The sequence below is a fragment of the Quercus robur genome, chromosome 10 (assembly GCF_932294415.1).
Source record: "Quercus robur chromosome 10, dhQueRobu3.1, whole genome shotgun sequence".
Lineage (NCBI taxonomy): Eukaryota > Viridiplantae > Streptophyta > Magnoliopsida > Fagales > Fagaceae > Quercus > Quercus robur.
The window spans coordinates 6,960,541-7,216,417 of record NC_065543.1 but is presented as its reverse complement, the minus strand read 5'-3'; the positions used below and the strand labels follow the sequence as shown (position 1 = coordinate 7,216,417).

Genomic DNA, 255,877 nt, shown 5'->3' with positions numbered 1-255,877 from the left:
GTATTAACCCCTCTCTCTCTCTGTGTGTGCCCCCCCCCCCCCCCCCCCCCCCCCACAACCACCCACCCCCCCCCAAAAAAAAAAAAAAATCCAATGTCAAAACTCAATAATATTGTTCACAGCATGATAACATTAGCTACAAAGTACTTATCAAAAAACAATTCTTGAAGAAAAATACTAGATAACCTAAAGAATTACAACTTGTCAAAAATTAACTAGAAAGCATAACTAAATAGTATGAGTTACTATTTTGTGCTTGGTATACTGCTTAAATCTTGGCCCAGAGTATGTGGAGGGTGAAATTTTAATGCAACCTATATTATTGCACGCATTGCTGCCTGAAAAATGAAGAGTATTACAATGTCCAAAATAAATCTGATTAATAACTAGATTAATCAGATTAATTATATTATTGTTGTTCTAGTGATGTTTTAATGTGTTAACCGTTCCAAAAAAAAAAAAGTGATGTTTTAACGTGTTTTCAACTTTGAAGGGATCTAGTTTGTGCTAGTTGTATGCAAGTGCTATTGATTGACAATTTTAGCTCATTGGTTTCATTGCAGTATGTTTACATAATCAGTGGTGAGGAGATGGCTCGACTAGCAAAGGACTACATCAAGTATTTATTTGGAGGAAGTCAGAGCGCTCGTTTAAAGCGTGCCATGTACAAGTGGGGAAGGTTCTACAAGAAGCTGACCGAGAAAAAGGTAGTTGATCCGTTTTGGTTGGAAAAGGCAATTATCAACACCCCAACTTGGTGGGATAGCCCAGAAAAGTACCGACGTCTCTATAAGTCTTACGTAGAATCAAATTCTGATAAGCAATAATGAGTTCAGTTGTATCATACTGCCTGGCCTACCTCCAGAATGTTGCATGTTCTGCAAATGTTGCAAGATGGTATCCGATTTTTTGGTAAATTTTTACGTAATCATCATGGTTTTATGAATTAGACATGTTGAGAGCCTTTTTGGTATTTGTGGTCTGACTGTAAACATGCGAAAATTGTCTCTGATTATGAGGCACTGCAAGAAAGTGATAAAAAGTAGCAATAGCAAATATAGGCTTGTTTAGCCAAGAGAGGGATGGCATTGAAATGTTAATTAGCAAATCAAACGAGGATGAGTACAGAGGGAACTTTTAGACCATAGAGGGCCATGGTTCCCTTGATTTTTTTTTTTTTTAAAGAAAAAATTTACCACTTTATATATATATATATATATGAAAATTTGGACCCAAATAATTCATATTCACCCCCAAAATTGGAAATTAGCATTTTAAAATAAAATGATGATCTAAAGAATCTTTTATAATTAAAAAAAAAAAAAAAATCACTTGATCAGTATGTGTTTTGCATCACAATTCACTTTTTTGATGTTTAGAGTTCAAAGTTAAAAGCTTGACATAGGAGAGTAGAGGGTAAGAGGGGGAAGGAGATGAGAGTGGTTGAGAATTGTTATCACTTCTACTTGTTTGAATGCATTAAAATTTAAGTAGGAGGAAAGAAAAAAAGATATATATATATATATATATATATATCTATATGCATGTATTAAAATTTAAGTAGGAGGAAAGAAAAAAAGAGAGATATATATATATATATATATATATATATATTCTTCCCTTTTGTTTGGATGTTTAAAAATTATGGTAAATTTCACTAATATACCTTGAGATTTGGGTTAATATCAACCAAGTTCAAAACATTTCAAAATTGGTCAATTTAGTCCCTAAAGACATTTAGGGTCCGTTTGGATGGAGGAGTGGAAAAATGGGAGGATGAAAAATTGTGGAAGGATGGAAAAGTGGGAGGATGGAAAATATTTAGTTTTCCCTCTTGTATGTTTGGTTGGAGGGGTGGAAAAGTGAGAGGGTGGAAAACTTTTTTGTTTGGTTAGAGAGAAAAAGGGAAGGATGAAAAATGTAATTTATATAAATTGACTATTATACCCTTGTTGCATAATATGTAAGAAATAAATTTATTTATACTTATTACATAATATTAAATTTATCACATCATATATATAAATTTATATTATTATTTTTATTATTATAATGTAAAAATTAGATCAGGTCACATTTGAAAAAAAAAAAAAAAAAACGTTCAGGTCACGTTGAAGAAAAAAATGTTCAGGTCACGTGAAAAAAAGAAAAAAGAGAAAAAAAAAAGGAGAACGTTTCAGCTCACGTTAAAAAAAAAAAAAAAAAGGAAGAACGTTTCAGGTCACGTGAAAAGAAAAAAAAAAGAAGAGAGGACATTACCGTAAAACTGCACTAAGGCAGGTTTCCCCCCTTGCTTTTCCTCCCAATTTGGGAGGAAAAAATTAGTGGGCCCAAGGAGAAAATTTTCTCCCTAATTTTCCACTCCCCCTATTTTCTTCTCATTCCCAAACAGTGGAAAACTGAGTTTTCCACCCCATTTTCCCTCTTATATTTTCCATCCTCCCTATATTCCACCCATCCAAACAAAGCCTTAATCACTAACCCCGTTAGCATCCATTAGTCATTTTACATTTTTTTTTTCCTTTCTTTGTCAAACGTAACGGGTCTCTACTCTCTCTCTCTACCCCTTATGTTCTTCTCTCCCTCTGACCTCTTTGCTCTTCTTTTCCCTCATGCCTCTCTCTCTCTCCAACTTGACCCAATCTCCTCTCTTTGACTCACCCTTTTCATTTATCTCTTTCTTCTCTCTGGCAGCAGCAGTGGTGCATGGGTTTGGTGGTCTGGGTTGGTTGTGGATCGTGGTTATGGTGGTTGTTGGTTGCCGGTGATGGGTTCTAGTTTGTTGTGGGTTTTTTGGTGGTGGTGGAGGATTCTGATCTGTGGTGGGTTTGTTATGGGTTTGAGTTTTTTTATTTGGGTTTTGTGGTTGGTGGTTTTTTAAGGTGGTGGTGGTGGTGGGTCCAATTTGGGGTGGATTTGAAATGGAGGTGGTTATAGGTTTTGATCTAGGGTGGATTTGTAGTGAGGTGGTTGTTGGTTACGAAGTGGTGATTGGAATTTTTGGATTTGGATTTTATTGATATGGGTATGGTTGGGTTTTGTTGCCAATGGTGGTCACTGGGTTATGTGGCCATAGGTGGTTGTTGGGTTTAGTGGCCGGTGATGGTGGTGGTGGGTTCCAATATGGAATGGATTTGCAGTGGGGGTGGTTTTGGGTTTTGATGTGATGGTGAGTTTTCTATGTGTTGGAGGATTTAGATATTGTTGGGGGTAGATTGGGCAAGGTTTTGGTATGGGTAGTAAAATTGTGTTGTGACTGTTGTTGTAGTTAATTTGAGTGGTTGTGGCTAATATGAGGAGTGGCTGTGGCTAATCTAAGGAGAGAGAGAGGGAGGGAGCAGTGAAGAGAGAAGAGTAATAGAGAGGGGCAGAGAGAAGATGGAGAAACTAACGGAGGCTAACGTTGTTTAGTGGTGTTTAGGGACTAAATAGTCTTTGCGGACCAAATTGGTCAATTTTGGAATGTCTTGGACCTAATTGGTATTTACCCAAACCTCATGGTATGTAAGTGAAATTTACCCTACAAATTAAGTAGGGGAAGGGAGAAGGGAGAGAAGTAGTTGTGTATATTGATAACTATAACTTTTAATTACTAAATTTAAAGAAATAGATAGATATTGACATCTTAAGGGTAAAGATGATCTTTTAAATGTTTTTAATATAAGTAGAACTCTTCCAAAGAATCCAAACTCCTCCAATTTGGAGGAATTAAAAAAAGTGGGGGTTAGGAAGGGTAAGATACCCCCTTCCTCTTGATCTCCTCCAAATTTGGGGGAATTAATTAAAAAGGGGGGGGGGGGGGGGGGAAGGGTAAGATACCCCCTTCTTGGAAGACATATGTTGTAAGACTGGCTGACTCTGCTTAAATGATTGTTGGGTGCTTTTTTTTTTGTTGTGTGATTTTTTTTTCTTTTATTGGCAAAACTAAATGTTTTTTTTAGTAAGAAGAATATTAGACATATAATGATAAAATATATATATATATATATATATTTATATAAAAGACTTTCAACTTTCGTGGTTCACATTATTTCTTTTATAGAATGGTTGTAGTTTAACTTATTCTTTCAATTTTCTTATGTAATCAATTTAAGATACAAACATTTTTAGTCATAAATATTGTCGAAACTAAGTTTTGCAACAAAACAAAAAATAAAATTTTAATGGATTTTTTGATTTTGCACATTAAGAAAAATTGTTGTAACATTTAGTATAGAATCAATCATGGATGATTTTCTCCATTTAAAAGAACTTTGAGCTCCATATTGATAGATTATAATGGATTAAGTAAAAACTGCATTAAGAAACTTTCATAATATATCATGCAGAACAAAAATCAAGCCTATTGTCGTTGATCAGTAAAGCCAAAAAAAACCACGACAAAAAACAAATTTGCCACTCAGCCATTATAGCCAGGGGGGGTCATGGGAGGCACTTCCCCCCACCCCCCCAAAAGCCCCACCCAAAAAATCTATTAATATTTCTTCTATTATATTATATAATACAATAAATGCATTTGAAAATTATATAAATAAATTGTTAATAAATAGGATGGTTTTTTAAACCTAAACCAAAACCAAAACCAAAACCCTCCTGTGGGGGAAGAATCCACTCTCAATCATGTTTGTTCGCTTTAAGCATGCTTGCAACGTCTGACCCTTTGGGTGGCATGCTTGGCAACGTCCTCACGGCTTTGTTCATCTAGCGACGTGAACATGCTTTGTACAAGTCCCACATTGAAGAAAGAAGTGCCCCACCCATGCCTTATAAGCTTGAGCCCAAGGCATGAGTGTACCACTACTACACGTGTAGTAGTGGTAGAGGCGTGCCCTGTTCGGGGTAACAAAACCGTGCTGACGTTGCGAAGTATGCCACCCAAAGGGTCGGACATTGCAAGCATGCCCAAAGTGGACAATACCTTTGATGGGTATTGCCCTCAAAAGCGCCTTTTTGTGGGGGAAGAATCCACCCTCAATCATGTTTGTCCACTATGCCTTATAAGCTTGAGCTCAAGGCATGGGTGGGGCGCTTCTTTCTTCGATGTGAGACTCTTGCGCAAAGCATGCCCACGTCGCTAGATGAACAAAGCCGTGAGGACGTTGCGAAGCATGCCACCCAAAGGGTCAGACGTTGCAAGCATGCCCAAAGCGGACAAACATGATTGAGGGTGGATTCTTCCCCCACACCTCCTATGTAACATTTTTATAATTACAATTTCAAAATGATTTTTTATGTAAATAAACCCCTACAATAAATGCATTTGAAAATTATATAAATAAATTGTTAATAAATAGGATGGTTTTTTAAACCTAAACCAAAACCAAAACCCTCCTATGTAACATTTTTATAATTACAATTTCAAAATGATTTTTTATGTAAATAAACCCCTAATAGATAAATAATATAATGAATATCTTACATTAAAATATTGCTTAATATACACATGAATGAATTGTTATTTTGCAAATTGATCTCAAATTCTATATATATATATATATATATATATATGTATGTATATATATGTTCGCTTGCACGTGCGTAAATATGATATCAAATGTAATTTTTGCCATATTAAATATAATTTTTGCCCCTCTTCAAGTCAGATCCTAACTCCGGCCACTGATTATAGCAAACCCAAAAATCTATAGAAGAAAGGGAGGGTTTAAATAGTGACATCCTAGGGTCACTGCATGAGGTCACGGGCTGGATTGTTTTAGCAATTGGGACAAATATCATACTAAGATGGTGCCCCCGTGCTACATAGCACAATGGATTCTCTTAATTTACATGTGCAATGGATTGAAATATGGACGACAGTGCACATGGACGATGATTATGGACTTTTAATTCAACAATTGATTATTATTAGCAATTATTGACATGCCCATTAATTAATTGGATTTCCAAATAAATTAATCACAGCATATTAGAAGAAAAACTCAAAAAAAAAAAAAAAATTTATTGAAAAAATGAAGGGCTAACTTGACAAAAATTGACAAAATCGTGGAGCAAGCAACATACTAAGGCATAACTTCTTAAAGAGAAGTAGAGGAGACATATCCAGACATTCTTTTAAATTATATAGCTTGCTGTAAACAAACAAACAAACAAACAACCAACTATGTTGTACACCAATCATATTTTTACCCATCAATCTGATTTCATTCACAATTCATTCTACCTTGCAAGCAACAGGGCTAAAAGCAAAATGTCAAAAGGCGTTTCTACATTAAACTCTCTCAAAAAATTTCAACCAGATCTTTGAAATCAAAAAATCCATCTCAAAATCTCGCTCTTTACCCTGTATATACAGAGGAAGAATGTACCATTTGAGATAGATCTCATCAACAATTTCTACCCAATCATAAGAATGTCATCAATTAAAAGGGAAGGAAGCATCCAAAACAAGGGCAATTAACAAAATCCCATATACTTCAATTCCTGCATTTTGTCAAAGTTGAAATATTTGTTCTTTTTTCATTTTTTTTTTTCCCTTTTCAAAAAAAGAGGAGCCTACACAATAAAAAGGGACTTATTTACACCCTCTTGGGCTTCTTCACACCCCCTTCCTTCTTATCACCCTCTGCACCTTTTTTCTTATCCTTTCTCTCCCTCTTCTTTAAAGCTGTCATGTGGGCCTTAAGGATAGTTGCATAAGAAGCTTGGAAGCGCTGATGATCCTTTGCTCCAACCTTTTCCAATGAAAACCAATTAATAACGTTAGCCAAAAGAAAAACATTTTCCACCAAAAAGAAAGAAAATAAATCGACATTAACCTCAACAAACATAAAGTTACATTACTCAAAAGGCTTCAGGATTGTTGGATCTTCAAAGAAAAGCTGTTTAGAACATGGATTTTTTTTTTTTTTTTTTTTAATGTCTCTGAAAGATAAATAAATAAATAAGTAAAACCTAGGCACTAGGCAGTCACATCTTAGTTTCCGAAGCAATTATACTTGCCAAGGAGAAAAAGGAGATGAGCACTCCCTTAAAAAGGGCATGGCAGCATTCTCAGAAATACGTACACTTCATTAACCAATTTAACCTATAATATCTATATATATATATATAACTGCAACATTTCTTTTTGCTGGTGCATTCATTAGTGCAATCCAGAGTCATGGCTACATCAACAAGGCAATTATGGTACCTTGTAGGTCCTCAATTCCGAGCTGATTACATTTAGTCAAGCTAAAGAGGCAAAATACCTATTTTTGGATAAGTTTAAAGAGCCAAAAGACTTTTTGGGATGACATCTTCATGTTGTCAAAATATCTAACCCAGAAAGAAAATGGCATCAAGATGGTTGCCATATCTGCTACAATGGGATACCATTCCCACCTACATATTTAATACTATAGTTTAAATTTTAGGACATTGAATATTATGTGCCTAAGCTGCTTCACAAATGTTGACAAGGCCAGAGTTAATTTTGGCAAGTCAATTGTTGGTAGTCTAGCTATGCTGAAGCTCAAACTTGGCATAGTGTCCCACTCTACATGTGGGCACACAATATGAGAATAACATTGGTACAAGTAAATCTTAACTTTCTTTTTTCCTTTCTTTTTTTTTTTTTTTTTGAGAATCTCTTTTTTCCTTTCTTAATAAGCTAGTTTTGGACCCAAGGGGAAGGAGAAGGGGAACGGGAGACATATAACAGACCTACACTTAATGAGTTATGATCCATAATTGATTGTGCTACCTCTTCGGATGAAGTCTGAATTGTAGCTAATTTTAATCTAATCATGTACCCAATCAAAGCTTTTTTTAATTATAAACTAAAGGATGGACCCCAATGACAGCTCCGTTTTCCCATATTGATGGATGATACAAAAAGGAGACAGAAAGGACCAATGGAGTGGTGGCACAATAATGAAAATCATGTTAGTGAGCTTTATAGCCTCCTACATATTTAGTTATTTCATTCATTAGTTAAACCAAGCCATCTCAAGTCTCAACTATCACTTACTTCCTAGTTGTGTTTTGTATGGTTCTCTTGTCTGAAGAACTATTGTCTTACTTAAGTAGTGGGACTTCATATGGTGTGTAAAAAGAGGTGACCACAGTTCCTGTATCACATCCAAAGATTCATTGCCCAAGACTCATGTATGTTCCTCTCATCAATCAACCAATTAGAAGATCGAGAAGTATATGTTCTATCTAACTAATTCTTATGACTCCATCTAACATCTTGAACCATCTCCCAAAAATTTCTAATTTTCAGATCAAGGGAGAAAAAATACCACTGAAGTTGCCCTCAATTGATGTGCTCCACCATAATACTTTTTCCAGAAAAACTAATGTTTCAAAGAATAGAATCCACAAATAAAAAGGCCCTACCAATCCTAAGGCACCAACAGTTTCAAATGCCAGTGTAACAAACATATAAGATTGGATTATCGAATGACATGAAACAATAACTGAGACATATTTGTCATTCAGATCTCAGATCTAAACATATGCTCAATTCCAACAACAGAACTATGCAAATCCCTCAGAAAAAGAAAAAAAAAAAAAAATCCACAATACTCTAAGTCAAGCACCCATTTGTGTATTGAGAAAAAGGGGGTGGGGGAGGAAATCAAACAAACAAAACAACCATACATTTCCCAATTCAAAGCTTCTTAACTATATACCTTCAATAACTAAGCTAAAGAATGGAAGGGGATGCAATGAGTATAAGGGACCAAAAGAAACATACCGAAGTAGAAATTGTCTTTTTCCCATCAGTAGCACGGATAAGGCATCTGTACTCAATCGCTTCACCAGCAGTTGTCATTTTATTCCTCTTCACCTTAGACTTTAAAGATGCTAAAACATTGCAAGAATGAAAAGCACTGATCAGAATACTAAACATAACACCACAAAATCGTTTAGGAGAAAACAATGGAATGCAGATTATACATACATCGTTTAAGAGTAACCCAAACAGAACCCTTCTCGGTGCTGCGCTCAAACATGCTGGTGAGTTCATTAAGAAACGGGTCTGGTTGTAAAAGAACCTGAAAATTTCAGGGCAAAAAAAAGCCAAACAAACTTAGTTTTAGAATAGAACCTAGTAAAAGAAAAGGGGAATCAAATCATGTACACAAGCAATCACAAAGAGCAGCACACATACAATAAAGAAATTATATCTTCAACACATAATACTTAGAATTTTTTTTTTTTTTTTTTGATAAGTAAGAATGTTATATATATGAAAGGCTACTCTATGTATGAAGAACAAAGAGCAAACCTAGAAAATACAAGAAGGAAACAAAGAAAAAACAAAAAAGAAAACCAATCCATATATTAATTACAAAGAGAAAGAGAGCTAATAAAAGAAGGGAGAGAATCACTAGTCGTGAGTCCCCAAGCCCGAGACCAATCAAAAAGAGTCCCACTAAAAGAAGCAAACATCTGATCACCGGAATTATCCAAATCTTCAAACGTCCGCCGATTCCGTTCCTTCCAAATACACCAAAAGATGCACAACGGGAACTAAATTCCATACACCAAGACACCAATAGGGTTTTTCTTTTTCTTTTTTCAATAAGCGGAATTCAAACCCACATCCTTTCTTTGATGAAATTAAACAATAACATTAGAAACCACTTGTAATGCATAGAACAATTTTATTTACAATGAATCATAAATCCATAACAACAACTATTTTCCAACTTGGCCAATGTGGAATTCGAAAACCATGCAAAATATATACAAATCTGAAAAGCAATGTATGTCTATACACCAATGCATACATTCATACACTTTGTGCATTATATAAATTGAACCACAAAAGCTTAAAAGCACTACTCAGATTTGATATTCAGCAACGAAACCTATACATACACACAGAATATATCTATACACAAAACCAAACAACAGGATCACCCAAAAATCTTTGAATAAAGAAAATTCAACTTTGAAAACAAGAAGCTCCGTACACTGCAATTCAATATATAAATACACAAATTGAGAGGGAGAAAGTGAGAGAGAAGAGAATTTACCATGATGATGACTGTGAATGAGATCTAATCGCCGATGTAGAAACCCTAACAGTCTCTCTCTCTCGCTCTTTCTTTCTTTCTCTCTTTTTGGACTTACAAGAGTAGCGTACAAGTTTTCTGCGATTCTTTAAAAACTGAATCCCTCACACTTTTATATATATATAACGCTCAAGTGGTGTGCTTAATACGTACGTAATTACGAATAATTGGACCAGAAGTCTTTTGGGTTTTCCACCACTTTGTTACTCTCTAACAATATTTAAATATTTTTGTCAAAAATTTTTTTTTTTTTAATTTTATTTTTTAAAATAATATTTAAAATTAATCATAACAAAAAAATAAGAAGGGTTGATAAAGTAATATGAAGAAACCCAAAATCTTTCTAAAAAAAAAAAAACCCAAAAAAATATTTAATTGATGTCTTTAGTAAAAAGTAAACATCATTGAGTGAACTAATTATATATATATATATATATATATATATATAAATCTTAGTATATCTATATAAATTAAATCAAAGAGGATGATTGAGTTTTGCGGATTTAATAGTGTTTGAATTGTTTAAGTTCTAAAAAAAAATATATATGTTAATCAACATTTTTTAATGATATAAAATATGATGTGCAACGAGAATTCACTTAGTCATCTCCCGTCCATATGCGTCGTCCAAAGGATAGGTAAGTCTTTGCTAACTCGTCCGTCTGTCCTTAAGGACAGACGAGCAAACTATCGCCCGTCTCTCCTGGAGGACGGACGAGAGTTTTAGCATTCGTCCGTCCTTTACAGACGGACGAGCTTGCCACCACCCCCTCGTTCACTAAGGACAAGGGAGGACTTCTCCGCCAAGTGGAAGAACGAACCGTCGCCAGTCAAGGCCAACCGTAGTGAAATACAAACTTCTACATCAGTTACTTCCGAGCCTGTTGGATTCCTCAACTGTAGGAGCGGTTACTAAATAAGTAACCGCTTCCCGCATACTATATAAGCATACGCCAATGAATGAGTAAGGCATTCTGTTCTGGTGAAACTAAGTTTACATTCCTTCATTCAGAGATTAACTTCACCATCGGAGGGTTCTTGGCCGGCTTCCACCGGTCTCCTCTGAGTTTTTACTTGTTTTCTCAGGATTCAGTCGCAAGTTTATCAAGGCCCGGCATTTTCAGTCCACTGATATCCCAGAGTTCATCAAAATATGTTATGGTTTGATGTGTTATAAGTTTCGATTTATAAGATGACATTTGGCACCGGTCAATAATTTCAATTTTTTTTTTATTGGGATAGTTAAAAATTTTGGTATTTATAATAATTGATGAAGAGAATAAGGACACATCATCTCGGTTTAGAAATGAGGTCAAGTTTGATAGCATGGTAAGTCAACCTAGTTTTGTGGGCCTTGTGGCAACTTAGCCATGGCACGAAAAGGCTGCCTAAACAACTAACCAAGTCAACTCTATCGGTTCCATCCAAAATAAAAAGTCAACTCTATCTTTATATGGAAGTGCATTCATGCCCATCTACCCTAATTGAAGTTATGATATCAATTATAACATAGGATAACCTCCAAATTAGAGATGCAAATTACATAAGATAACTTAGCTGATATCTCAGAGAGGTTGGTTTCTTAAACCGCATACATAAAAAGGGATGATCGTTAGAATATGCACAAGAAACAATAACCCTAAAAAGTAAATCTCCTAGCTATCCTCTAAAAGGCTAGAGTACTAACTCAGGTGTATCGAAAATTTTCCTATCGATCAAATCCTAGTGAATCTGTCATTTGTGTTGTCTTCTTCTCCTTTTTTCTAGGTCGAGTTAAATTTTTTTTTTACAGAGCCGAGTTAGACCATTAATTAGACCGAATAGTCAATAATTTAAATTATTGAGGGTTGATAATTATGATGTTTTTGGATATACTTGTCATTTAAATTTGTATATTATCATAGAAAAACCTTATTTTTGATAACTTCATAGAAAGACCTTATATATAAAAATATAGATTTCAATTGTTTAATGCGCTAGTGAAGAAAGCAAAGCTAATTCAAGTTAAAGACCGAAAAATAAAATAAAATAAAATAAAAGGAAGACCTACAATAGCATTAGTATTAATAAAAAAAATTGAATTAAGGATAAAGTTGAGGAAAATAATTCTTTTGAATATCTATAGTCAACCCCAAAATTTTAGGATTAAGGCTTGATCATTGTTATTACCGATTTTAATTGCTTAAATTTTATACATATTATTTTAGTAATAAAATAATTAATTATTTGAATATTATAGATAATATTTGTATTTGTGAAAATTAAATATTTTTATTCTAAAAATAAATATATGTAAGTAGTTTTTATTTATTTATTATTCAGTAAGTAGTTTTAAGAAAGTAGAGTGAAAAGTTGGATTTAAATAATTAGTAATCTATATGCGATAAGTGACATTTTATATCTAAAAGATTGGAGTTAAACTTCTCACTTAAAAAAAAAATTTGTAATTCTCAGTCTCACTTAAAAAAAAAAAAAAAGTTGTAATTCTCAGTAATTTTTGTCAGACCAATAATCAAAATTTTATAAATTTTTATGAGTTTAACAATTCTTATCCCACATTCCTATGCGGTGAACATACTCGTGAAAAAGTAGAAACTTTTCCTACGTTTGGATATCTCCTCCCCTCTCCTCTCCCTCTCCCTCCGTTCCAAACATACCAATTATTGTGCTTTAGATCTAACACAGTTTCACTTTTCTGGCATGAAGAACAATTTCAATTTTCTGAAAATCCATTATTCTGTATATTCATGAATATTTTGTCTTACTTCCCAAAGTGGTATCATTGCAACAAAAACTAATAGGTTACATGTAAATTAAGACTGCATGTCATTGCATGATCACGCATGTTGGAAGCACCTAGACTATTTCTGCCAGTGATATTTATTTTACATTCTTTCCATTTTTCCAAACTTTCTGATGAATTAACATCAAATGGGGCATATAGGCAGCAAGTCATACATGTGGAGAAAATAAAAGGAATAAGTAGATCGATGTGCTCAAAAATTGCAAAACCTAGTGGGCTTTTCCATTAAAAGATTTCATCTAATAGTTGCAACTAGAGTTTTGTGTATGTCCATCTCTCTATGTTTTATTGCTTTCCCTCTCTTTTTTTGTTTGTATATTTTTATTATTATTATTTTTTCTTGCATTGAATAGATTCTTAGTGTATCTGTTAAGCATAATTTAAATATATGCTAATGTAACTCATATTTCAAGCTTGCTTTCACATATTAAATTTCTGTTCTGTTCTTGACATTATATCTAATGGCACTATGGTAGGAAGATTTCGAGAAACGGGCTCAGTCTATAACTACAAGATCAAAATTGAAAGCTGAAATTCGATTTAAGGCTGAGATTGTATCGCCTGCAGAATGGGAAAGGTCACCTGCCACTCTATCTTGTCTGCATGCTTGTTTTGCCATCATTTAATGTTCCAAATGACAACAATTCTGTGCATTACTTCATATAAGAGAAAAGAATGCTTCTCGATGATTTGTATGTTTATATTTAAGAAAATTTTCTTTTTTAGCTTTTCCTAGAGGCCAGTGGACCTTCTTAAAATGTTGTATTGCATCTACCATTGATCATATAAGCTAAAAATAAGCATAACTTATGCTTTTTTTTTTCCCATCCAATGATTTTTACTATATATAGACTGATGAATTTTTCAAAACTAGTCTAGGTGGATAAGGGATCAGCAGAAGTCTGAAGGAGTTACTTCCGGTGAGGACATCTACATTATACTGCGCCTAGATGGTCGGGTCCGAAGATCAGGGAAGGTAAGTACTTTGGGAGGAAAAATTTTGTTGCTTATCCCTGGATGGAACTTGACCCGATTTTAAGTGCCATCCATTTTTGGCTATAAGTAAATTTTCACAAATAAACTGCCCAAGGCTAGCTAATTATTCTAGACGCTTCTTTACAATAATTATGATGGAGAAAATTCCAATTAAGATACCCGTAAGTGAGGCTTATTTAGGTCGTGTTATAATGCCTTAGCGAAACCTATTGATGGTCGAGGTGAAATTTACTTCATTTTCTATTAGCACGCTTAGTGGGTATCAACATGGAAATTGGGACTTAGTAAGTGTTGGAATAGCTAGAAACTTGTATGTTTTGGTAGCTGAGAGCCTGAGAGGCAGTAAAACATTGAAATTTTGAAATTCAACAAAACATCGTAAGCTAGGTTTTGAATTCCTTTTTTTTTTTTCTTTTGTGGCGGGGGGTGGTGGCCGGGGTGGTACCCAGCTTTAGCATTTGATTTTCTCAAACTGATGATTAAGTTCATGTTGCATGCACCTCTAATATCGATAAGTGGGACAGGCATTCCAGACTAATATGCCTTAGAAATTTTTTGAAATATAAGTATTCTTTGAAGATTTTCAAAGACCAGTATAAATTTAAGGATACCTTTTTCTCACAGTCTGATGTTCTCAGTTCTGAATTGTCTTTTCAGGGCATGCCTGACTGGCAACAAATATTGCAGGAGCTGCCACCATTGGAGGCAATACTAAGCAAGCTAGAAAGAAAGGAAGAGTTTCTTGCATCATCCGAGTCTTACATAACAGAATTTTGAGCCAAGACACATGCCATTTTTTACTCTATAATTGTTATTATAATTTCCATCCCATCCTTGATGATACCACATGAGACCATTTCTATTGTATAATTTTCTACACCCAGGACCCTATAGTTGGTCCTTTGACACTGCTCAAAAATCTTTTACATTCTTTCATTTGTCCTAAACATTAATGTATTATAACTTTTCATAGCAATTTTTGAAAAAGGAGAAGTAGATATTGGTATTTGGAAGTGATATGTGGTCCATCTCTAGGGTTGATAAAAAAAAATTGCATACTTGAGTTATGGATCTTGTTGGTTCCATATATTTATTTTCCTTTAACATCATCATGTACCACACCGTCACGCTGTTCCTCTTCCCCATGTTTGGATTCTCAAAGAATCTCTTATTTTGTGATTGAATATTTTTGTTTTAAAATAATTTACTCCACAATATATATTGATTAAAAAATATGATCTCCAAGTGTTGGTTTTCGAGCAAAGCTTGCTGCTTGTAACCTCTAGGTTCTTGGGGTGTGAATAATATGGATTAATCTCGTCAAACAGTCCTCCCCTGTAGACAAAATTATATTTTGTCACAAGCACACTAAGTTAGTTATATAACAAGCCGATGAATTGAATATCGTGTAATTCAATTTTATACTTCTTTGTTAGTGTTGGTTTCACCAACCTTCTGCATAGTATTCATTAACTTCTGCTGATTTTGTTACAAAAGATACTTTCTTCTTGACTTGAATATAAACTTATTCACCAAGAGTCTTGCAAATTGTAAAGTGCTGACAAGTTGCTGAGGTGTGCAATAAGTTTGGTACCAAAGTCAACAATCACGGCACAGCTAAGGAAAAAAAAAAAAAAAAAAAGAAGGAGAGGCTGAAACGCGCAACAGTGTAAAGGCAAACGTGAATAATCCGTATCCAAACCAACGCAAACGCAACTTAAACCCATGCTTCTAAATATATTGTCACATGCCTACCGCTTCAATTTGCTCACCATTGACCAGTGTTATAAGACAAAATAATTTACAACTTATAAATCGTAATTGGTACATCATTTTTATGTAGTTCATCATTAATATCACTTTTATTATATATCATAATTTATTATTCAAAAAAAAAATTATAAAATTTTCTATATCACTAGGATTATTGTTCATAAAAACTTAAAACAAACTTTTTTTATAATATCAAACTTGCACTCTCTTTCAATTTTATTGCATTTGCATGAATCAAATTTATGAACCATTTGTGTAGGCTTCAATTATTTGTTTAATAGCATTATAGAAAGACTTGAGAAATGGCATGATGCTTCCAGAAGCCGGTGCTGCATTCAAGGTTTTCAGATTCAACGTGTGATTGTGTGAACACGTTTTGACATATATATATATATATATATATATATATTACTGTGCTTTAGCTTTAAGTGACTCTAAGTTTTTATAAAAACTTAAGGTTTTTATAGTACTCGTTGCAGCAGATTTTGAGTTATTGACTATTGAGCTTGAAACCAATTCAATTTAAGAGTATTCTATGAAGGGTCTGACTCGGTTTGGCGGTATTTATCTGATTAAAAAAAAAAACTCGGTTTGATGGTAAGGATTGCGTAATCAATAAAAATTGCACCTATTTTTTTAATTAATGCGAAAACCTTAAATGCATTGAATTAAAGCTAATCAATCTATTACATGTAATAGTCAATATCATTTTCTTGGTAGGTTTTGAAGATGCCTGGCATTCAAAGATCCAGCTTTCTTTACATCAATCTTAACAAGTTTGAACTCTTAGAAGAATCATATAAAAATTGATTATGAGCTTTGTAGAAGAAATAAACACCCATGTCACCTTCATTGTTTTCCTTCAATTCTTTTTATTATTATTATATGTTGGTTAGTTATTATTAATTGGGTCATGTTAAATGATGCCCTTTGGACAATTATTAATAAATTATAATAGGAAAGTTTTGACACCGTTTTCATAAGAAATATAAAAAGCTATCAACAACATTTATTATTTTATCATTCTCCTAATAAAATGTTTTTAAAAATAGCTAATAAACCAATGTCTTAAGGCTATTGGTTAACATTTTCCTTATTTTTAATATTAGAGTATTATTTAAAAAATAAAAAAAATACTCTCTCCGTCCCACTTTGTTTGCCCTCTATTCTATTTTGAAATGTCCCAAAATATTGTCCTGTTTCTAAAAATAAAAGTCATTAATTTACTAATGTTCCTATTATACCCCTATTTTATTAATAATTCAATTTTTTGATAAATTTATTTAAGGATAATTTGGGAAACTTATACATTTTTAAAAGGTAGACAAGACAATAAATGATATTCCCTTAAAAAGTTTAATTTTTTAAACAGGACAAGCAAAGTGGGACGGAGGGAGTAAAAAATTAAAAAAAAACCTAGGACAGCCATGCAGCTGAGGGTGGTTGAATGGTTCATAGCATACTTGCTAATCCTTGAGTAGTCAACTAATGCCTCTAGAGTCCTCTTTTAAATTAAGCCACTATCATCCACTTAATTACAGAACTACCATTTCATTTTTGTTAATTAAGTAAACTTATGTGAGTGGGTGATATGAGAATCAAAAGGGGACCTGAAAATTTCTTGAACTCTCAATTGATTCATTTATTTTGTAATTAAATAGACATATTCCATCTTACATTAAACCAGGAAATAATTATTTTGTACAATTGTGCTATCTTTCATTTAATATTGTATCATAATGTTTGATAATAATGCATTAAAATTTTTCTTGCCAATATTGGGTAATTCTATTTAGACAATCATGCAATATTTTCAGAAAAAAATTATGATTGAAAATAGCTATTTCTTTATTTATACTTGTCTATTTCCTTGATAAATTTTCAAGAAGGTTCTTAATGAGCTTGCACTAAAACCTAAGAATGATATTTATACCCAAAAAAAAAAAAAAACAAAGAAAAAAAATTATTATATACAAATATTATTCAATTCCAAATTATATAACTTATTAATAGAGAAACATTGGGATGGAACCCTAGATATATAACCACCACAAGGGTGAAATGTTCAAAACATCAAAAGTTCATTGACCTCAAAAATATATAATTAGAATTAAATAGGAACAATAAAGAAATCAACTGTCTCATTTTTTGTATTCTAATTATTTTTTTTTTGAAATATTTTAATCACTTTGTATTCGACCAATTGTAATATGTCATGTATTTAAGTGAAGTATAAAATAAAACACTCAAAAGGACAAATAATTTTTATTCTTAAGAATCTAGAGTAAAAACATAAACATCATTATTAATCACTAATTAATTACACAAGCATGGCATTTTCGTAAATGTCCACAAATGCAATGCCATTCTTTGAGAACCAACTCTACTTAACAACAAATTGCCACCCGCTCTTGTCCCAAGTATCATGCTTATATAGGAGTGTTAACAAATCACAATAGAGAAAGAAAGTCAGAATAGCCAAAAGAGAATAAAAACAAGAGCAACATCTAGCTACAACAACAACAATGGCTAACTCAACCTCTTTTATCATGGCCTTCTACATGCTACTGATCACAACCCTGATTATGATCTCCTCCACCAACGCAAGCTTGGACCACAGCTTGAGCTGGGTGCCAAGGAAAAACTCAAACCACTGCCAAGGTTCCATTGCTGAGTGCATGGCTGATGGCAATGAATTTGATATGGACTCTGAGATCAACAGGCGCATCTTGGCAACCACTCAGTACATAAGCTATGGAGCACTGCAAAGGAACACTGTGCCATGCTCTCAAAGAGGTGCCTCCTACTACAACTGCAAGGCTGGTGCTGAGGCTAACCCCTATAACCGTGGTTGCAGTGCCATCACTCGATGCCGTAGTTGAAGCTTTTGTTTGTTTGTTTGTTTTTGTTCTTTAATTTTCTGCAGGTTTAGTTTCTACTTATTTGTAATATAAGGTTGTAATAAAATGGAGGATTTAGTTAGAAGGGTTCTAGTTCCTCTCTGTTATTGTAGGGTGTCATATTCATGTCTCATAAGTTTTACTACTTAACAGAACTATATAGAAGGATGATTATATATTACTGTTACTTTTATGTTCTTTCACTCTTTTCATTTAATAGTTTCATATATACTTTGATTAACTTAATTTTTTTTTTTTTAAATTGTTGAAATTTATTTGAAAATTTTTAACTTTGCCCTGTTCTTTCAAAATCAGCTCTCAAGTTCCATTTGACTGCCAAGAATGACGGAGAATCAAATAAACACAGGAAATCTTTCAGGAATCAACTGGTTTAAGATCCCAAGCCTTAATATCGTTGCCTACGACTTTCAGATAATAGGCTAATCCAAACTATATGTATGTACAAGGAGTAAGCAGGTGATACATCTTTTTACTAGATATTTTGATGATGGTCATGGATCCATGAGTTTTCCGAAGCAAGAAACTTGAGCTGAACAGCAAAATTTGCAGTATGGCGAAAATTTTGGTTATAAAGGTTCAAGATTTCTTATAAATTTGCCACCAGAAAATAAGGAGAATTCAGCGGGTTCAGGAATATCATAACTGTTTGCGTTTGCGTGTGCGTGTGTTTTTGTTTACTTTTTACCATTTGACTTCATTTAAATACGAAAAAGAGAAACATGCATTATTTAATATAAAATATTAGATGTGCCTTAAGTCATGCTCTTAGAAATTAATTCAGTTGCTGTCAGAGAGGAGTTGCTTTCTACAATAGAAGAGGGTTTGTTGCTGGGTGCTTTGGTAGTCAAAGAAGCAAGGCTTGGATTGAACTGCCCTGGTTGACACGTGTTTTCAAATAAGACATCCAAGGTTCAAATTGCCCTGCTATCAAATTATCATAGAGAGATAGAGAGAGAGAGAGAGAGAGAGAGATTGGATTGAACCAGTTTCAGCATCCAAGGGAAAGCAAACCAATCAGCAAACACTACAGCTAAGTATGCTCAGAATATTAAGAAATTTGTAGCTACAAGAGGACCTTCCTGAATTCGGACCGGAACAACTGAAAAATAATGTAGCTCAAGTGTTTTAATGGGAATGGAAGTTATCTGATTTTCGAAAAAAAAAAAAAAAATGTTGAACACTTAGCTTACAAAAATCCTAAATTTTATGATTCCCTACGGCCAGTCCCTAAATGTGTGCTTTTCACCATCAAACACAACTATTGTCAAAAGCTGAGCAGACACTTGAGATGGAATTTGAGACGGGTATATTTGAAACATGAAAACTTATAAAGCCAAGTTGAGTAATGTTGAGGAACAGGGCCACTTGCACTGCATGATCGATAAAAATATAATAATAATTGAAACAGATATTCATATTCATAACTTCCCCATTATTGTCAAACGACCAACACATTTCAATGGGGGAGAAAATAACTACTCCCAGCACTGTATTTCTGAAAGAAAAACAGCATTTAACTACAAAAACATATAAGGCACTAAATAATATTCCATAACAGCAGTGTTTTCATTCTCCAGACTAATCGCAGACAAAGAAAGTGGGCATCAAACCAAACTCATCACTCCATGTAAAACATGCACATCATCAACACTATGCAGAACCTTCCTCTTTCTTCACATCATCTAACTGTGGCTTGGTTGGGGGAACTGGAGATGGAGAGCTCTCCACGCCCATCTCTGCTCGTAGATCATTGATGCTTTGCTCCAATTCATTTATGCGGCCTCCCATCTCATCAAGTGAGCAGCAGTTAAGGAGACATAAGACCTCATCTTTTACCAGTTTTGCAGAAAAGAAAATAAGTACAATAACATGGTGCACAAAAAAAAATTCCAAATATATTTAAATCTGTTGCTTTAGCAAACTGGTAGACAAAACCAGGAACAGAGAGAGACAGGTTCCAACTTATTCTCCCAGTGAAGCTTCCTGCTTGGGTGGCAGGTTGGGTCCTTTTTTTTTTTTCATAAAATAAATATCCATGCATTTGTGGTCCAATAGCATCATCTGCATGAGAGTGAAGGTTTACGTACACTAATCCCTAGTTCCCTACTGATTATTCTTCCCATATGACCTGTTCATATATCAAATATCCAGAATACGAATGGCCAGAAATCACGGGCAGAACTAAGTTCAAGCTTTGGAGACCATCAAACTCCCCCCCGCCCCCCTATTTTTCCCATTCTGGTTTATTGGTAAGGTAACACACATCTAATAGATATTGAACCTATGACATAACATCACCCTCCATCTCATTCTTATAAGATGAGGAGGTGCCATTTGAGCTCATTTTTGAAATGCTTCCCCACATTCAGTGAACCTACTTCTCATATGGCAACCCAAGCTTAAATCACACACAATCCCCTCCCTACCCCCCCACCCCTTCTTTTTCTTTTAGCTTTTTCACCCAATGCTAAATTCCCAGCTCTGACCCTGAGCCAATAATTAATTGTTCAAAGTAGAAATAATAGGCTACTTTCCTTTACATAAGATTCCTATATGAGAACCAATATTTAGTCTAACAGCAGATTTAAATACATTAGGGAACTTAGTTCATTTGTAGTGTTCCTAGCCTAGAGAAGTTATTCACCATCAAGTTAACAAATACGGCTTATCAACAACAAAAAAATAGTTAACAAATACGGTCAAGGATATTCTTTGTAACAATCGAGTCGGACATTTGTTGGAACCTTGTTTGCTGCAATCAAAATTTTGTTAGTTACAGCAAGACATTAGCTGAACATAAGCTCTATATTGTAACTTACCATCTGCTGCAGAAGATTTTGCACCTGAAAAGTTAATTAAAAAAGCATATCAATAACACCTTAACAAGAAAAATACAAAAAACAATGACAACAGTGAATTAAAAATTGCTCATCCGTGCACAAGCTACACCAATATTTATCTAATTATCATTGACATGCAAATGAATCACCATAGATTTAAGAAGCAAACACTCAAAATCATCAGTAATAACTAAGAACTTCATAGGTTCAACCTCAAAGAATATGCACGGCCAAACAATTTTATACAATTCAAATAGCTCAGACATCCGACTTCATCAGTCACACAACTAATAAGCAAAAAAAATTCATTTTGATCCATTCTAAAGGCCTGATAGAGTCCTTGGGCATCAAAAAGCATGTAAGTATTAAAATGACAGCATTTATTTTTGGGCAAATTACGAATTAACTCCCATTTGGAAACCATCACTAAACCTTCTAGTAGTTTGGAGAAAAATGAAATTGTCATACTTTCCATCCTAATTGATGGACTCTTGCAAATGATCAACAGAAGCCTAAAATCTAGTATTAAACACCATTTACAGCCAAAAAGACATGCAGCCAATTTTGCAAACACTTCAAAAAAAAAAAAAAAAAAAATTAACACCAATTTCTACTACTACTACTTACCCACATGCAAACACTTCACATCCAAGATACTTAAATCCGTGTTTTCATCTCACATACGCACATCACATGTAAGAATCCATAAATCACAACAACAAAGCATTGGTTCCAAAACTACAGGGTCAAACAGTTATTGATCCTCACATGTGAAAAAAACTAATTGGGTTTGTTCACATTCATTCTTCTCCGTCCTTCTATTCTATCTAAAATTCAATAAGCACACTATACTATATATAATACGACAGATTTAGTAACCTTTTGCATTATTCAGAGAATGTAGAGGAACTTACAAAAACAGTCATATCAGCAGTGCTTTGCTTAGGATCTTCCCCATCATGTCCATCCTGCCAAAAAAAAAACCCTACATGAATGAAACAGAATCATCTCCTTCACAAAAGCTTGGATAAAAACATACATGACCCAAAACAAAAATTCAACCCATCACCAATTTCTACAAGCACTTGCATAGAGATTAATCCAAAACCAATAATAAATAAACAATTCCAAGATTTCAAAGCATGTCCCCTAACATATATAATGGAAAAAATTGCACATATACAACTACATTACACACACGAATTAACCCTAAATTATGCATTTTTGTGTAGTAGTGAAAATTTTTGTTCGTGGAGAATAGATCTAAATGCTTTTGTGAAATCACATTTTGGTACAAAATAATAGTGTTGAAATTCTTGAAACCCTAACTATACCTAAATACACCAGAAAAATTAACATACAAAAATGATAGAGAGTGAAATCAAGAAGGGCATACCATTTTTTCTTTTTTTTCGTTCGGAGGTGAAGCCGTGTGGGTGCGTGATCCGTACAGCAGCTACAATGGTTCGCGTTGTGGGAGTGGGAGTGGGAGTGGGAGTGCGAGAGAAGAATGAAAGAAAAATGGTTCCGGTTAAAATGGGAGTGGGATGTGTGTGCGTGCGTGCGCTCATCTCAAATTGGCCCCCTTCTTTTGCTACAATTACATCAAATGCCATTCTTTCAGAATAGTTTTTTTTTTTTTTTTTTTTTTTTTTTTTTTTTGGAATTAAATTAGAGCATTTGCATCAAACATTTGCAAAATAGAAAAAAATGCTTCAATTTTACACATTTAATTCAACTGAAGTTAAAAATGTGTAAATTTATAAAGTTGCTACAGTTATTGTGTAAATTTATATCGATATTATTCATTTTGCATATAATTTTTTATTATTTCTTTACGTATCTCGAGATTAAAAGAAAAGAGTAAATGATGGTTATTATTTGAGAAAAAAAAAATATTTTAAAAAATTATGAAAATTTGATATTTTAATGTTATGTAGTGTAAAATAAAAAATCTAATGTACGATATTTTGAACAGTGAATATATAAAATAGAAAAATTAAGTTTTTATGCTGAAATAGATGAAATTTTTTGCACGAACTAATGTGAATGCTTTTACACATACCTCATGTAGAATAACCCTCGTTTTGAGTTTTGAGAAATTTAAAAAATTAGATTTTTCCGATAATAATAGAAGCATAATATTCTAAATTTTGAAGAAAAAAAAAAATATGTTAACCAAACCCTAATCATGGTTTGGTGACAAACAAATAATATTTCACCTAAAAATATTTCTAATCATGGTTAGGTCTGATTGAGGGAATCTTATCAAAATTTGGGATAAGTTTGATTTTGTAAAATTAACCCTTTATGTGGCATAGGATTAATTTTATTTTAGACTAAAATAAAAATTATACCCCTAAAATTTGGAGTAATTTTGATTTTTCCCTTTAAAATTTCAAAATTTTGATATGTTCCCTTAACATCAGATATCAACTAAATTTGCTCCATTCTATGCATGAATATTACATTAGACAGTAAAATTACTAACTTGTTATAAAAAATCCTCCCAACTCTCGATCCAACCTCAACTTCCCATGCTAATAGGTACTCTAATTTCACACCAAAAAAAAAAAAAAAAAAAAAAAAGATTACTATGACAAATAAGTGTCAGGATATGAACTAAAAGCAGGCAAGTCAAAACATCAATTTGTCAACTACCAATCTTGAAGGAGCTTCTTACATCACATTGTTCTTGAGGACCAATGGCCAAATCAATAACATGAACAACTTACTAGTTACTAGTAATTTTTCAGGGTATTGGTTAACAATTCAGTTAAAGAAAGTTTTTATGAAAAATAATAATAATAATAATAATAAATGTTTTAACAGCTTTTTTCATTCCCCATAAAATAGATTGTTAATCAATGCTCTAAAGACACTTATTAGCATTTCCCTAAATAATTACAACCATACAATAAAAATGTGTACATCACAAAGCTTCCCTTCTTGTTAAGCATTAGACCTCAATTCAAAACACAACTTTAGAAGCTCCTCGTATTAATATCATTGGAACTTTCATTGATCTCTTTTCCTTTTATTTTTTTGAAGGGCTTCTTTGAACATCAATAAGCTTAACTAATATAAGTACATGGTAAATACTAAACTCCATGGTCTTTTTTGTCTTTTTAGCCTTAGCACTTTTTCATTACTTAACCAAATTTGAAGCCATATAGGCATATATATTTATATGAGGTAATCCACTCAGATAATTGAAACTTTGAAAGCAATGCTAGGAGCGCCATGGTGTTCAAATTTCAAATCTTTCAGCCTTAAAAATAAAAAGTAATGAATGATACGGGAACAGTAAAGGGGACTGGGCCTATTAAAGACTAAAAAATAAATAAAGGGGACTGGGGAGAGATGACTATAAGGCAAAGTGGACCCTGAAGAGAGTCAAAATGCCCATTGTTTATCGGTAAGAATAATAGTACATAAACCCAGCCCATATGAAAGCCTCAACTTTAGCCCCAAAGAGAAAGAATTAAAAGCAAAAACCTTCATCATAAAAACTAAAAAATTCAACCAAAACAAAAACAAAAAACAACCAACTCAGATTAATAATGTCACTCCAAGCTAAGTACTTCATAATTCATAATGTAACAAATAACTAGAAATAGATCAATAATAATCCCAATCTAGTCTTCTATATACCAAGCATCCTAAGACTTTCCATCCAAGAGAGTATAACTTGAAAATAAAAGGACCCTTAACCATTCCAAAATCATTTTTAACAAGTTTACCATACGGGACCTGTGCTTTATAGGTTTTTTTTCTAACTTGTAGACTCCACCAAGGTTCAGTCCTTAAGCAAATCTAAATCCAACTATGTAAACCTGCTATACACACCCCTAAGTGAGCAAATAATATAATCTAAGTCAAGAAACACAAGGATGGGATTCAGAGTAAAATGTAGGGAAAGTGAAGCATAAACAATTTCATAAAAATTTGTTGAAATATATAAAATAAAATAGCAAGCTTTCTTGCAACCTAAAAAATGGTATTTAGCATTCATAGTATAGATGGCTGATTGAACATTCTTCAATCTTAGAACAAGAAACCAGTTACGGCCAGAAAAGAAAACTCAACCTGCTCTTTTACAGTCATGGAAAAATTGTGTAAGAGTTTAAAGACAATCAAAATTCAGCTAAGGGGGGTATAAATCTACTTTTCCTTTCGTTTCTCTTTGTGTGCTTTATGGTCCACATAAGGATATTCAGATGGGGCAGACCAAAGACCCCACAGTATAACAAGATGGAGACAGAGAAGCAGTGCAGATGAATAAGCATTTGAAGGATAGATATTCCAGCAAATTTCAACCCCTATAAACAAAAATATACTGCACAACGCAAAGATGGACAATAAGTGAATATGGTTGAAGAAATAATCAATAAATAACTATAGCAGTAAGGCATGGATAATGTGAGCAACCTACCGTAGCAATGTGGGAAAGGGTGTTCGCCACAATAGGTAAGGTAAACTATAGAAATACCTGCAGCAGACACATAAAATGGGAGTTGAGACTTTTTCACTTCTAATAAAATGATATGTTTCGACTATCAATAGTTGGGGATATTTGCAGGTTAACGTTGTGAAGGGACAGAATATAGTAAGTTAATATGGGTTTGAAAGAAAAATGCAAACTAGCATCTTGAGTTTTAGAAACTCAAGTTCCATATCAATCTCGAGCCTCAAAGACTCACTTCCCACTTGCTGAGTTTGCTGAGTTGGACATGTATATGCCACATAGATCTCGAGTTTTTAATAGTCGAGTCAAAACAACATAAATCTCGAGTTTTTTACACTCGATTTCAAATAGATAAAAAAAAAACGTATAAACCCCAGAAAAAAAAAAAAAAAAAAAAAAAAAAAAAAAAAAAAAGGAAACCCAGAAGAAAGAAAGAAAGAAGAAGAAGATCCACAGCAAAGGGTCTTGTTTTTGTTGTCTTTGGTTGTGGCCATTGCTTGCTTTTTGTTGACTTGGTTTGTATTGAAAAGGGTCTTGTTGCTTTTTGTGTTTTGAAGGGTTGAACATTTGCTGGAGATTGGTGGGTACTGGGTTGGTTCTTGATGGAGCTTTTCTTTCTAAAGTCAGGTACTGGTACTGGATTGGTTCTTGATTGGAGCTTTTCTTTCTAAAGTCAATGTACGCACTGGAACTCAAGTCTTAGAGACTCGAATTCCACGTGGAATTTTTATGCACATCAACTGTCTCAAAAATTTGGAACTCAAGTTTTTAAAACTCGATTTGCTATTTATCTTGAATTTTAAAAACTCGAGATGCTAGTTTCACACATACTTTCAAAACCGGACAACTAACGAAATTGTTAGAAATCCTTTGTTATTTGGAAAGGGTGTTCATCAATAGTTAATTTTATGAACACTATATTTTATAACCATAATTGTAAACCTGATATCAGTATGTACTAATTATATGGGCTTTTACTCAGACTTATCCTAGCAGTTTCAACACAAAAGTGAAAGCGTATAGAATTATAGATTACTTCCTCCATTAAATGAAAGGCTCAATGAACCTCAGTAAAATCTAAAAAAGAAGGCAGACAGCTACTGCTTCAAGTGGCAAGAGAGGTAGCTCAGCAAGGAAGAAATTAAATTGTCAAGGTTGGCTTCATTGTCAGTAGACAAAAGGTTAAAAGGCACTAGTGATTCTGAACCAGCCTAGATTTCCAATTCTTCGGGAAATTGGTCAAGATAGATGACAGCACCTTTTAACTATTTTCTTTTTCACAGAGAGAGCAACCTCCTCTTAGGGCCTCACATCCTAAAAACATACTTTCATTGATAAAACTGTTAGTCTATAAATGAAAAACCTCATCTTAATGCAAGGATAGATGTGGAATGCAAGGTTCCTGTTTTCAGTGCAACTGACCTGAAGCAAGTGTTCTATGCTATAATTCTGATCCTTGAGCAATTTAAAACTGGAGGTCGAATTTTCTCCAAATAGGGCAGGATGATGCAAGTATAGGTCCTAGTAGTTTTCTCAAAAAGAAAACTATTTTAATTTAGTCTTATTTTTTTTTACAAGCCGAGGTCTTATTAGTTTATTAGGTTATTAATATTATAATTTCTATAAGGAAGGTTATTTTTGTAATAAGGAAATTAGGGTTTCCTACACCAATTAGAATTAGGGCTTAGTGTTCCTTGAGCAAATTTAATGAAGAAGTGTTTCAGGAACAAAAATGGTTACCTGAGCAAATTTAATGAAGAATTGAGAATAAAATTAAAGAAATATTTTTTTCTTCTTTTTTGGAGTATGAGTGTTAAGAATCATCCTCTCTAATGCATTGTAATCCCATTTGAAATGTTTGAAGGAGAATGATTGCTTGCTTCAGAGTGATTGGTCGCATCCCCTTTATAGATTGAAGGGGCACTACTTGTATATGTTATGCTTCATTATCAAGCTTTTTGTCTTTTGATCCTAATGCTTTATCTAGACTGCTTATTGTTTATACGAATTGCAATGAAAGCCCTTGCTGAGTCCCTGCTCTAAATAAATATTGAAGAAGGAATTGGCCACCTTTCAGTTTAAACGAGTTTAGTTTGTATACAAGTTCCTTCCATAATCTAAACAAAGATATTCAATATCCGAATGAGAAATCAAAAGTTACATAATGTTCAGTTCATTTCTTGAAGCTGAATGACTACGTCAAAGCTGAATTTTTGACCTGCCTCAAATGTGGCTTCAAGATCTTCGAAGCTCTGCTCAATTCTCAAGTCTTTGCTGACTTTTAAACCTTCCTGCAATAATTTAAAAGCACAGAACTAAATTTAGGCTCCGTGGGATTGTACATAACACAAAATCTCGATAGCCAAGAGAATGGGGTAATTGTGTTGTTGGATGATGCATGACTAGGAATAGAGATTAGGCATCAATGTAAGTGAAGTACATGAACAATGATTTAAATGATGGAAGAAACATTACACTTCATCATGGCTGTGTTCTTTTGTAACAATCAGTTAATGCACTGATGTAACAATTATACATGGCATATACAAGAAAGCTTGGTTAAGCAGTTAGTCAACAATTGTCAAAGTGTTTAGTTACAAAGTAGATAACCTAAGCCACCTGACTTTGCACCTATGAAGTATGAACAACAAAGTCTAAGAATTTGTTAAGAGGTCTTTGATTGAAAGTAAACACTATTTAGTTTAGAACTGAGTTTTCTTCCGATAGCAATCTTGAAGAGTTGTTAGCAATCTTCCGATACAAATTTACAATAATGCTATTATTATCCTTAAAATTGACCACCCACTCATTGATCATTTCATCCCTCATAATGTTTAATGGGAAGACAAGTCCTCTATGTTCAAACCATGCACAAGCTATTAAGGATAACATTCCAGGCACTAAATCAAACTCCAATACACAATGTTCTAGTTTCCATTACAAAATGCAACTTTTGAATTTTTATAACAATTCTGGAACTTTTGATATTGGAAAAGATAAACTTGGTTTAAAACTTATGATGGTTCCAATGTTGAAATCATATCTTTTTTTTTTTTTTTTTTGGTTCTATAGTTTGAAACCTTGAATTTTTACGATTTGGTGCCTTTTTGGTATGGTTGTATAAATCACCCCCTCTGGCACTCCTTTAATAATATTACTTACTTATCCAAAAAAAAAAAAAAAAATTGAAACCATGATTTCAATTTCCTACCATCAAATGCAGGCATTTGAAAGCATTCACCTACTATTATCGAGCACATTAATGAAGCTAACATATTGAAGTAAATAGAGAGCATTGTCTAGATAAAGGAGACAAAAGAAAAATAAGTAAAATATCATGTAATTTAAATAAATATAAAAATAAAATAAAATATCATAACTACCTTTTCTACATATTCAGCTATGGTAGAGTTAATCACCTCCTTGATTACTTGCTCGTAAACTTTAGAAGGTCCAAGGACCTCTAACAGAATGTCTTTTGGTATCTGCTAGACACAAAAAAGGTATAATGCAACCCCCACCACAGTCAACAAAATTCTGCATCCATTATGCTTGTGTCTGTTTGTGTGCTATGTATATCAATCCACGTAAACATATATAATTGTGTTAGTACAGATCTTTCTCTCTTACACACACTGAGACACAGACACATGCATGCATTTCTATCTGTGTTCATGGGAGTGTCCCATTGTGCATGCATCTCTATTGGATGGTGTAGATGGATGCAACCACATGGATAAGATAAAAGTTATCATAACAGATTCAAAGGAGCCATAAATAAAACAAGAGAGCTTCCAACCCACACGGCCATGGTTGCATTTGAAGAATAATAACTTTCAAAGACAAATCATACTGTGGGGAGAGAGATAGAGGAAGGAGAAGAAGAGTATAAGTTATAAAATCAAAATGGAAAAAACTCTAATGGTTTCATTTAAAGAAGAACCACTTCTAAACACTGGAAAAAAAGACAGTACAATAGAAGGGGAAAAAGAGAGAGAGAGAGAGAATTAGTCCCATTACCCAAGCAGTTGATATTGGTTGAGTAAAGGAATTACCCTCAATCTCACTCTCAGTTCACCTAATTGTAAAAATTAAAGGTGTTTCTAGTTGGCAAGCATATGAATTAATGTTTAGATAATGAGCCATACTATATTAGGAAAGAAATTTTTTTTTTCTATTTCTGGTCAGGAGGGAGAGATAATCTCAAAAGATTTCATCGATAGGTAACAGACATACACATATATAGATTTTCAACAAACAAAATTTGATATGCCACACACACACAAACATATAGATTTTCAACTAACAAAACTTGACATGCCAGATATTTTCCCCAACCAACCCTTTTCCAAGCCTTTATCTGTAAAATGCATCAGGCATGCATCATGTGTTGCTGGTTGTGGTTGGGGTTGATGATGTGTGTCAAGAATGCCACAGTGAGACATCCTTCACTTACACTTGAAAACCATTTCCCAATTGGATTACTAATCACAATAAGTTAAACAAGTTGATTGCAGGTTGCAGCAGAATCAAAGTACACAGAAACTTACATTTGGTGTTTTTCCTGAGTTGTCAAATTGTTTGTCCAAGACAAAATAGCCAAGGGAAGAAATCATGAAAAGAAAATGTTAGTTATATTCGTAGGAGGAAACCAAAAAAAGAAATGTGGTAGATGAAATATATATATATATATATATATTTACAAAATCATTTCCTAACTTATATCGTTTAGACAATTTATATTAGCAGTCAAATTAACAGTGTTCAAGCATTCAGAAAAGGATGAACTAAATATCTCTGTTCATGTTGCTTTTATTTTTCAATCCAAGTTTACACAAGAACTCCCTCTTGTGGCAAAGAACTCTGGAAAGAGTGCGATAATCAACCGAAGAGCACAAGAGAGACTACTGCTAGAAAATGTCAATGAACAATGGAGATGAGGCAATTGCCTTGCTATGCTTGTGAGCCTGTCTCTATTTCACGTTCTAGCCCTTTTGTCAATGTTTTTATTTTTGGAAGTCACTAGTACTAAAGATGATTTGAAGACATTTTTTTTTCCTAAACTAGACTTGTATCCATTCTCAAACTTATATGTTTTACCATATTTGATAATAACTCCCAGTATTCAGTTATCATTTTTAAAGCTCTGTTACATACAGTCCATAATTTCTAAGCTTCAACTCTCAATAAATTATTATAATGTGTATAGATTACATCAACCATGTCACTTAAAGAACACAGATGGTCAACAAAAGTCATGGTCGAAGCAACAAACAGTACCAATATTGGAGGACACAATGGTCTGATATTTTTAATTGCCTATTAGAGGAGTAATTTCTCAAACTGCATGCACCTAAGAACACAGAAGTGGTACCAAGAAGTGCATGGTTAGAGCATGTGGAGGCCCCTCCATAAAAACCACAAGTACATGGAGTGCTGCTCTAAACTAGTCAACCACAACAAATGATAGTTAAATAGTCATTAAATGATTGGAAGCCACTTCTATTGACCACTGTAGCTCTTCATAGATGACCATATGCAGTTAGAAAACAAAATCAAAAACAAAAAACAAAAGAAATAAGGGTATGTTTGGTAACTATTTTTTTTCCTTATTTTCTGTTTCCAAAAATAATTTTCTATTTTTGAGACTAAAAAACTTGTTTGGCAATCCAAAATGAACAGAAAACAAAAACTGTTCTCAAAACTCAAATTGTGAAGGAAACTGAAAACATACAAAATGCTGTTTTCAATTTCTAATTTTCAAAAGTCAATGAAAACATGCATTTAACTTAATGAATGTGTCTCATTTAATGAGTTAGTATTAGAGTTCAAATCCTAATAACAATATATTTTAGTATTTTCTATTTTTTTCTTCAAAAAAACTATTTTTTTTTTTAATTTCAATTAACCAAACATGTTTTTTATTTCAAAAATACAAGAAAATTGTTTTTTCTTTATATTCCCCAAAACAAGTTTTTGAAAATAGAAAACAAAAACTGTTACCAAACATAACCTAAGCTTCTCCATGATAAAATATACATCAAATTGAAAATCTTACCTCCTTTTACCCTTCGAAAGCCGGGTATTGGCTGTGCTGCAGCAACCATTTTGTTAAAAACATTGTCAAAAATTGCCTGAGTTTTGGCACCAAAAATCTCAACACTTATCTGGTGGCAAAAATTACAAATATAATTTGTGGTCAAAACCTCAACACTTATCTGGTAGTAAAATTTACAAATACCATTTATTGTCAAAATTCAATAATTGCAAAATGCAAAGACTATTTATGAACATATGCATTACAAATTTGACAATCCACCAACAAAAAAAATAAACAGAACAAAGGTGATCTCTATAACAATATGGGAATAGATGTCTTCATATCATCATTAATACTACTAGCTACCAAAAATAAAAACCATTTTAGCATACCTTTAGTTCTCTACCCTTACTAGTACTCGTGGCAGCAACAGAAAAATCATCAAACTGAGAAGAAGAAATTCCAACATCTTTGACACCTAAAAAGTAGCACAAACCATTATCGTGCAGAATAGTTAATAATATCATTAGGAAGAAGCTCAACGGTACATTTTGGAGGAGAATAAATTGGATCTGCACCTGATATTACAGCACAAACAGCAGGATGATATTTATGAATTCTCCTGTAAAGTGAAAGGGAAACATGAAGATCAAATAAGGAATACATGCGGAATTTTTCAGTACTAAAAATGACTGGAATTGATACATTAAACGACACATTTTTTGCAAGACCTCATACAATATATATATGCCCTGAATAATTTAAACTAGTCTATAGTACTTATGAAGCACTTAAAAATAAGTCCATTTTAAACAGAGACATTGAAGAACTCCAATCAATGACCTCAATCTCAATTGTTATGGTGATGCACTGATGCCTCCCTATTATATACTACCAACTTCTTCATCCAAAATATAATCTAAGCCACAATGGATTGACATTTTTCCATGGTACATCCAATGTCCTCTTAAGTCCCCCCCCCCCCCCCCCCCCCCCCAAAAAAAAAAAAAGTGAATTACACTAAATTCCCTCAGGATTTATCAAAATGACCCTCCCCCCTTGAGGTTTTTAAAAATGCAACAAATAAGTCTGTGCCCTCTAACATTACTACCCTAATTAGAATATTCCTTTTTTTTTTTTAAGAAGAGTCTCACTCATTTGTACAAACCTCAATCATTTATAAAATCTCGAGGGAGAGGAGTGTCACTTTGTCCATAGTTTGTGTTTAGGTAGGCTTTATTAATTTATTTATTTTTAAAGCCATATTCTGTTAAAAGTCAGGCATAGACTTATCTATTGCATTAATGGTATGTTTGGATGGCAGGATTTGGGCACATTGATTTGCAGTTTGATGATTAAAATCCAAATACCTTGTTTGGATAGTTTATGAAGGTCAAGTATTTGGAACTCACAGACCCGTCAAGGATTTTAAACCTTAAAATCCTTGAATTTGAAATAACTTCTAAACCCATAGAATTTTAAAAATCCAAATGACATACTTAAATATTTATGGATTTGGAATTAAGGCATTTCAAACCCGTCACTTTAAAATTCAAGTATCCAAACGCAACCTTAAAGAAACCTCAAAAACCTCAAGGTTGGAGTTTCAGTATCATTTCATTAATCCTCAGAAAAGTTTGCTGTAATTTAACTATAAAATTTAAAAAAAAATTATGACAAATGAGTTTGCATATAATACATTTTTTAACAACCAAGATACATAAATTGCTTTATCATACCCCCCCACCCCCCCCCAAAAAAAAAAAAAAAACCTGCATTATTTTGGGGTGTGCCAAAACATTATTCACTTTGAAATATCAATAAGCATAACTTAATGATTTTAAACTAAAGAAGACAAAGTTGAAAACTTTTTATACCTTTTCATTTGATGTGGAGCGTCATATCTGAAATGAGGTGAAAAACGCAAGCTTCCGGGAGTAAAGCCGTTTAATACTGCTTGCTTGTGCTTGTGTTTGTGTTTGTGACTTACTGTTATCTGTACCCAAAACTCCAATTTGTGAAGTAAGTAATAAATTATATACCATTAGAATGTAATGAAAAGTTAGAGGAGAGAGAGGAACCAACCTTTGGATTTAAAGCTGAGAAGAGAGAATTAACGGCTATTTCCATTATTATCTTCAATTCTTCTCTCTATCTCTCCCTTGGGTTTTTGGCTCTCCAAGCAATGCTCAGTGCTCTCAGAAAAAGAGACCGTGGTGGAAACGACGACGTTGTGGCGTTAGGAAGTAAAAACGATGGCGTTTCTTTGTAACAAAACAGTATCATGTTTGAATCTTCCGAATAAGATTTTATTTTCTCAATTTAATTTAACAATGTAATAACTAATAACCACTGCATCAATTTTCTAAAACTAAAAAAAAAAAAAAAACTATCACATCATTAAATTTTTTTTTTTTTTTTGAGGGACAAACATCATTTAATAATTAAAGTAATCCTTTGGGATCAATTTTTAATAATATGATATTAGATATATAATTTATACTCTAATCCATAAAAATGTATTTGCGCAAAATCCTTATACGGTTTCTTTAGATTTATTACCTGGACAAAAAGTATAAATATATATAAAATAAAATATCTACACAATTCCTTAATTAGTGACTTGGTGCACTTTAAACCCCTCAATTAACTTCAACCATGTAATTGTATTTACTAATAAATCACATAGTTGAATTAGTTTTTCTTGAAAAATATAACATCGCTTTTATATTTTTTTTTAATTAAATTAAGTGGTTGTATTTCATTCTGAAAAAAAAAAAAAAAAGTGTTTGTATTCAATTGTAAACCTAAGATACACTTAAATAATTTTATGTAAGTTTTATCCATAAAATATTAAACAAGGTATTGTATTTTAGTCTTTTTTGATTCCTCTCAAGCATGCGTTGCCTTGAACATGCCACCCGCACTAGATTATAAATAGAGATCAAAACCCCATGTAAAAGGAGTACAAACAAAGTCACTCTATCTATTCTATTCCTAGTAGTTGATAATGGCAACAAGCTTTTCACCAAAAATTCTTACCAATATCTTCTTGGTATTGGTCGTAACCGCGGCCATGTATGCAGCCAAAGCTACGGACCATAAAGAAACCAAGCTATCCTTTTACCTTCATGACATCGCAGCCTTCGGCGACCCCAAAGCCACGACGATCGCAGTTGCAGGCATTGCTGGAAAGGCTTGGACATTCACCCAATTTGGCACCGTCTATGTCGTCGACGACAATATCACCAAAACCCCAGATCCAAAGTCACCCAAAGTTGCGCAATTTCAAGGCCTGTACGTGACAGCCGCATTGGATGGGTTGCGTGCATTTGCTACGGCATCAATACTGTTCACAAATGAAGAGTACAACAGAAGCACCATACAAATACAAGGTACTAATCAGGATCCTGATACAGAGGTTGCAGTGGTGGGCGGGACTGGGAAATTCCGATTTGCTAGGGGCTATGCAACTTCTAAGATATATTTCTTGGACACTGCTACCCAACACTCGGTTGTCCAGTTGAATGTCACGGTGCAAACTAGTTGAAAATATTGATGGGGTCATAGATATAAGATATGGACCGTTTCTGTTAAATAAGAATTGACATGATAATAAGGGCTTATGTCCGGTGGCTAGTTTCACTAGACATATTAAGATGTGGATACGTGTCTGTATTTTAGCGTATCCAGTGGAACTAACCACTGGACAAAAGCCTCTTGTTGTGCTATACTCCTATTTGTGTTTATGGTTTAAAAGCAATAATATCGATGTCTGTGTTATTGAAATAAACTAATAAAGTAGTGGATTTCATCTTTGAATTTTTTTTTTTTTTTGGCACTCATAAAGCATTACTGTTACCATTTTTCTCAAAAAAGAAAGAATTAAAAAAAAAAAAAAAGTATTTCTATCATTCCATGCCTGAAATTATTCACTCTTCCAAAGAATCCTATCACTACTGCCTAGTGATCCTTCTCTCTAATCGCAAATTGCCATCTATTGTAAGATGCTAGTGATGCAATGTAAAGAAAATCTAAAACCTTCATGTTTGTGAGTTTGAATGTATATGCCAAGATATTGAAATTTTCATTCAAAGGATTAAAAATTTTAGTTTATGAAAATTCAACGGTTGATGTAAATGATGTGGTATTGAAAATTATTTTAAATTAGTCGCAACCCCACACGATGCAAGGAAATATCTAATTATTTTGTAATGAAATATAATATATAATTTATTTTCTAAAATATTCATAAAATTATATAATTATGACTAATCATCTGTAACAAAGCGTTTTTCTCATAAGAGAATTTTATTTTAGATGTATTAAACTATTAATCAATAAATTTTCTTTATATAACCTATAGGGACTAGGGCCCAAAATAGTGTATTGGGCCTTGAGTTTTGTCCAAGGACATTGATAAGTCCGGGGAGGAGCAAGTAATTGTTAAACATTCCCAATTAAAGTCTTAAAGATGGGGAAAAAGTAGGAGGCAATCGGAGGGGGAAATCCTCCTCGGATATGATGAAAATAGTTTACAATATGTACTCCATCTGCCAGCCTAATCCTCCATAAAGCTCCAATAAAAGAGACATATTTCATGAACATACGAGAATGAAGGAAACCCAAAAATATCCAAAGGAAAGCTACCATCACCACATTAAATGCACTGCAACTATTTTGCTGGCCGCATTTATGTGGAGAAAATCTCTGAACAATACTACCTTAGCTGCCATAACTCACAGAAAACCAGAGAGGGTGTCTGATGAGACAGGTACTCAAGTAAGAGTTCGGATGATCAACAGGTGGAGGGTGAAGATGATCCAAAGGAGGATATATAAGGTGAAAGACTCTTTATGGATAAGGGATCGAAAAAAGGAAAACAGAACACTGTAGTAATCAAAATTATCTCTATATTTAACTGTGATCAATATACATGATTATAGCCTCCTCAGACCGAAAATCTGTTAATGTCAATTCATCTCGTTTGTGCCTGATTGTCATTTAATTCCATAGTAGTCGTTATTCAATTCATTAAGGCCTAATTCTTTGACCCACTCTCTACAAATTTATTGTATTGGACTCATTGGGCCGAGATCCTCTATTCTTTGGGTTTAGGCCACAAATCGAGACCCCACATAACCGTTTGCCAAACTAATAAAGGGTTTGGTAAACAAAGGGCAAGAATCTTTTTTTTCCCCTAAAATAAACAATGTTATACTACTTTATTAATACTTTTTAAGTAATGACTTTTGTGTTCTCTATAAATAAAAAATCATATATATATTTTTTGCTTTCTTTTAATATTAAAATTTTTATCTATTCATATTATGAACCAATTTGCTAGTGATAGAATATAGTGTGTATTAAAATATTTTTGCCACATTTCAAAATTTCAACTTGTAGCCTTCTATTTTAATGTTAACCTTAATCCCAAATCACTCTCTCTCTCTCTCTCTCTCTCTCTCTCTCTCTTAAAGTATATAAAGTATGACCATGATCTCTCTTCTTGAATACAATACTTATCTCAATACATTCATAAAATATACCTAATCAAAACAAATCCATATGAAGATGCTTTTCAAACAAACAAAATGTCATATCAATCATCACTTAACAATGATTAATTTGACTAATTAGAAAAACAGTTTTTTGTTGATAATCTATTAAGATTATTTTTTCTATAGAAACTACAAATTTTTTCACCCAAATAGATTATCAAATAAACAACTATTAGCAAAATCTCATTATTAAGTTTCTATAATAATAGTAATAATAATAATAATAATACAATTACAAAAGCAAAAATATGTCATTCATTCAATTATCTTTGTTTTGACTAAACTTAGCTTTTATCTAAATAAGTGACCCTATAGAATACTTCTAATAAAACTATTAGGAGTACTTTCTCTACAAAAACTACAATTTTGCCTACCCAAAAGGATAAAAAAAATAAACGAAATTTCATAAAGTCTCATAGTTTAACATCTAAATGGACCACTAAAAAAAATCAAATTCTAACTTGCAAAATAACTAATTATTAAATTATATCAATTCAAACCAATAGGATAAAGAAAAACAATGTGATTAGGAATTGGAATAACAAAATTCCTAATAAATATGCATAAAAGTCGATACAAATTTGCCAAAAAGATTAAAAAAAAAAATGTGATGTGACAATTAAATCAACAATAACAAAAATAACCATTGATGAAAAAAAAAAAAGTAGTTGAAACAATAAAAAAAAATTCATGACATCTTCTTGGTATTGGTCGTAACCGCGGCCATGTATGCAGCCAAAGCTACGGACCATAAAGAAACCAAGCTATCCCTTTACATTCATGACATCTCAGCCTTCGGCGACCCCAAAGACACGGTGATCCCAGTTGCAGGCATTGCTGGAAAGGCTTGGACATTCACCCAATTTGGCACCGTCTATGTCGTCGACGACAATATCACCAAAACCCCAGATCCAAAGTCACCCAAAGTTGCGCAATTTCAAGGCCTGTACGTGACAGCCTCGTTTGATGGGTTGCGTGCATTTGCTACGGCATCAATAGTGTTCACAAATGAAGAGTACAACAAAAGCACCATACAAATACAAGGTACTAATCAGGATCCTGATACAGAGGTTGCAGTGGTGGGCGGGACTGGGAAATTCCGATTTGCTAGGGGCTATGCAACTTCTAAGATATATTTTTTGGACACTGCTACCCAACACTCGGTTGTCCAGTTGAATGTCACGGTGCATACTAGTTGAAAATATTGATGGGGTCACAGATATAAGATATGGACCAGTTGCTGTTAAATAAGAATTGACATGATAATAAGGGCCTGTGTCCAATGGCTAGTTTCACTGAATAGGTTGAGATGTGGACACGTGTCCAGTTTTAAACACATGTCTGTATCCTAGCGTATCTAATGGAACTGACCGTTGGACAAAAGTCTCTTGTTGTGCTATACTCCTATTTATGTTTATGGTTTAAAAGCAATAATATCGATGTCTTGTGTTATTGAAATAAAGTAGTGGATTTCATCTTTATTTTATTTTTTTTTATTTTTTTTTTTTTTTTGCACTCATAAAGCATTACTATTATAATTTTTCTCAAAAAAGAAAGAATAAAAAAAAAAGTATTTCTATCATCCCATGCCTGAAATTATTCACTCTTCCAAAGAATCCTATCACTACTGCCTGAAATTATTCTCTCTAATGGCAAATTGCCATCTATTGTAAGATGCTAGTCATGCAATGTAAAGAAAATCTAAAACCTTCATGTTTGTAAGTTTGAAATCTTCATGTTTGTGAGTTTGAATGGATATGCCAAGATATTGAAATTTTCATTCAAAGGATTAAAATTTTTAGTTTATGAAAATTCAACTGTTGATGTAAATGATGTGGTACTAAAAATTATTTTAAATTAGTTGTAACCCCGTGTGATGCATGTGAATATCTAATTATTTTGTAATGAAATATAATATATAATTTATTTTCTAAAATATTCATAAAATTATATAATTATGACTAATCATCTGTAACAAAGCGTTTTTCTCATAAGAGAATTTTATTTTAGATGTATTAAACTATTAATCAATAAATTTTCTTTATATAACCTGTAGGGACTAGGACATTGATAAGTCTGAGGAGGAGCAAGTAATTGTTAAACGTTTCCAATTAAAGTATCAAAGATGGGGAACAAGTGGGAGGCAATCCGAGGAGGAAATCCTCCTCGGATATGATGAAAATAATTCACAATATGTACTCCATCTGTCAACCTAATCCTCCAGAAAGCTCCAATAAAAGAGACATATTTCATGAACATACGAGAATGAAGGAAACTCAAAAATATCCAAGGGAAAACTGCCACCACCGCATTAAATGTACTGCAACTACTTTTGTGACCACATTTATGTGGAGAAGACCTCTAAATAGTACTACCTTAGCTACCACAACTCACAAAAAACCAGAGAGGGTATCTGATGGGACAGGTACTCAAGTAAAAGTTCGGATGATCAACAGGTGGAGGGTGAAGATGATCCAAATGAGGATATATAAGGTGAAAGACTCTTCATGAAGAAGGGATCGAAAAAAGGAAAACGGAACACTGTAGTAATCAAAATTGTCTCTGTATTTAACTGTGATCAATATACATGATTATAGCCTCCTCGGACCGAAAGTCTGTTAATGTCAATACATCTCGTTTGTGCCTGATTGTCATTTAATTCCATATTAGCTATTGTTCAATTCATTAAGGCCTAGTTCTTTGACCCACTCTCTACAAATTTATTGTATTAGGCTCATTGGACCGAGATCCCCTATACTTTGGGTTTTGGCCACAAATCAGGACCACACATAACCGTTTACCAAACTAATAAAGGGTTTGGTAAACAAAGGGCAAGAATCTTTTTTTTTTCCCCCTAAAATAAACAATGTTATACTACTTTATTAATATTTTTTAAGTAATGACTTTTGTGTTCTCTATAAATAAAAAATTATATATATATATATATATATATATATATATATATTTTTGCTTTCTTTTAATATTAAAATTTATATCTACTCATATTATGAGCCAATTTGCTAGTGATAGAATATAGTGTGTATTAAAATATTTTTGCCACCGTTCAAAATTTCAACTTGTAGCCTTCTATTTTAATGTCATCCTTAATCCCAAATCACACACTCTCTCTCTCTCTCTCTCTCTCTCTCTTAAAGTATACAAAGTATGACCATGATCTCTCTTCTTGAATACAATACTTATCTCAATACATTCATAAAATATACCTAACCAAAACAAATCCATATGAAGATGCTTTTCAAACAAACAAAATGTCATATCAATCATCACTTAACAATGATTAATTTGACTAATTAGAAGATCAGTTTGTTGTTGATAATCTATTAAGATTATTTTTTCTATAGAAACTGCAAATTTTTTCACCCAAATAGATTATCAAATAAACAACTATTAGCAAAATCTCATTATTAAGTTTCTATAATAATAATAATAATAGTAATAATAATAATAATAATAATAATAATAATACAATTACAAAAGCAAAAATATGTCACTCATTCAATTATTTTTGTTTGACTAAACTTAGCTTTTATCTAAATAAGTGACACTATAGAATACTTCTTATAAAACTATTAGGAGTACTTTCTCTACAAAAACTACAATTTTGCTTACCCAAAAGGATAAAAAATAAATGAACGAAACTTCATAAAGTCTCATAGTTTAACATCTAGATGGATCACTAAAAAAAAATCAAATTCTAACTTGCAAAACTACTAATTATTAAATTAAATCAATTCAAACCAATAGGATAAAGAAAAACAATGTGATCAGGAATTGGAATAACAAAATTCCTAATAAATATGCATAAAAGTCGATACAAATTTGCCAAAAAGATTTTTAAAAAAATGTGATGTGACAATTAAATCAACAATAACAAAAATAACCATTAACGGAAAAAAAAAAGTAGTTGAAACAATAAAAAAAATTCACTAAAAAAGAAACAAAATTGGAGAGAGAGAGAGAGAGAGAGAGTATTGACCTTTTTGCCATGAACAACTTGGAAGGAATATGGAAGAGTGGTGGAAAAGAAGTAAAAAGAAATTTATAAGATAATTAAGATGGAAGAGTTAGGATAAAAGTATATGAAAGTAATAAAGGAGAAATTTAAAAATATATATAGGAATTCAAATAAAAAATTTAAGAAGATAGAGATTGCAGGAGATGAAGAATTGAACTAAAAAGACAATGGTTGAAGAAGATGAAAAGTTGAACAAAGTAAAAATTAAAAAAATTAAAAAATAAGAAAGGATGCTAATGATTGGCACAAAAAGAGCTTTGTGTGTGTGTGTATTGATATTGTTTGTGGTTTTAGATTATTCATTGAGTTTATTGTTTATGTATAAAGATCTAAATTAATGTAGGTCAATATGTAAATGCAAAATTATACATAAAGTTAAAATCGTCAAAGTTGAATGTGTAAAGTCAGTGTGTGTGTATATATATTTATTTATTTATTGTCAATAAAATTTAGGAATAAAAAATAAATAACAAAAAGAATGATTATGTAACCAATGACATCGCAGATGAGGTAGCACAATACAAGTATAGTAACAATAAATACTAGGTTTCAACTTTTTGATATATATATATATATATATATAGACTTATGACAACCACAATATATAGATTCATTTGTAGAGAGGATCCTAAGACCTTTTTGTTTACCTTTAATAAGTCTTAACCATTTCACATCAACAAAATTATTAACCATTAAAAAAATTTAGAAGAAACTTTAAGCATGCGTATCATATAAGGTGTTTTCCATTATTTTTTCAATCACCAAAAGTCAGACTGTGGAACATGAATTCCGGGTTTGAATTTCTTTGATTCTACCTGCCATAGGATTTATTTCTTAAAAAAAAAAAAGCATTTTTAATTCTAAAGTCTAAGCCCAAATTTTTAGTTACATGCCAAATTGTATTAAATTTTAGGATCCAAATTCCAAACCTATACCATTTATATTTGAAAAACACAAACTCGCTTGTTTATTTAACAATGAATAGAGTCGAAAGGGTTGAGTCAAGTTGTGTTCACTGAAACTTGAACATTTGAAATATTAGTTACATAAATTCAGGTATTGAGAATCATTTTTATACTATATTAAATAATATTTTAAGAGAAAAAATGAGACACAGTTACTTTTGTATTTTTTTTTATAGGTGACAGTTATTTTTGTTATATTTAGTATGTTTTTGTAAATAAAATTAATATTGAGGCATTTTAAAATTTTAAATACATAATCGAAACGATTTCAAGTACATAACTTGTAAGATCAAACCTTTCCCAAACTTACATTGTTCTTTCTCAAAAAATAAAAAAATAAAAAAATAAATCTTGGGTTTAAAGATTTGAACCTAAACCCTCACTATTATGAATGGGTTGAGATTAAAAAAAAAAATCCTACTAAATATCCATTGTCATCCATGTCCACTATGATTAATTATTCTGTATAAAGTTGCATGCAAGATTTCTCTCTCAAAATTATTAGGTCTAACTCCATGGGAAGTTCTTTGAGTAGTGCCCTCTTCTTATTTTTAAGAGAGCATATTTCATTCTAGAGATAAACATGCGATGCCTTATTAGAATTTGATTGACAGCAAACATATGTTCTCATAATGTACCCATCATTTGAAAATACAAATTTTTTGTATCACTTTTTTATATTTCACTTTATATTTCATCAATTACAACATGTTATATGTTTTTTTTTTTTTTTTTTTTTTTTCATTTTAAACTTTGACTATTTTTTAAAGAAAGTTAAATAAATACATGACAAATTTTGATCGATGAAACATAAAATAGAACACAAAAAGTGGTACAAAGAATTTATATTCATCACTTGCTACCATTGGTGCCTCATATTTTCCATATGACCTATTTCTCACTTAATTCTTTCAAGTCTTTGTTGCACGCAATGGTTAATTGCTATACAAGTTTTTGGTATTTTCTTAAAACTGAGAACTAAATTTGGTGGCAATCCCGTAAATACATCGAAAATTTGTAGAGGCCACACTATATGTTGTCTCCTTCAGACTAATCAAAATTTGTTTTCAAAATGGGAGCCAAACACAATTTTTGGTTTTCTCTTCTTGAAAACTTGTTTTAAAAAATAAGAGCCAAACACAAATCAGGTGAAAATTGTGTTTTGAAAACTGGTTTCAAATATTAATTTTTAGAAAAAAAAATTTCTAAAAGTTTGGAGAACAAAAAATAAAAAAATTGGAAGACCAAACAGGCTCAAATCTCCTTAAATCCTAAAGTCAAACGACAAGTCGCATACCAAACGGTATGTCGTTGACTCCCAGGATAAAAAAACCGGATAAGAGCCTGTTTGTAAGAACGAGAATCGTCAAGGAAATAAGCAGCAGTAGCAGCATGGCTTCAATCACGACGATGATGATGACAACAATTCCCTCAGAATTCCAACAACAACCTCGAACCTCCACAGTAAGAGACCTCAACTTATAAATTATCACAAACCAAACGCCAACTTAAGAATTAGATATGATCATGAACTGCATATATACATGGTTAGTTATGTCCATGCATGTGTAAGAATGGAACTGCACGTGTTAAGTGAGCTTCGAAAGAGTAGTACTAAGATTAATGACCTCAAGAGAAAACAATTGAACGAAGAATTACAACGTTGACGTTTTTATTTTTATTTTTTATGAGTTCATGGCTTAGTGGGTAACGAAGAAAATGAATGTTTTTTTTAAAGGTTTCCTTATATTCCCATGCTTCAAATGAAACTAAAATTCTTAGATTAGAAATTTAGTGACCCCTTTGGTTGGTGAGGATGTATCTCGTGGATTGGATATATGTATAGGTTGTGAGGTCCACACACCTTGAGAGGTTGAAAGCATATATTTGATGCATGATATAATTATTATTGGTTTTTGTGAACTTGTAAATTTATGATTTCAAGCCCCTGGTTGATAAGATCACTAGTAGGATAAATTCATGTTGTGGCAAGCAGTTGTCATATGCTGAGAGGTTGCAATTTCTTTATAGTATCCAGGTATATTGGGCTAGCTTGTTTATTCTTCCCAATGAGGGTAATTGAGTTAGTGGAGCAAAAATTAGAGTATAATTTATGAAATGACTTGGGTATGGCATAAAAGGAGGGGTGGAATTCTTTTGGATTGCGGATTGGAATAAGCTAGGTTGCTGTGTTGAGGTTTATTTGGGACCTTTTTGGGGCTCAAACTGACCTCCTTAAAGGGAGATTTTTTTAGAAGGTGTCCATACCAGCTGATTCTTACTGGAATTGGAGAAAAATATTTTAGTTGAGAGGTGTGGCAGGGGCCTCTGTTGAAGCACATTGTGGGTAGTGGCAAGCGTATCTTTGTTTGGCATGACTCTTGCCATGAGCATGGACCTTTACTTCAAAACTATGGCAATAGAGGAATGTATATGATGCTACTAGTTTTCCACTGACAGATTATCTAAATTTCCTTGTTGATGGTAATTGAATGTGGCCTCCTACAAGATCTAATGACTAAGTGCAAATTCAGAGCAAAGTCTGTGAAATGTGGCTTGGTGGTGTGGATGCTGTGATTTGGCTCCCTGCTGCAAAAAAAAATTATAACTGCATGGATAACTGGAGAGCTATAAGAGCTGTCAAAGCCTTCAAAGTTGTTGGTAGCACATGATATGTTTTGCTAAAAATACTCCAATCATGCATTTATGCCTTGGATAACTTTACACAAAAAGCTTACAACTACGGATAGGCTTGCTTCTTGGGGATATGAAGGTTACTTGCTTTGCTCCTTTTGTAAGAGTAGAATCAAAATCTCATAATTATCTTTGTTTTGAGTGCTCTTTCTCTATGGTAGGCAGATTGGAGGATGGAATGAGGAGGCAGGCTGGGCTTTGAAGAAATTATATGAAAAAGATTTCAAATGACCATAAGACTGAATGTATTTGTGCTTCAAGGGGAGCTTATTCACAAGATTCCAGCTTGAGCGAAGAATAAAAACCTTAGCACCAAAAGAGGAATTAGCAGACCAGGATAGGCAACTAAAGAAAGAGCAAACTACCTAAGATTGTTGGTTCAAGGAAATTCAGGAATGATATAAGCCATAGGCTGTTGTGGCGAAAAAATGTTAGGAACTCAATCCTAAACAAACAATCTCAGCTCTTGACACTTAGTAATTTATCTGTGTTGTGGGAATAGTATGGTTGTAGGTGTTGTTTTGTATGTAACAGTTGTGTTGCATGCTGTATTGTATGCTCTTTTGCTGTTGTTGACTCTTCGTGCAGCCATTTTCTGCTTGGTGCTTGTACTTTGGTTTGTTTTTCAATGCAATCTACCTTTTTTTTTTTTTTTTGAGAAAGTTCAATGCAATCTACTTAATTTTTCAAAAAAAAAAAAAAAAGAGAGAGACTCAGGCTAGGAGACATTAATTGCAAGTGATTACCTAGTTATTCTTGTGGCAAGAGTGCAACATAAATCATGTTCCTCATCAGTCCTGCATAGAGAGCATCTAAAAAAATTAGGAAGCTTAAGTTTTTATTTTTATTTTTTAACAGATAATTCAGTTTAGTTCTCTTCTACAGCAATCTTGTCATGTAACAATTGGCTGCAGTCACGTTCTTACATGTCCAAAGTCCACATGCACCAATTTCTGTGATATGCAGCACTATCTGTGTAGAAGGTAAATCACTTATTTCTATACAATGTTTTAGCAGTTATTCTATGCTTATATAGAGAATCTACTGTAGCTTATTGCATAATGTAAGAGGCGTAATTAAGATAAGATGATTGTTTCACTGGCTCCAATGGATTTTGCTTTCTTATTGTGATCACAAACTGCATTAATTTCTAATGTGCAAATTGATACGGGAACATACAATGTGAGACAGGCATATAATGGGAACCAAGGATTCAACTTAAATTATACACCAAAAGTTGGACCTTTTTCTTTTAGTTTAGAATAATTTCTTTTTTAAGTGTCTAATCATATCAAGATATTACATGAGAGATCCCATGTTGGACTACACTCTAGGAAGCGTTGATTTTGAATCAATTTGCATTTCAATTGTAGTCCTTAGTTAGTGCCTAGTTTACATATATATTTCTAATTAATTAAACTTTTGGACGGCAATAAGTCTATTGAAAAGGTTGACAAAGATTTACAGTAAGACAATATGAACATGCTGAATGAACTGATTACACATCAATTGTTATAAGCTGCTGAATATCCTTAGATTCCTTGTGTGTGTGTGTGTGTGTGTTTGTGTCAAGTATTTATTAGGCTACTTCGTTATGTGGCTTAATCTGAACCTTAATTCTCCTGCTTAGTACAGGATTTAGTTCTCTGAAGTTAAGTCTATTTGTGCACCAATTTTTTTGATGTTCTACATCTAAATTTTTTTAAGCCGTTTAATGTCACCATACAAATATGGGTTTAACTTAATTAGCTACTGTTTCTGAGATTTATAAATTGTAGTTATAGGAACACTCATGTTACATATTTTTGTTATTTTCAGTTTATTATTCCCTAGCAGTCCCCAAAGAAGAGGTCTAACACGTTTGACCAAGCCAATATCTGCTTCTAGTTCAGGTGAAGTAACTTCAAAGTACACTTCTAAATTCATGCAATTTTTTTCTTCTTTCCCTCTTCATTTTGTCTTTCTTCCACCTCATTGGTAGTAATGCAGTTTAATCTCTTACCTTTACATTTGTTTTTTGTAAGTAATTAAGTATTATGTTGTTTTGGCAATGTAGGTCTTGAGGCATCTATTACAGATCAGAAGGGCAAAACAATAAAGTTGAAGAGTGCTATGATAGTTATTGAGTCTCAAGATGAAAATAAGATGCAAGTGAGCCTGCAAGATTAAATTTGTATTACTCATTTGTTTTGTTGATAGATAATCTCATATAAAAGATTTTTTGGCTTTTGTACAAGGTGATATAATTTTTTTGTGAATTAAATCTTATGCTTCTTTCCTGCTTTCTTTTTTCTTTAATTATGCTTGAATGTGAATTAATAAAATAATTACCAAATATGAACTGATCTTCTACTTGGTTTGGCTAAGCATGTTTGACTTGTTACTTTCTCCATTCTGGATATAGTTTTAAAATTTGGTATGTCAATTAATGAAGATGGTTGAAGACAGAACTAGTTTTGTCTATGCTAATTAGAAATTCCAATACTATATTTATCAAGTTGGCCATATAATTCATCTTTGGAAGATGCGTCTGAATGGATCTTTATTAAAAACAATTGTCCTGTGGACAACATATGGTTTCTTAAACCTTTTGTGAAATAGATGGCCAGATTTGGTTGTGTTTCTTGGATTGCCCCTACTTAGGTTGTCTTGGAAACTTATATTGCAATGCTCTCATGACATTCAATTGGTAGATACAAGTGGACTTGACTGGGGATGAGACGGAAAAAGTATTTGATCAGGTTCTAACAAATTTGGCTCGCACAGCCCCACCTGTTCCAGGATTTCGCAGGCAAAAAGGAGGTAAAATTCTGATATCCCGTGCCAATGTTGTTCAAGTTATAACCATGCTTTGTGTTTATTCTCTTTAGAAATAATTAGATATGGTCATGGCAAGAAGTTTCTCAAGATAGGGGCTTATTTTATCTGATGGGCATAGGTCGATACAAAACAGATTATGGTTATTTTATTGATAAGACCTAAAATTCTCAGATGCTTTGTAATTTCATGAAAACAATAATATACATAATTGTGTATGTAAATATGTGACAAAAATTATAATGCTTATTATTATTCTATTCCTTCTAGAATACATTTACTTTGTTGTAATAACTTTTTCCTAACCTTGCATAGCCTGGCTTTACTTCAATTATTGAGGTTTAAGATCAGCCAGTATAAAATATATTCATTTTACTGTGTTTAGTTGTTCTTGTATAATATCTAATTGAAAACATAAGGATTGTTAAAAAAAACAATTCAGTTCATATGCTTTAGCCTTTTAACTGCATTTCTAATGGCTCAAACTGGTAGCTTGCCTTATGATAAATTACATGATACCTTTTGGGCTTTTAACTACATTTTTAATGGCTCATACTGGTGGTTTTAGCCTTGTGATTAATTACATGATATTTAATGATTGAAATAACATGGAAAAGGGCTTGATCACTTTGACAAGCTTATGATCATAAACTTGAACTTTTGTCCAACGTAGTTAATTTTGAACAGTTATATGTGTGAAGGGCATAGTTTATAATGATAGTACTATGACATCCTTTTGTTTATGATATTGTATTGTTGCAGCTTATTAGTTTTTCTGTTCATGAATTCTAACGAGATTTTGTTTTGCTTGTGCACTGGCGCTACTCAAGGAAAAACATCGCAGGCAAGTGGCCTCTGATCTTAGGCTTTCTAAAAAAATATATATAAAACAATTGTTATTGCCCGAATTTTGGTATCCATGTTTAATCTGTAATTTTTTAGCCTCTTTCTAGTTATGTACTTGAGATCTTCATAGTTCCAACTTTGATGTTGATTATTTGGAAAAGAGGTCAATACTTAAACATCCTAGTCTCAAACCGTTGTTTCACTATTCTTCTTGTGTGATTCAACTTTCATAGAAGGTATTTATGGCATACCAATGGAATTATTCTTCATACCAGCAAGTTCTGCTTCCTACACCCTCTTTATAGAGCCTTTGCTCTATTTTGAATGTCTGCAACTGCAAGTATCCTACATGTACAAAAGGAACTAATATTAGGAGTTATGTGTCTCGGGGTGGGACTTGCCTGTTCACCATAACTTACAAGTGCTTCACAACCTCAGGTTCTACAAGAAAACATCCTTTCGCACTTGAGAAGTAAAAATAAAATAGAGATTAAATTACTTCTCTGATAGCAAATCTTGCAATTTCACATCACCTGGTTTAAAATTGACAAACCAAGTTATAACACAAAAATTTTAAACTTGACAATGGTATTGATCATATGTAAATATTATATGAACATATATAAGTGAAACTATTTTAAACTGTTTCTGTCAGCTCCAAATACCAGGTTTATGTTTGAATTGTTGGTATGTAAGTTATGATTATCTGATAAATATCTGAGGTAAATTAAGTATGTAGTGCCTTTGCACTTGTCTCCTTTTACCAAACCTATGTAACTCATATGGAAGAAATTGTGATTTGATAAAATAGCTGATGCTCTCATCCTGTAGTTTTTCTTGTGAAGGATTTATGCATTTTTAGAAATATTTTCTTTGGTTACATACAACATAATAGTTTCACAAATGGCAAACTTATAATTTTCCTCAGGTCCCAAAAAGCTTTCTCTTACAAATGCTTGGTGAAGAGCGTGTCACTAAGTTTGTTATACAAGAAATAGTTAACTCAACCATGGATGATTATGTGAAGAATGTAAGCAATTGTTGACACTTATTAGTTATCGCCATTTATTTCTTAAGTTATGGTAATTATTTTGTTTCTCTACTCCCATGACAGGAAAATTTGAATGTGAAGGACAACAAAATTAACACAATCCAGAAGGCAGAAGAGCTAATGTCATCGTTTATACCTGGCAAAGAATTCAGATTTAATGCTGTTCTTGAACTTGAAGGTTCAGAAATCAAGACATCAAGTTGAATCTCATGATGACGTTCTTCTTTATGAAACATTCATTTCTTTTTTTCTTTCTGAGTCTTCTTTACTCATTTAATGTTGAAATTGATGTGTTCAGTTACAAATAAAAATAGTTTGTTATATAAAATTTATAAAAAATAATCATATAAATTCCTCTATTATAAAATATTAAAGAACAACTATAAATAATTAATATATGCATTTACTTTATCGGCTAATTCAATGAACTAATACTTTGATATAAATACAACCTCTATTGAGGTGGAAGTCTAAATAATAATATTAGTAATAAATCTTTGTAGTGATATATATATGCACTGTTCATTTCCACTACTATGATGATGTTCTTTGAAAAGAGAGATTCCTTGTGATGATGTTCTTTGAAAAAGGAGTTTCCTCAGGCTTTTGGTCACCTCAAGCTCTCTTTTGGCAAGTCTTGGCACTTTAGATTGAAGAAAATGACAAGAATTTGCTGCTAATTACTTGGGTCAAAAAGTGAAAAAAGCATTGTTCACTTATTACTGTTCACAGTCACTGTTCACTTTTACTGTTCATGGTACTGTTCACTCCGAAATTTTGCCTATTTAAAGGGGGTTGTCCCTTAAGCTTAGGACAGAATTCTTTCTCCAGAACTTCTTTCTTTTTAGAAGCCTTCTTTAGAGAGAGTTCCATATTCATTGTTTCTACTACTATTTCCCTACAATCCTTGTAACTAGGACTAGTTCAAGCCTTGTAACTGTTAACCTGCTTTGTTGAGATCCTGTAACTATTAAGCTGTTGAACTGTTTCAATCTTGTAACCACTACTACTATAAGTGTTTTGTTCTTATACTGCTTGACTAGTTCTACCGCCTTACTATTGTTTTAAATTACTTTGTTTCATAATATTACTTTCATATATATATATATATATATATTTAAAAAAGTATAATACCTATATTATTAAAACTTGAATTTTAAGGTAAACTTTTGAATATTTTTCTTTTTTATATAGGGTCATATCTCAAATTTCTAATGTCCATTTTGTTTGAATTTTTTAGCCAAAAACTAAAGAGTTTAGTCCAAATAAAATAAAATTTCATACTTTTAATCCAAAAATTAAGAGGAAAAAAAGAAGAATAATTTTTAGGCCAAAATTGAAAATAAATCCTATAAAAAAAATTAATCTAAAGCCCAATTAGTCTAAAATTGGCTGAAGGGGACCCAATGGACTGAACTAGTCCAAAATAAACCGAAATACTACGCTAATATGACTCATCCAGAACGTAACAACAATAAATATTATAATCTGTTTATGACAGTAAATAGTTACCACAGTGACTCCATCTCTTCATATAAAAATGTTATTTACCTACCAGTGATCAAGGGTTTTGATGTTAGGGTTGTGGCCAAACATAAACAAATAAAATAACATTAAGGAGAAACAAAATTTTGCCACATTTGTTAAGCAAATGCAATGCAATATTCATGTCCGTCCACTTTAAAAAAAAAGGAAAATTTTGATTTAAATAAAGAACTTAAGAGTTCTGTTAAAACTCTCACTGCATTATAAAGTTCTCATAGCCAATCATTCAACCATACACTCGTCATACATGGGAAGACACGAATACCATCGTGCACATCCATACAATACAATATTCGACATCCAGGTCTGTTTTTGTTTTGCTTCAGTCATGCAGATCTTGGCTATGGCGATGGTTACACAATGCACAATGGGACCTGTCATATCTTTCATATATGTGACATTGTAAGACAACTTTGCCCAACTGATTTTCTTTTCTTTTCTTTTTTTGAAGAATTCCTTTGCTCCTTTGGGATATAAGAGGCATACATTAAACAGTTCCTTTTTTATGACATCACATCAATAGACATATAAACCGCAATGAGGAACTCCACAACCGTGATTCTGCCTAGACCATTTTCCTTCATTTGCCTGCTATTTCTTACAAATTTCACAGCTTCTGAAACCTTAGAGCGGTAAGGACAAGAAACATCATTAGAGGTTAGACTTCTGTAAAGATGAGAAACATTCGGCCTTTTGCCAGGGAAAATTTTTCTCTGCAATCCGTCCTATCATCAAACAATCAAAGCAAAGGAACAGGCTAAACATGACAAAGACAAACCACACCATCAAGAGCAACAAAAGAATTGCTAGTAGAGTGCTTTGCATTGATTTTCTTTTGGAATAGTTATAAAAGAATTGCTAGTAGAGTGCATTGCATTGATTTTCTTTTGGAAGAGTTATAAAAGAAAATAGAAAGTTTCTATATATAGAGACTTGATGTTCCTTCAAAGATTTGAGGCCTCCAAAATAAGACAATGACAAAATTAAGAACCAGCAGATTTGGACCATCTTCCTATATTTTTCAATTTTAAAATCAGCCAGTCTCGCCAAGTTAACTGTACAAAGAAGTTTGCCATGCCTCATTTGCTGGAAAATCCAGTGCCAACAGGTCTGTGATGCCCAATTGCAGAACCAACTTAACGTTGAGTTTCAAGCTTCTTCCACATGTAAAACGCCCTTCTAATGATAGGATCAGCTGAAAATCCTTCTGCATAAGCACTGATGGCATTTAAGAGGCTCGTGAATTTCTCCCCATTATCCTGTACCCATTTTCAATTAGTTACTAAAGAAGCATATGAGGTACTATCATTAAAGGCTTCATCAATATGCAAAAGTATCCATGTGCAAGGTAGATGTGTTAAAATGTATTTTAATGGGTAAATGCAATTAGAATATAAATATATTCATTCTTTTGATTCACCACACCATAATGCATTTTCAACAAGACTAAACCCACTTAATAGGAAAAGAAAACAAAGAAATAAGCCCAGTTGTAACAGCATTACATATATGTTTGTCTCTTTTTTTTTTTTTTTGAGAAACATTCAAGAGAATAAAATATAAATATATTAAACATAGAACTATGATTGCACTAGTAGTATGGTACATATCAAAATGTCTAAAGAGGGCAAGGTGCCACCAAGAAAGGTGTGTCGAAGATCACAATGAACCCACTTAATAGGAAATGAAAATGAAGAAATAAGCCCTGTAGTTACAGCATTACATATATGTTTGTTCTCCATCTCTAAACATTCAAGAGAAAAAATATAAATAAATTAAACAAAAAAATTTTAAAAAAACCAGGGGGGGCCTTGGCCCCCCTGTAGTTCCATCCCTAATTAGAGTGTGGGGATAATAATTCACACAGTATATCCAAAGAGATCAATGAATTCATCCAAAGGAGTAAATTTGAAAAGACATTAACACAACATGGTAACAAGAGTTACATGAATGGAAATCCCTGAACCCCAATGCTACTGACTTTATTATTTTCTCAAGAATTCATTTCATAACAATCATACATGGAAATTCAGGAACTCAACTATTCAAGAAGACTAGCCTTTAAAGGCCAATGCTTCATGACAACTGAAGCAAATATACCACTAAGAAACTAAAACTAATCATGGTCCTGTGTAATGCATGACTCAAGCACTTATTCTTGCAACCAATTTTAAATAGCCAAGTCAATAGTTTGACTTCAAGACTTTTTTCCAGTAAGTTTTGGGCCAAGGGAAGGGGGAAGGAGAGATTCCCCTCGGGGCCAAAACTTACTTTTCCAAAAAAAAAAAGAGAGAAAAGAAAAGAAAAAAAAAAAAGACAAATACTCTGGAAATAATAGCCTTGAATAAAGAAAGATTAGTCTAACAGTAACTGCACACACCTCTGGTTTCTTAAATGCGAGATCTCCAGTAGCAAATGGTACCATATAGAATGGGAGATCAGAACGTAGCAGAGCCTGCCATAACATAAAGCTTTCACATGTCAAAACATATTCCACTGAATACATATTCAAGCACATTATTGCTTGTCAATTAAAATGAAGATGATTAGTTACTTCCTGTTAGAAAAGTAGGGCTGAATCACTCAAATTTTCTCAAATGTTTGGAACATATATTAGACCCAATCTAGTTTTTACAGTCTTCTATTCTAACCATTTCCCACAAGATATGCAATGCAAAATGACTTATGAAAAAAGAAAAAAAGATATGCAATGCAAAATGGATGAAAATGAAAAGGACCAGCTAACGCATACAGGCTGTGACACGCTATTGATTGTTAAAGCACTAGAAAGTACAGACTTCACCTTCCTGGACCTGGGACTTAAAAATAGTTTTTTTTTTTTTTTTTTTGGGGGGGGGGGGGGGGGGTGTGGGGCAGTTAGTATTCATGTATAGAGATAAAATGGACAACAAATTGGGGGGCAGAACAATTGAATTTGACCCTAAAGCCCATGGTGCGCAACTAACTTCTTTTTTGTTTTTCTTTTATGGCAAGAGTTTGGTTATATTTTGATTGATGTTCATTTTAATTAATTTCATGGGAAACTTAAATAACTAAATATGGTTATATTTGTAAAAAAAATCAACCATCTCCACTTCCCTTACACATGCAACACCCATCCACCAGGATGACATTTTTTTTTTAATCAGATTATCTACTGTTAAGATTTTCACCAAAGCTGCTGTTCAAACTAAGAAAACAACCTTTCTAACTCCAAGAAAACTGTATATCATTGTAACTTCTTAATAAGACCACATCAAATTTACATGCACGTTTTAGTTTCCAATGTAATCTACCATTCCCACAGCCCCTTGGCATATTCTTGGCTGAAAAGGGAGAACACTACTTCCTAACTCCCAATCTTGAAATGCATGGATAAAAGTAGGATTCCATATACGAGATCTCCCATTTTCAGATCAATCCATAAAAAGAATATACACATTTTTTTATCTGTAGCTATTAAGAACATTGTGTTTCCACATCACACGTAATGCCAAAATCGCACACTTCTACCATCTCTAATCAGACCCAGTAGTCCAACCTGCCTTAGTACTTCACCACAAACAACATCCACGAGGTCTCAGGGTCTCCTTACTAAATCAAACGTCCAATGTCCATAAGCTTCCCAATATTTCACCCCAATAACATGTTTTCATAAATGATTTTCTTCATCCCCATACTGCCATAACCATTTGCCAAGAAAGCTTGATCGAATCTCGATAACTTTCTCACCCCAACCCTCCGTTAAGCAATGGAGAGCACAACATATTCCAATCCACTGAATAAATTAGGCCTGTCAGCCTAATAATTTAAGCTTTTTGGTTTGGATGCTTTAGCATTGTATCAGACTTGGTTTGTTTGTTCCTTCTAGGACTCCACGTGCCAGGCTCATTTGTTTCCATACCAGTTGAAAAGTTTCTTGTTTCTTTATGTTGAGGGTTGGAAAGGTGTCATTTTTTAAATTTGATAATTAAGATATTGAGTTCCTTATGCTCTCAAAAATCATCATTTTTGGTACAGATAAAATCACAAGAATGAGCTCCCATGCAAAATATATATATATAAAGAAAAGTTACCAGTGAAAACAATATCAAAAGGTTAGAAAAATTACCAAGTTCTTGCTCAAGACAGCCTGATCAGCATTTGCAATCAAGGCCTACAAGGGTAAAAACATGTATGGGATTATGGGAATAAAAGTGCTAATTAACCAGAGACTGTAATTATGCAAGAATACAAGGTGCAGAATACAGTTCAAAGGAAAATGCATGCATGTATGTATGAATGAACAAGAGAACATTTATATAGCCAGAACATTTACTTTTATTATTATATATGGGTCATATTCAACTAGAAAGGAAATCAAGGCATGTATTCATTCCAAGAACCTTATAAATAAAATTACTATTGCTTTTCCTAACAAAGACTTATAGTCAAGACGCTCACTAAAACAGTTTTTGTATTTTTTTTTTTTACCTGGATGGACAGGAATAAAAGTACCAAACTCTTTGCAGCGTTGTTTTATGTTTATCTGAAAATTTCTTCTCACTAATCACATTTTCTATTATGAACTGAAACAATATTGTTAGAATTATGGTTAAGTGATTAAATTCACATGTCCTAACAGCTTAAGAATTTAGGAGAATTGATAATTTAACATTGTATCATAACAGGAGATCCTGAATTTGATCTCTGTCTTTACTCTACCTCCCAATTAAAATGTTAAAAATCCCACATGTTGGGCCCCACTTATTAAGGGGAAGTTAAGGTTCAAACGTGAGGGGGAGTGTTAGAATAATGGTTAAATGATTAAATTCACAATTTCCTAATAGCTTAAACTTTTGGGAAAATCAATAATTTAACAAACACATTCACACATCTTTGGAGGAATTTTTTTCTTTTACTATCCTTCACCTATCATCAACTTCTCTATTTTTTGCAAACACTATTCTTTTTTTGGAATCAAGCTCCCACTAATAGAACCAAAACAACAAAATTAAAAGTGGATAACTATCTTCTTTGTAAATTTTGAATACATACAAAATGGGTTCTAGAACTTGCCCAATGTACTATAACATACTTGATCTAGTTCACAGTGCATAGAAAATTCAAATAAGATAATGTTTTCCAATTTTCTGGATGCCCTGGTTATGAATTTTTAAGAGATCAATGTTGATTTTAATACACGAACCATGGTAAAGATCAATATATATTTATGCCCAGATCACTCATGCGATAGTCATTCCCTGAATAGTTCTACCTTTCTTATACGCTCCTCTTCAACTTCATCCACACATTGCAACAAATTCTCTAATGTGCCTGCCCAAAGTAGTGAGGATATCTTACCAATCAGCAATTAAGAAAGTTCAAGCACCAGAAAGAAAGTAATTGAAAATGAACAAATTAGAACATCATGAAAGACTACAGATCTTGGACTATTATGCTTAATGAGTAATTGGACAGTTGAATATAATTTTAGAGGATGACTCCCAAAATTGTTGGGTTGCTTGGAATCAATAGCCAATCATTTACCATTGAAAATTAAATAACATTTAACAAAATGTAAGAAAGGTTGATGCCATTGGTATTTAAACAATTTATTGGAAGGAAAAGTTTCTGAGCATTGACATACACCTTCATGCATTTTATTTTTATTTTGAATATTTTTTGACAATATAAAGCAAACCAACTGATAGTTTCTGAATTTCTTATAAATTTACTGAAACAATTTTTTGGCATTTTGGGAGTATACCACATCTGCTCCTGTATTTATTCTTTTCTTTTTTTTTGGTACCAGTATGATTTAAATAGAAGAAGCTTGAGAGACATCACAATTTTAAATTATATGAAAATTTTAATTTGAGAACCAACTGATAGTTTCTGAATTTCTTATAAATTTACTGAAACAATTTTTTGGCATTTTGGGAGAATACCACATCTGCTCCTGTATTTATTCTTTTTTTTTTTTGTTTGGTACCAGTATGATTTAAATAGAAGAAGCTTGAGAGACATCAAAATTTTAAATTATATGAAGATTTTAATTTGAGATAGTGAAATGACAAAATAATTAGATAAAAAAAAAACTTACGATTGGAAGTTAGAAAGGTTAAAGTAAAGTGATGGGTATAAAAAACTTGTAAAACAGTTGGCCAATGAGTTCTTGCTCGAATGCCACTTCCTTCTTCCGCAAGAATAGGTAAATTTGAGGTCATGCATTCAAAAGTCAAAACCCACTCAGTGTTAAACAGAGTAGTTATCAATGGCCACTTAAACAATACAAAGTTTTTTTGCTTTTTTCTTTTTTTTTTTTTTGGGGGGGGGGGGGGGGGGGGGGTGGTGAAGAAAAAGGGACAGAAGGTCAGGAGATGATGTGTGCACCAAACAGGCAGAGGCATAGTAGGCAATGATGGTAAACAATTGGCTTAAGTCAAAGCATGCCAAACAGGACTTTTTTTTTTTTTTTTAATAAACAAGTTTCAAAGTCAAAAGGTAGATAATAGCTGCTTTGCCTTGAGTGGCCCTAATAGTTTCTCCCTTCCAATTATCTAACTTCTCAGTAGTTCCTGCCATGACATTATCCCAAATTGATGTCATCTTTCAAATGTAAATTTTGAAATTATAGAAATGTTTACATATTCAATGAGAATTTATATTACTTTGCTTTAGAGTAAGTGATGAAGAAGAAACATGCTGGCACTGGCACATTAGATCACCCTGATTCATCTTGTCAGATAGACTATTATTAACTGGGCCAACAAGGCTTTAAAAATAAATATAAAAAGCTACATATAAAAGAGAAATAAACAAATAAAATAGTTTGCAAGTACGCTAGGTCTGCAACAACTTTTACAAATGTCAAAACATAATATTACACCTATTTATCACTGCATAAGGATATGCAGAATATACTCTGGTTTCGCATTTTCTAAAGAGAATATGAGAATGAGATATTAACGTACCATATTTAGTGATCAGTTGCACTCCATGAACATTTCCAATTCCACCAACTCCTGCATTTATAAAATATAGATGTATGAGGCACCAATAATTCACACTAATTTAAATATCAAGAATATTTTATAGAAGTTACAAAAATGGCTTCTTTCTCAAGAATTGTAAAAACTCAATGAAAAAAGTTGCAAATCACAGTCCAGATTTATGATTGATATTCCGAAGAACCACTATCCAGATTACGGATAAGTCCTTCACAGAATATTTTTATAGAAGGAAATTTTGTTCAAAGACAAATTTTAATTACAATGGCCAATCCTTGGCTATTTATACACTAAGGACTTGGTCATGCTGACCTCATGTTAACAACAACTCCTTAACAAACAATAGCCAGCATATGTGTAAAAAAAATTAATCACATGTTTTAAAAGCATAAGAAACTCTAGCCACATGTTTTGGCTAGGTCTTCATGCATTCTGGCAAGTGGAATACTCAACCATGTCATTTCCATTTCCATATGACATGCTCAGCCATATAATTATCATAGCTATGTAGCATACTCGGCCATGTTAACATTTCCCGGTGCAATTGCCATGTTAAAATGCCCTACATCAGGATCCCCCCTCTAAAAGAAAAATTTTTTCCTCAAGTTTTGCATCAATCTACCATGGCTGCATCAGCATCTAACACATCCCAGCCGCATCCAATACGCATTGATATGTGATAATAGATATGTTTCTTTCTGACAACTAGGCACGTAAAAATTATAAAAAGAAACTACTAAAATGTTTCAGATCAGAGAATTCTGAAATTAATTTTACAAAGAGAATAAAAACAATGACCTGGAATGTTATCGGACTTATCACCAACAAGTGAAATCACATCAACAAATTGAGAAGGATTCAAGGTTCCATATTTTTCAGCAAAATCTTCAATTCCAAATGAAACCATCCTGAGAAAGAAAACGATAAGCCCAAAACTATATGAATCAAAGAATATAAGTAAAAGAATACTGTTGTGTTAGGCAGCAGACAACACTAAAAAAGATTAAGAATAAAACAATAAATTTAAAAAAAAAAAAGGACAAGTACAAATATTTACCAACCAAAATGGGAAGATTCCTAAAGATATTATACTAAGATTAACAGAGGGAAGCTTCTGTGTACATGAGGTGGTTCCTCACTTTTAATAAAATTTTATCACTAATTAAAAAATATTTATTGAGGATGGCACTACAAAAAGGTTGAAATAAAAATGTGACACTTACTCAAAGCCACGTGGAGCAATCCGTAGAAGTCGTAATGAAGGACTTAGGATCTGAAAAAAGTCCTTGTCTGGGGAAACAACTCGTACCTGTCAAAAAGACATCACAATCAAGAGTGACTAACAAAATTTACATATATTTCTTCTAACTTGTACCATTTGTTGTTTATTACTTCAAAATGCTACATTGCCCACCATAACCTTCTGATTAAAGTATATTCCTCACCTTTGCAAGAACACTTTTGACTAATAGAATGCAATGTTGCATGGTCAAAATGTCATTCTAATTTAAATTCTCACCACTGTAATCAAAATAACAACTTACACAACACATGGCTCCACAAAAAGAAAAATGTCAAAAACATAGGAAAAAAAGGCCAAAATGCATTTTAGTCCCTCTGACTTTGGGCTTACTGTCATTTTGGTCCCTCAAGGACTAAGTTTGAATTTTTTTTTTTATAAGTTCTAAAACAAATTGACATTTTTTAGGGGTGATGAATTGTTTGTAGTTATCAGAACCTGATGGGAGGCCAATTGGACGTCAATTTGAATGTTTAGAGGGTTAATTGTAAGTCTCAAAACTTTTTTTATACCTATCAAGAAGAATTGAGCAATACCATTCAACCACAGGACTCAATGTATTGAAAGTTTTGAAACTTAAAAGGACCAATAGTAAATTTCTTTTCTAACAAAAGAAATTTCTATAAATATGTAATTTCTATATTATATAAATATATAACCCTCGTCTCACGGTCCAATATCCCAATTCTCCATTGATCCACTTTTTAACCCTACCTAACGTAATCTTCTCAATCATCTATATATATATATATAAAACCGAAGCCTTTGCTGGCACCACAATTTTCCACATCAGCATAAAAAATAAAAAATAAATAAAAATTATAACTCCTTAAAACCCTAGCAACCTTACCCCTCTCTCAAGTTAAGAAATATAAAGCCACGGTTTCTGCAAACTCTCTCTTTCTCCAGACGTAGGAAGCCCTAAAGCATTCAAGATCTACAAAACCCTAGCAACCTTACCCCTCTTTCAAGTTAAGAAATATAAAGCCACGGTTTCTGCAAATTCTCTCTCTCCAGACGTAGGAAGTCCTAAAGCATTCAAGATCTACAATGCACGGTATAAATTTTAGCTTATAAAGTTCAGTTTTTGTAAGGTTAGTTTGTTTATATATTTAGTCCTTATGTTTAGGTTTAGGTTTTAAGAGATTTATATATTACTACTATGTGGCTGAATTTCCCGTGACATCAGTTTTATATTTTTCTTTTTTAATTTGTTTTATGCAAGGTTAGTTTGTTTACATCAGTTCTTTATCTCAAAGATAAGACTTTTATTTCTACCGCAAGAACTATTTAGGTATGTATCCCTTGCAAGCACACATGAACTTAAATTGTCTTTTAATATATGCATGCTTTATTATTTTCTAATAGTTTTCCCGTGCATCGCACGGGTTAGCGACTAGTATCTCTTAATGATCATATCCTTTCTCACTATTTTGCTGTGTCATTTTTGGCTTCCCATTAAAATTTTTCACTCCAACTTGAAACAAATCATTTTTTTTCTTCACCCATGAACTGGTAGGTCTTCATTGCACGTGACTAGACAAGCCTAAGCAACTCCCATCATCATCTCAACCACAACTGATGTTACCTGCGCCTTTCACTAGAAATCTTCCTTCCTTAATCTATTTTTATTGTGTTTCCATCTTAATATACTTATCTCAACTAGTCATTTGATAGATATGTTATCTCTTAATTACCTAACATCCCATACAATAAAGCATAGCTGGCCTTCTAGGATAAAATGCAGTCCAAAAACTCATGTAGAGTTTCTTTCCTCTATCACCATTATCATTATCATTATCATTATCAGAGGGGTTAGACAGCAAACAAAGTCTTAAAGTCCACAAATAAACTTGAGCTCAAATCTAACAAATCGCCAAAACACTAATTGGAAGATACCTAAAACCAACCGGGAAAAATATATATATATATATATATATATATCTTTTGCATGGAAAACCTATGTTTTAAAAACCGGACCGGACCAGCCGGTCTGACCAGTTCAACGGGGAATCGGGAGCCAGTCTGGTTCGGTAAAAACCCCTAAAACCGGTGACAACCGGTCAAAAACTAGGTTGAACCGGACATTTTGAAAAAAATGGTTCGGCTCCCGGTTCGGTTTTTGAAACCATGTGGAAAACTCATTCAAAGAACTGAATTTCAAATTTCAAGGTATAATAAATAAATAAAGAATTTATATGCTGAATGCTAGTCATTGACTTGTATGAATAAGGAATAAAACAAGAGTACATATTTTGCATGGAAAATTCATCCACAGAACTGACTATCACTTTTTTTGTTGGGATGTTACTCATGCACCAAGTAGGTTTTGAACCCGCGATCTCACCCTCCATCCACCCACTCTTGTGAGAGGAGTTAGTGCAATTTGAGCTAAAGCTCATTGACTTTCAAATTTCAAGTTATCCTAAAATTGAGAAAATATTTAATGCTGAATGCTATGGGTAGACCTGCACTTATGTTACACTATAATAGCAATTGACCATTAACTAAAACTAAAAATGACCCTAATTGAACATAATAATGCATTTAGCGAGAACTATTGAAAAGCAGACACTCATAACTGGCTACTTAACAATGACATAGCTATTCAAGCCTCTTCAACATGTCTATTTTCCCTCATTTTTTTGAAAAGTAATTTCACTCATTTTTTTTGTCAATAAATTATTGAAAACTGCTTAATGAGCTTTGGCTCAATGAAACTTCCTCTCCCACAAAAATGAGCAGTTTGAGATTGTTGGATCATGGCCCGTTGAATGCGTGTATAAATTACGGACAAAAAAACCATTATTGCACAGCCGCGATTATTGATTGTAAACATTACTCATATGTCACGAGCCATTTGTTTCAGTCATCAACACCGCTTTAGAGTTCTTAAAAGTTAACCAATGGTCATCCTTACAGCAAGAGGAGCCTTTTATTCACAGAGCTGTATTTTTTGCTTCCAAAACAGTCTGAAGTATCCAATCTAACACATAGGATACTAACATGTGACAACCATGGAGACAAAACAATCCCTACTGGAAGAATATTGGTTATGTTTCAAGGACATTTTTCCATTTTTCTCAAATATGGATTCAGAACATCACCTTGTACCCAGCATCAACACTCCGTGCTGCCAATGTTCCAATCACATCATCAGCTTCTACACCCGGTACCTGCCTTTGAGAATACTCATGATCAACAACCAAATTTGACTAGGGTCTAGTAGCCATATAAATTTGCAATAAAAAGCTATTACCTCAATCACCTTTACTGACATTGCCTTGATGGATGCTTTCAAGTACTGAAGTCCCTGAACAATAGTGTCAGGTGTAGGAGGGCGGTTGCTCTTGTATGCAGGATATAAAGTGTGACGAAAATTCAGACCTTCAAACAAAGAAGAAACAAAAGTGAATATAATAAAGCACATGAAATAAGGCACGTCAGTTCTAACTTCCAAGGGTAGCAACCTACATGATGTATTGCCTTGACAATACAATGTGATAAAAGATATGTCTATAATTATACAAATGTAAAAATAAATATCCTTACATTAAGAAATAATTAAGTCAACTGAAGGAGCAAGAAAGAGAAAGGAGAGAAAAAACTACATACAAACAGATAAACAAGGGTCAGGCTGTTAAGATACCATCAATTAACAAAATATAAGACAGATGCAGGGAAAGTGATGGACTGTGATACGATTTAGAATTAGATGGAAAGTGAGTTGCTTAGAACACATTGATAGGTGGTTAGGCACCTCTGCAAAGAACACAAAGTTCTGAAATAAAAGCTCTCAAGGCTTATTTTCATTCACATATGCAAACTAATTTACAAAGTGCTTACATTCTGGTACTTATCCTAGTTTTTTGGCATTGGCAACCTCTAGATGATTGACGAATGTCTAAAACCTATTGGCCAATGCTTAAACAATCATCTAACTAAGTAATTAGTTTCTAGAAGATTAGGATGCAGCTGCTTGAAATGCCCTGCATCAAAGACCCTCAAAAGAGCAGTATGGGAAAAATGTCTTTTGAAGCCAAAGCCAACCCCAAGTGGTTGGGACACAGGGCCCCATTAGGTTCAACAGAAAAATGCAATTTGAACATTGACTTTAATATCACTAACTCCTTATATTGTTCAGGATATGTCTCAAAATTCTATACAATAGCACCCACAGATTTCAAGTATCAGCACTAGTCATAATTATTAGGTACCACAAACACAAAGGAAATTGCAATAGCACTAACTAGAAAGCCAAGCCACATGAACATGGGGCATGCATGTGCCACTTGTCTAAGAATCTTTTTTTTTTTTTTTGATAAGTAATAAACTTTATTGATATCAAAAAAGGACAGCCTAGTACACAGGGAGTGTACAGGGGTCAACAATCAAAAATAAAAATTACAAGAATCAAGAAAAATGAAAAGAGAAGAGAATGATTGGTTTTGCAAAACAGACAGCCAATCCAATAAAGTTCTAAAGAAAAAAAGCTTAAGGTCGGGTGTGGATCTCTCAATATCTTCAAAACATCTGCTATTTCTTTCCTTCCAAAGACACCACATTAAGCAATGGGGAATGATTCTCCATATATTCCCATTTCGATGATGACCAAACCAGCCTAGCCAGGAAGCTAGAAGCCCCGACAACTGATTGTGGCATAACCCAACTTACTCCAAATAAACCAAAAACCATAGACCACAAATCCCTAGCAACTGGACAATGAAGAAAAAGATGGTCAACCGATTCACCATTACACTTGCACATATAACACCAATCCAATATCCAAATCTTCCTTTTTCTCAAATTGTTGATTGTCAAGCATTTTCCCAATTAGAGACGCTTTATATTGTAACTTTAGAAATGTTTAAGATGCCAAAAGAACTGATTATAGGCTAACTAAAATAATATTAAAAAATTGTATGTTGTAGATTTTTAAATAATGCTAAAGCATAAAAGGATATACGATACATATTATTTTCATCCTATCAAGATCATCGCCAACCATCCTTTCCCACAAATTATGAGAAATATTAACCATTCCAGCTAGTTGTTCCCACACCAACCCTTGGGCAACAACAAAATTGGAAAAAAGGCACCTTTTACCTATCTTTTTATTGTCATCCTTTCCATATCTGGGCGTATGGTAGCTGTAACCCCTACCAGTGTCTATGACATTTGTCAACATGGAGAGTCGAGGTATGGTAGCTGTAACCCCTACCAGTGTCTATGACATTTGTCAACATGGAGAGTCGAGGTAACAATCCATGTAAAGATAAAGAAAAGTGGCATGCACACAAGTAAAACAACTTATGGCAAGAGGTGAAAAGCCCAGTTGGCTGGATCTGAAAATGGCTGATTTGGTAATTTAGTTAAAGTAATGATTAGATCATTATTAAAAAAAAGGGTACTAAAAGGACAAACACACTCAGGCTCAACCTCATTTAGGTAAGCAATAATGACTCCGAAAGAGTTTTGAAATATAAGAGATCCATAAAATCTAGCCAACGAGTTATAGCTAAACTAGCACTTTCTTCTCCCATAATAATGGATAGAGGCTGAGGTCGTGGGTTCAAGATCGAAACGGTACATATGTGACTTACTAATAAGTAAATAAGAGAGAGAGAGAGAGAGAGAGAGAGAGAGAGAGAGAGAGAGAGGGAGATAGAGATCCATAAAATCTACTTTGAGAGAAACATTCTTCAAAGAATGTTGTCTCATGAGAGGAAGACTGAAGAGAATTGGCAGCCTATAATGATTTCAAAAATATATAACCTAAATCAAATGCATTCAGTGAAAATGACAAGTGGCAAGACATGAGGCCATGCCTTCAACATGCACACATGGAATTTAATAAAATGTAATCAACAAGGTTTATCATGCATATCAGGTTCAAAGTCATTTGCTAATAATTTTTATACTAGGGAGTCATTTGTACCATCCTGCAATTCTAGTATTACTAGTTGCAAACAACCTCTCTTGTCATTGGATGCACTAGTAATTCAAGAAAGCAAATAGACACACAATATACATACCATGTCAAAACAACAACAAAGCCTTAGTCACAAAAATTTGGGTCAACTATGGATTAGGTCGGCCACATGTATTTTTCACCGTTGTTCTATCCTATACAAAATCATTCTCTCTATCACCCCTTCAATTAAGGTGCTATTTTTTACAATTTCTACTGAAGTTATTTTAGGTCTTCCTATATCTCCTTTTGTTCCCTATAACTTGAATCAAATAACTATTTCACCAGTGCATCAAGCACTTTCCTTTGCACATGACCAAACCATCTCAAATTACTCTTCTTCACCATATATTACCATATATGTTCAAGAAAAGGAAAAAAAAGACCTCCGCTATGTTGGAGGTTGTCTATTCACAAGGGTTTTGAGGTTCGAACTTATTATAGAGCTTTAGCTTGTAAGGGTGATGAAATGTTCCCATGGAAAAGCATCTGGAAGCCAATAGCACTAACAAAAGTAGCATTCTTCCTTTGGGCAGCTTCAATGGGGAAATTCTAACAGTAGAAAACTTGAGTAAGCATCATATTATTCTCATGAGTTGGTGTTGTGTGTCAAGAAGATAGGGAAACAGTGGATCGTTTATTATTGCACTGCCCTATTGCCAAGGAGTTATGGGAAAAGGTTTATGCACTATAAATTTGGGGTTTAGTGGGTGATGCCTGGGAGGGCTGTTGATCTACTAGCGAGTTGGCAAGGCCATTTTGGGCAGCATCAGAATAGGGAGATTAGGAAGGCCATTCCTCATTGATTGATGTGGTGTATTGGGAGGGAGCAAAATGCAAGACATTTTGATGGGTGTGAGATGTCAATTTTAGATCTGAAGTCGCAGTTTTTGAGGACTTTGTTCTAGTGGTTATCAGCCTCAGGGAAGTTTTCTTTCTCAAACTAGATGGAACTAATTGATTATTGTTCTTTTAAATCATAGTTGTATGTAAATCTAGTATACCACCCATGTACTTGATGGTTATTTCCTTTTAATAAGATTATTACTTCTTATAAAAATAAATAAATAAAAAATAAAAAACCTCGTTCAATATTGACTAACATTGTGAGCACCCGAATCAACATATGACTTATTTTCGACGGGGAACTTCCATTAGCTTCCTTTCAATTTTGACTAACACTGTGAGCACCTGACTCAACATGACTTATTTTCGACAGGGAACTTCCATTAGCTTTCTTTCAATTTTGACTAACATTGTGACCACCTGACTCAACATATGACTTATTTTCCATGGTGAGCTACCATTAGCTCTCTCTGAACATTAAATCTCTCATTTATTGTGTAGAATTAGCCCACATGGCAAGATACAGCTTCACTAGTAAGCAATTAGGAAAACATAAGTTATATGTCTGGTCACATGCTCATAACATTAGTCAAAATCAAAATAGGGCCAACAGAAGGTTCACTTTAAAATGCACAAGCTTAAGATTAAATTTCCAAAATCAAAAATTCTAGAACTAATGCCTCACTGAGTTTGAAGTACATAAATTTAGTTCACCCTGTATTTTAATACTGTATTCTTTAATCATTTGCGTAAGGGTCACCCATAATCACCCACATCTACCTCTGTAATTCTGGTCTTTTTTCTCTTTTTTCTAAGAGAGATTGTGATCTCCTAGTCTCTTACAAATTAACTTATATTATCAACACTATCATGTAAAAGAAAATTTTATTTGGAAAAAAAAAAAAAAAAAAAAAACAGAAAAATACATACCTTTTGCTCTAACACTTTCTTTGGATGAATTACAAGTATGACCAAATGGAAATCCTGAAAAGAAAAGGTTTGCTCTATCAAAAATTTTGATTGAAGGAACATCTTCACAAACAAAAGTTTCCGAAAACCCATATAAATTAGTCACTGTTTGGGGTAAAAGGTTTGTAAGACTAAAAATCCTATTCAACATATTAACACAAGATACTACCTAGAAATTAACTAGTACTAATATCTTACATGTTAACATGAGATACTACCTACTTTCAACATGTTAACATGAGAGTACAGCTAATATCTTACATCCCAAAACGAGAGCTATGAGACTATTTTCAGCTTTGCACATACAAATTTGGCAATAAATGTTCACTTCCATCCCCATTCAAGAGGTTAAACATACAACAATAACAACCAAACTTTAGTCCCAAATTTTTTGGTCGGCTATGGATCCTTATTAGATTAGTCAGAGTCAGCCATATGCATAAAGAGATTAAACATATACTCGTCTATTTTTTCCAACAAGTTTAATTGTATACTCAGTCTTCGTCATTTTAAGAAAGTGCCTTGACTGAGAACAAGCTTGAACACCAATATGTTTCTGCAAGAACAATGTGAACTAAGATTGAATTAATAAGCACACGCACATGCATACACATGCGCATAACAGGGACAGGGAGAGAGAAAGGGATAATCATACATAAAAGTTGACCAATATGATAATTCACTCAAGCCTCACATCAAGGAGTACGATGGTGGCATGTTGATAGAGGTTAGCCACCTAAAGTTTTTTTTAATAAGTAAAAATAATTTTATTCAAAAGAGGAGACTTGTCAAATGTACAAAACGTGCACTTGAACCACTCCTAAAGAATTTCAAAGTCAGATTCAAAAGATCAAAGAAATCAAAATAACACAATGAAGTGATGCTACCCAAAGTAGCCATCCACTCGTAGTCTCGTAAAAAGAGCTAAGCAAAAGTTGTTTGATAATATGATTTGGGTATTCAACACCATAAGAAATTCTTCTATTCCTCTCTCACCAAATTGTCCACAAAACACACATACGAGTTGCTTTCCAAACCTTTAACTCAAAATGGCAAGGTTATCCATTTGGCCAACACTACAGCAACTAGAGCACAATCTAATGGAAACACAAACAACCATTTACCTATTGCCACTTAACAATGGAGGAGAAGATGCTAGATTGACTCTCCGCTATTCTTACACATACAACACCAGTCAATAATCATGAATTTCTTTTCCAAAGATTATCTATTGTCAAGATGATTTCACCCCGTGCCGCAGTCCATATACATTGTGAGGCACCTTGGCACCCCATATAAATCCCCAAAGGGAAGAACTCTCCTTCATACCCTTTCAAAAACTCATAATAGCCAAAAAGTTTGAATACAACAATCTAAAAAACTTGGCCACAAACTATGGTTCCCAATCATGGAAGGGGTGAATAAATTCGTGATCCCAACTCCATGCATTTTGATCATATACAATACCCAAATTGGATGCACTGAGGCTTCTTTATCCACTGCTAAACTGAACAAATCTGGGAAATGATCTTTAGGAGAAAATTCCACATCTAAAAATTAAAGGAGAAAGAAGAAGGGAAATATTTATCAATCTTAAGTAAGATCTAGTGGGATGATTATAATGTGCATCTTATACAGAAGCTTAATCGACTTTTGCTTGCAACAAGTCTAATTTTTATTTATATGTGGATCCAGTTAGCAAGGGTTTCTGGTCTTTCATATGTATTCTCTTTAGCAATAATGCATTCTCCAAATTAGTCTATTTAAGTTGAGAATTAGTTTCTTAGGTCATCGAGAAGCCTAATTGAGTTTAAGAACAGTATTATTACTACTATTAGCATTTATTGGAGTTTGCTATCAGTTTATAGTTTCTCTTAAACCTAGAAAGCATGATGGTTTCTTTTTTGGAGTGATTCCTAAGAACCCACTGGCATGATGCTAATAATTATTATCTTATTTTCTATTTGATCTCCAGCAAGTACAATCACATTTGATTAGAGTCTTAATTTGTGAAAATTGATTTCAATTCATCCCAAATGGTAAGAAACATAACCCCAAATTTTTCTCTTGACATGGTCTCAGCTAAAATTGAGGCTAGCATGCAACCTAAGCTTTCTTAGATAAAAGAGAAACCTATGAAAAAGATTCCTGTCCAATCTTAGACAGAAAGCAAGGAGGATATGAAGCTCTTCTGGGCAGACATGGTCCAAGGTTGTTCATGATTGTTTTTTGATACACCTAGGATCAGACTCTATATGAACCCAACACTATGCACCCCAGTATATATGAAATGAGATGAATACAAATATTAAATAAGCATCCCACACCCAAAAGCTTGCCACATAGGTGTCCAAATCCCTAATGGTTGAGTGGCTTCCACTCTTATTTCAGAGTATATTGGTAAAGATTGCGTACTTGGAGGAACTCTATAATGCATTCCCCAGTCTAGTCACATTTCCCATCACAGTACTTAAGACAGAAGAAGAAATCACCAGAGAACTTTTATTTTAAAAGTAAAATCACAGGAGACAACTGGAAAAAATGTTTGCAACAATGACTAGAAGAATCGCAGGAGATGGAATTTTTTTTTTTGTTTATAAGCAATAATGCTTTACTAAAAAAGCAACTAAAGTGCTCCCCAGGTACACAGGCAGTGTACTAAAGGAGGCAACAAAGTTTCAACTAAAAGTGAATAAATCTAGAAACTCCTCTAAGGTAGAATATGGAACATAACAAGCTATCCAATTTTTTTCTCCCTTGTTGAGAATACTACAGGCACTGCACCAGTTGGGTAGCTTCATTTCTCTGTCTAACCACAACCATCCCAAAGGTTGATGCCAACCCCAGAACCAAGGGCAGATATAATTTGTCAAGATGGATGGAAAAGATTGAGGTAACCCAAGAACATCTGGAGTCACATCACTATCAAATTATTTATACATTGCAGATGAACTCCAGAACAAAAATTAGCAAGTTTAAAAGGCTTAATTCATGCAGAAAGAGATCCTGCATGGCATGCATAACAGCTAACATAGTTATAAAATATAGAGAATAGAAGAATACATTATAAGCATAAGGTAACAAAAAATAGAAGAATGTGCATATTTTTAAGGGAATAAATCCAAAAGAAAAATGCGGCCGAATATCTCACCATCATGGTCAAATACCACCTGCAAAGGAAAAGAAAAATGATGAGCCAACTTTTATAATTAAAAGAGAAAAAAGATATTAAAAGGAAGTCCAAAAGAATAAGGAAAACCCATTAAGATAATATAAGCAAAATCTGACAGAAGGTGAAAATGATAAAAAGATATCTTTTTTTTCATAGGTAAAAAAAAAAAAAAAATATACACTATATGCAAAACAGGAATCCTTTAACAAAACAAACATTCTAATAAAGCAACTCTTTGGGAGATAAACAACTACATGTTTATACAACCATGCATCAACTTGTGAGCACGCACGCGCATAATAGAAAGAAATCATACCGCCACATGGGAAGGAATAAATTCCAAGACATCAATTATCTGCAAGAACAAGAACAATGAGAAATGTCTTAGACCTAATATTCAATAAAAATTGAAAAGATAATAGGGTTCATCAACAAGACAAATGAAAATGCTGCCATTGTAATTCCTGGGCTCCATAATCCTTCAACTAAACATAATTGGTACAATACTTGAAAAAAAAAAAAAAAAAAAAAAAAAAAAAACGAGTCTCCCAACATCTACATATCTCCATTTACCATACCTTCTTTTGTGACTAATAGAATAAAAAGGTTACAGCCTAATTGCTTATAGAGAGGGCAGCGTGATGAGTTAAATTCCATCTCGTGGATTGGAATTTTATGTGGTCTCCAACCTCTCACTGTATTCAGATCGTTTAACCAGAGGACTAACAGTACGGCTTAACTCAAACCATGGTCCACATTGCCTTTTACTGAAACTATGGGAAAACCTTTAAGAAGCCAAGACATCCCTACGAGAAGAAGCGTCTGGATGCGGAGTTGAAGCTGGTGGGAGAGTATGGGCTGAGGTGTAAGAGAGAGCTGTGGTGAGTACAGTATGCTCTGAGTCGAATTCGTAACAATGCTAGAATGCTTTTGACCCTGGATGAGAAGAACCAACGCCGTATTTTTGAGGGTGAAGCCCTTCTGAGGAGGATGAACAGGTAAGGGTTACTAGACAAAAGCCAGAACAAGCTCGATTATGTGTTGGCACTCATTGTCGAGAACTTTCTGGAGCAACGTTTACAGACCCTGGTGTCCAAGTCTGGTATGGCCAAGTCCATTCACCACGCTAGAGTGCTTATCAGGCAGAAGCATATAAGGGTCGGGAGACAGCTGGTCAATATTCCCTCATTTATGGTTAGGGTGGACTCACAGAAGCACATTGATTTTTCATTGAATAGTCCTTTCGGTGGTGGACGCCCTGGGAGAGTGAAGCACAGGAACCAAAAGGCAGCTGCTAAGAAGGCTGCTGGTGGAGATGGAGGAGACGAAGATGAGGAAGAGTAAGCTGAACTTTAGATATAAGACAATAATGATCATCATTTCTTTTTCAAACTACGACTGGCCTTTTTGAGAAGGCTATGTCAGTTAAGTTTTGTTTTGCTATTTTCTTCATTATTTTTGAGAATATGTTGGTTTTGCATATTATTTGATATTAGGTAAGTGAGAATTTTCTTGGGTTCAAAAAATATTTTATGTGCTCTCCAATAAGAAATGGAGGCTTCGGGGTAAGAAAATTGGGCATCTTCAACCAAGCCCTGTTGGGCAAATGGATTGTGGAGGTAGGTCATTGACTCAAAGCATGGAGAGGATTGATGATGTAAATTGGTGTTGCATGCGTAGGCGTGGTGGTGAGTCTGTGGACAGATTTGTTTTTGCACTGTGATACTGCATATGCTCTGCAGACTTATATTTTCTTTTGTACTAGGAGTCCAGTGGGTCTTGCCAAGAAGTGTTGGTGATCTTTTGTTTAGTTGGAGGAGTTGGTTTGGCAAGAACGCTTCTTTTGTTTGGAATGTAGCCATTCTAGGACATCATAGAGGAAGAGGAGTCATTGCACTTTGATGATGAGGAAAACTTGGCGATTCAATTGATAACGTGTTTCAATACATCATTATATAAGCAGTCTTCTGCTTTAAGTTCTAGAGCTACTCTCTTTTTTCTTTTTCTCTTTGTAGATTCAACTAATTCTCTCTCATTTCATTTGCAATTCTTTAGGATACCTTATGTATACACCCTGTGTACATGAGGTAAATCCTCATTTTCAATAAAAGTTTATTACTTATCAAATATATATATATATATATATATATATATATGTATATATAAACACATACATATTCAGGCTCAGAAGAAGATATTCAGGGTAACATAGCGCATATTGGATACTCAAATTTCTAATAGGAAAGAGAAAAGACCAAAATTACATAAGTTTGCCAATAAATCTCATATTAAGAGAAAATATAACTCTAACAAGGATCTGAGAGAAAAGGAGTTACACCAGGTCAATGCTTTAATAAAGTCATTTCAAGCACAGTAGAAGAAACAAACTGAAAGAAAATCTATAAACCCAGTATCAACATTACTTACAAGAGATAAAGCTGAAAATATAGTTAAGACCCAATCTCCATTTCCATCAGCATGTGATAGATGGCCATGGTGCAATTTTGCTACTCTCGATCAAAAGAAAACGAAATAATGGTAAGTAGAATTATATTATAGTCAAAAAAAAAAAAAAAGGAAGAAAACACAATTTCATTATACTATGCTAACATTAGTTGCACCCAGAAGCTAAAAGTTGCTGTTACATAGGAAGCTTTTTTTCTTTTTTCTTTTTAAATTGCTAAGTTACACATACACGCACCCAATAGGTCCTAAACCATGACCTCACCCAAAAGGAAATCTCTAAGACTTCAGAAAACAGGACAAGTCAAATGGTGAAGTTCATCCCTTTGTACAAATGAATGGAAAAACTAGTCCAGCTTCAGGCTGGGACAACACTTCATGACTTCAGCTCTACCAAATTGGAACAAGATGAATTTCACTACTGTCTTATGAAGAAAATTGGCCTATGCAATCAAAGGTTAAAAACTTATTCAACTTCTAAATAACTTAGTTTCCACCAAAGTAAAGGAATAATAATAGCTCAAACCTTTCTATTTTCTGATGAAATAAGTGCCAGGAACACTGAGCAATTCCCCCCCTTTTTTTAATTAATGGATTTAGGAAGCAACTCCAGATAAAAATAAGTGAAAGATTACTAATGGCTATTACTGTAAATTTCAAATGGTCCATTGGCTATTTCACATGATATTTGAGACAATTATAGTGACTGGACAACCAGTTCAAACAGAATAGTTCTCTTTAAAGCCCCAAATATTCTAATAACTTTATCCTGATGGCAGATAACAACATCATCATTTATGAACCATAATGCAGTCAATTACCTAATTGTGGTCTTCTTCGTGGTTTTCATGTGGGGCCAATTAACTCTATCGGGGTACGCATTTCACACTTGCTGTTTGCAGATGATACCATCTTTTTTTTTTTATGCTTCTAGAGATCAGTTGTTGTCCATTAGGCTGGCTTTGACTTGCTTTCAAGCGTTTACTGGTTTGAAAGTAAATGTGGGGAAGAGTGAGATTGTTCCAGTTGGGAAGTTGGAAATATAGGCGCTTTGGCTACCATCTTTCGATGTAGGGTGAGTAGTCTACCTATGAAATACTTGGGAATTGGGTACTCCATATAAAACAACATCTGTTTGGAATCCTATTTTGGAGAGGATAGAGAAGAAACTCTCAAGTTGGAAGCGTCTTTATTTATCAAAGGGTGGTGGACTTACTCTGTTGAAGAGTACTCTTTCAAGTCTTCCTACATACTACCTATCCTTATTTACCATCCCTATAGCTGAGGCTGATAGGTTGGAGCATATTCAAAGAAACTTTTTACGGGATCTTCAGAGGAGCATTTCAAATATTCTTTGGTGGCCTGGGAGGTGTGTTTACCATTAGAGATGGGTGGTTTGGGGATCAGGATGTTAGTGCATTTTAATCAATCCCTATTAGGGAAATGGTTATGGAGGTTTGGACAAGAAGGCGCCCATCTCTAGCGGAGGGTTGTTGCAACTAAATATGGGGAGGGTCAAGGGGGTGGAATACTAAAGTATGTAGAAGGGCCCAGGGGTGTGGTCTATGGCGTGGTATTCACGATGAATGGGAGAGTTTCTCCAAACAGTGGCCCTAGTGGTGGGTGATGGTTCTCGTATTCTTTTTTGGCATGATAAGTGAGTTGGGGATAACTCACTTAAAATGCTCCATCCTCAATTGTACGCATGTTCAAATGACAAGGAAGCTTGCATTTCGGATGTTCTATGCTATCAAGAGGGTGGAAATGATAAAATTTGGATATTTGAGATTTTATAGGGATTTTCATGAAAGGGAATTAGAGGCTGCCTTCTCTTTCCTTGTGTTCATTCACTCTCAGATTCCTAGGGGTGTTGGGTGTGATATTTTCTATAGACGCCTCAATGGGAATGGCAAGTTTGATATTCGGTCCTATTACGGTCCTATTACAATAAGATTCAGGGTGCATCTATCTCCAATTTTCCTTGGAAGGATGTTTGTAAAGTTAAAATTCCTTAGAGGGTGGCATTTTTTTTGTGGATAGCAGTTGATAGGCGAATCCTTACCTTGGATAATCTTACGCTTAGGGGGCGCTCTTTGGCAAATCGGTGTTGTATGTGCTATTGTAATGAGGAATCTGTGGATCATCTCCTCCTCCATTGTCCTATAGCTCACTCGCTGTGGGTGCATATGCTTTAGTTTTTCGAGATCCAATGGGTCATGCTAGGCTCTATGGAAAGCTTGGTGTTTTGTTGGAGCTATTGGCTGGGAAAATTTAATTCAGACATTTGGAAGTTGGTTTCTAGCTGTTTGATGTGAATTGTTTGGACGGAAAGAAATCAGCGCTCTTTTGAGGATATTGAGAAATCACTGGTTCAGTTACAAGCTCTATGCCAGAAGACTCTGTCTGATTGGTCTAGGTGTTGAGTTTCTTTCTTCTCTTAGTATTGCACCTTAAGTTTTTTTTTCCTTGTTGTTTGTTGCTTTTTCTTGTGTTCACCTTCATGAACTCCTTGTATTTGCTTTCTTCATTTTTTCATCTTGATTAATATTATTCTTATTACCTATCAAAAAAAAAAAAAAAAAAATACACCCCCATTTCATATGCACTGTAAAACATATACTACAAATTAGCTTAGCTACATAACCATAAACCCATAGCCTAAAACTCAAGCACTCTTTTCAATATTTTGGATGAAGTAATCCAAGTTCCTTATTTTTATATAGGTAAGAATAATTTTATTAAAAAAAAGACTACTTCAAAAACAATGACCATGAAGAAACCTAAAGATTTACAAACAAAAATTATGTACAAAAAGACCTCTAAAAACACCGCAATGGAATCACAATTCATAAAGCCCCCATGTATGAAACCAATCAAATAAGGAGTTAGAAAAAGCTGCTAGCAACTGACTCCCCATACACTCCACATTTTCAAATATGCGCAGGTTACGTTCCTTCCAAACAGTCCACATTAAGCACAAAGTAACCATGTTTCAAATAATCCTAGTTCATGCAGTAAAATAAAAATTACTAAATATAAGAACCCATCATCCCGCACAAGTATACTAAATCTAGTCCAAAACATAAGAAGCAAGACAAAAAGTTCCAACTTTGTCCTAAGCCAATGAGATCTAGCTCAAATAACACCTCCTCCCCTTGTAAGAGCAAGGTGGAGAGTAAGGTCATCAGTTCAAGACACACTGAATGTGTGTAATTACCAATAAAAAATAAATAAAAGGTTCAGACTTTGTCCTCTATAAAAATCATTTGATATAAGCCAAGAGGAAAATATCATAACATACCTAAAAGCTTGTAGTAAGCCCGGTAGATGATTGATGTGCCATCAATGAGCATTACTCTACCATCTGAAGGATTAGTATTCAGTGCCCTTTCTTCACACTTGGCTAAATTAAGCTGTGCATCTTGATGCAGTATATCAGAAGGAATGATTACATTATTAAGAGAAGTTGCATTTGCAACACCAGTTAAAGACGACTTTGCATTATTGGATAAATTACAATAGCCCTGAAAACACAAGAATTGGGTACCAAAATAAGATGAATGAATGACAAACACAACATTTAAAATCACTTGTCTGTGCTCTAAAAATGAAAATTTCCCTAATATTTTTAATGTCATATCCATTGTTGAAACTGCCAATCCTAAGGAAGAAAGCTTGTTATATTTCAGAGAATCTAATAAGTAATAATCAGTAGATAATAGATACATATAATTAAGTATACCTTTCTCAATAGCTTGTAGGAAGGAAGAATCACATGTGATCTCTTTAGATTGCATAAATAATTTCCAATGTTCGGAGTCCTTAACGAATTTCTCCCTAAGCATGTAAAGCTGCTCCAGAAGGAATGAATGTGGACAAGCGAAGATTGATAGGATGCCATGAATTCATAGCAGCAAACCTTACATTGTAATGTTTGCAATGCCCTGAAATTCCAATGATTTTGACCATATCAGAATTACATGCATAATAAAATGACCAAAAGCAATGGAATAATACAAGATGGAAAAAAAAAAAAAAAAAAAAATTATTCCTACTAAAATAACAATTTTTAAAAATTAATTATTTCCTATCAGATATTCAGTTACCTACAGTACTATACTTTCCAAGAACCAAAACAATAATAACATGAGGTGTTAAAAAACACTTTCTTTTCTTTTCCTGTGGGCTCTAGGCAACCAAACATAGTGCAAAAAGTGAAAATTAAACCAAAAAACTCCACCAATGAAAAAAAATATATATATATATTTTCCAAGTCAAATCAAAGTCTCGTTTTCGTGAATATTAAAAAACAAAATAGCGTAATTAAGCCAAAACCCTACATGTCGAAAAATTGGCTCTATATGTTCATAACTAAGCAATTTCTTACACAAGTTCCAACATTCACTGAACTATCTAACATATAAAAGCTGGTACATTTCTTAAACAATCCTCTTTAGTGGTTTAACTGAAACCTGCTGTTTGGTTGCCGAGAAACTGAGGGAAAATTAGAATTCTAATATTTTTCAGTTGTGTGCTGGCGAAAATCCTTACCAAAATGTAAGCCAGAAGTTCGTAACAGCCACTGAGTGAGTGAAATTCTTAGGGTTTGTTTTCTGTAGTCAAAAAACAGTAGAAACCCCTAATGTTGTTTTCTATGTTATTTTCTCGGTAACCAAACGGAGAACAAGTGAAAAATCAAATTTTGTAAGAGAGAGAGTTTACTTTCTCTAACCTGATTTCGGCAAAGCTATGAGTGTGTAAAAAGTACAATTGCCCGCGAAAACAAACTTTATGAGTTTGCGATTAGACTTCAGCGATAAAATGTGGGAATTAGGATAAGCTGCTCTGCGGTGTTTGATCTTCCATGAATATTTTCTCATGCCACTATGATCGTGACACGTGGGTATACCGCTGGCCCCCACAAATATTTTTTTTTTTTTTTTTAGGTTCATAATTGGGACTTTTTTTTTTTTTTTTTTTTTTTTGGAGAAGCATACTTGGGACTTGGGAGCAATGTTTTTTAAATTTTGAACATTTCCGTCACAATTCACAAGTCCCAGACAATGGCTAGGTGGTTACTTATGCCTTTGTAAAATGATATTGCTAATTTTATTTAATATTTCTAACTTTTATAAATCATTATATTTGATTTAATTATTGGATTAATTAATTATGAAGTCAAATCATTCAAATTTATTTTTTTATAATTTGATAATTATAACCGATAAGGAATTTTCTTATTTGGTAACAAATGATACTAAGTTAGTAGTATCAAAATTCAATAAATGAGATATTTGTTGCAAAAATTATTACCCACTAACAAATGAAAGAAATGTGTTATTGAATAGTTATTTTTGTACATATACCTCTCGTTATTGAATTTTGATACAAATAACATGATATTATTTGATATAAAATATTTTTTCTCCTAGAATGAATGTCTCAATTAAAAATCTCAAGATATACCAACCAATTAAACTATAAAAATTTTCACCTCAGGCCAAAGGCTTTGCCTTGTAGCCATTTTGGCTTGACACATTTGTCCCACATCGGTTGGAGATGCGCCCCACTCATGGCTTATAAGCCCTTGGAGCAAGGCATGGTGTACCACTCAGCCACACATGTGTGATTGAGTGGTACACCATGCCTTGCTCCAAGGGCTTATAAGGCATGCGTGGGGCGCTTCTCTAACCGATGTGGGACTAAGAGTGTCAAGCCTCAAAGAGGTGAAAATCCCAAAGAACACACTCGGGGACGAGGACAAATCCTTGCGGACTTGGCTCCCCAAAGAGGACAATGAGTCGAGTGTGCGGGGAAAAAACCCCCACACTTGGTATTATGAAAAGTTATTGAAAATATATTGTTGTATAATACAAAGTAATTTAATTTAAATAAATTATCTTTTTTATTTAAAATGTAGCAACTAGTGCTTGATTCAAGCACTTGATACTGTTTCTTTGATTCCAATTTTCTACCTTTTCAATTGCATAGTGCTTGTTGGATCATGCATAATGTATGTGTCTAAAACTTCTTCTTCTTTTTTGAAAAAAAAAATATATATGTATTTGTCTAGACCAAATTATCATATGGCATTTATACACATATATTTGAGGCTTCCAAGGCTTCAAATAATTAACTTAATTGCTGCTATTTTAATGTTGTCTTAAAAGCCTCAATTTAATATAACAAATGGGCTTTCTCATTGGCACTTTCTCATTTCACACGATTTGGTGGAGGGTGAGGTTAGAGGGGAACTAGGGAAGGGAAGTTGGTGTGTATGTTATAGCTTGTTTGGATGGAGGGGGAGTAGAGGGGAGTAAAGTAGAAGAAGGGAGAGTATGCCAAATTACCTTATTTGGATGTTTTTTAAGGGAGGAGGAAGAAGGACTTCGAGGGGTTTGGAGGGGTTCGAACTACTTCTAACCCTTCATTTTTAATTCTCCCAAATTGGAGAGATTTGGAGGGAAAGTAGAGTATATAAATACTTGATTAAATAAATTACCAAATTTACCCTTGTCATATTAATAAAATTACAAACTATAAAAAAGCTAATTATTCCCCTCCCCCTTACTTAAATTTAAAAACATCCAAATAAGGTAAAGGATAACAATTTCCCTCTACTCTCCTCTCCCTCCAAACTCTCAAACATAACATTAGTGATTTTGGAGGTAGGCTTGCAGTAGATACTGTCACAAGGTTTTCAGAACCGGACCAGATCGGGAGGTCGGACCGTGAAAATCGAGAACCGAGATGAAAACAGATTTTTTAAGCATAACGAACCGGATTTTTTTTTAATTCCGTGAACCCCTAAAACCGGGGTTGGACCACACGAACCAGTGAGAACCGTGCGGTCCAACCCCTTAGCAATTTTTTTTTTTAAAAAAACAACTTAACACAATTTTATTATTCTTAATTAAATTATCCATCTCTTACAAGGAATAAAAAAAATTATAATTAAAATCCTTCAAAAATATTCAACTTTACTTCAAAAATTAATCATAAATTTTAATGTTTTCATGGTTATTATTTTATTTTATTAACTTTCTTATTTAATTATTAAATATATGCTTGAAAATCATTAAATTTCCCTCACATATATAGATATATTGTCAATTTTACTAGTTTTATAAATTTAATATCTATATTTAGGCTTTAATTAATTATTAAATTAATTATGACGTCATCACGGTTCGACCCCGGTTTGACCTCAGTTCGACCTCAAAAACCTTGAACCTCTCTCTTTTACTGTTCAATAAACGGTCCAGGTCTGAAAACCTTGGATACTGATAAGATTGTAAATGAGTTAAGTCCAGCTGAGCTGAGTGGCGTATAACACTTCTCGTGTTCCTTCTACAGAGATACCAATTGGCAATGTACCTCAAAAACCTTGAACCTCTCTATTTTACTGTTCAATAAACGGTCCAGGTCTGAAAACCTTGGATACTGATAAGATTGTAAATGAGTTAAGTCCAGCTGAGCTGAGTGGCGTATAACACTTCTCGTGTTCCTTCTACAGAGATACCAATTGGCAATGTAGCAAAAAAAGTCTCATTTGCCAATCCAATTCATCAAGTATTCCCCAACTTCAATTTACTGTAGTAATTTCACTATAAGAGTTTTCAAGCCAAAGCAATACCATAGAAGAAGACAGTAATATGTGTTGCATCAAAGCCATAGGCTCTCAGATTGAGTAATTTTATTTTGCTATTTTCTGCTTTTGATAGTGCCTTTTTTTTTATAAATTATATATTATTTTTACTCCGATGTTGGTGCTGAAAAGCACCAAATTCGTTAAATAAACTACACAATTTCCCTGGAATGTGTAGTTACAGCTGAAAGTTTGTCGCTAATCAGTTCATTAAAAATCATTAAAATATTTAGAGTGTTTCAAGCACTAGACAAATGAAACTGAAAGAAGAAAACCTTCCCATAAAACAAAAGAAGGCACAAAATACATGGTTGTGTTTGGTTGAAAGGGGAGAGATGAGAAATGGTGGAATTACTCATCTCCTGTAGTCCGTTTGAAAATAGTTTATTTAGCTGAAACTGAAAATTTTTTGCTAAATGATGTGCGTTGATAATAGCTTAATTTTACATATTTATATCATTATTAGAAAGTGTAGGGGCTGTTTTTGGGGCTCAGGCCCAACAGGCAAGCGATTCTGGCCCAAAAGTCCCTCAACAATGAATTTATAGAGAGTAGGTTACAGAACTAGGTCTTGACAGAGTGAACATAGTTATGAACAAGCCATGCAACCATTTGGACGTGGGGATATTCCTCTAAGCTTCTTGGGATAACAGTCCAGGGGGCTGTATCTTATGCTTTATTTCTCCAACTCCTTTTCTCTTTCTCTCTCCTTTTTCTTCCTCCTTCTTGCGATCCCCTGGCCATGGGGATTTTCTTCTCTTATATAACATCCTTCCTACGATAATGACCCTACACTTGTTAATCATCTGGACCTCTACTTGAGTGCCTGTCCCATAGGACATCCTCCCTCTTTTCTGTGAGTTACACTGGCCAAGATAATTTTGTTCTCCTGTCCTTTCCACATTAATGCGGCTGGAAAAGTAGCTTCCTTGCATTTAATGCGGCAGTTGTGGTTGCCCCCCCCCCCCCCCCGGAACGTCCTGCATTCTTCCTTGATTTTGGATGACCTTTCACCATGTAAAGGGTGTGAATCGGACTCCCATTTGGTGCGTCCGAGGAGGTACTCCTCCTCGGACGCCCCTAAGCAAGCCCGGTCCAACGTGATTGGGCTGGGGGGTCCTCTGCCCGTGTCTTTGCTTCTTATTGTGGTTGGGCTTAGTACAAGTGCTATGGCCCAACGTTGACTGGCGAATTTTACCCCCACAATAGCCCCTCAAAATCCCGGCTTTTTCTTCTGGGTCCGAGGAGGAAAGACGGGATTTTGATGTCTACTGGACAGTTCGTTGTGGATTCCTGTTTCACACGTGTAGGGGGGTGCGCCCTCACGTGCCTCATTAATGATGAGGGCGTTTAATGACCTGGGGGAAAGTAATTGCAGCTTTTGGGGTTTTACACTCACCCAATCCAACGGTTGGAGACCGGATCTACGGTGGACAGCGTTTCACTTGCTCCAGACGGAAGTACGTCTGTCCAACTTCTTCTGAGTATATAAGGTTTTGAAGGCGTTCGTCCCTCACTTTTGACGAACACTCCAGTATCCAGAACGTCTCAGAGCCTTCTCCTTCAGTCCGTTCTCACTTTCGCCGCCATCCTCTTGAAGACTTCGTCGAGCTTCTTACCCGTAAGTGCGCGCTTCTTGTTCGTTATTCTTCATTAATCAAACTGCCTTCAAGTTGTTTAGGATTAGAGGGGATGGGTAGGCTTGAGAAAATGGTAGATTCTCCGGCCGGTATGGCGGGCTTCAGGGCGAAGTATCGTATTCCACCGGAGGTAGGTTTAGAGTATTGTCATCAGGAGGACATTTTGTTCAAGAGGAGAATAGGGGAAGTCGCAATTCCAATGATAGCCTTTGTGGAAGGAGGAATGACGATTCCAATGGGGAGAATAACTAGGGATTATGACGCAGGCCTAGGTGCTGACTCCTAGGTGCTGGCTAGGAAACCCTAATTGCCTTATTACAAAAATAACCTTACTTCTAAATTAAAATACTAAAAGCCCAATAAACTACTAGGACCTAAAACATAAAAATACAATTGACTTGCAAACATAAATAATATTAAATAATAATTCTCTTTCATCTCCCGCATCATTCTCCTCTGGTTGGAGAAAACTCGACCTCGAGTTTTAAAGCATTGAAGGATTAGGATGCTGACAAACAACACTTGCTTCAAGTTTGAAATCACCTTAGGGAGCATAGGGAAAAGAAAAACCTTGAATTCCACCGCATCAAACTCATTTGGAATAACAAAATCAATGTGTGGAATCAGTATAATCTCTTCTTGAACCTTATGAGTCATAGGAAGCACTTTGGTTTCAACCTCTTCGACTTCACCAAGATGTAGATCTTCAAGGACTGTGGAGGGTTGATTAGAAGCACATTCAACAACTTCAACTTTCACATCATGTGCACCCTCTAACATAATACTCTCTTTAGGCGCCATCTTTTCACCTTGCTGTTCTTCAATAGATTCATTTCCTTGCACGCTTGTTAAAGCAACACTTGTCGAAGCATGTACGTCTATGTCAACATTAGGCTTTGGTGTTGCTGGAGGATTCTCCACGACCAAGATATCACCATCAATGTTCTCTTCTATAGGGGTAGTAATAAGTTCATTATGATCAATTATCTTTGGTTTCCCAATTGAATCGGGTTGAGTCTTCATTTGCTTCATCTGAGCAGTCCTGTCTTGAATCTCTTTCATGAGCTTTACAGTTAATTCCGTTACTTTCCTGGTAGATAATTCCTTGGTAGATTGTTCAAAAGTGCACTGAGGACATGATATGGGATGAGGATGAGGAGTCATCGCATTTGCTTCAACTTGAAAAGTACCACACTGAGATCGGGGTAGATACTTAGCTCGATAGTATGGTGACAAATACTCATCACAAAGCCTTTCTTTCATATCTTCCCACACAGTAATGGCAGGTTCATAATCCATATAACGGAATCGTTCAAGATTCTCCCAAAACCTCTGTGCTTTACCTATTAACTTCGACTTGGCATACCTAACCTTTATGTTATCTGCAAAATTTGCCCGCTCAAAGAATTGCTCCATCCCATTCATCCAGTTGATAAAATCTCGTGGATAAGCTTCATAACCATCAAAATAAGGTGCTTCTAATATTTCCATGATTCTCTAAAATAGTGCGTCAAAAAATAGTTTGGAGCTGGAACAAGAACCTGGGCTGCTGTGATGTTCTCTGGACAGGTAGTGCTGGAACTGGGCTTGGACTGGTCTGTCACAGGCCTGGACTATGCTTGGTTTTTTTTTTTTTTTTTTTTTTTTGCAAAATAATAAAATACACTGCTGGACTTAAGGAACTACAGACTTAAAGAAAGCAAACAATAGACTTAAAAAGAACGCAAACTACAGGACAGACTTTAAAAAAAAAAAAGAAACCATAGGAACGAAAAGAGACAACATTCTCTAAACTGAAAAGAGGCTTGGTGATGGACGCGGTGCTAGGGATCGACGGCTGTGGTGGCGCGAAGACAGGGAAGACAGCAGCGGCTTGAATCGTAGAGGAGTGGCGGCGCGATGTCTTGGGTCTTGGCATCGGTGGTGGTCAACGTCCTCAGCGGCGGTAGTTGAAGGTGAAGATGTTTTCGGCGGCGGTGGCTGATGGGTCGGCAGCGGCTAAGTGTTGGTCTGTGGGTTTCGGCGACTGGTGGGTCAATCTCAACGGTGGTGAGTCGAGGTTGCCGATGGGTCTTGACGTGGTTTTTTTTCTCTCTTTGTGGTTGCAAGGGATTTGGAAACTTGATTGTGGGTTCTGGACTAGAGGTTTCTGGTTGGCTTCAAAATCTGGTTTTTTTTTTTTTTTTTTTTTGGGTGATATTTTCTGGCTCTTTCCTGCGGTGGTGATGCTTCAACAGATCGGTGTTTGCTCTGATACCAAAACTGACGCAGGACAACCAGAACAAAATTGAAATAACGGAAAAATAAAAGATATGACCTAGGAGTCAGCACCTAGGCCTTGCTTGGAGTCAGCACCAAGCGGGGAAACCACTAGGAGTCAGCACCTAGGGTAGACCTGGAGTCAGCACCAGACCAAAGAAAGACCAAACGGCCATTGTTTTCATTCATCAAAATATCAACTGTCTCCTCAAGGAGTATAATAGGTTGCTTATAAAGGATTACTAAACCCTAGTTCTAATTGGCTAGGAAACCCTGATTGCCTTATTACAAAAATACCCTTGCTGGCTAGGAAACCCTAATTGCCTTATTACAAAAATAACCTTACTTCTAAATTAAAATACTAAAAGCCCAATAAACTACTAGGACCTAAAACATAAAAATACAATTGACTTGCAAACATAAATAATATTAAATAATAATTCTCTTTCATCTCCCGCATCAGATTACCTACGTGGTCATAGATTGGCCCCCCATCAATGCACCGCGAACCTGTTCCGGATCCTGGGGTGTGCCGACGCCCTAAACGAGCAGATGAACCTCGGCCTTTCATGACACGACGTGGTTCATCTTTATGAATGCCATAAGCTCGGTGACTCATACTACCTAAAGTCCAGGACTGACGAAGTGAGGTTGATATCCAGCCGTCCAAAGTCCAGCAAAGGCTTGAAGGACGACCATTTGATCGTCTCCGGACCATGGCATGACGGCCTTCACTGTCTGACTAGGGCGGGAACGCCAGGTGGGGTGTCATAGAACTAGATTCCGTGAGGAGGACCTTAGTTTTGAGCTCCTCTCCCCCCATTTTTCTTTTATTTTAAACTTGTTGGTTTGGTTGCATGTCTCCTCGGACTAACATAAACCTTTTAACAGCCTTTGCAGACAAGGAGCGAACATCCCCTCGGCTGAGCTTGGTCAACATCTAGGCTCTAAATTACCTCCTGAGGTCCGAGATCTTCGTAAACGAGGATGGGCAACTACTGTCGGCTCCTTTGATTTTGGACTACGTTCCCCTCACTCGATCCCTGGTAGACGCCGGCCAAGCTATAAGGGCTGGCAGTCCGAGATTGGCACGCATTGACGTATCCGTACCAGGGTTCCTCGCTGCAACAGACTTACCTCCTATTCAGCTACCTCCCCAACGTGCCTTTCCCCCAGTAGTTATCCCGGAGGAGGAGGCTGGTTCTTCGCATTCATCCTTAGAGGATCAAATAGACCAGTTTCAATTTACCGAGGAAGGAGAGGCGTCGGTCAGAGTAGTAGAGCTCTCGGACTCTGACGCAGATCTAGACTGCGCCTCAGCGGCTCCTGATACTGGTTTAGTCATCGCACAACCTGATATCAGCGAAGAGACAAAAGAGGAAGAAGGAATGGATCTGCAGCCAAGGACTGGCCTCAGGGGCCTTCTATCTAACAGGACCAAGGGGCAGACCTCCAAGGACGTCTCGAAGGGACAGACTGCCCCTAAAGCTCCTGTTCCTCCTCTCCCTCCCTCCCGGATGCGGCGCTGCAGCCTATGCCTAACTTAAGGCGAAAAAGGCCTGTAGAAGAGACGGAGGAGGGAGAGATTGCCCGTGAAAAGGCCGAGCCTAAAAAGAAGGGCAAGGAGACGAAAGAGCCCCGAGAGAAGAGGACCAGGTCCACTGATAGCCGAGACGAGGCAGCCATTCTTAGGGAACAACGAACATGGTCTCCTTGGATCAAGTTAGACGACGCCCCAATCCCCTGGGATGCGACCCTATGGGAATCCCAACGAGGGCAGGCATCATTCTTGGCCGAGGCCCTGCAGCAGCCTCTCCTCTTGCCTCGCGATATGGAGGGTCTCAGGAAGACTCGTCAACCAGAACTTTTCATGTCACTGAAGAGGGACATGGCCATGGTAAGTGGAATCTTCTATCTCGTCTCTATACTGTGTACCCTCTTATCGTCATGTTTTAATAGTGTTTTCATTTCCGTCCGAGCGCAGGTCACTCAACAAATTTTTGTTGCTGAGGAGTAGGCCAAGAAGGCTCGTGAGGACATGCATAGGGAGGCTTAGTCCCGTTCTGCAGCTGAGAAGGACGCTGGCGATCTCAAACGAGATTTTGATCGTCAGAGTAATGAGCTAAAGGAGGTGAAGAAGGCTACTGCGAGTGCAGAAGCTGGCCTTAAAAATGCTAAAAAGCAAGCTGACGAGCTGCGCATACAGCTCCGCCAATCTGAGGAGAAACTGACAGCGGAGCAGCAGGCGGTTTCAAAGTTTAAGGCTGAGCTTGCAAGGACCAAGGAGGAGGCTCGCTTGTCCAGGGAAGCTGCCGAGAAGGCTGTGGCGGCTTCATATGAACGTGGAGTCCGTGATACTGAGGTCAGACTGACCGAGGAAGTTGCCACCGTCTGCAGGGAATACATCACCGTGTCCTGGGGTGTAGCCCTGGATCGGGCAGCCGTCCCAGCAGATTCTGATCTCCGGAAGGCTGAGAACATCTTTTTCCAGGAGGATATACGCGAGGTTCCTGACGAGGTTGCCTCCACCGAGCATCTTCCAACAGACTCCTCTGTTCCTGAGGCTGGGGGCACGGAGCAGGCCGCGCAGGGCAAGTCACCCGAGGACAGTCTTCGCATCAGCGAGATCCTTGCGCAGGCCAAGGAGATTGCCCCGGAGAACCAAGCAGCAGATGATCAGCCTGCTCTGACTCAGGGCTCCTAGGAAAGTAGTGTAGGAGTTCATTTGTTTTGCTTTTCGAGTTTTGTTTTGTTTTGCATTGTGAATGTTTGTGAACCGAACTACTTTGAAGGTTAAATGATAAAAGTTATTTCCCTTTAGATATCGTTGCTTTATTCTATTTTGTTTTCATCATGAATGGATATCGGTTTTGTCACTTACTGTTGAAAGTTAAGTATAAATGAATGAGTTCGTTTAAATAACGATAATCCATAATTAGGCAAAAACGGATGCGAAGCTAATTCCTCCCAAGTCTGTGGCCGAGAAGTCGTGCAAGACTTGGGCTCCATTTAACACTTAGTGAGAATCGCATAATGGTTAATTTGCCCCAAGTCTGTGGTCCTGGGAGCCATGCAGGACTTGGGTTCTGTTTAACACTTATTGAGAATCATGGTGTGGTTAATTTCCCCCAAGTCTGTGGTCCGAGGAGCCATGCAGGACTTGGGTTCTGTTTAACACTTAGTGAGAATAGCATAACGGTTAATTTCCCCCAAGTCTGTGGGCTTGGGAGCCATGCAGGACTTGGGTTCTGTTTAACACTTATTGAGAATCGTGGTGTGGTTAATTTCCCCCAAGTCTGTGGTCCGGGGAGCCATGCAGGACTTGGGTTCTGTTTAACACTTAGTGAGAATAGCATAACGGTTAATTTCCCCCAAGTCTGTGGTCCTGGGAGCCATGCAGGACTTGGGTTCTGTTTAACACTTAGTGAGAATAGCATAACGGTTAATTTCCCCCAAGTCTGTGGGCCTGGGAGCCATACGGGACTTGGGTTCTGTTTAACACTTATTGAGAATCGTGGTGTGGTTAATTTCCCCCAAGTCTGTGGTCCGAGGAGCCATGCAGGACTTGGGTTCTGTTTAACACTTAGTGAGAATAGCATAACGGTTAATTTCCCCCAAGTTTGTGGGCCTGGGAGCCATGTAGGACTTGGGTTCTGTTTAACACTTATCCCAAATAGCTGTACAGTAACACGGCATCAAGTGTGGTGTCTTTCATTAATAAAAGTACCTTTTCAGGTTATTTACATTCCACGGACGTGGCACTACACGTTCGTCCAAGTCTTCCAAAAAGTACGCTCCAATGCCGGCCACGGATGTGATACGGTATGGGCCCTCCCAGTTTGGTCCAAGCTTTCCCCATGCAGGGTTCCTCGCGGTGCCCAAGACTTTCCTCAGCACTAGATCCCCGAGCGTCAAGGGCCTTGACTTCACCTTGGCGTCATAGCCCTGTTTGAGCTTTTGCTGATAATAAGCTAGGTGCACCATCGCGCTTTCCTTTCTCTCTTCGAGGAGGTCCAGGCTTTTCTCCAGAAGTCCGTTGTTAGCAATGGGGTTGAATGCAGTAGTCCTCTGGGAGGGAAAGTTTATCTCTAATGGGATGACGGCCTCGGCCCCGTAGGTCAACGAAAAGGGGGTTTCTCCCGTGGACCTGCGAGGCGTGGTGCGGTACATCCACAAGACATGGGCTAGCTCTTCAACCCACCTCCCTTTCGCGTCGTCCAACCTCTTCTTCAGTCCATTCACTATGGTTTTGTTGATGGCTTCCGCCTGTCCGTTACTCTGCGGGTAGGCTGGTGTGGAGTATCGGTTGACAATCCCCAGTTCATTGCAATATTCCCTAAAGGCCTTGCTGTCAAATTGGAGGCCATTGTCCGAGACCAGGGTGTGTGGGGTCCCGAACCTGGTGACAATATTTTTCCAGATAAATTTCATAACATCGACATCCCTAATGTTTGCCAGCGCTTCAGCTTCGACCCTTTCGTGAAGTAATCGGTGCCGACGAGAAGAAACTTCTTGTTCCCGGCAGCTTTGGGGAACGACCCTAGTATGTCTAGGCCCTATTGTGCGAATGGCCAAGGGCTGGACAACGGGTTAAGTACTCCGCCCTGCTGATGTATGTTCGGGGCGAACTTTTGGCATTGGTCACACTTCTTCACATATTCCAGAGCCTCCTTATGCATGCTCGGCCACCAGTAACCCAGCGTCATGGCCCTGTGGGAGAGGGACCGGCCCCCCGTATGGCTTCCGCAAATCCCTTCATGCAACTCCTCCAGGATGAGTTTCGTAGCCCCTGGGTGCACACACAGCAAGTATGGCCCTGAGAATGAGCGTCTGTAAAGTTTGGAATCCTCGGACAACCAGAATCGAGAAGCTCTCCTCCTGATTTTGTCAGCCTCAACCTTATCGTCCGGTAAGGAGTCGTGCTTTAAGAACCGGACAAGAGGGTCCATCCAGCTTGGTCCCTCCCCGACGTTGTGTACCCGAATACCGTTGGGCTCCTCTTCCGTTGGGCGGCAGAGGTCTTCAACTAAAATAACCCGCGGAAGGGGCTGAGCCGAGGAGGTGGCCAGTGTCGCTAGAGAATCAGCGTGGGTATTCCCACTTCTGGGTATATGCGTTAAACGGAAGTCGTCGTAATGGGCCTGCAGGTGTTTAGCCCGGGCAAGGTACCCTCGCATTCTTTCATCCTTCGCCTCCAATTCCCCATTTACTTGTCCCACTATGAGTCTCGAATCCGAGAATATGCTCGCGCATTTCCCACCCAATTTCCGGATCATAGACATCCCCTCCAACAGTGCCTTATACTCGGCTTCGTTATTCATTGCCGGGAATCCCAGTCTCAATGACTTTTCTAAGGTTATACCTTCGGGAGAGATTAGAACGAGTCCCACCCCGGAGCCCCTTTGGTTTGCTGCACCATCGATGTATGCTCTCCACTTATCGTGTTCTTGCTGAGAGATCGTGCCGACCAATTTCCTATCGGCACTCGGTGATCCCGACACTTCCACCCCTTCTAAGGTGGGCTCCGCGAATTCAGCAACCAGATCGGCGAGGACCTGACCCTTTATAGCGGTGCGAGGCATGTATCTAATGTCGAAGGCGCCCAAGATGGTTCCCCATTTAGCTATTCTTCCTGTGTAGTCGGCGCTACGGAGGACTGATTTCAGTGGAAGTTGGGTTAGCACAACAACTATATGTGCCTGAAAATAGTGGGGGAGCTTCTGCGTAGCTTGCACAACGGCCAATATTGCCTTTTCGAGGGGGAGGTATCGGGTCTCCGCCTCCTGTAGCGATTTGCTTACGTAATACACGGGCCGCTGCGTGCCGTTGTCCTCTCGGATTAGCACTAGGCTCACCGCATGAGCGGCGACTACGATGTATGCGTACAACACCTCATCGGCGTCGGGACTGGACATGATCGGTGGCCGGGCGAGGTATTCCTTGAGCTGTTGGAAGGCTAAATCACACTCTTCAGTCCACTCGAAACCCTTCCACTTGTGCAATAGGAGGAAAAAAGGCCTGCATCTGTCCGCTGATCGGGAGATGAAACGGTTTAAAGCAGCTATCATGCCGGTAAGCTTCTGGACCTCTTTGGGATTCCGAGGAGGCTGCATGCTATGAATGGCTCTTATTTGGTCAGGGTTAACCTCGATTCCTCGGTGGGTTACCATATAGCCCAAGAATTTCCCCGATCCAACCCCAAATGAGCATTTAGATGCGTTCAGTCGCAGCTTGTACCTTCTCAGGATTTGAAACACTTCGCCGAGGTCTCTGATGTGGTCGGCCACAAATTTACTCTTTACTACCATGTCGTCTATATACATCTCAATGGTTTTGCCCATTTGCTGCTCAAACATCCTAGTCATCATCCTTTGATAGGTCGACTCGGCATTCTTCAGGCCAAAGGGCATCACCTTGTAATGATAGTTGCCGACTGGGGTGACGAAAACAGTTTTTTCCTGGTCTTCGGCGGCCAAGGATATCTGATGGTAGTCCTGGAAAGCGTCCAAAAAACTCATTCGGGGATGCCTGACAGTCGCATCTACCAGTCGGTCTATCCGCGGCATCGGGAAAGGATCCTTCGGGCAGGCCTTGTTTAAGTCCGTGAAGTCCACGCAGACCCGCCATTTCCCACTCTTCTTCTTCACCACCACTGTGTTTGCCAACCATTCGGGGTAGAATACTTCCTTGATAGCCCCAGCTCTCTTCAATTTTGCGACTTCCTCTCTCACAGCGTCCGCATGCTCCTTTGACCGACGCCGGGGAGGCTGCTTCTTCGGTGTAATAACCGGATTAACATTAAGGTGATGGCGTATGAGGTCTGAGTCAACCCCGGGGATTTCGTAAGGATCCCAGGCGAATACGTCCTCATTCCGTCGAAGAAAATTAATTAGCGCTGACTTCTCCTGTGCTGGTAATTCCGAGCCGATTTGAAAAAACTTCTCGGGGTCTGATCCGACGAGCACTTTCTCCAACTCCTCACAGCTCACCTCCATGGCCGGTCTTCCATTACCCGTAGTTAGGACCGGGGTCCTTGATTGCTATAAGCTATTCCCGGCTGAAGTGGAAGGTTCGCTGCTTGATCGTCGAGAAATTGCCGACACCATGCATTGTCTGGCCATTCCTTGGTCCCCTACTATCTCTTTGATTCGACCTTCTGACGGATATTTCACTTTCTGGTGCAGGGTTGACGACACAGCCCCTAGTGCATGAAGCCATGGCCGTGCCACAATAGCTGTGTAGGGGGAGTATGCATCTACCACGATGAAGTCCACTTCCACTACTTCTGAGTCTGTTTGCACAGGCAGCCTAATCATGCCTTTCGGGATGACGATTTTTCCTTCAAAGCTAAGCAGGGGTGAATCGTATGGCGACAGGACTTCCTGCTTCAAGTTTAGTCCCTTATACAAATCTGGGTACATTACCTCCACGGCGCTACCCTGATCAACTAACACCCTCTTCACGTCATAACTTCATATTCTGAGCGTCACGACTAGGGCATCCTCATGGGGTTGAATAGTTCCTTCCTTATCCTCCTCCGTGAACCCGATTAATGGCGGGGCCCTCACTCTGGCTCTCTTGGATCCTCTTTCGCCTGGCTCTGTCGGGAACCTACCCACTGACATTACTCTGAACGGTCCGGAACCGGTTCTCCCAGGTGCGGCAAGAATGACATTTATCGTGCCTATGGGTGGCCTCAATGCGTCTTGTCTGGTTTCGACATTCGACTGCTCAGGGCGGTGCAATAGATGCCTTAGCTTTCCTTCTCGGACAAGCCGATCCAAATAGTTTTTCAGGTTCCTGCACTCGTCAGTGGTGTGACCGGGCTCTTGATGATACGCACAGTATAGATTCTGATTGCGTTTCGAGGGGTCGCCTGCCATCCTGTTCGGCCACTGAAAGAAGGGTTCGCGCTTTACTTTCTCCAGGATCTCGTGCATTGGTTCTCGGAACACAGCGTGGACTACCTGAGCCCCAGTAGGTCCGAACTGTTCCATGTAATCTCTCCTCGGCTTGGTACTGCTGCTGAAGCGGTCCGACCTGAAGTCCCTCCTCTCCTGAGGGACAACCTTCGCCTTTCCCTTCCCAATCTGCTGGTCCTCCTCGACCCTTTTGTACTTGTCTATTCTGTCCATGAGTTGTCGCACGCTGGTGACTGGCTTCCCAGTGAGAGACTTTCTCAAGCCATGCTCTGTCGGCAGGCCCCTTTTGAATGTACTAATGGCGACGTCATCGTAGTTTCCTTCTATTTCGTTGTACGTTTCCCAATATCTGTCCGAGTAGGCCTTCAGCGTTTCTCCTTCTCGCATGGATAAGGATAAGAGGGAATCGAGGGGCCGAGGGACTCTAGTGCTGGTGATGAAACGGGAACCAAAAGCCTGCGTCAGCTGTTTAAAGGAATCTATGGAATTCGGCGAGAGGGCATCAAACCATCTCATTGCTAGGGGTCCCAAGCTGGATGGAAACACCTTACACATTAACGCCTCGTCCCTGGAGTGGACGGCCATCCTCTGGTTGAATTGGCTCACGTGCTCCACTGGGTCAGTTCGACCATTGTATATGGCAAACGTTGGCTGATTGAACCGTCGAGGAAGCATCGCCCTCTCTATTCTTCGTGTGAATGGCGACTGGGAGATTCGATCCAGGGCCTTGCTCATGACGTCATTGGCCAGGCCTTGGTAAGACTGGCTTTTGCGGCCGCGTTTGCGAGGCCGTTCTTCCTCATAGGAAAACGTCTCGCTTAGAGGGGTTCTCGACCTTCGTCTGTATTCACCGTCCTCACCACTGCTAGTGTCCGAGACGGGTGAAGGACATTTTCGCTGGGCTCGACGCAGCTTCTTCTTCAAATCGTCAATCTCTTGCTGTAGAGCCTTTCGCTCGTTGTGCTGGTGGGACGTGTGATCCTTCCCTTTTGAGCGGCTTCTATTCGTGTGAGAGGTGTTCACACTGCCCTCTCGTTGATTATCTTGGTCCTTCGCTCGTTCGAGGTTTAAAAAGTTGTCCTGTCGTTGAGATTCTGCACGTCCAGTTTGGCACGAACTTGATCCTTCCATCCCTTACTGTTTCACTTGTCGAGACACAAGTTCTTCCCACAGACGACGCCAATTTTAGGAGCTGTTTTTGGGGCTCAGGCCCAACAGGCAAGCGATTCTGGCCCAAAAGTCCCTCAACAATGAATTTATAGAGAGTAGGTTACAGAACTAGGTCTTGACAGAGTGAACATAGTTATGAACAAGCCATGCAACCATTTGGACGTGGGGATATTCCTCTAAGCTTCTTGGGATAACAGTCCAGGGGGCTGTATCTTATGCTTTGTTTCTCCAACTCTTTTTCTCTTTCTCTCTCCTTTTTCTTCCTCCTTCTTGCGATCCCCTGGCCATGGGGATTTTCTTCTCTTATATAGCATCCTTCCTACGATAATGACCCTACACTTGTTAATCATCTGGGCCTCTACTTGAGTGCCTGTCCCATAGGACATCCTCCCTCTTTTCTGTGAGTTGCACTGGCCAAGATAATTCTGTTCTCCTGTCCTTTCCACATTAATGAGGCTGGAAAAGTAGCTTCCTTGCATTTAATGCGGCAATTGTGGTTGCCCCCCCCCCCCCCCCGCGGAACGTCCTGCATTCTTCCTTGATTTTGGATGACCTTTCATCATGTAAAGGGTGTGAATCGGACTCCCATTTGGTGCGTCCGAGGAGGTACTCCTCCTCGGACACCCCTAAGCAAGCCCGGCCCAACGTGATTGGGCTGGGGGGTCCTCTGCCCGTGTCTTTGCTTCTTATTGTGGTTGGGCTTAGTACAAGTGCTATGGCCCAACGTTGACTGGCGAATTTTACCCCCACAGAAAGCATTATCATACTTATTTTGAGTTAATTCATGCATTTTACATTTGATTTTGGAATTATGCTGAATAACCAATTTTGTGCTTAATTGAATTTTATTGTGTGAATTTGTCTTTTATAGGAAAATGGAATTAAATAAGTTAATTTGTGCAAAGAAGAAAACTAGTGGACTTTACTTTTACAAGGGCAATGATGAAGTTAAAGAAAGCCAACCCAATTAAATTTAAGTCCAATTGGAGCAAGGAATCAAAGGAAATATGCACCGAATCCAAGTTCAATTCGGATTAAGATTCCATCCTGCACATCAGTTAGTATTTTTTACATAACTTTTGGTTCAAATGTCCAATCCCGATTGTAGGGACACGATTTGTTTAACGGCCCATGAGTGACGTTGGGCTCGTATCCAAAGTACCCCAACAATATGATTTGTAGAGAGTGGGCTTGAAAGGCATGACCTTGGGCACAGGCGAACGGTTTTATCATGGCGTCTATGGAAATTCTTATATGGGCGGGCCTGGCTTAACTAGCTAAGCCTTCCATTGGTACGGGTTGTGGGACTCCAGTCCTCGGACGCTGTCCTAGGACCCTTATATCCTTTCCTTTTTCCATTTTTACCAGGGGAGAGACCCCCCCTCCTTCTGGGGGGTTCTTCCTTTTATATCCGTGTTTCTTCTCTTCCTTCAAGTTCACGTGTAAGTCTCACCCTTTTTTCGGGGTGCAGACCTGTCCTGTCAACCCATACTCCAGTATGGTTTAGGGTCGCTGGGAAAGTTAAAGGGTATGGTTTAGAGCATGAACTTATCAGATACAGGGCTTGGTATTATGATGTTGGTAACTTTTTCCCTTACCCTGCCACTAAACTCAGTTTCCCCCCTTCCTCAGGCATTTCGTGAGGTGCCGAGCAGGAGGTTGTCCTCGGCAATGGCTCTCCTCGGTTTGGGCCCTAGCCCCTGGGCCCCCATGTAGAATGGGTCTGGGCCGCGAATTCACTAACCCCACAATAGCCCCTCAAAATCCTGCTGCCCGACTTTTAGTTGGGGATGAGGATTTTGATAATGCTGGGCCCACATCACAACTAACTCAGATTATGTACTTTTTGATGTTTGGGCTTTTCCATTTGCATAGGAGATGCACTGGATCAAGAGGCATTACTTTAGTCTTTAGTCACGCGGTGCCCTTTGACGTTCCAGTGTTCGAGATGCGCCTTCACGAGAATCCTTTAATCTTATGGTTGCAGGTGGCGTTGGGAATTGAGCCGAAACCATTTTGTCTGTAGCGTTCCTTGGGACTCTGCGTGAATTAAATGCCACCTCCTTGTCTTTTAAATAAATAGGGTAGGAGGTTGCTCCACTTACACACAAATCCTTCAGTTTCCTCCCAAACCACAATCCTTCAGCCATAATCACAGCTTCCATATCCGGTGTTATCCTCCCTTAGTATAATATGTTTGAGGCGCGGGTTGGGGTGAAGGAACTCCCTCCGCCACAGAGGCGCCGGGTCCTTCCTAGACTCAAGGTAGCGTGGTCTGGGTATGGGAGGTACAGATTCAAGAAAATACTCCGTCTTGACAAAGGGGGAAATGATATTTCTCCTTCTTTTAGTCAAAATCCGAAGCAGGTACTGGTCGCACCAGATTCTTGGTGTATCAGAAGTAAAGTTTTCCACCATCAGCGCCGTCTGCCTTGTCGCAGGCAAATTTTTGTGTAGGCTCCTCAACTTCCGGCTCCCTGCACCTTTTCTTCAACGGTGTGGGCCTCAAGTTAGGTTCTCTGCACCTTTTCTTCAGCTGCGCTAGCCTGAAGCTGGGCTCTCTACACCTTTTCTTCTATGGTGCAGGCCCCACGTTGGGTTCTTTTGCTGCCTGAGTTATGGGCATGTAAAAGTGTTGAGGAATGGTTTTCCTTGAACAAAGTCTTGAAGCAGCAGCCAACCTCTCCTCTGTACAACCTCCTCGGCCTTATCTTATTCTCTTGTATCTTTCTTTTCGATTATGTAGTTAGCTTTAATACAAGCTGATTCCAGCTTTTCATTGTACGCTGTACTATTTCTTTGTTTTAATAAAAAGGGAATTTATTTACTTGTTTTGAATATTTTTCTTTTTTGCAACACTACTTTGTGAATGGGTGTGCTCCATGTGTGTCTTTCTTCAATGATACTTAGAGCAGGAAACCTTGAAACATAATCCAACTAATTCTAATTTACCGACATTACCAGGCATAATAACGATAATTCACAGTAAGTTAAACTTAGGAAACTAACCGAGATTACAGCTGAATATTCTGTAATAAGTGCGAGGAGACCGTCCGAGAACGATAAACTCTAAATAATCCATCCAAGGGGGTAACCGAGCAGTAAGGGACTCTGATTGTGTTTTTGGCAACATATTGCTCTATATTGCATCAATCCCTTTGGTACTGAGGATCCGAGAGCAGACTTGAGAATCCATGCAGTTTAGGAATTAACCCAATTATTAATGGAGAGTTCTCCTCGGATAGATTCTAAGGTCCATGTAATGTAGTTTTTCTTTTAAGTAGTTGGTTTCCCTAGAGGCTTGAGTCCGAGGACCATGCAAGGCCTTGGTTCTGTCCAAAACTTGTATTTTTTCTTGTAAGTAGTTGGTTTCCCCAGAGGCTTGAGTCCGAGGACCATGCAAGGCCTTGGTTCTGTCCAAAACTTGTATTTTTTCTTGTAAGTAGTTGGTTTCCCCAGAGGCTTGAGTCCGAGGACCATGCAAGGCCTTGGTTCTGTCCAAAACTTGTATTTTTTCTTGTAAGTAGTTGGTTTCCCCAGAGGCTTGAGTCCGAGGACCATGCAAGGTCTTGGTTCTGTCCAAAACTTGTATTTTTTCTTGTAAGTAGTTGGTTTCCCCAGAGGCTTGAGTCCGAGAACCATGCAAGGCCTTGATTCTGTCCAAAACTTGTAGTTTTTCTTCTAAGTAGTTGGTTTCCCCAGAGGCTTGAGTCCGAGGACCATGCAAGGCCTTGGTTCTGTCCAAAACTTGTATTTTTTCTCCTAAGTAGTTGGTTTCCCCAGAGGCTTGAGTCCGAGGACCATGCAAGGCCTTGGTTCTGTCCAAAACTTGTATTTTTTCTTGTAAGTAGTTGGTTTCCCAGAGGCTTGAGTCCGAGGACCATGTAAGGCCTTGGTTCTGTCCAAAACTTGTAGTTTTTCTTCTAAGTAGTTGGTTTCCCCAGAGGCTTGAGTCCGAGGACCATGCAAGGCCTTGGTTCTGTCCAAAACTTGTATTTTTTCTTGTAAGTAGTTGGTTTCCCCAGAGGCTTGAGTCCGAGGACCATGCAAGGCCTTGGTTCTGTCCAAAACTTGTATTTTTTCTTGTAAGTAGTTGGTTTCCCCAGAGACTTGAGTCCGAGGACCATGCAAGGCCTTGGTTCTGTCCAAAACTTGTAGTTTTTCTTCTAAGTAGTTGGTTTCCCCAGAGGCTTGAGTCCGAGGACCATGCAAGGCCTTGGTTCTGTCCAGAACTTGTATTTTTTCTCCTAAGTAGTTGGTTTCCCCAGAGGCTTGAGTCTGAGGACCATGCAAGGCCTTGGTTTTGTCCAAAACTTGTATTTTTTCTTGTAAGTAGTTGGTTTCCTCAGAGGCTTGAGTCCGAGGACCATGCAAGGCCTTGGTTCTGTCCAAAACTTGTAGTTTTTCTTCTAAGTAATTGGTTTCCCCAGAGGCTTGAGTCTGAGGACCATGCAAGGCCTTGGTTCTGTCCAAAACTTGTATTTTTTCTCCTAAGTAGTTGGTTTCTCCAGAGGCTTGAGTCCGAGGACCATGCAAGGCCTTGGTTCTGTCCAAAACTTGTATTTTTTCTCCTAAGTAGTTGGTTTCCCCAAAGGCTTGAGTCCGAGGACCATGCAAGGCCTTGGTTCTATCCAAAACTTGTATTTTTTCTCCTAAGTAGTTGGTTTCCCTAGAGGCTTGAGTCCGAGAACCATGCAAGGCCTTGGTTCTGTCCAAAACTTGTATTTTTTCTTGTAAGTAGTTGGTTTCCCCAGAGGCTTGAGTCCGAGGACCATGCAAGGCCTTGGTTCTGTCCAAAACTTGTAGTTGTTCATTTATTTATTTATTTTCCGAAGGTTAGCTCCTCGAACAAGGTGGGGGGAGCTAGCTTGATGTTTGAAACCCCTAGAATTGCCCATGCCATTGGCACTGCGAGGCGTAGCCCCTAGTGGAAATCTATGTCGGAGCAACAACAGCACGTCGCTGGAAATGGAGGAACCTTCACAGACGTCGCTGGAAATGTAGGAACCTTCACAGACATTTGCTTGACGGAGGCTCAACTCCACCGCCACCTGCGCCAATGCGCAAGCCTTTCCCACAGACGGCGCCAATTGTAGGGACACGATTTGTTTAACGGCCCATGAGTGACGTTGGGCTCGTATGCAAAGGACCCCAACAATATGATTTGTAGAGAGTGGGCTTGAAAGGCATGACCTTGGGCACAGGCGAACGGTTTTATCATGGCGTCTATGGAAATTCTTATATGGGCGGGCCTGGCTTAACTAGCTAAGCCTTCCATTGGTACGGGTTGTGGGACTCCAGTCCTCGGACGCTGTCCTAGGACCCTTATATCCTTTCCTTTTTCCATTTTTACCAGGGGAGAGACCCCCCCCTCCTTTTGGGGGGTTCTTCCTTTTATATCCGTGTTTCTTCTCTTCCTTCAAGTTCACGTGTAAGTCTCACCCTTTTTTCGGGGTACAGACATGTCCTGTCAACCCATACTCCAGTATGGTTTGGGGTCGCTGGGAAAGTTAAAGGGTATGGTTTAGAGCATGGACTTGTCAGATACAGGGTTTGGTATTATGATGTTGGTAGCTTTTTCCCTTACCCTGCCACTGAACTCAGTTTCCCCCCTTCCTCAGGCATTTCGTGAGGTGCCGAGCAAGAGGTTGTCCTCGGCAATGGCTCTCCTCGATTTGGGCCCTAGCCCCTGGGCCCCCATGTAGAATGGGCCTGGGCCGCGAATTCACTAACCCCACATCGATGATTCAAGTTGGGCTGGAAAGTTCACTTAACGGGCTACAACTTTGTAGTTTACCAAAAGTCCTAATTCTGACATTAAATGGGCCAAAATCGTTGGTTAAGTGAAGCCTAAAAATCTAAGATTTTCTCCAAACGAAAATTCAACTTGTAATAGGATTCCTTGATCTATTTAAAGGCTTTTTAGAGCAAAATTCAGACGAGGCTAGTGCTAGGGCTGAGATGCAAAACAGAAAATTGGAGCAAGAGGCAGTGCCGCATGTGGCTTCTCTATAGCTTTTCTCCATGATAGCATTGTGACTATTTTTTTCTCTATTTTATTTGTCTAGTTTAATGTTTAGTATTTTATTTTTATGTTTTATTTCGATTACCGTGAGTAGCTAAATTTATAATTAGGGTTGAGGATGAAACCTAGTTAAGGTTTATCAGTAATATTTAGGTGATTTGATTTTTCCCACAATATTTGTTCTTTAATAATTTAAATTGTCATTACTTCATATCAATTAACTAAGATGGGATTTTAAATATGAGTTCATTCATGTTTTTCTCATGATTTAGGATTTGTCTTAATTAATTGAATGCTTGGTTTATTATTTCTTGATTTTAAAGTTGGATATTTCTTATGATTTGTTTGGCTACGAATACAATTGATGATTTGATTTTATACATAGGAAGCGAAGAAGAGCATACTTTAGATATTTAAATATAATTTTTAATGATAATATTTTCCATGGTAGCAAGATTGATTTCTAGATTATCATGTAGTGGTTGGGAAAAATTAATGATCGTAAATATATGCTGATATGAATTAACAAGACAGATTCCAAAACCTTAATTCTTTTCTCTAGATTGTTTACATCTCTTTACTGCTTTATATTATATATTTGCTTAGTTTAATTAATTGCTTGGTATATTTAATTTAAAAAAATATATATTAAACTAGATTAGGATTAATTTGATTAAGATTTGATTAATTTTCCTATGTTCATTCAAGTCCCTATAGATTCGACCTCATTCTTGTCAAACTATATGTCAGTACGGTTCGTACACTTGCGAATACTTTAAAATTTCACAACACTAAGTGTGTGTTTGGATAGAACTTATTTTACTGAAACTGAAAACTGAAAACACTGTAGCAAAATAATTTTTAAATGTGTGAATAGTGCTGTGGGACCCATTTTTAATGAAAAAATTGATAAAAAATGAAATTTGTGGGTCCGTGAACAGTGCACATGTGCACTGTTCACTGCAGAAAGTCAAGATTTGCGGTTACTGTTCAATGAACAGTAACCGCAATACTCCAAAAACGCGTGAAAACCAAAAAAAAGAAAGAAAAAAAGAACAAAAACGCAGCCGTGGATCCAAACATGCTCTAAAAGTATTATAGATAAAGTTAAAAAGTAGCTGAAATAGTACAGTAAGACCCATGAATAGTACTAAAAAGTGTAATGGAATCCATGAATAGTAGCAAAAATAAGCTGAATAGTAGAAAAAATAAGCTAAATAGTAGAAAAAATAAGCTAAATAGTAAAAAAGCCTGGCTTTTTAAGCCAATGTCAAACACAACTTTGGTCCTCCTCCAAACATTTGTAGGTTGATATATATATGGGTTAAGCTCAAGTTACAATTTGTGTAACTTTAAACAATGTTAATCTCTTGATCGCAAACTCTTTGGATTAAGCACGATGACAGAAACACAAGTTCTTCCATGCTATGGCAAGTCAGCGGCAAAGGAACAATAAGATAAATGGGCTTGAAGATGCTAATGGGGTGTGGCAGGAAAGTGATAAGGCTATTCAGGACATTATTAGCAACTACTTCTCCTCTATCTATCGGTCGGATCAGCCTTCTCACTTTTCTCTAGTTATTGATGCGGTGGAAACAAAAGTTACTGCTGAGATGAATGATAGTTTACTACAAGCCTTTCAACCTGAAGAGATTCAAGCAGCATTGCAGCAAATGCACCTAATTAAATCTCCTGGTCCGGATGGTATGCCACCAATCTTTTTTCAAAAGTACTGGAATATTGTAGGTCAAAATGTCTCTGATTGTATTCTAAACATTCTAAATACTGGGATGATGCCTTTAGAAATGAACATGAAACTCACATTTGCCTAATTCCAAAAACTAAAAACCCATAGAAAATTACTGAATACCACCCCATTAGTTTGTGCAATGTGACATATAGGATCCTAGCCAAAGTCCTTGCAAACCGCCTAAAAAAGGTTCTGCCCAATGTCATTAGTGAGTCTCAAAGTGCATATGTACCCGGTAGACTCATCACCGACATTGTATTAGTAGCCCAAGGTTTCCTTGATTTGCTTCGGCTGGTAATGGATGCTAAACCAGTACAGGACTTGGAAGCTTTCGCGACAACGACATGGTTCTTATGGAACAACAAAAACTCTGTTAGACATGGGGGTCAATGCAAGTCGGCCTTCAAAATTCTCGAGGACTCCAAGCAGTATCTAGAGGAGTTTCGCGGGGTCTCTAAGCTTCCCCTCCCTCAGCAGCCTCATCCCCTTAAATCTTGGAGCCCCCCTCAGATTGGTTGGTACAAGGTAAACATTGACGGAGCAATCTTCAAGGACATTGGCCATTGTTGTATCGGTGTGGTCGTGCGAAATGACAAAGGCTTAATAATGGGAGCTTTTTGCAAGAACTTCCCTTATCCCCTTGGTGCTTTAGAGGTGGAAGCAAAGGCCCCAAAAGTTGGTGTTATTTTTGCGTAGGAATTGGGGCTTAGAGAGATCATTTTGGAAGGCGATTCTCAGGTTGTAATGCAGGCTATATCTGGCCCAAGTCTTGCCCTAATCTCAATTCAGAAGCTGATTGTGGGAGTCAAATTGGGCCTGGCAAGATTCATTTCGTCGAAAGTTGTTTTCACCCATAGGGAATGTAACAATGCTGCTCACCTTTAGCTAGACATGCAAGGCAAATCTCATATTGTACCATTTGGGTGGAGGATACTCCACCTATGATTGTTTCTCAAATCCTTAGTGATGTATCTGGTTTGGGTTTTAGCCCTGTTTAATGAAACGTTAAACCTTTCCCTTTCAAAAAAAAAAAAAAAAAAAAAAAACTTTAAATAATGTTACACCACCTAATAACTTGTTATAGAATTCATATTTTGAAAATGACAAAGTTTATCTATAAAATTGGTTGTATCCTAAAATAAATATTACTACATATTTTAAAAATCTAACCGTTGAATTGTATATTTTTTATGCTTTTCACATACATATCAAATTTGTTTCAATTATATATTATTTACTATATCATATATAAGCTTATATTTTATGCATAATTTTTAACTACAAAAACTTGCAATTTAAACAATTTATTGATGACATAGCTATTAATCTTTAATTTTTTAGAAATTTTGCAAGCATGAAAGATATAAGAAAAAGATGTAATCTAACGATGGATTTGTCAAAATTTATCTTCAATAAAAAGATATTGAGTAAGGTTGTAGCTTTAGGCTACAATCAATTTTGTAGCTAAACTTTGTCATTTTGAAAATCCCATCATTGAATTTCATGATCTATATGTTCTTAACATTCATGTCAACTTTCATGTTATTTACCATTCTATCCATAAATTCATCTTTTATATGTATAAGATTTTTTATCACTTTCTTTTCCACCTCTTTAACTAAACAATATAAGGGAAAACTATATATATATTTTTTTTATCATTTCCTCAATTTCTATTTTCTCACTTTTACATCCCCCAACCAAATGGACCATAAATGATGTTTCAAACCTTGATCACATTCGTGACTCACTCCTCACTACCAAGCTCGTAACCACCAAAGGAGAAACTGAAGAAGAAGAGAAGTTAAGGAGATTTTGGAAACAAAGATCCATGTCAATCAGGTAAGTTCTCTTCTTCCATCATCCTCTCTTCATCTTGGATCGAAGTAGAAAACTGATTCCAAATATTAAAGTTTTCTACTTTTATTTGTTGGTGTATCAACCCATTTGGTCCAACAAATTTCCCCCCTTCCATTTACCTTGTTTTAATCCAATTCTTCCTTTCTTTCTTTCTTTTTGGTGAAAAAGGAGAATTTATTTAATATTTAAAAGTAAAGTACATTAAGTATGTCCAATAGAGACCTGTAGTTGATGTATGTTTACAAAAGGAACCATAGTGGCTTGAAATAAATTTTCTAGTTGCAAAATCAATAATAGAACTTGTAGGGGCAAAATAGTCAGCCTAGCCCAACCCGAATGAGACTGGGCTAGGATGGAGGCCCAATACAATTAATTTGTAGAGGTGGGTGGTCAAGGTCAACACTTTGATCTCTTGTAGCCACAGGTTGGTAATTAAAAAAAGTAAATTAGCGAGAATGACAATATAAGTTAGGAGTTATGTCAGGAAAAGAGAAATTCTTATTTAAATCCTTCCTTGGGCAGGCCGAGGAGCAACTGTTCTTTAGGAATACATTTCTTAGTTTTACAATACTCAAATCCTCTCTCAATTTCCCTATTTCTCTCTCCAAACTTATTCTGATCCCCTCGCAAGGAGGGCCTTCCTTCCTGTATATAGTTGCTTGGATTGCATCCCAGCCTTCCATTTGGAGGATTGTTGATCTTTCTTTAGATACTTGTCTCATCACTGCAATGCTGGTGGCGGTAGAGTAGGCTGTAGGTTATGGGGTTACTGTTTAGGAGTCATTCTGCTATCAATGCGGCAGGGTGAGTTGGTATAGTACATTAAATGTGGAGGTGATTGATACTTTATCTGGAAGTTTCCTCATGTTCTTACTTGTATGTCATTATGATCCTCCTCGGCCTTAACCCGCATGGCCTTTGTGGCTTATCTCCCATCTCCCAGGAAGTAACCGTTCCTCAGGCTCCTTGGGTAAGTTGTCCTCCTCAGTTTCCTTGACCTAATTGCCCTGACTGGGTTGGGCCCGATTTGATGGATAATTAGGCCTAGTTACACCTTGGGTGGATCCCACTTGACAATTTTTTATCTTCGGGCTTCCTCCTTCCATAGAACCAAATTTTGAGAAATATATAATTTAAGGTAAAATACTATTTTGGTCCTAGAACTTTACCAAAAGTTTTTTTTTTATTCCTAAACTTTAAGAAGTTCGTTTTCCATTTGTAAACTATTGAAAAATTTGTTTTTTGTTCCTAAACTATTGAAAATATTTTATTAATATCCTTAAACTTTTAAAAAAAAAATTCATCCAAATTTTATCTCTTAAAAAACTCTTTACAAAATTTAAGGATGAAATTTTTGTTTGTTAAATTTAGGGGTGTGCTCGGTTCGGTTTCGGTCGGTTTGTATAGGTATGGCCAACCGAAACCGAATATTTCGGTTTGTGAAATTCTCAACCGAAACCGATTGAAATGGCTGGAAAACCATCGGTTTCGGTGCATATCGGTTTCAGTCGGTTTCGGTCGGTTTTCTGTTTTCCAAAGAGAGGGTTATTGAGATTTTCAAAACCCTAAATTTAATCACATATAAAAAACAAATAGAGTAACAGAGAGAGAGCTGTTGAACAAATCAGAACGGCAGAGAAAGAAAAATTTCCAACAATATTTGTTCAACAATTTACAGTATTACATACAGATTCCAACAAAAAATTGAAAATATTTTGATTTAGCAAAAGGGTCCAGACAGAACTTTACCGTTGCTGCACCATGCAGGAGCCTACCACCATGCTTAAGTCTACCACCATGTCTCTGTAGTGAATTGAAGAAAGATCAGAGACATGTGACTTAGAGAGAAGAGAAAGGCATGGCCATGGTCCATGGGACTCAGAGAACGAAAAGAAAAGAAAAGAATGAGGCGGCTGGACTGAGAAGGGCAGAGACTAGAGAGAAAATTGGGGAAGGAACGAAGGGTAGAGAGAAAAAATTGAAACGAGAAAGGAAGAGACAAACAGAGAAAAAAATGGGGAGAGCGGCGGCTGAAGAAAGAAAAGGGAAGCTGAAGAAAAGGGAAGATTAAACAGGGGTATTTCGGTATTTATGCTACTACTAGGGTTTTAAAAAATTAAATAGCAAAAAATACAAACGTCCCGCGCAAAGGCTCGAACCTGGGATCAGCTAGCTAAATCATAAGGAGCATACCATTAAGGCCACTGATCAGTTATGTATTAATATTACATAAATATATATATATATATATATATATATATATATATTCAGTTTGTTCGGTTCGGTTTCGGGTGAAAAAATCAGCACCGAAACCGAAACTGAAAATTTCGGTTTTTAAAAAATGAAACCGAAACCGAACTGAACCGAAACCGAACCGAAAATTTGGCAACAGTTTGGTCGGTTTCGGTCGGTTTGTTCGGTTCGTCGGTTTTTTGCACACCCCTAGTTAAATTTATGGATAAAAAAAAATTTAATAAAATTTAAAGACTAGAATTGTATTTTATTCTATACTCAAAGGATAGTAATTGGTGATGATGATGATGAGGATAATGTGTCTTATTTTAATTATTTGGCACCATATCATTGGACTAGCTGTTATATTGTAGGGATTGTATATGGCCTATTAACCTAATTGCAGGTGATATGCTTTTGTTGTATATTTAGGTATATACAATGATATGTTGTGTGGAGGGCAAAAATGGACAACTAATAAACCAAGTGGATGTTGATGTGTTATTTTTGCACACACAATATATTTTAAAAGGTAGGATGCAAGGTCAACCTTTTGAGTACCCAACTACAATACAACTAATAGTAATCAGATCAATTTGTAGTATGAAGTGAGCATACTAAAAAAAAAAGGGCCCTTTATTGGCTAAGTGTTCATCCTTGGGTTTAGTCCAAGGAAGGGGTTTAAAGTTTTGTTTTTTATTCCTAAACTTTAAGAAGTTCGTTTTCCATTTGTAAACTATTGAAAAATTTGTTTTTTGTTCCTAAACTATTGAAAATATTTTATTAATATCCTTAAACTTTAAAAAAAAAATTCATCCAAATTTTATCTCTTAAAAACTCTTTACAAAATTTAAGGATGAAATTTTTGTTTGTTAAATTTATGGATAAAAAAAAATTTAATAAAATTTAAAGACTAGAATTGTATTTTATTCTATACTCAAAGGATAGTAATTGGTGATGATGATGATGAGGATAATGTGTCTTATTTTAATTATTTGGCTCCATGTCATTGGACCAGCTGTTATATTGTAGGGATTGTATATGGCCTATTAACCTAATTGCAGGTGATATGCTTTTGTTGTATATTTAGGTATATACAATGATATGTTGTGTGGAGGGCAAAAATGGACAACTAATAAACCAAGTGGATGTTGATGTGTTATTTTTGCACACACAATATATTTTAAAAGGTAGGATGCAAGGTCAACCTTTTGAGTACCCAACTACAATACAACTAATAGTAATCAGATCAATTTGTAGTATGAAGTGAGCATACTAAAAAAAAAGGGCCCTTTATTGGCTAAGTGTTCATCCTTGGGTTTAGTCCAAGGAAGGGGTTTACAGTTGATCAATTTATCTCTCGTTCTCTCTCTCTCTCGTTTTTCTTTTTCTCTTCTTCACCTCCCCTGATCCAGATGTTTCTTTGCTTTATATAGTTAGCCAAAATGCATCTAGACTCTACACTTGGAGAGTTAGGATCATACTCCCTTGATACTTGTCCTATCAAGGCCTTACTAGTAGGTCTTACACTAAAGTTTTAGTTGTGTGGGCACTGTTCATGGTCACTTCCCCATTAATGCAGCCAAGCAAGTGGTTGCAATGCATTTAATGCGGAAGGAATGACTTCTATGTCCTTCCTTCTTCTTCTCTTTTTGGTTCAGTGCCAAGTCACTCTTCTCCCTCTTCAGGTTGCACTATGCTCCCTTTACCATGGATTCTCGTCCTTCGGAGATTAGGTGGGAGTCCCCAGATCCTTTATTAAATGTAATAGTTTAATTTCTCTATAAGTTATGTAAGTTCTTTTTAAGGATTCTTCACGAAGTTTACCTCCTCGGAAATGCCCTTGCCCATTTAATTAACTACTTTGGATCCTCGTCCCCCCCACATGTTGTAATAATGATATAATGTTGGAGAGTATTCATTTGTAAAATGAATAAAGTGGAAATTTGAGTTTTGGAATTTTCTTTGTGAAAATTCAAGTTCTAGGATTTTCGATCGGTCAAGACTTCTGTTCAATCGATCGTTACGATGATGAAAAGTTTCTACCTGTTTCGATTGGTGTTCGATTCCTCTTGATTGATTGAGGTAAGTGAAAATTGAATTTTTGTAGAATTTTTTGACAACTGTTCTAAACGTTTGAAAATGGTTTTAAGTCTTGTGAATTGTTTTATGAAACATTGTGGCTCTCCATTGGTGCATTTTGAAGGTTTATAACTCTATGGGTATAAATAGTGGTTCATGTTCACTTGATAACTAATTTTTGTTCTCTCTCCCTCGAATAGTTTCTAAGAAACACAAGAAATCCCGTGGGTATTCTTCAAAATTGCTATTTGTAGAACCTAATAAACTTGGTTGTATCATGGGGACAAATTTGTAGAAACTCTTTAGCAATTTGCGTACAAGGACAAATATTGTTTAAGGATAAGATTCAATTGTGCGTCCAAGTCAATCATAATTTCTATATACTTCTTGTGTTCATTTTGTTCTTTCTTTATTAGTCCTTGATTTGGTGAAATCTCCAACTGCTTCCACTGACTTGGGTCGAACCTGAATCTGAACTTGGCCAAACCGACCAATTGGCTAGGTCTTTAAACACATTTTTTTATTGGACAAAACTTATGCATAATACTTTTGGTGCTGTCTCTTAAGTTCTCTTTTTAAAATTCAGACATGTGGCTATTTAACTAAAAAATACACTTCCATCCCATAAGAAAAAATCCACATAGTAGAATCTTAAAAGGAGAACCTAAAGAACAGCAGCTAAAGCTGCGTTTGGATTGCGTTGATTTCCAGCGCGTTTGCGTTTTTCCCCTTTTTTTTTTTTTTCACGCATTTTTTAGACTTGCGGTTACTGTTCATGCACTGTTCAATGAACAGTAACCGCAAATTTTGACTTTTCAAACTTTTTTCAGCCAATTAGTGCACATCGTGTACTGTTCACGGACCCACAAATTTCACTTTTCAGCAACTTTTTCATTAAAAATGGGTCCCACGGTACTATTCACAAATTTAAAAATTATTTTGCTACAATATTTTTCAGTTTTCAGCGGTATTCAAACGGACCCTAAGTATAATATCTAAGTCATAGTAGAATCTTAAAAGGAGATTTCTAATATTGTTGTTTGTATTTTTTGAAAATACGCGTGGATAAAATAAAAGTGTACGTATAATGTTGGAGGTATTGTGCATAACAAATGTCTTCAGCCATTCAAAATAGTAAGTTAGGCAACGTTTGAAACAATAAAGGAAAGTAGCATCTCGAGTTTTAGAAACTCGAGATTCATATTAGAACTCGAGTCTAAAAGACTTGCTTTAGATCTCGAGTTTCATGCAAAAAAAAATTTAACCTATAGTGGCGTTTTTAAGTCTTACAGTGACGTTTTAAAACCTTATAGCGACGTTTTCCTGCAAAAATTTTTTTTATAAGTACAGGTTTAAGGAGTCATATAGTGGCGTTTTTAAGCCCTATAGTGACGTTTTATAGACCTATAGCGGCGTTTTTATTCAATTTATGGAATTCGAGTCTTTAAAACTCGATTTTCAGCTTGATTTTTTTCCCACTTCCAACTAATCCACTTGCAAATCGAGACTTAAAAACTCGAGTTCTATCTTGGAACTCGAGTTTTAGACACTCAAAATGCTAGTTTTCAACATTGTTTTGAAACGTGATAATTAACTAAATTTTTTAATATTTATTGTTATTTAGAAAAAAAAAATCTATAATGTTGTGTAATCAATAGTAACACACGTGCTTTTTTTATTTTTTGGTTCCCCCGTGTTAAGCCCTTCCCCCACCCACACCACCACCACCACCCCCCCCCCCCCCCCCCCCCCCCCCCAAAATCTCTCTGTATTCATTTGTTTTCCACCCTCCGCGCCCCTCGCCTTCACATTGTTGCCGCAGCCCAATCTCTCCTTCATTCGGCAAATCACCACCACCCACAGCCACCGCTCTACGCATTGCCAACCCTCCTTTCATCTTTTGCTTCCGACGAACTCTATTACTTCTAACCATAAAACTCTCTCTCTCTCTCTCTCTGCGCCACCTTTCACTTCAGGTAATACTTTTCTTCTATTCATATTACCTTATTTTTTAATAAACCCTCTAAGCTATGTAAATAAATAGAACTAGGAATTTATGATATAGGGGTTTTGCTAATTTTATTTTATTCATTTTACTTCTTTGAATCTTTACATCAATGGGTAAGAGAGGAAAGGTCATAAACCTTAAGAGCTTTTCACGCAACCGTGGTGTTGCCTCCGATGACATGGACGATGAAATTGATGCCTGTAAGCAAGCTCATTCGCTGTTTCTTTTTTTCCAATTCTTTGTGTAATTATTAAAAAAAGACTTGAACTTGGAGATGGAATTTGAGAATCTGTATTCATTGTTTTTGTGTTGCGGATTCGATGATTCACTTATTTTTTGTGTTGGTACTATTCTTAATCGAGAAAGAGAAAGAAAAAAAGTTGATGGGTTTTGAATCATTTGTGCAGTTACTATTTTTATTTTTTTGGCTTAAACACTCTGTGAAGCTTAGTTCGCAAGAAATATTATTCTCTGAAGTTTATATTTTTTAAGGACTAAAAGCAATCATTCTATGTTTTCAAGGACTAAAATTAATCATTTTTTGTTTTTTAGGGACTAAAAACCATCACTTTAAGTTTGTTACGGACTAAAATTGATTACTTTTAGCTTTTTAGGGACTAAAAGCGATTACTTTCAGTTTGGTGAGGACTAAAAGCTATCACTTTAAGTTTTTTGGGGACTAAAGCAACCAGTTTAAGTTTTTTAGGGACTAAATGTGATCACTTTAAACTAGAAGGACTGAAATTGCTCAATGGTTAAAGTTTAGAGACAAACAATGTATTTTGGCCTATATTTTTTCAATGTGACAGAGCATTTTAGTACACCGAGTATGATGCTCTTTTTTTTTTTTTTTTTTTTTAAGCTCTCTGATTTATTGTTTTTCTGTTGCCTACTGTTTCAATGTTATGGAGTCAGTGACAAACTTATTTTGTATTTGTACTATTGTTTTAGTTTTTGGGAAAAATTGATGGGTTTTCTAATGTTTATTTGTGTTTGCAGTTCATAAGCAGAGGGATATTATTATGCGAATGGTGATATTGTCTTTGATCTCAAAAGTTTTTTTTCCCCTTTTATTTCAAGTTGTAATAGTTGCTTTGAAATTTTAAAATTGATTCTTCTAGTTGAGAGTAGTGTAGGATTTACTTTAGTTTTTTTTTTTTTTTTGCCCAATTAAATGTTGTTACTTTTATAAAAAAAACACTTTAGTTGAATAAAAATCCTCGTCATGTGTGAATTAGGATTAAGGTTACATTTTGATTATTTTTGTGAAAGCATATAACTGTTTTAAACATTAGTGTGACGTTTGGTACGGGGTAATGTTTTAGGATTCCCATGAATGTTTAAAGATTCCCATGTTTGGTTGCAAATCACGCCAGGGAATTAGATGCCAGGAGAATATGGATTTTCCCTTTAAACCCCCCTCAATAGGAATGTGAATTCCCTTTAAAATAGGTGGGTATCCAGATTCCCATCTTTAAAGGAAATTGTATTTTTTTATAAATTGACAATTTTAACCATTTTTCCTTATCATTTAAGCAATTAAGATAAAATATTAAACAAATCATCAATATCTTTTCCCTTATCTTTATCTTTTCTCGCCAAAATAGCATAAACAGGATAGACAACTTTGTTGATATATTCTTTAACAAAGTTCTATTTAGGTTTCATGTGTAGAAAAAAAAAAGTTTGAAGGGGACCCTTCATTATTGCCAGGTATTCACTTTTGCTGTTGTGTGTTTTGCTCAACAAATTATTAATACTTTATATTTTGTTTTTCATTATTTATTTAGAGGAAGATTTTTTTTTTTAAAGGACTTGATAGTTCACATTCAAATCTAAGGATAGAATGGGAAAAATAAATAATTCATTTAAGATTTCTTGGAATAAATCAAATATTATCATTTCACATTTCTAGGAATCTCAAGAGATTTCTAATGAAACCAAACATAGGAATAGCTACATTCCTAGGCATCCAGATTGTAAGGAATCACATTCCTAGGAATTTGAATGCCAGGAGTAATGTGGATTCTCCGTACTAAACGCCACATAAAAGGATCTTGGAAAAGAATGCAAAAAAGAATTTTGAACTTTAAGAGAACCTTCTATATGTTAAAACTATACAATTCTCTTCTATATAATTTTTACCTATAAAAAAAAAAACTATATAGATATCTTCTGCATAACTGAAATAAACATATTAAGGCAGAATTCTTATTTTGTAGGTTTGATTGACTGAGCAAAAGCATGTGGCAAGCAGTGGCATTTTTGTTTGTATCTTTATTCTTTCCCACTTGGTAATCCTAATGTTGCTTACAGGATATCAATGATGATGAGGATGAAGATGATGAAACTGGAGATATTGCAAAAAGTAAGGAAATTGGTTTGCAATTTCTTGCATTGCATTTAATCAGTTTTGTTCTTTGAAAGTATATCTCAAGTTGTTTGTTTTGTTTTCTGACCAAAAACAACTGCATGACTACATCTACATTAAGTGAGATGCTCTAAAAAAAAATACCATTATTCTGTACAAGAGCCTGTAATATTGATGTAGATGCATATTATGAATATTAAACAAAAGTTTGATAGCTTCAAATTGCAAAACACAATTTGTTTTGGTGCTTATGGCGGGAGTGGAATGCTAGATGCTTTGAGGATTGTGAACGGTCTTTTCTTGACATTAAGTCTCTTTTTCCGTACTCTCCTTGATTGGAATAGTTTTGCCATTTTATTCTTGTTTTTCTCTCCCCAATCATATTGATTGTTGTAAGTTGGGTTCTTGATTTGGGTAGTGTAGTACATTTCCAATGTACTTGGTTAGCTTTTTTAATAAAATTCTTTATGTTACTTATCAAAAAAAATTTGCAGAACACAAAGTAGTAATAAAACAACGAGCTTCATAGTAAATCAATGTTATTGCAAACCAACCCAACTCTCTATGTCATTGTGTTTCATGCATATTAACTTTTATTTTTTGGGACAAGTAAATGAACTCGTTAAGAAAAAGTAATCATAATTTTAATCCTGCACCAGGGTTACATATCTCCGACGTGTAATTTAGGGTGTTTTCAAGTTGGCTAATTGGTATTAGGCTATTTTTGGAATTATTATGGGGCACTTGCAAGTAAGTTTTGGTATGTACTAGGTTCATCACTTGGTATTCTCTTGGCTGAAATGAGAGCACGGACTCTGATGAGAATCTCTATTTTTTTTTTTGGGGGGGGGGGGGGGGGGGGAAGGGGGGGATGGGATCTAAATCGTTCTCTACATATTTTCTTACATAAAAAACTCACAATTGTTATTCCCTTTGGTTCTTACAGCAATTGTTGTAATGTTTCGTATGATTAATTATGCATATTGTCTGCAGTGGCTAGGACACTGAAATATTTACGGGAAAAATTTGGTGGAGTCAAGGATGCTATGCATGAAGATGAGGAAGAACAAGAGCCTCTATAGGGTGGAAAAAAGAAGGGATATTATGATGCTGATAATGCTGATTACGAGGTGATGATTTGAATAGTATTTACTATTTTTCCAATCATGCTCCACACCCCTTCTCACCTTTTTCCCCTTTGTATTTAATATATATTTTTCAGTGGCAATCGCTTTCTGCCTTTTTGACAACTATCTTATTCATAAACTAATTTCTTAAGGCAATCATATGTATATAATTGAGGTTATCTTTGTAGTTGCTCTAACCTTTTTGTTTCTGATGAAGGCACAATCAAGTGATGATGAGGGACTTTTGAGGGAGGAGGAAGCGGTTTTGAAATTACGGATGCAAAAAGCAAAATCTTATACAAATGAAGACTCTGGTCATGATGTTAATGAAGATTGGAGTGATCTGAGTGATAGGGAATTAACTGTAGAGGTGAGGGTTCAATATTCTCTCCTTGTTAATGAAAAAGGAAGTACAAAGATAAGTAAGTTAATCCTTTGGTCTTTATTTTCAAGCTTGGGTTATCCTCTTTTGTGTTTTTTTGATAAGTAAATTTTATTGATAGAAAGCAAATACCCAAGTATACAAGAAATATACAATCAATCTCACAGATTACAAATATCAACAAAATTAGATAACGAACATAAAGAAGGAGAACCCACAACTAACATCCACTCAAACAACATTTTAAAGAAAACAGCTTAATATCAGGCAAATATCTTTCACTGTCCTCAAAACACTGAGTATTCTGCTCCTGCCGAATTCACCACTTCAAACAATGAGGAATGGCTTTCCAAATAACAATATCCTGATGTCTATGAAAATAACCTTTCTAAGAGGCTATCAAATCCACAACTGACTTTGGTATCACCCAAGAAGCTCCAAGCAACTTGAATACCATACACCACAATTCAGAAGCTATTGGTCAATGAAGCAATAAGTGATCCACAGATTGTTCACTCCCTTTGCACGTATAACACCAATATGTTACCAGTATACATTTCTTATCCATATTTTATTGTTTTTTACTTTGAAATGGACAAATGGACTGTTAATTCTTTTGAATGGCACATAGCCCAATATCGTTGCTTGTACAGGAAATGTCAGCCAAAAGAAAAAGCAGGAAAAAATCTCCTGGGATAAAAGAAGCCTTAGATGACACGGGCAGCTTATGAGGAGGTTAAGAAAGATTTGAGTGCTCTATCAGAAGAGGAACAAATGGATGTTTTATATAGGTAAGGTTTTTCAATTTTTATTTGTATAGTTCATATATTTCTGCACTTTTTTGTGTGTTATATTTTTGAGCTGACTCTTTTTGATCAAGGTTGAAATGCAATACTCAGAAAAGAATGATGAGGAGAAAGGTTTTGTAGCTTCATAAGTAACAGCCATTCCAGAGCTCAAAAAGGTGGTGGTGGTCTTAGAAATTTAAGAAGTTTATGATTAGAGATGAAATCTAGTGTGTGGTGCTTTTACATAGAAATTTGTCTTGCTGAGCTATTCTAGCTCTCTTAGAGAAAACCAAAGGTTGAGTAAGAATTTGTAGAAATCTGATGAAGGGAACTAATAACAAAATGCACAATAGATTTATTGTGTCTTTCAACATGATGGGGTAACCAGATTGGCCCATCCATTCTTCTTACTTCAAATTAACAATATATGACATGCCACAAGAATTTTTGCTGATGGGTCTGCAGTATTATTTTGCTTCCTTCAACTATGGAGGTTCCCCTTTACCTATGCTTTCCTAGCTCCAAATTGTGTGGAAAAATTGTGCTTGCAATTATATTATCTATAGAAAAAACTCGGTTCAACTATATGAAGAAATTGAATCTATTTTTGAAGGGTGGGGAAGGGGAGGGGTTTTCTAAGAATGGAAATAAGGGTGTTTAGGGGATTTATTAGTGGGCCTTGTACTTGCAATGAAGTTTTTAAAAGTTGATTTGAAATACCGTTGGATTATAGCAATTGTTGCTTGATGTCAAGTGGGCAACAATTATTCACCATACATAGTGAAGCTGAAGGTGTTGAGATAGTTGGGTTGACAATTTTTTTAGATTAATGGATTTTTGTAGCTTGGATAAGTGGAAATACATGGAAAAATAAGATTCAAAATGAGGAAATCCCCTTTAAATATAGGAGTGGCCCATATTGATGAAAAGATGAGGGAGATTTGTGAGATTGTTTGGTCATTCAAAAGACAGCAAGTAATGCACCGGTGAGATTCAAGTTAAGAGAACAAAAAAGTTAGAGGAAGACAAAGAATAACACCAATATAAGTAGTAAAAAAAGGGCATGTAAAAAAAAGGTGTTCCATCTAGTTACTAGAGGCGGGACTTACATTTAATAGAATGTGTGTTGAGAATGCACGTGTGAGTGAAGTTCCACATTGAATAAAAATGTCAAGAGGGAGTGATTAATATAACATAGTTGGGCCTAAACTCACAGGTTTAAGTCTTTCGGGATAAGTAGTGCCCTTATATGTTATATTAACTACTTACTTGGTGGCTCCCTAAGATGTTATCATATTACATTTGGCTTTGGTTCTGTGAAATCATCTGGTGCTGCAAAATCTAAAGATGTTTAGTATTTGTGGTGGTTGTTAAGAGCTCGTCCACCCACATCCTCTTCTGTTAGACTGTTTCTATTGAGCTCCTCATCTTGCCCCCTACTCCATGTTGTTTGCAATTTTGAGCCTTCTTAACCGTTAATTGGATGTATTTATAATGTGGTTATTTTGTTATGAAGGCATTGAATTTTTTACATAGGTTGTTGACGTAGGACAAGGGGGAACAAACAAAATCTGATTTAGAACTGTTGGGGGCAGATCTGGTAATACTAATGTTTTTAGCGTTTAGGGTTAGGTTTGGTGGGAAATAGGCTAGAAAATAAGAGGTATAATAGGGTTAGCTCTGAATTTTTCCTTTTTGAGGGCCTTATATTATGTTTTGTTCTATGTTTATCTGTGGTATCTGCAGGGGGTTGGTAATAAGTTTCTCTTTGATATGTGATGCTCCTGGAATTTTTTTTAGCTTTCAAAAGATTTTAAAATGTTTGAATGTTAAAATGCTTGTAGATCTGACTCATTACGTTCTCCCAACTAGGTTCATATATTTGTGGTTCCTAATCTTCACCTTGTACATCCTGCCAGAGTCCTCACACCAATTTTCATTTATGCCCGGTTTCTCCTCCCCTCCTCTCTCTCTCTCTCTCTCTCGCTTGCTCACTCGCACACACACATAAAAGGTCATAACATGTATAAATTCTATTGATTGGTTTCTTAGCATTCAGCATTGTAAATGCTTTCATGTTGTAAGAAGGTTAAAAAGGAGGAAATCATGATGGAAGGACGAGTGCGTTATTTGAAGGTGGAGCAGCTTCTTTTGCTCTTGTATTGCTAAGCTATAACTTTCTATCTCCTCAAGTCTGAAGGGCAGCCCATTCATGATCATCCTGTGCTAGCTCCCGTTGTAGAGATCAAGAGCTTATTGGATAAGGTCTTCTCTTCTCCATCAAAATGCTAAATTATTGTTATTATTATTATTTGATAAGTAGGTAGTTATTTACTATAACAATTAAGTGTTGTGGTCCTAAAACAATAATTTGTTTTTATTAATCTGTTAAAAAAGTTGGTACATGCGTAGTGTGTACACAATGTGGCTTATGTTTCTCTATTGATGGTACAATAATATTTTTACACATGTTTTGTATTTCTGTGTCTCTTTCAGGAATCAGGTTCCCCTCTCAAATTAGTTAAATTGGTGCACTGTGACTATTATTGTCTGCCTTACCATGTTTAGAATAATAGTCAATCCCTTGGAAATTAAATTTATAACTTAGTCCTTGAGTGATCTATGTAATTCCTGCAACCTGGAGTATAAGAGCTGGATCACCTCTTTGCTGGGGGAGCTATTACTTGTTGGGCCAGAGAATGCCTTAAGAACCCAGCAGCCCACTTAAAATGGTTTAGCAAAAGGAGGGGTAACATGTCTTTTTTCTGGGGTTCACTTCATTTATTATAACTAAAAAGTGTAAGGCTGCAGTTTCTGATAGACTGGCACTCCGATAGGTCAACTTCTACTGCTAGAAAGATCCAAATTATAATGCACTATCTAAAACTAATTCATCTTTGATAAATTTGAAATAAGTGTCCAGGTATAATGGAATTTTAAAAATATATTGCTAATCTTAGTCATTGTTAGGATTTATTGTAACATTATATAGATGGCCGTTGCTTCTGAAACTTACATGTAGATATGTATCTAAAACTTTCATGCTTTAATTGCTACGTTAATGTGTGTGTGTATTTCCAGATGAGGAAAATTGTTGAATGTTGGCCATCAAGTTGTCTCTAAGTTTGCCTATCTATTGCTTTTGATGAAAACTGCATATAATTTAAAAATAAAAAAACGATGCCAACATAGCTGCAATAGATGGTTGTACAAGTTAAAACTAAGTACTTTCATATCTGATATGGTATGCACCATATATTTTTGGTAAATTTCAAAAAGATGTGGATAGGATCTAAGCTTATCATTTAAAACTGGTCTGGTCTAGTTGGTTAATAATTGGGAAAAAATGAATTATTTGTCTATCAAATTGCTTTATATGTGACCATGTTTAACCTCTGTGATCATATGAGCACCTGTGTTCTACCCATATTTTTCCTCACATTTTTTGCACAAAGATGATTATAGCAGTTCCTGTCATTGAGGTATACTGGTTTGTTATTTCAGAGGTGGATTGGTTTCCCTGACAACTTGCTTCTTTTTAATGTTTGCTCCACTAACAGACAAAACAACTTGATGGGAATCTTCCATCCGAACTTGAGGAGTTCCTGGACAACAATCAAGGGATTGAGTGGTAGTAAAGTTGGGTAGAGAGATTACTACATTATCAAGTGATTCTTTCACAAAAGATCAGGGGCCCTATCCTTCAGCTGAAACCCAAGAAACAACAGTGGTAGTTTTTTTCACTACAAAATATGCTTGTTTGTACTTCTATAACTTTAGTAATACATGCTTTGTTTTCATGTGGTTCTCTTTTTAGTTCATGTCTTAGTTTTCATTTAATACTGCAGTCTCATTACACAGCTGAGTTGGAAAACGTGGAACCTTTGAAGGGTAATGAGAACAAAGCAGGAAAATGCATTGCCAGGTTAAATATTCTTGATGGAGATGTGATCACAAATTTGAGATTCTAAGCTTGATGCTTTTAATGTTTCTTTACTGATATCAATCATTTTTGTTAAGCTTAATTTTTTCTTTTTCTTTTTTAACTCAATTCAACACAACTAAGATAAATCCTAACTATTTTGAGTCTGCTACATGCTTCTTTTTATGCTACTTTGCCTTATCTAGGCCATTTCCCTATTTATCTTTTCTTTTAACATAAATTTTTGTTGCTGCAATTTGGCTGATGTGCAACCGTTAAAATATGGCAGAGTGATCAAGTTGGTGTTCAAAGCATGGAAATGTTAAAAGTAAGAGCTGCCCTTGAAGAAAGATTGAAAGAAGAGGGTATCCTTAGTTCCAGAGCTTCAAAGTCTGATAAAGCCCTAAACTATTGAAAATATTTTATTTATGTCCTCGAACGTTTTAAAAAGATATATTATTTAATCCTTAAACTATTGAAAGAAGTTCTTTCTTTATCCATATTTTTATCTCTTAAAAAACTCTTAAAAAAAAAAAAAACTATTTACAAAATTGAAGGATGAAAAAAGAATTTTTTTTTTTAATTTTTTAATTTTTTTTTTTAATTTAGGGATAAAAACAAGTTTTTATTAAAATTTAGAGATCAAAATAGTATTTTACTCTATAATCGAAGGATAGTAATTCGTGATGATTGTGTTTGGGGTTCGATAGATCAGTATGTGATGTGTATTATTTTAATTATTTGGCACCTTGTCATTGACCAGCTGTTATATTGCAGGGATTGCATAGGACTTATTGACCTAATTGCAGGTGATATGCTTCCTCTGACTTGGGTCGAGCCTGAATCTGAACCCAGCCAAACCGACCAATTGGTCAGGTCTTTGAACACTTTTTTAGGTTTTTGGTTTTGGTTTTCCTGTATTAAGCCAGGCCACTCTTGTTCTCTGTTTTCATTTGTTTTTCACTCACCTCACCCCTCACCTTCATACTGTTGCTGCCGCCCAGTCTCTCCTTCATTCAGCAAATCACTCCCACCACCAACACCCCCAGCCCATGCTCTACCCATTACCAACCTCTGCTTTCAACCAACTCTATAATTTCAAACCATAAAACTCTCTGTTACTCTCTCCACCACCTTTCACTTCAGGTAATACTTTTCTTGTATTCATATTACCTTATTTTTAATAACCCCTTTAAGCTATGTAAATAAATAGAACTAGGAATTTATGATGTAGGGGTTTTGTTAATTTAATTTTATTAATTTTACTTCATTGAATTTTTGCAGCAATGGGTATGAGAGGAAAGATCGTAAATCCTAAGAGTTTTTTCGCACAACCGTGGTGTTGCCTTGGATGACATGGAAGATGAAATTGATGCCTGTAAGCAAGCTCATTTGCTTTTTCTTTTTTCCAATTCTTTATGTAATTGTTAAAGACTTGAACTTGGAGACAGGAATTTGAGAATCTTTATTCATTGTTTTTGTGCTGCTGTTCACAATTTGGATGTTGTGGAAATCGATGCTTCACTTATTTTTTGTGTTTGTAGTATTCTTAGTTGAGAAAGAGAGAAAAAAGTTGATGGGTTTGAATAATTTGTGCAGTTAGTATTTTATTTATATTTTTGGCTTAAACACACTGTGAAGCTTAGTTCACTAGCAAGTTTAGTCTTGTGATCGCATTTAGTCCCTGGCCAAACTAAAAATGATTCATCATCAATTCATAAAAGCGATTACTTTATGTTTTTTAAGGACTAAAAGTGATCGCTCTATGTTTTCAAGGACTAAAATTGATCACTTTTAGCATTTTAGGGATTAAAAGCCAATACTTTCAATTTGTTGGGGATTAAAGCAATCACTTCCAGTTTGTTGGGGACTAATGTGATCACTTTAAACTTCAAGGGTTAAAGTTTAGAGACAAACAATATATTTTGGCGTATATTTTTTCAATGTGACTGAGAGCATTTTAGTACACCGAGCTTGATGTTTTTTTATTTTTTATTATTTTTATTTATTTAAATTTCATATTTAAGCTCTCTGATTTATTGTTTTTCTGTTGCTTACAGTTTCGATGTTATGGAGTTAGTGACAAACTTATTTTGCATTCATTCTATTGTTTTAGTTTTTGGGAAACATTGATGGGTTTTCTAATGTTTATTTGTGTTTGCAGTTCACAGGCAGAGGGATATTATTCCGCTAGATGCGAATGGTAATATTGTGGAGTCAGATGATGGGATACCTTTGTTCTCAAGGTTTTTATCTCCCCCTTATATATCAAGTTGTAATAGTTGCTTTGTAATTTTAAATAGATTCTTCTAGTTAAGAGTAATGTAGGATTTACTTTAATTTTTTTTTTCAATTAAATGTTGTTACTTATATTTAAAAAAAAAAAAACTTTAGTTGAATAAAAATCCTTGTCATGTGTGCATTAGGATTAAGTTTACATTTTGTTTAGTTTTGTGAAAGCATATAATTGTTGTTAACATTAGAAGGATCTTGGAAAAGAATGATAAAAAGAATTGTGAACTTTAAGAGAGGCTTCTATAGGTGAAAACTATGCAAAATCTCTTCTATATTGTTTTTACCTATAAAAAAAAAAAAAAAAAAAACTAAATAGATCTCTCTGCATAACTGAAACAAACATGTTAAGGCAGAATTCTTATTTCATAAGTATGTTCTCTTCTGTATAAGCATGTAGCAAGCAGTGGCATTTTTGTTTGCATCTTTATTCTCTCCCACTTGGTAGTCCTAATGTTGCTTACAGGGTATTAATGATGACGAGGATGAAGATGATGAATTGCAAAAAGTAAGGAAATTGGTTTGCAATTTCGTGCATTGCATTTACTCAGTTTTGTTCTTTGAAAGTAAATCTCAAGCCTGTTTGTTTTGATTTTTGTTTTCTTTTTTTGACCAAAAACAACTGCATAACTACATCTACATAAAGAGAGATGCTCTAATTGAAAAAATGTGAAAAGTTGAATTAGAGGAAATTCCTGCTTAAAATTGTGTAAATTATAAGCATTTTTCTATAATATAAAGACTGATGTGAGTACTCTTAGTAAATAATCTCTCTCTTTCGCAAGGAGCAACACAAGAAAAAATTGATGCGAGTACTCTTTAGTAAATAATCTCTCTTTTGCAAGGAACAACACAAGAAAAAATTGAATAGGCGGATCAGGCAGCTGCAGGAGATCAAGAAACCTGTTGGTCCTTATGTTGGAGAAGCATCTGGAATTAATCTAGCAACTAGTCGGAGTGTTAGATTCAAGAACTAGTTACTGTTTCTTTGTTTCAGTTTTTCGACTTTGTCAATTGCATAGTGCTTGTTGGATCATGTATCATGTTTGTTTCTCTGATCCAAATTTTGATATGACATATATATCAAACTAATATAATAATTCCCGAGGCTTCAAATAATTTGCATGATTATTTAGGTGTTGTCAATGACTCATATTGCACTTGAAATTGTAAATGTGATGAATTATCGGCATTTCTTACGTAATCTTCCAAACAACAAAAGCATTTCTTTACCTAATCTTTCACACAAAAGACGATCTTTAATTCTCTCGCCACCGAAATCGAAACTGCTGAAAATTAGATTACAATTATAAGTTTGCACCACCTTGTATACAAGATAAAATAAACCTCATCATATATTTTTCTCAAAAATATTTTATTTCTTCTTTTGCTAAATAATAAAAGTTGTGCTCAAATTCAACAAATTAACTATAATTTGATTAGTACTTAATAAATCTATTGCCGTAGAATTTAATAATCCTGCACCATCTCCGAACGGAGTTGATAAGGAGCTTGGTAGAGGAGAGAGCAATAGAGAGCACTACACAACTCTGAAATTCGTTAAATATTGACATTCATATCCAACAGCAAATGGCACTATAACTAACAAACTGAAAAAAGAAAGAAAAAGCAAACATAAGTTCCAGAAATTAGGCTGAAATATTTGTTAAAACTACATAATCGTCTTCAATAAAAAAAAGGACATAATCGTACGAATATTCTTCGGCCTCATTTGATTTTCTTTTTCCCCTACATAAACGAGAGGAGGGGAATTGAAACTATTGCTAGTGATGACAACATGAAAGCCACAGCAGTAATCCTGCAAAATCTTTCAACTCTTGGCTGCTTCTCTTGGATTATCAAGGCAATGAAGGCACCCACAAAAGCGAACAGGGTGGAGACTAGAAACTTACGGTAGTATGTCGGTCGGTCTCTGAAGAAGACTGGAACTCGACTTCCGTCCACGTTTACTTGCGGAAGAACAATTAAAATTGTAGCTGTAGTGCTGGAGATGTAAAGGATTAATATCATGAGCCATAAGCTAATGGATTTTGGAAGCCCAACTTTGTTCGAACAGGTAAGAAGGCTTTCTTGAACTGAGCTCATCGCTTTTCTTTTGCTCGGAGGGGTTAGGGACAGAAGTGCGGATCGTTTGTGACAATGGCTATATTTTTAATAAGATGATAATTCCAGGAAATTTCGTTGCTTTGAAGATGTAGAAAGTCGTATCAAAAAAAGAAGATGTAGAAAATAAAGTTAATGCTGAACAACGTGATCCGTCAATTAATGTATGGCCCACCGCACCACCAACCCATCAAATCAAACAATATGATGACAGTGTAAGTGCGACAAGTCATCGGTCTATTACTTCGCAACGAAGAAAAGAAAAGAAAAGGTTAATTAAAAAAAGAAAAGAAAAAAAAGTTAATATGCAAAACTGAACTGCAGGATTTAAAACTTCATTTTAGATCTGTAGGGGTGTTTGGTACTTGCCACCACGGTTTAAATAGCAGTTTTTAATTTTTAAATAATTTTATACATATTTTTATATACATTTTTATCTATATATATTTTTAAAAATTACAAACAATGTTGTGGGGCCTAATAATTTATGGGTCAGGCCAACTTGCTCATGGGGAGTCCAAAGGTCTAAGCCGAAAAAGGTTATGGCCCAAACTCAAGAATATAAGACACAAAATGGCCCGGAGGTGCAGCCGATGACAGTTTAGTCCTCGGCAGACCCAAAGCTCCATTGAGAAGAGGGGTAAAAAAGAGTACAGGAACAAACATGAAAGAAGATCCAAAATATCTCGGGAAAGCTGCCCTTACTACCATTCCCAGATAAGACTCGGTACCCAACAGAACCGGATTCTTCGGCTTTATCAACCACCCCCAACGATTCTGGGATTAGACTGACAAGACAAATATCAGTCTGGGAAAAGTTGACCCTACACGTGGACGAAGGACAACAAATGTGGGATAGTATAAAAGAAAGTGTAAAGTGATAAAGGGGAGGGGGCGAAAAAAGGAGAGCCTCCCATCTCACCTTCAGGAAAAAAGACTCCAGGGATGAGAATACCTTGCCAATGTATGTACACCACCACAAAAAACCTACCGTCGGGTAACCGAGGAAAGACATTAGTGCTCCTCGGACATAATCCGAGGAGTCCAATCCCTCAGGTTATGAAGTTGTAGGGCTTGGATATCCAGACTGAAGCCCTTTCTTACCTGAGTTCCCCTAAAATCTGGTTTGGATCAACGCCCCGTGACCAAAAGCTAGTCTTACAAGCCCACTCTCTACAAATCATATTGTAAGGGATCTTTCATGTGCGAGCCCAACGTCATTATTGGGCCGTTAAACATTCGTGTCCTTACAAATGTTATTAGAACAACATTACTAAATGGACCTTTAATTCTATTTTAGTTCATTTCAGCTCTCTAGTTTTCAAGTTTATTCAATTAAAATTTTTTTATATGGTGCGGTTAGTTTTTTAATTTAAAAAAATTTCAAATTTTTTTAATTAAAAATTTCAATTAATGATTGAAAAAATTGGAAGGGGAACTATTAGCATGTTGGTTATACTTTCGTTACCAGGAATAACTAAAATTTTTTTAAATTAAAAATTTCAATTAATGATTGAAAAAATTGGAAGGGGAACTATTAGCATGTTGGTTATACTTTCGTTACCAGGAATAACTATTCCATTACATCATATATTATAGCATACCAATTATGCCCTTAATGAGCTTACTAGTTTGAATACAATTTTTTTAATGTTCAAACTTCAAAGTAATTGATCCCGTCAATAGAATTGCAACTTTTCCAGCAATAAAAACAAAAAGTGCTCCTCTTCCTCAATTTTCTTCTTGATGTATTATCTATTTATTGAGCTTGGAATTTATGTCCATGGGTCCTTTTTCCTTTGCAATTTATGGTCATGGGTCTTTTTCTCCACATGAGAATAGCCAAAGTCAATAATCATGCGGAAATAGCTATTCTCTTTCCCATTAACGACCAAACTTGATTTGTAGTTAAAGAAAATGAATGATGAAAATTAGATAATGGAAATACTGAATCAGATCCTCTTCACTAGCTTCCAAAAACCCATGGCATTCACTAGCTTCAAAACAGTATTTTGCCCCGTTTCTCTATTTGTGTTGGCCATGTTACATTTTTCCTTTGTTGCTGATTCCGTTTCTGTGGACAACGAAACCAAGATAGATGTTCTTCTCAATTGGAAAGCCAGTCTTAAAAATGAAAACTAGTCACTCCTGCCTCCATGGACTCTCCACAAAAAAAATACGACAAGTCATCGGTCCATTAGTTCGCAACGAAGAAAAGAAAAGAAAAGATTAATAATAATAAAAAAGTAGTTAAAACTTAAAATGCAAAATTCATCTGTAAGGATTTTAAAATTTCATTTTAGTTTTCAGCTTTTTAATTTTTCAGTTTATTTAATTGAAATTTTTTTATAAACTTTTTTTATATGTTTCGGTTAATTTTTTGATTTTAAAATTTTTTTTTCAAAGTATTTAAATTAAAATTTTTAATTAATGATTAAAAAATATTTTTCAGATTTTCTTTTTAAAAAATTTAAATAAAACTTGACAAAAAGCCTTTTAATGAAATAAATCTGAAATGAAAGAAAACAAAATTAGAATATCGAAATAAAATTTGAAAAAACGTAAAGGGTTAATTTTAAATTTTAACAGAAAAAGAATAATAAAAAAAGAGTCACCCCACCACTTATCACCGACACACCAACCCCTCAAACAAAACAAATTTTTTTTTTTTTTGGAGGAAAAAATCAAACCACACAAATGATGACGCGTAAATATTGTATTTAATTAAAGCTAAACAAGTGGTCCATCACTTTTTTGATAACCCAAGTGGTCCATTACTTAGCAGCGAAGAAAAGATTTAAAAAAAAAATAAATAAATAAAGAAAATAGGCATGAGTCTACGGAGCCATCCCATCACCGACACACCAACCCCTCCAACAAGAAAAAGTTTGGTGCCAGCTCACCTGTGGTGTGTTGTGGACGGTGGAGGAGTCTGCCTTTATATGCACCCATTATCGCCTTTTTATCAATTACAATTCTTCTGCCGACGAGTCATGCCATGACCCCAGAATTAATTCTCAAACAAAATAATATATATAGATATTATTTTTGAGGAAAAAATCTAACAAGACGAATGATGACGTGTAGATATTTTATTTAATTAGGGATTTATTAGTGTGTACTTTTACGACATATAATAATTTATTTTATGAAATTTTTTATGAAAAAATGAAAATGCAATTTTTGACAATTGTTTTTAATTTCTCATTAAAATTTTCATAAAATAAATGATTAATAGGACCCATTTAATTAAAGCCAAACAAGTGATCCATTAATTAGCAATGAAGAAAAATTTTTAAAAAATAAATAAAGAAAATAGTCATGAGCGACACACCACACCAACCCATCATACAAAACAATATATATATAGAGGAAAAAATCAAGCAAGACTGTATGATGACGAGTAAATAATGTATTTAATTAAAGAGAAACAAGTGGTCCATTAATTAGCTACGAAGAAAAGATTTTTTTTTTAAAAAAAGAAGAAGAGAAAATAGTCATGAGTGAGTCATCCTATGAGTCTATCATTTAATGTTATAATGTATTATGAAAAATGGTTTTGAAGAATGAGATGGTTTTGAAGAATGTTCTCTCTCTCTCTCTCTCTATATATATATATATATATAAATATATATATAAATATAAAGAGTAAAATATAAAACTGACGCTCTAAGTTTATTTAGATTGTTTCATTTCAGTTCTTTAACTTTCAAGTTTATTCAATTAAGATATTTCCATCAATTTTTATTATATGTTTTGGTTAATTTTTCTTCAAAAATTTTAAATTAATAAAATTCAATTAATGATTAAAAAATATTTTTCAGATTTATTTTTCAAAAATTTTTAACAAAAATTAATGAAAATTCCTTAATTGAATAAATTTGAAACTTAACGGACTGAAATGAACTAAAACAAAATTAAAAGACTAAAATGAAATTTGAATAAAGTTAGAGAATCAATTTTGTATTTTAATTTAATATAAATCTGAAACTTAGAGCATTTAAATGAATGAAACTAAAATTAAAGAACTGAAATGATATATGAAAAAATTTAGAAAATAGATTTGGATTTTAACCAAAGAAAAATAATAAAAAAAAGTCATCCATCTATGGGCCCATCCCACCACTTATCACCGACACACCAACCCATCAAATCAAATAATATGATGACACGTCATCGGGCCATTACTTCGCAACTAAGATAAGAAAAGAAAAGAAAAGATTAATATTAAAGAAAAAAGTTAATATGCAAAATTGATCGGTAACATTTTTAAAATTATAGTTTCTTTAATTTTACTTTAATTCATTTCAGCTCTTTAATTTTTAAATTTATTTAATTAAAATTTTTTCATCAATTTTTTTTATGGGTTGTGGTTAATTTTTCAATTTTAAAATATTTTTTCAAATTTTTTAAACAAAATACATATTCAAAGTATTAATTTCATGACCCATAAGAACAGTTTGTTGAGACACAAGAATTCTCTAACGGCGAGCGTACAGTAAACGCACATAAAATAAAGTCGTTCGCTATCTCAATTAAAATTTGACTAGTAAGTTTTCCGTGCGATGCACGGATAATGTTATAATGTTTTATGTAATTTTTTTTTTGGAAAATATTATACATATATTATAGCATATTTGTTAAAAAAATTTGTTAGTAATGAGTTCATCATAAAAAGTAACAATTATAAATTGCACACATATATCTATTATAATTATTTTGTTCAAGTAATGAGCAATAATGAAAACAACTTGGAGTAATATTGTATAATAAAAGTTGATAAAAGCATATTAATTCATTCTATATTATTGATTTTTATTATGTGATGTAATAAAAAGCTTCATTACGAATTTTTTTTCTTCAATGCTTTGTTATTGCGGTATGGTGACGCTTGTTGTCATCATCAGTTTCTCCATCTTCATCATTTGAAATTTAGTCCGTCCATATTTGTTCAATTTTTGAGCTTTCATTATTTTTTCCTTTTGTTGCATCATTTGTGTTAATTACTAATGAATTGGCACCGAGAGATTCTTGATTAGATCTTACAAAGTTTGGACTTTGTCGTTAAGATTTTTCATAGGTATTTGCATTTATATTAAATTTCAATGATGTGAAAGTTTTTTATAAATTTTTTATTTTTGTTAATTTTGGAATAGTGCAGCAAAAAGAATTAATATAGCATGTTGAATTGTGTGTTTTTTTTTTTTTTTTTTTTTTTCCTTCCATACCTTTTTATCATTTGAAGGCGCATCAAAAATCTTAGCAACTATGTAATTTTCAAAACCATCTTTTAGATTGAATTCATTCAAATGAAGTAGAGAAATCCATTTTTTTCCTAATTTTTTTTTTTCAAATCAAGTGGGACTCCATCTCCAATATCAATATTTTTACAATAATTTAAATAAGTTGTACCTTAGTTTATTTTTCAGCAAGATCTCGATCTTGTAGATTTATTTAGGATTTTCTTGGCATCTCGATCAAATATCACAAACTTTGTTTTGTTAGTTGCATTAAAAACTTCAATTTGAATCTTGTATCTGAAGTAGTTTGCAATTGTATATATATAGTAGTTATAGTGAGATAAATATATTATAAATATTTGGAGAGTATGTAGTTAATGTGAGTGCCTCTAACTTTGGGATAGAAAGATTTATTTTTGTTTTACATTTTGCACACCAAAATGATCCTGCTTGTAATTTGACAATCCTTTCAGCACAAAATGTAATATCAACCCATTATTGTATCAATGTTACTTATTATTGCAATACTCTAGCAATTCACATCTTGCAATGAACTTTGAAATTAATATGTATTATTTTTTTAATGTAAATAATATGATGTATTATTATATTTTTACATAAATGATGAGTATAATTTGAAATAATTAACGAACCTGTTTCATAGGATCTCATTCAATGCATTTTATCTTTACTATTGTCTTCATATTATTTAAAGATAAATCCTCCTATGAAAATTGTTTTGCATGAATTTTTGGTATTTCTTGTATAGGATCATGTTTTTGACCATTCCTATCATTGAATTTTTTTAAAGAAAATAATAAGTTAATGGCATTTTGTGAGATAGTATATGCTATTTATTAGACTTTTTTGTTATTATAAATTTTAGAAATATGCACTTCTCAATTATTTCAACAACCTGAGGGATCTCAAGATTTATATATATTTTTGTTGCACTGGTCGATGATAGAGAATTTGTCTGCATAAATTGCATAGAATATTATTAATAGACAAAAGCATATTGAATTGAAATTCGGGAAAAATGAAGAGATATTTCATGAGAATGAGATTTTCTAGAAGTATCATCTATACGTGGGGGAGGAAGAAAAGAGTTTGTAAAAGGGTAAAGGTTTTTGCTTTGATTTACATGTGGGAATGGTCAAACTTGGGTCAGAATATGTAAGGTAAGAACTGGGCTTGAGTTTTTTATAAGGTTTAGTCTACTTTTAAAAGGTAATCCATTTTATAGTGAATAACTTTTGGTCTAATTGGCCTAATTGTCAAGAACAGTTTATATCAATATAATAGTAAAAATAAGTTACTATGATCTATTGGGTAACAGTAAAAAAAAACTTAATAAAAAGAGGTAAAAAATGCTAAATTTATATAATAGTAAAAATAAGTTACTATGATTTATTGGGTAACAGTAAAAATAATTTAATGAAAAAAGGTAAAAAATGTTAAATGCAATATTAGAGTGACACATGGCAGGACCTCATGCACTCTCACATGAGATTTCTGCTTTTATATATACTAGTAAGTTTCCCGTGCGATGCACGGATAATATTGTAATGTTTTATGTAAGATAAGTTTGGAGAATGTTGTACATATATTATACCATAATTGTCATAGAACTTTGTTAGTAATGAGTTCATTATAAGAAGTAACAAAAGCTAAACAAAATAATGAAATAAATATGAAATCTATAATTAAAAAAAAAAAAAAAAAAAAAAAAAAAAAAAAAAAAAACCTTAATGAACCAAATGCTAAAATCCTCGATTCATACATTATTGAAATTCATAGAAAAGAAAGCACACACAACATATAGATCATTATACAATCATCATTAAACCAAAACTCAAACAAAAAAAAAAAAAAAAAAACCATTAACCCAAAACTCAATTTATTGTAGGAAAAAAGTCAATATGTATTTCTTTATTGAAATATCAATAGACTTACTCAAGAAAGAAGCTTTGGAGTTTAAAGAATGCGGATTGAATAGTCGTGTTGTTTTTCCTTTGCAAATTCAATTGCCATTGACTAAATCTCCTCCACCCTACCACTGCACACTCTTGGTGCGATGGTCACTCCACAAGTGTAAGTGCTTGTGGGGTATGGGGAGCAAGGGCCGGGATTCAAGTCTCCAAGAGAGAGCTTCGCACACATATAGACTTAAATTTGGGTAGAGTAGAATTTCTATTTTGTATCAAAAAAAAAAAAAAAAAACCCTCCACCCTGGATGATAATTGCTTGATCCCTATAATCCAATTTTATGATTTACAATAGGTTTAGCTTTTGTTTATTTTGAAAAGACCAGTCTACTCAAGTCATATGCTAAGATTAAACAATCTTGAAAGGACAATGACAATGAGACTTTTACACTTAATAAACAATTATCGACTTCTCAGTTCTAGACTTCAAGCATCTTTTGGAAATCGATATACACAATAACACAACCTATAAAAAAAAATAGCAAAACACAAAATCTCACAATCTTAACCCTATCGATTGTAAGTGAAGAAATGAACTTTTGAAAGTAACAAAAGATAGCTTGAACTCGTACATGTCAAGGCCACTTAATGTGCGATGGATAGCCACTGGCTACAACAAAAGATCACAAGAGCAATAGGTTTCTTCCGTTGGCCTAGTGTTTTAAAAAATTGGGAGTATGGAAACAAATTTTGAGAGTAGCAATAGTTTAGGAAATTTAACAATTAAAGGTTTTTTTTATTTTTTTTGAAGAGAAAGAAAGTATTTTTAAGAGAGAAAGAAAGAGAATGGAGGCATATGGTCAAAGTTGAGAGGGGAAGGAAAAGCGTGAGAGAGGGGTTGGGGAGTCAAAGGTTTAGAAAATCCTACATTAATCATTATAGCAGAGTATTGATAATGTACATAATGTGAAAACAAAAAGGCAAAAACCAAAATGTCATTTTGGAGGCAAGCTGTGATTAATGCATCTACACAATCATAAAGGTATAAACTTTTTATATAACTAACGTAAAAACTTTCCATACCAACAAAAAAAAAGACTAACAGAGGAGGGAGACTTTGTTTATGAGATGTTTGTATGTAAATTCATCACCATAAAATAATAAGGATTCCCATAGAATAAAAAAAATAATAATAATGATTATGGTAAATAAAAGATATGGATTTGTGTAATTTAGGCAACAAAAATGCTAGAAGATTATCTATCTTGATCTCATTAGTTATTAGTATCCCTTTTTATTATAAAAAAAAAAAAAAAAAAAAAAAAAAAAAAAAAAAAAAAAAAAAACTGAAACATTTGGTATACCAAAAGACATGATGAAGAGAGAGAGTTGTGATGTAAACCCAGTCAATTAATGGGAGAGTTGGATAATTGTAGAGAAACTTCATAGGAGGTGCCACTTGGCAAAAGCTTAGACCCTCACACAATGAGTTGAGGTCTCTGCTTCTATATATATATATATATATATATTGATATTGATTTTTCCAACCATTCTAGAAAACACGCATACTTTTCTCTCTCTCTCTATCTTAAGTCATTGTTGGTAGCGAGAGCCATAAGCGGAGGAGGGGCAGTGATTTGGTGCGGCGGAGAGATGGATCCAGACCAGTTGGCTAGAGCATTCGTGGAGCCCTACTACACAACGTTCGATGCGAATCGTGGCGGATTGGCTAGCCTATACCAAGAGGAGTCCATGCTTACTTTCGAGGGTCAGAAGGTCCATGTTTGGGTCAGGCCTACTTGCTCATGGGGAGTCCAAAGGCCTAAGCCGAAATAGGTTATGGCCCAAACTCAAGAATATAAGACACAAAATGGCCCGGAGGTGCAGCCGATGACAGTTTAGTCCCCGGCAGACCCAAAGCTCCATTGAGAAGAGGGGTAAAAAAGGGTACAGGAACAAACATGAAAGAAGATCCAAAATATCTCGGGAAAGCTGCCCTTACTACCATTCCCAGATAAGACTCGGTACCCAACAGAACCGGATTCTTCGGCTTTATCAACCACCCCCAACGATTCTGGGATTAGACTGACAAGACAAATATCAGTCTGGGAAAAGTTGACCCTACACGTGGACGAAGGACAACAAATGTGGGATAGTATAAAAGAAAGTGTAAAGTGATAAAGGGGAGGGGGCGAAAAAAGGAGAGCCTCCCATCTCACCTTCAGGAAAAAAGACTCCAGGGATGAGAATACCTTACCAATGTATGTACACCACCACAAAAAACCTACCGTCGGGTAACCGAGGAAAGACATTAGTGCTCCTCGGACATAATCCGAGGAGTCCAATCCCTCAGGTTATGAAGTTGTAGGGCTTGGATATCCAGACTGAAGCCCTTTCTTACCTGAGTTCCCCTAAAATCTGGTTTGGATCAACGCCCCGTGACCAAAAGCTAGTCTTACAAGCCCACTCTCTACAAATCATATTGTAAGGGATCTTTCATGTGCGAGCCCAACGTCATTATTGGGCCGTTAAACATTCGTGTCCTTACAAATGTTATTAGAACAACATTACTAAATGGACCTTTAATTCTATTTTAGTTCATTTCAGCTCTCTAGTTTTCAAGTTTATTCAATTAAAATTTTTTTATATGGTGCGGTTAGTTTTTTAATTTAAAAAAATTTCAAATTTTTTTAATTAAAAATTTCAATTAATGATTGAAAAAATTGGAAGGGGAACTATTAGCATGTTGGTTATACTTTCGTTACCAGGAATAACTAAAATTTTTTTAAATTAAAAATTTCAATTAATGATTGAAAAAATTGGAAGGGGAACTATTAGCATGTTGGTTATACTTTCGTTACCAGGAATAACTATTCCATTACATCATATATTATAGCATACCAATTATGCCCTTAATGAGCTTACTAGTTTGAATACAATTTTTTTAATGTTCAAACTTCAAAGTAATTGATCCCGTCAATAGAATTGCAACTTTTCCAGCAATAAAAACAAAAAGTGCTCCTCTTCCTCAATTTTCTTCTTGATGTATTATCTATTTATTGAGCTTGGAATTTATGTCCATGGGTCCTTTTTCCTTTGCAATTTATGGTCATGGGTCTTTTTCTCCACATGAGAATAGCCAAAGTCAATAATCATGCGGAAATAGCTATTCTCTTTCCCATTAACGACCAAACTTGATTTGTAGTTAAAGAAAATGAATGATGAAAATTAGATAATGGAAATACTGAATCAGATCCTCTTCACTAGCTTCCAAAAACCCATGGCATTCACTAGCTTCAAAACAGTATTTTGCCCCGTTTCTCTATTTGTGTTGGCCATGTTACATTTTTCCTTTGTTGCTGATTCCGTTTCTGTGGACAACGAAACCAAGATAGATGTTCTTCTCAATTGGAAAGCCAGTCTTAAAAATGAAAACTAGTCACTCCTGCCTCCATGGACTCTCCACAAAAAAAATACGACAAGTCATCGGTCCATTAGTTCGCAACGAAGAAAAGAAAAGAAAAGATTAATAATAATAAAAAAGTAGTTAAAACTTAAAATGCAAAATTCATCTGTAAGGATTTTAAAATTTCATTTTAGTTTTCAGCTTTTTAATTTTTCAGTTTATTTAATTGAAATTTTTTTATAAACTTTTTTTATATGTTTCGGTTAATTTTTTGATTTTAAAATTTTTTTTTCAAAGTATTTAAATTAAAATTTTTAATTAATGATTAAAAAATATTTTTCAGATTTTCTTTTTAAAAAATTTAAATAAAACTTGACAAAAAGCCTTTTAATGAAATAAATCTGAAATGAAAGAAAACAAAATTAGAATATCGAAATAAAATTTGAAAAAACGTAAAGGGTTAATTTTAAATTTTAACAGAAAAAGAATAATAAAAAAAGAGTCACCCCACCACTTATCACCGACACACCAACCCCTCAAACAAAACAAATTTTTTTTTTTTTTGGAGGAAAAAATCAAACCACACAAATGATGACGCGTAAATATTGTATTTAATTAAAGCTAAACAAGTGGTCCATCACTTTTTTGATAACCCAAGTGGTCCATTACTTAGCAGCGAAGAAAAGATTTAAAAAAAAAATAAATAAATAAAGAAAATAGGCATGAGTCTACGGAGCCATCCCATCACCGACACACCAACCCCTCCAACAAGAAAAAGTTTGGTGCCAGCTCACCTGTGGTGTGTTGTGGACGGTGGAGGAGTCTGCCTTTATATGCACCCATTATCGCCTTTTTATCAATTACAATTCTTCTGCCGACGAGTCATGCCATGACCCCAGAATTAATTCTCAAACAAAATAATATATATAGATATTATTTTTGAGGAAAAAATCTAACAAGACGAATGATGACGTGTAGATATTTTATTTAATTAGGGATTTATTAGTGTGTACTTTTACGACATATAATAATTTATTTTATGAAATTTTTTATGAAAAAATGAAAATGCAATTTTTGACAATTGTTTTTAATTTCTCATTAAAATTTTCATAAAATAAATGATTAATAGGACCCATTTAATTAAAGCCAAACAAGTGATCCATTAATTAGCAATGAAGAAAAATTTTTAAAAAATAAATAAAGAAAATAGTCATGAGCGACACACCACACCAACCCATCATACAAAACAATATATATATAGAGGAAAAAATCAAGCAAGACTGTATGATGACGAGTAAATAATGTATTTAATTAAAGAGAAACAAGTGGTCCATTAATTAGCTACGAAGAAAAGATTTTTTTTTTAAAAAAAGAAGAAGAGAAAATAGTCATGAGTGAGTCATCCTATGAGTCTATCATTTAATGTTATAATGTATTATGAAAAATGGTTTTGAAGAATGAGATGGTTTTGAAGAATGTTCTCTCTCTCTCTCTCTCTATATATATATATATATATAAATATATATATAAATATAAAGAGTAAAATATAAAACTGACGCTCTAAGTTTATTTAGATTGTTTCATTTCAGTTCTTTAACTTTCAAGTTTATTCAATTAAGATATTTCCATCAATTTTTATTATATGTTTTGGTTAATTTTTCTTCAAAAATTTTAAATTAATAAAATTCAATTAATGATTAAAAAATATTTTTCAGATTTATTTTTCAAAAATTTTTAACAAAAATTAATGAAAATTCCTTAATTGAATAAATTTGAAACTTAACGGACTGAAATGAACTAAAACAAAATTAAAAGACTAAAATGAAATTTGAATAAAGTTAGAGAATCAATTTTGTATTTTAATTTAATATAAATCTGAAACTTAGAGCATTTAAATGAATGAAACTAAAATTAAAGAACTGAAATGATATATGAAAAAATTTAGAAAATAGATTTGGATTTTAACCAAAGAAAAATAATAAAAAAAAGTCATCCATCTATGGGCCCATCCCACCACTTATCACCGACACACCAACCCATCAAATCAAATAATATGATGACACGTCATCGGGCCATTACTTCGCAACTAAGATAAGAAAAGAAAAGAAAAGATTAATATTAAAGAAAAAAGTTAATATGCAAAATTGATCGGTAACATTTTTAAAATTATAGTTTCTTTAATTTTACTTTAATTCATTTCAGCTCTTTAATTTTTAAATTTATTTAATTAAAATTTTTTCATCAATTTTTTTTATGGGTTGTGGTTAATTTTTCAATTTTAAAATATTTTTTCAAATTTTTTAAACAAAATACATATTCAAAGTATTAATTTCATGACCCATAAGAACAGTTTGTTGAGACACAAGAATTCTCTAACGGCGAGCGTACAGTAAACGCACATAAAATAAAGTCGTTCGCTATCTCAATTAAAATTTGACTAGTAAGTTTTCCGTGCGATGCACGGATAATGTTATAATGTTTTATGTAATTTTTTTTTTGGAAAATATTATACATATATTATAGCATATTTGTTAAAAAAATTTGTTAGTAATGAGTTCATCATAAAAAGTAACAATTATAAATTGCACACATATATCTATTATAATTATTTTGTTCAAGTAATGAGCAATAATGAAAACAACTTGGAGTAATATTGTATAATAAAAGTTGATAAAAGCATATTAATTCATTCTATATTATTGATTTTTATTATGTGATGTAATAAAAAGCTTCATTACGAATTTTTTTTCTTCAATGCTTTGTTATTGCGGTATGGTGACGCTTGTTGTCATCATCAGTTTCTCCATCTTCATCATTTGAAATTTAGTCCGTCCATATTTGTTCAATTTTTGAGCTTTCATTATTTTTTCCTTTTGTTGCATCATTTGTGTTAATTACTAATGAATTGGCACCGAGAGATTCTTGATTAGATCTTACAAAGTTTGGACTTTGTCGTTAAGATTTTTCATAGGTATTTGCATTTATATTAAATTTCAATGATGTGAAAGTTTTTTATAAATTTTTTATTTTTGTTAATTTTGGAATAGTGCAGCAAAAAGAATTAATATAGCATGTTGAATTGTGTGTTTTTTTTTTTTTTTTTTTTTTTCCTTCCATACCTTTTTATCATTTGAAGGCGCATCAAAAATCTTAGCAACTATGTAATTTTCAAAACCATCTTTTAGATTGAATTCATTCAAATGAAGTAGAGAAATCCATTTTTTTCCTAATTTTTTTTTTTCAAATCAAGTGGGACTCCATCTCCAATATCAATATTTTTACAATAATTTAAATAAGTTGTACCTTAGTTTATTTTTCAGCAAGATCTCGATCTTGTAGATTTATTTAGGATTTTCTTGGCATCTCGATCAAATATCACAAACTTTGTTTTGTTAGTTGCATTAAAAACTTCAATTTGAATCTTGTATCTGAAGTAGTTTGCAATTGTATATATATAGTAGTTATAGTGAGATAAATATATTATAAATATTTGGAGAGTATGTAGTTAATGTGAGTGCCTCTAACTTTGGGATAGAAAGATTTATTTTTGTTTTACATTTTGCACACCAAAATGATCCTGCTTGTAATTTGACAATCCTTTCAGCACAAAATGTAATATCAACCCATTATTGTATCAATGTTACTTATTATTGCAATACTCTAGCAATTCACATCTTGCAATGAACTTTGAAATTAATATGTATTATTTTTTTAATGTAAATAATATGATGTATTATTATATTTTTACATAAATGATGAGTATAATTTGAAATAATTAACGAACCTGTTTCATAGGATCTCATTCAATGCATTTTATCTTTACTATTGTCTTCATATTATTTAAAGATAAATCCTCCTATGAAAATTGTTTTGCATGAATTTTTGGTATTTCTTGTATAGGATCATGTTTTTGACCATTCCTATCATTGAATTTTTTTAAAGAAAATAATAAGTTAATGGCATTTTGTGAGATAGTATATGCTATTTATTAGACTTTTTTGTTATTATAAATTTTAGAAATATGCACTTCTCAATTATTTCAACAACCTGAGGGATCTCAAGATTTATATATATTTTTGTTGCACTGGTCGATGATAGAGAATTTGTCTGCATAAATTGCATAGAATATTATTAATAGACAAAAGCATATTGAATTGAAATTCGGGAAAAATGAAGAGATATTTCATGAGAATGAGATTTTCTAGAAGTATCATCTATACGTGGGGGAGGAAGAAAAGAGTTTGTAAAAGGGTAAAGGTTTTTGCTTTGATTTACATGTGGGAATGGTCAAACTTGGGTCAGAATATGTAAGGTAAGAACTGGGCTTGAGTTTTTTATAAGGTTTAGTCTACTTTTAAAAGGTAATCCATTTTATAGTGAATAACTTTTGGTCTAATTGGCCTAATTGTCAAGAACAGTTTATATCAATATAATAGTAAAAATAAGTTACTATGATCTATTGGGTAACAGTAAAAAAAAACTTAATAAAAAGAGGTAAAAAATGCTAAATTTATATAATAGTAAAAATAAGTTACTATGATTTATTGGGTAACAGTAAAAATAATTTAATGAAAAAAGGTAAAAAATGTTAAATGCAATATTAGAGTGACACATGGCAGGACCTCATGCACTCTCACATGAGATTTCTGCTTTTATATATACTAGTAAGTTTCCCGTGCGATGCACGGATAATATTGTAATGTTTTATGTAAGATAAGTTTGGAGAATGTTGTACATATATTATACCATAATTGTCATAGAACTTTGTTAGTAATGAGTTCATTATAAGAAGTAACAAAAGCTAAACAAAATAATGAAATAAAGATGAAATCTAGAATTAAAAAAAAAAAAAAAAAAAAAAAAAAAAAAAAAAAAAAAACCTTAATGAACCAAATGCTAAAATCCTCGATTCATACATTATTGAAATTCATAGAAAAGAAAGCACACACAACATATAGATCATTATACAATCATCATTAAACCAAAACACAAACAAAAAAAAAAAAAAAAAAACCATTAACCCAAAACTCAATTTATTGTAGGAAAAAAGTCAATATGTATTTCTTTATTGAAATATCAATAGACTTACTCAAGAAAGAAGCTTTGGAGTTTAAAGAATGCGGATTGAATAGTCGTGTTGTTTTTCCTTTGCAAATTCAATTGCCATTGACTAAATCTCCTCCACCCTACCACTGCACACTCTTGGTGCGATGGTCACTCCACAAGTGTAAGTGCTTGTGGGGTATGGGGAGCAAGGGCCGGGATTCAAGTCTCCAAGAGAGAGCTTCGCACACATATAGACTTAAATTTGGGTAGAGTAGAATTTCTATTTTGTATCAAAAAAAAAAAAAAAAAACCCTCCACCCTGGATGATAATTGCTTGATCCCTATAATCCAATTTTATGATTTACAATAGGTTTAGCTTTTGTTTATTTTGAAAAGACCAGTCTACTCAAGTCATATGCTAAGATTAAACAATCTTGAAAGGACAATGACAATGAGACTTTTACACTTAATAAACAATTATCGACTTCTCAGTTCTAGACTTCAAGCATCTTTTGGAAATCGATATACACAATAACACAACCTATAAAAAAAAATAGCAAAACACAAAATCTCACAATCTTAACCCTATCGATTGTAAGTGAAGAAATGAACTTTTGAAAGTAACAAAAGATAGCTTGAACTCGTACATGTCAAGGCCACTTAATGTGCGATGGATAGCCACTGGCTACAACAAAAGATCACAAGAGCAATAGGTTTCTTCCGTTGGCCTAGTGTTTTAAAAAATTGGGAGTATGGAAACAAATTTTGAGAGTAGCAATAGTTTAGGAAATTTAACAATTAAAGGTTTTTTTTATTTTTTTTGAAGAGAAAGAAAGTATTTTTAAGAGAGAAAGAAAGAGAATGGAGGCATATGGTCAAAGTTGAGAGGGGAAGGAAAAGCGTGAGAGAGGGGTTGGGGAGTCAAAGGTTTAGAAAATCCTACATTAATCATTATAGCAGAGTATTGATAATGTACATAATGTGAAAACAAAAAGGCAAAAACCAAAATGTCATTTTGGAGGCAAGCTGTGATTAATGCATCTACACAATCATAAAGGTATAAACTTTTTATATAACTAACGTAAAAACTTTCCATACCAACAAAAAAAAAGACTAACAGAGGAGGGAGACTTTGTTTATGAGATGTTTGTATGTAAATTCATCACCATAAAATAATAAGGATTCCCATAGAATAAAAAAAATAATAATAATGATTATGGTAAATAAAAGATATGGATTTGTGTAATTTAGGCAACAAAAATGCTAGAAGATTATCTATCTTGATCTCATTAGTTATTAGTATCCCTTTTTATTATAAAAAAAAAAAAAAAAAAAAAAAAAAAAAAAAAAAAAAAAAAAACTGAAACATTTGGTATACCAAAAGACATGATGAAGAGAGAGAGTTGTGATGTAAACCCAGTCAATTAATGGGAGAGTTGGATAATTGTAGAGAAACTTCATAGGAGGTGCCACTTGGCAAAAGCTTAGACCCTCACACAATGAGTTGAGGTCTCTGCTTCTATATATATATATATATATATATTGATATTGATTTTTCCAACCATTCTAGAAAACACGCATACTTTTCTCTCTCTCTCTATCTTAAGTCATTGTTGGTAGCGAGAGCCATAAGCGGAGGAGGGGCAGTGATTTGGTGCGGCGGAGAGATGGATCCAGACCAGTTGGCTAGAGCATTCGTGGAGCCCTACTACACAACGTTCGATGCGAATCGTGGCGGATTGGCTAGCCTATACCAAGAGGAGTCCATGCTTACTTTCGAGGGTCAGAAGGTCCATGTTTGGGTCAGGCCTACTTGCTCATGGGGAGTCCAAAGGCCTAAGCCGAAATAGGTTATGGCCCAAACTCAAGAATATAAGACACAAAATGGCCCGGAGGTGCAGCCGATGACAGTTTAGTCCCCGGCAGACCCAAAGCTCCATTGAGAAGAGGGGTAAAAAAGGGTACAGGAACAAACATGAAAGAAGATCCAAAATATCTCGGGAAAGCTGCCCTTACTACCATTCCCAGATAAGACTCGGTACCCAACAGAACCGGATTCTTCGGCTTTATCAACCACCCCCAACGATTCTGGGATTAGACTGACAAGACAAATATCAGTCTGGGAAAAGTTGACCCTACACGTGGACGAAGGACAACAAATGTGGGATAGTATAAAAGAAAGTGTAAAGTGATAAAGGGGAGGGGGCGAAAAAAGGAGAGCCTCCCATCTCACCTTCAGGAAAAAAGACTCCAGGGATGAGAATACCTTACCAATGTATGTACACCACCACAAAAAACCTACCGTCGGGTAACCGAGGAAAGACATTAGTGCTCCTCGGACATAATCCGAGGAGTCCAATCCCTCAGGTTATGAAGTTGTAGGGCTTGGATATCCAGACTGAAGCCCTTTCTTACCTGAGTTCCCCTAAAATCTGGTTTGGATCAACGCCCCGTGACCAAAAGCTAGTCTTACAAGCCCACTCTCTACAAATCATATTGTAAGGGATCTTTCATGTGCGAGCCCAACGTCATTATTGGGCCGTTAAACATTCGTGTCCTTACAAATGTTATTAGAACAACATTACTAAATGGACCTTTAATTCTATTTTAGTTCATTTCAGCTCTCTAGTTTTCAAGTTTATTCAATTAAAATTTTTTTATATGGTGCGGTTAGTTTTTTAATTTAAAAAAATTTCAAATTTTTTTAATTAAAAATTTCAATTAATGATTGAAAAAATTGGAAGGGGAACTATTAGCATGTTGGTTATACTTTCGTTACCAGGAATAACTAAAATTTTTTTAAATTAAAAATTTCAATTAATGATTGAAAAAATTGGAAGGGGAACTATTAGCATGTTGGTTATACTTTCGTTACCAGGAATAACTATTCCATTACATCATATATTATAGCATACCAATTATGCCCTTAATGAGCTTACTAGTTTGAATACAATTTTTTTAATGTTCAAACTTCAAAGTAATTGATCCCGTCAATAGAATTGCAACTTTTCCAGCAATAAAAACAAAAAGTGCTCCTCTTCCTCAATTTTCTTCTTGATGTATTATCTATTTATTGAGCTTGGAATTTATGTCCATGGGTCCTTTTTCCTTTGCAATTTATGGTCATGGGTCTTTTTCTCCACATGAGAATAGCCAAAGTCAATAATCATGCGGAAATAGCTATTCTCTTTCCCATTAACGACCAAACTTGATTTGTAGTTAAAGAAAATGAATGATGAAAATTAGATAATGGAAATACTGAATCAGATCCTCTTCACTAGCTTCCAAAAACCCATGGCATTCACTAGCTTCAAAACAGTATTTTGCCCCGTTTCTCTATTTGTGTTGGCCATGTTACATTTTTCCTTTGTTGCTGATTCCGTTTCTGTGGACAACGAAACCAAGATAGATGTTCTTCTCAATTGGAAAGCCAGTCTTAAAAATGAAAACTAGTCACTCCTGCCTCCATGGACTCTCCACAAAAAAAATACGACAAGTCATCGGTCCATTAGTTCGCAACGAAGAAAAGAAAAGAAAAGATTAATAATAATAAAAAAGTAGTTAAAACTTAAAATGCAAAATTCATCTGTAAGGATTTTAAAATTTCATTTTAGTTTTCAGCTTTTTAATTTTTCAGTTTATTTAATTGAAATTTTTTTATAAACTTTTTTTATATGTTTCGGTTAATTTTTTGATTTTAAAATTTTTTTTTCAAAGTATTTAAATTAAAATTTTTAATTAATGATTAAAAAATATTTTTCAGATTTTCTTTTTAAAAAATTTAAATAAAACTTGACAAAAAGCCTTTTAATGAAATAAATCTGAAATGAAAGAAAACAAAATTAGAATATCGAAATAAAATTTGAAAAAACGTAAAGGGTTAATTTTAAATTTTAACAGAAAAAGAATAATAAAAAAAGAGTCACCCCACCACTTATCACCGACACACCAACCCCTCAAACAAAACAAATTTTTTTTTTTTTTGGAGGAAAAAATCAAACCACACAAATGATGACGCGTAAATATTGTATTTAATTAAAGCTAAACAAGTGGTCCATCACTTTTTTGATAACCCAAGTGGTCCATTACTTAGCAGCGAAGAAAAGATTTAAAAAAAAAATAAATAAATAAAGAAAATAGGCATGAGTCTACGGAGCCATCCCATCACCGACACACCAACCCCTCCAACAAGAAAAAGTTTGGTGCCAGCTCACCTGTGGTGTGTTGTGGACGGTGGAGGAGTCTGCCTTTATATGCACCCATTATCGCCTTTTTATCAATTACAATTCTTCTGCCGACGAGTCATGCCATGACCCCAGAATTAATTCTCAAACAAAATAATATATATAGATATTATTTTTGAGGAAAAAATCTAACAAGACGAATGATGACGTGTAGATATTTTATTTAATTAGGGATTTATTAGTGTGTACTTTTACGACATATAATAATTTATTTTATGAAATTTTTTATGAAAAAATGAAAATGCAATTTTTGACAATTGTTTTTAATTTCTCATTAAAATTTTCATAAAATAAATGATTAATAGGACCCATTTAATTAAAGCCAAACAAGTGATCCATTAATTAGCAATGAAGAAAAATTTTTAAAAAATAAATAAAGAAAATAGTCATGAGCGACACACCACACCAACCCATCATACAAAACAATATATATATAGAGGAAAAAATCAAGCAAGACTGTATGATGACGAGTAAATAATGTATTTAATTAAAGAGAAACAAGTGGTCCATTAATTAGCTACGAAGAAAAGATTTTTTTTTTAAAAAAAGAAGAAGAGAAAATAGTCATGAGTGAGTCATCCTATGAGTCTATCATTTAATGTTATAATGTATTATGAAAAATGGTTTTGAAGAATGAGATGGTTTTGAAGAATGTTCTCTCTCTCTCTCTCTCTATATATATATATATATATAAATATATATATAAATATAAAGAGTAAAATATAAAACTGACGCTCTAAGTTTATTTAGATTGTTTCATTTCAGTTCTTTAACTTTCAAGTTTATTCAATTAAGATATTTCCATCAATTTTTATTATATGTTTTGGTTAATTTTTCTTCAAAAATTTTAAATTAATAAAATTCAATTAATGATTAAAAAATATTTTTCAGATTTATTTTTCAAAAATTTTTAACAAAAATTAATGAAAATTCCTTAATTGAATAAATTTGAAACTTAACGGACTGAAATGAACTAAAACAAAATTAAAAGACTAAAATGAAATTTGAATAAAGTTAGAGAATCAATTTTGTATTTTAATTTAATATAAATCTGAAACTTAGAGCATTTAAATGAATGAAACTAAAATTAAAGAACTGAAATGATATATGAAAAAATTTAGAAAATAGATTTGGATTTTAACCAAAGAAAAATAATAAAAAAAAGTCATCCATCTATGGGCCCATCCCACCACTTATCACCGACACACCAACCCATCAAATCAAATAATATGATGACACGTCATCGGGCCATTACTTCGCAACTAAGATAAGAAAAGAAAAGAAAAGATTAATATTAAAGAAAAAAGTTAATATGCAAAATTGATCGGTAACATTTTTAAAATTATAGTTTCTTTAATTTTACTTTAATTCATTTCAGCTCTTTAATTTTTAAATTTATTTAATTAAAATTTTTTCATCAATTTTTTTTATGGGTTGTGGTTAATTTTTCAATTTTAAAATATTTTTTCAAATTTTTTAAACAAAATACATATTCAAAGTATTAATTTCATGACCCATAAGAACAGTTTGTTGAGACACAAGAATTCTCTAACGGCGAGCGTACAGTAAACGCACATAAAATAAAGTCGTTCGCTATCTCAATTAAAATTTGACTAGTAAGTTTTCCGTGCGATGCACGGATAATGTTATAATGTTTTATGTAATTTTTTTTTTGGAAAATATTATACATATATTATAGCATATTTGTTAAAAAAATTTGTTAGTAATGAGTTCATCATAAAAAGTAACAATTATAAATTGCACACATATATCTATTATAATTATTTTGTTCAAGTAATGAGCAATAATGAAAACAACTTGGAGTAATATTGTATAATAAAAGTTGATAAAAGCATATTAATTCATTCTATATTATTGATTTTTATTATGTGATGTAATAAAAAGCTTCATTACGAATTTTTTTTCTTCAATGCTTTGTTATTGCGGTATGGTGACGCTTGTTGTCATCATCAGTTTCTCCATCTTCATCATTTGAAATTTAGTCCGTCCATATTTGTTCAATTTTTGAGCTTTCATTATTTTTTCCTTTTGTTGCATCATTTGTGTTAATTACTAATGAATTGGCACCGAGAGATTCTTGATTAGATCTTACAAAGTTTGGACTTTGTCGTTAAGATTTTTCATAGGTATTTGCATTTATATTAAATTTCAATGATGTGAAAGTTTTTTATAAATTTTTTATTTTTGTTAATTTTGGAATAGTGCAGCAAAAAGAATTAATATAGCATGTTGAATTGTGTTTTTTTTTTTTTTTTCCTTCCATACCTTTTTATCATTTGAAGGCGCATCAAAAATCTTAGCAACTATGTAATTTTCAAAACCATCTTTTAGATTGAATTCATTCAAATGAAGTAGAGAAATCCATTTTTTTCCTAATTTTTTTTTTTCAAATCAAGTGGGACTCCATCTCCAATATCAATATTTTTACAATAATTTAAATAAGTTGTACCTTAGTTTATTTTTCAGCAAGATCTCGATCTTGTAGATTTATTTAGGATTTTCTTGGCATCTCGATCAAATATCACAAACTTTGTTTTGTTAGTTGCATTAAAAACTTCAATTTGAATCTTGTATCTGAAGTAGTTTGCAATTGTATATATATAGTAGTTATAGTGAGATAAATATATTATAAATATTTGGAGAGTATGTAGTTAATGTGAGTGCCTCTAACTTTGGGATAGAAAGATTTATTTTTGTTTTACATTTTGCACACCAAAATGATCCTGCTTGTAATTTGACAATCCTTTCAGCACAAAATGTAATATCAACCCATTATTGTATCAATGTTACTTATTATTGCAATACTCTAGCAATTCACATCTTGCAATGAACTTTGAAATTAATATGTATTATTTTTTTAATGTAAATAATATGATGTATTATTATATTTTTACATAAATGATGAGTATAATTTGAAATAATTAACGAACCTGTTTCATAGGATCTCATTCAATGCATTTTATCTTTACTATTGTCTTCATATTATTTAAAGATAAATCCTCCTATGAAAATTGTTTTGCATGAATTTTTGGTATTTCTTGTATAGGATCATGTTTTTGACCATTCCTATCATTGAATTTTTTTAAAGAAAATAATAAGTTAATGGCATTTTGTGAGATAGTATATGCTATTTATTAGACTTTTTTGTTATTATAAATTTTAGAAATATGCACTTCTCAATTATTTCAACAACCTGAGGGATCTCAAGATTTATATATATTTTTGTTGCACTGGTCGATGATAGAGAATTTGTCTGCATAAATTGCATAGAATATTATTAATAGACAAAAGCATATTGAATTGAAATTCGGGAAAAATGAAGAGATATTTCATGAGAATGAGATTTTCTAGAAGTATCATCTATACGTGGGGGAGGAAGAAAAGAGTTTGTAAAAGGGTAAAGGTTTTTGCTTTGATTTACATGTGGGAATGGTCAAACTTGGGTCAGAATATGTAAGGTAAGAACTGGGCTTGAGTTTTTTATAAGGTTTAGTCTACTTTTAAAAGGTAATCCATTTTATAGTGAATAACTTTTGGTCTAATTGGCCTAATTGTCAAGAACAGTTTATATCAATATAATAGTAAAAATAAGTTACTATGATCTATTGGGTAACAGTAAAAAAAAACTTAATAAAAAGAGGTAAAAAATGCTAAATTTATATAATAGTAAAAATAAGTTACTATGATTTATTGGGTAACAGTAAAAATAATTTAATGAAAAAAGGTAAAAAATGTTAAATGCAATATTAGAGTGACACATGGCAGGACCTCATGCACTCTCACATGAGATTTTTGCTTTTATATATACTAGTAAGTTTCCCGTGCGATGCACGGATAATATTGTAATGTTTTATGTAAGATAAGTTTGGAGAATGTTGTACATATATTATACCATAATTGTCATAGAACTTTGTTAGTAATGAGTTCATTATAAGAAGTAACAAAAGCTAAACAAAATAATGAAATAAAGATGAAATCTAGAATTAAAAAAAAAAAAAAAAAAAAAAAAAAAAAAAAAAACCTTAATGAACCAAATGCTAAAATCCTCGATTCATACATTATTGAAATTCATAGAAAAGAAAGCACACACAACATATAGATCATTATACAATCATCATTAAACCAAAACTCAAACAAAAAAAAAAAAAAAAAACCATTAACCCAAAACTCAATTTATTGTAGGAAAAAAGTCAATATGTATTTCTTTATTGAAATATCAATAGACTTACTCAAGAAAGAAGCTTTGGAGTTTAAAGAATGCGGATTGAATAGTCGTGTTGTTTTTCCTTTGCAAATTCAATTGCCATTGACTAAATCTCCTCCACCCTACCACTGCACACTCTTGGTGCGATGGTCACTCCACAAGTGTAAGTGCTTGTGGGGTATGGGGAGCGAGGGCCGGGATTCAAGTCTCCAAGAGAGAGCTTCGCACACATATAGACTTAAATTTGGGTAGAGTAGAATTTCTATTTTGTATCCAAAAAAAAAAAAAAAAAACCCTCCACCCTGGATGATAATTGCTTGATCCCTATAATCCAATTTTATGATTTACAATAGGTTTAGCTTTTGTTTATTTTGAAAAGACCAGTCTACTCAAGTCATATGCTAAGATTAAACAATCTTGAAAGGACAATGACAATGAGACTTTTACACTTAATAAACAATTATCGACTTCTCAGTTCTAGACTTCAAGCATCTTTTGGAAATCGATATACACAATAACACAACCTATAAAAAAAAATAGCAAAACACAAAATCTCACAATCTTAACCCTATCGATTGTAAGTGAAGAAATGAACTTTTGAAAGTAACAAAAGATAGCTTGAACTCGTACATGTCAAGGCCACTTAATGTGCGATGGATAGCCACTGGCTACAACAAAAGATCACAAGAGCAATAGGTTTCTTCCGTTGGCCTAGTGTTTTAAAAAATTGGGAGTATGGAAACAAATTTTGAGAGTAGCAATAGTTTAGGAAATTTAACAATTAAAGGTTTTTTTTATTTTTTTTGAAGAGAAAGAAAGTATTTTTAAGAGAGAAAGAAAGAGAATGGAGGCATATGGTCAAAGTTGAGAGGGGAAGGAAAAGCGTGAGAGAGGGGTTGGGGAGTCAAAAGTTTAGAAAATCCTACATTAATCATTATAGCAGAGTATTGATAATGTACATAATGTGAAAACAAAAAGGCAAAAACCAAAATGTCATTTTGGAGGCAAGCTGTGATTAATGCATCTACACAATCATAAAGGTAGAAACTTTTTATATAACTAACGTAAAAACTTTCCATACCAAAAAAAAAAAAGACTAACAGAGGAGGGAGACTTTGTTTATGAGATGTTTGTATGTAAATTCATCACCATAAAATAATAAGGATTCCCATAGAATAAAAAAAATAATAATAATGATTATGGTAAATAAAAGATATGGATTTGTGTAATTTAGGCAACAAAAATGCTAGAAGAGTATCTATCTTGATCTCATTAGTTATTAGTATCCCTTTTTATTAAAAAAAAAAAAAAAAAAAAAAAAAAAAAATGAAACATTTGGTATACCAAAAGACACGATGAAGAGAGAGAGTTGTGACGTAAACCCAGTCAATTAATGGGAGAGTTGGATGATTGTAGAGAAACTTCGGAGGTGCCACTTGGCAAAAGCTTAGACCCTCACACAATGAGTTGAGGTCTCTGCTTCTATATATATATATATATATATATATATATTGACATTGATTTTTCCAACCATTCTAGAAAACACGCATACTTTTCTCTCTCTCTCTCTCTATCTTAAGTCATTGTTGGTAGCGAGAGCCATAAGCGGAGGAGGGGCAGTGATTTGGTGCGGCGGAGAGATGGATCCAGACCAGTTGGCTAGAGCATTCGTGGAGCCCTACTACACAACGTTCGATGCGAATCGTGGCGGATTGGCTAGCCTATACCAAGAGGAGTCCATGCTTACTTTCGAGGGTCAGAAGGTCCATGTTTGTAGTGCCGGCTTCTACGAAAGGAAAAGTGATTCGTTTGATTCTCTTGCGATAGGTTATCCGTATAACTTGGACTTCGACTATGGTGCTCTAGCGCAGTTGCAGCATTTCTCCATTAACAATCTAGGTGACCCTTTTATTGAGAGCAACTATGGTGTCCATTCAAGGCAGTTTGAAGTTGGCGTTTTAGATTGGTTTGCTCGTCTATGGGAAATAGAGAAGGATGAGTACTGGGGATACATCACAAATTGTGGTACAGAAGGCAATCTTCATGGGATTTTAGTTGGGTTAGTAATTTTCTTTCACATCACAAGAAATTCTCTTTTTGTCTGAGAATAGTGAAACTAAACATAGCTCAACTGTGCAGGAGGGAAGTGTTCCCAGATGGGATTTTGTACGCGTCACGGGAGACACATTATTCTGTTTTTAAAGCTCCGCTGGCCAAACCCCCTGGGCGCTGCTACGCAATACGATCAAATCAAGGTGAGAGCTCGGGTTCTGGCGGTAGAGCCGGGGAAGAAAGAAAGGGTGGAGGAAGGGATGGAAATCAAGGAATAGGAGGCGGTGTAGGAGGAGGTGGGCAAAGAGAGGGTATTGGAAATGAACGGATAGGCAGCAGTGGAAGTAGTCATGGAGGGGGTAACGGAGACGACGATGACAATGACCGCAGAGGCTGGGATGGTTACATAGAAGATGAAAGGAGACCAATGGACCCGAGACCAGACAGAATGCCAGAGACACTACTTTCACTCAATGTCCAAATAATTGGTACTCTCGAGTCCCTCGATGTCACCAGGCTATCCGCTAGAGCCAGGATCTTACGAGATTTTTCGTTGGGTTTTAACTCAGCATCTCTCGTTTGTTTGTCCGCTTCTATCCAGCAACGCGGTACGAACCCAAGGCTTGCCAGAATCTTGAGCTGGATTGGATGTTTTGCAACTTTTCTGGGCTTCATTTCAATGGTAGATATGGCTTTTTCGGCTTCTTTCATTCCATGAACAACTGTCGATCTCCGTCAAATATTGCTTTCTTCTTTTCTTTTTCTTATTTTTTATTTTTGAGTTGGTAGCACCACTTTGTAGCTCAAATGTAGGGGATTTTTTTATTTTTTATTTTTGGGAGATGGTAGCACCTTCCTTCCTTAAGGAGGTACCAACACGTTGGATGATTCAGTGGTTAGGAGTTTGTGATCCGGATTCGAGTCGGTCCGAGTCCTCTCAGAACCCATTGTTGGTGGGCATTTTTAATAGGTCTGGTTCTTGGTTAAAACGGCCAGTACTTAAATCAGACCAGCGCCCTGTCCATTAACCCAAAAAAAAAAAATGTAGGGGATAACTAAAAATAAATTAAGTGGTGGGTATTTCTTGAATTAATGTCAGAAATGACAGATTGTCTGATAGCTTTTCTCCTAACTTACAGACATTTTTAATGTGTTTTTTCTTTTTTCTAATTTAAATTCAGCATGTTTTATTTTATTTTTGCTGAACAATTTAAATTCAGCATGTTATGGTGAGCTTTTGTCAGCCTTCTTTTTAGCAACTGCTAGAAAAAATGCTACTAGAGAAGGTTTTGCAGCAGATTTTCGAATGCTATTATAGGTGTCTTTGAAGTAGCGCTTTTTCAGTGACCACTACAATATATATTTATATATATATTTTTTTCTATAAAGTAATACTGCTGCTATAAATGGTTTATTTTGTAGTGTTATTTTAAATTGCTTCTATAGGTGTTTTCTAAATACAAAACCACATGATTTAGTCCTTTATGTTTTTTTATACTCCAATGTAGAAAACTAACCCTCTAATGGCCAAAAATACTCCCTAAGATGCTAAAAATGACACAAATACCCTTAGAACTCAAAAATGACCAAAATATTTTTAAAATTTCAAATCTTCCTCCCTGAATCTATTTTTATTGTGTTTCCATATTAATATACTTATCTCAACTAGTCATGTGATGGATATGTTGAGGCCGTTTGGATTCCATTGAATCCAGCGTATGTGTTTTCAAAGTTTTACGTTTTTTTTTTTTTTTTTTTTCCGCATTTGTTGACTTTGGGAGACGGTATTTACTGTTATGAACAGTATATGCACTGTGTATATACTGTTCACGTATTAAAAATGAATCCCACGGTACTATTTACACATTTAAAAATTATTTTATTACAGTGTTTTCAGTTTTTAGTTTTCAGTTTCAGCAACAATAAGTTCAATCCAAATGGACCCATTATCTCTTAATCAATATCCCATACAATAAAGCATAGCTGGCCTTCTAGGATAAAATGCAGTCCTAGAACTCATGTAGAGTTTCTTTCCTCTATCACCATTATCATTATCGGAGGGGTTAGACAGCAAACGAAGTCTTAAAAGTCCACAAATAAACTTGACCTCAAATCTAGCGAATCACCAAAACACTAATTCGAATACACCCAAAAACAACCGAAAATATATATACATATATATATATATATATATATCTTTTGCATGGAAAACTCATCCAAAGAACTGACTTTCAAATTTCAAGGCATAATAAATAAAGAAAGAATTTATATGCTGAATGCTAGTCATTGACCTGTATGAATAAGGAATAAAACAAGAGTACATATTTTGCATGGAAAATTCATCCACAGAATCGACTATCAATTTTTTTGCAGGGATGTTACACATGCACCAAGTAGGTTTTGAACCCACGATCTCACCCTCCATCCACCCACTGTTGTGAGAGGAGTTAGTGCTATCTGAGCTAAAGCTCATTGGCTTTCAAATTTTAAGTTATCCTAAAATTGAGAAAATTTTTAATGCTGAACGCTATGGGTAGATCTGCACTTATGTTACACTATAATAGCAATTGACCATTAACGAAAACTCAAAATGACCCTAATTGAACATAATAATGCATTTAGCTAGAACTACTGAAAAGCTGACAATCATAACTGACTACTTAACAATGACATAGCTATTCAAGCCTCTTCAACATGTCTATTTTCCCCCATTTCTTTGAAAAGTAATTTCACTCATTTTGTGTGTCAATATTATGCTTTGGCTCAATGAAACTTCCTCTCCCACAAAAATGAGTTTGAGATTGTTGGATCATGGCCCGTTGAATGTGTGTATAAATTTCGGATAAAAAACCCATTATTGCAGACACGATTATTGATTGTAAACGTTGCTCATATGTCACTAGCCATTTGTTTCAGTCATCAACACCACTTTAGAGTTCTAAAAAGTTAACCAATAGTCATCCTTAAAGCAAGAGGAGCCCTTTATTCACAAAGCTGTATTTTTTGCTTCCAAAACAGTCTGAAGTATCCTATCTAACACATAGGATACTCACATGTGACAACCATGGAGACAAAACAATCCCTATTGGAAGAATATTGGTTATGTTCCAAGGACATTTTTCCATTCATCTTGTACCCAGCATCAACACTCCGTGCTGCCAATGTTCCAATCACATCATCAGCTTCTACACCCGGTACCTGCCTTGGAGTATACTCATGATCAACAGCCAAATTGGACTAGGGTCTACTAGCCATATAAATTTGCAATAAAAAGCTATTACCTCAATCACCTTTACTGACATTGCCTTGATGGATGCTTTCAAGTACTGCAGTCCCTGAACAATAGTGTCAGGTGTAAAAGGGCGGTTGCTCTTGTATGCAGAATATAAAGTGTGACAAAAATTCAGGCCTTCAAACAAAGAAGAAACAAAAGTGAATATAATAAAGCACATGAAATAAGGCACGTCAGTTCTAACTTCCAAGGGGGCTAACCTACATAGATGTATTGCCTTGACAATACAAGGTGATAAAAGATACGTCTATAATTATACAAATGTAAAAATAATTATCCTTACATTAAGAAATAATTAAGTCAACTGAAGGAGCAAGAAAGAGAAAGGAGAGAAAAAACTACATACAAACAGATAAACAAGGGTCAGGCTGTTAAGAAACCATCAATTAACAAAATATAAGACTGATGCAGGGAAAGTGGTGGACTGTGATACGATTTAAAATTAGATGGAAAGTGAGTTGCTCAGAACACATTGATAGGTGGTTAGGCACCTCTGCAAAGAACACAAAGTTCTGAAATAAAAGCTCTCAAGGCTTATTTTCATTCACATATACAGACTGATTTACAAAGTGCTTACATTATGGTACTTATACTAGTTTTTTGGCATTGGCAACCTCTAGATGATTGACGAATGTCTAAAACCTATTGGCCAATGCTTCAATAATCATCTAACTAACTAAGTAATTAGTTTCTAGAAGATTAGGATGTAGCTGCTTGAAATGCCCTGCATCAAAGACCCTTAAAAGAGCAGAATGGGAAAAAATGTCTTTGAAGCCAAAGCCAACCCCAAGTGGTTGGGACACAGGACCCCATTAGGTTCAACAGAAAAATGCAATTTGAACATTGACTTTAACATCAATAACTCCTTATATTGTTCAGGATATGTCTCGAAATTCTATACAATAGCACCCACTGATTTCAAGTATCAGCACTGGTCATAATTATTAGGTACCACAAACACAGGAAATTAGCAATAGCGCTAACTAGAAAGCCAAGCCACATGGACATGTGCCACGCATGTGCCACTTGTCTACGAATCAATTAGAGACGCTTTATATTGTAACTTTAAAAATGTTTAAGATGCCAAAAGAACTGATGATTATAGGCTAACTAAAATAATATTAAAAAATTTGTATGTTGTAGATTTTTAAATACTGCTAAAGCATAAAAGGATATATGATACATATTATTTTCATCCTATCAAGATCATTGCCAACCATCCTTTCTCACAAATTATGAGAAAAATTAACCATTCCAGCTAGTTGTTCCCACACCAACCCTTGGGCAACAACAAAATTGGAAAAAATGCACCTTTTACCTATCCATTTATTGTCATCCTTTCCATATCTGGGGGTATGGTAGCTGTAACCCCTACTAGTGTCTATGACATTTTGTCAACATAGAAAGTCGAGGTAACAATCCATGTAAAAAAAAAGAAAAGTGGCATGTACACAAGTAAAACAACTTATGGCAAGCGGTGAAAAGCCAAGTTGGCTGGATCTGAAAATGGCTGATTTGGTAATTTAGCTAAATTAACGATTAGATCATTATTAAAAAAAGGGGTACTTAAAGGACAAACACGCTCAGGCTCAACCTCATTTAGGTAAGTAATAATGACTCCAAAAGAGTTTTGAAATATAAGAGATCCGTAAAATCTAGCCAACAAGTTATAGCTCAACTAGCACTTTCTTCTCCCATAATAATGGATAGAGGCGGAGGTCGTGGGTTCAAGATCTAAACGGTACATATGTAACTTACTAATAAGTAAATAAGAGAGAGAGAGAGAGAGAGAGAGAGAGAGAGAGAGAGAGGGATAGAGATCCATAAAATCTACTTTGAGAGAATCATTCTTCAAAGAATGTTGTCTTATGAGAGGAAGACTGAAGAGAAATGGCAGCCTATCATAATGTCAAAAATATATAACCTAAATCAAATGCATTCAGTGAAAATGACAAGTGGCAAGACATGAGGCCATGCCTTCAACATGCACACACAGAAATTCAATAAAATGTAATAAAGGAGGTTTATCATGCATATCAGGTACAAAGTCATTTGCTAATAATTTTTATACTAGGGAGTCATTTGTACCATCCTGAAATTCTAGTATTACTAGTTGCAAACAACCTCTTCGTCATTGGATGCACCAGTAATTCAAGAAAGCACATAGACACACAATATACATACCATATCAAAACTACAACAAAGACATAGTCGAAAAAATTTGGGGTCAACTATGGATTAGGTTGGCTGCATGTATTTTTCACCGCTATTCTATCCTATACAAAATCATTCTCTCTATCACCTCTTCAATTAAGGTGCTATTTTTTACAATTTCTACTGAAGTTATTTTAGGTCTTCCTAGTTAGAGCAGTTTACATGGGGGGAGTTCGTAAATTCTTCATTGAGTCAAAAATTTTTCATTTAGTTTTAGAGGAAGGGGGTCGTTATTTCATGTTAAGGATTTTTGAGAGGGGCAAATTCTTTATGAGATCAGTCTTTATGGGTAGGAATGCAGCACAATGGCTGATGTCTAGCATAGGACACCTTGTTATTGGGGTGAGTTCCAAACAGTTTTTTATTTTTAGAGAAGGTGACACAGCCTTTACTCTCCAATGGAGTTACAACTCTGCTGGTCAGTTCTTGCTGTTGACTGAGCTCAAAGCTGGTGGGTCTAGGAGGTCGATTATCATTCCGGAAGGCAAAGAGAGTCTTGGTTGGAGGGCTTTTGGCCTTGAACTTAGAAAACTACTGAACCCTTCTCAATATGCAGTGGGAGGAAATGGATTTCCCAAATTCATTCCTCAGGTGCGTAGGTCTAACTTGGAGGCTGTAGGTTCTAGAACTTTTGCTGAAGTTGTGCAAGGTTTACATGGAAGAATGGAGGAAAGGAAGCAACCAAAGCAACTAGGAACCATTGCCAAAAGGAAGTTACCACATAAAGGGGAGGAGAAGATGGGAGTGAATCTGAGAATCTCTGGTGTTAAAGAGGGGGATTTACCGGTGGTGAAATCTGATAGGATGGAGGTGGTGGGAGGAGCTAGGAGGGAGCTTTGCTCTTATGAGGTGGTAGAGGTTGGTGAGCAAAACCTGGCAGACACTAGGCTACGTTTCCCTAGTATTAATTTGAATTCAAAAGATTTTGTTATGGGGAAGAAGAGTGATGCTAGGAGATCTTGCTGGTCTGGGAGAGGTCTTGTCGTGGAGGTTGATGTGATGGGGAGGAGACGGGTTTTCTGGGATAGAAAGAAAGGGGGAGATACGAAGTGCAGAGGGGATTCACGTGAATCTGGTAGAGAGACTTCTAAGGCTTTTAAATGGATTCAACAGAGCTCTAATCAGGCTGTAGTTAAGCCTTTTATGGGCCTTGGAACAAGCCCAGACACTAGAGAGGGTCTTTTTTCAGGCCCAAGTCTTGTTGAAGTGGGAGAGAGCTCTTGGGCTGGTGAAGGAGCTTTAGTCCAGGTCCCGTTGGAAGCAGATTTAGAGTCAAGGGTGTCGGGGCGGTGCACGTCGTCCTCCGTCATGCCCTTGCTAGCATCTGGTGAGGCCGATGGCTTTACCGGTACCAGTTCCGGCGAGCCCACGCCGTTACAGGGTAAGGACAACGGTCCTTCCTGCGCCGGCACATGCTCCGACGAGCTCACGGTGGCTCAGCTAGTGGCCGATGGCCCTTTCTCTGCCGGCGCATGCTCCGACGAGCTCGTGGTGGCTCAGGTGATGGCCGATGGCCCTTTCTCCGCCGGCACATGCTCTGACGAGCTCGCGGTGGCCCAGGTAAAGGCCGATGGCCATTTCTTCGCCAGAATCAGCCCTGTCCTGCCTTCGTTTTTAATGGGCAAGGCCGACGACTCCTTCCTTGTCGGAACTAGCTCCGATGAGTCCACGTCGGCACTGGGTAAGTCAGATATCTTGCTTCCGTGGTCACCGGTTGAAGGTTTTTTATCTGATTTTCCTCTGAGCTTATCGCGGGCTGGTCTTTTGGTTCTGGGTGACAATGAGGGGGATGAAGGTGGCTTGGACAATAGTGCTGTCCCGCCGAAAGCGGCCCTTGTATTTGAGCAACCCAGATCAGCGGAGTTACCCACAATGGCATTGAGTGTTGTCCCTGGGGTGTGTTCTTTGGTGGAGGAAGGGGTGAATTTTTCTGATATGGGTTTGGGTGGTGAAGTTAGTTCACCTATTCCTCTGCTGGCTATCACTCCCGGTGGGTTACCTCTGTCAGATGAGCTAAACCGTGATAACCAGGCAGTGGAGTGTGTGGATACTCAGGATACTTCTAGATGGGTGAAGAATAGGCTCCCTGGTTTTAGTAAATTGGTGGGGCTGCCTTTGTGCCGTCATGAAAAGTTATGCATTGCTTTGTTACAGAAGATTGAGAGGGAGACGGAGGCTGCCAAAGTGCTAAACAGGAAAGTTACAGAATCTAGAAAAGTGGTTATCTATAAGGACAAGGGAAAGAGAGAGCTGAGGAACTTGTAGTCTTCGGTTAACTACAATGGTAGGTAGTGGCTGGTTGCTGTCTTTTCAGCCGGGGACTTCATGTCTTTATGCATTTAAAAATTCTCTCTTGGAATGTTAGGGGGCTGAATGACTGTCGGAAACGTTTGGTAGTGAAGAATTGTTTGCGTGAGTGGAAGTGTGATGTAATATGCTTTCAAGAAACTAAACTTTCTGGTATGGATAGACAGATGGTAGGTAATTTGTGGAGCTGCCCCTATGTGGATTGGGTGGCCTTGGATGCTATCCAGACGGCCGGAGGGGTTGTGATGATGTGGGATAGAAGGGTTTTAGAGAGGACGGAGGTTTTGGTGGGCTCTTTCTCTGTGTCTATTCGGTGGCAAGGGGTGGGGGACGGTTTCAGTTGGGCGTGTTCGGGGGTTTATGGCCCAATAGATAACAATGCGAGGGGGTTAATGTGGGACGAGTTGGCAGGTGTTCAGCATTACTGGAATGTCCCTTGGTGTTGCATTGGGGATTTCAATATTGTCTGCTTCCCTAGTGAACGGTTGGGTAATTCCCGTCTTACTCCGGCTATGGAACTTTTTTCGGAGTTCATTGAGGATCTTAATTTGATAGATTTGCCTTTGGAGGGAGGGAGCTTTACTTGGTCTAGCGGGTCAGAGAGGCCTTCGATGTCCAGGATTGACAGAGTTTTGGTGTCTCATGATTGGGAGGAGCAATATCCGGATGTGACCCAACGGATTCTCGCTCGTCCTGTTTCTGACCATTTTCCAATTCTAGTGGAGGTAGGGGGAATGGCAAGGGGGAAAAGTCCGTTTAGGTTTGAGAATATGTGGCTTAAGACGGATGGGTTTACCGATAGAGTTCAGTCTTGGTGGAGTCGGCATTCTTTCTCTGGCACTCCTAGTTTTGTTTTTGCCAAAAAGTTGAAGGCTTTGAAAGAGGACATCGTTCAGTGGAACCGATTGGAGTTTGGTCATGTTGGTCGCAAAAAGACTCATTTATTAGAGACTTTGAAATTGTTAGATGTCAAGGAAGGGGAGATTGGCCTCTCAGAGGCAGAGATTTGTGAGAGAGCTGTGATGAGATCGGAAGTGGAAAATCTTCTCTCTATGGAAGAAATCTCTTGGAGACAGAAATCAAGGATGCTATGGCTTAAGGAAGGAGATAAAAATACTAAATTTTTCCATAAGGTGGCTAATTCCCGTAGACGGTTTAATCATCTGAGTTTTGTGGAGGTGGACAGGGTGATTTATGAGGAGGAATCCGAGGTGGCTGCTCAGGTAGTAAATTTTTATAAAAATTTGTACCAGGAGTCAGAGGAGTGGAGGCCTTTTGTGGAAGGTTTGGAGTTTGATCAGCTTGATGGGTTGGAGAGGGGTTGGCTTGAAAGGAGATTTGAGCAGGAGGAGATTCTTCTAGCCGTTAATGAGCTGGCTGGAGATAAAGCTCCAGGTCTTGATGGCTTCTCTATGGCTTTTTTCCACTATTGCTGGAGAGTGGTGGAAAGGGATGTTCTAGCAGTTTTTGAGGAATTTTATCAGCACAGTAAGTTTGAGAGATCTTTGAACGCTACCTTTATAGCTCTTATCCCCAAGAAAATCGAGGCTTCTAATATTAGAGATTTCCGTCCTATCAGCCTGGTGGGGAGCTTGTATAAGATCTTGTCTAAGGTTTTGGCAAACCGTATGAAACGGGTCTTAGATCAATTAATTTCTGAGTCTCAGAATAGTTTTGTGGGAGGCAGACAGATTCTTGACTCAGTTCTTGTTGCTAATGAGTGTGTGGATAGTCGTGTGAAGAGTAAGATCCCGGGGGTTATTTGTAAGCTTGACATTGAGAAAGCTTACGATCATGTGAATTGGGAGGCTCTTCTGGATCTTTTAAAGAGAATGGGCTTTGGGGAGAGGTGGTATAGTTGGATTCGCACTTGTATTTCAACTGTCCAGTTCTCTATTTTGATTAATGGGGCTCCAGCTGACTTTTTTGGGAGCACGAGGGGCCTAAGACAAGGGGATCCGCTATCTCCTATGTTGTTTTTAGTTATGATGGAGGTCTTAAGTAGGATGATGAAAAGAGTTGAAGGTGCTGGATTGATCAGGGGTTTTCAGGCTATAGGCAGACGAGGTGTAGGGGAGTGTGTCTCGCATCTTTTGTTTGCGGATGATACTATCCTTTTCTGTGATGCGGATGTGGAGCAAATCCTTCATGTGCGTATGCTTCTCCTTTGTTTCCAGGCTGTCACAGGTTTGAAGGTTAATGTCTTAAAGAGCGAGTTGGTTCCTGTAGGGGAGGTTAACAATATTCATGCCTTGGCAGAGATCCTGGGTTGCCGGATTGGGTCTTTGCCTATGACCTATCTTGGTATGCTGTTGGGGGCTGCCCATAAGTCCCCTTCTATTTGGAATCCTATTTTGGAAAAAATTAGTCGGAAGTTGGCCAGGTGGAAGAAATTGTATTTGTCTAAAGGTGGTAGATTGACGCTGATTAAGAGTACGCTTTCCAACCTTCCTACTTACTTTTTATCCCTTTTTACCATCCCTTCGCATGTGGCTAATAAGATTGAGAAGATTCAGAGGGACTTCTTGTGGGGGGAATCCAAGCTTCATTTGGTGGGATGGGATAAGGTGTGTGCTCCTAAGGTTAATGGTGGTTTGGGTATAAGGAAGTTATCTACGTTTAACAAAGCTTTACTAGGAAAATGGCTATGGCGGTTTGGGGTTGAGGAGACTCGTCTTTGGAGGAGGGTGGTGGCTCTGAAGTTTGGGGAAGAGTGGGGGGGTTGGTCTTCCAAACTGGGCAGGGGTGTTCATGGGTGTGGCTTATGGAGAAGTATCCGAAAAGGATGGGAGGTGTTTAGCAAACACATCCGGTTTGAGGTAGGGGTGGGGGATAGAGTGAAGCTTTGGACGGACCAGTGGTGTGGGGACTCACCACTCCATCTTTCTTTTCCGGTAGTGTACGGGATTGCTTCTAATAGAGAGGCTTCGATGGCCTCGTCTCTTGAACGTTTGGGGACCGAGGCTCGGAGAAGTTGGAAGGTTCTTTTACTTAGGAATCCAAATGATTGGGAGACGGGTGTGGTGGATGATTTCCTTCAAATCATGGGTTCTAACTTACCTCAATCTGAGCAAGGAGACCGCATGGTTTGGAAATTGACGAAGAAAGGGGTTTTTGACATCCGCTCGTTCTACAATAAGCTCCGAAGCTCCCTGTCTATTACCTTTCCTTGGAAAGGTATTTGGAAGGCTAAGGCTCCTACTCACGTCTCCTTCTTCGTTTGGACTGCGGCTTGGGAGAAGATTCTTACAGGGGATATTTTGCGGTATAGAGGATTCGATTTTGTAGATTGGTGCATTTTGTGCCGTTGTAATGGGGAGTCGGTGAATCATTTGCTTCTCCATTGTGACAAAGCTTATCTGTTGTGGAGCATGGTTTTTAGATCCTTTGGGATTTCTTGGGTTTTGCCAAGATTGGTTGCAGATATGCTTTTAGGTTGGTGGAGTTGGTTTGGAAAGCATTCTTCTGGCGTTTGGAATCTAGCTCCGTTGTGCCTAATGTGGTGTATTTGGAGGGAGCATAATTGGCGTACTTTTGAGGATAGGGACAAGTTTGATGACCAGCTGCTCGCTTACTTTAGTGGCTCTCTTTTTGATTGGTCTAAGGCTTGGGGACTCACCTCTAGTGATTCTATCCCTATGTTCCTTAGTTCTCTTCTCTGTAATTAATTTGCTTTTTGTTGTCTTCGTTTGTTTTTTTTTTTTTTTTCTTCTTCTCCTCTCTTTTTGTTTGTTTCCTTCTCTGTTTTCTCTGTTCTGCCTTGTGTTTTCATGAGGTAGCTTTTAATATATATCTTTCTTACTTATCAAAAAAAAAAAATATCTCCTTTTGTTCCCTATAACTTGAATCAAATAACTATCTCACCAGTGCATCAAGCGGTTTCCTTTGCACATGACCAAACCATCTCAAATAACTCTTCCTCACCATATATTAACATATATGTTCAAGAAAAGGAATAAAAAGACATCCGCTATGTTGGAGGTCATTTCTTCAGAAGGGTTTTGAGGTTCGAACTTATTATAGAGCTTTAGCTTGTAAGGGTGGTGAAATGTTCCCATGGAAAAGCATCATGAAGCCAATAGCACTAACAAAAGTAGCATTCTTCCTTTGGGCAGCTTCAATGGGGAAAATTCTAACAGTAGAAAACTTGAGTAAGTGTCATATTATTCTCATGAGTTGGTGTTGTATGTGTCAGGGAGATAGGGAAACAGTGGATCGTTTATTATTGCACTGCCCTATTGCCAAGTAGTTATGGGAAAAGGTTTATGCACTATAAATTTGGGGTTTAGCAGGTGATGCCTAGGAGGGTTGTTGATCTACTAGCAAGTTGGCAAGGCCATTTTGGGCAGCATCACAATAGGGAGATTAGGAAGGCCATTCCTCATTGATTGATGTGGTGTATTTGGGGGGAGCAAAATGCAAGACATTTTGATGGGTGTGAGATGTCAATTTTAGATCTGAAGTTGCAGTTTCTGAGGACTTTGTTCTAGTGGTTATCAGCCTCAAGGAAGTTTTCTTTCTCAAACTAGATGGAGCTAATTGATTATTGTTCTTTTAAATCATAGTTGTATGTAAATCTAGTATACCACCCGTGTACTTGATGTTTATTTCTTGTTAATAAGATCATTACTTCTTATTAAAAAAAAAAAAAAACTTTCAATATTGACTAACATTGTGAGCACCTCACTCAACATATGACTTATTTTCGACAAGGAACTTCCATTAGCTTTCTTTCAATTTTGACTAACATTGTGAGCACCTGACTCAACATATGACTTATTTTTGACGGGGAACTTCCATTAGCTTTCTTTCAATTTTGACTAACATTATGAGCACCTAACTCAACATATGACTTACTTTCCATGGTGAATTGCCATTAATTCTCTCTCTCTCTCTCACTTTCTGAACATTAAATCTCTCATTTATAGTGTAGAATTAGCCCATATGGCAAAATACAGCTTCACCAGTAAGCAATTAGGAAAACATAAGTTATATATCTGGCCACATGCTCATAACATTAGTCAAAATCAAAATAGGGCCAACAGAAGGTTCACTTTAAAATGCACAAGCTTAAGATTAAATTTCCAAAATCAAAAGGTCTAGAACTAATGCTTCACTGAGTTTGAGGTACGAAAATTTAGTTCAACCTATATTTTAATACTGTATTCTCTAATCATTTGCATAAGGGTCACCCATAATCACCCGCATCTACCTCTGAAATTCTGGTCTTTTTTCTCTTTTTTTCTAAGAGAGATTGTGATCTCCCAGTCTCTTACAAATTAACTTATATTATCAACTCTATCATGTAAAAGAAAATTTTATTTGGAAAAAAAAAAAAGAAAAAAAGAAAAGAAAAATACATACCTTTTGCTCTAACACTTTCTTTGAGTGAATTACAAGTATGACCAAATGGAAATCCTGAAAAGAAAAGGTTTGCTCTATCAAAAATCTATGTTGCACGGACACGGACATAGACACGGACACGGGGATACGGCAATTTTTGAAAAATAAGGACACAACACGGCAGTTAAATAATTAATTATATTTTATATTTAGGCATATTTTTTAATATTTTTAGACATAAAATACGTTTATGTCTAGAATTTAAATAATATAAAAACTACAAATAAGTAAACTAACACTCAAAGTAGTACAATAATACACAATATTTAAAACTATAGCAAGAGACACAAAAACAAAAATCACTAAATTCATAATAAATATTATAATTTATAAGGCAAAACAAAAGGTTGAGTAAAGAAATACATTAACAGTAAGACTGGGATTAAAAAAAAAAAAAACGCGTTATAACTTATAACTTATATAAATAAGTGAGTAACACACCCATTACCATTCAGTCAACCAAATCCAAAAAAAAAAAAAAAAGAACAGAGAGAGGAGGTCGGACCTGTTGTCCACGCCGAGAGAGAGAGAGATCGCCAGAAGGGACAGGGCACGGCGTCACTCGACGCCTATGGACCTTGCTGATCGGCCCGATCTTGCTCCGACGAGGGACAGAGAGAGGAGGTCGGACTTGTTGTCCACGCCAAGAGAGAGAGATCGCCAGAAGGGACAAGGCATGGCGTCACTCGACGCCTATGGAGCTTGCCGATCGGCCCAATCTTGCTCTGGCGAGGGACAGAGGGCAGCGGTAGAGATCAGAGGGAGGGTGGGTTGAGAACTTGAGAGGTGGGTTTCTCAAAATCTGTGATTTTCCTTTTTTTTTTTTCTTCACTGCTGGCATATCGGATGCGTTGGAGCAGCGTCGGAGCCGTGTCGGCGCGTGTCGGAGAAACGAAAAAAAAAAAAAAAAAAAAAGAGGACACTCGACGGACACCGGAATCCGGCAAGTCGTACTCGTTCTGGTGTCCGACATCGACACGACGCCAAAAATGGCGTGTCTGTGCAACCTAGTCAAAAATTTTGATTGAAGGAACATATTCACAAACAAAAGTTTCCAAAAACCCATATAAATTAGTCACTGTTTGGGTTAAAAGATTTGCAAGACTAAAAATCCTATTTCAACATATTAACATAAGATACTACCTAGAAATTAACTAGTACTAATATCTTACATGTTAACATGAGACACTACCTACTTTCAACATGTTAGCATGAGAGTACAGCTAATATCTTACATCCCAAAATGAGAGCTATGAGACTATTTTCAGCTTTGCACATACAAATTTGGCAATACATGTTCACTGCCATCCCCATTCAAGAGGTTAGACACACAACAATAACAACCAAACTTTAGTCCCAAATTTTTTTGGTCGGCAATGGATCCTTATTAGATTAGTCAGTCAGCTATATGCATAAAGAGATTTTTTCCAATAAGTTTAATTATATACTCTGTCCTCGTCATTTTAAGAAAGTGCCTTGACTGAGAACAAGCTTGAACACCAATATGTTTCTGCAAGAACAATGTGAACTAAGATTGAATTCATAAGCCCAAGCACAAGCACATGCATACACATGCGCATAACAGGGACAGGGAGAGAGAAAGGGATAATTATACATAAAAGTTGACCAATATGATCATTCACTCAAGCCTCACATCAAGGAGTACGATGGTGACATGTTGATAGAAATTAGCCACCTGAATTTTTTTTTTTTAATAAGTAAAAATACTTTTATTCAAAAGAGGAGTCTTGTCAAATGTACAAAATGTGCACTTGAACCACTCCTAAAGAATTTCAAAGTCGGATTCAAAAGATCTATGAAATCAGAATAACACAATGAAGTGATGCTACCCAAAGTAGCCATCCACTCGTAGTCTTGTACAAAGATCTAAGCAAAAGTTGTTTGACAATATGATTTGGGTATTCAACACCATAAGAAATTCTTCTATTCCTCTCTCGCCAAATTGTCCACAAAACACACATACGAGTTGCTTTCCAAACCTTTAACTCAAAGTGGCAAGGTTATCCATTTGGCCAACACTACAGCAACTAGAGCACAATCTAATGGAAACACAAACAACCATTTATCTATTGCCACTTAACAATGGAGGAGAAGATGCTAGATTGACACTCCGCTATTCTTACACATATAACACCAGTCAATAATCATGAATTTCTTTTCCAAAGATTATCTATTGTCAAGATGATTTCACCCAGTGCTGCAGTCCATATACATTGTGAGGCACCTTGGCACCCCATATAAATCCCCAAAGGGAAGAACTCTCCTTCATACCCTTTCAAAAACTCATAATAGCCAAAAGGTTTGAATACAACAATCTAAAAAACTTAGCCACAGACTACGGTTCCCAATCATGGAAGGGGTGAATAAATTCACAATCCCAACTCCATGCATTTTGATCATATACAATACCCAAATTGGATGGCACTGAGGCTTCTTTATCCACTGCTAAACTGAACAAATCTGGGAAATGATCTTTAGGAGAAAATTCCCACATCTAAAGTTTAAAGGAGAAATAAGAAGGGAAATATTTATCAATCTTAAGTAAGATCTAGTGAGATGATTATAATGTGCATCTTATACAGAAGCTTAATCAACTTTTGCTTGCTACAAGTCTAATTTTTATTTATTTGTGGGTCCAGTTAGCAAGGGTTTCTGGTCTTTCATATGTATTCTCTTTAGCAATAATGCATTCTCCAAATTAGTCTATTTAAGTCGAGAATTAGTTTCTTAGGTCATTGGGAAGCCTAATTGAGTTTAAGAACAGTATTATTACTACTATTAGTATTTATTGGAGTTTGCTATCAGTTTATAGTTTCTCTTAAACCTAGAAAGCATTATGGTTTCTTCTTTGGAGTGATTCCTAAGAACCTACTGGCATGATGCTAATAATTATTATCTTATTTTCTTTTTGATCTCCAGCGAGTACAATCAGATTTGATTAGAGCCTTAATTTGCAAAAATTGATTTCAAATCATCCCAAATGGTAACAAACACAACCCCAAATTTTTCTCTTGACATGGTCTCAGCTAATATTGAGGCTAGCATGCAACCTAAGGTTTCTTAGATAAAAGAAACCTATGAAAAGAATACCAGTCCAATCTTAGACAAAGAGCAAGGAGGATGTGAAGCTCTTCTGGGTAGACATGGTCCAAGGATGTTCATGATTGGTTTTTTGATACACCTAGGACCAGACTTTATATGAACCCAACACTATGCACCCAAGTATATATGAAATTGAGATGAATAAAATATTAAATAAGCATCCCACACCCAGAAGCTTGCCACATAGGTGTCCAAATCCCTAATGGTTGAGTGGCTTCCACTCTTATTTCAGAGTATATTGGTAAAGATTGCGTACTTGGAGGAACTCTACAATGCATTCCCCAGTCTAGTCACATTTACTATCTCAGTACTTAAAACAGAAGAGGAAATCACCAGAGAAAACTTTTATTTTAATAGTAAAATCACTGGAGACAACTGGAAAAAATGTTTGCAACAATGACTAGAAGAATCACAAGAGATGGAATTTATTATTATTTTTTTATTATTTTTTATTAGTAATAATGCTTTACTAAAAAAGCAACTAAAGTGCTCCCCAGGTACACAGGCAGTGCACTAAAGGAGGCAACAAAGTTTCAACTAAAAGTGAATAAATCTAGGAACTCCTCTAAGGTAGAATATGGAATATAAAAAGCTATCCAATTTTTCTCCCTTGTTGAGAATCCTACAGGCACTACACCAGTTGGTTAGCTTCATTTCTCTGTCTAACCAGTAACCACAACCATCCCAAAGGTTGATGCCAAACCCAGAACCAAAGGCAGATATAATTTGTCAAGATGGATGGAAAAGATTGAGGTAACCCGAGAACATCTGGAGTCACATCACTATCAAATTACGTATACATTGCAGATGAACTCCAGAACAAAAATTGGCAAGTTTAAAAGGTTTAATTTATGCAGAAAGAGATCCTGCATGGCATGCATAACAGCTAACAGGGTTATAAAATATAGAGAATAGAAGAATACATTATAAGCATAAAGTAACACAAAATAGGAGACTACATATTTTTAAGGGAATAAATCCAAAAGAAAAATGCGGCCAAATATCTCACCATCATGGTCAAATACCACCTGCTTAGGAAAAGAAAAATGATGAGCCAACTTTTATAATTAAAAAAGAAAAAAAGATATTAAAAGGAAGTCCAAAAGAATAAGGAAAACCCATTAAGATAATATAAGCAAAGTCTGAAAGAAGGTGAAAATGATAAAGAGATATCTTTTTTTTTTTTTAAGGATAAAAAAAAAAAAAAAAAAAAACTATATGCAAAACAGGAATCCTTTAACAAAACAAACATTCTAATAAAGCAACTCTTTGGGAGATAAACAACTACATGTTTATGCAACCATGCATCAACTTGTGAGCGAGCGCGCACACACACACGCACATAATAGAAAGAAATCATGCCGCCACATGGGAAGGAATAAATTCCAAGACATCAATTATCTGCAAGAACAAGAACAATGAGAAATGTCTTAGACCTACTATTCAATAAAAATTGAAAAGATAATAGGGTTCATCAACAAAACAAATGAAAATGCTGCCATTGTATTTCTTGGGCTCCATAATCCTTCAACTAAACATACTTGGTACGATACTTAAGAAAAATAAGTTGAGTCTCCCAACATCTACATATCTCCATTTACCATACCTTCTTTTGTGACTAATAGAATAAAAGGGTTACAGCCTAATTTCTTTTAGAGAGGGCAGCGTGATGAGTTAATTCCATCTTGTGGATTGGAATTTTATGTGCTCTCCAATAAGAAATGGAGGCTTCAGGGTAAGAAAATTGGGCACCTTCAACCAAGCCCTGTTGGGCAAATGGATTGTGGAGGTAGGTCATTGAAGAGGATTGATGAAGCAAATTGGTGTTGCATGTGTAGGCTTGGTGGTGAGTCCGTGGACATATTTGTTTTTGCACTGTGATACTGCATATGCTCTGCAGACTTATATTTTCTTTTGTATTAGGAGTCCAGTGGGTCTTGCCAACAAGTGTTAGTGATCTTTTGTTTAGTTGGAGGAGTTGGTTTGGCAAGAACGCTTCTTGCTTCTTTTGTTTGGAATGTAGCCATTCTAGGACATCATAGAGGAAGAGGAGTCATTGCACTTTGATGATGAGGAAAACTTGGCGATTCAATTGATAACGTGTTTCACTACATCATTATATAAGCAGTCTTCTGCTTTAAGTTCTAGAGCTACTCTCTTTTTTCTTTTCTTTTTGTAGATTAAACTAATTCTCTCTCATTTCATTTGTAATTCTTTAGGATACCTTATGTATACATGCTGTGTACATGAGGTAAATCCTCATTTTCAATAAAAGTTTATTACTTATCAAATATATATATATATATATATATATATATAAACACATACATATTCAGGCTCAGCAGAAGATTTTCAGGGTAACACAGCGCATATTGGATACTCAAATTTCTAATAGGAAAGAGAAAAGAACAAAATTACGTGTTTGCCACTAGATTTCATATTAAGAGAAAATATAACTCTAACAAGGATCTGAAGGAAAAGGAGTTACACCAGGTCAATGCTTTAATAAAGTCATTTCAAGCACAGTAGAAGAAACAAACTGAAAGAAAATCTATAAACCCAGTATAAACATTACTTACAAGAGATAAAGCTGAAAAAATAGTTAAAACCCAATCTCCATTTCTATCAGCATGTGATAGATGGCCATGGTGCAATTTTGCTACTCTCGATCAAAAGAAAATGAAATAATGGTAAGTAGAATTATATTATAGTCAACAATAAAAAGGAAGAAAACACATTTTCATTATACTATGCTAACATTAGTTGCATAGTATGTTACATAGGAAGTTTTTATTTTTTTATTTTTTATTTTATTTTATTTTTTGTAAAATTATGAATTGCTAAGTTACACATACACACACCCAATGGGTCCTGAACCCATGACCTCACCCAAAAGGAAATCTCTAAGACTTCAGAAAACAGGACAAGTCAAATGGTGAAGTTTCTCCCTTTTGTACAAATGAATGGAAAAACTAGTCGAGCTTTAGGCTGGGACAACACTTCAGCTCTACCAAATTGGAACAAGATGAATTTCACTACTGTCTTATGAAGGTTCAAAATTGGCCCATGCAATCAAAGGTTAAAAACTTATTCAACTTCTAAATAACTTAGTTTCCACCAAAGTACAGGAAAAATAATAGCTCAAACCTTTTTATTTTCTGATGAAATAACTCAAATAAGTGCTAGGAACACTGAGCAATTTCCCCTTTTTTTTAATTAATGGATTTAGGAAGCAACTTCAGATAATAATAAGTGAAGATTACCAATGGCCATTACTGTAAATTTCGAATGGTCCATTGGCTATTTCACATGATATTTGAGACAATTATGGTGACTGGACAACCAGTCCAAACAGAATAGTTCTCTTTAAAGCCCCAAATATTCTAATAACTTTATCCTGACAGCAGATAACACCATCATCATTTATGAACCATATATGCAGTCAATTACCTAATTGTTAGATATAACCACTGTCATATATGCAGTCAATTACCTAATTGTGGTCTTGTTCGTGGTTTTCATGTGGGGCCAATTAACTCTATTGGGGTACGCATTTCACACTTGGTGTTTGCAGATGATACCATCTTGTTTTGTGATGCTTCTAAAGATCAGTTGTTGTCCATTAGGCTGGCTTTGACTTGCTTTCAAGCATTTACTGGTTTGAAAGTAAATGTGGGGAAGAGTGAGTTTGTTCCGATTGGGAGGTTGGAAATATAGGTGCTTTGGCTACCATACTTCGATGTAGGGTGGGTAGTCTACCTAAGAAATACTTGGGAACGCCGTTGGGTACTCCATATAAAATAGCATCTGTTTGGAATTCTATTTTGGAGAGGATGGAGAAGAAACTCTCAGGTTGGAAGCGTCTTTATTTATCGAAGGGTGGTAGAAGAGTACTCTTTCAAGTCTTCCTACATACTACCTATCCTTATTTACCATCCCTATAGCTGTGGCTGATAAGTTGGAGCGTATTCAAAGAAACTTTTTATGGGGGTCTTCAAAGGAGTGTTTCAAATATCCTTTGGTGGCCTGGGAGAAGGTGTGTTCGCTGTTAGAGATGGGTGGTTTGGGGATTAGTAAGTTAGTGCATTTCAATCAAAGCCTTGTTAGGGAAATAGTTATGGAGGTTTGGACAAGAAGGCACCCATCTTTGGTGGAGGGTTGTTGCAACTAAATATGGAGAGGGTCAAGGGGGGTAGAATACTAAAGTATGTAGAAGGGGCCACAGGTGTGGTATTCACGATGGATGGGAGAGTTTCTCCAAACATGTGGCCCTAGTGGTAGGTGATGGCTCTCGTATTCTTTTTTGGTATGATAAGTGAGTTGGGGATAACTCACTTAAAATGCTCTATCCTTAGTTGTATGCGTGTTCAAATGACAAAGAAGCTTGCATTTATGATATTCTATGCTATCAGAAGGGTGGAGATGATAGAATTTGGAATTTGAGATTTTATAGGGATTTTCATGAAAGGGAATTAAAGGCTGTCTTCTCTTTCCTTGAGTTCATTCAATCTCGGATTCCTAGGGGTGTTGGGTGTGATATTTCTTATTGGCGCCTCAATGGGAATGGCAAGTTTGATATTCAGTCCTATTACAATAAGATTCAGGGTGCATCTATCTCCAATTTTCCTTGGAAGGATGTTTGGAAAGTTAAGATTCCTAAGAGGACGGCATTTTTTTTGTGGACAACAGTTCATGGGTGGATCCTTACCTTGGATAATCTTATGCTTTGGGGGGACTCTTTGGCGAATCAATGTTGTATGTGCTATTGTAATGAGGAATATGTGGATCATCTCCTCCTCCATTGTCCTGTAGCTCACTCGTTGTGGGTGCATATGCTTCAGTTTTTTAGGATCCAAAAGGTCATGCCAGACTTCGTGGAAAGCTTGGTGTTTTGTTGGAGCTATTGGCTGGGAAAAATTAATTCAAACATTTGGAAGTTGGTTCCTGGCTATTTGATGTGGATTGTTTGGACCAAAAGAAATCAACGCTCTTTTGAGGATATTGAGAAATCACTAGTTCAATTACAAGCACTATGCCAGAAGACTCTATGTGATTGGTCTAGGTGTTGGGGCTCCTCAAATTGTTCTTCTATCATTGAGTTTCTTTCTTGTCTTAGTATTGCACCTTAAGTTTTTTTCCCTTGTTTTTTGCTTTTTCTTGTGTTTACCATCATGAACACCTTGTATTTGCTTTCTTCATTTTTTCATCTTGATTAATATACTTCTTAGTACCTATATATATATATAAAAATACACCCCCATTTCATATGCACTGTAAAGCATATACTATAAATTAGCTTAGCTACATAACCATAAACACATAGCCTGAAACTCAAGCACTCTTTTCAATATTTTGGATGAAGTTGTCCAAGTTCCTTATTTATTTATTTATTTTTGATAGGTAATAAGACTTTTATTGAAAAAAAATTGAACATCATGTTCACGATGATGAACACTCTAAACAAGAAGCAGATACAATATAATCAAGAACTAAAGGAAATAGAGACTAAAAATTCAGATAAATAAATACAATTCATACACCCCCAAATACGAGCCCAATGAAACAGAGTACCAAAGAATAGAGATTTTAGATGATCTAATGTTCTCTCCTTGTCTTCAAAGTGTGGGTATTGCGTTTCTGTCACACTAACCACATTAAACATGCCAAGACCATACTCCAAATGGTTGAAAGATGCTTTCCAAACCAGTTTCTCCACATAAAGAAAAAAGAGCTAACTGACCTCGGCATTACCCATTGGATCCCAAACATTGCAAAAGCTTCGCACCATAAGGCGTGAGAAAACTTACAGTGAAGAAGAAGGTGATCTACTAATTCCCCATCACAGTAGCATAAATAGCACCTATTAACTAGAGACCGACCTCCCTTGACAAGATTATCAATGGTGAGTATCTCATCATTAGCTGCTGTCCATAAGAACAAAGACACCCGTTTAGGCACCTTTGCACACCAAATGCACTCCCAAGGAAATTCATCAGTGTTAGGACCAGATAATAGCTTATAAAAAGAGCGCACATCAAATACCCTAGACGTAGTCAATCTCCAAATCAGGTGATCATCCCCCTCACCCCTTGGCATAGAGGAATAAATAAGCTCAAAAAAGGAATAAATAGTGTCTGCCTCCCAATCCTGAGGACCGTGTCGGAAAAGTAAATTCCAACTCCTACTACCTCTTTCGGAAGTAGATAATACCAAGTAAAAACCCATGCTTCTTTAGATAGAGAGCAAGCAAACATAGCAGGAAAGAGTTCCTTCAAAGGAATAGGCCCACACCATGGATCATGCCAAAAACTTACACGGCAACCCTCCCCCACATTATACAGAATCTGACTAAAGAACTTCTCCGGTCCTTCCTTAATACTCCTTCACATCCCACACCCATAAGAACGTCTTACCACTCTAGTGCACCGGCCTCCTCTCCCCTCACCATATTTGGCTACTATAACCTGACACCATAATATGTTTCTTTCTTTCCCAAAACACCACAACCTTGTTAAACAACCCAATCCTCTAGATCCCCAAACCACCACTATCGGCTGGCAAACAGACCTTATCCCAGGCAACTAAAGGATGTTTAAAAACATCCTCTAATGCCCCCAAAGGAAATTCCTCTGAGTCTTTTCTATTCTAGCTACCACAGCCTGAGGGATAGTAAACAAAGACAACAAGTAGGTGTGAAGGCCTGAGAGAGTACTTTTTAACAAAGTAAGCCTGCCACCTTTTGACAAATAAAGTCTTTCCCAACCAAATAGCCTTTTCTCCATCTTTTCTATAATAGGATTCCATATCGACGCATCCTTATAATGGGCCCTGAGAGGCATGCCCAAATATCTCATAGGCAGTGTACCCACCTTGCAACATAGGGTACGGGCCAAAGCATTCAAATTCCCAACATCACTAACAAGAGCAATCTCACTCTTGCCTACATTAACTTTCAGGCCCATAATAGCTTCAAAGTAGATCAGTACCATCTAGATGTATAATAATTGCTCCCTAGAAGCATCACAAAACAAAATAGTATCGTCAGCAAAAAGAAGATGAGAGATATGCACACCCCCTTGTCTATGGGACCCCGCTTCAAAACCACAAAGAAAACCACCATTTTCCGTTCTCTTCAACAGTCTACTCAAAACTTCCATAACCAAAAGGAATAATAGAGGAGACAAAGGATCTCCTTGGCGAATACCATGAGAACTACCCAAAAAACCAGTAGGAAACCCATTGACCAAAATTGAGAATTTAACTGTAGCGATAAATGCCTTAATCCATCTACTCCACCTCGCCCCAAATCCCATCCTTTCCATAAGGTAAAATAAGGCATTCCCGTTCACATGATCATAAGCCTTCCCAATGTCCAACTTAACTACAAAACCTGGAGTGCCACTCTTCAACCTGCTATCTAAGCATTCATTAGCAATTAGAACCGAATCAAGAATCTATCTTCCTCCCACAAAAGAATTCTGAGAATTGCATATCAGTTTATCCAAAACCCCTCGGAGTCAATGACCCAACACCTTAGCCAAAAGCTTGTAAAGGCTGCCCATAAGACTAATAGGACGAAAGTCTTTAATATTGACCACATTAGACTTCTTGGGGATCAAACATAGAAAAGTGGCATTAAGAGATTTCTCAAAAACACATTGGCTATGAAAATCCTTGAAGAACACCATGACATCCCCTTCTAAAACACTCCAACACTTCTAAAAGAAAGCCATAGTAAACCCATCTGGCTTAGGGGCCTTATCACCTTCCGCCTCCTTAAGAGCCTCAATAATCTCCTCCTTCTCAAACTCCCTCTCCAACATAGACCTCTCAGTTTTGTCTAGACAAGCGAACTCTAACCCATTAATAGTAGGCCTCCAAGCTTCCAGTTCTTGATATGATTTCTTATAAAAATCCACCACCTGATCTATAACATCTGACTCATCCTCATAATGAATGCCATCCACCTCCACTTCCCTAATTTGATTGGTTTGCCTGTGGGAATTGGTAATTCTATGAAAGAACCGTGTGTTGTTATCACCTTCTTTAATAAAAAGAGCCTTGGACTTTTGCCTCCAAGAAATCTCTTTCAAAGAAGCTAAAAAATCTATATCAGATTTAACCACCAACCTTCTAGCCTTGTCCTTTTGAGTCAACACCTGCATCTCTTCTCTCATGTCAATGTCTAAAAGCTCAGTTAGCAAACTCTTTTTTCTAAAAGCTACATCTCCAAAAACATGCTTGTTCCATTGCTTCAAATCCCCTTTAAGGGCCTTCAACTTACAAGCTAGAACATAACTAGGAGGCCCCACGAAGTGATAACCATTCCACCAAAGCCAAACCTCATCCACAAAACCCTCCACCTTTAGCCACATATTTTCAAATCATGCCACCCGCCTCCACTAGTAGAGGACAATGATCCGACACCACCCTAGGGAGGGTCCTATGAGTCACATCTAAGAAATGCTCCTCCCAATCAGCTGACATCATAACTCTGTCAATTTTGGACATTGAAGGAAAATCAGAATCTCGAAACCAAGTATATTCACCTCCCACCAAAGGCAAATCCACCGGCAAATGTTTTGCAATAAAATCCGAAAATTTATACATAGCTGGACTAAAAGAATTACAGCCAAGTCCCTTAGCTGGGTATCTGATAACATTGAAATCACCAAACAAACACCAAGCCCCAACCCACCATGATCTCATAGAGTCCAATTCTGCCCACATTGCATCCCTAAGGCTTCCGTCAGTTGGTCCGTACACCCCTGAACAGATCCATTCAAAGTCATTTGACACTTCTTTTAATAAAACTAAATCTGAAAAACTTCCAACCATAGAATCAACTTTCTCAAAAACCCTTCTATCCCACATCAAAATTACACCCCCAGCTGTATGCAAGGCATCTAAGGCCCCCCAATCTACAAAAGGGCTACCCTAAAGATTTTTTACAATGGTAGGGCTGGTACTATCTAGTTTAGATTCTTAAAGACATACAATATCACACTTCCACTCCCTTAAAAGATTCTTCACAACATCTCTCTTATGAGAATTATTCAATCCCCTCACATTCCAACACAAAAGTTTCAAATTCATTGACCAATAGATGAACCCAAACCAGAGGATGTCAAATTGCCTCTTGTACTTCTACTAGAATGCCCGTTGTAATTAATAAGAAAAAATCAAATTCCTTAATTCCATCATACCTTTTTGGGTAGAGTTGCTTGCCTGACGAGTTGTAGCAACAATCGCTTGCTGCTCCCAAACCCTCTCAAGTTTCTGGAAAAAATAATACACTATCTCTCGCAATAAGCAATGGGGAATCCCACAAAAGTACCAAAAACTTTGATCATCATTCTCACCCCATTATGAAGGCTCCAATTCCTCCTTCATGGAAGACCCATTTGAATCATCTTCCAAAGTGACAAGATCATGAACACCATTTGGGTCCCACAAATCCAAAGGTGTAATGTCCACAAAATTAAAAGCTTCCTCACCCTTATCCGAAGACAAAGAGTCATCCTAAACTAGACTAGGAATCTTAGAATCAGTCAAACCACAACCCACCTCAGTTACATGAAAAGACAAGTCTGAACCCACCAAAAATTGGCGCTGAACCATATCTGGACACCCAAAATCTTCAGCAATTGTCGAACAAACACCAATAGGTGGATCGGTGGCCAAAAACCCAGCCCCTTGGTCAGCGGTTTGCTCTGCGGCAATAGGGGAGTGGACCGGTTCACCGTTGGTGCTCAAAGCCACCCTCACAATTGTACTTAGGGGTGTGCATGGTCGGGTTGAGGGAATTTTTTGACCCAACTTATCATAGTGGGTCAAAAAAAATTCAACCCAATCCAACCCATCATATTTGTTCAACCCAACCCACATGAGTCGGATTGGGTTAGGTTAAACCTATGAGTTGGATAATTTTTTTTATTACTATTATTATTAAATTGAGCAAAAAATATATATTACATTTGCCATTTGAGTTGATAAACAAAATATACATTAATATATAAACTAATATTCCAACTTAGTTGTAAACAAAATATGTTTAAGTATCCAACTGAGTTGATAAACAAAATATAAATGAACTAGTATCCTAATTCATTTATAAACAAAATATACATGAGTTCCTAACTCAATTATAAACAAAATATATCTAAAATTTAAATTTTTTTTTATTAATTATATAATATATTTAAATATATATTAAAAGAACTAATAGGATTTTATATTATATATGATAGTAGGAATCAAGGAAGTGCTCTATAACTGGTTTTTTTTTTTAAATTTATTAAATATATTATATATTTTAAACATATATTAAAATATGGGTGGATCAGGTCGGGTTTGGTGGGTTTGTAATTTTATGACCCAAACCCAATACGACCCACTATAAAAAAAAAATTTTGTAACCTAACCCAACTCACCAAGCCCTAAAAACCGACCCAACCCGGGTCGGGTTTGACGGGTTGGCGGGTTTTCTGCACACCCCTAATTGTACCATGAGTACCCGGTTCTGTATCGAGGGAACCGGCCACTGAAACATGGTAATTGGGCTTCGTGGCGGCGGTGTAAGGGCAACCCAGTCCCTCGCCAGAGCTTGGGATCTCTCCTTCCACTCCCTCGTGTGTCCCCAACCCTTCCCCAGTCTCCCACACAGTAGATCGCATGTTATCATCCTCGTTGCCGACACGTGACTGTCTTGGAAGGACAATCATGGGCTGGCAAGACCCTTTCTCACGGGTTGCTGTGTGTTGGGCTTGAACTTGAGAAAGCGCACTTACAATGGGCTGTGTTTTACCCCAAGAAACAGCCTGCTTACCCTCACCCACCAAATCAACCAATATTTTTAAATTAAAATGGGCCTGGGTCCATTTCAGGTGATTTGCACGTACAGGTCTGCTAGCTGTTGACACACTAGCGCTAGCTGACTTTTTGGTAAAATCAAATCCCCCCAACGTCTTAGGCTGATTAATCTGATCAGTTATATTTGGAAACTGCTTCACAAAACATAAATCACTCCCTTTATTTTCGTGGCCTTTTAATTTTTTCCAAACTTGAGACTTTTGCATGTCAACTGCTTTTTCAAACTCACCATCTCCGGCCACCACCTTTTTCTCTAGCCCAGAGGTGGTCTTTCCCAAAAAATGGTCACGTAATCTCGTTCCAAACAAAGCCCAACCACCTATCTTGGTCCCCTTTGGAACCCGTAGGCAACCCCGTCTTGCACCATTGTGGTACTCAGAGATTTCCATAAATAAGCCACCCTTGTTTGATCTACTGGTAATCTCCAAAAGTTTAGAATTCTCACGTAAATGTTTGAAAAAGTGTTGTTTTCGAAAATTCCAATGATAAAGATCTGCCAAACAAGCAATAATCCAATCTAAACTCACACGACCCACCCTAATTGACTTGTGGAACTTACCCCGACGTTCATGAATAGCATAAGAATCTATTTTACCACCATCGAAAGCTAAAGAAAAAGCCTTTGAATCAATTCGAAAGACTGCTGAAGACCTCTCTAACTCCCCTGATTGTGATTTAGGCTTGGGCTGTGAGGATAGAGGTTTGGGTGGCTGTGTGGGATTAACATGTGGGGTAGGTTTAGGCTGAAGGGTTGAGGGGTGTGAAAGGTGTTGAGGATAGGAAACTTTAGGTATAGGTATTGCAGGGAGTGGTGGTTGAGGTACCTGACCAAATGTCGGCCAAAAGAATTGTGATGGTGTAAAAGGTAAAAAAGGGCCAAAAGGTAGAGGAGGGTGATATGGGTGGTAAGGATGGAAAGTTGGTGGTGGTAGTCGTTGTGTATATGGAGAATGAAGTTGGACAGGTTGTGGTGGAGGGGGTTGTGTATGTGGTGGTGGTGAGGTAGGGCGAGGAGGCAGAGAAGTCATCCTAATAATTTGTATCCAAGTTCCTTATTTTTTAGATAGGTAAGAATAATTTTATTAAAAAAAGACTACTTCAAAAACAATAAGTATGAAGAAGCCTAAAGATTTACAAAGAAAAATTATGTACAAAAAGACCTCTAAAAACACCGCAGTGGAATCACAATTCATAAAGCCCCCATGTATGAAACCAATCAAATAAGGAGTTGGAAAAAGCTGCTAGTAATTTACTCCCCATACACTCCACATTTTCAAATTTAAGCACAAAGTAACCATGCTTCAAATAATCCTAGTTCATGCAGTAAAATAAAATTACTAAATATAAGAACCCATCATCCCGCACAAGTATGCTAAATCTAGTCCAAAAGACATAAGAAGCAAGACAAAAGTTTCAACTTTGTCCTAAGTCAATGAGATCTAGCTCAAATAACACCTCCTCCCCTTGTAAGAGCAAGGTGGAGAGCAAGGTGGAGAGCAAGATCATCGGTTCAAGACGCACTGAATGTGTGTAATTACTAATAATAAAAAATAAAAGGTTCAGACTTTGTCCTATATAAAAATCATTTGATATAAGCCAAGAGGAAATTTCATGACATACATAAAAGCTTGTGGTAAGCCCGGTAGATGATTGATGTGCTAACAATGAGCATTACTCTACCATCTGAAGGATTAGTATTCAGTGCCCTTTCTTCACACTTGGCTAAATTAAGCAGTGCATCTTGACGCAGTATATCAGAAGGAATGATTACATTATTAAGAGAAGTTGCATTTGCAACACCAGTTAGAGACGACTTTGCATTATTGGATAAATTACAATAGCCCTGAAAACACAAGAATTGGGTACCAAAATGAGATGAATGAATGACAAACACAACATTTAAAATATCTTGTCTGTGCTCTAAAAATGAAAATTTCCCTAAAATTTGTAATGTCATATATCCATTGTTGAAACCGCCAATCCTAAGGAAGAAAGCTTGTTATATTTCAGAGAATCTAAAATTTGTAATTAACTCAACCCTACATGTCGAAAATTGGCTCTATATGTTCATAACACAGCAATTTCTTACACAAGTTCCAACATTCACTCAACTACCTAACATATAAAATCTGGTACATTTCTTAAGCAATCCTCTTTAGTGGTTTAACTGAAACCTGCTGTTTGGTTGCCGAGAAACTGAGGGAAAATTAGAATTCTAATATTTTTCAGTTGTGTGCTGGCGAAAATCCCAACCAAAAAGTAAGCCAGAAGTTCGTAACAGCCACTGAGTGAGTGAAATTCTTAGGGTTTGTTTTCTGGAGTCAAAAAACACTAGAAAACCCTGATGTTGTTTTCTATGTTATTTTCTCGGTAACCAAACGGAGAACAAGTGAAAAATCAAATTTTGAGAGAGAGAGAGAGAGTTTATTTTCTCTAACCTGATTTCGGCAAAGCTCTGAGTGTGTGAAGTATGAAGGACAATCGCCCGCGAAAACAAAATTTATGAGTTTGGGATTAGACTTCAGAGATAAAAATGTGGGAATTTGGATAGCTGCTCTGCGTTGCTTGATCTTCCATGGATGTTTTCTCATGCCACTATGATCATAACACGTGGGTCTACCTGCTGGCCCCCACAAATTTTTTATTTTTTTTTTCTTTTATACATTCAATTGGGAGTGTGCAATTTGAAAATTTGAAGAAATGTTTGTTACGTGTGTTTAAATAACAGTTTTTAGTTTTTTTAAAAATATGGGTAGTTGAAAAAGTGTGTGAAAATACGTGTAACGTTATTTAAAAATTGAAAACATGTGTTTAAAATAATGTACCAAACAGGACGTGAATGTCTCCATCACAGGTCTCAAATTTTGGCCGAATCCTTATGCCTTTTGTAAAATGATATTGCTAATTTTTATAAATCAACCTATTTGATTTAATTATTGGACTACTTATTATGAGGTCACATCATTCAAAAAAAAAAAAAAACAAATTCAAACCCTACTAGTCGGGAAATTATAAGGTCTTTATGGTGGACAAGTGACGTGGTCCACCATTCCACTAAAACACTTTCATCTGTTTAAAATTACTGAGTTAAAAGAAATTTTTAAACAAAAACTAATTACTGACATAGCAATTTTAAACAAGTAGAATCTTTTAGTGGAATAGTGGACAAGTGATATGGTCCACCAGAATACTGTATAATTCCTACTACTATCTCTAGGTTTGGATTTTCAAAAATAAAAAAACCCTACTACTATAAGAGACATCTGAAAGCAAACAAGACCTTATTTAGACTTTTAAATTGAAAGCAATAATAAAAAGAAAATTTACTATAAATAACAAAAGACTAATTAAAGGCTTGAATAAAGGAATTTTCCTTAAAAACAACCTAGGTCATAGTTGTAAGGCAATGATTTTTGATCCTCGCAACAATTAATTACTTTTCAAGTTACTGAATTTCATCTAATTTCATTGTTGGCTTCAATAACATATTGATTTTCAACGGTATTTCTATTCAAGGAAAGTTTGTGACATAAAATGAAGTACAAGTCAGCAAATGCTTAAATATGCATTTTTTTTTTTGAATGACTTATATATGCAAATTACAAACATAACACAAGAATGTGAAATCAACCAAAAACTTACTAGTAGCTTTGCCATTTAGTAGCTATATATAAGGTATCCTCTTCCCAAAAAAAAAGGGTATCCTCTTACTTTGATACCAATCCAAACTAAGAGGATCAAAACGTATTTTAACTAAAGTAAAAAAATAAAAAAAAAATAAAATTGTAGAATTTTATATGACTCCCACATACGGAATGATGCATTTAGGAATGATGCATTTAGGAATAAACGCAATTAGTTATAAATGAAACATTTAATCTAGTTTCAATATCAATATTTGTTTTTAAATCTTTGCCAATAATGAAAAAACCTTGTAAGGATATCATTAGGTGAGGTACATACTTGGTTTAATCTATTCATATACTTAATTTTACTTCTTAACATAACTTCTTTTTATTTTTTATTTTTTAATTCACCACAAGAATTGTTGAATTAATCATGTCATAATCGTAGACATAGCAAAACGAGTTCGAATTTGCTGACTCGACCTGAAAAATACTTGATTTGGACTCAAATTTTTTGACCTGAAGTAAAATGGGTTTGAATTATGACCCGACCATATTTTTTTGTGGGTCAACCCGACCTGACAAACCGGTGACTAGACCTTTTTTTTAAAAAAAAATTACCCTAAAAAATATTTAGACTACGCCCTAGGTGCTAGGTGCATAAAGCACAAAGCATGGCTAACTGGCAGCCTACTGTCTAACCAGTAGCTAATAAGAGTCATATGACAAGTTAACAACCCATTTATTAAAAAAAAATGTTAGAATGAAAAGAAAACTAAAAACAAGTAAACAAAGCAAGACATTTGATTTGACTATATACTAATCTAAGTTACTAACACAATAACACTACTTGTCTACTTACACAAAGTGACAAAACAAGTTGAAGCTACTAAAAAAAAAAAAAAAAAAAAAGAGTCCAAACAAGCAAACCTAACACCTAATCTTTTGACCACGCCTAAGCCTCCACTGCTCCACAGTTTTTTTTTTTTTTTTTTTTTTTTTTTTTTTTTTGGGAATGATACTTTTAGTGGTTTAAACTTAAAATATATACTTTTTGGTACTCCTTAAGATGTATCTCTCTTTGAAGTTATAAATTTGTAATTACAAGTATTTTGGCAATGAGTTATTAACATTGAAGACTTCTTCATCATGAATTCATGACTATAGAGAATTTTAGTCATACTCAAAATTGTTAGAATTTGAAGGATATTAACAAGTGGCAATAGGGGCAATCCATTTTTTTGATTGATTTTATTTATTCTCTCTAAAAAGGTTGCCATTGATTTGTTTTTGTAATTAAGAAAAAAATTCATTTGAAAAATACGGGTCAACTTGACCTAACCCAACTCGAAACTTGATTAACTGACCTGAACCCGATCTGATCTCCATTTGCTATGTCTACATAAACGTACTGTTTAAGACATCAACAAGTATGAGGTGAAGTCTTTTGGGCTCTATTCTTGCTAATCTCATACGAGACACCAAAGACTTGTTAAACCACTAGTCATTCCTCATGTAAGGCACCTTTGAGCAAAAGCCACCAAACTCTTTGCATGACACTTTTTAGTTTCTTTGAATGGCACTTAAATTTTTAAGAAAAAGGACTTTTGTTCACCAGAGAAACTAACCAAAACGTCAAAAGTGACTTGGTATAAGACTCACACATATATAGAGAAATTTGTCAAAATATTAACGTGAGTGGTGTGATTAGTTAAGTGTTGACGTCTCATAAGAGATACTATAATATTATTGGACCTAAGCTCATTACTTTAAGCTTCTAGGTTAAGTGACATCTTTTTGTATATGGTTGGTTGGGATAATTTTAGGGATATAAAATAGAGAGGAGAAAATAAATGAGATTTTGGATAGGAGGGGAAAGGGTAGGGGATTTTGGTAGGGTCTAGTTGTTTACTCCCTGAACCCACCAAAATCCAGCCCCACAATTGGGGAGAAAATATGAAGAGGAGAGGGGTTTGAAGGGAAATTACTCATCTACCCCTTTGGACTCTCTTGCTATTTTGTGCATTAACTTTCCTTCTTTTATTTTTATTTTTTAAGGTTAAACCCTTTTTTTTTTTTGAATAGTTAAGGTTAAACCGTTTATTTATTTTTAACGGTGGCCTTTTTCCCTTATAATATACATTTGTATATATTACAAGGGAACTGTGACCAAGTGACACTAAGGCATTAAGAAAATAAATACACATTCTTCCACAGAATATTTCAAGATCATGAACACAAAGATTCTACGAATTATGAAAAAAAAAGAAGAGACTTCAATAGGAACTGTCGCCAGAATTTGTGATTTGCTGGGTTGTCCACATTCTCTAAACAGAAATTCATAAATTTCTTATTCTTGTTTGATCCTGCCACGGCCATCTCTTGCTCCTGATTAAGGGAGCTGAACAACTGATAGTCTGATAGTGTCAAAAAGGGATAAGTCAACCTTAAAGCTTGTAAATTCTTGTATTACAAATCCTCGTCACTAATCACAGTGAAACGAGCTTGAAGACGTGAATATAATGAGCTATCTTGCCATTCTAATTCTTCCCACCAATCTTTCTCGGCTTTAATCTCTTTTATGGTTTGAATTAAATTGGAGTCGATGCCAAGCTTCTTCAACATAGGGCAATCATAGAAGCTAATGTTTTCTAATGGGGGCCATGCACCTTACATAATGTTAACCAAGTTGGGTAGAGAGTGAAGCTTTAATCTTTTCAAGCTAGGGAGTGTACCACCATCAGAACCATCTTCTTAATAGCTGAACAACCTTCAACTGTCAATTCCTCTAAGTTAGAGAAACACTGGAGCATGGAGCTTGCAAAAGCAAATTCCAAATTGGGGCATGTATATACTGTCAATACTCTTAGCTTAGCGAAGCTTCCCTGTGGTATCATTTCTTTACAAATCTTCCTCAAGTCTGGCAGAGAATTAATGGTTAGGTGCTCCAGAATCGGAAACACAGCATCAGAAAGTTCCGTGTCAGCAACAATTTCTTGAATCTCAGGACATTCCCTCATTACATATAATCTCAGTCCATTGAAATTACCAGGTCCAAACTCTGAAAGGCTGAGAACATTGATATGATGATCTAGACAGAACGCAGAAGTGCGAGTTAATACTTCTAGCACTGCATTTGGTATCATCTCACCATTCACAAACCTCAAGCATTGACCCCATTGAACATAATCTAATTCCAGATTGTCCACATTTTGAGATGCAAAGCGTTTCACATCATGGCCAACTACAAATTTGAATTCAGTTAAACCCCCAATTTTCCATGTCGCGCTCGTTTGGAGAAAGAGTTCCAAGAAACTCTACTTTTGGGAAATAGCAACAAAAAGTAGTCAAATTTGTCAAGTTGCTCACCTCATCTATTACAAATTTCACGTTCTCATTCCACCTCATATCTCCTGGGTACACATCAAATACTTAGTGTTTCCAATTCACTGAGATTCCTTATTACAACATGTGAAAGCAATTCAGGAGGCAGGTTATCATATTCACTCCGGTTGATAGAGCCATAAAATGATACCTTCAAGTGCCTTAGATAAGCCAGTTTAGAAATCTCATTTGATAATTTGTTAAGCTTAGTTCCTTGGAGATCAAGAACCACAAGTCGTCTCAAAGATCCAACCTCAGATGGTAGCTGAACCAGACGTTCACAATCTCTTAACATAAGCACTTCAAGTATTGTAAGCTTACAAATTGTATTTGGCAAGAATTTGATCCTGGTTTAGATAGGTTCAAAATTGTAAGAGAAGGCATTTGTCAAAGAAGGAGGTACGTATCACTATTAGATTATGATTTCTTCGGAGGAACAATGCCAAAAGTCTCGGGCAATTGGGTCTCTCTGGTAGGCTGGTTAGCTCATTGTCCATAAAAAAAATCATCTTGGCTTCTTCCCATTCCTCTTTTAACGGCAGCTCAATCAAATCTGCCCCAGCCCTTGATAAGAACCGATGATATTCAAGAATCGGCAGTCTATTTCCCATGTGTGATAGCTGAGTCATTTTTGAATGACTTCCACACAGAAACTGACAACCTTCGACTTCCAATGATAAGATCCTTGATGCTAAATCCCGAATCAAATAGTGCATTTTGATGGAAAGTCCGACTTGCACGCTCTGCAAAAGAGAGGCTCCTACAAGAATATCTACTATATCACGTCCCCTCTTATAAGAATCTGGCCGATTTCCAGCAACTAAACCTTCTTGAATCCAATAATCTACCAATTCATCTATGCTGATCTCCTGAGCTTCTGGAAATAAGGCACAATATAGGAAGCATCTCTTCACGTCAGGACCCTCCAATCTGTCATAACTGAATTTCAGTTTTTGGATTAGATCTTCATGACCATAGATCCCATGTGTGCTGCACTGTGAAAATTCCTTTGATGCATGCATCCAGGCTAAAGCGTCATTCTCCTTACCCAGTGCCCTTCCTGTAACAATGATCAGCAATGGAAAACCATGGCACTTTTGAACTATAGCTCTAGCAAATTGTTGGATATTTGGAGATTCAATGATCCCACCCACTTGTTCCCGAAACAACTTCCAAGCTTCTTCTGGTAGGAGTCCCTCCATTTGAACCTCTCTATCAGCACCCATGACGTGACACACATTCTGGAATCTTGTTGAAAATATCATCTTGCAACCCTTTTTTAAAGCAGGATCAGGAATACCAATAGCATTTAGATCAATCGGCTCCCAAACATCATCCAGAATCAACAAAAACCGTTGGCTTCTTAGAACTTGAAGCAGTTTCCCTGCAATTTCAAAATCAGTATTGAAGTCTTCTGATGACAATGGTAATTGTCGTAACACTTCATCTTGAAACTTTCTGGTGCTCCAATTTCTTGAGACAGTCACCCAAATAACCACGTCAAACAAGTCTTTTATTTTGGGGTTACTGATCAACGCTTTCAATACACTGGTCCTCCCAATCTCATCACTTCCATTAAAACCGATTCTTCGAGCTGTAACGTCATTCATGTATTCCAAGATCTCCAACGAAGTGCGCTCAATAGACCTGTTGGAACATGTGCTCACTTCAAGCAACAGTTGACTACCAGTCGGACCAATCTCAATTTCATCCTTTCCTGAAGGAAGCACCGTCACTGACATTGGTTCTACTGCAGCTTGTTTGCTTGTACCTGCAGGAGCCAGGAAATTTTTTTTTTCAGGGACCAAGCGAAATATATATAATTTTTTTTTTTTTTTTTTTTTTAGAATTCTAACCCGGAGAGTTGGATAAATTATACTACATACAATATACTCTTTAAAAAAAAAAAAATCCATTAAAACATTAGTAAGAACTAGAAAGAAAAAAAAAAGTCATAGATGATATGGATTAGATGACAATTGCACGAGAATTAGTGTCTCCAATAAATTGGGAGTAAGGTTGCATACTATGACCTCTCCTAGGATCTTGTAAAAGTGGGAGTTTTATTCATTGGGTGCAACCTTTTTTAGATGACAAATGCAATATGAATTTCTAACTCTTGACCACAAAATATGTAATTGTCCTTTATTCTTTAAAGAAAAAAAAAATTGCGTTCATATTTCTAATTCTCCAAATACAAAAAAAGAAAAAGAAAAAGGCTTGATTATGCGAAATAAAAAAAAGGCTTATATTAAAAGAAAATTTTACTTATCTATTTCTAGGACTAGTAATATATATCTTGAATATGCTTTGATTTAGTGAACTACATATACTATGAGTAATAAGCCAAATAATAATAATAATAATAATAATAATAATAATAATGCATTAATTATTTATATAACTTATTTATTTTAAGAAAATATATATTGAAAACATTTTAATATAATAAGTTATGAATGAAAGAAGAGTAATAAAAGGAAAAAAAGATGTATTAGTCAATTATATAAATAAATGTAGTGTATATATATATATATATATTTGTTTTTATATAAAAATTCTAGTAGAAGTGTAGAACCAGTAGTTAAATGTTATCTCTAAATTTTTATTTTTTATTTTATAAAAAATATAGGAGTGATGGTGGAATTTTACAAAGCTAGGAGATAATAACACCCCTCCCTGTGGGGAAGTGATATCAGGTATTGGGAGTATGTAATGTCTCTCTCAGATAGAGATGGATCCCATACTCTATCCATGTGAGAGGGGGTCACATATGCCCAATAGATGCTATGCTTTTTCCTCCACTGGGGCTCAATTGGTTCCCAACATGCTTTGTCAACTGAAAATTCATCCAACCTTCTTCGATAGGTTGAGAAGGCACAATCTCAATTTCTGTTTCAAGAATGGACATCTTCCCTTTTTTCTCCATAACATCTGTTCCATGTGCAGATAACAACTCTTGTTTTTCAAGAGAAATTGGAGTAGTCTCAGGTTCAGGTAGTTCAACTAATTTTGAGCTCTTCGAAAGGAAGGGTTCCTCTGTAGCTCCTTTACTTGTACCTGATGATAAAAATGTTAGTGAAGTAGAGGGCTCAATTGGTTCCCCAACATGCATTGTAAATTTAGATTTCGTTGTACCTTCTTCAGTTTGGAAACCACCCTCATTCTCTGTTTCTGATCCAGAAATTGACATCCTTTCTGATCCATAAATGGACATCCTTTTTTCTTCAGAAGGAATCTCCAACATAAAGTCGATGTCTGGAAGCTCCACAAGTTTTTGGATGTGGGTCGGATCCAAAAAAGTAAGATCAGTCAAATGTTCCAGAAAATAAAATAAAAAAGTTTTGTTTATGCTTAATAAAAAAGGCTTATATTGTTCTTAAAAAAAAAGGCTTATATTGAAAAAAATTACATATTTATTTCTAGGATCTAGGAATATATATCTTGAATATGATTTGATTTAGTGAATTACATATGATATGAATAATAAGAGAAAAAAAAAGTTTACCAAAAAAAAAAAAAGAATAATAAGAAAAAAAAACTATGCATTAATTATTTATATAAACTGTTTTATTTTTAGGAAATATATATTGAGAAAATTTTAACATAATGAGTTATGAATGACATAAGAATAAAAAAAAAGGGAAAAGAAACATATTAGATGTAGGATTTTTTTAATAATAATTTTAGGGGAACAAATAGTTAACATTTATCTCTAAATTTTTATTTTATAAAAACTATAGGGGTGAGGGTGGAATTTGAAAAGGCTAGGGGGTAGTAATACTCCCTCTCCGAGGGATAAGTATCTCATATATTAGGAATATGTAATGCCCTCTCTCACTTAAAGATTGGATCCCACTCTTGACCCATGAGAGAGAGTATCACACATTTCCGATAGATACTATGTTTTTACTCCCCAAGGGCCTCAATTGGTTTTCCAACATGCTTTATCAATTGAAAATTCACCCGACCTTCTTTTGTAGGTTGAGAAGGCACAATCTCAATTTCTGTTTCAGGAACGGACATCTTCCATTTTTTCTCCATAACCTCTGTTCCTTGCGCAGATAACAACTCTGGTTTTTCAAGGGATGGCTTAGTCACAGGATCAGGTAGTTCAACTAATTTTGAGCTTTCCGAAAGAAGGGGTTCCACTGTAGCTCCTTTAATTGTGCCTGGTGTCGAGACTGCTAGTGGAGTAGGGTGCTCACTTGGCTCCTTAACATGCATTGTCAAATTTACCTGAAACTTCTCAAGGCATTGAAGGTTGTGCAGTGCATCTGGCAATGTACTCAGTTTGTGACAGTCACATATAGAGAGTGATCGGAGAGAAGGGCAGAAGGGCCATACATGCTCATGTGGCAAGATTGACTCCAAATCAGCACAATCCCGAATACTCAAATCCGTGAGACTCCTATTTTTTTGCAAAAAATGCTCTGGCAGACAAGCAAGTTCCGAAATTTCCGTAATCTGGAGGGACGTGAGTGTGGTAAGCTCGCTAATAATCTTTTCAAATGCCGGGCCTCTGATTTTGTTAATAACTATTTTCTTCAGAGACGGAAAATGACATGGAGCACTTGTTAGTTTCTCGCATCCCCAAACTCTCAAATACTCAAGTCTAGGAAATATCATTCCTATTTTTGCTGTTGGTTCTGTCACGCCATTCCATTTTACTAGATTATGCATGCTCTCCAAAAAAAGTTTTTCCAAAGCTGGGAACAACACGGTGCTGCCACTGACACCTCTACTATTACTTGAACCCTCACCATTATAACTGCTGTAAAATTCAGTTCCTATGCATCTCACGTTATCCATTTCCCTTATTTCAAGAACTTTGAGACTGGGTAAATGTCCAAGTGTCGGAATTTTTTCACACTTCTTACAGCAGCTTAAGCAAATCTCCAACAGATGATTGAAAAGTAACAAGCCTCCCCTAATATTATCACTCCCCAATAGCCACGAAGGGAACTTCTCACCATTGAAATGATTAATCTTTAAGCTTTTCAAATTTGGGTGAGGCTGAAGGCCTTCCAGTACATCCTCATCATTGTTGTTGCCTTCCCTTACACGCCCCCTACTCCAATGGAATCCCAATTTGTGTAATTTTGGTTTTTCCGCTAAATTTGCAGTTTTCGCTTCTTCTTTATCTCTCACGTGCTCTAGATTGTAGATACTTAATTCTCCTCCGAGTTGCCTTAAGCATCCCAATTCTTCAATTCGACCACCAATGTCTTGACCAATGTCAAAGAAAGACAATATTTGAAGGGAAGTCCACTGCCCCATATTAGGCGGCAATTTCATTCTGTTCCAATTACTAATGTCAGTGTCAATATGTCTCAATTTAATCAAGTTTCGTAGATCTTTTGGAAGCTCTTTGAGAAAAAGACAATTCCGAATTACTAGAGTTTGCAAGTTGTAGAGCATGGTAACAGAATTGGGTATTAATTTGATGTAGGTGTTCTTGATGTGAAGAAGCCTTAAATGTCTCAACTTACCAATGGACTCGGGTAACTCTTTTATACATGACCCACATAACGATAGACCACGTATGCATTTAAACTTTAATAACTTGTCACCAAGATCAACATGATTCAATAAAACTATGCGTAATCTACCCATGCCATTTTTAGATAATGGGATTGCATGTGTTGTATGGCCACTGGATATAAGAGATAAACTTTGAATATGAGAGTCATCAATGCCATCCCACAAATTTCCCTCCAAATGCAAGGTTTCCCCTTTTGAAATTGAGATTGCAAGATCATGCACAAGATCATGCATCTTGCACCTTATAACATCACCACACAAATCCTTTTCTGGATCTTGAAATAATGAATTTGCTAGTAAGAAATCAAAATAATTGTTACCAATATCCTCTATCATTGAAAAACTTCTTTCAGATGTTTTAAGGAACCCTTCAGCCATCCAAAGTTGAACTAGTAGTTTCTTTTCAATAACAAATCCTTGGGAAAAATTGAATAATATGCAAAACATTGTTTTAGAAAAGGTGTTGGAAGATGGTCAAAGCTTAACTTTAATATTGGAAAGACCCCATTATTTTTATTTATTGAATCCCAAATATTACTATCTTGAATTGATAAGCATTCACTTTTATTGTTTTTAAACCGCATCATTCCTCCTAAAACACTTGCAACCAATGGATTCCCTCCTAATCTTTTAGCAATCTCTCTTCCAATAGCCTCCAAATCCAGAGGAATTCTTTCATTAGCAAATGCCTTTTTTTTAAATAGTAACCAACATTCATCTTCTGATAGTTTTTCCAATTTATGTCTAGGACTTGTCTCCATGATTTGTCCCACATTGTCACTACGAGTAGTTACAATAATGTTATTTCCATGATTTTGATTAATTCCCAACAAACTACTCCTTAAACTATCCCATTTCTCAGAATTTTCAATCCACACGTCATCAATTATGAGAAGATATCTTTTTCCCTGCAATTTCTTTTGAAGGTGGTGAAGTATAGCATTTTTATTTTCTAACCCACTAGAAAAATTGTTAAGAACCTCAAGAATCTCTCTTAAAATCCTTTCAACATCAAAATCGTCAGATACACATACCCACATCCTCACATCAAAATGTTTCTTTACTAGTTCATGATTGTAAACTAGTTTTGCTGTAGTTGTCTTTCCAAGACCTGCCATTCCCACAATAGGAATGACAGAGATATCTTGTTGATTTCTTGCACCAATCAACAAATTGACAATTTCTAAGACATCATCTCCTCGCCCTACAACTTCTGAAACATCAATAAAAGAGTCTCTCACAACTTCTGAATCATCAATAAAAGAGTCTGTCTTCCGATCCAGACTGATCTTGGGGATTGGGTTCAAAGACTCTTTAAGACCAAGGAAAGCTACATCATTCAAAATTTTATCAAACAATTTGTTGATTTTTTTTTTATATTTTGTTTCCCATCTTAAAGGGGGGTACAATGGGATTGGAGAGTGAAAAGAAGCTGTGTACCTTCATTTTGTTTTGAATCTCTACCTTTTGTCGAAGAATCTCATAGTGAAACTCATCTAGCACATCATCAGCTTCATTAGCTACATCTTTAAGCTTCAGTAGCCAAATCCTCATAACAATATCATTTTTTTGTCTTTTCTCAGCATCACGTAGCAAAGCTTGAATCTTGGTTGATGAGTCTAGAAGCGTATTTAGCTCATCCTTGAAAACCCGCACAGATTCGATAAGCTCAACAGCTAGTGACATCACATTGGCTATTACTTCCTCCACAACAGCACTGAGAACATATTCAGCCATATTTTCCTGGTTGCTTAGCACAAGAGAAAGTGTTATAAAGAGGTTTGCAAAGTATAGAGTATGTTTCTGTGAGAAATAAACGACTATATATCTAAAGTGGTGGGGGGCTAGATAAACATCTGTATGACAATAATTTCTTTCTTAACTTTTGCTAGCTATAGTGATTATTAATTTTTGCTCTTCAAATATTAATTTGTCTTCACAATATTTGTGTCAACTGGCTAATGCAGTATTTGATTAATATGCCTTCAAATGATGTCGTAAAATTGAAGTTCCATTTTAAATTTTGATGGCTTGACTTGTATTGACTTTTAAAATTAGCTAGTCGTAGACCTGCGTGTTGCACGTGGTTATTTTTTATGGTGATCTTATTATTATTATTATTATTTTGTAATTTGAACTAATTTAATGAAAAATAATGCATTTCATAATCATATTTATCACAAAATAATTTTTTATTATTGTAGAATTGTTTTATTTAAAATTTGAAACCTTAATTCTACCATAGTTGGTTGACTATTCTTTTTACATCTCTAAGTCAATTAAACATGTTTTGCATGCTACATGTAAACCTTCTTTTCCATAAGAGTTGAAATAATGTGCGTAATATTTTTTTTCTATGGAAGTTAAAAAGAATAAAATTCACCTTGACTTGATGTTTTCTAAAAATTAAATTTGGAGATTCTCTTTCAATAATTGTGAAAATTCCAAGCAATAATTCAGAAGGTAATACATGTTACATGTTCATGCTTTGATTATGTAATTGTATGATTGATTTGGGTTTTAATTTATAAGTTGAATATGGTGGGGTATATCCAAAAGAGCTTAACTATGTTGTTTAGGATATTGAATATAGTGTTGTGTGTGATTTATAGAGTAGCGACGGCTGTAGTAATTAAAAATTGGTTTTTCATTGTCTTTTAAGTTAATAAAAATCTTACATCTACTTTTTTTTTTTCAAAAAACCTTTACATATTTTTTTAATGTGAATCTTTACATATACCTTAATAAGTAAACCCTATACATTTCATTTTCTTAGATGCATAAAAAAAAGACATCTATTCCATAATAATAGTGGCTAATTAGTTTTTTCTTGTTCTCATTTATAACGTTTCTTACTATTATCATATTTTATTGGCTGTTGATTTTCATAATAAAGGCATTAAATGAGAGTTAAATTCTTAGAGCCTTTCATTAGATTTTAAAAGTCATGGTGTGTGAAGAATATAAGCATTTAAGGACTTTTTTTTTTTTTTTTTATATATTTTATTATTTATAAATAATGTTAAATGAAATGTCAAAAAAAAAAAAAAAAGATTTTGAAAATTTTAATCTTTATTTCTTATATATTTCTATTATTACTGAAGAACATTTTCCTTTTAGTTTTGATAATAAATATGATTTTCTAGATTAGAGTTTGATTAGTTTCAAGTTTAAATTTTGTATGATTTTATTTAATTGTTGATTATATGATTTAATTGAGTGAATTTAACGATTTATTTATTTGCATTGTAAAGTTTATAATAACATTCGTAAGGTCATCTTTAATTAATTTTTTACTCCTTCAGCCGTCGGTCTCTTTGTTTTCCAATTAACGGTTACTAATTAATTTATTTAATTGACGTTTGATTTCTTTTACTAATTTCTTTCTCTCCCTCTTTGTTAACATCCTATTGTTTTCCCAAATTTGATGATAATTCTAATGTACTAAATATGCATATTGTAACGTTTATTTTTATTTTTATTTTACTCCATTTTGCTGCCATGAAGTTAGTACATCCATAACTATTAGTTTATTATTTTATGATATGTTTGGTTTGATATTATTATTATTATTATAAATTTAGTGTTTCTAAAATAGCATGTGTTTTGTATTCTCTTTTTCTATTAATGCATTGTAACGTTTTATGGGAATACTTTATAAGAAAATTGTTTATTCTTTTTTTTTTTTTTAATTTTTAAATTGAGTGTTTCTAAATTGATATTTGTTTTGTATTTCATTTTTCCATTGATGCATTGTAACATTTCATGGGAAGACTTTATAAGAACAATTTTTATTTATTGAATAAAATATTATACGTTTAATTTTTAAAAAAATGAGACAAAATATAAATAATTATGATATGGAGGATGTTGCTAAATTTAAATGTTGAATAAAATAAGATGAGAATAAAATAATAAAAATGAAATGTATAGCAATAAACACCATATTATTTTAGTTATGCTATGTAATAAAATAATATTATATTTTTATATACTATCTTTATAATGCAATAATATAACATTTAACAATCAATGAGAATAAAAAAGATAACAATATAAAATATAAAACTAAATCGTATAAAGCTGGATTACCTGTCAATTCCAATTTTAGCAAACTAACTGACTTCTAGTAGTCTAAAACTGATTTCTGTGATGCATTTAGTGGAGCTTTCAATACTACATCAGTATGTTTTGACGGTCAGCCTGTTACACTAAAATTAAAAAAATATATACCAAAAATTGAAGGAAAGTATATATATATATATATATATATATATAGAGAGAGAGAGAGAGAGAGAGAGAGAGAGAGAGAGAGAGAGAGAGAGAGAGAGGGGCTTTTGTGTGTGGAAAAATAGAAATTATGCATGGAATAAGAGGGAGAATGACAATTTTTTATAGCATGAGGATAAGAATAAGAAGAGTAAAAAAAAAAAAAAGGAAGACAAAAAGATAGAATAATATTAATATTGAGAGTAGTGGGCATATGAAAAGTTGAAATGGAATGAGAAAGGTTAAAGAAAGTTAAGGTAGAGAGTAGTGGGGATATGAAAAGTTAAAATGGAATTAAAAATTTAATAATAATTAAAAATAAGATAAATTAAATATGATATTTTGATTGTAATATAATAGAGTTTTTAATTCACTTTAAATGTTAAAAAATTGTATAAAAAATTGAAAAAAATTGATAATAACATGGCTGCTAACATGGCTCAATGGGAGTGTAGCAACATTAAATGCTACGCTTCAGCTTTTAGTAATAATATAGATGAAGCAACCACGGTAATTGCCATGTATTGACGAATATATTCTGTAGAAATGTTCATGTGAAAAGTGAAGTTTGGAGGGCCGTTCCATGTCTTTTCCTTTTCTCTCTCTTAGAAAGAGTAGGACCAACACTTGCATAATGGAGACGGGTTTTCTTAGTTTTATAGATTATCAAAACAAGCACATCCCCCAACCACTTTGCGCAAAGATGGGTTCTTTTTTTTTTTCCTAAAGTAGGAGGGCTACCACTCACCGAAAGACTCCATTATTAGAACAAGTAGGACAACCACTCAACCGAAAGAAGCTTGAATTTTGGATTGGACCTGTCCGTATATCTTGGGGATTTGGGTTCGGGTGCGGTGACATAGCCATTTTTGAAAAAGTAGATTGCGGGTGCCTCAATATACGTTATTAATAAATTACTAAAGGGTAAACTGCGTATTTGGTCCCTATCCTATACACCATATTTCAATTTAGTCCTTAACCTTTTAATTGTGTCAATTCGGTCCTTAACATTTCAGTACCGTGTTAATTTAGTCCTTACTGTTAATTTTTGGATGAAAATTGATGACACGTCTAATGGCCAAAATAAAAAATTAGCTTTCATTGATGTGACAATACAATAAAATTTTATTTTGGTCATTTGACATGTCATCAATTTTCATTCAAGATATAACAATAGGGACTTAATTGACATGACACTGAAAGGTTAGGGACCAAATTAACACAATTAAAAGATTAAGGACCAAATTGAAATATGTTGTAAAGGATGAGGACCAAATATGTTGTTTACCCATTATTAAATATATTTTCATATAAGGGTAAACATACAAATAGTTTGACAAATATATAATAACTAAATAAGAAATTAACTCAAGTCTCAACATTACAGTTTATATAAAAAAATTTTAAAAAAATATATGAGCAATAAAGCATGTGAGAGTATGATGGAGGGTGAGAATGAAAGAAAGATACCTTTGCCCTTCCACCGGTGAGCTTGGGTTAGTGAGCTTGAGACTGAGGTTGAGACCAAGATTGAGACTGAGAGATGCAGAGATTGCGACCGAGAGATGAAGAGTGAGCTTGGTCAGTGAGCCAAAAGAGAGATGAAGGGAATTTGAGTGAGTGAGTGTGAGAGCCGTGTGTTAGAGAGAGAGAGAGAGAGAGAGGGGAGACGGAGAATGAGAGTACGAGAGAAACAGAGAGTTTGAGATAAGGCCTTACATTGTGTTTGGTTAGGGTGAATTTAGGGAGGATGGAAAACATAGGGAGGAAAATAGGGTGGAAAACAGTATTTTCTACTATTTGGCAAAAGAAGGAAAATGGGGAGGAAGGAAAACCCATGAGAAAATTTTCTCTCCCAGGCCCACAAAATTCATCCTCTCAAATCGGGAGGAAAATGCTGCAGAGAAAAGTGCGCTCACAGCACTTATAAGAAAATACCTCGTTCTGGAATCAAGTAAAAAAAAAGAAGAGAGAGAGCGCTGGAGAAAAAAAAAAAAAAGAGAGAATGAGAGCTGCACTTGGAACGTTCTTGAATGAGGAAGACAAAGAAAATAAAAGAAGGGGGATAGAGATAAGGACAACGTGTGTGGAGGAGAAAAAGAAGAAAAAAAGAAAAGAAAAGAAAAACATATGGATGAAATGAAGGCTGAGAAAGGAGAAATAATATAATGAATAAAAAATCCTAATTGAGAAATGTTACCATAATATTTTCACAATAAATTTTAAGAAACAGATTGTTATTAGTTAATATTGGTGAGTAAAAAAATAATTTCAGTGGTGGGTTCAAATTAGAACTAGTAATAACAACTTTCCACATAAATTTTGTTGTGATAGTATTGCGAAAAATGTTGTGGATGTAACATTTTCATTAAAAAATATAATTGTTGGTAAATTTTATATTATTTAATGAGTACAAATAAATCTATTTCTTATCTATTATGTAACAATGGTATAATAGTCAATTTATATAAACTACATTTTCTATCCTCCCAATTTTCTTTTCAACCAAACAAAAGAGTTTTCCACCTTCCTACTTTTCCATCCCTCCAACCAAACACACACGAGGAAAACTAAATATTTTCTATCCTCCCACTTTTCCAACCTCCCACTAATTTTTCATCCTCCCACTTTTCCACTCCTCCAACCAAATAGACTCTTAGGGTCTTTTTCTTTAAACTAGCTTCAAAACGGTGAGTTTTGCTGAATTTTTTCACTTTTTTTTAACACATATTTTCGTCCATTTCGGCCTGTATCAGTCTGTTTCGGCCCAAATCGGAAAGGAAAATAAAAAAAGAAAAAGAAAAAAGAAAGACTCGCCACGCCCTTTTTTCAAAATTTTCTGTGATCATGGGAACTTATTGGGTGCCATGCCCATGAACGTTGGTGCTAACATGTTACATGCCTTGCCTTTTTGGGATTTTGAGGGCATGTCGGTTCTACTGTAATATTTATCTGTTTTCAAATTCACAAAAATAGAGTACACATTGACTATTAAATATTTTTTTTGAAGAGCCCAGGTCTTTTAGAAAATCAAACCATGCTTCTTTTATTCCTAGTAAAGATACATATATTTTTTTTAATAGCAAAACAAGTCCATTTATTTTCTGCTTTGTTTCCCGACTTGTAATTTATACAAGTCCACAATTTGGTTCCCAAATCTATATTGGTATCAATTTAGTCTTTTAGTTTAAATTAAACAATATTCAACGTTATAGTTTCACATGTTTTTCAGTTTGATCCTTTGTTAGATTGCGGAGGATTCATTTAACCAATGTGTTATAATCTTAAGTGAAGCGTCTTTGTTTAAGTGGATTGTGAACTTTCCTAATTTTCCTAATTGATTGTTTATGGTTTCCTGGTATTGATTTTTGCAGGCATGGATGAAATCTTTAACCTCAAAGCAGAGAAATTTTGTGAGTTTTCAACAAGTCATAAAGGACTCCTGCAATTCTTTTTTTTTTTTTTTTTTTTTTTTTCCTGTTTGGGAATCTAGGGTGTATGTTTTGCCCTTATCAAGTGGCCATTTGAATTATTTTTTTTACCAATATCAATGGTGGTCCTATGTGTAAGTAATCAAATCCAATTAAAAAATGTTTGTCCATGGAAGCTAGTTGTTTTCATGGAGCAGCTTCAATCGCTGTAATTTGGGCTTCAATCCTATCCCTTTTCTACAAGTAAAATTCATAATCATCAATAAAAAAGAAGTGGTACATGGAAGACATGCACATAGTTCTTCTTGCATTATGCAGCCCACATCTCAATAGTATATGACAAAGTGCTTCTTGCACGAAACTCTCAAAGCTAGATGACAGCCATAAGAATAACAGAAAATGAGGAGTGTACAAAATATGTAAAATTAATTCACTGAGTTCAAAAACAATAGGGTGAATTTTACTTTTGGATGATTTTGGTGGTTCTTTTTAACCAAAAATAAATAAATTATAAGCAAAGAGGTTTCAATAGATGAGACTAAGAGACTTTGAATTTTGCACGTGATCCATAGATTATCCCTCTATGCGATCATCTTCATTTTTTATTTTTATAATTCAATACTTGGAGGTGGGAGCAATGGCGGAGCCAGAAAGTTTTCTTTAGGGGGGCCACGATTAACCTAAGCTATATATATATATATATATATATATATATATATATCCATTATAACTTGTATCCAAGTATATCATTATCATTTATATGTAAAATGCTTTGAAGAATTCTTTTTATATTTTATGTATTTATTTCAATTTTTTTTTTTATATGTATAAAAGAAAACTATGTCATTGTATATTATGTACTCTATGATTTATAAGTTACCCGAATAATAAGTGAAACACAATTTTTTTTAACAATTTGTTGACAGCCAAAGATTGTAATCAAATCAATTATAATTTATAGATATGTGATTAAAATGATTGAAAATTACATAGAATAAGGAACAAAAAAGCATTACACTTGAAAAGATATCATTACATTCTACACACCATAAAATTAAAAAACACTAATGCTATTTATAACCTAATATGTATATATATGTATATATATATATATATATATTGTCACTCTTGACATATATTATGAGAGGATTACTACTTAATTATTTGTTTATTATGCTTACACTAGAAAGTATTTAGACATTTAATAACAAACTGGGGGGCCAAGTTGTATTTTCTCAAGGAGCTACTTGTAAATATAATTACATCACATAGTAAAATATATAATTTTCAAAATGTTTGGGGGGGCCTTGCCCCCCTCTAGTCCCTTTGATCCTCCGCTACTAGGTGGGAGGATTCGAACTTTGAACGTTTCTATTGAAAACACTAGGAAATATCAATTGAATACTACAAGGCTCTTGGCAATATACAATCATCTTTAACATCTACAGTATTTTAACTTGCTTTTGATTCTTTAAAAAAAAAAAAATGCATCTAATTTGCATGTAGCAGTCAATATTGAAGAGGTGATTACTAATGGTAACTAAAGGTTAACCATCAATTGCCTTTAGGTCTTAAGGACAGTTAGAGGGTTAGCTGAGGTCTACTCAGACACCTATGATTAAACATTCTTAAATCATTTTCCCCAAGCCTTGAATATAAAACCAAATAGAGAGCAATAAATTTAAAAATAAAAAATAGGGCCTCCATCATCTCACAAAAATATTAGCAACAAGCTTAATATTGGCTAGCAATCATTATGCTTCTGTTGGTTTTGAGTAGAATTTGAGTAATAATATAAGTACAACGCAAAGAGTTAGCTCATTCTATTGCAATTGCACATAATAGGTAAAAAAAAAAAAAATTATAAGAGGTTTGCTAACAAGTGTAGACTGTAGAGTATGTTTCTGCTACATAAACACTATGGCAATTTTTCCCTTCTTTAATCTGATATGGTGATTATTGATTTCTAAGCACAGTGCGGCAGCCATAATATGGAGTAAACAAAAGTTTTAACTGAAGTTGAATTCAATTTTGATGGCTGGACTGGCATTGAATTCTTTAATTACAATAAGTCTGTAGCATTAAATTAACTATAAAAACTTGGTATTTTCGTAGAATTGTGCATCTGAAATGGGCTTATCCATATTCTTTCCATTTCTCGACTATTGGTACAAATAGGACCAACATTTTGTTTATTTATTCATTTCTCAACGGAAAGACTCATCATTCAGAAACATCAGGGAATCTGTGGTGAAGTATGACTTTTAAATTGGACGTGTTTAGATATGAAATTAATATGAGTTGGTATCCCTGTACCGAAGAATATCGTATATTCCGTTCCCAATCTGAAATTTGAAAATTTCTTTTTTCTACTTTGTAAATTGTGATATTCTCTTCGTATTATATTTTTAAGTGGTACTACACTCATATTTCTTATACAGCACTCCTATATTTATCTATTTAAAAGTAATCCATTATACAGAGTTTTAACACATCAACATACAGAGAATTTGATTCTCAATCTTAACAATAGTAATCAAATTTGCATGAAATTTCCAAAACATTAATCTCCAAATTTTCCTAATTAATCCCCACCCAGTCATACTTTTATATGTTTGGACCCCAAATATTTTTTCTGGTGTGCATACCTGAGTCATGTCAATAAACATTGATCAAGATGCGCTAGAAAACAACTTTGGATTCAATGAAGCTTTGAATTATAAGAAAGACCATGAGTTGTGTTAAGTTCCAAAATGTTCAATATACAAATTGCATATAATTGATCGTATTTTTTACAATATATATATGTAAAACCGAAACTTCTAAAACTCTCACAATTTTCCACGTCATCATTTTAATTTATAAAAAAGTTTTAATTTTAAAATGGCTTTTAAGCACATTTTTTTGTCTCATTTATAACATGCATATTTGAGCCAAAAATCAACATATCATCCACATAGGGGTTAATAATAACATGTAAATTATTCCAAGATTTAGAATAAATACATTTATCACATTCATTTGATTTATAACCGTTCTCAACCATGTAGGAATCAAACTTTTCATGCTACTGTTTAGGTTCTTGTTTTAAGCCATATAGGGATTTATTTAGCTTACATACCTTGCTATCTTGTCCAGACTCTACAAAATCTTCGGGTTGATCCATATAAATCTCTTTCTCTAGGTCCCCATTTAGAAAAACAATTTTTACATCCATTTGAAGAATTTTCAAATAAAAAATTGCAGCAATAGCAATTAACAATCTAATAGATGTAATTGTTGTTACCAGAGAAAAAGTAACAAAGAAATCAAAATCAACTTTTTGTTTAAAGCCTTTTGCAACAAGACCAGCTTTAAACTTATCTATTGATCCATCCATTTCTAAGGACCCATTTACAACCTATGGTCTACCAACCAAGTGGAAGATCTACTAATTTCCAAGTTCTATTAGGAATTAGAGATTCCATCTCATTATTTACAGTCTCTTTCCAAAATATAGCATTAGGTGATGTTAAAGCTTCTTTTAAATTTTGGGGATTTTCCTCAATGTTAAAAATATAATAATCAGGACCAAAATCCTTTTCAACTCTAGCTCTTTTACTCCTTTTAGGTTCCATTTCAAAATTTTATTGGTTTTGTAAATGAGAAGTAGAAGAACTAGGTTGTGACAAAATATTTTCTTCACCCTCCACTATTTTTCAATTTAAAAGGAATTTTTTTTTAATGAAAAATTGCATCACTAGATTCAAAGTTTTTTTTTCAAGATCAAAAAAATCTATAGGCTGTACTATTAATCACATAACCAAGAAAAGCACAAGTTGTAGCTCTTATACCTGATTTAGGTATTTTAGGGTCAATAAGCCCTACATAAGCAAGACAACCCCATACTTTCAAATATCCCAAATTTGGCTTATATCATTTTCACATCTCAAAATGTGTGGTATGTGACTTTTTATGTGGCACCCTATTCAAAACATGACATGCTATTAAAATAGCTTCACTCCAAAAGTGTAAAGGTGCACTAGATTCAATCAATATGGCATTTGTTAATTCAATTAGAGTTCTATTTTTTCTTTCAGCTACACCTTTAGAACTAGGTGAATATGGTGTAGCAGTTTCAAGTATATTTCCTAAAGACTGAACGAATGAGTTGAATGTACTTGATTCATACTCACGGCCGCTATCACTTCTTATTCTTTTTATTTTTCTACCCAATTGATTTTCAATTTCTTTTAAAAAATCTTGAAATTTTTCAAAAGAATCACTTTTAATTTTCAACAAATAAACGATTGTATATTTTGAGAAATCATCAATAAAAGTGATAATATATTTATTTCCTCCCCGAGTTAAAATTCCATCAAATTCACATAATATAGGAGTGAATTAACTCAATCAATTCGGTATTTCTTACAACACTTTTATGAGGCCTTTTTGTAATCTTAGCTTGACTACAAGTTTTGCATTTTTTAAAATATTTTGACAATCTTGAAATTAATTCTAAACTGCTCATGATTTCCACATATCTATTATTTATATAACACAAACGAGCATGCCAAAAATAATAGAAGAAAACATATAAACTGAACTGGTAGATGCTTTATTATTCTCAATATTTAACTTAAACATTCCATCACAAGCATAACCCTTGCCCACAAATAATCTCTTTTTAGTGATTACATAATTATCAAATTCCATAGTTTGCTTGAAGCTAGGCTTGTTAAGCAAAAAGCTTGACATCAAATTTTTTCTCATGGACGAAGTGTGAAGTACATCTTTCAATGTTATCACACATCTAGAAGTGAATTTTAAATCGACCTCACCACTCCAAGAATCTTGGTTTTGCTAGAGTCACCAAGCATAATTGTTTTTTTTTTTTTCTTCAAAGGGAGTGTATAACTTGAATCAATCTTTGTCATAATAGACATGCCTATTAGCACGAGAATCTGCCCACCACCCTTTAACATATTGCACCATATTGATATTTGTAATTATAGCTACTATAGGCTCCTCAGTTACGTTAGCCTATGGAACAGATTCACGTTTCCGATATTTACAAAATCAAGCAATATGCCCATTCTTGCCACAGACAAAACAGGATCTATTAAGTTGATCTTGTGAAAGGGGGTCTTTGGTTCTTATTGTTATTTTTATTCAGATTTCCCCTTCCTTGAGGTCTATTATTATTTTTGAAAACTCTCTTTTTAGGCTTTAATTGACCATTTCTAGGAAAATGATTTTCGGACATATTATTATTGGTTGAAATAAGGTTTACCTTTGTGGTGGAATTACCATTACTCTCTTGTGTCATGAGTGCATCTTGTCCTTTAGCCTCCTCCTCCACACAGATGCGTGTGATCAAAGTATCCAAGGATGTCTCTTTTTGTATGTGCCGCAAAGTTTTTTGGAACTCCATCCAAGATTGTGGTAGTTTTTCAACTATGCAAGCTATCACCAGATTATCTCCAATCAATATGCCTTTGGATCTCAATTCTGCCACGATCATTTTGAAGTCTTGTGCTTGATCCATTACCAATTTTCCATCCACCATTTGGTAACGGAAAAATCTATTAGCAACATACTTCTTTGCACCAGCCTCCTCGGTATCATACTTGTTTTGTAAAGCTTTCCATATTTTCTTGACAAAATTATAAGTTGTACCATAATATTCATAAAAATGATCGACAAGATAATTCAAAAGATAAGAGCAACAATTGTATTAATCTATTTTCTCTTGATGGAAACAAAATTCTTCCTCACTCATCTTATCGGCAGAAACCTTTGAAGGATTCTTATCAGTGAGGATGTAGGCGACTTTGGGAAGACTCAAATAGAAGAGGTCATTTCCTTTCCACCTCTTGAAGTGGGCTCCCTTAAAGCAAAAGGGCTTGTTTAGATCTCTAACAGTCGCATTTGGCTTCTCTTGTGTAGGCTCCATGTGATGAATCTTCTCAAAATTGTTGGTGCAAACACAATAATAATGGAAATAACACAAAGAGAAACTAAATAATATGTTTGAATATTATTAATTTGAGATTAGAAAAATACACAACACTATTTGGACTGATGCTCGACACTTGCTCTCTTTAAGTAGATTCAAGCTCTTGGTTGGCTAAACTTTGTAACTGGTGCAGACCTTCTCTGACTTGTCTCTCCTTGGATCTCACGAATTTACTACTAATTTTCATTTTTGATACCTCATTCTTATGTACGTATCTAGCCCAATATCTGAATCAATACGTATTAGGCGACTTTGAGAAGACTCAAATAGAAGAGGACTTTTCCTTTCCACCTCTTGAGGTGGGCTCCCTTAAAACAAAATGGCTTGTTTAGATCTCTAATTGTCGCATTAGGCTTCTCTTGTGTAGGCTTTATGTGATGAATCTCCTCAAAATTGTTTGTGCAAACACAATAATAATGGAAATAACACAAAGAGAAACTAAATAATGCGTCTGAATATTATTAATTTGAGATTAGAAAAATACACAACACTATTTGGACTAAAGTCTGACACTTGCTCTTTTTAAGGAGATTCAAACCTTTAATTGTCTAAACTTTGTAACTGGTGCAGACCTTCTCTGACTTTTTTCTCCTTGAGTCTCACGAATTTACTACCTATTTTCATTTTTGACACCTCCTCTCTTCACCTCCTCTTTATGCACGTATATAATCCAATATCTGAATCAATATGTATTAGCTCATTAATCACCATAATTAAAAGGAATAAAATAATCTCTCTCCTTCTCAATGTGATATTAAACATTTTTATTAACTTCTCATCTTTTATATTAACTCCCTATCTTTACATTTATGTTGTAATAAAAATCAATTTTAATTATATAATATTAAAATGCTTCAAAATTATCTATTACTTATTCATGACCCAACACTCGCAATTTGCCAGACAATTGTGGTAAAAGTATTGTTATATGTGGTCCTAAAATTTTTGATAATGTAATCGTACGAGAGAGAGAGAGAGAGAGAGAATATCATAGGCCGTTCATTGAAAAACAGTGCAACGTGCGTCGGACCTGCAGGTTTTGTTTTTTTGGTAGACTTGCTTGTTGACTCTATAATGCGTGGAACTTTCTTCCTTTCAAACAGCTAGACTCACTAGCATCACGCACTATAGAGCTGCACAGTGCTTCAAAGGAGGAGAACCAGAAAGCCCAGCAGACTCACAGGTAATCTTAAATTTGCTATTATTCACATGCAATGCATACATCAACAAAAGTCACTACCGTTTATACATGTGTTCTCAGGACACGAATATCTTGCATTATTTACTTTTACTTTACAGGAAAGTTCAACATTTGGCTTGGAGCTTAATTTTGGAGGATTGTTACACACTAGTGTTGTAGCAAGATGTTTCATTTTTTGTGCTTTTAGATAATCAGTAAAGCTATTTTACTTCAAGAGTTTGTCATTTTGAGATGGCTTCATGAAATTAGTCCATCATATATAATAACTTTGGTTCGAAACTTCTTCTCTGGAAAAAGAACTTCTTAATGATTGATATCAAATCATTTCTTTTTTTTGGTTTCTCTGGCTACAGTCAAGGTTGATTACAACCAAAATTTCAGTGACAATAGTTGTCGATGATGCTAGCGGATTTAAGATTTTATTTACAAATTTTGTTCTTCAAACTAATGTTTGCTATCAATTTGGTCAACTTGGTTCCTGATGTCCGTATTTGTTGCCACTTTTCTGTCCAAATCTATCAATCTTTCTGGACTAAATGTTAGATGACAAGAGTTGAATGTTTCAGAGAAATATTTCAGGAGATAAGATTGCTTACCGGAGGGGATAGGAGCGGCACCCGTGGCCTAAAGTTGGGCCAAGGTCCAGAGATCTCGTTTTTGGGCCTAGGCTTGTAGCCTTACATGTACTGCGACCGTCACCACCTTAACCCGACAGAGTTGAGGTGGACTGACCGTCTCTCCTTGGGTTTGGCTAAAAAGACGATTGTTCTTCCTGTCAAAAATTCCCATAAGAGAAGTCAACATGTTCTGGATATCTGGTCACCGGTGATTAAATCAGGGCTGAAAATTAAACCGCCCAACCCAGTCGACCGAACCAATAAAGTGCGGTCAGTTACTGTCAGTTCGACAAAATGGGCAGTCAAGTGAGCGAAAGTTTTTCTATTTTAAGGAGAAAAAAAAAAAAAAAAAAAAAACATAAACAAAAAACTTTGGCACAATATTGAGGAAATTTGCAATTTAACTAGATTCTTGAAACATTTTAGTTAGTAATTAAGAATGCTTTTGAAACTGTTTTGTAAATTAACATCTCGAGTCTCAAGAACTCAAATTTGGTGACAAAACTCAAGCTTTTAAGACTCGAGTTCCAATGCTGGCGTAGAACAATTTTTCCATGTAAAACTCGAGTCGGAGAGACTCGAGTTCCATAAAAGTAGATTTGAAGAAGAAGAAGAAGAAGAAGAGAAGAAGATTTGGAGAATAAACCTGAATCTAAAGAAGAAGATCTAGAGAAGATGAAGAAGATTTGGAGACGAAGAATGCAAGAGATGGAGAACTCTGGAGAAGAAGAAGAACCTGAACTTGAAGAAGATGGAGAGCTCAGGAACTTGAGCCTTAAAGACTCGGTTCCACGAGGATTTTTTATTCCACATCAGCTTACCACCACTTGCAACTCGATTCTTAGAGACTCAAGTTCTACATTGAACTCGAGTTTTAGAGTCTCAAAATGCTAGTTTGCTAAATATTTTTGCAAACTTGACAACTAACTAAAATGTTCCAAAAAAAAAAAAAGCTAAATGTAAAAAAAATCCCACAATATTTCCCTAACAATTTTATGACAAAAAGTTGGTTGTAAGGAAAGTAAAAAAATATGTGACAAGTTATAGTTTGTGGAGAATAAAATAGAACAAAAAAAAGTGAGAAAATAATTTGCATTCCTCATCGAACTCACCATTAGGGCTGTCCACCCACTCCTCCTCCCTCCCCCCCCCCCCCTAAGAATTGACCGCAATCGAACCGACTTCTCTGGTGGTTGACCACCTAACCTCAGAAATAGATGCCAACAAGTTGGTTGGCAGTTTAATTGCCTAAAAGTAGAGGGTGTTCAATTTCGATTGGCCCATCAGTTAAAGTATTCAAGAACCACGCAACCCAACATGCTTGGATCGAGTGAGAGGTTTACCCATATTCTAAGCTTAATTGACCCGTGCTCACCCCTAAAGTAACCTATACTTAGTTGGCAAATCAAGGAAGGCTATATGAGTGACAACCTTTGCATTGCAGCTCCTTAGGGAACAACAATACTAAGGGGGTGTTTGGATTTCTTGTTTCGATAACTCATAACTCTGTTTCCATCACTCATTACTCAAAAATGGTGGGACCCATAGCTGAGAAGTCTGTTTGGTTTTTGTTTTCAGTAGTTTCCAGTACTCAATTCTCTGATTTTTGAGTGATGAGTTATGGAAATTGAAAACACATTTTAGGTGTTTTCAGATTCTATAACTCTGTTTTCAATGGCATTTCCGTAATTAAAACTACATAGTGGGTTCTATGGTCAAAGTCAGCCACAGTTTTCGACCTTTTTTTTTTTTTTTTTTTTTTTTTTTTTTCTTTTTCCTTTCACACTAGGTGGCTTCTTCTTCTTCCTTTTTTTTCTTTTCCCTTTCACGCTGCGTGCCTGTGTATTGGTCTTCTTCATTAAGGTTTTTTTTTTTTTTTTTTTTTTTTTTTTTTTTTTTTTTTTTTTTTTTTTTTTTTCCATTGGGTTCGATGAGTTTGGGTTTCTGGTTTTTTTTTTCCTTCTTCTTTCACTGGGTTCAGGTTTCTGAGTTTTTTTTTCTTCATCTTCTTTCACTGGGTTTAGGTTTCTGGGCTTTTTTTTTTTTTTTTTTCACTGGTATATGCTTTCTGGGTTTTTTTTTTCTTCTTCTTTCATTGGGTTCGAGTTTTTGGGGTTTTTTTTTTTCTTCTTCTTCTTCTTTTTCTTTCATTGGGTTCGGTGAGTTTGGTGCTTTTTTTTTTTTTTCACTGGATTCGGTGATTTTGGGTACTGGGGGTTGAAGGAAAAGAAAAAGAGAAAGAAAAAAAGTAAAAACTGCACCAAGTTATAGGTATGGGGCCCACAAATAGTTGAAAATTTTGAGTGATGGTGTCAAACAGACTTCGTGTAGGGAGTTGGGGTATTTTAAGTGATGAGTGACGAAAATTGAGTGAGGAGTGATGAAAAAAAAAAAAAAAAAAAAAAAAAAAAAAAAAATCCAAACAGGGCCTAACTTATCCCCTTATTCGGTTGACTGGATAGTTTACTAAAAGAAATTCTCCATTCCATGGCGAACACCTCACAAAACCACCCAATGAAATCTATAAATTACCACCCCGTTATCAAAGTAATCAAGGGAAAAAGATAGATCAAGAGAAGAAGTATAGTAAACGACAGTAGTATAGTGTTAAGTCTCTAAACTATGGGTCGTTTGCATTGTATTTAAGTAAGATTAAATTAACATGTGTTGTGCACGTGTGCATTGTGTAACCAACTCAGAATAAGCGGGAAAGTTAGTTAGTTTGTTAGCTTAATTTTCGCTTAGTTTGTTTTGATTAGTTTTGATCCCCTATTTGTATATATATGATGCAGAGACTTTGTATTCTAATTCATTCAGTTAATCAATCGGATTTTCATCAATTCTACTATGGTATCAGAACACTGCTCTTAAGGTTTAACCTAGAGTTTTTTAGTTGCAGAAAGACCTCCCTAGAATTTCACAAGGAGAAAGTTCTGTGAGTGACTACTTTACTCATCTCTTAATTCTTTGGAATGAGATTCAATTTCAATCCTTTTCCATGTTGCACTTGTGCTAAGTGCGCTTGCAATGTGAATGAGAAAATAGATGTTCTTTAACATAGAGAGTCAGTTATGCAGCTTCTCATGGACGCAATGACTCTTTCTCAAATCCGAGGGCAAGTCTTGCTTATGGATCCAATTCCACCTCTCAATATAGTCTATTCCTTGTTGATTCAAGAGGAAAGCAAAGATCAATTGGCCATGGAAAAGGAAGTGGACCTTTTGTTGAATCTATACTCTTGCAGCAAGGTCTAAGAATACAGGGACATATTTAGGTACAAAGAACTACAAGAAAGGTAAAGAGAGGAGTCATTGTGGTTTGCTGGTCCCACTGTGGACAAGTGCTACAAGATCTGACATAAAGTCCAGGCCAAGAAATGCCACGGCTAACCAAGTATCAAGCCTACATCTGAGATCAGATTCCACTTCTGGTTCAAATCAGAATCAATTTGCAAATCAGTTTCCTCAATTTCCATTCACACTAGAACAATGTCGAAAGCTTCTTGCTATGATTGGAGGTCATGATCCTCAATCAACTCCCATAGTTATGGCTAACAATGTTTCCTTTCCTTCACATCAGCCTACTCCTATGGCAAATAATCATTTTATGTCCCAAACCTCTTTTGATCTTAAAAATTTCATCTTTGCTGCTAAAGTTGTGAATAGAACAACTTTTGGATGTTAAACTAGGGTTTTAGACACAAGTGCAAGTGATTATATTGTATGTTCTGTGACTTTACAACATTCCGTTACCTCTATTACTCATTGTTTTGTTGAATTACCTAATGGAGAATCAACTCAATTCACACACATAGGCTTAGTTCATCTTTCTACCCATTTGACTCTAGAACATGTATTATGTGTTCCTTCTTTCTCCTTTAACTTGTTATATGTTAGCAAGCTTACTCAAAGACTACCATATTGCCGTCTATTATTGTACCAATTTTGTCTTCTTCATGACCTTACTTGTTGGAGGACGATTGGAGTGGGTGAAGTTGACAATGGTTTATACTTGCTGCAGAATTCCACCTCTAAGACATCAAGCTTTCCTTCTTCCCTCTCTGAATGTCTTTCCACTCACAAGCATATCAACTCTGTTCACTCTACTACTACTTCTTCCAACCCAAACATGTCCACTATTTGGAATTTTAGATTAGGTCACCCTTCTTTCAATAAATTGTTACATTAAAAAGATGTATTGTCATCTTTTTTTGGTGTATGTACTGATGTTTGTACTGTTTGCCCTTTGGCAAAATAGAAAAAATTGTCTTTCCCTTTTAATAACAATCTTTGTTCTATTCCTTTTGCTTTAATACATGTGGATGTTTGGGGTCCTTATTCTATATCTACACATGATGGATTTAAGTATTTCCTAACCATTGTTGATGATGCTACTAGGTCCACTCGGGCTTTTCTAATGAAAACCAAATCTGAAGTTAGACCCCTTATCATGTCATCTTAGAACATGATTCAAACTCAATTTGAAGTTGGAATCAAAGCAATCTGATTAGATAATGCCCCAAAAGTTTCCATGATTGATTTCTTTAGTGCTCATGGAATCATACATCAAAAGAGATGTGCTTATACTCCATAACAAAATTCAATAGTGGAGAGAAAGCATCAGGTTTTTTTAAATGTTGCCAGAGCACCAAAGATTCAATCACATATTCCTTTACCTTATTGGGGTGACTGCATTCTTACTCTAGTTCACCTCATCAATAGATTACCTTCACCTTTACTAAAACACAATACTCCTTATTGAATTGTTTTAATAAAACCCCCCCTGTTATTCTCAATTAAGGGTCTTCGGTTGTCTGTGTTTCATTTCCACAATTACTGTTCATAGAACAAAATTTTCCCCTAGAGCTAGTCCTTGCATCTTCCTAGGTTATCCTTTCTACATGAAAGGCTACAAAGTTCTGGATTTACACACTAGAAAAATTTTCATTTCCAGAAATGTCATTTTCCATGAATCAATTTTTCCATTTTCCCCTCATTTAAAAAAAAAAATTCACCTCGTGCATCCATACCTTTACCCACCGATATTCCCATTTCCACAAATACTAATCCAGTTCTAGATGCTTACATTAGTCCTATTAATCACTCTAATTCACCTATTTATGCAGAAGCTAGTGAATCTCTAATAGGTGCACCTCTAGCTGAGTCTATAGAACATATAGAGCCTATAGATAATCCTATAGTTAAACCTATACCTAAGCCACAAGCTGAACCTATAGCTGCACCTACTAGGAGATCTTCAAGACACATTCACAAACCTTCTTACCTTCAATCATATCACAGCAATCAAGTATCCATTGATTCACCTACCTTATCATTCTCCACTCAAGGTACACATTACCCCTTATCCTCTTTTCTATTATATGAACATCTTTCCAATATTCACAAACATTTTTGCAATATGATTTCTTCCATGATTGAACCTGAGAACTACCAACAAGTTGCTCAAGATCCTAAGTGGAGGGGGGCTATGACTATTGAGATTGCTGCCTTAGAAGCCAACAACACTTGGTCCCTCACTTCTCTTCCCCTTCATAAGAAACCTATTGGCTGTAAGTGGATTTACAAGATGAAATTCAGGTCAGATGGTTCTGTTGAGAGGTTTAAAGCTCGTTTGGTTACTAAGGGCTTCACTTAGAAGGAAGGTCTTGTTTTTTGTTGCTGTGAAAGGATGGTGTCTTAGTCAATTGGATGTCAACAATGCCTTCTTACATGGTGATCTCAAAGAATAATTGTACATGTTGCTTCCACCCGGATTTCACAGCAAGGTGGAGTTAGTTTGCAAGCTCAACAAGTCACTTTATGACTTGAAACAAGTTTCAAGACAATGGGTTTCAAAATTTTCCACTGCCTTGGTACATTTGGGTTTCAAGCAGTTCAAAGCTGACTACTCTCTATTTTCCAAGAAAAGTTCCAATTCATTCATTGCTCTCCTAGTTTATGTAGTTGATATCCTTATAGCAAGTGACAATAAAGAGGTTGTTGAAGAACTAAAGGTTCTATTAGATTAGCAATTCAAACTAAAAGACCTTGGTGATTTGAAGCTTTTCCTGGGTCTTGAAGTGGCTAGATTAGTGGAGGGCATCAATTTCTATCATAAAAAGTGCACCTTAGAAGTCTTGACTCTTGAATGATGCAAGAATGCTTGGGTGTAAACCAGTAATGACACCAATGGAGTAGAACCTGAAGCTTAGTAAGTATGATGGTGAAGAACTAAAAGATCCAATCTCATATAAAAGGCTGATTGGGAGGCTTCTCTACTCAACTATCACTAGGCCAGACATCACTTTTTCTGTACATAGGTTAAGTTGATTCAAGGCACATCCTAGAAAGCCCCATCTGCTTGCAACAAATAGAGTCTTGCAGTATCTTAAAGCCATTCTAGGACATGGACTAATCTTTTTAAGCAAGTCTAAGCTTCATATAAAAGCATTTGCAGATGCAAATTGGGCTTCATGCCTTGACACAAGAAGATCTATTATTGGGTTCTATCTGTTCATTGGGGATTTTTTTAGTTTCATGGAAGTCCAAGAAAATTGTATCCTGATCTTCAGCAAAGTGTAAATACAAATCAATGCCTATTATAGTGTGTGAGATAGTGTGAATTCTTTTTTTTATTAGGGATATTTAGGTTGAACATTCACAAACAACTCTTTTATTTAGTGATGGTCAAGCTGCTCTTCACATAGGTGCCAATTTTTTGTTTCATGTGAGAACAAAACACATAGAAATTGATTGCCATGTTGTTAAAGATAAGGCATTGGAGGGAGTAATACGATTGTTGCATATAAGGACTCATTCACAGCTTGCAGACTTGTTAACCAAAGCATTGAGTGTTCATCAATTTCATATGCTGCTGTCCGATATGAATTTGGTTAATATTCATACCCCTTTTCATCTTAAGGGGGAGTATCAAAGCAATCAAGGGAAGCAAATAGATCATGAAAAGAAGAAATATAGTAAACGACAATATTATAATTGATGATTTAATGCCAGAAAAGCCCATTTATTACAAAGAAAATTTCAAACTTTTTTAAACTTGGTCCAATTTTATTATTGGATCTTGCACATGTATTCACATGAAATTTTAAAATTTGATCCAATCATATTGTAAGGGTCATATTTTTATGTAATTGACATATTCTTCAACAAAACGCACTTTATGTGTCATTGAGTCTTAGTTTCTAATGTTGTCCAGAAGACCTTGAAATTGTAAACAAGTGATATGTTTGAAGACACAAGAATGCTCAAGAAAAAATTGCATCTGTAGGTCTCATTACCTGTTGATCTATCGAAATTTAATGAACCTTTATACCCACTATGACACCTCTCGATCTATTGAGTTTCGGGAAAATTGAATTTAAAATTCTGTTTTTGGCCCATGGTGACTTGGCTTTCTAGGAATTTGGGCACTAGGGTTCCACAGCATATAAAAGACATATTTTATAGCCATCATAACAGAGAGTTAAATGCATAAAAAGAAATGCTGCGACATTTATGCACCTAGGATTTTATGCCAAGCTACTTCCAGTTCATCCAAGCATGGATTGAAGAACTCTACAAAGTTTTAACAATCAAAAAGGTTGATGTGGAGTTAGTCACGGATTGAGAGATTTGTGCAATTGAGAAATCTTCTACAAGATCAAGTCCAATTGGGGATTGGAGTTGAGACTGGTATAACTCAGTAGGTTCTACTATAGGTAGGTACTTTGGGATATGCCTATAGAGTAAGATTCCTTGTACTTGTAACCTTTTTTCTTGATTAGTGGATTCTTTGGGAGTGGTGATTTGAAATTCAACCGGTGGGATTACGCTTGCAAGGGTTTTCCCCATCATGATCAAATTGCTGTGTCAAACTTATTTTCTACTTCACTCTAATTTAGTTTAGTGATTTGATCGTGTCTTAATATGATTTGCATGTAATTTGATTAATTAATCAACTTGGGTAAATCTATAACCCAACATTTAGTACTTACATGAATGGTTTTTTCTTATAATTCAGATTGGTCTTGAGTACTCACATGTACAGACGTGCATTTGTGTGTCATTTATTATCCTCCTAAACTCAAATTCTAGCTCCGCGGCAATTAGGGATAACAGACCGCACAGCTAACAACCAAAACAAAGAAGGTTAGTAAGAAGTCAACTCCAAGAGTTTTTAGTTTTCTTGCCCTTTTTCTTTTTCACATTGGATTAGTTTCTTGCTAGATAAATGTTAAGTGTGCAACCCAAGGACATTTAATACGAGGCTATATGATCTGCTCTATCTCATACATTAAAAATTTTGTTAAAATAATCATAGAAGTGCTACGTTTACAACATTTTTTCAAAATGTTATAAGTGATAAATTGTTACTAGTTCTAATTTAAACTCACAAATGAAATTACTTTTTTGGCCACTAGTAACAGAGAGTAACAATTTGTCATTTAGGATTTGTTATGAAAATGTTGTAGACATAACATTTCTCCGTAACCATATTATAAGGCTAGTGCTTAAGACATCAATATGGATCAGACGAAAGTCTTGAGTCGTATTTTGACTTATGATTTTTTTTTTAAATCATAAAAAGACTCATTCTTGTGCGTGTGTGCACACACACACACACACACACACAAAAAAATCTATTATAGAGAAATACAATATAACGAATATGCTAATCTTTTGATGGATTTTTTTGCATTAAAATATTATACAGAGCTCACTTGAATGCTATTTTTATCAGATTGGTCTCAAGTGCTCGCATGTGTGTGTCATTTATTTTCCTCCAAGACTTAAATCCTAGCTCTGCCACAATTGGGGATAACAGACCACACAAGTAACAACCAAGCCAAAGAAGGTTAGTAAGAAGTCTTTCTAATTTTCTTTCTTGTTAGGTTCTGAAGTTTAGGATTTTATGTATTTAGAACTCTAATGTGTATTGTTGGCAAACCATGATCAAAACAATGTGTTTAGAAGTGTTTAAGTCTAGCTCAAAGTTGTGATTTTATGTAAAGTTGGAATCGAGTTAAAGCAGGAAGCATTGTGCCTTTCAGCCTGGCTCGATCGATCGAAAGACAGGCTTGATCAATCGAAGCTCGGGTAGAATGCTTTTCTGCAGATTCGTCCAACTCAGCCCTAGTTGTTTTAAAACGTTTTTAGGGTTTCTTATTTGTCCTAAGTATAAAAGGCAAACCCTAGCCACGTTTTAGTGTTGCTCATATTTTGCGGTTTGTGTAAATCTCTTGTGAGATCTAGAGGAGCTTTCTTTTACACAAACTTAGGGTTTTCAAGGAGAAGATTTATCTACGCCTTGATGATCAATTCAGTTGCTGCCATTGAAGCTTAAAGAAAACATAAGCGGGTGTGCTTGTAGTTGGTGGTGAATCCAAGAAAGAAGAAGTCCGTGGATTCGGAGCTTGCACGTGGTCGTGTCAGTAAGTTCTACTGGTTGGTAGCAATAAGAAGTCGAGCGTGGGGGCTTTTAAGTCTTATTGTATGAACTTCGATTCTTTCAAGATAGTGGATTCAAGTTTACCTTGAGGATAGTTAGGTTAAATCCTCCCCAGGTTTTTACCTGTTTGATTTCCTAGGTGATCATATCTTGTGTTATTTATTTTCCGCTGCTTTGCATGATTTGATATTTTATATTGTGATAACCTAGACTTGTTTAATTGGACTAAGTAACAACTTGGCTAATTATCTAGGTTTAATCAATTGTTTAAGGGGTCTAAAAAACTGTCAAGTGGTATCAGAGCGGGTAGCTCTTTTGTTGTTGATCCTTTGATCACTAAGCTGATCCTTGACCCCTGTTGTCATGGAACACGGACACTCTCTAATTATTCCTCCTCAATTTGATGGGAATAATTATGCTTACTGGAAAGGAAGGATGAAAGTATTCCTAAAATCCATTGATGAGAGGGTGTGGAACTCCGTTGAATACGGATGGGAGAAGCCCACTACTCCTGTTAGTGAGTGGGAAACTTCTCAAAAAGAAGCAGCTTCGTTTAATAGCAAGGCTATGAATGCGATTTTTAATGCTGTTTCTATGGAGGAATTTAAGAGAATCTCGAATGTTGAGATCGCTCATACTGCTTGGAATATCCTCCAGATTGTGCATGAAGGCACAAAGGCTGTCAAAATAAATAAATTGCAGCAATTGACTTCTAAATTTGAAAGCATTAGGATGTCTGATGATGAATCTTTTGATGAATTCTATGCTAAATTGAATGATATTGTTAATTCTGCTTTTAACTTGAGTGAAATCTATGATCAACCTAAAATTGTTAGGAAGATTCTTAGATCTTTGACTGAAGACTTTAGACCCAAGGTGACTGCCATTACTGAAAGCAAGGATGTGGACTCTATCCTCGTTGATAAACTTGTAGGATCTCTTCAATCCTATGAGTTGGATCTACCCAAAACTACCAAATCCAAATCAATGGCTCTTAAGTCAGTTGATGATGTTGAAGGTGGTGGATTTGATGATGAGTTTTCTGCTACAGAGATTGCCTATCTTGCCAAGAACTTTAGAAACTTTCTCAAGAATAGCAATAGAAAGGCAATAGGCACAAACACTGCTAAACCTAGAAATTTTAGGAAGCATGATCCTACTAAAGTTAACAACAATGATAAACCTAGAGAAAGAGTAGGTTAATCTTCAAACAATTCCATGGGCTCTCAGTGTTTTGGATATCAAGGGTATGTACACATGAAATCTGAATGTCCAACCTATTTGAAGTCTAAGGGTAAGGTTATGGCTGTAACCCTTAGTGATGGTGAAGTTTCTGATCATGAGTCTGATTGTGATGAGGATGGAAACTTCATTGCTTTCACCGCTACTGCTGTAATTGATGAGAGCATATCTGTTGAAGAGAACCCTTCTGATGGGGAACTCTCTGAAGATGCAGATCTTCAAGAGGCCTATAACAAACTTTGCAAAGTTGCTGCAAAGGCTGCTATGAATGTTGAACTTGGCCTGAAGAAAATTGAATCTCTTGAGCTTGAAAAGAAAAATTTGCTTGTTAAATTGTTTGATGCTAATGATCTTTTGAACAATGTGAAAACTGAAAACATGCTTTTGCTTGATAAAGTTAAATCTTTGGAACTTGATTTATCTGTTGCTAGATTTGCTAGTTCTAAACTTGATCAAATGCTGAGTGTTCAAAAGTCGTCTTCTGACAAAACTGGATTAGGTTATGTTGATAGCATCTCTGTGTCCGCTCCCCATTCCACAAAGTTTGTTCCTTCATCGTCTTCTTCTGAACCTTCAGTGAGTGAGATAGTGAGTGAAACTGTCAAACCCCCTGTGAGTGAGGTTGTTAAACCCTTAGAAGGTTCATCATCTAGGAAGATTAGGGTTGATCTGAAAGAATCTAAGCCTAAGAAGCCTACCCTATCTAAGGACAAGACACATGATAAACCTGCATGGGTTTGTCACTTTTGTGGAAAGTCTGGACACATCCGTCCAAATTGCTATAAGCTGCAAGCTGCTAAGAGAGCAAACAAACCAAAAGTACTTGTGCCTCAAGAACTTGATCCTATGGTACTTATTGGTGATTTGGTAAAGGCTTTAAACCTTTATTCCAATCCTGGAGTTGTTATTCATTCTCAAGTGAATAAGAACTCCAATGCTCATGGTGCATCTAAAAGGTTTTGGATGCAAAAGACTCGACCTAACTGAGTCTTTCTGACATGGTCCTTGTGCTTCATTGCTCTACCCTTTGTGACCATTGTTCTTTGGTTTTGTTTTTGTTTTTTTTTTTGTTTTTTTTGTTTTTTTTTTGTTTTTTTTTTTTTTTTTTTGTTTTTTTTTGTTTTTTTTTTTTTTTTTTTGTTTCTAGGATTTGCATAGCATAACATTTATGCATTTCATTCTAGGTGTTTTTATTTTTAATAAAAAAAAAAAGGAAGAAAAAGGAAGCACATTTTGTTTTGCACTATTCTTCTTGGTTTTTGAGAACAAGGTTGGTCAATTTATTTTCACATAACATGTCTTTTGTACCTTGTTTAGCTTTGATGAGCTTATTCATTGCACTTTACTAGTTGAAGCTTTGTAGTGCATGTTGTGTGGGAAAAATGTTTATGGTTTTTAATTACTATATCTTAATCTTGAAGTCACATGTTTTTAAATGTTGGACTTGAACTTTTAGAGAAAGGCATAAATAACCATCTCACCACTGTTCACTAGCCAATCATGAACACCTTAGTGCATATCATAAGATTTTGTGCTCGAGAAAGTGTAGCACATGCACAAAAAGAACATAAGGTGAAGCCTCGGGTTAAATTGCTTAATTCTTAAAATCAAAATTGGTGTGTACTATTAGGCTTGATGCCAAACTCACATAACTTAAAATTGGAATGTATATTATGAGGCATAAATACAAGAAACTTACATGATTGCAAGCTTATGATCTAGGAGATGTGGGAGTTATATGATGTAACTCTTTAGGTGATAGACTCTTTTAAATTCTTTGTGATGAATTTTGTAGACTTTGTGATTGATTGCTATTCACATATCACCTCACATGTATCTCAAGCTTTTGCTAGTTGCACACACTACACGAGTTACTCTTTGCTAAACATTGTACATGTTATTGTGTGTGTTTATGGTCTGACCAACCAAATTTTGCAAATACTTTGAATTATGTGCAAACTTAATTTGTTGCTTGAAAATTTGTGGAGAATGCAAGAAATTTTGTTTTTGGAAATTTTGGGCTTAAAATCCTTGATTTAAAAATCATATCATCCCATACTCATGCATTTTTGTTCTTAAATTTCAATGCTTTGAGTTAAATCAACTTGTTTTTCAAAAATTGTGTTTTTCCTCAAAAATATGGTGAGCCTCTGCCTAATTCGATCAGTCCATTCTGTTTTTCGATCAATCGAAATTTTTTAAATTTGAGAGAGAGAGTCTCTGTCTGTTTCAATCGATCGAGGCTAATTTTCGACCGATCGAAACTCGTGAATCATGTTTTTAAAAAAGACAGATTGGACTTTTTCAAAGTACTTTTTCAAATAGTTTTTCAACTTTTCTCTCTCTCCGCGTTGGCTCCAGGCTCCACCATCCAATTTTTGTCGTTTTCCTTCAAGATTTTTGCAAGGTTTTTGTCCTTGGAGGCTGGTAAGTCCCTTTTGCCCTTCCTTTTCAAGTTTCTTTCTTGATTTCATGCATTTTTCATGCATTATCATGGGCATTTTCGGCACTTTCGACATATTGGGGTTTTTGATGATTCGAACCTATTTTGGTGAAATTGATCAATGGGTTTTTGTGCTATGATGCTATAATGATGTTCCCTATAGTTTAATTTGATCAATTTTGTGGTTTTTGAAAAATTGGAAATTCTAGGGTTTTGAATTTGATCCGAATTGGGGATTTTGTCAAATTGGCTTAAATTGATGAAATTGGCTTATCCAATTGATGTATTTGGTCATTATTTTTGTTATTATATCATGTGTAATGATCAATTCGTCAATATTTTTCAAATTGATCAAGTGGTTTTTCAAATTTTGGGGTTTTTGTGTTAAAATCTTAATGTTCAAGCCAATTTTGTAATTTGAACCTTTTGGACTTGATTCGTTGCATTAGAACATGCATCATGACATTTAAACTTGTTCATGCATCATATAGATTTTTATTCTATATTCTGTTTTTGTGCTAACATACAGTTTGCCCTTGGTTCTGGTTTTGTGTTTTTGTTCTTTTGCTCTGTGTTTTGATTCTTATCTTAGCACCATGCCTAGGAAAACTAGAGCCAATAGGACTCCTTCCACTTCTTCTGTTTCTCCCTCTAGGGTTGAGGAGTTTAGGAACGATAAGTGTCATGAGGTCTATGAGACTTTGAACCGTAAACGTAAGATATGGTCTGAGCGAGCTGTTGTGTTAGATGAGCTTGATCCGGCCATTAGGGCCAATTTTGAGTCTAGAGGTTGGTTGCCTCTCTTAGAGGTAGATCATCCACCCCCAACCGCCCTGATTAGAGAGTTCTTCTCGAACCTCTCTTGCCACGTCTATGATTCCAACACCCTTGTTAGGAGTTGGATACGAGGTGTAGAGTTCACCATTACCTCTCGGGTAGTGGCTGAGGCTCTTGGGGTGCCGGTTGTTCGGGATGCTGACTATCCCTATGATGAGTCACCCTCATTAGACGTTGTCATGTCTTACATCACTGGGTCATCTATCCAGTGGGGTTCTGATCCTCGGATCACGTCCGCTGAGCTTACCGAAACGGCATATCTCTTTTTTAGGATAGCGTGTCATTCCTTGTGGCCTATCTCTCACTTCCACACCTTCCTTTTAGAGCGATGTGTGTTTTTGTATGCCTTTGTTTCTGGAGCATCTATCAGTTTTCCTCACTTGTTCCTTCGTTTCTTTGAACGAGGTTCATAGGAGTTCTGCCATAGGGCATGCACTGATTCATCTTATTTTCATTCATAGGATTTTGCTCTTCTTAGGTCTAGATGATTTTCCGTCTGGTGAGCCTGTTTATGTGATTGCTCCCATAGGTGCCACCTTTCTTCGTCAGAGGGCTGCTCAGTTGAGAGTTGCTCATTCTCGTCCTAGAGGTGCATCATCTAGTGGTGTTCCCCCTCCTTCCTCTTCTACAGGTACAACTGCTGCTGAGACTTCAGGTGCTGCTGCTGATGCTGATGTTCCTCCACCGACTGCTTCGGATGATTCAGACATTCGTCACACGTTGGATCATGTCTTGACTGTTCAGGCGGTTCAAGGACAGATTTTGGTGGATGTGCTCGATGAGATCCGTACCTTGCGTGCGGAGTTGGCGCAGTTTAGACCACCTCCCTTTTGATGATGGATATCTTGGTTGCCCTTTGGCATTCCGTCACAAAAAGGGGGAGTACTTTGTAGGGTTTTTGTTTTTAGGGGGAGTTTATTTGTTTTTGGTTGAAACTTGTGGAGTTTAGATTGTATCTAGGTGCTTCACTTTGTACTTATGCATTTTTAGCTCTTACCTTGTTTTTGATGGGATATTCTTGTTAGGGGGAGTTTTATGTTTTGTTGGTACTTTATTTGTTTCTTGTTTCAAACTGCTTATTGATTTATATTTATGAGTTATTCATTGATATATGTCTTTATTTGTGTGTTGTTTGAAATCAAGAAGTTATTTTGTTTACTTGTATTGTTTCCACACATGCGGTTATGCATTTTGTTTAGTGTTTCAGGAAATATACAGGTTGATTCAATTGAGCTGCTGTCTAAACTTGCAACTAATGGATAGTAGTTAGGATTGAATTTGTTTTATGAGCTTTATCTTGTAAAGGGCTTTTTATTTTGTAAACTTTGAGTTTCTAGTTGTGTTTTGTCACGGATTGCCAAAGGGGGAGTTTGTTAGGTTCTAAAGTTTAGGATTTTATGTATTTAGAACTCTAATGTGTATTGTTGGCAAACCATGATCAAAACAATGTGTTTAGAAGTGTTTAAGTCTAGCTCAAAGTTGTGATTTTATGTAAAGTTGGAATCGAGTTAAAGCAGGAAGCATTGTGCCTTTCGGCCTGGCTCGATCGATCGAAAGACAGGCTTGATCGATCGAAGCTCGAGCAGAATGCTTTTCTGTAGATTCGTCCAACTTAGCCTTAGTTGTTTTAAAACGTTTTTAGGGTTTCTTATTTGTCCTAAGTATAAAAGGCAAACGCTAGCCACGTTTTAGTGTTGCTCATATTTTGCGGTTTGTGTAAATCTCTTGTGAGATCTAGAGGAGCTTTCCTTTACACAAACTTAGGGTTTTCAAGGAGAAGATTTATCTACGCCTTGATGATCAATTCAGTTGCTGCCATTGAAGCTTAAAGAAAACATAAGCGGGTGTGCTTGTAGTTGGTGGTGAATCCAAGAAAGAAGAAGTCCGTGGATTCGGAGCTTGCACGTGGTCGTGTCAGTAAGTTCTACTGGTTGGTAGCAATAAGAAGTCGAGCGTGGGGGCTTTTAAGTCTTATTGTATGAACTTCGATTCCTTCAAGATAGTGGATTCAAGTTTACCTTGAGGATAGTTAGGTTAAATCCTCCCCAGGTTTTTACCTGTTTGATTTCCTAGGTGATCATATCTTGTGTTATTTATTTTCCGCTGCTTTGCATGATTTGATATTTTATATTGTGATAACCTAGACTTGTTTAATTGGACTAAGTAATAACTTGGCTAATTATCTAGGTTTAATCAATTGTTTAGGGGGTCTAAAAAACTGTCATTTCCCCATTTTTTCCACCTTGGATTAATTTCTTGCTAGATAAATGTTGAGTCTATAACCCAATGACATTTCATATGAGGCTATATGATCTGCTCCATCGCATACATTAAAAATTCTGTTGAAATAACCATATCATAAGACTAGTGTTTAAGACATCAATATGGATAAGGTGAAAGTCTTGTGTTCTACTCTTGCTAATCTCTCAAGAGATACTGAAAGACTTGTCAAATTATAAAGGAAAGAATTTTTTTTTAAAAGGAAAAAACACAATCTTTTTTTTTTTTAATCTGAATAAGTGTAACATTGGTATTAATGAGAACCCAAAAGGACAGTGTGGGAGAAAGATGCCCCCTTCTCTATTAGTAGGATTTAGTATAGAACCTCGGATGATGGAAATGGAGCGTCTTCCTCTCAAATTACAAAAAACTTCCCAATTTGCTATCTCATGGGCAAGAAAAGAAGTAAAATATCTACAATAATAGGTGCTGTAGACCAGTTGGGAACCACAGTAGAACAGTTAATGGGTTCAATTACCTTTAGAGCATCCACTTCTAGAATAATAGCTGAAAAACCTTCTTCTTTTCCCATTTTAATGGCTAACAGAGTTGCATGTGCTTCAAGCCCACAAAAAATCCCCCCTTCCATAATCTTATTGCATGCTGCAATCAATTCTCTTGTGATCCCTATATATAGCAGCTAGGATAACTGAGAAACTTCTCACAGTTGAGTAATGCTAGGACCACAACTTTTGCCACAAATTTTGTCACAACTTGCTCACGTGGCAAGTCATGAGTGGTGGAGTTGTGGACCCACCACTTTTACATCACCACTCACAACTTGCCACGTGAGCAAGTTGTGGCAAAAGTTGTGGTCCTAACCTCACAGCTGCATCAAAGTTTATCTTTACTATACCCTTGGGGAGGCAGGTTCCACACTTCCTTGATGAGAGTTACGCTCTTTTGCCCCCGTATCATTTTGTGAATTGTAGAATGCTTTGATATTTCTTGCCACAATAATAGTATCAACTGTGTGTGGATCAAACAGAAACCTATTACTAGCCATAGCTTATCACAAAAATAAATGCACAACAAAGCAAGAAATTCTGTTCATCTTCTCTAGGAATCTTAACACTATTGTTTGTATTGAGAATTAAGCCAATCCCACTACTCATGGATTGTAATCCAAGCTCTTGGAAATTTATTGGCCAATCATACAAATACCACACGATTTAAGCAACAGAAAAGAAATTAAAAGATGCTCAGCAGTTTCCAAGTTCCTTGACATAGCAAACATGAAAATCCTCAATTCAAATCTGTTCTTGAGCACCTCCTGAGTTGGGATCACATTCCATGCAATTTTCCAAAGAATATTTCAAAACTATTCATGGATCTTGAGTTCCACAACTGATTCAAATCTGCTCTTCTAAGAGGACGTGCAGAGTTGAAACGGGAGATTTGGTCAGATCTAATTGCTATTTAGTTATGTATTACCCATTGGCGTTCCATGTCCAGAAGAATTTCTCCTATTTTGGCTCAAAAGGTATATGGATCTTCAGTAGTTGGGCTGCAGAATTTCTACCGAAGTATCAGCCACTTTAGCTCTATCCCAACAATTGGTGGAGAGGATCTTGGGCAAGGGCTTATAGTTTGGGAGGGTGGGGACCTACGGGTCCTCCAAAACATTACCACAATAACCCCTATTTACCCTGAAACAAGCCCTTTGTGTAGGAAGTCCCGACCTAAAAATATTACTTTCCATAGCCATGCAGATTGTTTTAAAGATTTTGCTCATAGAAAAGAGGAACCTCATTTAAGTAATTTGCATTCAGAGTTTTCACACATCGTCTGTCTTCATTTGTTAGAACCTTCCAACCCAGCTTGGAGATCAAAGCTTTGTTGAAATCTTTTATTCTTCTCAGCCCCAAACTTTCCACTTCTTTTGGTTGACAAATAGATTCTCATGATTTCAGGTACAATTTCTGTTTCTCATCCGTTTTCCCCCACCAAAAAATACGCGAAGTTTTATCTATTTTTGAACAGAAGTAGCTACTGACCTTATTAGTCAAAACCTGGCAGCTTGAGATATAACTTTTAATTTCCATCACTGTACTCTTTTCTTTATATTTTCAACTACCTTATCTAAAGACTTGCTTCTTGACATCTTAGAGCACATAGGTAAGCCCACGTACTTGAATGGAGAAGTCTATGAAGCACGGACGCGGCACCGGAGGTGCCGCACCCGCGTCGGACGCGGCCGGACGCGGCGACGCGCGAGGGACGCCGTTGCCCGCGCGTCCGGCCGCATCCGACCGAGTCCTGCCACGTGGCAGGCTCGAGATCTCAGCCGACTCGCGCCGATGCGGCTCCGACTCGGGCCGATTCGGGCCGACTCGGGCCGTATCGGCAGATATCGGCCGATATCGGCTGAAACGGCCTAAATTAAAAAAAAAAAAAAAAAACACACAGAACGCACCGTTTAATCTAAATACTAAACCCTACTCACTCGTTTCTCACTCTCATTAGCTCTCTGCCTCTTTTTCATTAGTTCTCTCATCACTACCTCTCTCTCATTCCGTCTCACTCTCTCTTGCTCTGATCTCTGCGACTCTGCCTCTGTCTCTGGCTCTCTGCTTGGCTGGTTGCTGTGACTTTGTGGGTTGTGTTTAATTTATGAACATCATGTTTTAGTTATTATCTACTATTGTCTATTGCTCTTAAATTTGGTATATATTTGTATAATGTAAAAAAGTATGCTTAGCAATATATTAAAAATATAAATAAAAATATTTTTAATAATTTTTTAATTGCCGAGTCCCGCCGCACCCGCACCCACCTTTTTCAAAAATTGCCGAGTCCCGCACCCGCACCCGCACCCGCACCTGAGTCCCGAAACGCACCCGTGCTACATAGGGAGAAGTACACTCTAGATTTAAGATTCTGCCAAGCTTAATTTTTTTGTTCAGCTATTGACATTTTTGCTCAGCAGCAGGAAGATTTAGAACCATTAATGATTTTACCAGACCACTTCTGATATTTATCCAAACATCTCAACACTTCTTCCGCATGTGGTACCTCAGCCTTTGCAAAAATCAGTATATCATCTGCGAATAGCAAGTGGCTTACACTTGGGCTTGTATGTGACAACAGTGTAACCTTCTATCCTGCCTTGGTTCTTGGCCTGAAGCAAAAGTTTAGAGAAAAGTTCTGATCCAAAAATAAAAAGGAATGGGGATAGCAGATCCCCTTGCTGTACCCTTTTGAAGATTTGAAAAAATCCAACATAGAGCCATGACTAGGATTTAGAAGACGGCTAGATATACATTCTTCAATTAGCTTCATCCAGTCTTCACTAACCCAAGCAGCCAAGAATCTTTAGAAGAAAAGACCACTTCATTTTATCCTAATTAATTTCAAGGCCATGTATCCATTCTTCCTAATTGCTTCCTGAACAATGATCGTGTTGTCTTGAATTAGCCTTCTAGGGCAAAAGCTCTTGTCAAGGAGAGATTGTATTAGGAAGAAACTGCTTTGAGATTACCTTGTAACAAACGTTGCACAAGCTTATCGGACCAAAACTACTAACCAATGAAGCCTCCACAACCTTTGGGATATCAAAGCAATGAAAGTGCTGTTTGTTTCCTTGAGTAGCTTGGCATTCTTAAAAAAATAAAAAATAAAAACACAACTTCACACACATCAACTTTAATATTTTCCCAGAACTTCTTGTAGAATAGGGCTGACTTACCATCGGGAACTGGACTTTTGTTAGAACCAAGAATGAAAATTGTAATTCTGATCTCCTTAACAATAGGGATGAAGCAAAGTAGTTGGTTATCTTCATAGGTTATCACAGAAGGTAGCAATTCCCTTGCTTCACTAGGAAAAGTGGGGTTTGTAGAAGAGAAGATCCTTGTATAAACCTGAGAAGCAAGCCCCTATGTTCTCTCTACCAAATACCCATCCCCATTAAAGTTTTTTTAGAAAATCGATTGATTTCTTCCTCATTATTGTCATGAGATGGAAGAAACAAGTATTAAGATCTATGGTCTTTAATCAATCTACTCTTGAATTTGCCTCCACAAAATTTCTCTCCTCTTCAACAATTCGTTATACTCCAAGCTTAATTTCCTTTTTTCCTCTTCATTTGCTTCAGAAACCTGGCCCTTTCGTAAACTTTCCGGAGCATCCTTTAAAGATTTGAGATTATCCTGTACACTCCCAAATAATGAACAGTTCGACACTTTCATTTTGTTTTTGCCAATAGCCTGTAGAAATGGTTTTTGCCATTCTATATTTGCGACCGCCCTATTTAATGTTTCTTACCTTGTGACGTAATCAGTAAAATTGAATCATAGTAGTATTTATTATTACTAAGCTCTTGTTGAACAACATTAACAAGACAACAACCATAACATTATTTAATTTTCATTAATAAAAAATTTTATTTATTTCTATTAGTCTTTTAACACTTTCACATTTTTCACTTTAGCTTCCATAACACCTATGACTCTTTATCTCCACTATTTTCAACTTCCCAGGTAAACTCCTTAATGCCTCAAACTTTCTATCTCCTCCTTTCTTACCTCTTCCTCTTCTCATTGAATCCAAACAATTCATACTTGTTCAGTTGCCATTGCTCCTATAAAATCAAATAGAAGATATATAAACCATTAAAACGTTCTTTGTTTCTCTTACCCATAAGGGGAAAGGTTTTGGATTTAACTTGTACCAATATAGAGCTTCTTTCAAAACAACAAGCCTATATACTTGAATGGGGATATCGCTTTATTCCATAAAATCATATGGTAATTCAAATGTGTTTTATATATTGGAGTGTTATGTGTTTTTAATTTTTAATTTTTATTTTTTTATGTCTCTTTTACAATGAAATGTTGCTAAGAAAGTGGTTTGCTCTCTGTTTCGATGTTGAAGGTAAACAAATATTTGCAGTTCTATATTTCCACGTGTTTGATAAAATGACTATAAGAAGGATTATAAATAATAATAATAATAATAAACAAAAATGGCGATGTTCATGTAGAAGAACAAATATTAAAGAGTACTATTATGTTAGTAAACTTCATTCATAAATGGGTTTTCAACACTCATAAAAAATTCCTAAGGTGTGTTTCATTGGATTTCATTGCAGTAATAAGGATAGTAAAAAAGAATATTAGGTAAGAAAAATTTTGATTCAATATCTTCTTATCCATTAACGTGTGTGTGTGTGTGTGTTAAAAATACTTAGTATTCTCAAAAGAAAAAATAATTGGTTAATTCCACATTGGAAAATAAGCGTGAGTTAAAGAGGTTTAAAGTTTGTGCTGTGTATCCAAGAATTAGACCATTTTGAATATACACCACTGTAAGTTTCTTTAAAAACCTTCTCCCCTCTCTCCGTGTGTGTGTGTTTGTGTTAAATGTATCTAAGAGTTAGGTCATTTTGGATATACACTACTTCAAATTTCTTTAAAAACCTTTTCCCCTCTCCTCGTGTGTGTGAATGTTAAAAATACTTAGTATTCTAAAAAAAAAAGCATCTAGTTCCATAAAAAAGTTACATCATCCCCAAAAATGAAAGCCCAAAATTTTCACCAATTAGCTCCAATGAAAAGAAAGCAAAAAACCAATATTTGATAAATTAAAAAGAAAATGTTCTAGCAGTTGTTGGATTTTTTTTCATTACCTCCTGAATTTTAGAAGTAGAAATAAAGAACAAAGATTTGCATAATGTCTACTTCATATTAGGATGCATTGAACCAAAAAATGACAAAATATATTACTTATACTACAAATAAGCTCCATTTTCATTATCATGTCATCTTGGCCAAAACATAATAAAGTATCTAAAAATTGTAACTCTAATGCATAATAATAATAATAATAATAATAAAATCAAAATCCTTTCTAGAATGGTTCATAGAATACAAAAGTTATCAAACACTATAAGAACAACTCTTTCTTTGCCTATAGGTAATACAAATGTTTGACTATATGAGTATGCTCTCGATTGTTTTAATTAATTTAAATGACAATCAATTAGGCTCCTCTATTATATTAGAAAATAAAACGCATTTTAGGTTTTAATTATTTTTTATTAATTATTATCAATAAATCACAATAATCATTCAAATAATAATTACATTCTCACTCACCTATATATATATATGAACAAACCATAACATGGAGTGCACAAGTATGAGAGTAATATTCAACCACACAAAAATTTACATTAAGGTTTGTCTTCTTTTTATTTTTATTATTATTCTTATTGTGTCAATTTGAATTCATTGTTTTTGTAAAAGCCATATTTACTCTACACTATGTTTAATTATAAAGTTTCTAGGATGTGTCATATATTTGATGGCTGATTTAAATGATTTCTTGAAAAATTTTGTTTGAATAACTTGATAAATTTTGTTATATGTCTTTGGGTTTTTTAATTTTTAATTAATGGTAGTTTACTAACTTATGTGGTAAAAATTTTATTTCAGAGATTCACAAAATGATCCTTAACAAATTATTATTATAAAACTTTTACTTTTAAATAATTAAGTTTAACCACAAAATGATCATTAATAATATTCTCACGCATTGCTCGGGTTTGCGATTAGTATGACCTAATAGTCAATACTTAAACTTGAGTTAGTGTCAAGCAAGGAAAACCACTAGAGTCAACACCTAGGCTTGAGTAAGGGCCAAGCAATGCAGATCTAGAAGAATCCAAAATGCCACTTTTTTTCATTCATCATAATCTTCATTTCCTTGAAAAAAGTACAATAAAGGATTGCTAAATCTTAGTTCTAATTGTCATAAGAAGCCCTAATTGCCATATTACAAAAATAACATTGCTTCCAAATTTAAAATACTAATAACCTAATAAACTACTATGACTTAAATTGTAAAAATAAAGCCAACTTGCAAACATAAATAATATTAAATAAAAATAAAAATCTCCTTGTGCATCCAGCATCACTATGCCTCTCGTTAGACCATTGATCGACACCCAGTGAAACCCAAATCAATCAGCCCGGTGTCATTCTTGAAGCCTCTTAAGCCCCTTGAGGAAGAAGAAGCCAACAATCTTCCACTTTTCTTTCACTCTGATTCATAATTGCATTGAAATCTCCTATGGACAGCCATCACCTCACAAAAGAACTTGCAATGGCGTGAAGAGAAGCTTGAGAAGAAGCTTTACAAGTAGCCATTGGAGGACCATAAAAAGCAATGAGCATCCATGGTCTGTTGATAGGCTTTGAAAAACTAAAACATTGATGACATTTTGTTTTGGAACAAGACCTCAAGGTCTATCCCATTCCCATCCTTCCCAAATAAGCATAGACCTCTAGCAAACCCTTTAGCTAGAAGGGTCATTTCAAAATTATACCCCAACCTTCTAACTAGAGACTTTATTTTTATACAATCCACTTTTATTTCTAGCAAAATAAACCTATGATCTTGCACTCATGCCTGTAGGCTACGAATTGCCGCAAGGCGAGTCAACCCACGACAATTCCAGTCAAGGATGACCATGGATGAGTAGGGGGCATGGATAAACCCACCTCCTCAGCCTATGATAAAGAACCCTAAACTCCCCTTCACCCACAACATAATAGTGAAAACAAACCCTTTTTTTTATTTTTTATTTTTTTATTTATAGAAAATAGTGAAAACAAACCTTAGCATTAATGTTAACGTGTAATAGGCTCGTGGGTTTTAGGCCCACTTTACTTGTCTTGCTTAGCGCACATACTTGTATAGTACACTTGCCTACTATATAAAGACACTCTTGTATATGTTATTACATGAGAAATATAATACAATCTTCCAGTATTTTTAATATGGTATCAGAGTCACTAGTTTGACCTTTTTCTTAGCATTCTTATCTTTTGGTGTTACTCCATACTCACAACCACTTTCACCGCCACAGCCATTTGTCGTCGAACCTTCGATGCATCTCAATCGTTATCTTTAGGTTCTTGACCTGCAACCACTGCCATTAAGGAGCCCCACACCGCAAAGACCACTGCCCATAGTGTTGCCTCCATGAATCCTACTCCAATTACACTTTTCCAAGTACCACCTTGATCACCATCCGCTGATTTGCTCAATTGTGGAAACAGTGCCACAATAGGAGTCTTCACATACCACCAATGCTATTTGCATCAAACTCACATGTGTCATGCATCGCACGCGCCTAGTTCACAATTTGCTGACGTTATTTGCCACGCCATCACTACGCATCATCATGCCACGTTAGCCCTATGCATCATCTTGCCACGTCTACTATCTACCACATCAGCACTCACCATTAACTTGGTTTGACCTACAAAGTTGACTTTGATTGTTTTAATACTACCAATTTGACTGTTGACGTTTGGGTTTGACTATTGACTTCAGGTGTTGACTTTTGGCTGAATAGTCAAAAGTTTCAAAAGGGACTAGCTTGCTCAGTTTTTCATGTAGATTCCAATTTTGAATTCTATTTCATCATTTAAAGCTCCTAAATCACTCAATTGGCCTATATTTGTAGTCTAGGTACTCCTTACCTAGTTTTTTGTATAGATTTCATTTTTGCAATCTATCTTGGCTTATTTTTCCTCAAAACGAAGAACAAGGATATTTCTTCTTCTCATTGCAACAATCATTGCCGCCAAACCAATAAAAGCTTTTGCAATTATTGCAAACATCTTGGCCATAGTATTCAGACTTGTTATCGTCATCGACAATCCAACAAACGATTTTTCAATTTTTGCAAACATCTTGGTCATACTATTGAGACATGCTATCATTGCAACAAATCAACTGCTCCTATTGCGGCTATTACTAACAATGAGACTACCAACCAATGGCTCCCATCTTAGTTAAGTTCAAGTCTTCTGGATCCACTATCACCATTTCCACAATTGACTTGCAAAACATCATCGCTAATACCATTCATATGGTTGGTAATGCATCTTTTTCTTCTTCTCTCTAAGCTTTATTTGGTATGTCTCCTTCTTCTTGGCTTATGGATTCTGCTTGTTGCAATCACATGACACCTCACACGTCCTTATTTTCTCAACTTGAACCTCCACCACACCTTTTTAATATTCATACAAGTGATGGTTCCATAATGCAAGGTCATAATATAGTTTCTATCTTGACCTCTAACCTCTTAGTTTTTGGGGTTTTTAATGTTCCTAAACTTTCTTAAAATTTATTCTATGTGGGACAATTAGGTTATCACATTACCCTTAATTATTTTGGGTGTACTATGTAGGATCCGAGGATGAGACAAGTTCTTGAGACTGGTCCTAGAGTTGGGCAAATGTTTCCCGTGGACATCCTTTATATTCCATCTATTGCTCATGTCTCTGTTGTTGTTATGGTTTCTTCTATAATTTCTCTCTCACTTTGGCATGCTCGACTTAGTCACGTATCTTCCTCTTGGGTAAAACACTTAACTTCTAGAGGTTTGTTAGATTCAGCATCAAAAAAAAAATTTTGATTGTGTTTCATGTCAGTTAGGAAAACAACCAGTTTTGCTTTTTAAGAATAGTGAACCAGTGTCTACTAATATCTTTGACCTAATTCATTCTAATGATTGGGGGACTTCACCTGTTTCTAGTATTGATGGATCTCAATATTTCGTTGTCTAGGTTGATGACTATTCTTGTTATAGTTGGATATTTCATATGAAAAATCATTCTGAATTGTTACAAATATATTGAAACTTTGCAAAAATAGTTGAAATTCAACTTTCTAAATGCATCAAAATTGTTTGATCTAATAATGCTCTTGAATACACTTAATATGCTTTCCAAGCTATTTTGTATTCTTATGGCACTATTCATCATCTAACTTGTCCAAGTACCTCTCAGCAAAATGGTAGAGCCGAACAAAAACTTTGTTATATTTTTAACACTATTTGTGCTCTCCTTCTCTCTGCCAAAGTTCCTACTCTATTTTAGGGCGAAGATGCTCTTCATGTGATTCATGCTATTGATTGCTTTCCCAACACTGTTATCCAAAATCAAACTCCATATGAGTGACTTTTTGGGTCACCTCCTGACTATCACCACCTTCGCTCATTCTGTTATGCATGTTATGTTCTTCTTTAACCTCATAAGTATAACAAACTTGAGCCTCGATTTAAGCTTTTTTGTTTTCTTGGCTATGACAAAACTCAAAATGGGTATCGGTGTTATGATCTTGTCTCTCATCATCTTCATATCCCTAGAGAAATGTTGTCTTTTGGGAACATCATTCCTTTCTTGAGCTCTCTCACTTTTGTTCCTCCCTGCCTACCTCCTTTGTCTTAGAACTCTTTCCAAACAAGTCACATATTCCTTCCCTAGTTGCTCTCAATCCTCTAGACTTCTCTAACCAACCACCAGATATTTTTGATGCCTCTCTTAGATCACCCTTAAATGAACAGATCGAAGATGAGCTACCCAACTTTATGTCTAGGTCCCCTACTCCTACTTCTGCTCCACCTGAAGATCTTGCACAATCATCACTCAACTCGAGTAAGATCCATTCTTGTACATTGACTTGACTATCATTGTTACACTATCCTTGTTGTACTACATGAGCCTCACACTTATCATGAGGCTTCCACTAACTCTTTATGGCAGATTACAATTAAAGAAAAACTTGATGCATTATCCAAAAACCATACTTGGGATTTGGTGAATCTCCCTCCTAGGAAGTTTGTGGTTGATTGTAAATGGATCTATAGAATCAAGACTTGCTTTGATAGGTCCATTATAAAGCTTGTCTCGTTGCAAAAGGTTTTACACAGGAGTATGAAATTGATTACGAAGAGACCTTTACTTCAGTTGCTCGAATCTCATTTGTTCGTGTTCTCTTAGCTATTGCTGCTGCTAATAAATGGGATCTTTTTCAGATGGATGTCAAAAATGATTTCTTTAATAGGAATTTAAGTGAAAAAGTTTATATGCAACCTCCTCCCGATCTCTCTATTGAATCAAATAAGGTTTGCACCTTTGGCGTGCACTTTACGGCCTTAAACAAGCTCCACTAACTTGGTTTAACAAGTTCAACTCTACTATCTTTCTCTTGGGTTACACTGCCAGTCCTTATGATTCTGCCTTATTTCTTCGTTGCATCGACAAAGACACTATATTACTTCTCCTGTATGTGGATGACATGATCATAACTGGTGATGACCTCAGTGGTATTCAAGAACTCAAGGATTTTCTCTATCAGTAGTTTGAGATGAAAAATCTTGACAATCTCAGCTACTTTTTGGGTCTTGAAATCACTCATTCAATTGATGGACTTTATATTACTCAAGTCAAGTGTGCTTCTGAACTTTTGTATCGAACTAGACTTATTGATAGTAAAACTGTTGATACTCTAGTTGAACTTAATGCGCAGCTGACTCCTTTAACTTGGAAACCACTGTCTAATCCCTCTCTTTATAGACGATTGGTTGGCAGCTTGGTTTATCTCATTGTCACTCATCTAAACATTTCTTATGTTGTTCACCAAAGGAGCCAGTTTCTGTTTGCTCCACGATCAACTCACTATGTTGTTGTCCTGTGCATTCTTCAATACTTGAAGTACACTATCTTTTATGGCCTTTACTACTCTGCTCAATCTCTTGTTCTCTGTGCACTCTCTGATGCTAATTTGGCAGACATCCCACTGATCGAAGGTCAATTGTTTCCTTCTTGGTTCTTCTCTAATCTCTAGGTGAAGCAAGAAACAAACTGTTGTAGCCCACTCCAACACTGAAGTGAAATATTGTGTCCTTACTAATACCACATTTGAACTCTTCTAGATCCGATAGCTTTTCAAAGATTTAAATGTGTCCACATCCTCTACTACTCCTCTTTATTGTGATATCCAAAGTGTCATTTATATTGCTCACAATGATGTCTTCCATGAACAGACTAAACACACGAGACTGATTGTCATTTTATTCATTATTATCTTGTCCATGGTGTTCTCAAGCTGCTCTTAGTCTCCTTTCAAGATCAACTTGCAGATATTTTCACTAAGTCACATCCTAAGGGACGTTTTCGTACTTTGGTTGACAAGTTCAAGTTGGTTTCATACCCACCTTGAGTTTGAGAGGGGTTGTTAACTTGTAATAGGCTTGTAGGTTTTAGGCTCACTTTACTTATCTTGCTTAGCACACATACTTATATAGCACACTTGCTTACTTTATAAAGGCACTTTGTATATATTAATTTTTTTTTTTTTTGAAACATATATGTTATTACTTGAGAAATACAATACAATCTTCTAATATTTCTAACCATTAATGTTTGGTTTATTTCATGCTCTCTCTTTGATGCTCAACCTCCTCAATTTTGCCCTATTTGCTTGCTTTTTGGCACCACTTTCAGCTATTGAGGTTTCATTATAGGGATTGGCACCATCATCAATGGTGATAGATGGTGATAGGCTGATAGCTTCAATCTCTTTGATTCACCCATCATGGCATCTTCTGACCTGAGTCATCACCGAAGCCAAAAAATAAAAAATAAAAAGTTTAGATTTCAAATTTACATAATCGTCAAATTTGACATCCCCTGCATCTAGGATATGAAACTTTGACCTCCCTCGTATTGGAGGTCAAACACATTGACTTTGACTCGGTCAAATAGAATTTAGGCCCATTGATGAAGCCTGGCTTGTGAAGTTGTGATGCCCAGGAGTAATTTTGAGCTACATAGTAAAAATTAGCCCAACTTAATAAGTAGGTCTGTACTAAGCCTGTCTTAATGGCCCAACATTTTGAGAGCCTACACACAAAGGACCCCTTGAACCGAATGACTGTGGGCTCCAAAAGGTCGTTGAGACTGAAGCCTCCAGGCCATGCGCAAATGGGCATAACACTTGAACCAGATAAGTCGAAGTGGAACTTCCCTGTCCCACAAGCCTTGAGGTCACCAACGCCATAACCGACAGATCAAGACTATAGTGTCCGTTTTGACGGGAATGACGATTCTACATCCCGCTGACGAAGATAACATTAATGACGGGGGAATCATCCATGACGAGGTCATCAGAAACAACGAAGAAAGCCATCATCACTGACGAAGGCAGGGAGTTATTCAATGCAGTCAATCAATGACCTGAGCAGTTACTAAATCGACCAGGCAGATCGTTGGGAGCCTCTTAAAAGTCTCATTATTGGACCAGGGGCGTTACTTCAGAGAGCATTAATAGCCTCAACGGCTAGCCCTTAAGGCCTCAAGTATAAAACTTTCATAAAACCAACAGAAGAGGATATATGCAAAAATACTCTGAAATTATATTTGACTTCTTTACTGTGTTTAATTGTTATCCTAACTTTGGCATCGGAGACTTTGTGGCAGGCACCACACCGGTGTCCCTCATTGAGCAAACCTTCACATTCCACAAGAGATTCCATCTGCTCACTCTTACTGACGGATTTGTGTTCCATCAGTTTGGCGCCGTCTGTGGGAACGAGTTTTCAGATTCATATTCGAAGACGTAGTTTCCATCAATTCTCCATATCCAGATGGAATCCAACCCAGATTCAGCAACCTTGGCCCAGCAAGTTCAAGCCCTTGCAGCCACCATCGAGGAACTCACCAGACAGAACCAGGAAATGAAGCTGCGGCTCCAGCAGGTTCAGCAAGCTCAACAGGAAGAAAACCGATCCAAGGGTAACACGGAGGAAGAAGGGGATAGCCAACGGAGGGAAACCCCCTAGAGACCAACTACTTCGGACGAACAGAACTCAGATCTTCTTCGGGAAATGAGGAAAGAGATGGACGAACTAAGGAGCGCTATAAAAGAAAAGACAGACCGGAGTGTGGACAAAATGATAAGGGCTACAGATTTGCCCTTCACTGCAGCGGTACTTGATTGCCCCGTGCCGTCAAAGTTTCACCTGCCTCAATTAGAACCATTCGACAGACTGAAGGACCCTTAGGATCATCTTAATACCTTTAAGACGACTTTGGGTCTTCAGCAACCACCTGACGAAATATTGTGTCGTTCCTTCCCTACGACTCTCAAAGGAGCTGCAAGAGAGTGGTTTACTAAGTTGCCAAACTCGTCCATAGACAACTTCGATCAGCTGAGTAGTGTTTTCTTGCGCCACTTCATAGGGGGACAACGCCCAAGGAGACCAGTAGATTACTTACTCACCATAAGACAGGGAGAGAAGGAGACTCTGAGGTCATATGTCAAGCGATTCACCCGAGAAACTCTGGAAGTGGACGAAGCTGATGACAAGGTGCAGCTGACGACCTTCAAAGCAGGGTTGAGATCCAGAGACCTTGTGGCCTCTCTTGCCAAAAACCCCCCCGAAGACAATGGCTGAGATGCTCCTGAAGGCACAAAAGTACATGAACGCGGAAGATGCTCTAGCTGCCATAAAAGGTACTGAGAGGCTAGGAGACAAGTCCAAAGGGGAAGACGACCGCAGAGGGCAAAAAAGAGATAGACTAGAACGTCGGAACAATGACGGGAATAGAAGGAGAGACGACAAAAATCCTCGTCAGGTAAAATTTACTCCTTTGGTTATGCCTGTTGACAAGATTTTCACGCAGATCAAGGACGAGCATTATCTCAAATGGCCCAGGCCTTTACACTCGTCCCCCAACGTACGTGACAAGAACAAGTATTGCCGGTTCCATAGAGACCACGGCCACAACACAGAAGATTGCAGAGACCTGAAGGAACAAATAGAGGAATTAATACGGAAAGGAAAGTTACAGAAGTATGTAAAGAAAGGAGAATATAGCAAGTTCAGAGACGACAACAGGACCCAACATGAATCCTTCACTCGAGATGACGACCATCCGTCCCAACCTCCACGCAAAGTGATCGGGGAGATAAACACGATCACGGGAGGACCATCCTCAGGAGGGTCATTTAGATCACTCAAAAAAGCATGCCACAGACAGGTGAATAGCGTCCACACCATGCCTCCGTCCAAGCACCGACGAACCTACCAAGACATGTCCTTTAATGAAGGAGACGCCAGGGGAGTAAAGCAGCCTCACAACGATCCCCTGGTCATAGTGCTGAATATAGAGGGGTTCAATACCAGAAGGATCCTTATTGATAACGGGAGCTAAGCGGATATCATCTACCTCCCCGCCTTCCAGCAGTTGAGATTAGATCCAAAAAGGCTCCGCCCTTTTGACTCTCCGCTCGTCAGCTTCAGTGGAGACAGGGTCTACCCCAGGGGAATAGTGACTCTGATGGTGACGGCAGGGACCTACCCATTGCAGTTGACCAAACAAGTAGACTTCCTGGTGGTAGATTGCCCCTCGTCCTACAATGTCATCATTGGGAGGCCCACCCTAAACAAGTGGAAGGCGGCGACGTCGACCTACTGTTTGAAGGTGAAATTCCCAACAGACAACGGCGTGGGTGAAGTGAAGGGCGACCAATTCCTGGCAAGGGAATGTTACCAGGCCGTACTAGCAAGAAAGGAGAACCACACGTGGACGATTGAAGAAAAAGAGGAGGACGGGATGGAGACCCTGGAAGTAGTGGAGTTGGTAGAAGGAAATGTGGACAAGACGACCAGGATAGGGACGACGCTAAGCCCCGAGATGAAAACGAGACTCATAAAATTCCTTAAGGGGAATCTGGATGTCTTTGCATAGAGTCACGAGGACATGCCAGGCATATCTCCGGAAGTCATCCAGCATAGGCTGAATGTAGACCCCAGCAGGAAGCCCGTCCAGCAACGACGAAGAACGTTCGCTCCAGAACGAGATCAGGCAGTAGCAGAGGAAGTAACCAAACTCTTGACAGTGGGATTCATCCGGGAAGTATATTATCCAGAATGGCTCGCCAACGTCGTCCTGGTAAAGAAAGCAAACGGAAAATGGAGAATGTGTGTAGACTTCACCGACCTGAACAAAGCATGCCCAAAGGACAGCTTCCCTCTACCAAGGATAGACCAGCTCGTGGACTCCACCGCCGGACACAAGCTACTGACATTCATGGACGCCTTCTCAGGATACAACCAGATAAAGATGGCTGAAGAAGACCAGGAGAAGACTGCCTTCATCACGAGCCAAGGACTCTACTGTTACAAGGTGATGCCTTTTGGGTTGAAAAATGCTGGAGCTACGTACCAAAGATTGGTAAACAAAATGTTCAGCCAACAGATTGGCAGGAACATGGAAGTATACGTAGACGATATGCTCGTCAAGAGCAAGGAGGAGCTCGCTTATCTGGATGACCTGGAGGAGACTTTTACAACCCTGAGAAAACACCAGATGAAGTTGAATCCAAGCAAATGTGTTTTTGGGGTAGCCTCGGGAAAGTTCTTGGGATTCATGGTGTCCCAGAGAGGAATAGAAGCAAATCCAGAAAAAGTACGAGCTATCATTGACATGGCCTCACCCAAGACCGTCAAGGATGTACAAAAACTTACAGGAAGGATAGTAGCTCTAAATAGGTTCGTCTCTAGGGCCACAGACAAATGCCTGCCCTTCTTCAAAACCCTCAAGCAGGCTTTTGCTTGGACCGACGAATGCGAAGCAGCGTTCCAAGAGCTGAAGCAATATCTGAGCAGTCCACCTCTCTTGAGCCCGTCCAAAGGAGGGGAGAACCTATACTTGTACCTGGCGGTGTCAGCCTCGGCAGTAAGCGCAGCCTTGATTAGAGAAGAAGGCAAGAAGCAACTCCCGGTGTACTACGTCAGTCAAGCCTTTCAAGGAGCTGAGTTCAGGTACCCAAGGATCGAAAAGATTGCGTTTGCACTTATAGTAGCCTCGCGCAAGCTCAGGCCGTATTTCCAGTCAAATCCTATCCTTGTGATGACGGATCAGCCAATTAAGAAATCAATGAACAAACTGGAAGCAGCAGGGAGAATGGTCCAATGGGCAATCGAACTCAGCCAATTTGACATCGAGTACTATCCAAGAGCAGCTATCAAGGCACAAGCTCTGGCTGACTTCATCGCTGAATTCACTCTTCCAGACGAAGATGGAACTACAGACGAAGTTGATAAATGGACAATACAGACAGATGGGTCGTCAGCCCAAAAGAGGGGGGGAGTAGGGGTCGTCATAACCACCCCCGACGGAGAAGTGATGAAATATGGGGTTCAACTGGAGTTCCCAGCCACCAATAACGAAGCCGAATATGAAGGAATATTGACGGGCTTGAGGCTTGGAAAAGCTCTTGGTGCCAAAAACTTGCTGATCCAGAGTGATTCAAAGCTGGTAATCGGACAGATCAGTGGAGAGTATGAGGCAAAGGAAGAAAGGATGCAGAAATACCTTAAACTGACAAGACAACTAACACGAGAGTTCGACACAGTGGAGTTCGTCCAGATACCAAGAAGCCAGAATATTGGGGCCGACGAAGTATCAAAACTAGCGTCATCAGAAGAAGGGAAGACGAGCACAGACATGGCAATAGAGATCCAGAAACACCCGAGTATTGAAGAGGTGGCGGCGTTCTCTATCCAGAGCACAGACACCTGGATGACGCCCATAATATCCTTCCTCCAGGACGGACACCTACCTCAGTATACTGACGAAGCCAGAAAGGTCAAAAAGAGAGCTGCCAGGTTCACGATCCTGAATGACGTCTTGTACAAGAGAGGCTTCTCTATGCCTTATCTAAAGTGTGTCGACGAGGATGAAGCCAAATACATCCTGGAAGAAGTACATGGAGGAATCTGTGGCGACCATGCCGGCTCTAGATCCCTAGTCAACAAGGTGATAAGAGCGGGGTATTTTTGGCCAACTATGCAGGGGGATGCTGCTGATATCGTCAGAAGGTGCGACAGATGCCAGCAGTACGGGAATGTGCAACGGCTTCCAGCGGAGAAAATGACGACCATAGCCTCCCCACGGCCGTTCGCACAATGGGGAATCGATATCGTCGGTCCTCTGCCCCAAGGTAAAGGCCAGGTAAAATTCCTTCTAGTTGCTATTGACTATTTCACAAAATGGGTTGAAGCAGAGGCCCTAGCAACCATCACTAAGGCTCGGATCCGGAGCTTCGTGTGGAAAAACATAATCTGCAGGTTCTGGATTCCCTTGACAATCATATCTGATAATGGGAGGCAGTTCGACAGCCAAGGCTTCAGGGATTTCTGCTCGGACCTCGGGATCAAGAATCAGTTCTCATCCCCGGGACATCCTCAGGCAAACGGACAGATGGAAGTAACGAACAGGACGCTGCTCAAGATAATCAAAACCAAGCTGGACGAAGCAAAAGGTGCCTGGCCAGAAGAACTACCTAGTGTCCTGTGGGCATACAGGACTACAGCCAGAACCCCAACAGGAGAGACACCCTTCAGGCTCACCTATGGCATAGAGGCAGTAATCCCAGTAGAAGTTGGAGTAACAAGCATCAGACGAGGAACTTTCAGAGATGGACTCAATGACGAGGAACTGCGGTTCAACCTGGATTGCCTGAATGAAGTAAGAGACAATGCGTCCAGTAGAATGACAAAGTATCAAAAAAAGATGGCCGAGTACTACAACAAGAGGGTCAAACTCAGGCGTCTGGACATAGGGGACCTCGTCCTTCGCAAAGTCACTATAGCAACTAAAGACCCTACTCAAGGGAAGCTGGGCCCTACATGGGAAGGGCCTTATCGCGTCGTTCACTACTCTAGGCAAGGAAGTTACCATCTGGAAACTATGGACGGACAAAAGCTCCCTCGTCCTTGGAACATTGAGCATTTAAAGAAATACCATGAGTAAATGTAATACACGAATGCATTCGTTATTGAAGTTAATAAAAGTATTATTCCTCTGATGTTTTTGCGCAGGCAGTACAGGTCGACCATGAGGCCTATAAATCACTAAGTAACAAGATTCCGCCTTGACGGATGTAAGTTACTGACGACCATAATAGTATGGTTAAAAGACCAAGTAACAAGATTCCGCCTTGACGGATGTAAGTTACTGACGGCCATAATAGTATGGTTAAAAGACTAAGTAACAAGATTCTGCCTTGACAGATGTAAGTTACTGACGACCATAATAGTATGGTTAAAAGACTAAGTAACAAGATTCCGCCTTGACGGATGTAAGTTACTGACGACCATCATAGGATGGTTAAAAGACTAAGTAACAAGATTCCGCCTTGACGGATGTAAGTTACTGACGACCATAATAGTATGGTTAAAAGACTAAGTAATAAGATTCCGCCTTGACGGATGTAAGTTACTGACGACCATCATAGGATGGTTAAAAGACTAAGTGACAAGAGTCCGCCTGGACGGACATAAGTCGCCCAGGCAGCACCCCCTAAAGTCACAAATGGCAGAAGTCAGTTGACGGAGAAAAGAGCGCAGTGCATCAAATCAACAACTAATTAACAAAGCACAAAAATTGTGGACGGATGTAAAACAGCCAAAACATCTAGAGGAAAAGTAAGTACGCTTCATTCCAGCCCATAACCACTAGGCCACTATCATTGTTTTCAAAATAAAATTAACTGTTTTGAAATTAGATTTACAAAAAGAAAGGCCCAAAACAAGACGGGCACCCACCATAAAACAAAAAATTTTCTAAGTATCAAAATCAGGCATCGGCTGTGCCTTCACTGGCCGGTACGTCAGCAACAGGCTCAGGTGCGTCATCGCCAGGGGCAGAAGATGAAGTCGCCTCATCCAGATTCATTTCCTTGTCAACTTCTTCCAAGTCCAGACTCTCCAGGTTGACTCCAGAAGGATGCTTGATCATGTACCTCCGAAGAAGCTCGAAACCTTTGAAATACCAACTGAAGAGCACAGTGTTGTACTCGTCAGTGGTCTGGAAAGCCTCCACAGATCGAGCAGCGATGGTCACAAGTTTCTCCTTGGCTGCAAGAAGCTGCTCGTCCTTCTCGTGAGTCAACTCGCGCTCAACTCTAAGGTCGTCCTCCAGCACTTTAACTTTTTCCTTCAAAGTCGTTGCCTCGTCCATGGAGGTGATCAGGTTCGTCCTCAGGTCAGAGTTCTCTTTCTCCAAGGCCTCCATCCGGGTTGTCAGAGACGCCACCTTGGCCCCTTGAGTGAGGTATTCAGCGGTAATATGGAGGCTCTCTCCCAACACCTGGAGAAAATTATGAAGTCATCTGTAAAAAAAAAAAAAAAAAAAAAAGGGTGATGAAATATAAAAGGAAGGACTCCATACCTGGACGAGTTTGTGGACATGACGAGAAGCCACATCGTTTAGGGACATATCAGAAAGAGCCTTCAAGTCCGCTGGAGTAACGACCTCATGAGCCCTTTCTATGGCCAACGTCTCGTCATCCCAAATGGTGGACGAACGAGTATCGGTCTTCTCTTTCCCTTTGCCAACCACGCGCGGCCTTTTGGAGCCGGGAGTGGGAATCTCCTCTATCGAGACGATCGGGGAGGCAGTCCTCGTCGTTTCGGAAGCGATGGAAGGGACGATGCTAAGGGGCATGGAAGCAGGGCCTTTACCGGTAACTCGCACTGCCTTCTTCCCCAGATTGGACAGTGGTTCGTCCTTCTTTGATCTCATCTTTGCATACATATCCTTGTTGAATTTCGTCGACATCTCTGCAAGAAGAAAGTGCCAGTCAAAGATTGCTTAAGTGTACATAAGAAGAGTCAAACATCGACGAAGTCAAAACTTACTCTTTTTGCCTTTGATGCCAAGCTGACAAAGAACGAAAGGAGACGGGTCAGGACCTAGATTATAAAATGCAAGAGACCGGGGGTCAACCAGCTCGTCCCAGCTTTCAATCGTCTCAGCGTACCCAATCGCAGTCTCTATGCGTTCCTTATACCGGTTCTTCAGTCCAGGCCGTCTCTTAACTATACCAAACAAAGAAACAGAGAAGTCAGCAAGACCAGAGCCTTAAAATTGGCAAAATTGAAACAACGGGGAGAAATACTGACGCACCTAAGGTCGGGGTTCCCCACCGACGGAGCAACCTCGGGATATCACCCCAATCACTGCTGGATTGAGTCTCGAAGTCGTCCCCAGACACAAAGAAAAAGTGCGACTTCCAATACCTGAATGACGAGGGCAATCCCTTGACGATCCTAGTCTTTCTCTCCCAAGGGATTAATTCATAATACCCCCACTCCTTAGACTCTTTTAAACGATACAGGTAGGTGAGCTCGCCTATCCTGATCATATCCCCGTTAGAGGCCAACCATATTTGCATACAGTTGATGACGATCCTCCACGAGTTAGGCATGAGCTGCCCAGGAGCTATGCCAAAGTGATCTAAAAGTTCCATCAGGAACGGGTGGACGGGGAGCCTAAGCCCACAGGTGAAGGTTGACTCGTAAAAGCATATTTCGCCTGGAAAAAAGTGATAGGCCCTATCTTCTTCCCTAGGTAGACGAACACGAACCCTAGACGGAAATTGAAACCTATCCTTGAATCTATTCACGGTCTCGTCATCCAGACCACAAATCTCATTAAGGGCATAAAAAGCCCTAACCTCTCGAGGGCCAGAGACGGCTGTATCTCCTTCAGCCGGGCCACCACTGGATGATAGCCCAGTCTCAAGATCACTAGACCTAACCTCAGACATTAATCCTCTCCCTCCTAAACCCTCGAACCAATTAAGCGATTGACGGAGCAAGGGCAACAATTCGCCCAAAACGACGCTCAGACTATTGCCTTCGTACACAAAATTTTCTAAAAAAGGGTAAGTACCCAAACACCCCCCCAGACGCGCAAAAAGGAAGGAGATCGACGGGCAAGCTATCCTAACCTCCAAGCTATCAACCATGGAAAATGCAGAAATCGGAGGGTAGAAAAATAAGGTACGAAACTGAAACCCCAAAAGAAAAATAAGGACCAACAACAAAATAGAAGCAAAAGGGAATAGCAAATCAGAAATTATGCTACAGTAAAAGAAGAAAAAGAAGAAAGAAAAAGGAAAGAAAAATGTACCTCCAATGGTGGAACAGCAGAAGCACAGCGCAAGGAAATTTGGAGAATGTAAGTCCCAAGAAAATGCTCTGAAGAATTGGTCTGTCTTTGCTCTCTGAGAAGTAGAAGAAAAGTTAAAGAGGAGAAGTTTTAAATGTGGGCCAAAAAACGATTGAAAAACCAGCGGGAAACCCAAGGGTCATGCCATTAATTCCACAGACCATCACGCGCCACGTGGCCATGATTGCGTGTAGCGCTGCCACTAAGCATTAAAAGTGGAACAGAACCCCAAGAGTCACAAGAAAAAATTTTCATCTTCTGTGATCGTCATGACGTGTCACCGACGACCCCAGAACCTGGGGGGCAACTGACGGGAATGACGATTCTACATCCCGCTGACGAAGATAACATTAATGACGGGGGAATCATCCATGACGAGGTCATCAGAAACAACGAAGAAAGCCATCATCACTGACGAAGGCAGGGAGTTATTCAATGCAGTCAATCAATGACCTGAGCAGTTACTAAATCGACCAGGCAGACCGTTGGGAGCCTCTTAAAAGTCTCATTATTGGACCAGGGGCGTTACTTCAGAGAGCATTAATAGCCTCAACGGCTAGCCCTTAAGGCCTCAGGTATAAAACTTTCATACAACCAACAGAAGAGGATATATGCAAAAATACTCTGAAATTATATTTGACTTCTTTACTGTGTTTAATTGTTATCCTAACTTTGGCATCGGAGACTTTGTGGCAGGCACCACACCGGTGTCCCTCATCGAGCAAACCTTCACATTCCACAAGAGATTCCATCTGCTCACTCTTACTGACGGATTTGTGTTCCATCACGTTTGGATCCAATTTTTCTCTTACTAGCTTTTAGCTTTGGGTCCGGTTTTCAGAAAAACAATCTAAAAAAGCTAAATAAACTGATGTGGTGCGCATTATAATTTATGAGACTATGACGAGGCTAAATTTGCAAACAGGATAGAAAACACTCATTATCCTAATTTGTACAAAATTTCAACTCTCGGAAGTCATAATTTTAATAGCAAGTGGGGGCTTCATTTCACGAATTTTTTATTTTATTATTATAATGAGACCACTCTTATATTCCTTTTATAAAACTTATGCAGGATGTTGGAGCAAACAGGTGCACAAGCAATTGGGAATATCGTGCCAGTGGCAGCACAATATGGGCACGGAATGGTAAGTTATTTGAAGAGTAAATGTGATTATGTGAGAATTCTCAGCAAAAATTTTGACAAACTTAAAACGGAAGAAAAACGACTTTGTGATATAGAGAAAGATGTAATAAATGAGAAAGAGAGAAACCCAACAATGGAAATGACAAGTCAATGCTCCGGATGGCTTACTGAAGTGCAAAAGATGAAAGATAAAATTCAAGATCTGAGGAATAGATATGATAATACTAGCAGACGTTTATGCGGATTCTATCCATTTCGTTCTTTGTTAAAACTTGGCAAAGATATAGTTACAATGACTGGTGAGATAATACTTCTACGAGAAGAAGAGAAGAAAATTACTAAAATGGAACCAAGGCCATCCGTCTCAGTCATAAAGAAGCATCCAATGAAGATAAATGATATGCCATCTCTTGATGAACACGTAGAAAGACTAATAATGTGTCTAAAAAATGATAAATTGAAGACAATTGGCGTATTTGGACTACCAGGAATGGGAAAAACAACGGTAATGGAACACCTGAATGACAGAGTTGGTGAGCTATTTGAAATTGTCTTCTATGTTACTCTACCAGTACCAGAGATGGAGATCGTGGAAGGGATACAAAAGAAAATTGTAGAGCAGTTAAATCTACAAATGCAAGGTCACCTGAGCAGTTCTATCATGGCAGACATAATTGTAGGGAATTTAACCAAAAATCCCAACCTGTGAGAAACAAAATAAATAGAGAAAACACACGCCAAAGAAAAATAATCACACGCACAAGACAATATTTACGTGGTTCGGCAATTTGCCTACGTCCACGGAGTTGCAGGGATTTCACTATTATCAGGGAAAATACAATAGTGCACAAGAACACTCTGAAGAAACCCAAATCCCAATTACACCCTAGCACTCTCTCACAGAAAAAATAAGAATAGAAGCTGACTGCCTCTCTTTTCTCTATTTCCTCTTATGTGGCTCCTTACTAGGTTAATTAGAATTTCTCTCTACTCAATTCTCTACAACATTGCCGCATATAATAAAGCATATATATATATGTTACTTTATGAAAGTCGGCACAAGTGGGATTCCTTTTTCAACTTGTATTATGTCACTTTTATGGCCGGATTGGGCTTGGTTGGGCCTTATGGGCTTGTGGTAAAATTCAAGCCACACTAACAAATCTCCACCTTGGCTTGAATTGATCAAGATACACTAGCAAACTCCTCCATCAGCTCCACCTTAGCCCTTAAGGGCTCACAAGCTGCAAACATCAACCACAATCCTCCATAACACAATCCCTCATCCCTGCAACTCATCCTCCTGTCCTCAAGCTAGAAGACCAATTGAAGCTGCGCACAGCTTCAACTTCTCAATAGTGACACCCTTAGTCAACATGTCTGCCGGGTTCTTAGATCCACAAATTTTCTCAAGCATTACCAGCTTATCTTCAACAAGATAACGGATAAAGTGGTATTTTGTCTGTATGTGCTTCGACTTTGAATGAAAAGCCGAATTTTTGGCAAGAAAGATTGCACTCTGACTGTCACTGTGTAGAATGCCCATCTTCTGCTTCTTACCCAATTCATCTAAGAAACCATGTAGCCAAATCATCTCCTTTCCAGCTTCAGTTGCTGCAACATACTCAGCTTCTGTACTAGACAAAGTAACAATCTTCTGTAGATTTGAAGCCCATGATATAGCTGTACCACCCAGAGTAAAAACAAACCCAGTAGTACTCTTTCTACTATCAATATCACCAGCAAAATCAGCATCTACATAACCCTGCAGTTTCAAACTTGCACCTGTGAAGCAAAGACATGTATCTGATGAACCCTTCAGATATCTCAGAATCCACTTGACTGCCTCCCAATGCTGCTTTCCAGGCCTACTCATGAATCTGCTCACAACTCCCACTGCATGTGCAATGTCTGGCCTTGTACACACCATAGCATACATCAAGCTGCCAATAGCTGAGGCATAGGGCACCTTGCTCATGTGGTCCCTTTCTTCTTCTGTCTTCGGTGATTGTTCTTTGCTTAGTTTGAAATGACTACCCAAGGGTGTGCTCACTGGTTTAGCTTCATTCATGTTGAGCCTGCTGAGAACTTTCTTCACATACTCTGACTGTGAAAGCTTCAATGTACCATTAGCCTTGTCTCTAATGATTCTCATACCAAGGATTTGCTTTGCAGCTCCCAAATCCTTCATTGCAAACTGTTTGGACAATTGCTTCTTCAGATTATTAATCTCCTCAATGCTAGACCCTGCAATAAGCATATCATCCACATACAACAGTAATATGATGTAAGAATTGTCAAAAAACTTAACATAGCAACAGTGATCAGCTTCACATCTCTTGAACCCAATTCTGTGCATAAAACTGTCAAATTTCTTGTACCACTGTCTAGGAGCTTGTTTTAGGCCATACAAGCTCTTTCTTAGTTTGCAAACTAAATTCTCTTGTCCTTGAGCAATGAACCCTTCTGGCTGAATCATGTAAAGGTCTTCCTCCAAGTCACCATGAAGGAATGCTGTCTTCACATCTAACTGCTCAAGATGTAAGTTTTCTGCAGCCACCATTCCCAGTACTAGTCTGATTGTTGACATCTTCACAACTGGAGAAAATATCTCTGTGTAGTCAATGCCTTCCTTCTGCTGGAACCCTTTAACAACTAATCTGGCCTTGTAACGTTTGCTACCATCATACTCATTCTTTATTCTGTATACCCACTTGTTGTGCAAAGCCTTCTTTCCTACTGGCAATTCAGTCAGTTCCCATGTCTGATTCCCCAACAAGGAATCCATCTCATCCTTCATGGCTAACTCCCACTTGCTTGAATTCTCATCTTGCAAGGCTTTATCATAACACTCTGGCTCACCACCATCAGTCAACAGGAGATAATTTAAAGTGGGTGAATAACGCTGTGGAGGTCTAATGTTCCTGGAAGATCTGCGGACTTCAGCTACAGGTGTACTCAGATCTACCTGTGAATTTACATTCTCCTTATCTTCTTCACCCCTTTTCTGGACAGTACCTTCAGTCAATTCATCTAAGTTGACAAACTTAGATTTCTTTTGATCTATCCCTGTAACATCTGACACTACAGTAGACCTGTCCTTGTACATAACCTGTTCATTAAATATCACATTTCTACTTCTGATGATTTTCCTGTTTTGTTCATCCCAAAACCTATAGCCAAATTTCTCATCACCATAGCCAATGAAAAAACATATTTTAGACTTTGCATCAAGTTTACTACGAGCATCAGAATCAATATGAACATAAGAAATACAACCAAAAACTTTTAAGTGTGAAAACTTTACCTCTTTACCGCTCCAAACCTCCTCAGGAAGTCTGAACTCCATGGGAACTGAAGGTCCTCGGTTTATCAGGTAAGCTGCAGTGCTAACAGCATCAGCCCAAAAAGTTTTTGGTAGTCCAGCATGCAACCTCATACTCCTAGCACGCTCATTGAGAGTTCTATTCATGCGCTCAGCCACACCATTCTGCTGTGGTGTCCTAGGAATGGTCTTCTCCATCCTAATTCCCTGTGCAGCACAATACTCACTGAACCCTCCATCTATGTACTCTCCTCCATTATCTGACCTCAAACATTTTACTTTCAAACCTGTTTCTGTCTCAACCATGGCCTTCCACTTCTTAAAGGTTTCAAATACATCTGATTTATTTTTCAGAAAATAAACCCACACCTTTCTACTTGAGTCATCAATGAAAGTGATGTAGTACCTTGAACCTCCAAGGGATGCAACCGGAGAAGGCCCCCACAAATCAGTGTGTACTAACTCCAATTTTTCAGCCTTCGGTGTCCTGCCAGTTTTCAAGAAGCTCACCTTTTTCTGCTTTCCTAAGATGCAACTTTCACACATGTCAAAATCAATGGACTTTAATTCTGGTAATTTTCCTTTTGACAGCAGCATCTTCATCCCTTTCTCACTCATGTGACCAAGTCTTCGGTGCCATAGGCTTGTATCAGTACTTGCATCAGCAACTGCAATTGTGTCTCTTGGACTTGAGGTCATATACAGAGTACCAGTCTTCTTTCCACGAGCCAATACCCTAGCTCCCTTTGTAACCTTCCAAGTACCACCAACAAATAGTATTGCATGTCCTTCATCATCAAGTTGTCCAACAGAAATCAGATTCCTCCTCAGGTCAGGAATATGTCGAATCTTCTCCAGTAACCAAACAGACCCATTGGGCAACAATATTCGAACATCTCCCATACCCACAACATCCAAGGCTGAACCATCAGCCAAATACACCTTACCAAAATCACCTGCAACATAATTCTGTATGATTTCTCGGTGTGGAGTGGTATGAAACGAAGCTCCTGAATCCAAAACCCAATCATCAAGTGGACTGTCTACTGCAAGAAGTAATGCATCCTGTACCTCTTCTGTTACAGTATTAGCAGAATCATCTTCATTCTTCTTCTTAGGACTTTTGCATTGATTCCTAAAGTGACCTGTTTTCCCACAATTCCAGCATTGTACTTGTTGGCCTGATCTAGATTTACTTCTGTTCCGATTAGAATTTCTGGATTTTGATCTGCCCCGATTTGAATTTCTGTTATTACCTCTGCCTCTTGTCTCAAGGTTTAGGGCAGAACCAGATCCTGAGAATTCACCTGCATCTCTTCTGCAAATTTCCTCAGTCAGAATTAAATCTCGTATATCATTGTACTTGAGTTTTTCTTTTCCTGTAGAATTGCTTACTGCCATCCTCATTGCCTCCCAACTGTTTGGCAAAGAAGCCAAGACGATCAGAGCACGAATCTCATCATCAAAATCAATTTCTACAGACGACAATTGATTTGTGATAGTATTAAATTCATTCAGATGTTGTGCTACTGATGCATTCTCTGCCATCTTCAGATTGAACAGTTTCTTCATCAAGTGCACCTTATTGTTTGCTGACGGCTTTTCATACATACCAGACAAAGCTTTCATCAGATCTGCTGTGGTCTTCTCCTTTACAACATTGTGTGCAACAGACCTAGACAGAGTTAACCTGATAACTCCTAGTACCTGTCTGTCAAGAAGAGCCCATTCCTCAGCCTTCATAGCCTCAGGTTTTTCCCCTAGAAGCGGTTGATGCAATTTCCTCCCATAAAGGTAATCCTCAATCTGCATCCTCCAATACGCGAAGTCTGTGCCATCAAACTTTTCTATTCCAGACGCCTTTCCTGCTTCCTCTGTCATTGCTCCCACTCAAACCTAACCCTAGGCTCTGATACCAGTTGTAGGGAATTTAACCAAAAATCCCAACCTGTGAGAAACAAAATAAATAGAGAAAACACACGCCAAAGAAAAATAATCACACGCACAAGACAATATTTACGTGGTTCGGCAATTTGCCTACGTCCACGGAGTTGCAGGGATTTCACTATTATCAGGGAAAATACAATAGTGCACAAGAACACTCTGAAGAAACCCAAATCCCAATTACACCCTAGCACTCTCTCACAGAAAAAATAAGAATAGAAGCTGACTGCCTCTCTTTTCTCTATTTCCTCTTATGTGGCTCCTTACTAGGTTAATTAGAATTTCTCTCTACTCAATTCTCTACAACATTGCCGCATATAATAAAGCATATATATATATGTTACTTTATGAAAGTCGGCACAAGTGGGATTCCTTTTTCAACTTGTATTATGTCACTTTTATGGCCGGATTGGGCTTGGTTGGGCCTTATGGGCTTGTGGTAAAATTCAAGCCACACTAACAATAATATCCATAGCACTAGCTAACAAGAAGTATCTGTTACTTCTTGACCAAGTTTCCTCGAAAATTAATTTGAAAAAAGTTGGCATTCACGTCGACAACCATAATCATGGACGAGTGGTTTTTGCATGTAGAGACAGAAGTTTTTGTGAGTTTACGGATGAAGAAATCGAAATTAAGGGATTATCGGAGGTTGATGCCAAAAAATTGTTTCGAGAAATAATGGGAGATATAATAGATCAACGTAAGTATAAGATAATTGGAAAGAAATTACTCGACTTCTGCAGTGGGGTGCCACATTTGATTAAGTTAATAGCAGTTAGGTTGAGAAATGTGGAAGATTATGGTACATGGAAATCTGTATTGAACAGAATTGCGGACACCAAGCAAGAAAATATTGGAAGAAATGGAAGAGTTTTACAAAGCTGTTGAACTTATATATGACAGTCTAACTAAAGATCGGCAGCCTTGCCTATTGCATTGGGCAATTTTCCCTCCTGACTCTGAACTTTACCAGGAGTACCTGATTGAGTGCTGGATAGGAGAACGATTGATTGCTAAAAATGCTAAAAAGCTTAGACCTGCCCGAGACGAAGGACATGAAATAGTGACTGAATTTGAAAGTAAATATTTGGTGGAAAGGTGCAGGAAAGCGGGGCACTTTAAGATGCCCCAATTTCTCCAACAAATATATCTTAAGCTCGCATACAACAGAGAAAATAATTCGAAATTTTTGGTAGCCAAAGGTGAAATAGAAGAGCAGCAATGGGAAGATGTGAAAAGGGTCTCATTGATCCGCCAGATGTCATTTACTCTACCTGATACGCCTGCTTGTAGTGAAATCTCAACATTGTTGCTCCAGAAAAATCCAAGCTTGACTAATATTCCAGATTTGTTCTTTAAATACATGCATGAACTTTGTGTTTTGGATTTGTATGATACAAGAATCACATCACTGCCACCATCTATTTCTAGTTTGATAAATCTAAGGGTATTATACCTCAACAATTGTGTTCAATTGGTGGAGCTACCTTCCCAGTTTGGAAAACTGAAGAGTCTTGAAATCTACTTTCCAACACTTGTTTGCTTCCAAACTTTCATTCAGAACTGCATGTTAAGAAGGCGGGGAGGTAATTGCCTTAAATCATTTAGAATCCAAGTTGGAAATCACAAGACAGAAAATTTTCTTCAATTTGATTTTTTTGGATACATGACAAAACCAAGCTCTCTCTCACTGTTACTGTGTTAACTAAACCAGAAACGAAAAACAGAGACTGAAGAATAAACTGGAAAAGCTCAAATATTATTGATATCAAAGAGAACAATACAATACAATACATTACTAGTGAAGGGATACAATATATATAGATACATCAGAGAAGAAGGGAGAGAGAAGCCCAACGAAGTCTGGTACAACAGACTTCTAACCGTCTCACACGAGTCGTAACAGATTCTTACACGTGCGTGATCCTTCAGTCCTTCAATAACAGATATAGTCCAAAACGACATCGTTGGGTTTAATGAGAAACGACACCGTTACATTTTAGGCGTGTTTTGTGTCTAAGCACTTTACTACACGACATCGTTTTGGACTGAGAACTAGCCGTTGGAACAGGTGCTTCTTCTTCTTCAATATTTGATTCTGAGCTTGCGCTGTCATCCCCCCTCAAACGAATGCGGAATTTCCACATAAGTTTGGAAGTAAGCCAATTAAATCGGGGAGAAGAAAGACCTTTGGTAAAAAGATCAGCAAGTTGATCATGAGTGGAAATGAATTTAAGAAGCAAGTCATGCTGGAGGACCTTTTCACGAACAAAATGATAATCAACCTCGATGTGCTTTGTACGAGCATGAAACACTGGATTAGAGGCAATGGCCAAAGCACTAACATTGTCACACCAAAGAAGCGGAGGTTGAGGAAGAAAAATGCCAAAATCTCTAAGGAGCATTCGAAGCCAATACAACTCAGCTGTAGTAGAAGCTAAAGCACGATACTCAGCCTCTGTGGAAGAGCGAGACACGGTGCACTGTTTCTTAGCAGACCAGGTTATGGGGGAATTGCCAAAAAACACCACCATACCAGTAATGGATCTTCTATCCACAGGATCCCCATCCCAGTCTGCATCACTATAAGCAGATAAGGAGATGGGACCTGGAGTAAAAGCAATCCCAAAATGAAGGGAACCTTGAAGATACCTCAGAATACGTTTAGCAGCTTGAAGGTGATTTTGGGTAGGGGTGCTCATATGTTGACAGGCCTGTTGAACAGCAAAAGACAAGTCTGGCCTGGTGAAAGTGAGGTACTGTAAAGCCCCAACAAGACTCCTATAGGATTTAGGGTCAGATAAAAGGGTGCTGTCATTGGGAAGAAGATGATGATTAGGAGAGCAGGGGGTCTTACAAGGCTTGCAATCAGTCATGCCAAACTTCTTGAGAAGATCAGAGGCATATTTGGACTGATGCACAAACAAACCAGAGGAGGTGTAATCAATTTGGAGACCAAGAAAGTAGTGAAGCAAACCAAGGTCTTTAAGATCAAACTCTTTGCCCAAAAGGGTGATGATGGTAGAGACAAAGGAAGAGCTATTACCAGTGATGATAATATCATCCACATAGAGCAGCAAATACACAATATAAGTGTGATGCCTCAAGATAAACAGATTGCCATCAGCAGCTGAAGCACAGAAACCCACATGAAGAAGCTGAGATGTAAATCTCTCAAACCAAGCTCGAGGAGCTTGTTTGAGACCATAAAGGGCTTTATGAAGAAGGCAGACATGGTTAGGAAAAGAGGGATCAACATAGCCTTGAGGTTGAGCCATAAAGACCTCTTCCTTTAGAAGACCATGTAGAAAAGCATTTGAAACATCCAATTGCTTCAATTGCCAACCATGTTGCACAGCCAAAGCAAGAAGAAGTCTAACAGTAGCAGGCTTAACAACTGGACTAAAAGTTTCATCATAGTCCAATCCATACTGTTGCAGATAGCCCCTAGCCACTAATCTGGCCTTATACCTGGCAATAGACCCATCACTATGCCTTTTGAGCTTATAAACCCATTTACAAGTTACAACATTCTTATGTGGAGGAAGAGAAACCAATGACCAAGTCTGTTGCATCTGTAATGACTGGAATTCAGCATCCATGGCAGCAACCCATTGAGGATGCTTGGAAGCAATAGCAAAGGAAGGAGGCTCTGCATCAGTATAGTCACATTGTACCTGCATAACTTTAGGCCTATATATTCCATGCTTAGACCTTGTAACCATAGGATGAGTATTGGTGTAGGAAGGAACAAGATCAAGTGGAGCAGGATTGGAAACAACTAAAGGAGGTTGGACAGAATCAGGGAGCACAGAAGGAGAAGGTGCAGACACTGAGGTAGGAGTAGCAATAGGAGTAGGGACAACAGGGATAGGAAAAGGAGAAGAAAGGAATGAGGGAAGTAGAGAAGATAATAGCTCAGAATCTGATGAAAAAGAAGAAGCTGGAGGAGCAGCAACAGATGTAGAGGGTGCTAGAGAAGTAGAGATAGGAGGAGACATCCAATCAGACAGGGAAGAAGAAAAAGGAACATGAGGATTAGTGAGGTTGGGATTAGAGGCAAAAGGGAAGAGAGTTTCATCAAACAGAACATGACAAGCAATGTAAATTCTTTTGGATGTAGGATCAAGGCAAATATACCCTTTAGACAAAGGTGGATAGCCAAGGAAAATACACAATGTAGACTTAGGTTGTAGCTTGTTTTTATTATAGGGTCTAAGGAAAGGATAACAAGCACACCCAAATGATTTAAGAGCATGAATAGGAGTTTGAGAGTATAATTTTTCCCAAGGAGACTGAAACTTTAACACTGATGAAGGGAGTCTATTTATAAGGTAAGTGGCAGCAGTGAAAGCATAGGACCAGAAATTAAGGGGAAGATGTGATTGATAAAGGAGAGCAAGACCTGTTTCAACAACATGTCTGTGCTTTCTTTCTGATACTCCATTTTGCTCAGGGGTATGAGGACAGGAAGATTGATGAAGAATACCATGAGCAGAACAATAGGATTGAAACTCAGCATTAGTATATTCAGAACCATTATCAGTTCTTAAAATTTTAAGTTTGGAATTATGTTGAGTTTCAACCATGTTCTTGAAATGCTTAAAGACAGAAAAAACTTCATGTTTAGACTTAAGCAAAAACAGCCAAGTGAACCGAGTGTAATCATCAACAAAAAGTACATAGTAATTAAAACCAAGTAAGGAAGTAATAGGAGAGGGACCCCAAACATCACTATGCACAATTTCAAGAATTGAAGTGGAAACAATTGAAGATTTATTCAAATGAAGTTTGTGCATCTTAGCACTTATACAATGTTGACAAGAGGAACAAACCTCATCAATCATGGACAAAGAAAGAGAAGAAAATACAGCCTTAAGAACAGAATATAAAGCTCTAGAGTGAGGATGGCCAAGCCTGTGATGCCAGAGCAGAATCTGGTGTGGTTTGACAGACACAAAGGCAGAAGACTTGAAATGGTTCAATGATGAGGATAGGTCAGAGATGGATGGAATAGGATAGACCCCATCTCTACTCAACCCTGCATAGAGGATCTTCCCCGTGGGCAAATCCTGAATTAAGAACTTGTTGGCATCAAAATAACAAAAAACATTATTTTGGAGACATAGTTTATGAACAGATAGAAGGTTAGAAGCAAGGTCAGGCACTCTTAGAATATTATCAAGCCTAAAATTATGAGTTAGGGTTTGAAGCTTACCACTACCAATGTGAGTGACTGGCAGTTCCTGACCATTTCCAACAGTGACAGTCTCATTGCCTTGAATAGGTTGTTGATGAAGAGACAACTGTGATAAATTGGGAGTTACATGATCTGAGCAGCCTGTGTCAGTGAGCCAAGAGTTTGAAGCCTGAACTTGAGCAGCATTGGCCACCATTGAAGCAAGTTTAGCAGGGGCATGCCTTCCTTGATATGCAAAATCCATGCGATGGTAACAATCAAGAGCTGAATGACCATTCTTTCCACATATCTGGCAAATAGGTCTACTAGATTGACCTTGATTTTGAGGATGTTTAGGTTGATTAAAAGACTGAAATTGGGATGAAAAACCTTGATTACCAGGATTGAAATTCTGGAACTGAGAACCTTGATTACCAGAATTGAAACTCTGGAACTGAGAGCCAGGATTGGAGTAATTTCCCCCACTAAATTGGGAATTCATTCCACCAGAGTGAGGTCCATGTCCACGAGCACCTCTCCCTCTCTGGTTGTAATTTCTTCCTCCTCTTCCCCTAGGAAAACCTTGTGAATGAAAGTTTGCAGCCATAGCCATAGAAACTTGATCAACACTATTAGATCTCTTCTTAATAATTCTCTCTTCAGCATTAAGTAATGCATTCAATTCTTCCACTGACAACACATCACTCCTAGTTCTAATAGCAGAACTAAAAGAGTCATAGCTAGATGGAAGACCATCAAGAACAATGTGGAGAAGCTCCTCATCATCCACAAACACAGACACAGTAGCTAATCTATCACAAGCTTGCTTAATTTTCTGAAAATAACCATCAATTGATTCATTCCCTTTCTTAATTGCATTCAGTTCATTACGGAGACTCATAACATGAGACCTTGAAATTGATGCAAATCTTTTCTCTAACACTCTCCAAACTCCTCTAGCAGATTTTTGCCCAACTGTAAGAGCAAGAATTGCAGGAGAAAGAGTTGAATTCAAGAATGTGAACATTGCTTGTTCACGATTCTTCCAAGCTATGAATGCTGGATTAATTTCAGTAGTAAAATTACCAGATGAATCCTTAAGAAATCTATCTGGAGCAGTGAGTGAGTTATCAAGAACATCAATCATGGAGTAGGTATCAAGAATTACCTCGATTTGATGTTTCCACACCACATAATTCCCATGATCCAGCTTCACAGTCATCATAGATGACATATTTGATAGCAACAACAACGATGAATTCACTGGCAAACTTGAAGAAGCCATAGCAGGCACAGTACTTGAAGAAAACGATGAATTGGACTGAGCAGAAGCCATTGATATGGATCAATGCTCTGATACCATGACAAAACCAAGCTCTCTCTCACTGTTACTGTGTTAACTAAACCAGAAACGAAAAACAGAGACTGAAGAATAAACTGGAAAAGCTCAAATATTATTGATATCAAAGAGAACAATACAATACAATACATTACTAGTGAAGGGATACAATATATATAGATACATCAGAGAAGAAGGGAGAGAGAAGCCCAACGAAGTCTGGTACAACAGACTTCTAACCGTCTCACACGAGTCGTAACAGATTCTTACACGTGCGTGATCCTTCAGTCCTTCAATAACAGATATAGTCCAAAACGACATCGTTGGGTTTAATGAGAAACGACACCGTTACATTTTAGGCGTGTTTTGTGTCTAAGCACTTTACTACACGACATCGTTTTGGACTGAGAACTAGCCGTTGGAACAAGTGCTTCTTCTTCTTCAATATTTGATTCTGAGCTTGCACTGTCAATACACAGATGAACGGCATTTAAGAATTTCTGGAGGAGAAGTGATTTCTGTTGAACTTTCAAAGCTATTCAATCTAGTTACTACTTTGGAATTATTTGGCCATGTTAGTGAGAACCTATCAATATTTAGCGCTGAAGAGTTGAATTTGGTGGAAGCTTGTACAATTAAAGAATGCAATGAAATGGAAAGCATCATTGATGGTACCATAACAACTGGTGTCACATTCGAACACTTGCTAAATCTACACCTAATCAACCTCCCAAAACTGGTGA

The 255,877-nt window shown here is 35.9% G+C and overlaps 11 protein-coding genes, 5 long non-coding RNA genes and 1 pseudogene across 36 annotated transcripts in view; 10 read left to right on the top strand and 7 right to left on the bottom strand.

Moving 5' to 3' along the window:
* LOC126701372 (uncharacterized) overlaps positions 1–1,075 on the top strand; it is a 4,546-nt gene extending 3,471 nt beyond the window's left edge. Inside the window, exon 4 of the mRNA XM_050399424.1 lies at positions 564–1,075. Coding sequence (XP_050255381.1) covers positions 564–827 — 264 coding nt within the window. The 3' untranslated portion in view covers positions 828–1,075. The remainder of the gene's footprint in view (positions 1–563) is intronic.
* A 5,134-nt stretch (positions 1,076–6,209) lies between these two features.
* LOC126702800 (signal recognition particle 14 kDa protein-like) lies at positions 6,210–10,151 on the bottom strand. Its single transcript, XM_050401659.1, has 4 exons — positions 9,990–10,151; positions 8,909–9,002; positions 8,702–8,811; positions 6,210–6,692 (listed from the first exon to the last, which is right to left on the bottom strand). The coding sequence occupies exons 1-4, from the start codon at positions 9,990–9,992 to the stop codon at positions 6,537–6,539; spliced, it is 363 nt and encodes a 120-aa protein (XP_050257616.1). The 5' UTR covers positions 9,993–10,151; the 3' UTR covers positions 6,210–6,536.
* Positions 10,152–13,708: 3,557 nt separating this feature from the next.
* LOC126702268 (uncharacterized) lies at positions 13,709–14,844 on the top strand. The gene is made up of 2 exons (XR_007647697.1): positions 13,709–13,807; positions 14,485–14,844. It is a non-coding gene; the product is annotated as an uncharacterized LOC126702268 (long non-coding RNA).
* Positions 14,845–18,028: 3,184 nt separating this feature from the next.
* On the top strand, positions 18,029–18,687 carry LOC126701890 (rapid alkalinization factor-like). The gene has a single exon (XM_050400315.1). The coding sequence runs from the start codon at positions 18,126–18,128 to the stop codon at positions 18,480–18,482; it is 357 nt and encodes a 118-aa protein (XP_050256272.1). The 5' UTR covers positions 18,029–18,125; the 3' UTR covers positions 18,483–18,687.
* A 1,230-nt stretch (positions 18,688–19,917) lies between these two features.
* On the bottom strand, positions 19,918–22,927 carry LOC126701891 (heat shock factor-binding protein). The gene is made up of 5 exons (XM_050400316.1): positions 22,758–22,927; positions 22,276–22,329; positions 21,341–21,364; positions 21,231–21,273; positions 19,918–20,317 (listed from the first exon to the last, which is right to left on the bottom strand). The coding sequence occupies exons 1-5, from the start codon at positions 22,758–22,760 to the stop codon at positions 20,172–20,174; spliced, it is 270 nt and encodes an 89-aa protein (XP_050256273.1). The 5' UTR covers positions 22,761–22,927; the 3' UTR covers positions 19,918–20,171.
* Positions 22,928–25,274: 2,347 nt separating this feature from the next.
* LOC126702365 (uncharacterized) lies at positions 25,275–25,923 on the bottom strand. Its single transcript, XR_007647735.1, has 2 exons — positions 25,797–25,923; positions 25,275–25,700 (listed from the first exon to the last, which is right to left on the bottom strand). It is a non-coding gene; the product is annotated as an uncharacterized LOC126702365 (long non-coding RNA).
* Positions 25,924–27,837: 1,914 nt separating this feature from the next.
* LOC126702698 (uncharacterized) lies at positions 27,838–34,118 on the bottom strand. Its single transcript, XM_050401519.1, has 8 exons — positions 33,955–34,118; positions 33,747–33,865; positions 32,448–32,491; positions 32,262–32,347; positions 31,888–31,996; positions 30,380–30,393; positions 29,213–29,314; positions 27,838–28,120 (listed from the first exon to the last, which is right to left on the bottom strand). Exons 1-8 carry the CDS (start codon positions 33,997–33,999, stop codon positions 27,998–28,000), a joined length of 642 nt encoding a protein of 213 aa, XP_050257476.1. The 5' UTR covers positions 34,000–34,118; the 3' UTR covers positions 27,838–27,997.
* A 727-nt stretch (positions 34,119–34,845) lies between these two features.
* LOC126702195 (pterocarpan synthase 1-like) lies at positions 34,846–35,644 on the top strand. Its single transcript, XM_050400853.1, has one exon. The coding sequence runs from the start codon at positions 34,880–34,882 to the stop codon at positions 35,417–35,419; it is 540 nt and encodes a 179-aa protein (XP_050256810.1). The 5' UTR covers positions 34,846–34,879; the 3' UTR covers positions 35,420–35,644.
* A 2,475-nt stretch (positions 35,645–38,119) lies between these two features.
* Positions 38,120–38,887, top strand: LOC126703788 (pterocarpan synthase 1-like; the record flags this gene model as incomplete). Its single annotated transcript, XM_050402859.1, has 1 exon — positions 38,120–38,887. A coding segment is annotated over one exon (510 nt), but the record flags the coding sequence as incomplete, so codon positions are not given.
* A 4,834-nt stretch (positions 38,888–43,721) lies between these two features.
* On the top strand, positions 43,722–50,192 carry LOC126702680 (uncharacterized). Of its 2 annotated transcripts, none has more exons than XM_050401498.1 (8): positions 43,722–43,895; positions 46,011–46,108; positions 46,944–47,017; positions 47,182–47,276; positions 47,819–47,927; positions 48,773–48,786; positions 49,717–49,818; positions 49,903–50,192. In XM_050401498.1, the coding sequence occupies exons 1-8, from the start codon at positions 43,737–43,739 to the stop codon at positions 50,041–50,043; spliced, it is 792 nt and encodes a 263-aa protein (XP_050257455.1). In that variant the 5' UTR covers positions 43,722–43,736; the 3' UTR covers positions 50,044–50,192. The 2 variants fall into 2 exon arrangements, with proteins under 2 accessions (XP_050257455.1, XP_050257454.1); XM_050401497.1 differs by having other exon boundaries at positions 45,984–46,108.
* A 1,985-nt stretch (positions 50,193–52,177) lies between these two features.
* On the bottom strand, positions 52,178–178,649 carry LOC126701790 (uncharacterized). 6 transcript variants are annotated; one of them, XM_050400158.1, is made up of 16 exons: positions 77,830–77,989; positions 76,840–77,041; positions 76,399–76,621; positions 73,062–73,141; positions 70,951–70,989; positions 70,614–70,632; positions 67,424–67,477; positions 62,936–63,063; positions 62,784–62,852; positions 59,600–59,685; positions 59,175–59,284; positions 58,341–58,391; positions 56,642–56,700; positions 55,496–55,540; positions 53,765–53,839; positions 52,178–52,643 (listed from the first exon to the last, which is right to left on the bottom strand). In XM_050400158.1, the coding sequence occupies exons 2-16, from the start codon at positions 76,996–76,998 to the stop codon at positions 52,521–52,523; spliced, it is 1,320 nt and encodes a 439-aa protein (XP_050256115.1). In that variant the 5' UTR covers positions 76,999–77,041; positions 77,830–77,989; the 3' UTR covers positions 52,178–52,520. The 6 variants fall into 6 exon arrangements, with proteins under 6 accessions (XP_050256115.1, XP_050256116.1, XP_050256117.1 ...); XM_050400159.1 differs by having other exon boundaries at positions 77,820–77,952; XM_050400160.1 differs by lacking the exon at positions 77,830–77,989 and adding an exon at positions 77,649–77,801.
* On the top strand, positions 71,382–72,134 carry LOC126701792 (40S ribosomal protein S9-2-like; annotated as a pseudogene).
* LOC126701794 (uncharacterized) lies at positions 109,447–121,706 on the top strand. Of its 15 annotated transcripts, none has more exons than XR_007647499.1 (14): positions 109,447–109,661; positions 109,812–109,893; positions 112,010–112,061; positions 113,058–113,194; positions 113,409–113,561; positions 114,227–114,364; positions 116,450–116,626; positions 117,922–118,091; positions 118,210–118,286; positions 118,573–118,648; positions 119,093–119,429; positions 119,568–119,661; positions 120,448–120,529; positions 121,042–121,706. It is a non-coding gene; the product is annotated as an uncharacterized LOC126701794 (long non-coding RNA). The 15 variants fall into 15 exon arrangements; XR_007647496.1 differs by having other exon boundaries at positions 119,061–119,429; XR_007647497.1 differs by having other exon boundaries at positions 118,573–118,673.
* LOC126701795 (uncharacterized) lies at positions 121,918–123,013 on the bottom strand. The gene is made up of 2 exons (XR_007647500.1): positions 122,489–123,013; positions 121,918–122,185 (listed from the first exon to the last, which is right to left on the bottom strand). It is a non-coding gene; the product is annotated as an uncharacterized LOC126701795 (long non-coding RNA).
* LOC126701793 (uncharacterized) lies at positions 148,316–150,152 on the top strand. The gene is made up of 2 exons (XM_050400164.1): positions 148,316–148,847; positions 148,928–150,152. The coding sequence occupies exons 1-2, from the start codon at positions 148,429–148,431 to the stop codon at positions 149,556–149,558; spliced, it is 1,050 nt and encodes a 349-aa protein (XP_050256121.1). The 5' UTR covers positions 148,316–148,428; the 3' UTR covers positions 149,559–150,152.
* On the bottom strand, positions 151,801–152,220 carry LOC126701796 (uncharacterized). Its single transcript, XR_007647501.1, has 2 exons — positions 152,122–152,220; positions 151,801–152,042 (listed from the first exon to the last, which is right to left on the bottom strand). It is a non-coding gene; the product is annotated as an uncharacterized LOC126701796 (long non-coding RNA).
* Positions 178,650–203,392: 24,743 nt separating the features above from the next.
* Positions 203,393–250,357, top strand: LOC126703787 (probable disease resistance protein At4g14610). Its single transcript, XM_050402858.1, has 5 exons — positions 203,393–203,486; positions 243,273–244,020; positions 249,253–249,316; positions 249,444–250,202; positions 250,344–250,357. The coding sequence occupies exons 2-5, from the start codon at positions 243,274–243,276 to the stop codon at positions 250,355–250,357; spliced, it is 1,584 nt and encodes a 527-aa protein (XP_050258815.1). The 5' UTR covers positions 203,393–203,486; position 243,273.
* Positions 250,358–255,877: the final 5,520 nt, after the last annotated feature.

Bases quoted from the DNA above. Each gene is read 5' to 3' on its own strand.
- LOC126702800 (XM_050401659.1), bottom strand. The intron at 8,812-8,908 runs GTATGTATAATC...GCAATGTTTTAG, and splicing joins TTGGGTTACTCTTAAACGAT to CATCTTTAAAGTCTAAGGTG. The intron at 6,693-8,701 runs GTATGTTTCTTT...TCATTGGAAAAG, and splicing joins AAAAGACAATTTCTACTTCG to GTTGGAGCAAAGGATCATCA.
- LOC126701890 (XM_050400315.1), top strand. From the start codon at position 18,126: ATGGCTAACTCAACCTCTTTTATCATGGCCTTCTACATGCTACTGATC.
- LOC126701891 (XM_050400316.1), bottom strand. The intron at 21,365-22,275 runs GTAAGTTCCTCT...TTAACTTTTCAG, and splicing joins CTGCTGATATGACTGTTTTT to GTGCAAAATCTTCTGCAGCA. The intron at 20,318-21,230 runs ATATCCTTGACC...ACTGCTGCTCAC, and splicing joins CGACTCGATTGTTACAAAGA to TTGATGAGATGGGAGGCCGC.
- LOC126702698 (XM_050401519.1), bottom strand. From the start codon at position 33,999: ATGGAAATAGCCGTTAATTCTCTCTTCTCAGCTTTAAATCCAAAG. The intron at 33,866-33,954 runs GTTGGTTCCTCT...TTTTGGGTACAG, and splicing joins TCTCAGCTTTAAATCCAAAG to ATAACAGTAAGTCACAAACA. The intron at 32,492-33,746 runs GTATAAAAAGTT...TTCACTTTACAG, and splicing joins GCTCCACATCAAATGAAAAG to GAGAATTCATAAATATCATC.
- LOC126702195 (XM_050400853.1), top strand. From the start codon at position 34,880: ATGGCAACAAGCTTTTCACCAAAAATTCTTACCAATATCTTCTTGGTA.
- LOC126702680 (XM_050401497.1), top strand. From the start codon at position 43,737: ATGTCGTTGACTCCCAGGATAAAAAAACCGGATAAGAGCCTGTTTGTA. The intron at 47,018-47,181 runs GTGAAGTAACTT...TTGGCAATGTAG, and splicing joins AATATCTGCTTCTAGTTCAG to GTCTTGAGGCATCTATTACA. The intron at 49,819-49,902 runs GTAAGCAATTGT...CTCCCATGACAG, and splicing joins TGGATGATTATGTGAAGAAT to GAAAATTTGAATGTGAAGGA.
- LOC126701790 (XM_050400158.1), bottom strand. From the start codon at position 76,998: ATGGCATCCTATCAATCTTCGCTTGTCCACATTCATTCCTTCTGGAGC. The intron at 55,541-56,641 runs GTAGAACTATTC...TTACCCTTGTAG, and splicing joins AAGAGGAGCGTATAAGAAAG to GCCTTGATTGCAAATGCTGA. The intron at 53,840-55,495 runs GTAATTTTTCTA...ATGTTATGGCAG, and splicing joins CTGTCTTGAGCAAGAACTTG to GCTCTGCTACGTTCTGATCT.
- LOC126701793 (XM_050400164.1), top strand. From the start codon at position 148,429: ATGGATCCAGACCAGTTGGCTAGAGCATTCGTGGAGCCCTACTACACA. The intron at 148,848-148,927 runs GTTAGTAATTTT...TCAACTGTGCAG, and splicing joins CTTCATGGGATTTTAGTTGG to GAGGGAAGTGTTCCCAGATG.
- LOC126703787 (XM_050402858.1), top strand. From the start codon at position 243,274: ATGTTGGAGCAAACAGGTGCACAAGCAATTGGGAATATCGTGCCAGTG. The intron at 244,021-249,252 runs GTAGGGAATTTA...ATCGAAATTAAG, and splicing joins CTATCATGGCAGACATAATT to GGATTATCGGAGGTTGATGC. The intron at 249,317-249,443 runs GTAAGTATAAGA...TGTATTGAACAG, and splicing joins GGGAGATATAATAGATCAAC to AATTGCGGACACCAAGCAAG.